At 43.4% G+C, this 288,358-nt stretch overlaps 3 protein-coding genes across 8 annotated transcripts; 1 reads left to right on the top strand and 2 right to left on the bottom strand.

Annotated features, from left to right (window-relative positions):
* Positions 1 to 86,878: 86,878 nt before the first annotated feature.
* On the bottom strand, positions 86,879 to 149,784 carry RALB (RAS like proto-oncogene B). Of its 4 annotated transcripts, none has more exons than XM_054970429.1 (7): positions 149,688 to 149,784; positions 146,328 to 146,452; positions 133,368 to 133,503; positions 102,303 to 102,459; positions 92,668 to 92,876; positions 90,285 to 90,462; positions 86,879 to 88,444 (listed from the first exon to the last, which is right to left on the bottom strand). In XM_054970429.1, exons 4-7 carry the CDS (start codon positions 102,414 to 102,416, stop codon positions 88,325 to 88,327), a joined length of 621 nt encoding a protein of 206 aa, XP_054826404.1. In that variant the 5' UTR covers positions 102,417 to 102,459; positions 133,368 to 133,503; positions 146,328 to 146,452; positions 149,688 to 149,784; the 3' UTR covers positions 86,879 to 88,324. The 4 variants fall into 4 exon arrangements, with proteins under 4 accessions (XP_054826404.1, XP_054826406.1, XP_054826403.1 ...); XM_054970431.1 differs by having other exon boundaries at positions 146,328 to 146,455; positions 149,688 to 149,770; XM_054970428.1 differs by lacking the exons at positions 133,368 to 133,503; positions 146,328 to 146,452; positions 149,688 to 149,784 and adding an exon at positions 122,612 to 122,786.
* Positions 149,339 to 178,645, top strand: LOC129323758 (ras guanine nucleotide exchange factor F-like). 3 transcript variants are annotated; one of them, XM_054970427.1, is made up of 8 exons: positions 149,339 to 149,443; positions 164,535 to 164,757; positions 168,548 to 168,623; positions 170,505 to 170,583; positions 174,224 to 174,270; positions 175,129 to 175,249; positions 175,414 to 175,600; positions 176,530 to 178,645. In XM_054970427.1, exons 3-8 carry the CDS (start codon positions 168,609 to 168,611, stop codon positions 177,224 to 177,226), a joined length of 1,146 nt encoding a protein of 381 aa, XP_054826402.1. In that variant the 5' UTR covers positions 149,339 to 149,443; positions 164,535 to 164,757; positions 168,548 to 168,608; the 3' UTR covers positions 177,227 to 178,645. The 3 variants fall into 3 exon arrangements, with proteins under 3 accessions (XP_054826402.1, XP_054826400.1, XP_054826401.1); XM_054970425.1 differs by having other exon boundaries at positions 168,544 to 168,623; XM_054970426.1 differs by lacking the exons at positions 149,339 to 149,443; positions 164,535 to 164,757; positions 168,548 to 168,623 and adding an exon at positions 170,350 to 170,408.
* A 717-nt stretch (positions 178,646 to 179,362) lies between these two features.
* On the bottom strand, positions 179,363 to 283,162 carry EPB41L5 (erythrocyte membrane protein band 4.1 like 5). The gene is made up of 26 exons (XM_054972993.1): positions 283,083 to 283,162; positions 277,205 to 277,389; positions 269,504 to 269,608; positions 253,539 to 253,581; positions 251,838 to 251,916; positions 250,642 to 250,686; positions 248,117 to 248,169; positions 240,519 to 240,639; positions 239,309 to 239,396; positions 237,608 to 237,696; positions 236,915 to 236,984; positions 234,784 to 234,953; positions 232,523 to 232,629; positions 231,976 to 232,000; positions 228,629 to 228,671; positions 227,142 to 227,257; positions 199,217 to 199,389; positions 197,843 to 197,937; positions 190,920 to 191,066; positions 189,693 to 189,754; positions 188,738 to 188,851; positions 187,037 to 187,130; positions 186,733 to 186,810; positions 184,643 to 184,684; positions 184,091 to 184,215; positions 179,363 to 183,448 (listed from the first exon to the last, which is right to left on the bottom strand). Exons 2-26 carry the CDS (start codon positions 277,385 to 277,387, stop codon positions 183,391 to 183,393), a joined length of 2,325 nt encoding a protein of 774 aa, XP_054828968.1. The 5' UTR covers positions 277,388 to 277,389; positions 283,083 to 283,162; the 3' UTR covers positions 179,363 to 183,390.
* Positions 283,163 to 288,358: the final 5,196 nt, after the last annotated feature.

The following is a 288,358-nucleotide window of genomic DNA, read 5'->3' as shown; positions in this document are numbered from 1 at the left end:
CTTTAATATCCACACACACTCACTCACTCACTCACTCACTCACTCACAGAGAAAGGCTGAGGGAACTAGAAAGAGACCTCAAAACAATGAACACGCTTTCTGTTGTGGGAGATGCGTGTGAGGGAAACACAAAACACAACACAGAGACAGCAAGTCACCCACACACCCCACCACACTAGCTTGGAGGGGGAAGTGGGAGGTTTACCACGTACCAGCCACTGCCCTTCAGAACAGCTGTTTGCTCACCTGCTGTGGGCAAGACAGGCGCCCTTTTCCCCCTCTGGGCTTAAGGCCGTGCCCAAATGGATGGCTGGTTTACGGAGCAGGTGGAATCGACGCTACCGGGCACAGCAACCGATCCCTGATACCGGCGTACCATGTAGGCGGCAGCCTCTGGCATGGAAACTTTGGGCAAAGGGCGCCGCCTGTCGCTTACTGCTGGAAATGGGCCAGCTGGCCGAGGGCACCTTTTCTTTCTTCTTTTTCTTCGCAGCGTTATGCCAGTATTAAGCTTGCACCAAGGGGTGGAGGCAGAGATCTGAGGGATAATGCACCCGCTCGCGCACGGCAGTGGGTCATTAAAATCCGGTAACTTTTTGAACTGTCAAGGATCATAGGAAGCTAAGGGCCCATTCTGGAGTCCTGTACAAAAGAAAACAGCCCGATTTCCACTCCCCACCTCTGTCCTACACACCCCGATCGAGTGACTGTGCAATTTCGTTTTCACACCTGGAGAGTCAGTTTGCTGTAATGGTTAAGAGCTAGGGTTCTCTCCCCTGGAGAACCGGGTTTGATTCCCCACTGGGTCCTGGTGGGTGACCTTAGGGCAGCTGGGTGACCTTAGGGCAGTCTCAGCTTTTCCAGAGGTCTCTCAGCCCCACCCACCTCACAGGGTGATTGTTGTGGAAGTAATAATGACATACTTTGTAAACCGCTCTGAGTGGGTGTTAAGTTGTCCTGAAGGGCGGTATATGTATCAAATGTTATTATTATTATCCTACATCTCTTTAGTCAGGGCTTATTTGTTGTTAAGTATGCTTTAGTATTGCATCCTAAATTAGGAGGCTCTTTTTTATGATCAACCTTCTATACAGAGATTTTCTTCATCACGACTCCCATATTTGACTGGAGTCATGCAGCACATGGCACCACAAGGTGACCGAAGAAACTGGGTCCTCTTCTCCTCCACCTCTGCTTTAAGGGCTTATGGACTGGATCAGAGGGGCCACCTGCGCCAGATAATTGGGTCAAGTGCTATGACCCTCCTATCTGAAATCTGGGTTAATCTCCCCTCTCCAGTTCAGATTTCTATTTGCTTGACAGAAACAGATTACATCACAGCTGATCACAAGCTGTTTAAGGCAAGCTTCCACCAACAGCCACATTTCCCTGTGCATCACCATTCCCCCTTGAAAAAGCAACACTGCTTACCCTCTGATGTATACTGAGGACAAGACCATCGAAAGGAGGACATATCTGTGTGGAGGGAGGTGTGACTGTAACACATAAGCTAGTCATCATAAGACTGTGAATACAGTCTGGGTCTTGGGCATTGCTGGTTTAATTTGTATCCACCTGCACTGTCTGTCTGTCTCTCATATTTTTACCCCACCTCCAAGGTGCTCCAAGGTGCTCAGAGTGGCATACAGGGGCTTCTGTTTTTCGTTTTACCTTCCCAAAACTCTGTGAAGTAGGCCAGGCTGAGAGTGGACCAAGGTCACCCAGAACACTTTGTGGCAGAGGGGGAATTTGGACCAACACTTGAACCATACTGGCTGTTTATAAACAGAAGAGACTGGCATGGGCTGATCTGAAAATTCAGTGTGGGGTTGTCTTGTGCCATATTGTATCTGTATCTGCTACATTAAAATAGTGTGCAACAGAGGACCAAAGCAGGAGGATACCCGTGGAGAGTCAACCTTAAGTGTCATGTAGCACTTCCATATTATATTCCACACCCATACTTGGATCCTGAAACAAAGAGTCTCCTTTAGTCTTTAGGGTGCTATAAGGCGAAAAATTTCCCTGTGGAATTAGGAGTCTGATTTATTTGGACCTGGGAAGCACACGTATGCACATGCCCCCATTCCCTGTGATTTATTCAATTCCTACACACATAAGGCATTATGCACACCCTACCACAATAGCCATCAGGAGACTTCTTTCCATTCACTCTGTCACTTATACTTGGTTCTCTCAGGAAGAATAAGGTGGTAGAATGCTGAGGTGGTAGAATGGACTTCACCACATTAGGCTCCTGTTGGGGGGTAATGGAGATTCATATTTTGAGCTTCCCACAAACAGAAAACCACCAAAGCAAAGAACGAGAGGAATGGAATCTTTCCTCCTGCTGTGCTAGTTTTCTACTTGTGTACAGTTTTTTATGTGAAGGAAAGTTCAGAGTTTGGTTCTGCTACCTGCAGTCAAAGGTGGTATATTCCATTTTACTACCTCATCATTCTACCGCCTTGTGCTGTGACATGCATAAACCATCCCTCGGTTAACTCCCCCCCTCCTTCAAATGCAGTGGTCCTCACTCAGACACTCAGGAGCCACATGTAACTTTTTCACATGCCACCTACAACTCTTCTTCTAATGCCAAACTCCAGGAGTTTGCTCCATGTCTCTGACAGCACATCCACAAGTAAACACAAATGTATCAGAAGTGGCAAGGACCAGTAAAGAGCTAGGGCTAAAACCATAGAGAAAACCCCTCAGAAGATCAAAAGATGGGTTAAAATGAGGATATCTGGAAGGAGATAGATATTAAATTGTAATAGTTATATATATTGTGTTTGGTGGAGTGGAGTATAAGGTGAATAGTAGTTGAGTTGCTCTTTTGGTTGATGTGGCTCTCTGCAAGCTGTGTAACGAGTAGAGATGAGCATGAACCAAAATATGAACCAAAATTCATGACGAACCAGGCTGGTTCGTGGTTCGCGAACCAGCAGTTCGTCAGATCCTATTTCTGGGCCGATTCCAGACGGCCCTGATGAACCACCACAAACTTTAGGCTGGTTCATTTGGTTCATTTTTTGGTTCGTCACTACAGACAGCCTGGTGCTGATCAATCAGTTTCCTAGGAAACAGGAGATGGACTTCCTGTAGACCTTCTGCTGACCTGGAAGTGACGATTTTCTTACCTGGATGTGACATTTTCACGAACTAAACAAACTGGTTCAGGAACTGGCGGAGGGGGGGGGGAGGTTCATGAAAGTTCGTGGTTTGTGGTTCGTGAAATTTGTTGAACCACGAACCACATGGTTCATTTTTTTCCCGGTTTGTCCCCTTCTCTAGTAATGAGTATTACTGTTATATGTTTTTGCAGCTTACTGTCCCATGAAACCTTAAAGGGGAAGGCTGTGTTCTTGAGTGTCTTTCATTCCTTACCATGGTGCATGCCCAACAAAACAGCAAGGGGAGACACGCCCGGATAGTAAGACCTCACAAGACCGAAGTCCGGGAATATACAATAAACACAATCAATCCAAAATTGTAAACACTGTTTATAGTGCGAAGTGCAAAGTGCGTGTGTAATAAATAGATATATAAATACAATGAATACAATATATACAAAATGCAATGAGGTGTTCCAGGTCTGTCAGTCCTTTTTAAGACAATTATTGCTCTACAATGAGAGTTCCAGTAGGAACTCCACTAGGAAACTTTTACAACTGGAAACTAAGTGGATTTTTGAACTTAAAAGTTTGGCACCGGAAGGTGCATGCCCAGGCAAAGTTCCAGCCTTGTGTCCCAAGTCACTTACTTTTGGTGACTGCTTTTTTTCTGCCTGATGTATGTAAGTTTCAGTGGTCATGGCACAAACAAGCCAAATGGTCCACTGACTGCAAGCTAGCATCCACCAGGAGCACAGCAAAGAAATCACATACTATAAGTAGGGTAATTTGGTGCACCTGGTCTAAGATTCAAATGATTATGATTTAGTCTGAGTAGGGGTACTCCTGTATAGGGCAACAGTAGTTAGACTTGCATGCTCCAAGAATGGGTGCAATAAATCCACCCAGTTTTTCTTATACCTACAATATCAATTACATTTCTTTCCATGCTTTTTGTCAGGAACAAATGAGAACAGCTATGCTTCTTGCAATGCTGTTACAGTTACATATTGATATACCTAAGAAATTAACACCTGTACTGCAGGTTCTAAAACCGTTCAATATGATTTAATTTTCTTGTCTACTTAAGCACCTGTGATTTTTTTCTTATTTTCTTCTTGACACCCCATTTGCAAGTATTAACAGCCAATGCAGCTCCACTTCTCTAATCTCATTTACAGCTCTTATAGCATAAACAAAAACTTGCAACTTAATTCTGACGTGAAATTCCAAATAAATCAATAAGTAGAGACATGTTACACATTGATAAAATGGATTTGTCTATGCACAGTCACTGTGATTTTAGGTTACCATATATTTCCCCCCAAAAGAGAAGACGGTCCCCTTTGTTAATATACTGTATTTTTTGAAACCTAACCAAAAGCATCATAAATGTGATTGCTGAAATCCCATATATGCTTCCCTGGAAATAATTCCATGGGAGTAAAACAGAAAGATCAGGCAATTTTTGTTTACATGGGGATTCAGAAGCCTAACACGTACAATTTCATCTAGACTCTCTGAAAACTTACCCATATAAGATGAATCTGTGAAAATATGTGTTGCTCTCCTATGCTTCTGAAATGCAAGTGACTACCTTACTTTGAGTTCACAGTACCTAGTTTGGTTTTTTTCTGAATCATTTGGGACTGATTCACACCATCATGTTTAACAAGTATCCTATCCAAAGATAACTGGGTTGAGTTACAATAGTAAGTTTATTATTTATCAAACTGATCATTTGTTAAGTACTAGTGCAAATGATTGTACCTATTGGCCGTATTTCATCATCTGGGTACACATTTGTAAAGGCACATTTCTATACCCTCACAAAGGTATAGTTCCCAGCATTCATTGAAAGAAAGCCAAGCTAACCATTTTCAAACATTTTTTAAAAAATAATGTTGATGTGCTAGGAATGGAGTAGTTCTCCAAGTACCACTATTTGAATTAGGGCAGTGCACTGGGGAAAAAAATCATTTTCAGTTTCAAATCCAGGGGTTCCGAACCATGTACTATAATTGTTTTTTTTCTGGCTAGGGCATTGCCAGATCAGATATGATGCATTTTTGTTGTTGTTGTTGTTGTTGTTGTTGTTGTTGTTGTAATGAGTTATAGCCCCATTCTTTGCAATGTGAGCTTCCAGACTCTTTGTGGCAGCTGTTTTTGCACTTAATGGCACCAAAATGCACAGAGCACATTCCTCCCTCTAGACGATCAATCCACTGAGTTTTTTCTCAGTTACACTACACACACACACTCACACACACCAATGGACCCTGAAGAAAGCAAGTGTCAGCGGGTATACACCATGGTGAAAAACTGGCTGGCAAAGTGGTAGTAGGACAGAGGCAGTAGCATTAAAAAACAATCCTGCTTTATGTTAACTTTTTTGTTTTTCTTTAGTGCCAATAAATTATTACCTTTGGGGCCATGTATCCTCATGCTTACTCCAGGGAAGTGTCTTTAGAACTGCATTCTATGATTGTACTATAGCTTTTATCAAGTTTGATTGATGGAACAGACCACTTGCACCATCACCACCACCACCACCACCTAGCAGCACTTTTCCTCACGGCAACCATCCAAGTGCCCTGCTAAGGGTGGGAAAGATAGACCAATGCCTGGATAGTGCCTCAAAACAAACGAAGATGCATGCCCCTGAAACAGGTTTAGTCAGATGTAAATCCCACATTATTTAACAGTGTTTACTCTCAGGGAAGTGTTTTTTGAATTGCAGCCTATGACTGGAGTCTGCACATTCCCCCTTCCAAACATTTCCATAGCTAATAGGCAGGGAGGAGTTTCCCCTTGAAAGGACGTGATTGGCAGGAGAAATGCCATTGCCTGGGTAGCAACAGGAGGAGAAAGATGTACTCATGTGCCCTGCATTCATTCCCCCTTCCTACCAATGGGTTAAATTAATAATGTAAGGTCTTTCTCCCCTTGGGATCCAATTGGTGAATGCTGTTAAGGAAAACAAGATGCTACTGCGCGATCCCAGTGACTGCTTGCTGCTGCTGCAAAGTGCAAACCAAAACAAAGCACAAACGTTTGGGTGGAAGTATGCTGTTATAAACTTGGTTTCCCGGGTTTGGTTCACCATTCCAGAAGCTGCTTTAACAAAATGAAACAGTGATTTCCGGATGTATTTCTGACTCATTTGTTTCATTTTGCACACCCCTAATTTGAATATAATCTTTATTGATAGATTCTAATCTATATATATAAAGACAAGTGTCCTGATTGACTAATCTTCGCCCAGCCCAACCCCTGGACCTAGAAACATGAAATTTGGGGAGAACATTCCTTTCATAATGTAAACAACAACTAAGAAGGGATTTTAAGAAATTTGCCCCCTAAGTGGGTAAAAAGGGGTAAAATGTGTTTTCCCATAGGGATACAGCTTCCCTGTGTGGCTGGCAGGCTACTGCCTGCTTGCCCCTCCCCCTCACCAACTGACAGCTTGGCCATTCTTCCCTGATTGGGCCAGCCTTTCAAGGTCATTTGCATATGCGGCCTGATTGTTCCTCAACCCAACATTCTAAACAGTATGCAGTTGCTATTGGAAGTCATTGCATGTGTCCTGAGGTAAAATGCACCTCTCAGTCTTTCCCTACTAGGGTTGCCAATCTCCCTGTGGGGCCTGGCTTTCCTGTATGGCTGGCAGGCTCCTGCCTGCTTGCACCACTGTCTCCCAGATTGGTCAGCTGTGGAACTCTGTGTTCTGACTGGTAAAAATCAGGTCAAGGAAACTGCAGACAGTTGAAGAAAGACAATACAAGACTCCTGAATAGGGATTTTATATAAAAGTCAGTATGGCAACTGGCAAATGTTCATGGGGAGATGGTATACAATCCTTCTAGGGGGCATTTCAGTGCAAACTTCTCACATGAACCTGCCGAAGTGCCCATCATACCACTCCTCCCTCAGTCCAACTCCACCTCACACCTCTCGCAGCCATCACCTCTTACTGCCCCCAAGAAGCCTCCTGGCAGATGTCATGCAAGGTACACTGACACTAAAAGGAGGAAGCAACTTAGAGATGTAGCAAAGAAATATGCATATCCTACTCCTGCGGTGCACCAAGCAGCAGTGGCCAAGTACCAGCAAGAGGTGCACAGAGTGGCAGAGTCTCTCTATGAGCAAAGCAATCCTGGAAGAGGAGTAGAGAGGCGCTCACTTCCATGGAAGGTCAAGGCTTACTTCGCTACCTTCAAGCTGCCTCTTAACCTCATCCATGCAGAAACACCCCTGTTCAGTATCTCAAAACAAAGCAACATGGCCCAAGTGCTGTGGAACTGTAAGCTCATTGTTCGGGATGAGAGCACCATGGCACTTAAGGGGTGTTTTGAGGTACTGAGCATAACCTTCAAAGATGTCAGGGGCAACGAGAGAGTGATGGGGGGAGTCACCGTGCTGCTGGCTGGAGACTTCCAGCATACTCTGCTAGTAGTCCCAAGGGGAACTCGAGCTGACGAGGTTACCGTGTGTGTCAAGGCGTCGTATTCGTGGCCTCTCATCAGGAAACTCTCACTAAGAAAGAACATGAGGATCCACTTGAGAGGCAAAGTGTCCAGTGGGGAATTAGCTGAACTCCTACTAAAAATAGGGGATGGAGAGTATCCCAAGGGAAAGGTGACCATCCCTGCAGGTTTGGGCACAGTAGTGACGACCCTAGCAGACCTAACAGCCACGATATACCCTGATATCACCACTATCACGGAGAAGTCCATGGACCGGCTGTGCAAGTGTGCCATTCTGACCCCCAAGAATGGCAAGGCTGCCATCATTAATGAAACATAACTTAACTCCCTCAAAGGGGCAGAAATGGAGTACAGATCTGTGGACTCAGTGGTGCAAATGGATGACATGGTCCACTACCTCGTGGAGTTCACGCTCAACCATCCTGGCTTCCCAGCCCACAAGCTTCTCCTCAAAGTGGGGATTCTAGTGATGCTGCTCTGGAACCTCAACCCACTCAAACTCTCAATGGCACCAGTGAAAGCCCTCCACAGGAACATCATCAAGGCCACATTGTTCATCAGCAGTGCTCGGGGGGGAGGGGGGGAGAGTCGGTGTTCATACCACGCATACCACTCATACCATCAGATAACCTCTTCAAGTTCAAGAGACTGCAGTTCCCCCCTCAAAGTCTGCTTTGATATGAAGATCAACAAGTTCCAGGGACAGATACTGAAGATGGCAGGAATTGACTTGAGGGAGGACTGCTTCTCACATGGGCAGTTCTACATGACCTGTTCCAGAGTCAGCTCACCCAGCAGCCTGGTGATCCCAGCACCTGATGGGAAAACCATCAATGTGGTCTACAAAGAGGTCCTTCAGTAGAAAAAAACTGGTTGTATTTATTTTTCACTTTATTTATTGCACTACAATCTTTTCCTTTTAAAATCTCTTCAATAAATGTTACATTTCAAAATCCACTTCATCAGTTTTCAGCATCAACACGCCTCGCTTTATTCAAAAAACTTTGTGGAGCTTGAGTACTGTGCTATTATACTACAAAACAATGCAACCCCGCCCCCCACCAAATCAAAATGTTTATATACCCATAAATATTATAACTGGATTTAAAGTAGTTAAGTACCATAGTGAAGTACAGGTATCAAGCTAGTAACCTATAAATTCTTTTAATCTTGTATTCATAAACTGCTTTACTAATTTCAAAAAAACCTTCAGCAAACCTTTGCAATGTAAAATACAGCATTTAAAAGTCTTCAATATATTTTAAACAAGTTAACTGAAAGAAAAATAAAAATTAGAAGATGAACAAATTATTAGATTGAAATGAAGGCCAGTGTCTTGCCATTTAGCTGAAGGCGAAGAAGTCTGTAATCATAAAATTGTAGCAAGAATGCAAAGCAAGCAATCAAATAAATTGGCCAGATTAAATGCACTTGTGTAGATATTTTCATATTATAACGTATCCTTTGTATATTAATCAAATTATACTGTCATACAGCCATGTGTCCGAAGATGATGGGCCTACATTTGGGAATACTTTTTCTCTCACGCAGTGGGAGATGATAAAAGCAGTGGGTTAGTATCAGAAGATCTGAGTTCCAGTCCCAAATTTGCTAAGGATTCTGGAGAAGGCTTTTATCAGGAATATTAAAGTTGTTGTATTCTTGCCCTTCCCTCCCCCCAAATATATGATGCTGCCACAATGATTCAGACCACTGAAACTTTGAGTTTACTGTAATCCACTGGGAGCAGTTTTCCAGCATCTCAGGCAGAAAAGATCTTCAATATCTTCTACCTCAAATGTTAGGAGTTGGACTTGGGACTTCCTGCATGGTAAAGCATTTGCATGTAAAAGCACATAGCACAACTCTTCAGGCCAACGTCTTAATAGCAAGACATGTTTTTCCTCACATTTTGTACAGAAATTGAACAAGATTTTGGATGTACATAGTTTCTACAGAAGAATATCTGCATGATATGGGGCTACATAGGGATGTGTGCCTAGAGGGGAAGGAAAAGGAGAAGCAAACTCATGCCATCAGCTCCTGAAGTGAAGGAACCATCGAGGCCCTGAGAGAAACCTGTTGACACAACTCCTCACTACCTTCCTTTGGGCAGCTGAGAGATCTTTAGGCCCTGAGGAGAAGGATATGAAAATATTTGGACCAAGTAGTTCACACTATCAATTCTTGAGAAGACAAGCGTGATGGACAGGACTGCTCCCAGTTCCGTTTCTCCTCAGAAACAGCCAATGAGAGCAGGCAGAAAGCTGGCCCAGTGACAGTTGGAGTCTAGTGGAGGGAGTTAGAGAGAAGACTTTTGGAGCTGCTTGGAGAAGGTGGCAGAGATACTGCTGGCTGTTACAAACCTGTTCTGATACATACAAACCTGTTCTGAAACATTCCCTGTTCAACCACAATATATTTATAGATTTTAAGATCATTGTTCTATTTTAAGATCTATGTTCTATTTTATAAAGAAAAGCTTTCTTTCTTTCTTTCTTTCTTTCTTTCTTTCTTTCTTTCTTTCTTTCTTTCTTTCTTTCTTTCTTTCTTTCTTTCTTTCTTTCTTTCTACTTACTTACTTACTTACTTACTTACTTACTTACTTACTTACTTACTTACTTACTTACTTACTTACATTCGATTTCTATTCTGCCCTCCCCAGCTAGCAGGCTAATCCGCCCTCCCTGGCTGAGGGAAATTAAAACACACACAAACCTCAAACATTCATGACCAATGGGCCAATATATCTAAAGTAAATGGTGGCAGCATATATAAGAGAAAGTTAACTCTAAGTTCCCCTTCCTCAATAGCTCTGGGCAGTAGCAGGGTGAGGGGAAGTAAATACAGGTAACAGCCTGCCTGTCTAATGGAGCCTCTGGAAGTGGAAAGAGGAGAGTCTGTGAGGATTTGGGCCATAGCTCTCTGCCTGATGATAGGGGTTAGAAAGGCAGCTGGTTGTGACTGCCCTTAACTGCCTGTGAAGTCCCTGACCTGTGAAGGGAGTTTTCTGGTTGGTGGCAGTGTGGAAGGGGGTCATAACAAGCAATTTCCCAAGACAATTTCTACTGTTTATTGTTTTGTCTTTTCAGAATTTAAAGTCGTAAACCACCTTGGATGTCTTAATACAAATACATTCCATAAATATATTGCATAGTTGAGCTTGACCATATACATGTGGCTGCTCACTGAAGAATTATTGGTTGAAGTAACAGAGTTTAAGATGCACAGATGTTATACAATGAAAAATGATGATTAACAAAAGAAGTTAGGACACACTAATATATTAATTAATCCCAGTCTTTGACATTATCACCCACATGAGGCTCAAAGCCCACTCTGTTTGGGCTGGGTGATCTTGGGCCTGTCAATCTCTCACAGACTAATCTACCTCACAAGGTTGTTGCTGTGAAGATAAAATTGAGGAAGGGAGAACAATGTTGTAAGCTACTTTGGGTCCCTACTGAAGAGAAAAGCTGGGTATAACATATCAGAAAGTTTAGACTTTTCTTTCCTGTGATTTAATTTGCACTGAGCCTTTACTGGTCATGCATATGGAAGGGGTTATTCTACCAAAGACAATTATCCTGTCACACAGAGAATGTTTCCTAAATCTAGAGTACAAATTCAGTGCTTCCCAACCCACCCCCAGCTAACATTCCAACTGGCCCTTTGCAATGTGAAAGTGCCCTTTTAGAGATAAATAATTTGAAAACTCCTCTCACTTTTCAACATTTTCCTCTGGGTACCAAGCTCTTGCATATGCACAGAAGCTGAACTATTAGCACAATGATTTCTTCACACTCTTGGTGTTTCCTCTCTGCTCGCTTCCTCCCCAACACCCTTTCACTTTCCTAGGTTGCTCATTGCGTTAAACTAATCCGAGAAAGGATGGATTTTTTTTCACACATACATTCTCAAGTCAGCTGGTGTTCAGTTTATTCAGGGTCACGCTTCCCTGATTCATTAAATGCAGCCTGAGATAGTATGAGACCTAAAAGAAAATTAAATGGGAAATGGGAAGGATCAGATTTATGCCTGGTGGCTAAATGTATTTATAGTTAATTAGGGGAAAGTGTCCAAAGAGGGGAGAGAATGCAGAGAATGATAAACTGAGAGATTCAATAGGGGGAGCATGATCAATACCTGGACCAACTTTTAGACCAGCCTGGACTCGCCAAGATATTTCAGGGTTCAATTTCAGGAGATTCTTACATTGTAATGCAGATGCTGGAAACAGAGGATAATGTGGTAGTGAAATGCATCCCATCCTGTCAACTTCAATCATCTGCAAAGGCTCTGTGCTCCTCCACTTTCTGAAGGGAGGGGGTAAAAACAAGCAGCACCTCAGCTATGGAATGTCATTTCCACTGTTGTGATTCATGTCATTGTAACCTTCATATGGGACTACTGTAATGCACTGTACACGGGGCTGCCTTTGAAATGTCAATTATTGGAAGTGTCAATTGATACAAAGTACAGGAGCAAAATTCCTGTCTGGGGTCAGCCACTCATGTGTATCAGTTACCTATTTGCTTCTAAGCCCAATTCAAAATGCTAGTTATCACCTTTATAGCCCTTCATTGCTGAGGGCCCTTAAATTTACTGAACCCAATCTTCCTGTATGCTCCCTTCCTAGTTGCATTTTTCAGACAGCATCCTACTTAAGGTGCCCTCCCTTAGAACTGTCAATACAGTTACTGCGAGTTCATAGGCAGTTTCCATGGTGAACCCAGTCCTTTGGAATGGCGTATTAGAAGGGGTGAGGAAGGGACCTTCACTGGCTGAATTCAGGAAGACACACAAGTCAGTCTTATTCCAGATACCCTTTGGTGGAAAGTAAATGGTTTCAACAGATTATTAATCTGCTCATTAATCCTGTGTGTTTTTAATTTGGACTGTTTTTAAATGTGTGTATTTTATTTTTATTTTTGTTAATTGGCTTATTATAATTGGTGTCCTCGTAGCTCAGTTACGGTTAGCTACCTTGAATTCAAGGAAATAAGGCAGGCTATAAATATTTTAAACACATAAATATATAATACGTTTGATCCTATGAACTGTAAAAGAAAGGGTTTAAAGAACAAATCTCTCCCTCATTGTTCCTTCTGCCTTCCATACCCATCAGAATCCTGTTCCAGTGTGTTGAAGACCCTTGGGAACAAACTTGCCTATAGTAGAAGGAACTGCATTTTTATGGGAAAGTTGCAAGAATTGTTGGTCTCCTTCTTATGCTGGTTCTTCCATGAATTGCACAAGAGCTCAGATGAGCACAGGCTTGTATGGGAGAGATTTCTGGTTTCTTGCTGCATCCTTCTCAGTACTTAAAAGGCTGCTGATCTTCAGGAGCAGCTTTTGGGAAGGGGCACAAGAGGCTGCAGTAGAAAGGAGCAGAGATCCTTTTTGTGTTTATGGTTCATAGGATCCAAATAGTTTGTATAATACCCATTTTCATCAGCCTTGCAGCATTGGTTGAATCAGAAAACTCTCATATAATGATCAAGTTCCAACTTTAGAAAGTAATAATAGGGTGCACATAAAAATATTTTTATAGTAGCATTTCCCCCATGCACCTTGATAAGCTATCAAATTATCCCAAAGTAGGGAAGGAGGGCACATGATCCAGTTGCCATGCTGAAGCTAAACAAAATTAAGCCTAATCATTATCTAGATGGGAGATCTCCTGGGAATCCCATGAAAGCTCCTTTGAATTCCATGAGGAAAAAAATCCTCCACTTCAGAGCCTAGTACTGGCAATATGTAAGCAATGGGAATAAAAGGAGGAATTTAGGGGCCGTTATTGCATACAAACTAGAGGGGTGGAATTGTGAGCGGTAATGTAATTGCTAGAGGAACTCAAACATGTATCTGTTTGGTTCAATGCATTTTGATAAAGCCTATAGATCTGTTTTGTTTTTTAACAAAGATTCCCCACCACCACCAATACTAAAAGTTAACTGAAGTTGATGGGAAGGTGCAGCATATGTGCAGTCTCATGAACTTCTTCTAGTACAGAAGTCAGAAATCTGATTCATTGTGACATTCTTCCCCAGTGGATACTGCAACTAAATGCAGGCCATCCATGGACCATGTTAGACAAAGCTCAGCTGCTGCTAAAAACTATTACAACTTTTTCCTTGTATGATGCATTATTCCATTCTGCTTCCTGTCCTGTTGTTCATCAGACCTGGCCCTGCTGTTCCCAGGTAGGAGCAGTCTTGTGCACCCTGGCTTGGGACTAGTAGAAGATTTCCACAAATAGAAGGGATTCCCATCAGCAGAGCATGCCTTCCTTGTCTCTCCCCTACAGCTGCAGCCCAAAATGCTGCTCCCGGAGGGAAAGGGACCACCAGAACACAGGGGTGTCAGAGTCTCTGCCATTAGGTGGAGGGAATTAACAGCTGTCCCCTAGTTGACCTAAGCCTCTGTGTGGTTCTGCTGCCCTTGGATTATAAGTAGACATGGGCACGAACGGGGGGGGGGGACACGAACATGTTGTTCGTTGTTTGTTACCGCCGACAACACGAACAGATGAACAGAAACGAACATGTCCCGTTAACAAATGTGTTCAGTGTTTGTTGTTTGTTGGCACCAGAGCGGCCCCCGTTAGACTTAGAGAGTCCATATTCACAGGGAGTGTTCAGCAGGCTCTCCTCCAACCATCACCCAAGTTTGGTCAAGATTGCAATGCGGATACATTCCCAAATCTGCCACCCCCAGGAAACTCCCATTTGACACAATGGGAGCCACCAATTGTCTTTTGCCCCGTGTATAAGTGGTGGACTCTAGGGGGTGGGGCTTTGGCTCCTCGCCAGCACCCCCATGTGCCCGCCCATCAGGCCTAACATTTTTTATTCCCAGTGGAGGCTGGAAGGTGGGTGATGAGTGTGGCAGTCGGGCCTGGTTGGCTAGGGGAGGCAGTGGGGGGTCACCTCCCCCAGAGGGGGCAGGGAGTATGGCTGCTTGCTGAAAGCACCCCCCATGTGCCTGCCCACCAGGCCTAACTTATTTATTCCCGGTGGAGGCCGGAAGGTGGATCATGTCGGTGGCCGCCGGGCCTGGCAGGCTAGGGGAGGTGGTGTGGGGCTGCATCCCCTGGAGGGGATGGGGGGTATGGCTGCTCACCAGCAGCACCCCCCATGTGCCTGCCCACCTGGCCTAATTTTTTGTTATTCCCGGTGGAGGCTGGAAGGTGGGTGATGAGTGCAGCCGCTGGACTTGGCGGGCTAGGGGAGGCGGTGGAGGGCCTGCCTCCCCCAGAGGAAGCGGGGTGTCTGGCCACTGGCCGGAAGAACCTCACATGTGCCCACCCACCAGGCCTCCTGGATGGTACCTTCCGGAAGGTATAAAAGGTGGGTGATGTCATTGGACACCACAGACCAAAATGACCCAGCCACAATCTGCTAAGAAATTCCTCCAGCAAGACAAGTTGGCTTATGTGGAGGCCTTCTAAACACAAATACACAACCTGGCAGGTCAGACACCAACCTATGTTCACCAGATGGGTTACTTCATGGCACCGGGTCTGATGGTGTTGTCCGCACCTCGCATGGTGTAGAGTCCGGAAAAAACACACTGGCTGGATATGCATGGAGCATTGGACACCCCTCCAGTGTCGAAGCAGAGGCTGCCTCCAAGATGACCCACCATCCTGCCTTTGCAGAAAGGATGGCATTGAGGGACCCATTCCCCCTTCCTCTGTGGGAACAGCAGGTGCCATTGATTGGGGCCACCGTGCAGGGCAACTGCATGTGCCACAGTTCCTGAGCTGCCCCTGGTGCCCAAACCCATCATCTGTGGACATAAACCACCTTCCTGCCCTCACAGAAAGGATGTGAGTCGTGGCGGGACCCATTCCCTCTGGTCAGAAGGGAGAGCCAGTGCCATGGACAGGGGGCACTGTGTTGTGCTACCATCTGCACAACAGCAGCTGAGCTGGGCCTGTTGCTGAGAAGTGGCAGTGGCAGACACCAACCACCTTCCTGCCTCTGCGAAAAGGAGGGGACAGGGTGGGACAAGTCGTTGGGAAGAGACGTGGCAGTTCCTGAGAGGGAGAGGAGGAAAGAGGGAAGATGAGGTGTTCAGGGAGAGGGGGACCAAGGGGTTCTGGCCACAGTAAGGAGCCAGACCCAGAAGACCCGTTGACAGGAATGGGTGGACCCATATCCAACAGCAGCTGCTGACATCAACCACCTTCCTGCCTTTGTGGAAAGGAGGGGACGGGGTGGGACAAGTCGTTGGGAAGGGTCGTGGCAGTACCTGAGAGGGAGAGGTATGGACTGGGAATTGGAAAGCTCCCAAGCATTGTGATTCCTCATCTGTGGAACCCACAGAGATACTCTGCGGCGTTAGCTAACATCACCCACCTTCCTGCGTGAGCAGAAAGGATGGGATGGACAGAACAGGAGAGGTAGTAGTGGTTCCAGAGAGAGAGAAGAAGAAACAGGGCAGCAGCAGCAGCTGCCATCGCCTACCTTCCTGCCTTTGCGGAAAGGACGGGAGTCTCAGGACACATTCCCTCCCAGCTCAAAGGGGTCAAGTCAGTCCCATTGACAGGGGAGCCACCATACTGTGCAACCGTGCTGTACCACTATGATATACAATTATATGTGCAATCTCAGCCAAGCTGTCCCTCGTGACCAAGGAGGCAGCAGAAACATGGTAGTCCCTCGTGAAGCGGTGGCTGACATGACCCACTGTCCAGCCTTCGCGGAAAGGAAGGGATGGGCAGGACCCCATTCCCCCCTGCTCAGAGGGCACAACAGTTGCAAAGGATAGGGGTACCGTGTGGCTCAACTACATGTGCACAAATGCCTAAAGGAGGCTGCCGCCAGCATCACCCACCTTCCTGCCTTCGCAGGAAGGAGGGGATAGGCGGGACAGGAGAGGTTGTTCAGAAGGGTCAGAGTGGTTCCATCCAGAGAGGGGGAGGTAGAAAGAGTGACATGGAACTTTTCAGGGAGAGGAGGACAAAGGGTTACCCAGTGGAACACAAAGGATCGAGAAGACCCAAACCTATGAAAGCCATCAGACAAGAAACCCACTGAGCTTGCCTCTGGACCTTTGCAACCCCAGGATCTGAGGGGGGCTAGAGTGCGACACCAACACTCCAAGAAACTTGACCAGCTCAGGCACTAATAATTATCTAGGTGAGCCCTCAGCAAAGGTGCTTCCCCCCAGCTTGGCAACTGGCCTAGGAAGCCATGGTGGTACAAATGCCCACATCTTGATGAGTCCTCCTGAGCCCTCAACTTCACTGTTCTAAATGGCACTGTCCCTGACCCCAAGGGAACAACCTCCACAGGGGTAGCTTGCCTGACTGTGCCGCTCCCACCTGACCCAAACGTGCGAGCCCTCAATCGAGATACCCACTGGACTCGACAGGCAAGCGGGGCGCGGCAACGGCATGGAGAACCAAGGGGCAAGTTGCTTTAGTAGTCTGCAGAAGTCCACGCCCTCCACAATGGATAGGGGCAAGCCATGTAGGGCAATCATCTCTGCCAAGACTCAAAGGCCCGCCTCCTGAGCTCTCAACCTCACCGTTCTAAGCAGCGCTGTCCCAGACCCCGAGGGAACAACCTCCGCAAGCATGGCCTGCCTGAGCACTCCGCTCCCACCAGCATCACCTTCAGGGCAAGAATTCTTGCTTGGGGTGGAATACGGTGACCCTCCCACTGATCCCCGCTCAGAAGAGCTGGTAGCCCTTTCTCCCCCCCAATGGATATTTCTTTGGGTGAGGACGGAGATCACAGGCTCAGGTGGTGCCTCTTCAGATGCCTAGTAAGGACCGTCGACAACAGGTGCTTCGGGTTATTGCCCCTATGCACCAGGACATCACAGGCATGGCACCGCACCACACGGGGGTCATTAGGAAAGGCCCGAAAGTGTCTCCTTATGGAGGTGTTGAAACGTGGACCACTAACTGTCCCAGAGGAAGGAGGACAAACAGTTACAGGCTGCACTGTGGAGCTGGCCACGGACAACGGAGTGAGGGGTGGACTGCAGGCAGGGACTCCACCGAGAGTTTGGGATGGGAATGGGAGGGATGTTTCATAAAACACAAACCATTCCTCCAGGGATCCCTCACCCACCTCCTCCTCAAATTGTTGAGAGAGATGCTCTCCCCCCAGTGGAAAGACCACTTTGGCCTCCTCCACAGCCCCCACAGGTACATCTGGGGGAGCGGGAGTTCTCTATGCTGCCCCTGAGCCGCACCTAGTACTGCTTGCCATGAGGAAACTTATGCACTTCACCACACAACCACCCGTGGCCACCACAACATGAAGGCTCATTGTGCCACCAAACTAGAATTAAGGAGGACAGAAAAGGAGAGAACACTGTGAGCCCTCAGCAGAGATGCCCACCACAGAGCTTGGCCCCAGGGCCAGGCAGCAGCCCTGGAACCAGAGACTGGGGCTAGAGCCCTAGCCCAGCACACCCAGAAGCCTGACCACCAGATCAGGCACTGTTACTAATAATAATAATAATAGTCAGGGTGAGCCCTCAGCCGAGGTGCCCACTGAGCTTGGCCCCAGAGCCTGGCAGCAGCCTTGGAATCAGAGGCTGGGGCTAGAGCCCTAGCCCAGCACACTCAGAAGCCTGACCAGATCAGGCATGGATACTAATACTAATACTAATACTAATACTAATACTAATACTAATACTAATACTAATACTAATACTAATACTAATACTAATACTAATACTAATACTAATACTAATCAATGTGAACCCCCAGCCGAGGTGCCCACTGAGCTTGGCCTCACTCAGGGCCTGGCAGCAGCCCTGGAACCAGAGGCTGGGTCTAGAGCCCTAGCCCAGTACACACAGAAGCCTGACCACCAGACCAGGCACTGATACTAATAATAATAATAGTCAGGGTGAGCCCTCAGCTGAGGTGCCCACTGAGCTTGGCCCCAGAGCCTACTGGTAACAACCAAAAAGGGAGGCAGAATAATGCAAAAGACTTACATTCAATGGTTGTTGTGGGTTTTCCGGGCTGTATTGCCGTGGTCTTGGCATTGTAGTTCCTGATGTTTCGCCAGCAGCTGTGGCTGGCATCTTCAGAGGTGTAGCACCAAAAGACAGAGATCTCTCAGTGTCACAGTGTCTCTGTCTTTTGGTGCTACGCCTCTGAAGATGCCAGCCACAGCTGCTGGCGAAACATCAGGAACTACAATGCCAAGACCACGGCAATACAGCCCGGAAAACCCACAACAACCATCGTTCTCCAGCCGTGAAAGCCTTCGACAATACATCGACTTATATTCAATTATTATCTCTCCTATATACATAAATCAATCATGAAGTACAAGTGTAAGTGCAAATAATGCAGTGGTTCAATGAACAAGACTCAATGAGTGTAACTATAATATCAGGATACAATCAATGTGCAATTAACAAACAACGCAATCCAATGGCAAAAGAGCAGCCAAACAGTCCAACTGCTGTAATTGGTGTATTGAAAAGCTATTTAAATGATGTGCAGACCATCTGTCGAGTTTGCAGAAATAAAGCTGTTCACTCCCACAGCCAACAGGTCTGCACCAGTCTCTTTTTCAATTCCCGTTTCACAAGTATCGCTTCCTCACGGGCACACATAAACGCTGTAATAAAATATGCACATTTACTAACTCATACAGCGATACATATCAAAACGTGATCATTTGCATCTTACTTACAGGTCGCACAAAGTATGTTAATTACAATGAATGTTTCATCCAGCCAGTTGTTGCGGTTGACGGAACAATGCCAAACCGCTCCTTTTCTAACAAGCCCCTTTATGTAGATCTCTTAAAGGAACACTACCCAGAAATTACTATAACACTCAGAGCACGTATGAGTCCTGTTCACAGAAAGCAAGATAAGTCTAGATCTTGATTTAAACCAAGAGGGGTAAGGCTCTTGAATTTGTGGATGCATGTCATTTCCAGCTGCAACAGTCTGCGTGCGTGGTCTAGATGCGATTTGGAATCCAGCACATGTAATACTGAAACTTTCAACTCCCTCACCCCATGTTGTTTTTCTACAAAATGACTAACCAAAGGGGACTCTAAAGACCTCGTCCTAATGCGGGATAGATGTTCCTGTATCCTCATCTTCAGAGGGCGGGTCGTGCTCCCTATATATAAGAGGGAGCATTCACACTGAATGATGTACACGACATTACTAGTCCTGTAGGTAGAGAAACTCAGCGTGCAATGCCGCGGTGCCATGTGAGGTTTCAATATATCCATAATATTCACCATTAGATCACACATATTGCAGTCCCCACATGGGAAATGGCCAGATGGCAATGTCCTCGGCGGGGCCAGTCTCTTGAATTCCGATCTTACCAACAGGTCTTTCAGGTTGCTAGAGCTACGGTATCCAATAGCTGGTGCCTCCTCGCATCCGGGTATTCCCTCCACAAGATGCCAGTTCTTCCTAACTGCTCCAACAATAGCCTGAGTCATGTTCGTGTAATCCAGTGCCCATTTGATCCTGTTGTCCGCTTGGCGCTGCCGTGGCAAGAGGAGGTCCCGACGGGCAGTATTACCCGCTCTTCTCCGCGCTGTCACAACTGTCTCCATGGTATATCCCCTGGATAGAAATGCCCGATCCAATAGTTTGCAATCCCGGTCAAAGTCCGCCATCATAGTTGAATTCCGCCGTATGCGCAGGTATTGGCCTGTTGGAATGTTCCGCTTTAGATGATTAGGGTGAAAGGAGTCAAAATGCAGGTAAGCGTTTCTATCGGTGGATTTCCTGTGCAGTTTCACACCTAGGGAATGTTGGTCATATCTGTATATCACCACATCAAGATAATTGACACATTGTGTACTGCCCTGCCAGGTGAACTTGATATTTGGATTGATGTGATTCATCCAATTGAGCAGAGCCTCTGCATGGACATCCGTATCCAGAATCATGATGATGTCATCAATGTACCTACGGTAAAGTACAATGTGCGCCCCCATGGATTGGAGTGGGGGTCCAATATATAGTCAGACTCCAGCGCTGCCATAAATAAATTGGCTATACTGGGAGCGGCGGGACACCCCATCGCCACTCCCTTCGTCTGGTAATAATACCAGTTGTCATGCCTGAAGTAATTTCTCTCTAGTATAATATCCAGGATATCCAGCAGAAAGTGAGTCGACGGTTGTTGTTTTTCCCTTGTATGTAGAGCTCTTTCCACTGTTTCCCTTGCTTCTTGATGTGGTATCGAGGTGCAGAGAGAGCACACGTCAGCTGTCATTAAGTATGCTGTTTCAGGGACCACTAATTCCTCCATTAAGTTAATCAAGGATGTGGTATCCTTGAGGTATGCCTTGGTGCACTGCACAAAGGGTTGTTAAGAAAAAATCAAGAAAGAAGGTGAGTGGTTCCAGGACCGAATTGGACCCTGAGACGATCGGCCTCCCTGGGGGTGGATTGCCAGGCTTATGTACCTTGGGTAACACATAGAATACAGGGGTACGTGGGTTACGATTTATAAGTGCATCATGTGTCTTTTGGTCTATCTCTTGGGACATAAGTGCTTCATCCAAGACTATTTTGATAACATTTTGAATTTGGGGAAGTGGATTATACGAAAGGCGCTGATAATCCGTTTCCACCTTCAATTGCCGTTCCACTTCCCATAAGTAATCAGCAGTATCTAGTAACACCACACCACTGCCCTCGTCCATGGGTTTAATAACAACACTCCCATCCTGTTGTAAGTCACACATTGCCTCCCACTCATTCTTAGTAAGGTTGTATTTTTTATAATGATGCTTGGCTTCTGCCCTCTCGATATCTCTAATGATCATTCTTTCGAAACTCTCAATCATCGGATCATGTACAGTGGGACAAAAGACAGATTTCTGTTTATAGCCCCTGAGTTCAGGAGTTTCCTTCACATCTCCAAATAGTTTACAAAGTTTGATCAGTCTGACCAGTTTAAATATGTCAACTCTGGTTTTAAATGAGTCATATTGTTATGCTGAATCACACACCCCAAAAGGGGAAAATACCAGCAGAAAACCCCGCCTCTTGCTTACAAAAGAAAGGCCCCCTTCTCCTAATTTAGGTTACTCAGAGTCAATTGAAAACCCCGCTTGTGCCTAAAAAATCTTTAAAAAGAACAAAAAATTCCAGGTGCCAAGCTCTGTTCCAACCCCCTACAAGATAAATGCTCCTGCCTAACAATGTTCCCAGATCTCAATGAGTTCTCTTTTATGTACCAAGCGTTACCCCCTCAGTCATAAAAATGCCAAATCATTTGTAGCGCCTGTCTATTTAGTAATTTGCACTTCACATACAGTTTGTCAAGACCCGGTTCTCCTGTTTCACCAAGGGGAGCCCTCAAGTGCACCGGGGGGGGGGGGTGTTAATTAAATGCCTCCTTCTTTCACATATATTTGTGGCCGTTTCCTTTAAATCAACCTTTTTACAGATTTCCAAACAGCAGAGAGCCTAAAAGGACGGATGCAAAGAATTTGTTTTGTTCTCTTTACGTCCCCCTTCCCTGCTCCCCCGCTGCCCGCAAAAATACTGTGACTACCAGTTTCCCAAGGGAGCCCCCTTTTTACTCACAACTGTTAGCTTTTCCTCCCTATTTGGGGGGAAATATTACCAAGTGTTTTTACCTTAAATTACTTTTACTAAAAAAAATTTAACTTCCAGTCACGGTTTGAAACCTCCGCACTTTCTCCAGACTGCACGGTGCCCTTCCTTTCGCTAGCTCCAAGGGAATAAGTATTGAGAGGGAGAGAAGGCGGTTTAACCCTTCATTTCCCTTATTCCAAGTCACAAAGCAAGTCTCTCTTCGCCTGAATCACAGAATCACTGAAACATCCCCTTTTACTCTTTAGATCCGGTCCTTCTCCAGACTGCCTCCCATTTTTACACATACATCAGTAGGAACAAAGCTCCGTGCCAAGGCACCGGGGAGAAATAGGGAAAAAGAGGGGTGGGTAAAACACAATCAAAAGAAAATCTCTTCACCAGGCGCACAGTCAGTGCAGGCTGGGGGAAAAGTGACTCATGTCTTATGTGCCACCTCCCCTTCTTCTTGTCAGCATACTCGCACAAACACAAATATCCTTATTTTGACAATCACACAAAACACATCAAAGGAAAAAAGGAAGTGAACCAAGGCACAACCAAGAGTCTAAATTCAAATATAATTGTGTATATCCACTGCAAAATAATCAAAAGTGAAACATTAGTGAAAATTCCACAATCAATGTAGTAGTAATTTTCAAAGTCCAGCCGTATTATAATAATTCTCCGGCGTTGTTAAGTAGTAGCAAGCTCCGCAGCTGTTGAGAATTAAGCCGTGAAGACATCCATTGCAAATTAGTAGCGTTGTCGAGGGAAGACAGCGCTGAAGAAGGTAAGTGGCAACGAGCATGAGCCGGCAAATTTCCTCTTCACTCGTTTCAGACCAATGCATCTTTCCTCAGGCCACAATATCTAAAATCAACAGTTCACAATGACAATGCCAACATCACGCCAAGAGTAAAAAAGCAAAATTACATGCCGTTCAGTTACTTACATATGAAGTCAAGCAATTCAATTCCTATCATACACCGAAGGTTCCATTAGTTTACAGGTAAAGTCCCGACCCCTCCCTAATCTCTTATGTATATTACCTAATTAATTAATTACAAGGCTAAGTGCAAAGGACCCAAAATATTAAAATTACAGGTCCAATTTAATTCTTATTGCACTTAACTTCGTCTAAAAAATTCTTACAATATAACTTATTATTCCATAAATAACGCCATAAATAATTGCATAAACATTAATATACATACAAATTTACAAATTTCAATAAATAGCTGGTAATAAATAGTCTTCCTAAAATTACTGTGTGTGATATTCGGGTCCTTGAATCCTATTCAATGAGGAAGGAGGGGGGAAAGGGGGGAATGGAAGGGGAGAAGGAAGAAAGGAAGGACGTTGGGGGAAAGCCCATTTAATTATCAAATTCATAAAAAGGACGAGAAGTCGATATCATGATTAAGACCATAGGGGATCATTGTATTTAATCTAAAGATCCACCTAATTTCAGCCTGTAGGAGAAAGTTATGATGGTAGCCAGGTTTCTGTATAGTCTCCAGAACTGAAAATTTAAAGGTTCTGTCTTTTAGATGTTGAGAATGAAAGTGTTGGTAAAGGGGTGTATCCAGGTTGTGAGTTTTAATTCTGGAACTGTGCTCCTGGATACGTTGGCGAACCGGACGAGTAGTGCAGCCTACATAAAGAAGTCCACAATTACATTTAAGGAGGTAAACAACATTGGGAGTGCTACAGGTAGAAAATGATCTTGAAAAAAGCGGTTTGCCGGTGGATGGATGGGGAATGTGTTTAAGGTCAATGCAGAAAGTGCAGACGCTGCAATGGCCGCAGGGGAAATGACCTTGTGGAAGATTAATTTCCCCAGTTGTACCCCTAATATCTGAGTGCACTAGCAGGTCCCTCAGACTCTTAGTTCTGCAATAGCCGATCTGCGGTAAGTTGTCACACCCCGGTAAATTCGCAAGTACATGCCAATTTCTCCTGATGACATTAGTTATAGCCCCCGATAGGGGTGAGAAATCAATAGCCCAGGTAATCCTGTTCCGAATACTGTCCCGGGTTCTATAAGTTAATAGACGGGACCAAGGAGTGAGTTCAGCCTTTCTAGTGGCACGATCAATTACCCAACTAGGGTAATTGCATGCCCTGAATGCTGCACCCATCCGTGCCGCTTCCTTTAGATAATCCTGTTGGGAAGTAGCGTTCCTTTTGATGCGTAAAAATTGTCCCACTGGTAGAAATTGTCCCACTGGAAGAAAAAAACCCAAGGGTGGATTTTCCCACCCTTGGCCACAATTTCTGCCCCCAAGTGGCTGGAGCTTCCAGCCTACCCAGCCTCACTTGGATATGCTTCCTTCCATACACAGGTGTGTTTTCTTATCATACATTCAAAATAGAATAGACTGACAAACATACAGCTTACAACAAAACACAAGCACCTTTTCCCATCCAAAAGAAAGAAAAAACGCGCGCGCACACGGAGCATCCCTCTCTCGCTCCTTCCAAAAACTCAGCTGCGTTTACGCAACACCACACATCACCACACTGCCGCGTCGCTCTTGTCCCTGCTAAACCCGCCTTGCCATGTCTGGCGCTCCCTCAGGCAGTTGGTGTGGGAAACCTCAATATCCTTTTACACCAGCGAGGCGCTCACTCTTCCTCGCTCCTGTAAAGTCAAGCCTAGGTTTCAGGCTCTTCCCCACACAGAAGCGGTGGCCCCTTCCCCGCGGTTTACACAAACATTTTCCTGGCTCACTTTCCCTCGCGAGCCTACTCGCTTCTGCCTCGTCGGAAGCGCACTTAAACTTTTCGACCCATTCCCGCAAGTCTCTCTCCCTTGCGGTCTCCACCGAGCCCCACATTCACTCTCTCATTTGCGCCAATTTTCCACACACACACCCCTAGGCTTTTACAGGATGCTTCCTTTACTCCTTTATGTGGGATCCCACCTACCCTCCTCGCGTCAAATAATGCCTCAGCTCACTTATTGGGACTTACCAAGGGCTTCCATATTGCTGCCTGAGGAGGGGGCCCTTTTTACCTTAGTTCTCATGCGCGCTCACACTTTCTCTTTTGCTTCCCTTCTTGAGGACCCCGGCAGGTTCTTGCTGTGGTTCTCCTCGTCTCCTCGAGTCGCCGCCCCTCTGCTAGGCACCAACTTCCACCCGTTTACCCAAAATCTGGACTGCCGTGCACAGTCTTGGGGTCCGTTGAAGTCCTTGCGAGAGATGGCTCCTCTGGAGTAGATGGCGCAGCCGAGGACGAGCCCCCAGCTGTTATGCGCAAAACTTTGTGCCTCTGTTGTTCGTTCTCCCTTTTCCGACCAACCACAATAAAAATTAAAATAAGATCCTGGAGTCCTTCTTGAATTGAAGCAAAACAGATGGTTTAATTAAACCGCTGGATGAGCCCTTCTTTTACACAGAAGTAGATGGTCTCCTCATGTGCAAGGCTCATCAGAATTACAATAAAAGCGCAAAGCAATTAATACTTTCAGATAATCATAACAATATTACAATATTCTAATATTTGTTATCTTATTGGCTCGTAAGGTATCTAGGGTCAGTTCTGATTTGAAGATGCAATTCTGGGTCGGCCCCTCTACTTGGGGGGGATTCCAATCTTGTATTTTGAAAGGACACCTTCCAACCTTTTACCTCCTTCTGGGCATAACACTTTCACCTTCAAGGGTGCCAGCAAGTCTCAATCTGGCAGCCTTGGTGCCTTCAGATAACAGAAGTCCATGAGCAGAAAGGGATGTTTCCCCCATTTCTGCCCTTTCCCCTAGTTTTTTTTCTTTCTGCAGCCTTAAGGGAGAAAATGCTACAGGCGGCCAAACCAGCTTGCTGCATCAAATCAGTTTTAATATAACGTATGTGTAATATTTCTATAATTGCATCTCCCACCCACCACACACAGAAAAAATCTCAGCTCCAGTGCACTCTCCCTGTCTCTCTCCCAAAAGGCTATCAACAGCTCTGTCCCAGTCCACTGCTTGCTGAAAATGAAAGCCAGAGCTGGGAGCGCAGTGCCCTTTTATAAGCTGAGGTCTCATTGAGAAAAGCAGGAGGTCTGTGGTTGGCAGTCAGAACTGTCTAACAGGGTTTGCAGGGATGAGATTGGCCACAAAACACCCCCCTCCTCCCTCCCTCCCCCCTGGTGTCTGCTCCCATGTTACCAATTGTAACCAATTTGCAGCTCCGCGCTTGGAAGGAAGACCTGCCCATCAAGCTACGTTGGGCTTTGATTGGGGTGACAGAGGGAGCGACAGAGGGAGTGCAGACAGAGTTCAGGCAGACGGAGTGCAGACAGAGTTTGGGAACAGACAAATGGGCTGTTCGTGGATTTTTTCCGTTCATAATGCTGTTCGTGCCCATTTCTAATTATGTCAGTTTTGTCTGCCTCTCCTCTGCTGTCCTTATTGCAATTTGAGGGTAATATATATGCCCTGACCCTGAAAGGATCATGGCTCAGACCTGTGTGAAAGTTGCATACCAGCTCTGTCAAGAATTAAACTTATCTTAATTACAGAATTTTAAAGATACAACTTGAGTCACTGTGTAATATTATAGAATGACAGCACTAGACTAGGTCATTACTTAGAATACTTGAGCAACTTTTAATAACCTGTCAGAATAATCCTTTTTCATGTTTTTTTTTAATTATAGAAACATTTCCAGTTATTCAAGATACAACCAATAATAATATATTATTGTATTGGAACAGAATAGAAACAAAAATCATAAGAAAAAAATTAAAAACTAAAAATGAATGAACAAATAAGGGCCAGATTTCAAAATGTACAGGGTTACAGAAGAAATTATATCAACCGACAGATCCTTTTTTTCTTTTTTTCACCTTCCCCTTCACTAGCTTTGGCTGGAAGCACACACATTGTAATGTCAATATGGAAGCTCTGAATGCATTATATGTAGTTCAGTTCTCTCTTCCTGTGATCTACCTGCATGCACATGCACACATATACTATTGAGCAGGAGTCATATGTGCATGTGTCCCTTGAAAGGGGCCGAGGCACTGCATCTATGCATAAGTGGTATGTATATGCTGCCACCTATGGGTAATGGCCATTTGCTGCATCACATGTGCACCTGGCTAAGAGCTGGTGAGAAAACGCTCCTTTAAACTTTATGTGTATCCACTCCAATGCACAGTTAGCTCTGGCCCCTGTTTTACATATGAGAATTCAACACATTTATTTTTACATCTCAGCATGACCCCGCCAATATTCAAGCACTATGAAATCCCACTGATGTCAATGGGGAAGATAAGAACATAGACTTCAGACTCAGCTATTGAGGCCCATAGGACTTCCAAATGCTTATTTTAAAGAGGATAATGCTCTATGTGCTGTGCAGCCATGGTATGCCATCTCCTCCCAGTCTGAAGGCTCCAGAATGCTAATTTGGGGGAAGAGTAGCAGGACTGTCTCTGGGAAGGAAAGCATGGAAGATGGGAGAAGGGAAGGGTTAATGAGACATTTTTGGCTTTCTCAATCACATTTCTGTGAAATTAAAATGCTGAAGGGCTCCAAAACTTTCAATTAAAATAAAAATAAATGCAGCCCTTAGGTTAGCAACATTATTACAACCAGCATTGATTAAAGTATCTATGATATGAGAAAATGAGTTATGCTTAAATATGAGAAGCCTCTCTTGTTTGGCTTGTAGAAGCCTGGGTGTGAAATGACTGCCAGGCAAGCCAAATTTAAATGCTCTATGATCAGTGTAAGTTAAATTGTTTGTCCAAAAGGCAAAGTATTACAGCACCTCATTTGTGGCATGTATTCTACAGAACAACAACATGGTGTCTCTTCAAGACTGATATGAAAAATGTTAAGTAGAAGCAACCTCAAGGGAGGGTACCAAAGGGATTTGTGCTGATTCCCCAGACCCTAGACATTTTCACCACCTCTTCTCACCCTACTCAAGACTGCAAACCAATAGCTGTTAAGGCTGGCTGTAACTCTGCAGAGTGCTATGGCAGCTTGGATTCAGTTACAACTCAGTTTCAATACAGAAAAATAGATTTTAAGAGGTTCTGTACCCTTATGAAAGGATTACAGTGCCAAGGTCTTTGTTGTATTCATACTCTAGTTCCTTATACTAGATGGAAACTGGTACTTGTTCAACTTAAAAATCATACTATTGAGAAGTCTCTGTATACTGCCAAACACTGACCAGAGAGGACATGTTATAAGAAGATTCTTTTCTGATATCATTGCCGCTTGTTTGCTTGGTATATCCATCCCATCCTATGCCTTTCCATTGCACCCTTCTTCCATTGTACCCTTTTTCAAAAGTGTTCCAGGTACATAGTGTAAGCTGACAAAATTGATATGAGGGCCATACAATAGTTGCCAAGGCCACTACTTTGACTTCAAGAACAATTGTATAATCTCTGAGCATCGAGATCACATTTTACTAATATGGCATATACCAATGACAGCTCTGTGGTGTTTCCCTAACCTTTAAAAGAAAGCCTTTAAGAACCAATTCAAGTATTATCTTTGCAATGCAGAAGCCATTATTGTGTGTTATAGTCCCTTACTACTCTGGTAATATTTGTTAACCATCACCACTGCTGCGTCACTTATACATTTTGCAATCCATGCATGGCAACAAGAAAACAATTCATTGAAGGAGCTGGAAGGCAAAAGGAAGGAGACAGAGAATGAGAGAGAGCAATCCCAAGGAGGGCAGGGCAGCAGATCCTAGTGATTTAAATACTGGTGTGGAGAAGCAAAGCGCAGGGAGGGCAAGAAGCTAATTGCAAAGACTACATCCTCACCATTGTTGGAGATGGCACTCTTGTAATCATTCATATGATTAACAGAGGGTAGCCATGTGAATCTGCTCACTACAAATAAACAAAGCAATTTATTTGGGCTTAAGCTTTCCTATGTCTGTGTCTGCTTCATCAGATCTATGAAGCATTATTTTAAGTTTCCAGGTAGAGAGGGAAACAGAGAAGACAAAAGGACAGGCACAAAGCTCTAGAAAATATGCTTTAATGAGATGTTAAGTCAAATATAGTGAAAGATGGACCCCTGAACTTGGAGTGCAGACTCAGAAAACCAGTCACATAAAGCCTGAGTAAATTCCACTTCAAATGAAGCATAAGAGCGCTCCTGACCGGGATAGCCCAGGCAAACCTGATCTCAACAGATCTCAGAAGCTAAGCAGGGTTGGTCTTGGTTAGTAATTGGATGGGAGACATCCAATAAAATCCAGGGTTTCTATGTAGGCAGGCAATGGCAAACCACCTCTGTTAGTTTCTTGCCTTGAAAACCCCAGCAGGGATTGCCATAAATCAATTATGACTTGATGGCACTTTCCACCACCGCCATAAGAAAGCTGCCTAAGAATCCAGGGTTGTATACTAATGCTGCTTTTAATTAACAATAAACCAGGACATATACTAACACTGTTTGGTGTTTGGCTTGTGAACACACACCAGAGTTATCTCCTTCATCCTCCAGGACTGGTAATCCTCTCTGGATTAGAATCCTGATGGGTGGGGGAGGAGTACTAATGCCAGAAATTGTTTCTAACTTGAATTCTGAGCACATTTCAGTTTGTTACTGGTTCCAAGTAACACCTGAACACAGCCCACAATGAATTGTAAATGGTGGTACCGTTTCCAATATAATATGTGCTCAACATTTCCTAAGCACATTCCTAGTGCCTATTTCTACCTTGCTTATGATTAAATCACAGGAGGTCACTAGAGGATGGTGAAATCTAGCACTCGCTTCGGCAGCACATATACTAAAATTGGAAAGAGGATGGTGAAATCTAGTGCTCGCTTTGGCAGCACATATACTAAAATTGGAACGAGGATGGTGAAACCTCTGCCAAGCTTGCCAAGTCTTGGCTGATGAGTGTTCACAAGTTATCTATAGCTGATTTTAATGCTGACTACGAACTGCCTGTGAACTGGCAAAGAGAACTTTTCAGCCTTGTGGTCAGGTCTACACTTGCATTCAAGGCATGTTCTGCCTTGTCATCTGAGAAAGTTAAAATTACCTTCTTGTTGGTTTGGTGTTTTTTTGCATAATCTTTCAAAGTGAGACTGATTGTGCCATTGTGGGTGGAGTGGAGTATTGCATCAATACTAAGCCTAAACATAACATTTGTCATGAGGTTTCCTGGAAGGGGGTGGAAAGACAACATATCTTAAGGGAAACAAATATATTAAAGCATGACTCTTAAGTAATTTGGAATACACAAGATGCAAAAAGAATGCTTAGTGGTGGACTACACAGGCACTGACACCAGCTTGTGCTCTTGCAAATACAAGTAGAGTCTTTCCCCCAAACTGAGGATTATTATAGTATATGATTAAGAATATCTTTCTGAATATTATTGGGGGTCTCAATCCTTTTTCAGATACATGTTCCTGGATTCCAGATGGGTTGCTGTGTTAGTCTGTAGTACCAAAATAAAACAGGGGTCCAGTGGTACCTTAAAAGGTAAAGGTAGTCCCCTGTGCAAACACCAAGTCATTACTGACCCATGGGGGGACATCGCATCATGATGTTTTCTTGGCAGACTTTGTTATGGGGTGGTTTGCCATTGCTTTCCCCAGTCATCTACACTTTACCCCCAGGAAATTGGATAGATGCTAGCAAAATTTATTCCGGCACTAGCACCAGCCCAGGACATCCTCATAGTTCATCACTGGGGAGGTTGCATGCTTTTTTAAAACCAGCAAGTTGTACCCACATATTTTTCCTCAAGCATCATTTTTGGACACTATTCCAAATGTATGACCATTTCATATAGGCCTGCAGGTCATCAGTTTTAATTCCTTATGGCATAACAGTGTTTGTCGAGAGACCTCATCTACTATAACAGTGACTTCTCTCATATTATTTCTTCACTGTTCCTTTACCAGTATTATGAATGGGTTGGCCAGCTGTTGACATATTCAATGATCGTTTGAATACTGAAGGAATAGTCTGCCATTTGCCAAAACAATTGCAGCTATACCTAATGAAGCTATTATCTTTTGGAGGGAGGGTGAAATGTATCAAAAATAGAGTTATAAGAGATGTCTTCCCCTCTTACTGAAAACAGCATCAGTAATTTATCTGAAAACGTTACTTTGGTCAAATATTAAGTTTGGTTCATTTTCCAATATGAATTCTTCAAGCTGTTTACGATCATAGGCAATCTCCTACATCTTTCTTTGCAAATGCAAAGCTATCCTTTTTTTGTGGTCCAAGACCACCAAATGTTTTTAAATGAGATCCACCCATGGTTAGAGCACAATCTCCAGTCAAGAAATGCTCCATTAAAAATTGCATCTTTATATATTTGTTTCTATATGGGGATTTTGTATTTTGACTTGATTGAAAATATCTTCTGAGAGATGTTCCTCATAGACATCCCATAGATGTTAAGGATTTGAAATGGCAGAAACTTGTAGCAAACAGCAAACAGATTTCATCCCATTTTAAGTAACTGAACAATTTCTGCTTCCTCTAGAGTATTATTGCAATGAGCATCATCCTGAAGAAGACCACTTAATTGACAAACTTGTCTGAAGGTTTGTTTTGTAAAGGAGGGAATGTACTCCACCCCTCTTGTCTCTGCTGCCTCCCCCTCCCCGCTTTCTAATGAGCAAACTGTCACTCCCATTGCAAATAGCACAGGGATGCTCTGGACCACAATGTTCCAATTCCCTTCATCTTTGGTACTGCAACTCCCACCATCACCCTGAAGCTTGTAGCCAGCTCCTTGCTTTATTTTCTGATGAATTATGCTTGCCACAGACAGACACACACACACCCTTTTATTATTATAGATAAGATTTTGTGAGTCAGAGCTCACTATAGCAGATGTGTGTGTTCTGACTCATGAACGGTTATGCTGGAAAAAATTGTGCCAGTCTTTAAAGTGCCACTGGGCTGCTGCTTTATTAGATTTGGGATGACACTGTACGTTGCCATCTTATTTCCAATCTGGGACTGACTAGGAGTTCTCACAACTAGGCACTGCGTTAGCTGCTCCTCGTCTTGTTATGTAGTAGCAGCTTTCATGAGTAAGAATTGATGCCCTGAGTTTATAAGAGAGAAAGAATCCCATATTGCTGGAGAGGGAGAGATTTGTACTATATGCTCCCCTTAGCTTTAGCTTTTTACCAGCTGAGGAAATCCCTTGACATTTTTTGTACTCCCATATATACACAACTTAAAGCCAAACTTTCTTCATGTGTACAGATACCACTCAACACTAATCAGTTATAGAACAAGTATCCATAGTCTGACTATGTGAGTGAAAAAAAATGAACATCCACTCTATATACAACAGTCCATTGCTAACATTTGGTTTTTTCCTAATGTTTAACTATGTCTTACTAGAGGGGACAGAGAAACAGAAGTCAGGGAATGGTCTTCAGGAAATGAAGCAGTGTATCATAGATGCATTACTCCAACACTTTCCAAAGCCAATTCTTGTGTTATTGGGTCAGCCAGAGCACTGCTACAGGCTGAGGATGGCGGGGATGGAAAAGAACCATGCCTCAATGTCTGGGTGGAGCACACATTCCCTGCTAACAGCATTTGGAGAAAGGCAGGGGGAAGAGACAACAATGTGGTCTATGAGGAAAGGAAAATGAAAAGAAGCAAAAGGAGTTCTCAGATGGAGAGGGGAGAAAGAAGAGGGTGGCAGGAGAAAAGGGAATGGAAACTGTAAAATGGCCAAACCTCACAAAATAGACACCAATTCCCAGCAGGTGGAACAATTCCCAGGACCAGCCTGATAATCACTGCCCACTCTGCTTATTTGCCACTGTTGCTATTGTCCAGCAGGCTCAGTCCAGCAGTGGTGAGAAGGCAGTCACATCAAGCAAGCAGCAGTCATGGCTCGGACCCAGCCAGGACCCACAACCCATTCCACTACTGCTTGCTCGGGGCAGCTACCTATTCTCTGCAACTGGAATGCATCCATAAGAGCAGCAATAGCACCAAGCAGGCAGTGGTGGGGCAGCTGTGAATGCAGGCTGGGTCCAAGGCATGACCACTACCTTCTTGGTGCTGTTGCCCAATCATCAATATCAACAAAAAACTTTGGTAACAAGATTATTAGGGCATCCCCCATTCCCCATGGATGCAGGCTAACAAAACTTCTTATCATATCATGTGGTTGTACTATCTCTAGTTAAGGCTATTTGACATTTTCCAACTTTTCCAGAAAGTTTTCAGATCAGAATTCTTTTAGTTGCCCATTTGGACTGTCAGGGTTGCTGCTAACACTGTGAGCTGCCAAGGAGGCCCCTTTGCATGTAGAACAACACCTACAAGATGTTTGATTAGCATATGTATATTGCTACTTTCCCCAGCATCTTCACTCATTCCCCAGAACCAGGGTGATCCAGCCCCCTTATATTTTATACTCCTAGTATAAAACCCCTTTGTGGTTCTGATTCCTGTCAACCATCACCTAACTATCAAACGTAACTACTTCTTCTCCAGCTAAACAGTGTATCCAAAAAGGATGCACAGACTGTCTTGATTACAACAGTCTCTCTGAGTGTAGTTCCTGTAAGGGGCCCTAGAGAACTCCTAGCACTTTAATTTAGATGTGGGTATTTTTTCAAGACCTGTTGTATCAGATCTTTCAGGGCAGTGGGGATATTCTCAGATATCTTTTGTTATCTGAAACTATACAGCCATTTCTAAAAGATATTTTAACTGTTCAGTGAAAATGTTTATGCGGTGAAGTATCCATGTGCCTATTCTGCCATCTAGCTTCCAAAGGCTGGAATGGAAAGCAGAGAAAGGAAATTGGACATACCATGAAGGTTCCTTCTACTCTGAGGAAGGGAGGGTGTCTTATCATGGGTGATTCCCATGAACCAGTCAAGAGGCAAGTCAACTGAAACTGCCTTCTCTGGCAGTGGGTTTGCCCAGATCCTTAGTTTGGGAACTCCCCAAGTCATAACTAAACACCCTTGAATAAATAATCCTAGTAATAGCCACAATAAGAAAAACAGTAAAGGTCAAACATGAGAAAAAAAAACTGCACAGACTGAATTAAACAAAAAGATGTATAGAACAAAAGGTAAAAGATCCAGCTGTACTGAAAAAATTTCTCTCCATAAATGGTGGGGTAAGAGGCCCTCCCTTCTTCAAAGCAGAAGGAAACTTCACTATAAGCCCCATGCTCCTTTCTCAGTCTGAGGGGAGGACATCTTACCAAGGAATTCACAAAAGCAGTTTCCACATAGGGTGGGTGTGGTTAGTTATCGTAATTGCACTGCTTGTTGCAGTACCCTACACCAAAAGATGTATCAGTTGAGCAAGGCAAGGGTGTCGATTTTAAAACACCCAGTGAATATGGAACTTGAAGCCCACGTAAACAGCTTGCCAAATTTCCTCCACCAAAGCATTAGCATCAAAGGCTGTGGTTGGTCACTGTGCTGAGAATGGAATGAGGTGGAATTCCTTAGAGAATCAGAAACTTCTTTGCCTGGTAGGCAAAGATAAGGCAGCCGTCTACTTAATGTCACATTGGACACATTCTTGCCTTTAGATGGAGGACTGTAAGAAACAAAGGAAGGCTGACAGGCAAAGGAGCTGTCCACCTGATGTAAATTCTCAGTGCCCTTCTCATGTCCATTGAATACCAATGCTTCTCTTCCCTTCTTATGACAAAAGGAAGGAAAAGGAATTTTCTGTGCCCTATAGAATGACAGATTAACCTTTGGTACAAATGTAGGGTCAGTCCAGAGGACCTTTTTGTCCTTGAAATACCTACGGAGTTTTTCTTGCAGAGAGCGATCCTAAGCCCAGTACCATATGAGTGGATGTAATGGTGGTCAGGAAGAGAACTGCATAGGCTCAAATAGAGACTCAGTCAGAGTTAATAAAATCCCATGGAGGCACCAGGAGGAAAAGTGATGAATTACAGCAGGGCCCAGCTTTTTAACCTCTTTTTGGGGGTGGTGGGTCTTATACTAGATTACAGCTGCCTAGGGCAGCATTCTGTTCCTAGGAGCCTTGTTTTAACTTATTTTATCTAGTCTTAGTTTATTTTATCTTTTAGGAAGCAAATTGTATGAGGATGCTGAGACAGAGGTATGTCATCGGTTAGTGGACAGGGTTGCCACTATGTAGCATGCTAGTTCCAAGATGTTGGTCAAAATAATAAGTTGAGCACCTGCAACAAAGACAAAGGAATGGGCTCAAGCAATTTTTCTCAGACACAAACATATTTGAGCCTTCCAGGTCATGTCATAAATTCTGGTAGTAGAGGTTTTCCTAGAAGCCAAGATGGTTTGAGCTATTGGTTCAAAGTAGCCTAGATCTAAGAAGGATTTCTGTTCAATTTCCAGGCAGCCAGACGTAGTCCACCAGGGTCCAGATATCAAGCAGGACCCTGACTCAGTGTGTTTGAAGACTCTGCTAACTTCCAGAGCTCTGCTATAGATAATGTCACCAGACTGGAGAACCATGTGTGGCATGGCCAGTGAGGTGCTACACAAATCAGAGTTGCTCTCTCTGTCCTGATCTTCCTGATCAGCTTGGGAAGAAAGGATAGTTGTAGAAAGGCATACTAGAGTCCCTTGAGCCAGGGAGCAGTGACAGTATCTATCTGCTCTGCCTTCTGGGTCTGATAACTAGAAAATAACCCATTTGTCTTTGATTTAGGCTAGAGACAAAGAGGCTGCCAAAACTTGAACATAATCTGATGGAGTGTTATTGGGTCAGGAGCCCAGTTATTGTAGTCTGTAAATTGCCTGCTCAACCAGTCTGCCTGTATGTTGAGAACCCCTTGAATGTTTTCTGCAGATTCATTTCCACCCACAATAGTATCAGGGCTGTTTCCTTTTGAAGAGATGAGGACCTATTTGGTAACGGGTGCTTCAGCTGAAATATTGTTCATCTTGATGAGGACATGGTGAGTCCTTAGAAGAGGATGAAAGTGCAGGAGAGCTAACCTAATCACCCGGATCTATAACAAGTTGATGCTCCTGAGATGGGTCTTGTTGTTCCAAGTTCCCAAGTCGTTGTGACCCAGATACATTGCCTTCCAACCAGGAAGAAAAGTGTAGGTGGTGACCTGTATTTGATTCTGCATCAGGTACTCTTTGCCCTTGAAAAAGGTTTAGGTTCTTTGTCTACCAGTGAATGCCAATCTTCAGGGATTCTGGAATGATAAGTCTGTGGCTGACCTTCCCAATGATCTCAAGCTGGAAAGGAAGACGTTCCATGAGAGAGTTCTTCAATGGTTTTCTTGCCCTCAAAACTAATTTGATATGCATGTGATGGCTATGGAGGTGGGAAGGGGGGAGTGAATGTAGATATGAGGCAAAAGCACACTGGGCTATTGTTTATTTTAATATTATACAACTATGCCTCAGGTGCATAGGCAAATACATAGGCCCTTTTCTCTGAAAAGTCCAGTTCTACACAGTAGCGTCTCATTTCTTTTACACCCCCAACTGCCCATGATTAGGTAAATGGATGATATGAGCTTTGAAGTTTTGGTAGTGTATAAGCGGCGTGCCCCTGCAGGTTTCTTACTTGGACCATACAAGAACGCTGCTGTGATTTTTTTAATGTGTATAGTACGGATCCCTTTTCTGTATGGATTTTGACTGGACACACTACACGGATAAAAATAAACAACATTTTTTTTTAGCAGAAAAGTATTTAACAGGGTAAATTTCTTGTGTGGAAGGCTTCAGCTTATAACATGAAACTGGCTGTCATCTTCCCTTCTCAGAGGTTTCCTAAAAACTTTCCTAATAAGAGTGAATATTTTGTAACTGAGCCATATATAACATAAACATACACTGAGGGAAGATTCGATTTCCTTTCCCCCCCAGCTTACCTCTTCTTATGAGATTTCACTGGGACCTGTTACCACAACCAACAGGATCCTTCCAAATGTTTAAGGTGGCTGTCTCAATACATAGTCTTCTGTCCCCAGAACCGGTCTCCATATGCTTGGTGTTTTGGGAAGGACACTCTTATTCAGAGCCCTGTCTGAGGAGAAAAGGTTTTTTTCTCCCTTTTTCAAAATGAGGCTTTCCCCCTCCCATCTAGTAGAGTTCCACAGGCTCTGATTTGTTTGTTTATTTAATTGATTTGTTTAAAACATATTTATGCAACCTTCCCACCCAAATAGGGTTCCCTGTGCAACAGTGGCAAACATGAAAATGTTAAAACATATGAATATTAAAACAGCATTAAAATAATATATAAAATAATTCAATAAACACATTTGAACACCTAACCACATAACATCAAGGAGGGCCAATAAAGGTTATGGACTGACAAAGGCTTGGATTTGCACGAGGCCAAAAATCAAAAGAATTGGTTCTGAACCCTGGAGGGGAGGCAGAACTTTCTGCAATGATTGCCACACATGCCACCATGAGGCCCTGGAGGTGAGCTAGAAAAGCCAGATCTACCAACTTTGCCGCCATAACCTGTTCATCTTCACAGGAGGTCTTTTGATCTTTCTGGAGGTAGTAAGAACTGTTCTTGGTGGAATCTATCAGAACCCCAAGATGCTGAGTCTTTGCTTATGATAAATCTATGACCCTTTAGAAGGGTCATTTTATAGAAAAAAAACTGCAGAAACTCATTAGCACAACTCATCAGCATATCTCATTAGCATACACCACACACCCTGCCATCACCGGAAGTGTGTCAGAAGGCAACACCCACCCCTCAGGCCCCTTTCCCCGGCTTGCACTCACTCACTCACTCATGAAAATAAAGCAGCAGAATGAATTTAAAGCAGCTTACCCACCTTTGGAGACCCAGCCCCAGTAGCCCAGCTCACACTCACTCACTCACTCACTCACTCACTCACTCACTCACTCACTCACTCACTCACTCACTCATTCTCTCTCACGAGTCATGAATGAAAATAAAGCAGCAGAATGAATTCAAAGCAGCTTACCCTCCTCTGCAGAGCCCCCACCATTTGCAGACCTGGAGGATGGGCCACGTGGCTGGGGACCCCACACACGGCCAGCCCCCCTGCCCCCCCCGGATTCCTACCAGGGAATCCAGGAGGTGGTGATGGGGTGGTGGTGGTGCTGCAGCTGCTGCTGCCTCCGTGCTGCCTGCTGCTAAAAACACAGGCAGCGGGGAGGCAACAGGGAGGAAAAGGAATCACGTGAGTGGGCCAAAACCCATGTGACCTCCTTTCAGAAGTTACAGAGCACTGTTCCGGCATGTTCCCCCTCCAAATGAGCCCTGCACTTTAGACACTTTAACGTGGCTACTGTATTTTGAAGGCTTGTGTTCTGGATAGAAACCAAATTTGCAAGTCATCCAGATATGGGTAAATATGCATGCTCTGCTGATACAGGAGAGACACCAATGCCACCATCATTTTGAAAAACAGCTTGAGGTCTGACATTAACCTGATAGGCCTTGAATGGCCTTGAACTGAAAATGTCCATATAGGCATACTTGGGTACTGCTAATGAGATGGTAAAATTGGAATGTGTAGGGTGTAGACATGGGCACAAACAGGAAAAAAATGAACATGGTGTTTGTTGTTCGTTGCCATCCACTAACAATGAACAACGAACATTGATAATCATGATCCTGTTCACAAACATGTTCGTTGTTCGTGGGGGCCAGCAGGCTCTCCTCCAGACATCAAGATCCCTACTGCACCACTCCCAGAAACCTGACCTGAGCAGGCACCAGGAAAGGTACCAATAATAAATAATAGCTTGGCCCCAGAGCCTGGCAGCAACCCTGGAACTTGAAGGGGTAGATCCCTACCGCACCTCTCCCAGAAACCCTACCTGAGCAGGCACCAGGAAAGGTACCAATAATAAATAATAGCTTGGCCCCAGAGCCTCGCAGCAGCCCTGGAACCTGAAGGGGTAGATCCCTATCCCACCACACACACAGAAAATTCAAGCTCCAATGCACTCACCCTGTCTCTCTAACAGCAGCTGTCTCTCCCTGAAAGCCAGAGCTGGGAGCCCCCTCCCCCCTGGTCTTTTCCTCCTGTAACAAATTTGGAGCTCCAGTCCACACTTGGAAGACCTGCCTATCAAGCTAAATTGGGCTTAGATTGGGGTTTCCAGGGCAACAGCAAGAGTTCAGACAGAGTTCAGACAATCCCTGCCTGAGTTGCCAAGGGAATTGATTGCAGGTGCCAGACTGTCTGGCTTGACGAACAGCAATGAACAGCAACGAATGAGGCTTGCAACGACCACCTGTTCATTTAGAATGGGGCCTCACGAACAGCTTGTTTGCGAACAGCAGATTGGGCTGTTCGTGGGGTTTTTTCGTTCGTATTGCTGTTCATGCCCATCTCTAGTAGGGAGGTCTGTTAAATCTATTGAGGATAGGAAATCTTTGTGCTGGGAGTGCTTATGCTATGGACTGTATAGTATCCATTCTGAAGTGCTTGTGGCAAAAAAATCAGTTCAGGAATTTTAAGTCCAATATTGCCTTACAGTCCCCACTCTTTTGGGGGACTGTAGAGAATATGGAGTAAACTCCTGAACATCTTTCTGAAGGGGGTACAGATTCTATCGTGAGACATCCTGGAGATGTTGAATGTCCCTTGTGGTGCACTGGTGTTTTGCTAGATGTCTGGATTTGGGAGAGACCCTGAACCTGTTTGGGGGTAGTGTGTTGAGTTCTATGCAGTAGCAAAATTGACGGTGCCCTTCACCCACCTGTCCAGGTTGGGGTTGTCCCAAACTTGGCGGAATGCCTGGAGAGTCCCTCCACAGATAAGGATCTGGCATCAGTTGTACCATTGTTGTAATCTGTTGGATCTATTGTTGGAACGGGAACCACCCCAGAAGAATCTTCTATTTTGGTTGGAGATGGGCTTGTTGTCTTGACTTGTCTTAGACCAGGTTGGTCTACATTTCTCAAACTTAAAACTGGCAATGGTATGTTGAGTATAAAAGCAGTGATAAAATTCAGGGCATTGGCATTAATCTTCCCTTCTGTTCTGCATGGCCTTTTTCTTCCCTTTGGTTTTGACAATGATGTTGTCCAAATGGTCCCCAAACAGCTTCTCCCTCAGGAAGGGAAAGGAAACTAAGGTCAGCTTGGAGCGGTAATCAGCATGCCAGCATTTTAACAAGAGAATGTACCTGGTCATCACTGCTGAGGACATGGCATGATTTGATTGATTGATTTGATTTATTCAACCTTTAGTACACTTTCCCCGCAAATGGGCTCAGAGCAGATAACAATATTAAAATTACATTAAAATTCATGTTAAAATCTTAAACAACATACAGTTCAATCTGAAGAGAAACCAGAGTATCATGCAGTTCAATCATGAGAAGAGAACTTTAAGGAATCAAGGCTAGACTCTGCCATTGTTTGTATATTGATTTTAGTTCTTGTTTTTATCGATTTTAACTGTTCACCGCCCAGAGCCCCTGGGGATGGGCGGTATATAAATTGAAATATAAATAAAATATAAATAAAATAAAAGTGAAAGCTTTTGAGAATTCTGGAGGCCCCTTCTCTGGCCTTCCTATTGTCCTCAGAAATCAACTGCAATAACTTACATAATCACACAATAGACGCTCTTGCAAAAAGTGAAGTGGTAGCAGATGCCCTTATGACTAAGATTGAAGATTCAAAGCACCTATGGAGGGTAGTTTCAGACTTGCAGATGGCTCGGTCCTTTAGGGAGACTTCTCTGTCCTTGGTCAAGAGGGCCCATGAGATGAGGGCTACCACTGGAGCATCCACAGGAGGAATCTGCAAAAGGCTCATGGCACATGGTGGGATGTTAAGATTCTTGGCCACAGGCAGGTTCCTAATGTTGGGCAGTGGGGAATACCATTCCTCTTTCATTTGATTTAAAAAAAAATCAGGGAATGGCATTACTCTTTCCCCCCTGGAATTCTGTTTCCCTTGGATTTTGGCCTCAGAATTCACTTCCTTAGCCTGAAAGGGAGATTCTGAGACCTCAAGGGCAACTATGGTCTTTGCGAGTAGCCTTTTCTAATCATCCATATTGAAATGACACTTAGGTTGTTTGAGGATGGTTACTTCTTCCTCAGAGAATTCTCCCTCCTCATCGGAATGCCCTTCTCCAGCCCTAGAATGAAGGGACTTAAATTTGCAGCCTAGGCTGAGGCCCGGTGGAAAGGGACGGTGCGTTGACAAACTCAGACCAACACAACAGCTGGAGAAAAATTGGCCACAACTTTATTGCAAACAAAACAAAGGAGCATTGGCAAGCATATGGATCGGATCCCAAGTATCGGCTGGCCCACCTGCCAGCCGCTGAGCCCTCCCCCTTCAGGACCCCCACTGAAGGGGGGAACCAAGGAGTGACATTAAGGGGGGATCATATGGGTGTATACCCCTGCATGATTCCCCTGCCACCTGGAAGTGATAGAATCCTGGCAGCCCCCGAGCTGGGCATGCCTCTCACCTCACTCCCAAGATTCCATATGGGAATCCCCTCAATGGGGTTCCAGGGCTGGGGCCCTAGATCCCTGAAAAGAGATCCGATCCAATGCTACCCACCACAAGAGCCATGAGTGGCTCCCGCCAAAGCTCCTAAAGACCCAACCAGTCCAGCAAAGCATCCCTCAGGTCCTGAAGCCAAATGTCCTGTCCCCAACTGGACAAGTGGACCCCGTCTGGGCAATACAGGGCCTCCAGACGGAAGGAAATGTCTGGGTGCATGATGAGGCAGCCTCCAGCAGCAGTAACGTGGTGCCCCGTGGCCCAGGCCAAACGCTGCCTGACCCCATCAATCTTCTCAGGGTCCTGTGCTCCCCGCCAGACACGCCTCTGGAGCAGATCAGACCAAAGAAAGGATGTACTCGGGAAACTGGCGAAGAGGTGGTCCAAATCCTTGTGCATGGCGTGCTTCGGGTCTGGACATCCACGCTGGACCAGGTCATTCTCGCCCAGCTGAATAATCAGCGCATCAGGTGGGCCGTGCCACTGGGCCTGGCGCTCGAGAGTTGGAACCAGGGCCTCCCACCGCATGCCACGAAAGCCGAACCACAAGATCTTGACATGCTTGTCCAGGCCGAGGTTGCTTCCCCATCCGGATCCAGCTACGTACCACCCAGCCCAATGCACGATGCTATGGCCACAATTCCAAACCGTCCTCCGTTTACATGAGGAAAGAAAAGAGGGGGGGCAAAGGCATTAGTGAAACAAGATTCGCGTCAGACAAATGAAAGAGCGGAAGGCCCTGGATCTCCACCGGCCAATGTTCTGGATGAAGGGGGTCGAGATGCCCAGCTCCACTGCCACCGTGGCTGCCCTGATGCGAAAGGAATGCATGGCAAATTCCAGGGTGGGGAGCCCGGCTGCCCGCAGGCCTGCCCTGAGCAAGGAAGCAAACTAGTATCGTGTGAGGGGGGGGCTGTTCATGTGCACCAAGAAGGGGCCTGACTGCTGAGGGTGAACCTCGAGGTAGTCCCGCACAATGGAGACTGGGCAGGTCGCCTGCTGTAGAGAAGCGTGTAGGGAGATGGATGTGCCATGCCCGTGCTGGTCAGTTTTCGACAGACGAATGGTGAGGGTGACCTTGCGACGGGAAAGGGCCGCATCGGCCAGTGCAAGAGCTCTGCCTGATGAATCCCAGCGGGAGCCCGCCACCAGCTCACTGACCCGGAGGGCCCCAAAGAATGCCAGCGCGAAGGCTTGAATGGGGACCAGCAAAGCTCAGACACTACCCGTAACAGTGCGCGCAGGATGGGTAGAGTGATGGGCCTCCACTGATCTAGAAGGGGAGGGATGACCCGCCCCCACCCTGCCACAGCCCTGCGCACAGCGAAGCTGTCACAAGGATCAGGGAACCCATGGGCCTTGCTGAAGAAGGAGATCGCAGCCAAGTCCCTCCGCATGGTCCTCGGCACTATCCCCTGGCCCCACAAATGGGCCAGATACTGCAAGACCAATTCCTGCAATGCTGGCCAAGGGGCCTGGCCCCCTGGCCCCACCGCAAAGGCAAGGAATCTTGACACCACAGCTGAGTACGCTCGCAGAGTAGATGGCGCTATGAAGCTGAAGATTCCATGGATGATGGTGTCCCACCAACCATCCACAGTTCCGCAGGGAATGGGTCGGGGGTCCGACAAGCCTCGGGAGCCAGTGCGAAGAACCTCTCCATCTGGAAGCAAGATAGCGCGTCTGCAATGCCGTTATTTACACCTGCCACATGCCAGGCTGAAAAGGAGATGCTAGAGGCGAGGCAAACCAGAACCAAATGGCGCACCAAACGCATGACCCGCTCAGAGCGAGAGGATTGCTTGTTGATGACCCTGACCGAGGCCTGATTGTCGCACCAAAACAGCACTTGCTTGTCCTGGAACTCCTCTCTCCATATTGTCACGGCCACCAGGAGGGGGAAGAGCTCCAGAAAGGTGAGGTCTTTGAGGATCCCCGCCCCGATCCATGAGGAGGGCCACCGCTGAGTGCACCACCTGCCCTTGAAGTACACCCCAAACCCGGGACTGCCCGCTGCATCCGACCGGACTTGTAAGTCAGAGCCTGGGACCAGAGCATCCTGCCATAAGGACACCCCGTTAAAATTGGACAGAAAGTCAAGCCACACCTGGAGGTCCTCCTTGATTCCCTGTGTCAGGCGGATGTGTGGTGAGAAGTTGCCCCCTGCAAGCCCAGGAAAGGCAGGCGCAGAAGGCCCGCCCAGGGGAAACCACCTTACAGGCAAAGTTAAGATGCCCGATGATGGACTGCAAGTCCCTTAATGTGCACTTCTGATGTGACAGGGTATGCTGTATAAGCTCTCTTAAACAGGTCAGTTTGTCGGGGGGGGGGAGGCGAGAGAGCCCGGCCACTGAATCCAGCTCAATTCCTAAGTAGGTTAGCCTCGAGGCTGGGCCCTCCGTTTTTTCTTGTGCCAGGGGGACGCCTAACTCATGGGCCAGGGATTGAAAAATGCTCAATCGATCCGCGTATGCATGGGACCCAGAAGGAGCCATTATCAAGAAATCATCTAAATAATGGGTAATATGGGGGGAACCCATGCGGTCCTTGGCCACCCACTCGATGAACGTGCTGAAGGATTCAAATGCAGCACAGGCCACCGAGCACCCCATGGGCATAGCCTTATCCACATACCATTCACCCTGGAACTTGAACCCTAGCAAGGAGAAATCAAGGGGATGGACAGGCAGCAACCTGAAAGCAGATTTGACATCGCATTTGGCCATGAGTGCCCCGGGCCCGCACAACCGGACCAGCCCTACGGCATGATCAAAGGAGGTATACTTTACTGAGCATAGCTCCTGGGGGATGGCGTCGTTAACCGACGAGCCCCGCGGGTAAGAGAGATGAAAGATCAGCCTGAATTCCCCCGGGGCCTTTTTTGGTACCACCCCGAGTGGAGAGACCCTCAAATTGGGCAGAGGTGGGGATGAGAAGGGTCCCACCACCTGGCCCGCCACCACTTCTTTAGTTATCTTGGCCGCCACCACCTCCGGCAACTCCCTGGTGGACTTAAGATTGCCGGAGGTGGTGGCTATTCGAGGCCCTGTGCATGGGATCCTAAAACTGGCTGTAAAACCTTCCAGTAAGAAGTCAGCGGCCTTCTTATTGGGGTAGCGTGCCAGGAGTGGGCAGAGAGCCTCGGTGTGTATGGGGGTGAACACCAGGCCCAAGTCCAGGCGACTGGAGCTACTTACTGCCATTGGTGGACGGGGCTGCATTGGCGCCGGGCCCCCCCATCCTTATGGGAACTGCCGTTGGAGGCCCGGCTACCCCGAAAGGACATTGAGGGGAGTGAACCCCGAGGGCATACTGAGCAGGAGGGGCCCCACATGATTCACAGATGTGTTCGTAGTGGCATTTTTTCCACTGACACCTGCCCTGATTGAATTCCCAACACAGCCAACATGACTTTTCCCAGTGCCCGAACCAGCGCCCCCCCCCCCCACGCCATGAGCCCTCACTTTTGCCACTCATGTATGGACCAACCAGCCACAGCCACAGCTTTTGGCTGATGAAGTCCCACATGGCTCTGGGGTTATGGGAGGCCCTCTTGCAGAAGGCTTCATCATAATCCAAGGCAGCCCCCTCTCCCACCAGTGCCCTAGCCCTGAGAACATTCCCCAGGTGGTTGGAGAGATGCCACCCCCTATCGGGGTAGGCTACCTGAACCACCCCCATATATACGGTGAACCCTTCCAGCCAATTATTAAACGTGCACTCGGCAGACTCTCTCTTAACCCCCTTCTTCTCCCTCCTGGAGGGAGGACCTCTCCTCCCGTCGTCGGCCTCACGCCTGAGGAGGGAGAAGACGTCCACATAATAACCATCTAGAATCCGCTCTCTGACCCTGTGGGCCAGGTGGATTCCAGGGGAGTCCTCATCATCAGTAAACAGCTTGGGGAGGGGAGGGGCCTGCTCCTGACCTGCATCCCAAACGGCACACGGGTCCCCCCTTTCTGCGGTCCCCCCCCTTCTGCGCTGAGCCCACCCTGGGAGGCCCGGGACGGAGGCAGCTGCCTCCCAATAATTCTCCCCAGGGGCCTCCTCTTCAGAAGAGGAGGGCTCACCTGAAGATCCCCCGCTGTCTGATTCCTCGTGATGTCTCCGCTTTTGAGTCTTCCTTTTGGAGGTCTTACTTCTCTTGGTGACTGGCTGTCATTCACTACTGGAAGTACTGGAGCTGGAGATTGGCAAACGAGTGACTCGGTGTCCCTTGCCAGCCTGGCTTCCTTCCCTCTGACCGCTAGGCCTCTTCTGGACCTCAACAGGCACCACAGAATGCGAAGCCCCCTCATGCCCGGAGTTCCCCAACTGCTCAACCCGAGCTGTGAGCAGCTCCAGAGCCCTGCTGATGTCCTGGAGCGAGCTGGGAGATGAATCAGGATTATTGCGTCCCATACCCTGCCTCCCTGCTCTGCTCTGGGCTGCAGGCTGGGGCCTGTTCTCTTCCCTCTGCCCCCTTTTGCCTCTTACAGGAGCTGTACTGGGGGAAGGAGAGCCCACCCCGCCCCTGGTCACCTGCCGCTGGCCCCCTCCGGCCTGCTTCCCCTTCCCTTTTGGCCCTTTGGGAGGCTTGCCATTAGTGGCCGTCCTAGCAGCAGCAGGTCTGCTGCGGCCTGCCTGCTTCTGCTGCAAGCACCGTGAAGCTCTGGCTCCACCTGAAGGAGCTGGCCTTGAGCTGCGTCCTCCAGCCCTGGACCTGGCTCCGGTGGTGCTCCTTGCTGGGGCCATTGGCTGCGCTGCCTAATGAGCCTGTAGCGTACCGAGCACAGTTGCCCTGCCAGCCACCAGCGCTGAGCTCCTCCTCGCTGGGGAGGGTAGCCTGTAGCACCATGAGCACGAGCAGCTCCTGCCCCGAAAACAGCTCTCTGGCCACGTGGCTGAGGAAGCTGCAGAAGTTCCCGTTGTTGACTGGCTCTCCTCTTCACCATGCCAAGGCCTGGGCTCAGCTACACCCCGGTCTGGCAACAGCACTCCCACCTGATACCAGCCTTGCCTGGATCAGGGAGCTGGTTGGCCGAGACCGGCGGGGAGGCTCAGCTCCGACCTCCCTGTCCCAGTCCCAGCCACGATTGCTCCGCTGCTCAGCTGCTCCACCGTTCCACTGCTGTTGCTCCTCGCTGCTCTGCTTCCTTCTGCTTCAATCGCGTCAGGAAGCAAAGTGCAGGGAAAGCGGGGCCGGCTCTGCTTAAATGCTGAGCCACCGGACCAGAGGGAAGACTTTGCCCCTCATGTCCGGCGGTTGGCCCCGCCCCCCATCAGCCCATCCCCGGCTGCCTGTGATTGGGCGGCCAAGTTTCAAACTGATTGGCCGCCCGAACCCCAGAGCACACCAGGGAGGAGAACGGCCAGGCAGCCGCAGCCGTCCCTGCCTCCGAGCCGACAGCTGCAAACTTTCTGCCCGGTAAGTTGGGCGTCTGTTGCTTCTCTCCCTTCAAGCATCTTTTGGGTTTTAAAAAATACTTTTACTTTTCTAATTGAGACATGGGGGACTGCTCCTGCAATGAGGGCAATGCCTGGACTCAGGATGTTACCTAGAATTCTATTGGCCTATTATGTGGATTATTAGTTTGAAGGAACCACATGGTAGGTTTGATGAAAACAACTAAGAACTAAGTTTATTTCAGTGGTATGCATGGCTTGGTTGTTTCTTTGTTTTCCTTTTCTCCAGGCTACTCAGTATTACAGCAACAAAATGAATGGAGAGCAGGGGCCTGAGAAAACATAAGAGTTACAAAGCACATTTCTTGTTTGACTGATTTAGACTCCTAATATGGAACATAAAGGCTTTTCACTGTTTTTGACAGGAACAGCGTCCCAACTTTACTTATCTTCAAAACACCTAAAGTCCCTAATAGATTTTCTGCCTAACCGGCAGATCTCTTCTTAACCCTTCTTCTTTGGTAGACCAGCACCCAATTTCAGAGTTAGAAGGCAGGCTGCGATCAGGAGAGGCTTGGGGTCTCTCTAGATGATCTGCTTCTGCATGGGCATGTACTAGTTTTAACGGGCTCCCTGCAGTCACACATCAGCGGAAGGGATATGCTTCATTAATGAGAGAGAGAGAGCTCAAACAAGTTCAGAACAGTACTCCAAGGAGAGAGGATGCTCCTGCTTCCCTCAAACTATTTTCCTGTTTGAAAACAGCATGTGGTGGAGAGGGGATTATTTTGCCGACTTTGCTGCTCCACAAGGAGAATCTGTGCGCAGATTTTCCACATACAGTTGCAAAATCAGTGAAATAACTCCCCTCACATGCAATTTTCATGTGAGAAAACGACATTAAGCAGGGCAGGAACCTTTCCTCCCCCTGCAGTGCTGAGCTCTCCTTTTTTAAAAAAGAAGCAGTTCCCTTCAGCTGACATGTGACTGCAGGGGTTATACTGGACCCAGTACAGCTGCTAGAGAAGCAACTAAATACAGCTGTGAAAAAGGCCTTCTCTCAGCTCAAACCAGCCTGGAAGATAGCCCCCTACACTGACACGGTTGATCTGGCCTCCTGGATTTTCGCTACAGTAACATTACTATTAGACAACTGTAATGCACCCTATGTGGATCTCCCCTCAAAGTCAACTCGGAGACTCCAGCTAGTACAGAATGCTGCAACTTGTTTACTTTCAGGTGCTAGATGGAGAATACATAACACGCCCCTTTCTGCAGTCACTCCATTGGCTGCCCATCAGTTACTGGGTTCAGTTCAAGGCCATGACTATCATGTTTAAAGCCCTTCATTGGCCCCTCATATCTATGCAACTGCCACTCTCCCTATGTTCCACCATGGTAGCTATGCTCATCTGAACAGGACCTTCTGTAGATATCGGCCTGTGGTTGTGCAACAGCTGCCCCATACACCCACTTTCTCTGTCATAGCCCTCACCTTATGGAACAGCCTGCCAGAGGAGGTCCATAAAGCTCCCACTCTCCTGGCTTCCACAGATTATGCAAAACTAAATTATTCAGGAAGGCTTTCTACTTAGATTACAGGGCTGTGGCATAAGAAATAACTCAAAGAGATACCTTGGTAAGGGACAGGAATTATAGGCTATGATGTAGATATGCTCCTACTGGAGAGTTTTCACGTTGCTAAACATGCCACGTTAATTAGTTACACTTTGTTTCAGAAAGATTTCATCTCTGGGCTCAGCTTTATCCTTGTTTTGAAATTTTCTGCTACCATACCCCATTGAATCTGCTCACTGAATGTCCTGTTGATCACTATTGTATTTTGCTCAGTGAATGTCCTAGCTGTTGAGTATATTGTATTTCACTTGCACTGTGTAATCTGCCTTGGGTCTCAGTGAGAAACATGGACTATAAACAAACAAACAGATTTACCAATATTCTGAAATAAGTTTAAAAAAATTGGGAAGAAAAAATGCTCTTAAATTCACACATTTTCAATTAGATAGAGCTGAAGGGTTTTTTTTAAATAACCTAATTCAAAACAATCATCCTTTTGATGGTGATGATTCACTTTATGACAACCCCGTGTTTTAATGTAACTGTTTTAAATTCTCCATTTCAGTGATGCCATTGTATATACAATGTTGGCTATGGATCAGTGAGGGGAAATGGTGGCTTTTAACAAAATTAATAAAAACAGTTCTGATCTTTAGAATGTCTGTCATGTAGTAGGTGACTGACAATTCCTAGTTATTATTATGCCATCCCTTTGCTGAGATTGCCTGAATGAATTCAGAATTTGCCATTTGAAGGGTTTATCCAAATGCCACAATTGTAGAGAAAGTATCAGAGATTAGAAAGAATAATGGAATTGTGTTATCTGTCAAATGGCCAGCTGTGCAAGACAAAAAATAAAACAAGATCAAAAGGTACAATGAACAGATTTGTTTAGTATTTGAATAGCACTTTCTGTAGAACAAATTGCTTTTCAATTCTTATCTCATTTGTCACAGAGTGCTAGATAATGTATGATATAATATCCCATGTACCTAAGTCAGTCCATTCATTTCTTTCTCCTAAAGGCCAAGGCAGGGAAGAATCCATCCCAAAGATGTAAAGAGAGAAGATTATTAACTAGGATCTTCCAGTTGTAAGGAATTCACTCCAAAATGCTTAATCCATATAGAAATGCAGACTTCTACAAGACTGCAGGCTTTAATGTCTAGCCCTAATAGCTGTTACACCAATCATCTCCTGTTTCTTATGCCTATTGGAATGATTACAAGCACAAACTGATGACCAACTCCTCCCTTAAAAGCTCCCATAGTAAAACAACTATACTCCATCTCAGAGGAACCTACTCACATGTACTGTGAATCTACATCACTAGGTTCAAAGAAAAGTAATGCATTAACATAAAACAACTGCAATAGTAAAAAAAGAAAAGGTTAATCAATATTCTGAGAGGTCAGTTTGATGACTGAGTCAGTTTGGTGTAGTGGTTAAGAGAGGCAGGACTCTAATCTGGAGAACCGGGTTTGATTCTGCACTCCTCTGCTTGAAGCCAGTTGGGTGACCTTGGGTTAGTCACAGCTTCTCAGAGCTCTCACAGCCCCATCCACCTCACAGGGTGATTGTTGTGAGTATAATAATAACACACTCTGTAAACCTCTCTCAGTGGGTATAAAGTTGTCCTAAAGGACAGTGCATAAATTGAATGTTGTTATTAATAATAACATTAAGAAAAGTCTGAAAGATAACACAATAGGGTAACAAATACTCATAAATGTTCCATTGCAATTAAAATGTGTAAGATGAATGGAGACACAAAAAGAAGCAAGTTAGCAAACTATTGCCTAGACACGAAAATGACTGACTGTGGGAGAAGCAGAGTGACATTTTGATGGTCTATAGCCAAACAACAGTGTAGTGGGACAGCTGCACTTTGCACATTATGTAATGTTTCATCAAGCATTAGATCCCTTTTCCTTGTATATTCCTTCCATTTCTTGATGGACATTTTGTGTACATTCCACATAAAATGGTCATAAAATCATCATTTTGGAAAAAATCAAAGATCTTCCAGAGCGGTATCTGTGTTAGACAAAGTGAAGAAGGATTTTGTGGCATCCTAACAAATTCATTGTGTCATAAACCCACTTTTCAGATGCAACAAAGATCTTGAGACCGAGCGTGACAATCACGTGCTGCAGCTCAACTTGTACATAATCACAAAAATGTTCAACAAAGATGACTTTATCTTGCTCCTCTAAAGGCGATTCTACACAGCTGTGATTGCATCAGCAACAGCAAGCAGTGTCAAGCACTGTGTAATGTCTTGGTTCCTTTTTTGGATTGCAGGGCTGAAACTTATTATTATTAACTGTACTTTGAAGATGAATGTTCTAACAACTTTCATAATGACACCTGCAAATATCTGAAAGACTTCCATGAAGCACAGTAGGCATTTTACACACAATGTGAGTAGGTCTTCTTTGCAAAGTTTCAAACTATTCACCACTAATTTTTAACAGGCTTTGCAATGTCCGTAATAGGCACAGATGGATCTGCTGAAAAATTCACCTACAAAACCATGCTCTGTAGCAGATCATTCCATGCGCTTCTCTACATTTTACCCCTCATTCTAAACTAAGTGCCAAAACTGGGATTAGTGCCACCCCACCCACCCCCTCCCCACAGGCTATTCAGTACAAAATACAAAAAACAGATTCTGACCTCAGAATAACTAATGTGAATTTTGCTGTCTTGAATTTGTTTAGAGTGTATCCAGTCAGTTTACCTTCTACTTTCAGCAAGCATTCAAGCTAATCTTTGTAACAAGAAGTCTAGAAAATGAAAAAAGATGGTAATACAAGCCTGGTCCAATGATCTACCAGCTCTGCATCCTTTATCAGGGAAGCAGCAGTAAGCTGTTAATGTTGTTGTACCAGCTCTGGGAAGAAATTTGTATGTGTCACAAAGAGCTATGGTGCCCCTAGGGCTGGACTTTGATTTGGAATGCTCACAGGCTTGGGGGGGTGGGGTGGGGAGTGTGTGTGTGCAGGAGGGCAAAAGCAGCCTGTACTTTCATCTGTGAAGTACACATTACCATCTAAAGACACCTTTCCCATAAGACTATTGAGTCAGGGAAGGGGCAGAAACAAGAGTAGGTTTAGCATCAAATTAGTTATTGTACAGGAGAAAAGTATGATAAGGCCTAAAGAGCCAAGCCGCATAAATTGTGCCTTATCTGAATGTTTGCTTTCCCCTAAACAACTAAAGCTATGAATGGGAACTGTCCCCAAGATTTTTTTTTTAAATAAACTTTTTATTAACTTTAAAAAACAACATACAATGCGTAAACAGGAAAACAAATTACACAATATTAAAGTCAACTATAATACAAGAAAAAACAGATAGCTTATAATATACTACCAGTTTTCAAATATAATATTAACAAAGGAAAAAGAAAATTTGTTTAGAGAATTGCAATATACCTAAGCAGAGAAGGAGGTTCTTTACAGTTTGTATGAAACCTAACATATTGCTCAGAAACACCCTGAGACAAACAATAAATGCTTTGGAGGGTGTATATCATTGGTTAATAAGTAGTCAAAGAAAGGGAGCCATTTTGTCATAAAATCAGTTTCTTTTGGAAAATGCTGAGATATATAAATAGAATCATAAACTTTCTCCTGGATATAATAATCCCAGACTCTGGAAAACCAACTGTCGATAGATGGGATCTTGGGGGACTTCCAGTTAGCTGCCAAAAGGGATTTTCCGGCCATTAGGAGGTCATTAATTAATTCTTTCCTAATGCTTGGGATATCCATGTTGTCCCATTGATTTAGAAAAATTAGCTTAATATCAAAGGGTATTTCATAACCTGTTATTTCTTTTATATTCTTTAAAATCTCTATCCAATAGTTTTTAACTAGGGGACAATTCCACCAGCAATGATCGAAAGAACCTATCAAATTACATCTTTTCCAACAATAAGGTGACTGAGTTTGTGAAAATAATGAGAGTCTCTTTGGTGTTAAATAACATCTGTGGATAATTTTATAAGCTTGAATTCTGTTGTTTATTATGCGAGAATCTCTTATATTAGAAGACCAAATTTTTTCCCATTGGTCTGGGGGAATTACAGATCCACAATCGGTTTGCCAGTCTAGCTGATATTTCTAAGGTTTTAATTCAAAGGTATTAAGAAGCGAATTATAAAGTTTGGATATCAAACCTTTTTGCGTCCAATCTGTTTGATTTAAGAGCTGTTCAAATTCTGTCATAGGGTTACTAAGGATTTGTTTAATTCCAATTTGATACATCATGTGAGAAAGTTGAAGATAAGTAAACCATTGCATTTTTTGTTGTAATTTATGTTCTAAGTCTTGTTTACTTAAAAAACCTGTACTTGTGGATATATCAATTAAACGAGTTAAATTCTGTTGTTGCCAGAAAGACATAAAAGAATTAGATTGGCCTGGGGGAAACCATGTTTGTCCTAAAAAGGATGAAAACCGGGATAATTTTGGCAAAATCTTTTTTTTGTATTGAGACCATATGCTCAGTATATCCACTAAAAAAGGATTATTTATCAATTTGCATAAATGATCATTTTTAACATTCCATATTAAATTCTGTATTACAAGAGGTGCATAATTAGGATGTATGTAACCCAATTCAAAGAAGTTGGGGTTCGTAAAATCTGGACTACATTCAATAACCTGGTAGCTACTTGGTATGTGTTAAGGTCTGGGTAATTAAAAACCCCTTTCCCATATTTCAGTCGGAGTGTGGTAAAAGCAATTCTCTGTTTTTTATAGTTCCATAAAAATTTATTTAACAAACTTTGCCAATTTTTTATCGTTTTCTGTGGGATCTTGAGTGGAATTGCTCTCATAAGAAATAAAAGTTTTGGCAGAATAAATGTTTTAATTATATGATACCTTTCAAACCAAGAGAGGTTTAATTTGTTCCATTTGCCTAAGTTCAATTTTATTTGTTCTATAACTGCATTATGATTTAGTTTAAACAGTTGCTTCAAATCTGTAGAGATATTAATACCCAAATATTTTATGTATTTAGAAACCCAGCGATAATTGCAGATTTTTTTTAGATGGGTAATTGAATCTTTTTGAATATAGACCGGGAGCAATTGAGATTTCATTTGGTTAATTGTTAACCCTGAAATATTACTGAATTTTGTTAGTGTCTCTTGTAGGGGAATAATCAATTTAATTGGATTTACCAAATAGAGCAATAGGTCATCAGCAAAAAGGCTTAATTTAAAGTTGTAAATTTTGGTGGTAATCCCTTGTATTTGGGTGTCATTCCTAACAGTCTCTGCTAAGGGTTCCATAGCCAAAATAAATAAAATGGGGGAAAGTGGGCAACCTTGTCTCGTACCTCTCTGAATGGCAATTTTATTTGAAAAGAAACCATTGATTTTAATTTGAGCTGTATTTTGTGAGTAAATCGTGTCTATCATTCTTAGAAATTTATCACCAAAACACGTTTTAACACTGATTTAAGATATTGGATCTCAATGGAATCGAAAGCTTTTTCAATGTCAAGAGAAATAAAAGCAGACTCTATATTGGTTGTTGGGGGTTTTCCGGGCTGTATTGCCGTGGTCTTGGCATTGTAGTTCCTGACGTTTCGCCAGCAGCTGTGGCTGGCATCTTCAGAGGTGTAGCACCAAAAGACAGAGATCTCTGTCTTTTGGTGCTACACCTCTGAAGATGCCAGCCACAGCTGCTGGCGAAACGTCAGGAACTACAATGCCAAGACCACGGCAATACAGCCCGGAAAACCCCCAACAACCATCGTTCTCCGGCCGTGAAAGCCTTCGACAAGACTCTATATTATTTGTTTGGCAGTATGAGATTAAGTTTAGAGTTTTGTAAGTCCCCAAGATTTGAAGGTAAAAAACAGTATGTAAAGAATATAAAGAATATAGAATGTTTACAGAAATTGGGGCATTACTGTGTAAAATGATAATTCAGAAAAAAAGTGTTAGCCCTACAATCTTTGGGGACAAGGGAAACTATAAATACGAGAGAGAGAGAGAGAGAGAGAGAGAGAGAGAGATATTTACAAAGGGCCACTAAGGCAGCCTTCTGTTGCTGCTGTCCTTTGCTTAGGTGCCATGGTGCCAGGGCCACCCCTGTGACTGAAGAAGTCTCCAAAGGTAGCAGATCAAGGAGAACCAGGAGGAATTTCATTTTTCCCAGAAAGCCCTCTGGCAGGCTTTTGGGGCTTCTCTGATTAAAACTATTAACCCAGCATTAAATGACGGAGAGGTGGTAGGCATGTAAATTGCACACTCGCCCATGCACTCATCCCCAAGTCTTTCCAGATCAGTATTCTATGTAGAAGGACCAATTCAGTCAGATTATTTATTTTTGGCACACCAACAGGCTCACTGATTCTGCCTGCCACTTTATCATCATCATTCAAATCTGGATTCATGGTTTTAGTTGGAAAGGGAGACAGGCAGCCAGCAACCTGCCCAGTCTCCCACTTTTACATGTAGTTGTCCCTTTCTGTGTGCTTTTTACACAAAGTGCAAGGACAGGCTGGCAACCAAGGGGTTTAAACTGGAAATCCTGGGCTGTTGCAAATCAGATAGGGGTGAGAAGGATTCACCTGCCCCTCATCATGGAAATGAAACCAGAAGGCTCAGGGAAACATGGCTAACAGCAGGACTCAAATGTAATAATTTATTGGGTTTGTCACTAAAGCAGGATTTTTAAAAAAAAAATTGCTGTGCTGTGCCGGTTGGCAATGGAGTGCTCTGCTGCTTCTGTTCTGTGCCAGCACATCATGCAGACACCACTTTGTCAGTAAATTTCCCACCACTGTGTGAATTTTCATGTGCTTGAGGAGAAATTCATTGGACAATGAAGTGTTTTGATTAAGCACAAATAGAGCCTCATTTCCCCAACTCACCTCCCCCTTGAAAATAAGTGTGCATGTGTATGCAGCAGCCCAACACTTGCCATGACACATGCCTTCCCCAGGCATTCCTCAGGGTTCATAAACCTGGAACCCCATTGTTGCATGCTCTCAAACTCAGTGGGTCGATGGTTTAGAGGGAGGACTGTGTTCTGTGTGATTTTGGTAATGTTACATGCAAAAACAGCTGCCCCAGAGCCTTCTCTCCTCATCCCCCCTTGAAAAGAACACTGTGTGTTTGCGAATGTGGGGCGAACATATATGCAACAGGCCAAAACTCAGGAAAACTTTTTTTAAAAAAAAGATCAAATCCAAGCTGACACTGCCCTAGCTGGAACAAACAGTAATGGAATGAAATTATTCCGGAACCCCTCAGAACCAAAACTGAAATGGAAATTTTCTTGATGCACAACCCGAATGCAAACCTTGTTGTTCAAGTTACTGGTACACACAGCTGGCAGACAGAGATAGTTTCTAAGTGTCCAAGTTTATCCAAATACAGTTCCCAGGTTCAGGCACGGGTTAGGCAACACTCACGGATTCGTGTCCAAAGGGGTATTCCAGAATCAGGTTTCTCAGTTACAGGTTGAAATCAGAGATGAGGAAATGAATTCCAAACACAAGCAGCAAGGTCAATAGTTAGCAGATGTGTTGCTTCCACATAGCTACTCCTTTCTCTGTTGCTTTTAAGCCTTATACTGTTTAACCAGCTGTGCTGCCTCTGTCCTGCTCCTACAAGCATTCATCATGGCTGTTGATGCTGGGCACTGTGCATTCTGACTTGAAGGTCTCTCCTTATCCTCCTCCAACAGTGTTCCTGAGGCTCCAGTGATGAGGGGCAAGAGCTGGCTGGTACCTAGCTCTCTATTGCCAGCCCAGGGATGGGGAGCTAGGGAGCCAATGTGCTGACTGTGGCCCTATATCTGACCTCTCAGAGACCACCTACTCCTGCAGTGCCTCTGCCACTGACTGTGGGTTTGGGTCAAGTTTGCTGGCTGCCTCTTCCTCAGAAGAGTCCTTTGTGCCTCTTTGCTTTGCTGGATTTGGCTGGTCCATGGCACTTTCATTGTTTGCTACTGAAGTAACAGCAGGTAATTTTGCTTACATAACATCTCTATGTATAACCTAGATGAACCACTTTAATTGACAGTGATGAAATACACAAGATGCTTTCCAAGCCATATTTCACACTAGACTTTAAGGGTGCACACAAAGAAAACACATGTTGTTCTTTATACCTGTTGCTTTGAAAGTATACTGCTTGTGCATTTTTTTAAAAAAATTCCAAGCAGTTATCGAAATGAGGCAATGGTTGAAGAGCCCCTGGTAAACTACAGACCACAATTTCTGATGGGTCACCTAGTACTTGTTGGTTCCTGGAACTGCTGCAAAGAACGCTGGACTAAATGGACCTTTAACTGATCCAACAAGGAATGTACCAATTTACAACAAGAAGGAATAAAATAGAGCATCTAAATCCACTGAAGTCAATCGGCTAAAAGTGTAACTTTGTTTAGGAGTGCACTAATAATATCTTAAATATTAACTCATATTTTATAAATGTAAAGGCACATTGTTGGACTCCGATTCTTGTAAAATTCAAGCATATCTGCACAATGCCTTCTACTGCAGCACCCACTGCCACCATTGTTTTATATTTATTGTAGTCATGTTGGAAATATACTTATTGTCTTAACATAATAAGAAAGTCAATGCCTCTTACAGAACAGAACTTAAGATGAAGAAAGAAATATATTTTGCAGCACTTTCAGAAGGAGCAGGTTTTCAAAATGAGATTTTTTAATTTAAGGTTTGCTGGGTTCCTATGTAAAATAGGAAGGGCATAAATAACTTGTACACTTCATACTTCTGAAATAGTCACTACATTTCATGACAGTTCCCCACCACCAAAATATGTGCTGTGTTGGATCAAAAGGGTTGTATCTGTTTTCCATTTGCTTTTAAGACTACTGTCAAATCCTACTTTTCACCTTAGTAGGTTAACCTGTATACCAAGATAGAAATTCCCAAGCTTTACCCTTCCTTCTACCATTTTATTGGCAGAAAATCCTACTAATCTTCTATGGTAAGATACATTTTTAAAGAGAGATTTCTGAGGTTACGAAATGGCACATTCTCATTGTGACAGAGTACAATTCTCCAGCATCCCAATGCAGGGTTTCAGACAGCGTACAATTTTCAGGATGTATGTCAGTTCTTTAGAAGTTAAACACTGACCATTTTGAATACCTAAGGCATGTTTTTTAATTTTAATTGCTACTCTGCCTTTCTCTATATGATACATCAAAATTCCATTGAAGATTACTATTAAAAAAACAGGAATAATGAGTACTCAGGGTACTTATACCCATTACAATGCATTATTTTAAACTAAGGAGCAGCTGAGGTAAGGCATGCATACAGATTTTTTTAAAAAAATATAATCACCAAAATATAACCAAGATAACCAAGAACTCTTTTGCAGCTGGGTAGGCATCTGGTAATTTTAATGTATCCATTACTGCTTGTTTACTACTTAAAAGGCCCCCCACCCCACCCCTGCCACTTTTGGCTATTTGTCAATCTCCTACAGCAGCATTTGGTGCTGGTTTTCCTCCTCTTAGAGATCCAGCACTTACACAACAGCCTCTTACAAAATGTCCTGAATACATCCCAGATGAATAACCAGTCCACTTCCGGAGTTACATTTTGGTAAAATGAAAAGAAATACTGGTTTCAGTTTCTCAGCTGCATTCTTCATATTCGATAGAAAATTGTTTTAACTTCCAACCACAATCCCAAGTTTTTATTTCATTGGATTGCATATACCTAAAATCTCACTTAGCCATATTTTACATTCTGCTATGTGTTTGGGGGGATCTGATTCTCTTGTTGAAAAATATCAGAAAACGCGTGAAAATGATGTCTGATACAGTCTAGGTATCCGAGCAATACTGGCTCTCATCCTTTCTTACATACCCAAACCCATCTTTAATCCTGTCTTTCTTCCTCTGCCATTACCCAGTGTACAAACAACCACGATCTAAACAAAACCAAGCAAAGCTATATTCATTTGCATAATATATGCAAACTGAAGAATAAGAGGGCATCTTCTCATGCTACATTTTGTATTCAGAGCGTGGAGCACAGAACTACTGGCAAATCTGGTCCACTGTGAAGGTCACAATTTGTATAACTTACCATTTTCTCTTTCAAAATAAACCAGGACCAATAGCTCCCTGGTAGCTGCTTTTGTGGGTTTTTAAAAGGAAAGCATCAGTTTACAGTGACTGGTTGTGAAGAGCCGAGGCTGTATACACGTATTTTACAGCCTGGAATATGACAAAAGTAAAAAACATTATGTGTTCTCTATTTTTCCAAACAGTGAGAAATTACACGGGCAGCATTTCCTGGGCTGGTTCTCTCTACCGGAGAGAGAGAGAATACTGGAGACTTATAGTATTTATATAATGTTTGTTTTATTTAGAAATGTATTTTTAAAAGCACAGGTAGATGCAAAAAAACACTTTTCCAGAATTCCAGATATGCTACCCCACCTCAGATTCAAAGATGGAGACTTTTATGGAGCTTCAGCAAACTCCCAGCAGTGTCTGCTTGTTTCTCTTTGTAGATCACACTTTACAGTTTTCTCTGGGTTGCGTCTGGGTTCTCTGACCAGACTTTGAATCAGTCATATGTCAGCTACAAGTTTCCTGCTAGGAACTCCATTCCCAAGTACACAAGATCTCAATTGGCATCAGGCAATGATGAGCAGGAAGAAAAGGCATCAGCCTTGACCCATGCTGTGTGCCCCACATATACTGACAGGCTACACAGGAAGCCCCCAATGGGTCAGGAAAATGGTGCAGGGTGGGAGGAAGGTTGAAGCCTTTCCTGTCTGCATGCTGCAGTTCTAATTCAAACCAGACCCCTACACCAGGGAACTCCCAGATAATGTGTGATTGATTGGAAGTCAGGTTGGGGTCCCCAGTCACAAACCATGGAAAACCACAATATGGAGTATAGCCCTCTAGAAGAATCATAACTTCAATTTCTTTATCCACAGACATGCATCTGCCCCCTCCTTTCAGCTGGAAGTCACTAGGCTCTAATGGCTACCTGGACAGATCAATTTTCTAACCTTCAGCTTAGATTGGCAGAAAATTTCAGCCATCTCGCCCCTCTTGCTGCAGCTCAAAATGCCCCTGAAATGCTTCTCCTGGGGAAAAGGAGACCCAACCAGGAACAACAGGGGTGGGAGTGGGAGGGTCAGATATCCTGCAGGAGAGGAGAATGAATGAAAATCCCATCTTCAATCTGCAGAAGCCTTGCGTGGTATCCAACACAAAAAAGGCCTGAAAACATCCATGGATACTAAGCAACATTGCCATTCTTTTGCCATAGGCTCTGGCTCCCTGATAGACATCATTTCAGGCCAAGCCCAGTAGCCAGATGTCAAACTAACAACTATATTATTCTACATCTCATTTTACATCTCATTCCTTCTGAAGCATAGGGTGATGGTTTACTTATCGTTAACCAAAAGTAATACAATACCTAAACACAATCTCTAGCATTTAATTCTCTAAACTAAAAAGAGCTTGTGGTATGTGTACATGATATCAATTATCCATAAAAGGGGGGGGGGGGTTGCCCCTTTTTCATGTAGTTTGATGTAAGTCAAGTTTTATTTTCCCCAGAACACCAACTCTCCAAGGGTCATCTCATGAAATTCTATCAATTCAAGAACTTAATCATACCCTTTGACTTAATAGCAATTTAGTGAAAAGACCACTATCAATTCAAAGTGCTACTCCACTAGTAGCTATCAAGAAGAAAATGGTTTCCCTTACGAAATTATATTCTCTAGAATTATAGTTTGTTCTTTTCATAAAGTGAAAAAAGATCTTATGCAATGGGGGGGGGGGCAAGGAATCAGTACTGGATTAAGTCTTCCCTGGGTCAAGGAAAACAAGACTGCTCCCCATCTCCAGTATTTAACAGCAAATTCTTGTTTCTTCTTTAACAAGAATTTGAGCCATTTAGCAAAAAGGCCAGAATATGATCCTGGCCCTTACTAGACCAAATGTTCACCAAGTAAGAATCTTCTTTTGTACCCTCATAGGCAGGAGGGCATCAAACACTGATAAATTCCAAATATCATGGCAATCACCTGGGATCTGAAGTTTCTCTGTAGGCCCCTTTGGCCAAAAGCTTGCCTTGGCCAGGTCATGCAAGTGCTGGTCATAAAAGGCCTTGCAAAAATATGAATGAAGGCTCAATTAGATGCCCTTCACATTTCTCCACTGCGGCCACTCTCCCAGGAAGCCACAATGTCCAAGTGAACTGAGGGCAAAACAATCTCAGTCAATGTGAAGAACAACTCCCCAGAAAGTAATGCCTTAGACTCCTAAGAAGGCCCAGGGGCTTAAAATGGCATATACTGGACAAAGATACAACACACAATGCCTCATTTACTCCTTAGGAGTAGTTAGGTATTTGCTACTGTGAATATTTGAATATTTGCTACTGTGGTTAAAAATGCAGGCCTCTGAAGTAAGGAGGAGGCTGGATGGGTGAGTGAAGTGTGCTATGATTGGATGGTAGCTGTACCCAAGGGAGTGGAGTGAACTGTAGTTTCAGAGTGCTGAGGGAAAGAGTTCAGTCAGTCATGTTCAACAAGTCAGTCTATTTCATTGATCAATATCCTGATCAAGCAAAATGCTAACATTGGAAATTAATCTGGGTTTTCCCAGCTGATTTCCCATAGTTAAATTCATATCACCTGATTTCTCAATACCAGTGCCATTATTTTCCTTGGATATAATTACTTGAGCTGTATGTGTAAACTGATTGGTGCTATTTTTAGATTCTCTATTAATATATTATTTTCACCTTGCCTAATTCATGTAAGGGTCTGTTGCAGCTTTCCTAATCTGTTCAATATGTAACTGTTCCTCCGCCAAAAGATGGCTAAAAATATTTAGGAGGCTTTCTTCATGAAGAGCTAGGTTTTATACATCTCTAGTTCATTTTCAGTGTCATTCTAAGAGGTTGTTTTATTCATCTGCTGCAGGATGGAGTAGTTAAATTATAATCTATTTTCTGGACTAAAGGAATTTCCAAATAAATTAATAAGGGCTCTACCATCTTTTCTGCCCTCTTCTGTAAACTTTGATTTAATCAGGGGCTTTCTTATTAAATTCTTAAAGGCTCTTATCAGATAGACTCCGACTTTTCTAAAACACTCTGTGTTAGAAAACATCATAAAAGGGATTTTAGGCCAAAAAAGAGTTCTCCATTAATACGACCCTGAATTCTTTCTATGTCTCTCAGATCTATGTAGGGGGCAGGCATACTCAATGAATAGGAGAGATGATGCAAGCTATTTCTCCCCCCCACACCACCACCAATTTATCCACCTGCCCTGATAGGGAAAGATCACAATAGGCACCTGGTATCTATTTAATTGTAACCTATCCTTTTCCTCAAGAGCAGACTTAGAGAAGATGTTACTAGGTGAGGGTCTACTCTTTACAAGATGTTTTCCTTTGACCACCTCAGAGTAGGGGCACTTCCCATCCTAACTCTTTCTGGAAGAGTTCAATAGCTAGTTACAAAATCCAATTTCCCATATATTAGTGTTAATTAGGGTTCCCATCCCCCTGCTCGAGGCAGGGGATCCCCCGATCCCCCCTGCACCCACTTACCTGGCCGGTGGGGGGTGCACTCCCCGGGGCACCCCCTCCCTGGGTGGTGCGGTGCACTCCTGGATGTGAGGCACGCTCCCACGCCACAAGAGCAGGCCACATGCCACTGGGTGTGGGGCATGCTCCCGTGCTGCGAGAGCGGGCAGTGGTGGCGGCAGAGAGAAAGCAGGCGGCAGTTGCAAGAGCATGCCACTCTCACCACCGCTGTGGCCGCCATGCTCTCTCTCTTTCACCGCCGCCGCCCCTGTGCAGCCGGTGCCAGCAGGGACAAGGGGCGCGGCGGTGGTGGCAACGAGAGAGCAAGCTGCGGTGGTCACGGCCTGCTCTCTTGCTGCCGCCACCGCTGCTGTGCCCCTTGTCCCTGCCGGTGCCAGCTGCACAGGGACGGCCACGGCCACGGCCAGAGAGAGAGAGAGCAGGCCGTGGCCACCACAGCTCGCTCACTCACCATGGTTGCCGCTGCCCCTGTGCTGCCTGCGCCGGCACGGACAAGGGGCGCCACGGCGGTGGCAACAAGAGCTGCCCGCTCTCTCCGCCCTCCCTGGCACGCATGACATCGTCATGCAGGCGCCTTTGACCCTGCGTGATGACGTCACCCCCAGAAGTGACATCATCACGCACACCGGAAGCATTCACAACAGCGAGAGGACCAAGGAGGTAGGAGCTGGCATCCCAGTCTCCCACTGGGAGATTTCAGGAACCTGGCAACCCTAGTGTTAATCAACAATCAGGATAGTTTGAGAGGCTAACAAATCAAGTTCATCTGTTTTCTTTTTGATTTGGGGTTCCACACTTACACATAATAATAGAGGTCCATGTTTAAGATACTGATTGATACTAAATCCCTCATTTGTATCTAAATAATTCTCTAAAACGTCAAACTGATTTTTTTAGCGGCACAAAGAGCATTTTTTTTATTAAAAGAAATTATCCAATCTACTTTGCTTAGCTTTTATAAAAGTTTCTTCTTCAGTCTGGCGTGCATGTTTTTTTCTGATTTTGGCAAACTAAATGACTAACCCAGATAATAATCCAGCAGAGCTCAGCATCTTCAAGGGGTGGGGGAGGGAGGAATAAAGAGTTACCCGAAAAAGCCAAGGTCAATCACCCTCCAGCTAGACAACACACTGAAAACAATCTTCAAGCTACTAGGATAATAAAATACAAAAAAAGACTAATAACAGTCTAATAAAATAAAAACGCAAACTAATAACTCACATTAACCTGAAATGAACTAGACTACAAATTAAAATCAAACCTACATGCAGCTGCAGTCTCACCCCGCCCAGCACTCCCATGACTAAGAATAACAAGAGAAAGAAAAGGTATCAAAGTTTAAACTAATGAATCCTCTAGGTCCTCTGAAAGATTAGAGATAGTCAGAAAACCAAAAGAAAGAAAAATAAACTACAGTATTGCTTAAAACATCCAACCACTCCCTACATTGGTAGGCCTAATAGAGGGTTAGGAAAGGGAACAGGCTATCTGCTGATAATATTTCCCACCCAGAAGCAGTCAAAATAAATAAAAAGACAAAATAAATGAAAAGGGAATCTAAATAAACTTATAAAGAACAGAAAAAAATAACAGAAACAAATAAAAATAAAAAATTAAACTCCTTAATGTAGAGCACAGCTTAAAAGAGTCAGCCATGCTAGCACTGGAAAGTGGAATCTTTATGAACCTATTCTGAAACCATACTCTGCAACCATGACTACTATGTATATATAAATTCTATTCCTGATTAAGCAAAATACATTTCATCTAGCATAAAGATTCCTTTTTTTTAACCTCACGGCTATCTCTATATGCTTCTTCAGTGGTTAGAACATCAAGAAAAATAAAAGATCCTGTGCCATCCAAATAATGAAACTAAAGGGAACATGGGAAAACAGTATTAGTAAACCCAGAGATCACATGTAGAATGCTACGACTACATCTCCCAGTAGCGTCTGACTCCATATCATGTCACCTGCTTGTGTTAACTGTGGATAGGTTGATCACGTAGACCCTGAATATGGCTGCTGAAAGATTCTGGTTATGTCACAGGGCAGTAATCAGATGTCATATGGCTCAACTGGCTCAAGCATTTAACTTCAGTTTTAAAGGCTTAGCTGCTATGGTGTCAGATGTTTGCAATCACAGATGACTGTCATCCTCCTCAAGAAGGTGTAGTGCAGAGTCATCGCTGATGGTTTAGATATGATTTTGCAGATATTGTCAGTGCAGCTCAACTTGTTACAACTGGCTAGCCTCCTGCTGATCCTGAAGGATATTTTACATGAGATTCTAGAAATAGGTCTTCGAGAAGTTTCCTATCAAGACCACATCATCCTGGTGGCAGCCTCCTCTCAACTGACTTTTCATCCATGTAGGGTGGTGGCTGTTACTGCTATTGTGACAACATAGTGTCCTTATTGATAAAATGCTATGGTATTGCATTATCACAACATGGAGTAAGCATTTTACCACAAGGGAACTGTTACTGCAAAGGCAATCCCATCTCTTACTAACATGGGTTTGGTGGTACTCAGTAGAAGGCACCACTTCCCTCAAGGGCTAAATGCAACTCAGGTCTGCAGACCAAAGCATCAGAACCACGGAGTCACAGAAGAATTCAGTGGTCTGGAAGCACAGCTTGGGTCCCCCTCCCTGATGCATGAGAAAAATGCTGAGGCTTGAGAACAAATGGACTCTGTTAGCCTCAATCTATGCCCCCCCACACACACCTTTATGAACATGGCAATAATACTTGCTGTTCTGAGTACTTACTCTAATCACTTTTAAGTCACACCAATACAATGGGCTCCCATACAAATCCTCAAGTAGATCAGTAGATTTCCAAGTTTGATAAGAAGCAGAGTTCCTTGCAACTTATACCAAAGGATACTGTGTTGCCCTGATCTTTCTGTAAATTAAAGCTACAAAGGAACAGTGAGATGCTATTAGCTCATTTACTTCCTTCCTTTAGACCCTGCTCAGGATACCATATCTAGCCATATATTTAACAGAGTCCTGTCACTAGCAATCAAGGGTCTACATTAAGAGAATCTGCCACCCTAACCACCAGTTGTCCAGACTTGTCTCCATTGCCTAAACAATCACCCATCCCTTGTTTTCTGCTGCATGCTCAAAGACCACAACTAGTTCAAGCCCAAATTAATCCCTACTGCCCAATCTGAATGAAGAAACATACCAAGTGTCCATATTTGCTAGCTTCATTTACATTTTGGATAGGTGCTTTATTGTATAAAGATAGCATCCCATCAGGTGCTTTTGGGCCTCCTTTTTTCTGCTGGCTTGTTCTACATGCCACTAATATCTTTTGTGCATGCTTTTTGTACTTTAACATGCTCTTATTGTGCCCTGTATACTTTGTGCACCCTGATATCAGACTCCTTTGTTGGCTTTAAATGCAACTAAATGTGATCCCTCACATGCATCTTTTTGGGATTCTTCCACCCATAGGGTCTTCCACCCATTGTTATTCAGGACAAGTAATATGCTTTATTAATGCTTTAACATATGCATTAGCATATTTAGGTGCATCCAAAAACATCAATCAAGAAATCTGCAGCATTCTTTTAGTAATGGCTGTGTATGAGTTGAAACTGTATATGGAGCGTGTACAACTGAATAGTCCTTTGTATTATGTTTTTTTGTTGTATTCTTCCTAGTTTTTACTTTCATTGTCTATCTAGTAGTAAAACCACATTATTGTACTTGTCGTGGATTTAATTCCCCACAATCATAACACAGAGGAAGCAGTCCACTCTGCCTGTCTTCCTCTCCATTCTCTCATTCTGCTCCCATTACTTCTGGGTTGCAGTATTAGCACAACTCACGGGACCCCAGTATATATAGGACTAGACTCTGGTTTACATGTTAACCTCTTTTGGTGCTGGTCTGAACTCTGGATATGCTCAGAGGGACCTCTCTTAGGGCTGAAAGACAGATATGTCCATTTAGATACTATTTTATCTGGATCTACCATGAGTGATCTCTGCAGTCTTCTTCAACTTGGCCCAGCATGACTGTCTTGTAGGCCTTCCAAGGAATCCAGATTTAAGACTTCTGCCTTAAATCTTGTAAGTGGAAAAGAAAACCTACAAAGAACAGGAAAAGAAACAAATGGAGGAACAAAATCATTCTTAGAAACTTGGCCAGGAATAAAAGATTGATCTGTCCCCACGTGATCTTCTTAGCTAAATCTATTAGGACAGAAATCCTTTTCTTAAAAAGCAATCACTTCAGGTGAACTGCATGCTAGAACTATCAAATGGTAGATTTTTCAAGATGACTTAAGGGAAATCTTTGCCCTGTTGTTCATGAAACTAGACCTCTGGGTTGGGTTATGGCTACCCGTTGTTTAAGTACCTGATTTAATGAAGATCTGATCAAACTACCATGCACTAGAGTCTGCAAGTAAGCTACTCAAACCTTCAGGATTTTTATGGTAACTGAGGTCAGATCAGGGGGAAATGACAAATTGTTCCTGGTGGTTCTCATAACTAACCTCCAGCAAGGACAAGGGTGAGCAAATTAGACTACTTAAAAGCCTAGCAACATTAGAAAGCCTCCCTAGTTCAGGTGTACTGGGATTGAACAAAGGATATCCTGCTTAAGGGTCACCTTTACTAAGTGTTTGTTCACCCAAACTCCCATGTTTCCCTGATAGCTAAGAATGATTCCCCTGCCTTTTATCTCCAAGAAAAGTTGGATGGCCTTGAATATTTTGTCTTTTTCCTTCTAGATTGCTTCAAGAAGCAAACAGAACAAGAGAATGAGGGGACAGTCTCCTTTCTCTGCTCACAGAATCCACTTGTCTGTCATTTCTTTTCAGATGCCTGTAAAGTTCAAAAATATTCCTATGAGGATCAAGAAGGTTAAAGGGAACATTCAGAGAGGAGCAGCTGAAAGTTCACGTGGCTCTGTAAACTTCTGGATTCCTTTGTTACTCTTTCTGCCATGGAATGTGCAATCAGATGAGAGAGACACAAGGGATGCCTTGAATGGTAAGGCTTTGGGGGGGGGGGGGTTGAGGGAGGTACCAGTATGCTTTCTTATCTTGGTCTTAACTGACATGGCTTAAAGAGGATCTCAAAATAACTTCTAACTGAGCTTAAGGGACATCCACACCACAGTAGCATAGTTACATGATGAACCTGGTAACCACATCCTCTATCTCATTGGTTCCCAACCTTTTTGGTATGGTGACCCACAATTTCAAATTCACTTGGTATGACAACCCATTGACTCATTGTTACAAGAATTTTGGACTGTAGGTTTTTAGCAGCCATAGTTTTCATACATTTTAACTACAAGTTTATAACTGCTACTTAAGGTACCCAAGCAACAATTTACTTAAGGCACCTATTAATGTGGAATTTGTTGAAATACTTATTGTACATACAAAGTTATCCAGGTATTTTTATGCAAATATGAAAATGCAACCATCTGATTGCAGGTTATAGCTTAATGAGCCATAAAAATTAATAAAAATATAGTCACACGAACAGTGTTAGATACAATGAATCAAGAAATTCTTAATAGCTTTATTCACCGTAAAGTCCATTTTGACTAGTATCAGTGGGTAAGCGGGCATAGGATTGCCTTGGAAGCAAGCCCCATTGAATAAAATAGGCTTAGTTCACAGGTGTGTTTGTGGGAGGGAGGGTTAGCTAGTTCCTCACCTGGGCATACAGAGCCAGGGCCCCAGCCCCTGACGCCTACCTTACTTCTTCTCTAGAGATTGAGAAAGCAAAGCATTTCAAAGAGATTGGTAGAAAACAGCAAGAGTCCAGTAGCACCTATAAGACTAACAAAATTTGTGGTAGGGTATGAGCTTCTATGAGTCACAGCTCACTTCTTCATATACCAAACTTGAAGCTCCTCTCTCATACAATATTGTTTTAGAATTGAAGGATTCCCCACCCCCCATAATCTATTTAACTTTAATAGTACTTTTTGTTTTGCTGCAGCAGAAATGGGATGTACTCAAATGACAAGAATGCTCATTGGGAACAATGGGAGATGCCTGAAGGTTCATTGGATATAATGGGAGCACACAGAAGTTGCAGAAATGAAGTATGGATTTTGAGAAACTTGCTATGGACCTGGAATGACAGCTTCCAGAGTGGAATTAGAGTCCCTGAGACCATATATTGTTGCCAAGTAGGCCCCCTCCCCTGCTTTAAAGCCTGCCATGAACTGTGCTAAAGTTTCCTGCATTGCTGTTTTATTGCTACACAAAGATTGCTTTGCACGTGTGTGTTCTGATACACGTGTCAGTTTCCTGCCTGCGTGTCAATCACCCTGCTGCTGTAATAGACTGTGTAGTTTACTGACTCCATGTTTGGATAACTGCACAAAGGACTCTCTTTCTGGGCAGCCCTGCCCTGACCTGTATCTGGATTTCCCAGTGTGTGTTTGGACTGTGTTACATGTGTGCCCCGTGCCTGCATTGCCATCTGCCACGGACCGTGCCTGTTCCCTGCTTTGGACTGTGTTTTAAAGTGTCGTTCCCCCTGCCTCCATGGAAGCCTGCCTCATATGGGCCCAAGCCGCTGCTAGCAGCCGGGCGCCTGCCGGGGAAACCTCCAGCGAGCCTGGCTAGGCGCTCCCTGGTCAGTTCCCGCCTGGAGCCTCCCGCGAGCCGGTCGCCGAGCTTGCCCTCGCTACCGGGCAGCCTGCTATCCAGCCCCAGCTATGCCCAGCTGGCATCCATGTTCTCAGGCAGCCAGAAGACCCTGAGAGGAAGACTGCTTTGAGAAGCCATTTCGGCGAAGCGGGCACACCACGTCCGCAGCGAGAGCACCTCGCCCCGCTCTGCATATCTTAGGAGCCGCCCCGGAGAAGGAACTAAGTGCCGACCATCCCAAGCACTTAGAGAATGCATCTCAAAGAAACCTCCGCATTCCAGAAGCTGATGACATCAGGACAAGCCCTGTCCGCTGGAACATCCTTTCAGCCCACTTGGATTTCCCCCTCCCTCTTTTGTCCCCTCTTCCTGAGGTGTCACTTATCACAATCTGATTACCCAAAGTGGCCCATCTAAGCCATTCAGTAGCCCATTAGAACCTTTGTTTTAATCTGTGAGAACCACCAAGTACAGCACCAGCCCCAGGGTACGTTTTGGGGTATTTAAGCTGGTCTCCCAGACCACTCGGGGCCTCGGCCATTCCCTATCCAGACCTCCTTGCTGTCCGTCTGTGGTTCCAGTGCTGGCATTGGGCCACCCTCGCTGCTGTGTCTCTGCTTCGCTCCAGGATAAGTGAGTATTCCCCCTATCATCGTTGGGAACCAGCTAATGCGAACGTCTCTGTATTTCATACTCTGTATTTTCTAGATCTTGTGTGTTCCTTGTATGATTGTGCAAGTTAGGCTTACGCCACACCAAATACACGTGTTTGGAACTTATTTGTTGTCTGCCTCTTTTTCACTAGAGTGTCTGGGATCGGGACCTCCGTAAACATAGGTTATGATCCGCGCTTAATATTTAGTTACAGACTGCTATAGCTAATTCCCCATTATAATAAAGAGCAGTTCTGGTAACAGTTTACTGGTGGAGAATGCGGGCATAACCCAGTTCGTGTGAATGCACGTGAGTCGACACGCGTGTCTTCAGCGAACTGACTTAGAGGAAAATTTTCCAGACCTCTGTGTAAAGAGCGCAATTTAGCTCAGGGAATTAAAAGTGTGAGTGTGTGTGGCTCTAGCGAGCATTTCTATCTTGTGGGTTGGCTTTTCCCCCATTTCCTCCTTCAGCCAGCTTTGGACTACTTGCCTTTTGTGGTGCACCGCGAGGCCCTCCAGCCGTTATAACCGGTGTACTGTGGGTGAGGACCTCTGAACTGGTGAAGTTCCTGGCCACCTTCCGGGCCGCCTAAACGCGTCTATGTGGGTGGGATCCCAGAAGTAGGCTCTATAGATATATATATATATCCTGAAGCAGCACATATAAAATTCTTTTCCGCCCTCCCCCGTCTCTCCTAAGTCCGTCCAAACCCCGTTCCTGCCAGCACTTAGGCTTCAATCCCCGCTCCGAAGGAAACGTGAAGGGATCGTTAGTCCGTTTGTTCAGTCAGTATAGCTTTGGGAATCTGAAGCCAGGTTCCTGAAGCCCCGCGGCAGCCGGCCGCACCGTGCTTAAGAGTTTTAAGTTAGACTCTTGGGCGCCTTTCCGCTTGCGAGTTTTAAGTCAGACTCGTGGGCGCTTTTCCGCTTGGGAGTCAGTGGGACTCTTGGGCACATTTTCGCTTGAGAGTTGGTAGAACTCTTGAGCGCTTTTTCCGCTTGGGAGTACCGTGGTTTTACTCCTGGGCACTTTTGCTTGGGGACTGGCAGAGGCAGTCCTTGAGCGCTTTTAGTCTTTTGGTCTTGGCTTGGAGACAGTTTAACCGTTTGTCTCTGAGCACGAGGCCTGGGGACACTTTTGAGTACAGTTCTTGGGCAGAGAGCTTGAGAGCATTTGCAGCTTCTGAGCAGAGGCTTGGAAGCATTTCTGGTTGCCTGAGCATAGGCTTGGGAGACCTCTTAATTGCAGTTTCTAAGCAGAGGCTTGGGGACACTTTTTGGTTTTCTGAGCGCATAGGCTTGGGAGACCCCTGAGCTGTGGTTTTCCGAGTATAGGCTTGGGAGACCCCTGAGCTTTGGCTTCTGAGCAGAGGCTTGGGAGCACTGAGCGTTTTTGGTTCTTGGGCTTAGAGAAGCTTGAGAGCACCGTCTGTGCCAGTAAACTTTTCCTGGTCCCGTGGCTTGTAGGCAAGCTTGAAACGGGAATAGGAATTTTCTCTTCTCCCCCGGTGGAGAAGAGCCGAGTGTAGGACCCTTAAAAATCCCCTTGTGAACCTAAAAGTAGAACCTTAAAACCCCCTGGTAAAAACCCTTGAGGACCTGAGGGAAGGATAAACCTCCCAAAAGGGACATAGAGAGGAAGAAGTTGTTAAAACCCTTGAGCAGCTTTAATTGCCCCACCCCTGGTGTCGCTGATCCACTCTTTAACCTCCCCCGAGATCAGCCGTAAACTAAAAAGAAAAATGTACCGGGCAGCCCCCACCGTGCCCCGCCTGGAGAAGTGGCTAGTGAAGAAGGGAGATTGCCCTTGGGAGGCCGGTTCCTTCAAGGGACCCGACCCGCCCCAGATAGTCAGAAGCGCCTTCCAAGATTTTTGTGAAAAGGAGAAACCTAGGTCAAGTAAGAAGGACCGATACGGGGCCTGGGCACTTTTCACCGCTTTGCAGGACAGCGTGTCCCTAATTAGTAAATTGCACTCAGCGCAGGAGGAGCTAGAGGAAAGGTCAGAACGAGAGCAGGACGCCTTGCGTCTAGAAATCCAGACCCTCAGGACTAAGCTAACCGAACAGGAGAAAGACCATGAGGAAAAGGCAGTTGAGTGGCGCGCTGAACGCGTCAATTTCATATTAGAAAAGCAAGGATTAACTACCGCCCTCCAGGACGCCCAGCACAAGGCTGAAGCGGCCACCGCTCGTGCCGACATGGCTGAGCACGCAGTAATCGAGGGACAGGAAAGAATCGCTAAGCTAACCCATGCCACCCAGTTCATGGCAGAGCAGAAAGTTGCAAAGATAGCCGCAGCAGACCACTCCGCTTGTAAGAGGGAGCTAGAGGCCCTAAAACAGCACCTGGGGATGCAGCAGGCCGTAATTTCCGCCGTGCATCCCGCAGCCCTCTTGGCCCTCCCCGAAGGTAGTACCGACAGTTGGTCACCTCCTTCGCCCCAGCCCGAGGAAGCTCCACAGCCCCTCCATCCGATAGCTACCAAAGAAATTGTCACCACAGACGATGATGGCAGGAAGACAGACCGAATAGTTAAAGAGACCCGCAATTGGAGGCCCGATGAGCTCCAAGCCATAGCGGACCGAATGGGACCCCTGAACCGAGACTCAGCTATACAATGGTTTGCACACGTGACCATGTCCCAGCCCTCCGCCAGTGGCTCCGATGTAGCCCAGCTGGCTCGCCATTGTGCCAGCCCTGAAATAGTCACCTCTCTCAACGCATATATTTCTAACCGGAGACTAGCCACTCTCAGTCAGTATGGTGCCATGAAGGAATTGTGCGCCTTCCTCTGGCCTACCAAGAGCTTGAAGGCCTTATACATTGCAGAGTCTCAAAAACCCGGAGAGGATCCAGAGGCATATTTAGCCAGAAAGCAGCTCCTAGCCGAACTAGCAGACGAGGTAGATTTAGACTTGAGCGACATGCCGGACTTCGACGACTTAGAATTTAGGAGGGCAGTCATAGATGGGCTCAACAGCACCACTCGCCTGGCCCTAGCAGGAGTCGAGCCCGGGAGCATTACATGGGGAGAGCTGGAATCCCGCATCAGGAGCATTGCTGGCCTGTTGCGAGAGACCGGCGCCATCCGCCATGTGAAGTCCCCGGCCTCTCGTAGAAAGGAGAGCGAGCCGATAAGTGCAGTCACCTATGCCAATCATGGCCCCCACTCTCAGTACCGACCGCAGGGACGCAGCCCGTACCCGGAGGCAAGGGGAGGGATCCTGAGGGGAAGGAGCAGTAGCTTTAACAGGGGAAGAGGACCAAGGGACTACCGCCCGGGAGTTTCCTTTGCGCCCACCCCGAGTTACAGTTCCTCCTCCCAGCAGGGACCCCACGAGCCCCGATCACAGGATGCGCCCCTAGCCCCTTCTCACTCTCGAGCATCGCACCCGTACAACCATCAGGTCTACCCGCCCCCAGATCAGTCTAACGCTTGGGGAGCATCGCAGGGCGACCACGAGGGCTACCGGGACCGCGGCAGCACGCCCCAGTCCAGGGACCCCCTCCGCTGGGAACTTTGGATGCGCCTCAAAAACATTGGAGCGAACATGGAGCTGTTCGATGGAAAGCCCACGTCCGTTCTAATGAAAGCAATCATGGAATGGGAAGACCAGCAGCAGCCCCCAGTACCCCCGTCGGCACCCCCTTTACCGCCAGACCCTCCCTTCTCGAGCCCCCCAATAGCTGCGGTCCGGGAACGCCCGAGCCCCAACAACCCCTTTAGAGGAAGCGCCGCTTCCACCGACCAGGGTGCAGGATCAGAATAGGGTTGCCCCGAGTCCCAGTCTCCCTCCGTGGGCATAGTTGCCAAACTAAAGCCGGACACATGGGGGAGACCGACAGTAAAGGCAGGGATCGGGACTCCCGGGGAAAAGAAGAAGCCTGCCACCCTCCTCATAGATACCGGAGCTTCACTTAATATACTCCGGCCCACCTTAGTCACAAAGGGAACTCAGACCCCCACCACCATGCAGCTCGCCGGTTTCGGAGGCGGCATGCAGGAATCCCCGGTCTGGCAGGATATCCCCCTCTCCGTTGGGAACCTGGCCACCCGGATTTTGGCATGCGCAAACCGGGGAGAGGATGATGGACTTTTGGGCATGCCATTTTTCCGTGCCGAGGGACTGACCATTGACTTAGCGAACGGGCTCCTGTGGCGCATCCCAGGAGGCCCAGACTTTGTCAATGCCATCCATCGGTGCGCAGCCCTCAAGGCCCCTCTTCCTCTCGCCCCCATTGCGGGAGACCCCTGGGTTCAGGACTTTCCCGAAGTGTGGGTGACAGACAAGGCCGAGTGTGGGATAGTGAAGGGCGCCTGCGTCCTGATTGAAGGAAAGGACCCCCCTCCCCAACGACAGTACAAGTACCCAGCGGAAGCTGAGGCAGGGATAGCCAAGACTATAGAAGGACTCCTTGAGTGGGACGTCATACTCCCGATGCAGTCCATCTGCAACGCCCCATTGTGGCCAGTTCTAAAGGCAGATGGAGTGACCTGGAGAATGACGGTCGACTTCCGTGCCCTGAATGCCACCACCCCTCCAGTTGCCCCGGTTGTGGCCAAGTACAACGAGATCCTGACGGCCATTGCCGCTGGGTCCCGGTTCTACTCTGTCATAGACCTGGCCAACGCTTTCCACTCCATCCGGTTGCATGAGTCTTGCTGGTACAAGTTCGCGTTCACTTTCCGCGGCCAGCAATACGCATTCAAGCGGACACCCCAGGGATTCCACTCCAGCCCCAGTATTTGTCATGCCCATGTGGTTCAGATGTGGGAACGCCTCCAACCCTCCTCGAGGCCCCACGTACTGAGCTACGTGGATGACATTTTAGTCCACGCCCCCACGGAAGAATTAGCCCGCCAAATCACCAGGGAAGTCCTGGAACTCCTCCGCGAGACTGGGTTCAAGGCTAGCAGGGAAAAGGCCCAATTGGTTCAGACCAGCGTCAAGTACCTGGGTCTGACCCTGGGACCCGAGGGTCGCACCCCGGACGCCCAGCGAATGGAGGTCATTTCCAAGCTGCCTGCACCCACCGATGTCCCCTCCCTCAGAGCCCTTCTAGGAACTTTTAACTTTTCCCGAGACTTCATCGAGTCCTTTGCAGACAAAGCTCGCCCCCTTTATGCCCTCCTCAAGAAGAACATTCCCTGGGAGTGGGGACCGGAGCAACAGACAGCCTTAGCCGAGCTGAAGCGCAGCCTGGCCGCAGCCCCGGCCCTAGCCCATCCGGATGTCACCCAGCCATTCTTTATTCAGTTAGCCGTGTCAGACAAGAGCATAGGAGCCACGCTCACCCAGCAGCAAGCGGGAACCGCTAGAGTAGTAGCCTATGCCTCTCGCAACCTAACCGCAGTAGAGACCAAGTTCAGCCCATGCGAAAAGACTTGCCTTGCTCTAGTTTGGAGTCTGACCCATTGGGAATTTATCATAGGAGGTTCACGTACAATAGTTCAGACGACTCACACGCCCCTCAAATATATTCTGTCTGGCAAAATACAAGATGGACAAGTCTCGAACGCCCGCATAGCACAGTGGACCCTGGCCCTGGTCAACCGCGGAGTAGAATTCAAAAAGGAAACCACTGAGCCACCAGCCCCCTATGGCCTGTTAGTAACCGGGACCGAGCACGAGTGCCCCCTGGACCCACCACCGCAGGTTGTTTGGCCAGTCACTTGGGGAGTCCCGCTAGAGGAAGCCCGACAGAACGGCTTCACATGCTGGTTCTGTGACGGCTCCTCCTTTCACGTTGGAGGCTCCCCTCGGACAGGCTACGGCGCCGTGCGAGTGAGCGACGCCCATACTCTCAAAGGTCCAGCCCGCCCCCATTCCAGCCAAGCGGCTGAGGTGCAAGCGCTTCTGGCAGTGCTTGAGTTTGAGCTCCCAGAAAGCCCACTTGCCATTTACACAGACTCGGATTGGACGGCCAAAGCCGCCACGGTCTGGCTCCCGGTGTGGCAGAACCAGGGGTGGAGAGCTAGTGATGGGAAACCCGTAGCCCACCTACAGCTATGGCAGCAAGTAGCCGCGCTCCTTCAGTCCCGCTCAGGCCCAACGCAGGTTACCCATGTCAAAGGACACCAAAAGACAAACTCAGAGACCGCTTATTGGAATGACCAGGCAGACCTCGCAGCCAAGGCAGCCGCCACAGAAAATGCTCCCTTACCGGAACCAGCCACCGATTGTCCTCTCCACCCTGTCACCACCCGAGCACAAGCCCGCAGCCAGGCTCAGGGAATCGCAGGAACACTAGACCTAGCACAACTGCAGCTATCTGACCCAGAAGTAGCTGACCTCCTAACCGCAGGAAGAGATCAGACAGGAAGCCTAATGATCCGAGAGGAGGAAGGCATAGTTTGGGCAGTAGATATAGCCGGTGAACGCCACTGGGTAGTGCCATTGGAAGTTAGGGCCGACTTAATTCAGTTTGTCCACGAGCAGGGACACTGAGGCAAGGACCTGACTCTGGAAAGGGTAAAAGAGGTTGGATGGTGGCCTGGCATGCGCACCGAAGTAGCGCAATGGGTAGACAACTGTCTGTCCTGCGCTATGGTCAATGCAGACCCCACCGGACCCAGAGCTCCCCTCCAGCATCAGAGAATTGACGGACCCTGGGCTCGCATACAAATTGACTTTATCGGCCCCCTTCCCCCCACTCCTCGCGGCAATCGCTACTGTCTCACTGTCATAGACCCCTTTAGCAAATGGGTCGAAGCGTTTCCTTGTAAGTGCAACAATGCAGCCACCACAGCCAAACTATTGTTCAACAATGTCTTTTCAAGATGGGGCATCGTGAGAGTCATGGACTCCGATTTAGGCTCACACTTCATCGGAGAAGTCACACAGGAGCTTTGCAAGGCGCTAGGCATCCAGCAACGCTTCCACATAGCCGGCCACCCTCAAGCTTCGGGTGCCATAGAAAGAACCAACCGGACCCTCAAGGAGGCTCTCCGCAAAATGGTTCGCTCCTCCGGGAGAGACTGGGATGAAAAACTCCCCATAATCCTAATGGCCATCAGAGGCACCACCGCAGTTCACGGGCTCACACCCCATATGGTAATGACAGGGCGAAGAATGCAGCTCCCGGAAGCCTTCTGGCTAGATACGCAGCTCCCTTTTGATATGCAGCCCGTAGTGATTAATGACGCTTGGGTCCAGGATCTGCTCTCATCCATACACGCCGTCCACATGCAAGTGGCCCAGAAGTTGGGCACCGCTCAGAAAGATATGGACCGCAAATTAGGATGGGTCAGGAACCCCAGGCAGTGGGAGGAAGGACAGCTCGTTCTGTACAGGAAGTTCTCGCAAAAGGCGCATTCACTAGCAGCCAAATGGCAAGGCCCAGTCCCCATCACGAAAAGAGTCTCCCCAGCCGTCTATCAGGTGGCTATCCAGAGAAAGACAGGAGGCACTTGGCTAAAATACTTTCACGCCTCCTAATTAAAAGAATGGAAAGGGAAGCCGCTGCAAACCGCCCCTCCTGTGTATGACCCTGGGGGAGCCGCCACCAGCCCAGCCCCCCTCTGCCCAGTGATTCGCCAGATATCCCTTCACCCTGGGCCAGAGATACCCTGTGTCCCCTTAGACCAGACCTTTGTAGCCTTAGTATAAAAGAAACAGTAGAATATGTAGATATAGGTGTGAATGTCAAGAGTTTTTTTCCAATTCTATTCTTTGACTTCATTAGGCGGGCCCCACAGTTGGGACCCTTGGGGGAAACACGGCAACCAAAGCCAAATAGGACCACCACCGAAAGTGATTCTTAATTGGAGTTTAAGCCGCATGTTCGGGAAAAAATTGCACAGGCAAAAGAGATTTGCTGTGTGTGAAAGTGTTTGGAGAGGCTTTAGCCCAAAAGTGAATGCAGTCTTCCAACGTTGAAACCACCAAAAAAGGTGATTTCTTTGTTTGAAAACATTTCACCCGCCGTGCTGGTGAAGATCCCGCATCTACGTAGATTCGGGGTCTCACCTGCCAGACCCACGCTTTCGCATGATGGTCGGCTTTGGCTTTGAGGGCCGTGCCTCCCCTGAAGGAAACCCCCGTCTAGCCCAACATCCCTCTTTTACTAATGTTCATATTCGTCATGGTGAGTTGCTATACGGCGCCACCATCTAGTACGCTTTAGTGCAAAGGTAAAAGACCCGCCAGTATTTTGTAAATATATGACCTCTGGAATATGTTATTGGGGTGCGTTCGCCACGCACAAGGGGCAGCGTGCCTCATTTGCATAGCCAGGATCCCCCGCGCCAAGATGACCCCCGAACAACCCAGACCCAGTGGCGCCGGCAGATCTCGGCCGCCTCCGCCGCTTTTCGATAAACGCCGCCGAGCACCTTCGGCTCCACTTCGGCCCTTTCCGCCAGCAACCGCCCGCCCCGTCCTATGTAATCTTTTCCCTTGCCCGTACCGTATAAGGGAAAAGAAGGGGGGGAGACATATTGAAGTTATAATGAAGCCATGCCAGGCACCCCAAGTAAGGGCAACCTAAAAGCATCCCACACCCGGGAGCTTCTGCTCTGTGTATTTTTCTTTTTGCTCAGTGCATTTTTCTTTTGCTCAGTGTATTTTTCTTTTTGCCCGGTGTACTTTTTTTAAACCAGAAAACGGGGCCTCCCGAGGGAGTCCCTCCAAAAATTGCTTGTCCTGCAAACATATGACGAAAGCCCATTTTTAGGAAGTTAAGCGAAGGTCTCCTTTAGCAGCAACCCTTATAGTTAATGGAAACCGCTCTCTAGTTTTTTTCCTTTTAAAACGGCAAGGCCAGGCCGAGCTGGACCGATAGCTCTCAGTCCGCAAAATAAAAGTAGCCCGCCGCCAAGCAAGGGGCACCTGAAGGCCACATAGCCTAGACACCCAGGGACCCCTGGGGCGAGTTTGCATAATCCCGCCTAACGCACAGCCGACCCTTGCTCGACGCAAAGACGTTCCCCCTTGAAATATACATGCTTTAGAAAGAAACCTCCGCACAGGAGTTCCCCAGAGCAACAAGCTGGAAGGCTCGCTTAGTGCCCCTGGGACTTCTCGTTCGAACCCCGCTTAATAGACAGTGCTGGCAGAAAAACACCCTCCTTTTTTTCCCCGCTTTACTTCATTTATTTTGCTGCAAGAAACTCAGGGAACCTGTACTTATATCCGCAGGTCTCCCCAGGATATTTTCACTACAGAAAGGAAAAGAAGGCCAGGAGATGAGGCACCTGGCTACTCTGTGTTTGCTCGTGCTGGCAGGCACCCTAATAGAGGGACGCCCGTCCAAATTAATGCCCTACCCCCACTGGAGATGTATTAATACATTGGCAGGAAATGAAATGATGGTCTGCAAAGTTGTACAGCAGAGCAATATGACCACCCCCACGGATAGCACTAACTTCCGCAGTTGCGAAGAGCAGTGGATCCGACCCCCAGAGCTTGTTATTTTATGTGTGGGAGTCAAAACCATGTCCCAAGAATTAGTGTGTTACTCACCCACCGATACGGTTTCACCTCTCGCTCCGATTCCATGTATGTTCCTTCCCCGTATCAGGCCAGCCCCCACCGCAGTCCCGGTGGTAGACAAATATACCACCCCTGCCAACTTCGAAACCTCGCCATTTGTCACTGAGGCTTTCGGACCATACTGTGAAGTTATTCTAGTGTCGGCCGCAGTATGGAAGGCAGGAGACCCCTTTAGAATGACCATCCTACTAGGCACTACTGCCACTGAATCTGCATCAGTCACTATCACGCCCCCTGCAGGTGCAGTTCTCTCCTTTACTATAGAACGCTGGGAGAACCTGACCTGGATTGTAAAGGAGGAAGACCTAGCCAGACACGGCCCACCCGATTGGATACTGGTTCAGCAGACGCCCGAATGCCAAACCAAGCCCCTAGTAGAGAAATTTCACCGGCTTGGGCTGCTCTTTGTAAATTTGACTCACGAACCAGGCAATTATTCCCTGCTGATCCGGACCCAGGAGACCCACACCATCCAAATTGACCCTTTGATTGCTAGCAATGAACAATTAAGCCAAGGCGGCACGCATATAGTGGGCTCCCATGTTTTGAAAACTGACATTCGAGAGAGAGTTCTAGTCCGCCCGCAAATGTCTTTAAAAGAGATCCGCATAGACTTAGCTGAGCTAAATATAACCCAGAGGCTGCCGCAGTGCGCTCCCTATCTGGAGGCCGGTAGCAAGGGTTGGAATGCATGGCTACAACTGTGGATCGATCCCTCTCCTTCTCTCTCGCGTGCCAGACGAAGCATTGCCGACTGGACTGCTCCTGCAGCCGGAGGCTTAGCAATCATGGATTCGGTCAATATTGAGACTCTCGCTAATAAGTTTGCCCATGTTACGACTAGCATCTCTGACTTAGGTAAACCGGTGGTGCAGTCCCTAAATTCCATTTCCAATGGGCAACACGAGATCAGCTCCATTTTAGTTAACTGGGAGAGTCAAATTGAAAGAGATTTTTCTCTGCTGCTCAAAGGAACACAGTCTTTGGAACGCAACATGTCAATAGCCATGGCATGTATGCAAGCCCAACAATTAAACCAGGCTGTGGCCATGGGGCTAATTCGGCAAGCCACGGATGGGCATCTGCCCCTGGAAATTAAAAGATTGATTATGCCCAAATTGTCACCCATAGAACTGGAGCTTGAATCCTGGTGGTCTCTCGTAAATTCCTCATTCTCACCGGCCACCCAGGAGCTTAAATTATTTTTATTAACGGCCAGTGCGCACGAGTCATTCCATGTGTATCCAGTCGTGCCTCTGGGACTCCAAGTCAGCGACACCGAAGTCCTCTACGCCAGACACCCCGACCATTGGGCCCGCTTCACCCCGACCAGATGGCAGCTCGTCAGCCTCCAAGGGTGCCAGCATCGAGACCAGACCGGCTTCATTTGCCAAGACCAAGCCTTTGCACCGCATCATCCCTGTGTAGCCCCGCAAGTCGACGCCCTCAACGAGTGCTCTTTTGAGGTCGTCCGGGAAAACAGCTCCGCTGTCGTCTACCTTGGGAAAGGATGTGCCTGCGTGCGAACGGCCTGCGACTTTGTGATCCTGAACTCGTTCCAGCTTAAGCCCGTGATCCCGGGAGTCAACCGCTGCTTCTGCAACCTGTCTTCGGTGGCAGCCTGCGACTTCACCTACACGGTACCGGTCTGGACCCAAGAAGAGATCCTGGTGGCACCCTCCATCTATCGATATGTGAAGCCAGTCCCCCTCGGCATCGGTCTGGAGCTAATCCACGAGCTCCTGACCCACCCGCAGCTCCACCGCACCCTCCAGAGCATCCAGAGGGACGGGGACACCACTGCTTTGGTTGTGTCCCACAACGGAAAGGAGATCTTGGATCTGGTCCAACGAATCAAGACCACCGGTGAGCATTCGTGGTGGGAGACCCTCTTTGGCTGGAGCCCCACTGCCACTGGAATTTACAATTTGGCCCTGCACCCGATCATTGTTATTTTGGCCTTTCAAGTTTTGTTATGTGCCTCACTACTTTATTTGGGCTGTTGGAGCCGCCGACAGCTCCAGCAACTCCAGCTGTCTTACCGTTTGGATCATTACAACCCCGACCTCCTCTTGCCCTAATGGTTGCTCTTGGCGCCCTCCTTTAACCCTTGTTTGTTTGCTTATGTTATTATGAACTATGCTTGGATTTTATTATGTGTACGGATCCTGGACCAGCCCCATGGACGCTTTGCTGCCGGACACCGCTCCGAGGCCCTCTTGTGGACTAGGGGGGGACATATTACTCTGCCCCCCAGCCCACGGCCCGCCTACGAACGACTGCTAGCGGCACTACCTCCATGAGGACTAGAACTGTGTGCCTGAAGCCCTTCTCGCCGTTCACCGACCCTGCTCTGCGGATTGACGCAGACAGCAAGGGGGGGGTGGAAGTGTGTTTTGGAGCACACGAACTAAGCTTGCGTGTTCTTGTAAATATGCAACCCAGTCTAGCAGCTGTACTGCGGACTGAGCCGTCTGTGATCTTTGTTGCTCTATTGTTTTATGAATTTCTTGCCATTGCTTCTTATGAATTTTACTCCCATGAATTTAGCCCCGAACTAGTCCCTCCCTCTATTTACTGCAAGTGCACCCATGATCTTCCCATGAACTGGGACCCTTTTATCACCCCCTATTAACTTTATCCCTATGAATTTGATTTTAACCTTAGGAATTGCCTTTTAACCTGACTCCCTCCGCCGAGGTAATTCTAGCCTATTTATCATTTTATGAATTGGGTTTTATCCGGGACTTCTCCTGAGCAGTCTCTTTTAAGGGTCATTTTATTCCTGATTTTAGACTCTATGAATTTGGTTTTAATCTGACTATATGAGTTAGTCTTTTAATTGCAGAGTTTATTTTTCTGTCCCCTACGAGCCCTTCCGCCGCTTACCCCTCATGAATTATTTCCTCGCACTTGCTTTTACTATTGCTGCTATCATCTATGAAATTGGTTTTAACTTCCTGAATTATTGTTTTAATCCTATATATGTATTTATGATTTTAACCATCTATGAATTGTTCCACCCTTGATGAATTGATCTATGCCTGACTTGCACTTTCCTATATGAATTATTCCCTCCCCTATGAGCTTTGTTTTAACTTCCTATGAAGTAGCCTGCTTTTATTCTTACATTCATGAATTGTATCCATGAATTGCCTTTGCTTTTGATCCTATGCTTATGAATTAATCCATGTATATGAATTGCTCCTGGTTTTTAATGCTTTTAACCCATCATGAATTCCGTATGAATTACCTTCATCCATGTATTGCTCAATGTACACAAATATGAATTATTGCTGTTTATATGCATGAATTGCTCATTGCTGCCTATATCACTATGAATTGCTATTACTTATGAATTATTGCTATTTATTCTGACGATTGCACTCAGCACACCCCCTGGTGTGAACCCAGAGACCTGCAGCCCATTGGCTGATCTAAATTGCACTTATTCGGCTAGGTGGTTCTCCAAACTAAATTTTTGAGTGACGCCTCCCCCTCCTTCCCTTCCCACTCCTTCTTCGCTCGAAGCTCGACCACCGGACATTGCCGACCACCTCGCCTTTGAAGTCAAGTTCGGAGACCCACGCGCCTGACGTCACGGGGTCTCCGAGGGGGGAATTGTTGCCAAGTAGGCCCCCTCCCCTGCTTTAAAGCCTGCCATGAACTGTGCTAAAGTTTCCTGCATTGCTGTTTTATTGCTACACAAAGATTGCTTTGCACGTGTGTGTTCTGATACACGTGTCAGTTTCCTGCCTGCGTGTCAATCACCCTGCTGCTGTAATAGACTGTGTAGTTTACTGACTCCATGTTTGGATAACTGCACAAAGGACTCTCTTTCTGGGCAGCCCTGCCCTGACCTGTATCTGGATTTCCCAGTGTGTGTTTGGACTGTGTTACATGTGTGCCCCATGCCTGCATTGCCATCTGCCACGGACCGTGCCTGTTCCCTGCTTTGGACTGTGTTTTAAAGTGTCGTTCCCCCTGCCTCCATGGAAGCCTGCCTCATATGGGCCCAAGCCGCTGCTAGCAGCCGGGCGCCTGCCGGGGAAACCTCCAGCGAGCCTGGCTAGGCGCTCCCTGGTCAGTTCCCGCCTGGAGCCTCCCGCGAGCTGGTCGCCGAGCTTGCCCTCGCTACCGGGCAGCCTGCTATCCAGCCCCAGCTATGCCCAGCTGGCATCCATGTTCTCAGGCAGCCAGAAGACCCTGAGAGGAAGACTGCTTTGAGAAGCCATTTCGGCGAAGCGGGCACACCACGTCCGCAGCGAGAGCACCTCGCCCCGCTCTGCATATCTTAGGAGCCGCCCCGGAGAAGGAACTAAGTGCCGACCATCCCAAGCACTTAGAGAATGCATCTCAAAGAAACCTCCGCATTCCAGAAGCTGATGACATCAGGACAAGCCCTGTCCGCTGGAACATCCTTTCAGCCCACTTGGATTTCCCCCTCCCTCTTTTGTCCCCTCTTCCTGAGGTGTCACTTATCACAATCTGATTACCCAAAGTGGCCCATCTAAGCCATTCAGTAGCCCATTAGAACCTTTGTTTTAATCTGTGAGAACCACCAAGTACAGCACCAGCCCCAGGGTACGTTTTGGGGTATTTAAGCTGGTCTCCCAGACCACTCGGGGCCTCGGCCATTCCCTATCCAGACCTCCTTGCTGTCCGTCTGTGGTTCCAGTGCTGGCATTGGGCCACCCTCGCTGCTGTGTCTCTGCTTCGCTCCAGGATAAGTGAGTATTCCCCCTATCATCGTTGGGAACCAGCTAATGCGAACGTCTCTGTATTTCATACTCTGTATTTCCTAGATCTTGTGTGTTCCTTGTATGATTGTGCAAGTTAGGCTTACGCCACACCAAATACACGTGTTTGGATCTTATTTGTTGTCTGCCTCTTTTTCACTAGAGTGTCTGGGATCGGGACCTCCGTAAACATAGGTTATGATCCGCGCTTAATATTTAGTTACAGACTGCTATAGCTAATTCCCCATTATAATAAAGAGCAGTTCTGGTAACAATATACTGCTCTATGACTGAAATGACAGCCTCCAGAGTGAAATGAGTGTCCTGAGGCTGGTATCAGTGCTCTGTGACTGGAATTTCAGCCTGCAAAGTGGGATTATACATTAATGGGGACATGGAGAATAATAGGAAGGAAGCAGACCTGGACACTGTGGGACTATAATGGAAAAAAGTGAGGGGGGAAAGGCCCAAGATTTACACTTGTCAACAGCGCAGAAAGAGGTGGCCAATACCAGCTTCATGATCCTAGATGAAAATTTAATTTATTACATTTATATTCCGCCCTCCCCGCTTCAGAACAGCTCACAAGCAGGATAACCAATGAGGCGAAGCTGATTCAGGGATCACTGCACAACCTCCAGAAACATTAATTAAAATGTGGGGTATTTAATTCAAGGTCCTGGTTTTAACTATAAAGCCCTCAACGGACTGGGACCAGCATATCTGCAGGACCACTTCTCCCCATATGCACCCCGGAAGATGCTCTGATCAGCTGATAAAAAACTGCTGGTAGTCCCTGGCCCCAGGAAGGCTCGTCTGGCCTCAACCAGAACCAAGGCCTTCTCAGTCCTGGCACCAGCCTGGTGGAACTCGTCTGCCAAAACCCAGGCCCAGCAAGATCTATTATCTTTTTGCCAGGCTTGTTCCGCCAGGCATATAGTTGAGGTTGGGCGTGAGCCTTTCAATCAGTCTCCTTTTGGGATGAGGGTTGTGTAATCCCCACTCTGACTTTTTCCATCAGTTGGACTATTGCCACTCCTCTATTACCTACCCCACAGAATGTCTGATTGGGGGTTGGGAATATGAGCCGCCATCTAGAGCTGTTTTAGAACTGTTATTATTGAATTGTCTAATTATAGTTTTAATATGAATTTTATTGTAAACTGACTGTTGATGTCATCCGCCCTGAGCCCATTTGCAGGGAGGACAGATTATAAATTTAATAAATCAAATCGAATTCCACTATAAAGCTTGTGAATTCAGTTGCAGAGAACCAAATCTAATCCCAGGGACCATCATTCCAACCCCAGAACACTGATTCTACTCCTAGGCACCACCATTCCACTCTGGAACCTGTAAATTCCATCCCAGAATACTTACGCTACTTCCGGGGACCATCTAGGGGTCATTCCATTCCAGGTCCAGAGCAGGTTTCTCAAAATCCATTCCACATTTTCTTCACAACTTGTGTGTGCTGCACTCATGTATTTCAATAGAGCTTATGCAAGTCAATTGGCATTCCTAGCTTCCATTATATCCAGTGGGGCTTCAGGCATCTCCCATTATTCCCAACTGGCATTTGTTTTAGTACATATCCCTGCAGAAACTGCTGCCCAAGAGAAGGAAAAGAGCAAGGATGGTGGAGACAGCTGCTGCTGTGCTCCACAGGAAGGGGATGCATGCTGCTCTCTCAAGCTGCAGCCTTGCTCCAATGGACTGTTTGTTGGCTGGCTGACTGGCAGCACCCCACCTCCAAGATTCAGCATGAGTTCAGCTGAGCACCAGGCAAAGGCAGCAGTGAACAGCCACTATTAGCCTTCGAGAGGCCACGGCCCACTTCCAAATTCTTAACAACCTACTTTTGGGTTGCAACCCACAGATTACGAAATGCAGCTCTATCTAGTGTCCACAGAACTATTTTCAAATGATAATCTTGAAGTGATTTGTTTGAACTAGTCATAGATCAGGAGGAACTACTTTGTTAAAAAGGAACCATTAAAAACAGAGAGGAACACAAAGCATTGCTACAGAAAACTCAAAATCCCCATTGATTTAGACCAAATCCCCATTTTGGTCTACTTCTTCCTAGTAAGAGTTGCCACTAGAGTATTTATCATGGACATCCAAAGACCCACATTTATTCCAGAAGTATGGAAAATGAGGACTCATCCCACTTCTCAGTGTTTTTAAAAGATGCCAAAAAGATATTTCCACAGTCCTGGAAACCCTAGTAACATAGATACTGAGGGGTTTCAACCTCCTTAGCAACATCATTAAAAAAAAATCTGTCTAGGGCTGCTTGTCCCTCTAATCATCCTTTAAGGATTCTCAACTTTTCTTCTTGAATCCTAGCAACTTATTGGAGAGGCAAATACAGGAGCACAACCTTTTACAGGGACTCCCTAGAGTTGGTTGGAGTTGCTTGAATCTCTCTCTTTTTTGGTATGTTTTCAACAAATAGGAAGGAGACAACCAGGAGCATGCAATCAATGCACCCTTGCAGCTTTTTACCCAGCTAGGATATTGATGGAGATCAACCAAGCTATGGAAGGTAGCTTGTTCCCACACAAGCAAATCCTTTGTTATTCTGACTCAACTGGCTAAAACACCTGAACATTGACAGGGCAGGAAGCAAAATCCAGTTATCCACGAGGGTCACTTAGTCAGTGGTCTCTTTGGCCCTTCTCAACCCACATAGAGTAAGTGAGATGCAGGAACAATCTGAAGTGAGCCAATTTCTGCTGCCTTAATAATCAAAGCCCCCTGTCCTTTTGTCCATTTTTTGGAAGGTCTTACAAGCTCCATACATTCCCTATCACAGGAAAGATTAAAACTGGACTTTGATGCTAGACTGCTCCTCTCCACCTGTAACAGCAGCTGGCTTCACTAAGATGTACTGTACTTCTACTCATGTATCTGGCCAGATAAATGGTACACAAGCTCAGTCCAATTTTGCGGGGGGGGGGGGATTTTGTATTTTCATCCCATGGGACAAATCACTATAAGTCAGCTAGTCAAATGGTCAACATGGACTTCCTCGGTTGGTTTAATATGTTAAAGACATGTCTTTTAAAAACATAATTGCACACCTTTATGCCTTTTTCCACCCACAACATTAACAATGCAATTAGTGAGAGAACCAGAAGAGGTTATTTTTTAGTGAATATATTTAGCTGCCTTTACAATCCAGACCTTTCATCATGATTCATTTAATAACTGTATAAAAGTGTTCTTCAGCAGCAGTACAACCACCTGTGCAACTTCAACAAGGGTCAGGCTTTTGGCAACTGCACATAATTAACTCAATTATCTTTTTGAACAATTCTATTATGAAGACATGAAAGAGCTTCCCACTTTGTTGCTTTAGTTCCTCCCCAACACCACAAATTCCATCAAAACACTAGTGGGTGTTCAGTAATTCAACTCCAAAACTTGGCATTAAAAGTAGGACAGCGAGATTTCATTAGAGAGGAAAGAGGAGCTAATCATATCTGAACAGCAAATACTTCTGTAGAGCATTCAGGAATGTTTCCTGCACAAACCCCTTCAATGTCTATAATCTCAATTCATTTTGATGAAGTCTGTGTGCAGAAGTTACAGGTGAACTGCCTTCTTAAAGACAAAGCCTTACTTCCATTTTAACCAGAAGACTAAATCAAAATCATTAGATTTCATAATGTGACCCATCATATTTCTTTAAAGGAGAATTGGTATGATTATTAAAATACTGTGATGCAACAAAGAACTAGCAACTTTGAAGAAGAGAAAAAAGTCTAGTATCTGACAGACGAAGAGGGAGCTGTTCAAGGGAGCAAACTAGGAGCTCCACAAAAAAAGGCCGTATCTTGTTAAGCTTCCATTTAACCCCAATAAAATATTAGAATTAAAAGAAGGAAACAAAACAATGAATATGAAACTTTCCAGATTATAACTATTAATGTTCTGAAAATAAAGGCTCAATTCAGGAATACTGTATCAATGACAGATACTCCGATTCGTTGCTGGACCTTTCCTTTTAAGGGATTAAGTCTTTAATGTCCATCCAATATGTTGGCAAAAGAGTAGATCTGAATGACTTATAGCATGCTTGATAAAAGTTGTGTGCAAATTTCAAAGACCAGGAAGAATTCAACTCTCCTTTTTAAAATAATGGCTAGATGTCTATGCCTTCATAGGAGCACCAAAACTGAAGCCAAGTAAGAATGCTGGAAAACTTTGGCTGAACTTGAATGAGAAGTAACCACTTTGAATATGCCTGACAGAAAAAGAGTCTGCTTGAGGGAACATCACTGGGAGCAATATGAAGAGACAACTTCAGAGCAATCGTACTGTTATCTGGCAGACCAAATAGCCAGAGAAATGTTTGCTGGCAACATTGATATATCAACAGTTGTTTTCATGAATCATCCATTTCAGTACATAGATTTGTTGACTTCCAAACAATTTTTAAACCAAGTTTTGCATTTTCAAAAAGTCTATTATGTGAGTGGGAACACCTATGGGCTCCAGATTTCCTTTCATAAATCCAGTCCTCTATACCCTTAATGGTAAAATGTCTTGTTAATTCCACAGCCTGTAAGTTTGGCTGATGGAGATCACAATAAGCAACATCTCTCTTTAAAACTCTTCTTGTTCTTGCTGCTTTTCTTGCCATTCTTGTCTTTGTTTTCTGACATCTTCTTGGCTCTAATCTCTCTCATTAGATCAAAGAACACCTGGAAAGGAAAGTCACACAAGATGTTTTTTTTTCAGGTGAATGGTCATGTAGGTCTGCAGTAGAAAAGCAAGATTTGAGCCCAGTGGCACTTTAACAGGCAACATGGTTTTCAGGGTATAAGCCTTTAAGAGTCAGCTCCCTTTGTCAGATATGAAGCGTATACCTTGGAAATCTTGTCAGTCTTTAAAGTGCTACTGGATTCAAAACTTGCATGTAAGACTTTGTAACCACATATAATTCAAAGTAGTAGGTTCTTTCACTGGTGCACTGTAATTATCACATGAATTTCCCCCCAATAGATTAAGTGAAATATGTTTGGGGTGCATCCAGCAGTGTGTAGATCTTCCCAGCATACTCTGAATTTTCTAACAGCCATTCCCAACTACTAATAAGTTTATTACCGAGTTTGCAGATCCATGTAAACGAATAGTCATACAAGTCAAGAGGTTGCAGAGGGGGAAGAGGATGAAACTGCCCTCTCCTCCTCCTTTCATCATTGCAACTTCACTGACTGCAGCCTCCCGACCCATCTGGCTTTTTGTCCATGCAAGTTCTGGGAGCCTGGGAATAAATTTTAGTGCAATGGTAAGGACTGCTGTGGGGTGGGGAATATGGGGAAGATCTGCAACTATCAGCACCTTCTATGGACCGATCAGTGAATCCAGCCCTTGGACTAGTAAAGCACATGTATCAAATTCAAAGTAACTATATAAGAAACCACAATTTAATGTAACATGCATTACTGGAATATTATGAGAATCCAACTGGTACGGGTATGGTAGTGCATGTGAAAAATTCATGTAAGACTAATCATATACATGCGACATTAAACTGTCGTGCTCAGATTTAAATTGGACTCTGATCTCTGCTGATGCAGTCCCACTGAGGTACAAGGGACTGGATCCAAACAAAGAAATCTATGCACGGGGAGCAACTCTCCCCTCCCATGGCAGCCTTCAAACTCCCCCCCCTCATGCTGCTCCTGGGGCCCCCAATATTCCAGGAGATGCATTTCTGGAGGCATTTTGGACTGCAGCAAGAGAACAGGCAGGGAAGTTGAGTTTCCATGTGAGATTGCATTTTCACTATGCAATCTTGTGCAGTTTTAAGCTGGTTGATTTCAGCGAGTGCAGACTAGAGTAGGTCTGCACAGTATTGCACTGTGTATCTTCTGAAGCATTTCACAAATGACAGAGTAAAGAAAACTCAAGTTACTGAAGAAGCCCACATTCAATCTGTCTGTTCTCTTTTCCAAGAGATATGGAAGGGGGGGGGGGAATCAGACATTAGATGGCACTTACACCCAACACAGTGTTGTAGAAGTATCAGCCGATGTAGTAGTATGGAACAGTTAAATTCATATTTCGAAGGTATTGAGCAACAAACCAAATATTTCACACAGGCTCATGAGAGGAGGATAATCTGCATTTATAGTTCACGGCAAGTCTTTATTTTCCTTTACTGATCGTAAGAGGTTTTCCAGTAAACTTAAACTAAACATGAGTGGATTTTTTCACACTGCACCGTTTATTGTTTAAGATAAAAACTGATTGCCAGAAATGAAGCCTATTTTTCTACCCCAAATAAGAGGAGTCTCCTGGAGTTCTACAAAAAACTGCTATAAAACTCAAGAACCATGGAATTAAGTTCTGGCTGCCAGCCTTTATTTGTGGTCATGCTCAGCTTCTCTCACGTGTCTTCTGCTACATTCTCTGCATACTGTAGAAACGTACCGGTTTCCTGCTACATCCACAAGTCTATTTGCCAGAAAGATTCTCAGTTACCAACCACAACCTGGTAAGCCATATTTGTGGAATCTGGCAGAGAAGATATCTTACCTTATCTACATTTGCTCTGGTTTTTGCAGATGTTTCTACATATTGCACACCCCACTCCTCTGCTTTACTTCTGGCTGCTTCTACAGGCACTTGTCGACGGTCCTCCAAATCAGATTTATTTCCCACCACAAGCAAAGGTATTTTGTCCTCTTCAGCTTTCACACGTAAGATCTGTTCCCTGAGTATACAAGTATACAACAATAGCAGTGTCCAAATGGCGACAATCAGATTCCGTGATGCCCCATGGAATTGTAATTCTGAAACAGGTTTGTTAAAATGGTAATTTTCAGGAAAGTACATATAGAACCTAAAACTATTGCCCAAACTCACAGGTTCACCAACATGAAATAGACATTTTTGCCTTCTGACTGCAACCCAAAAGGGAGCTTGAAAACTAATAGCACAAGAAGTAAAAAAAATATTTTGGTTTTTAATATAAGGATACCTCTTTAAGAACAGATTCCTACTTTTGTAAGAGTATGTGATGTCTCAAAGCTTGAAGATGCAAGATCAGGAAACTTCTGACCAATAACCATAAGTCTTCAGAAAGTTTAATGTATAGTATTAACTTCATGACTTTCTATCGTCCAAATTACTCACAACATAAAACTTTTTAAAGTAGGGGTGAAGACAGAGCTAAGTTTAAAAATGGAGAAAAAGAATAAATGTGATTGAGTCGTTCAGCTGGGGCAAGAGCCCAGATTCCCAAGTAAATGTCTGGCACACGTATCAGTGAACCACAATACTCTTCAGTCACTAGGCTTGTTCTTCATGCTTCAGACAAGTTACCAGCTTTTTGTTTTTAAAGTATATATATTTATTCCTTAATTTATCTATTAATAAAAAAAGAAATTTTTACAATATAAAACCCCCAGGGATCAGGGAAGTTCCTTGGGGACATCACAAGTATAAGTCAGGGTCACACACAGCCCGCTTCTGCTTCAAACTTCCCAAAACTCTTCAGAGCACAATCTGGTGAGGAAGGCCTTTTAGCCTTAAATCAGCAAGGGCATTTCCACAGAGACCTCAGAATTCTAAGAAATGATACTTCATTCCCCCTCACACCACCACCCTACATTTTACTAAGAATAAGTTTATTATGGTTATAATCTGCCCTCCCAATAAGCGGGCTCAGGGTGGGTCATAACAACCAATAGATAACAATAAATAGATAAAAGCTTAAAACATAATAAATATGAATAAAAATATAAATGACTACTATGAAACAGTTTAAAAACCAATTCAACCCAAGGAAGCAGCATTCATAATTCCCCAAACAGATTGCCAAGATCAACCAAAAAAGCAGGGTGGGCCAAAAGAGGCCACAGCAGGAAGGCTGGCTTGATAGTTCACCTACACCTCATAACCATAGGCTTAGTGGAACATCTCCATCTTACAGGCCCAGGGGAACTGTATCACATCCCACAGGGCCCTGAGTCTCAATGGAGAGAGATCCACAAGACTAGTGCCAGGGCTGAAAAGGTTCTGAGCCTGGTCGAGGCCAAGCAAACATCCTTGGGGCCAAGTATCACCAGTAGATGTTTATTGGCCGAACGGAGTGCCCTCTGGGAAACATACGGCAAGAAGCAGTCTCACAGGTATGTTGGTCTCAGTTCACTAAAGGCTTTAAATGTCAAAATCAGAACCTTGAACTTGACCTGGAATTCAACCGGGAGCCAGTACAGCTGGCACAGGACAGGCTGAATATGTGGCCTAACCAGAGTCCCCATAAAGACACCTGCCACTGAACTCTGGACCAGTTGTAGCTTCCAGATCAATCTCAAGGGCAGCCCTTCATAGAGTGACTTACAGTAATCTAGCCTGGAGGTGCCCATATTTTGGATCACTGTAGCTAAGTCATGGGTTGAGAAATAGGGAGCAAGCTGCCTGATCTGATGAAGACAGAAAAACGCAGATCTGGCAACCACTGTGACCTGGCCTCCTCTGACAGGAAGGCAACTAGAACCATGCCCAGACTCCTCACCACTGGCACAGGTGCCAGCAGTGCCCCATCAAGGGCTGGGAGCCGGATTCCCAAACTTGTTAACCCACACCCCAAGTGCAGGACCTCCATCTTCACAGGATTTAGCTTCAGTTGACTCGGCTTTAACCACCCAATCACAGCCTCCAAAGTCCTGGCCAAGATATCTGGGGCGGCCTAAGAAATAAACATGCATTTATCTTTATTTTTGTATCTACTTATAACATCTTTAATGTCAGCACTACATACTCTTAACATTTATCTACTTCTTTATTTGAACTTTCTGTATTATGTCCTGCTTTTCTTTCTTTATATTTTACACTGTGTGTGTGTGTGTGTGTGTTGCAGACTGAATCAAGGGCCAGGATCTAGGACAGTTTCTATGGAGAAACCATTACTTACCTAAATTCTGCTGTTGCTGTAAAGGATTCATGCTCAGTTATGGAAAAGACTAAAAGAAAACCTTCTCCACTACGAAAGTAGTTGTCTCGAATAGCTGCATAATCTTCTTGTCCTGCTGTATCCAAAATATCTATTTGGACTTCTTCACCATCCAGAACTACTTTCTTTCTGTAACTATCAGCCTTTGTAGGTTCATAGTCTTCAACAAACTAAGATGCGAAATAGAAGCAATTAGCTTGGGAGTATCAGTACTCAACTTCAAACTCTTAATTTTTGTCTATGTCATTCCATGTGATCAATCATTTATTACAGTCAAAAACCAGCAACATTAAGCGTATATTAACAGAGCACTTCAAGGAATACACACATACACAGTAAAAAGTACAATAAAATAGAAATATAATTCACTGAAAAAGCACTCAGTAGACTCCGGCAGCTGCACAAAATCTTGTGACTGTATCTGAGATTCCAGGTTCAAGGTCATCTAGAAGAAAGGAGGTGTACCATTCCCCCAATCTTCCTGGAATTTTTTGGAGGACAGGCCAGAAAAATAAGTGTCTATCATAATAAAAAGGGCAATGCAGCAATACATGCCCAACTGTTTTCCTCAAAATCATAAGGGTATAAATGCTCTTGAAATGGGACGCCACGACATTGCCCTTTTAGTAAAGTGGATGGAAGAATACTGAGATGGGCCAGAGTGAAAGCTATACTGTGCTTGGGAATCAGTAAATTAGCTAAATTACAACACCAATTTCTTATTCTCAAGGTGAGGGTATTTTATAGTAGAACCTAAATAGTGTTGAAATTCAATGTCCCAGATCTTTTGCTTAATTTCTGATTTGGCTTCTGAATAGCCCAAGGCTATTAAGCTGCGAGGAGAATATCCAATGGACTGGAATTTCTCTGAAATGTACCTTTTCCATTTTGACTGAAAGGTGTCTTTTAACATCAAAGGTAAAAGACCCACAGGAAAGAAAACAAACTTCAACCAGTAGTTAATCTTGTGTATCCATGCATGAGAGCTTCCAGAGAAATTAAGCCCGCTTCTAGGCAAAATACAGCATAAGAAATGCAGCAGGGGACTGCAAGTGTGGCTCTCAGAAATTTAGTCTGTCTGATTTCAAAAGATGTGTAATTCATTCCATGTGCGATAAGCATCAACAAATCCCAAATGTCCTCTTGCAAACCAAGAGCCACTATAGGTAACAAGAAAGTAATAGATGAGTTATAGTGCTTGATGGGAGCAATAAGACATTTATCTTTGGCAGGGCAAGGGGCTTAGAGAATTTACTTAAAATAACTCTAAGCTGGCTTTTCCCCAACACACTTGGGACCCAAAGCAGGTAACAAATCAAATCATTTAACCAGTATAACAAGTGTTCTTACATATAGCTCTAGCAACATCTATAACCTTCAAAAAGCATTAACACATTTTTACCAGGCATTTTGCCCCAAACCAGTACTCAGACGGTAAAACGCTGTCCTAAATAACTCAGTTTAATAGCCTCTCCAGTGTAAGGATGCCAGGCAATTCTCAAGAGACTTCTTCATGAGTAAAGGTTCTTTATTGATAAGATACCAGTATCATACACTTACACCATCCTTGCTAGGACTGGCAACTACAGACAAGTATAAAGCAGATATACGTTCCCCAAGGCTACTCCTATTTCCACCCACCCCTCCTTTCTCCTAACAGTCCTCTAACTCTGCAGACAGGAAAACAGGCTGCGTGATCCATGGACTGCTCAAGGTCAAGCAGGCTCCCAAACACCTCTCATTCTCAGTTTCCCATCCTGGGTTCAAGTAACAGAATTACCTCAACAGCATCAGCTTCAGCTGCGGGCGGGGAAGGGGAAGAGACTGAAGATGACAGGTGATCCTGAGCACCTGACATTATGTCCCCCCCAAAGAGCAATGTCCCCCCCTCATTTCCCCAGGTATTTATTATGGAAAGCCTGAATCAGTTTCTTGGCTCTCACATCAGTAGACTTAACCCATTCACTCTGGCTTTTTGGAAAATGTTCCCATTGAACTAGGTAGTACAGCACCCCCCAATTCCACTGGGAGTCCAAAATGAGCTCGACCTCCTGGTGAGGCTGTCTATAAAGATTGGAGGTGGGGCCACGGGGTCAGGATGCCACTTGTCAGGTCCAAGGTCCTTTTTGAGGAGGAACTTTGGCAGCATACACTCTGAACTCGGCTGCAAATTCACACACGGGGCGCTTTCCCTGCCACATGCACTTCAGTTTAGTTCTTGCTCGCTCCTCATCAAGGGGATCTTTGGACTGCACCCACATTGCGCGGATAAAGGCTCTCTCACTCTGCAGCTCCAGAGTTTGAACTGTGTAGAGAGTTACATACCATTTGGCAGCTTCTCCCCTCAATTGGGAGCCCAAGTAGCACACCTGGCTGGCTTCAACAGGCAAAGAGTAGCCCCATTCTCTCAAGAATTCTGCCGCTTGCACTAGGAAGTACCCCAACTCCTCTGGGTCACCCTCAAAGTGAACTTCTAGTTTCCATAGCTCCCACAGTGGCTGTGGCAGAGGTCCAGGGATTGGTCCAGCCGGGGACTCCCACTGGGTGTACGGGTTGAGCTGGTAGGCCAGCTGGCACTGGAGCTCCTTGCCCATCTGGGGGAAGGACGGGCACCTGGCCTTGTGGTGCTGATGTTCCTTGCCCATCTGGGGGAGGGACAGCAGCTGGCCTTGTGGCCCTTGGGTGGCTTGACCCGGCTGGCTACCTTGGCCTCCTGGAGGACCAGGTTGGAAGGCCGCCTGCATCATCTGTTGGCTATTCTCCATGAAAGCATACAATTCACAACTTATCTCCCCCATCTCAGCTTGGATCTCTTGCACTTCATCAGCAGAGGGCGCTTCCAGCGTTCCCTTCCTTCCTGATTCCTCATCACTTTCCTCTCCTCCTTCGGGGAAATCATCCCATTGGATTAGCGATGGTCTGTGCTGCTGAACCCTCCAATGATCTCTTGGGTCCAGCTCCCTCCTGGCCGATGCCACTTGCGGGGTCCACTCCACGGGGGTCCCCTCCATCCAACGTCTGTAGTCGATAAGACTGCCAGGAAACACCTGTGTGGAGTCTTGTGCCAGCTCCAGCCAATACTCCCACGTTGGGCCCACACTCTTTGGTGGGGTCTTTAAGGCTTCCCTTCGTCAGCTCTGCTGCACCAGTCCCCTTGCTTCTCTCAGCCACCACGGCTCATAGTTAGGAATCTACAGTGAGTTAGGTATGCAGATTAAGAAAAGCAGTCCTAGCAATCTGTAAGGATGCCAGGCAATTCTCAAGAGACTTCACTTCATGAATACAAGTTCTTTATTGATAAGATGCCAATATCATACACTTATGCCATCCTTGCTAGGACTGGTGGCTATAGACAAGTATCAAACAGATATAGGTTCCCCAAGGCTACTCCTAATTCCCTCCCCCTTTCTCCTAACAGTCCTCTAACTCGGCAGGCAGGAAAACAGGCTGTGTGATTCATGAACTGCTTAAGGTCAAGCAAGCTCCCAGACTCAGGAGAGATTACAACAGGAACAAACACCTCCCGTTCTCAGTTTACCACCCTGGGTTCAAATAACAATCACCCCAACAGCATCAGCTTCAGCTGCGGGGGGGGGGGGGTATTGAAGATGACAGGTGATCCTGAGCACCTGACATCCAGATCACAAGAGTGGGACTCATCCTCATATCCTCTCAGAGGCTATTCCAACACACATAGGTCACAACTGAAAGTTCTGCAAGAGCAAAAGCTGATCACAGTCTAATGAGGGAGGGCACACTAACAATGCCTTGCTGAGAAGTGCAGAGTTGCCACACAGGCATATGTAAAACCAGGGATAGGGTAGAATATGCAATTCTAAGTAACAGACATTTTTCCTTTAAAGAACATGGGCAACAAGCAAGAGTGGATACAAGACTGATGAGCCAGAGGAAATGTAATAAATCAGCTGTAATAAATTCCCATTTTTAAAAATAACATGTTTGAAAATAAAATCTGAACTTCAGGCAAATAATTTCTTAAAACTGAACTTGTGACCCTATCACAAGCTTGCAAAAAGCTGGTGTTCTCTGTAAAGAACAAGCTATGGAGAAAACTTTATACATTTATAAAAGGATTAGTAGTACAACAGAACAGCTCAGGAGTGTTCCAAGTAGGCCTGCTCTGGGCTTGTGTTAGATTTTCTGCCTGCTTGACCAGAGTTTGCAAAGCCTGCTGGGTTGAACTGTTGGTCTGTGCTTGTGAAAAGGAGGTGATGAAACTGCTAACAAAAAGGGAGTTAAGGTGCTGAGGTCATGAAAGGTTCACTTGAAATTGCTAAGGGAGGGAGCCTGTGCATTAAATTGGGGATGGGTATTCAGGCCCAAGGTCTCCTCGATCATGTCACATTCCATTCATTAAGCTTGTTTTGAACAACTCTGACTCCCATTGCAGAAATGGCACAGTGTGAGGACTTGGACCAGCTGTGGAGACTCAAGCCCTCACATCACTACCTCATATTCTGAGTTCTGGCCTATGTTACCTGAAGTGGTCTCCTTGCATAAATATGATTTATGGGGGGAATTAGCTCGCAAGGAAGACGGCTATACGAGAGGTGGTAACTGGGATCGAATCACCTGTGTCTACGGGATCCCAATTCCCCAACAAGCCAAGTGAGTCTGGTGTTCAAATCCAACAATAATTTTTATTAAAGAAACAGAACTTCATGCACATACACGTTAATTACTGGGGGAAATATTCAAACACACGCACACAGAGTCCTAAGAAATAAAGTCAGAGGTTTGGGAATAGAGCAAGAGGAAGTAATTATATCTACCTATCCTGGAGCAGGGGGTCCAGTCCAGCGAAAGGCTTAGAGCAAACCTCAAGGGAACAACGCTTGTGGATCCAGAAGCATGCTCAAACGAGTTCAGAGAGAGAGAGAGAGACTCAGGGAAGTGACCCTAAGGGAGAAGCCAGGAAGCTTGTATGATTTGAATGCGGTCAGGGCTCTACCTTTATAGGCGAAATGTGCCCCGAGATGGAGGAGAGTCCTTCTGGCAGTTAGGACAAAGACTCCAATGGCTAGTTCCTGGGTTGGACAAAAGGCCTGAGTACCTTGATTAATAGCTGCCGGGGTGTGTGAACGGGGAAGGCAAAATTGGCCGGTTAGCTGGAAGAATACACCAGAGCTAGGTTGATAGTTTTAGGTGGGGAGTACAATATCCCAGGAACAGCTGTACATGCTTATGGTTGCCATTTGATTAGTTCCTCAATCATGGATAGGAAATCTCATCACGGCGAGAGGGAAAGGAATGTGCTAAGTGGGTGACGCTACGAGTCCTTTATTGCTCTGGGCCTTCCGGAGCTTGGATGGATAGCGAGACCAGTCACATCACAAAACCTCTGCATTCCATTCATGCCATGTCTGCCCGTCGGGATTCAGCAACTGCTACAGGTCCTCTGCTGGCCAAACCGCAGCCATTTTATTCCAGAGGCCTGAACATTTCCAATATTACCAGCAGCCATAAATATGAGGCCACTGTAAAAATGGCGGAGGCCGGGCTGACTGCTTACAGCCTATGGGTATTGGATTTACAACCATGCTATGATGCTTGGAAACTTGGGATGCTGACCTTTGTATTGCTTAGCAACTACTTTCACAAATATTTAGCTTTCTTGTTTTGCCTTTCCACTTACGGGCACACTCTTACATCATAATCATTTCATTTATTTACTATTTTTTTTTGGAGCTGTCAGTCAATCTTTATTACGGTCATAGACCACACAATAATAGCATACAACCCAGTCATGGTAAGTCATATTATTTACAAATCTATTCACTAAAATTTCAGGGTACAGTCTTAAATATTTAAAACCTTAAAACCTGAGTGCCTAAGACCAAATTATTAAATATTAAAATCCTTAACATTATAAAATATTTAAATATTTCCCCCTGTAAAATACTTCCTAATCCGTATGGCTTGCACAGCAAAATTTGCCACCTTTAATGTAATTTCATGGTCCTTATCGGCTAAAAGCTTATCTAGATAGAATCTGTCATTTCTACCTGGGAACCGATTACAAATTGGAGTTATGAAGATTGCCCTAATATTTTGATAAAGCTCACACTCGAAGAGTACGTGTCCCCTAGTTTCTATCTTTCCAGCCCCACATATACATACTCTTTTCTCGAGTGGTTGTTTTGCATATCTGCCCTCCATGACCGCTGATGGTAACGTGTCCATTCTGAGGAGGGTAACTGCTCTTCTATAATCTGCTTTATCCAAGTTTTGTAAGTAAGGCATCATTATCACTTGGTTTAGGCTATCTATTCCCGGGAAATACCCTTTGACTTGACTCAAGTCGTTCTGCCTTTCAATATCCAGGATTCTTTGTTTCACAAAGGGTTTGACCATGTCATGTTCCATATTCATCAGAAACTGTTTGGAAAGACCATAATAACCCAATTTGCACTCTGTTTCTTTGATCCAAAGTGGTGCTTTAGAATCCCATGCTATTAAACCGGTTAAACTGGAGGGATTAGTTATTAGCTTAAACCAATAGACAATGGTAGCAATCCACAGGCGTGCTTTTACAGTGACCATATCTGATTCCAAACGAATATGTGCATTAGAGACACAAAAGGGAACCTGCAAAATGTGCCTTAAAAACTTGGATTGCACTTTTTCCAGTGACTGCCAATAAGACTGATGTGTTGTTATGCTCAAGGGCGCCGCATAAAGTAATTGGGCAAGAGAGCCTTGAAAATCTTGACTGCTGCTGCAACATTCCGGCCCCCAGAAGACCAATAAAATTTCTCAATCGCTCGCACACTTTTAGCTGCGCTTGTTGTAACATGGTCCACATGAGCTTTTCTAGAGCCTGAGGCCTGAAAGGCAGTTCCTAAATATTTAAAACAACGGACTTGCTCAATATCCACCGAGTCTATCTTCCACTGGTAAGTTCGCCACTTGCTTCCAAAAACTAGAGCCTTTGATTTTTGATAATTAATTTTGATGTAATTGGCCTGACAGTATTGAGCTAATATTTCCATAGCTCGTTTAAGGCCACTGGGGGGTTCTAGAGATTAATACTGCATCATCTGCATATAGCAGAAGGGGGACATGCCTGTCAGCAACCTTGGGGGCATGTACCTCCGGACAGTTTAAGTACTCCCCTAGGTCATTTATAAAGAGGTTGAACAGAGTTGGTGCTAAAATACAACCCTGTTTAACCCCCTTCTCTGCTTTTATGGCTTCTGTAAGGTGGCCTTGGGCATCTGTCCTTACCTGGATCTTAGTATTCCTGTATAGAGCCCTCATTAGGGTCAGCAATCTCTTTTCAATACCCATCCCTTTTAGCTTTTCCCATAGTAGGTTACGATGTATCATATCAAAAGCAGATTTAAAATCTATAAAGGCTGCATACAGGGAAACGATATTATTAGATGCGTATTTAGTGATCAAATGGTCTAAAATTACACAGTGATCCAAGGTTGAGCATCTTGGTCTAAATCCGGCCTGTTCTTCTCTCAGAATATTATTTTGCTCAATCCACTCCCAGAGTTTTCCTTTCAGGTGACTAGCATACAACTTACTTATTATACTAAATCAGTTATATTTTATACCTGTGTAGTGTCTTTTTGTTCCAACAGCTTCAATCTGAATTCAGTGTTTAGGTCTATTTGGCCTGTGCTACCTTTACTAACGTTTGGTTGGAATTCAGCTTGCTGTCTCCCAAGTACAGTCTGGTAAACCTGGGGTCTCGTTTCAGTCTCAGTGCTGAGACTTAGAAGGAAATCTGGTGGCAGGTTTCTGTTTGTTTGGGTAGGTGGACCCCTGAACAGGCTCCCCCTGAACCAGGTCCAGATCTAGGGTTGCCAGTGCCCAGGGCAACCCTTGTCCGTCTTTTCCCATGCGCACTCTCCCAGCGCTGCAGGATTGCGTCACTTTCATGACATCATCATGCAGAGGCAGGGCGTGCCACCCGTGCAGCAAGCCGGCCGCCCCAGCACACAGTGCGCTGCGGGGCTTGCGGCGGCAGTGCAGGTGTGCACTGGGGCGGCTGGCTTGCCACACGGGCAGCTGAGTGCAGGGCTGGGAGTCCCTCCGCGCAGTTTGCCTGCCCCGCTGATGGGGCAGCTGACTTGCCGCGTGCTCCCTGTCCTACGCACGCGGCAAGCCAGCTGCCCCATCGGCGGGGCAGGCGGAGGGTCTCCCAACCCTGCGCTCAGCCAACCACGCTGCCACTGCCAGCTCTGGTGCGCTCCTGGTGGTTGGCGGCTGCGCCCGACGCCCCCTCTTTGGTAGTGCCGGGGGAAGGCTACCCCCTGCCCCCCCTTGATCCAGCCCTGCCCTGAACTATGGACCCAGCTGGTTTCCAGTACAAGGAGGACATTTTTATAAAGGAACAGAACTGTAAGTCAGTTATAAAGTTTCCTGAAAGTATCACCTCCCTCTTACTGTATTGCCTTTCACATTTGCTTTATGTTTCTTAATTTTTGTAATCTTAGTCCTATAGTGTTGTTTGCTGTCCAACTGAATTGTTTGTGTTTTGTAATCCACCTTGAGTCTCCATGAGAAAGATGGCCTACAAAAGAAGTAAATATACCCAATATTTCACGTATTATGGCATGATGTTAGGCACCAGGGACCAGCAAGTTAACATGGATATCTTTCATAAATTCACTCCTATGACTTTTTATTCCTGAGCTTTTCAGTAAATAACAGCTTTTACTTGTGAATGAGATCATTTACTTTTGGTGGGCAGGGCAGATAGGACAAAGAAGAAGAGACAGACTAAAGTATAAGACTACACTGGAAAGAAGCAGCACCATCTGGCACTATTCTAAACAACAGCTCTGCAGAAGCCAGTTACAGGTGTAGGTTGTAAAACACAACCCATGTAAAAAATAAGCAGTATCATCATATCTAATAGTCAAGTGGCCTCCTATGAGGACCCTTAAACCCACAAACCACATGTTCCTGAAACCCTAAATAACCCCTCCAAGGTAGCAGAAAAATGTGAAAACCAGGGAAAAAATTAAGAGGGTTTAACACCCCCCTCTCCAACAAACCCCAAGACCGCACTGTTTGCATATGTACAGACAATTTCTTCCTCCAGGAGATGCTTCGGTCATGAAGGAAGCCACAGTGAGCCTGAAGGGAGGCTAGCTGGGAGGGAGAAGATGCTGCTGCTACAGTTGACACAGCCAACATGCAGTTTGCCAGGCAGCAGGCACCGGGTGGGAGGAGGGGGTACCACCACTACATATTCTACTCAGCAGCCATCCGATGTATTAACAATTTTGTATTACCTATAGCTGTTGGAATATCTGTTTCACGTATGATGAAATGACAATGGAAGATAACGAATGTAACACCTCACCAGTGCCATTATATTAACTGTGATTCTCAGTATAAACTGCTCTACTGGTTCCATTAAAAAAAGAACTTCAGTATGGAAGACAAAAGTAAGTTCTTTCTTGAAACAATCACATATAAGCTACATTTAATGGTTGCACACAAGGAAGTAAATACACAGTTAGAAAAATTACTATAGACTCATTCTTGAGCAATTCTACAATTGAGAAAGTCCACATATAAAGTTAGGTGAATTAGTATGGAATACCTCTTACCTCATCATACATAAATTGAAGTGTAAGGGCTGACTTGCCCACACCACCACTACCAACCATGATTACTTTGTGGAGGGCCAAAGAACTCTGATTTTTTGCCTTGCTAGCAGCCATCTTCCTGTACAGCTGTCAAGTTTCACCAGTGCAGACCAATGAGCTGCAAGCCAAGAAAGAGAAATTGCATTTCACTAAATAAAGTTATCTTCAGATAGGGTATAAAACTAGGCATCAAAGGTCATAGTGAGGAGCCTTAAAACAAAAGCATGAACACTTGAAGAAAAGGATCCAAGAAACACTTATACTGTAATCTAAGCTGCATTCTTTTCAGGGTGGATTAAAATCAACGGGGGTTTTTTAATTTTAAAATTGGATTTTTAAAAAAATTTAAATTGGATTTTTTAAATAAAATGTTTTTGAGGAAAAGTCTATCTAAAGATAGTTGTTGTGGATTTTCTGGGCTGGATAGCCGTGGTCTTGGCATTGTAGTTCATGATGTTTCACCAGCAGCTGTGACTGGCATCTTCAGAGGTGTAGCACCAAAAGACAGAGATCTCTCAGTGTCACAGTGACAATGAGAGATCTCTGTCTTTTGGTGCTACACCTCTGAAGATGCCAGTCACAGCTGCTGGTGAAACGTCAGGAACTACAATGCCAAGACCACGGCTATACAGCCCGGAAAATCCACAACCACCATCGTTCTCCGGCCGTGAAAGCCTTCGACAATATATCTAAAGATAGTTTTCTATTTAAGATACATTATAGTCCAAAGGTTATCATCATGAAATAAGAATTAATTTTTAATTACGTAGCTTGAGGCTGTATATTCATGCAATGTTTACATTTTTGGTAAATGAATTCCATTAATCCATTCATAATGTCATGCTCTTCCAGAGGTTTCTGTAAGATTACTGGGCATTTTTTCTATCTAGAAGATATTATCACAGATGCTTGGTTTTACAGTTCTCAAAACTGTGAATTTGTGTCTTCAAAGATCACGTCTCTTCTTCACAGCAAAAAGGTTATAAAATAAACATACACCGTTGAGATAAAGACCGTATCCCATTATTCCTTTGCAAATCTTTGTACACAGAACCAACCCTTTACCTCTTAAGTGCTAAGTTTCAAAAAAATTCAGTGAATAGAAGATTGTTGGGACTAGAATAGATCTGCACAAGAAGCTAAGTGTGAGGAGTCTTTATGTAGAAAACCATGATTTAAATCTAGTCTTACTGACTAGTGATTTAAATCATGATTTAAATCGAATCCACCCTGATTCTTTTACTCCTTCTTGGAATACTGTTGTTCAAGAAAGGAGGAACAAATAAGCCTTGAGAAGGCAGGAGATCTGGAGTTCAGAAGTCTGAATTCTAGAATGTCAAAATGAATCAACGTGCATATGCATACACAAATTTTAAGCACTAAAAGTTTAAACTTCTGCTCACCCAACTCACAAAAACAGGGCCAATGACTCACAGGAGATAGTGAAACAACTGAAAGGCTTGAAGCATCCTATTATAGTAACAGCTGGAACTATTCAAGAAGATGGGTAATTTAATTCTGCTATGCTACGTTAGTGGTATGAGTTCTGTACAGGCCAGATATTTCTAAAACAATTCTTAAATCTTTCCATGTTGTAGGATACCTGCTTGTCTCAATATACAGAACTGACTGTATTAGGATCAGGCTTCCTCTGCGCAACTTATACATGACTATGAGTCTCTAAATCCCCTTCAGCATGGGAACAGCAACATACTTTTTAGTCATATGATTTTCAACTACTGATTGAAGAGAATTCAGTGTGAACATAGTTTTGATTTCAGGTTTCACTTAATGAACAGGAGCTTCCTTGAGGCACATCTTTTTAAGAAGCTGCTTTACAGAGTACTACTATCTATGTGGGTAAACACAATCATGCAAATACTGCCAGAGGAATATTACAGTATTTCATCACAGCTTTAAATGTATTCTCATCATAGTTCCTGCGAAGCTGAGGAACAAATAGCTTATAATGTTAACCAACAGTGAACCAAACTGCAGAATAAAAACCAACCACTCAAATCCACCTTATTTTAATACAAAACAATTAAGATGCTGAGGTTGCCAGACTCAGTTAAATACTTATGACTTAAATTTCAAACACTGACCATATCAGCTTTTAAGAGCATGCTGGCCCTGCTTCGGAATACCGAAGCAAAGCTTTCTGAAGCATTCGGAAATGCTTCGGAAAGCTTCAGGGCTTGTTTAAAGGGCCCCGGTGCTGCTTGAAGCAGCGGCGGGGGGCTTTAAACATCAACCCCCCACCTCCCTTGCGGTGGCTCCAGGCCAGCTCCTCTGCTGAGGGGCTGGAAGAGGTGGAGAAAGCATGCCGCGGCCATTTGAGGGGCAGGAAGGGCCGGAGGAGACAGCTCCGGCCTTCCCCACCACCCCGCAGGCTCGGGCGGTGGCAGAGGAGCCGGCTGGCTCCAGGCTGCGCTGCCTTGTGCTGCTGCCCAGCTGATGACCCTCCCGCCACCAGGTAAGTGGGTGGGGGGTTGGAGGGGTCTCCCCAGGGTTGGGGGTAGAGGGGTTGCCCCAGGGAGGGTGGAGGGTGGTAGGGAGTTTCCCCCTTTGCTTCAGTATGCTCCGAATCTTCACAGAGCATATCAAAGCGATTCCCGAACCCCGAATCCGAAGCAGCTTGCCGCTTCAGATTTGGGGGTATTCCGAATCGGTTTCCTGCTTCGGGTAAACCCGAAGCGAGAATACCGAATCTCCCCACCCATGCACAGCCCTAGTAGCTACCCAATAGTTATTTCAAAAGCATAAGCAGATCGGACAAATTCTGCCAGTGGAAAGGAAGGGCGTTTTATGCAATTCTTGTCTCCTCTCCCCTTTAACTCCACACTATTCCCTGGGCATTTTCTAAGGTGCTCAGTGGCCTGCAGGAAGAATAGGTGAAAGAAGTTCCACTCTACTAGCAAAAGTGCCTTGTGACAACTGAAAATGACCTTTGGACTTTGCCCACAGCTACACCTGGATGACTGTGAACATAAAGGATCTGTGTGTTTAGTGATGGGTAATGAAGTACAGAAATGTTTTATAACAAGATAATGAACAGAAATTATGTCTACCATTTTAAGAAGAACACCCAAAATTGGGTTTCCTGACATCTAATAAAAGTCTGTCATAAATTTTGACAAAATACTTAGGCAGAGTGGTTCAAGCTCAAATGTAAGTTATTTAAACACAATGTGATTTTTTATTTACTAATGTAAGCCCAAGTGTGATTATCATAAGATACCAGAGGAAGGTCAGTAACTTCAAGCTGATTCAGATGTCTCCATTTGGTTTTACTGACTGTAATGTTTAAGGAAAGTGGGTCAAGTATTTTAAAATAAATAAATCCAAACAACATGGAGATAATAATCATAATAATAACAACATTAGATTTATATACCGCCCTTCAAGATGACTTAACACCCACTCAGAGCGGTTTACAAAGTATGTCATTATTACCCCCATAACAAAACACCCTGTGAGGTGGGTGGGGCTGAGAGAGAGCTCCAGAGAAAGCAGGGTTCAACCCATTCCAGATGGGATTATACCTAGGGTGGGCACAATGTAGGAAATGGGACTACACCCTCAGGAACCTGCCACATCTTACAGATCTCCTAGGTATCCCCATCATCCAAGGTTAGGAAGACAGTAAATACAGTGACGTTGTCTTTGATTTGGTACCATACTTAGGGAATTCCCTCCATGGAAACATTTGATCAGCATCGAGTTCATTATCTTTTAGGCTTCAAGGAGTATTCATCAGTATATTTAATGAGAGAATTGATATAGATAGCCACTTCTGCTTCCTAGTAATTTTGCTTTCTAGTTTTTATTGTAATGCGTTTTGCCTTGTGGTTTTAATTAATTGTAAGGCATCTTAAAAACTCTTAGTAGAAAGGTGGATACATTTTTCAAAACTAACTACATTTATTATAAGCAATGTTCATCTTCTTGTAGAAAAATTAGCAGTGTTCTAAATGATAAACACTACGAGTTACTATGAATATTGACTGCCTATTAAGAAATGAAATGTATACTACCAAGAGTTCATCTAGTACATAGCTCTAAACTTAGAAAGTGTATTGCTTTTATTGAAACTTGAAATAATGTACAGGCTAATCATTCAAAAGTACATTAATTCAAGCAATCATGTGAAAACAAGCCATAAAGCTTCAGTCAGGCAGTAAGCATTGAACTAGCAAGTTACAGAATTGCTATTTATCTTATGATTTGTTACCTAACTTTGAGTGAGCAGCACATCAGCTACTCAAGTGATTATCTTTTGCTGTTCGGTACACCAAGATAGATTAGGTAGCTATTTTTGCATCTCTCTTCAACGCTTGGCCTCAAATAGCAGGCCAGAACATTCAAAAAGTGTAGCACTAATGTCTTAGATTCTTATGCACCCTAAAGATATTGATGAACTATTTTCAGTAGAACCAAACTAGGTAATTCTATCTGTGCAAACGTCTCTTAACATTTAACAGATAGTAATCTCTCTTACATTTCACTATTGGGATGCAGATTGTAAGCCACTTGTGCTTTTAGATACCCAGAATCCAGCTGTAGCTTATATAAAAGAAACCTTTTGTTTTGAAGTTTACAAGTTAAGGGCATCAACAACTCTACCCCCCATCCCCAAGCTAACTTAGCTCGGGCATTTTGCATTCAAAGCAATTAGATGAAAATACTGAGCAATGGTGCAGGGATACCTACATCCTCCTACATTAAAAGGCCTATACACAAGATGTTGTTACCATGGTTACATGATATTCTGTCTTCTCTTGGGACTACAATATTATTCACTGTAACTAAAGAAACATCTAGCTTTTTTGTGGATATGAATAATCAAGCCTGCATAGTGACCAAACCTAGATTTGGGGAAATCAGAGTTAGCATCTTATTGAAGAGGAAGAACTGGTTTATATCAAGCCACCATCAACACTACAGAGCTCTAATCCTGAAGTATCACAAAACCATAAGAAATTGTAAAGTGCCAGTCCAGACTCATAAACATGCAAAGCTTTGATAGTCAATTGTTTTTCAATGTTCTTTTTCAACCTGCTTTGCACATACAACCCTGACTGGCCAACCTGATGGGATCACGACTATGCACCTCAAGTAATCTGGAAAGTCAAATAGTTTAAAAAGTAATGCAAATCCACAGAGCAAGTAAAAATGCATACTACAAGGAATATGTGAATGCCCAGCAATTTAAAAACATCACCATCAAATCCTTTTGGTCAGGCACATTTCTATTACATACCATTTTAATATCCTCTTATGGCAAGCTATTTCTGAACCAAAGTAGATTATTTAGACTAACAGATTTAACATTAGACTTGGCAAAAATCTGTATGAATGCCTCAGTCACCTTTATGGTTTCTGCAAAACATGATGCATAGACCCAGATTCACAATAATATTATCTTTAACCAAGATGAACATTTGCTCTTTCCTGGGAAAGCAACGAACAGGCACCTAGTTTTAATATCTTGGCCACTTGTCCAAAAAGGAAAGAGGCTTCAAGGATAGAAAGCTAGATTCCAAAATTTACTCAGTCAAGGAAAAAAATATTCTGGAAAAGTGAAAGGTTTGGTAAAAATGATGAAAAAAATAGTATTTGTTTTCTTTCCAAATTTATTTTACTACTATAAAGGACATTAAAAATATTATGCATAGCAGCTCATAAAGTTGTACTGTTTCAAAGTATAAAGATGTTCGCTTTATTTAGTCATTACAATTGCACTACAAATGCTGTGTTAAAAATGGAGCTCCAAGGGACTCATTTTCAGATTAGCTTCTATTCCATTTATAAATGATGGGGAAATAAAAGCCGAAATAAAAAGCTGAAATAAAAGCCACCACTCCAGACCTCAACATAATGAAAAAATGAAAGCAGCTAGTTTGTAGAGAAAAAAACACAACCTCTGTTATAACAATACTAACTCTTAAATGGTTTATCATCTCCACTACACAACGCAAAATTGCAGTTTGATGCACAAATAGTTGAACAAATCCTACTGAACTTCATAAAACTGATTTCTGAGCAAATATACATAGGAGGCTGCAAATATAGTAACTGTAGAGAAATTTGCCATCTCTGTATCTTACTCCAACTCACGGCTGATTTGGAGCAGTGCTTTCTCAGCTCTGAACTGCTAACACCCCTCCTATACTTGAGATTTACTGATGACATTTTTATAATCTGGACATATGGGTAAGAAACCCTGGAGAAATTTCACCAGGCCTTCAGCAACTTCCACCCCACCATCAGCCTGACAAGGAATCAATCCACACAGGAAGTACATTTTCTCAGAGCTTTTTTTCTGGGGAAAGAGGTGGTGGAACTCTCAAGAGGGAAATGAGGGGAACTGATCTCTGTCTGGAGAACAGGGGGAGGTGGGGGGGACACCAGACGTGAGTATTTTCAAGAGGCACCAGAGTTCCACTGAGTTCCCGCTGAAAAAAAGCCCTGCATTTTCTAGACATTACTGAATAATTATGTAACTGAAGCTTAGGAACCACCTTATACCAGAAACCCAGTGATCAGCAAACATATCTACACCTCCAGTCACCACCCTAAACACACCAAACAATCTATCATCTAAAGCCAAGCTCTGCGTTACAGCTACATCTGTTCCAATCCCTTTGGTAAATTTTCACCAGCAGGATCTACAACAGACATTTCTGGAATTACAATACCCACCTGTTGTAGTCAGGGAACAGATCAACAAAGCTAGAATGACACTAAGGGATAATCAGCTACAAAAACAGGCCCAAGCAAAAAAATAAAATGCCACTAGTGGTAACATATAGCTCTCAGATCCAACCAGTTTAACATATCATGAATGACTTGCAACCTATGCTGGACAATTACTCTCTTCTCTCACATGCATTGGGAAGCAAACCTTTTCTTGCTCTCAGACAGCCCTTTAACCTTAAACAATTTCTCACTCACAATAATGTAATTCTTAACACAAACTCTGGGTACAGGGCCCCCAATAAACCAAAATGCCAACTCAGTCCCCATATTCATTCCAACAACACAATCACTGGACCTAACAACAGCAGTTACACCATCTCAGGTTCATCTTCCAATGTTATAGATGCTATCAACTGTCAACAATGCACTTCCACTCTCTACATTGGACAAACAGGTGAGTCCCTATGCAAAAAAAATAAATAGACATATCTGACATTAAAAATCACAGCACCCAAAAACCAGTAGGAAAACATTTTAATCTTCTAGGACATTACATTGCTGACCTAAAAGTGCCTGCCCTCAAACAAAGAAGCTTCAAGGACAGATTATAATGTGAAACTGCTAAACTTGAGTTTATTCACGAGTTCAGAACAATCGGCTCCCTCGGGCTGAAGAAAGACATAAGATTCCTATCTCACTACAGATACTAATTTCTGCTCTAATCAAGCTGTATTGTACCCTTATATCCCGATTCCCTTCTTTCCCTCACCCCCCACCCCATCTTCTGACTGGGATATAAAGGCTCAGGGATCTCCAGTACTTATATCTGATGAAGGAAGCTTTGACTTTCAAAAGCTTTTACCCTGAGAATCTCGTTGGTCTCTAAGGCGCCACTGGACTCAAATTCTGTTAGTTTACTGCATCTCATTAAACAAATCCCAGAAAATATTAGCAAAAAAGAATTTACCTGTGCTACTTCATACAAGCTCGGACTCTCCTACGCCCCCTCCCCCTCAGCCAATAGGCAATGACTGTATACAAAAGATTTATTCCGGATAATTATTATGCTAGTATTTCAGCACTGTATTTTGGCCACTATGCGCATATAGCTGCCTATTAGGAGTGCAGGCATGCCACACTGCATAGGTAAGTTCTGTCAGCATCATCATATTTAAGTCAAGCCTAAATAAAGTTTATTCTAAATTCTGAGTCTGAAAGATCGGCCCCTTGGATACTCACTGTTAAGGGTCCTTCTCCTCTGAGGTAAGGAGGACATCCTGGGTGTTTCCCACCGTCCAATCAGGGAGGCAGGAAAGTTGATCTTTCTCCCTCTTCCTGTGGATGTATGTGGGAACACCCCCTTTCCTTCCAGTTCCGGAGGTCTCCCCACAGCAGTCCATATGTCAAACACTCTACTAAACTTTAATACTGAAACGAGAAGAACTTTTAAACAAAGAACTGTCAAACCGTGACTAACTATAAACCCTGTCATAACTAGAAAACTATTAGACAAGGCGAAAAACCTTAGAAGTAAGAATATTAGTGCAGCGGTAGAAGATAAAGTAGAAACATATTAGGAAACAGACAGAGGACGAAGAGCTCGGGAGGGCAGGATGTCCTCCTTACCTCAGAGGAGAAGGACCCTTCACGGTGAGTATCCAAGGGGCCGTTCTTCCTCTGAGTTGGAGGACATCCTGGGTGCTCCCAAAGCAGTCCCTTCATGATCCAGGTGGGAGACGATCTTCGTCCTCTACGACGTGTTGCAGAACTCTTCTACCAAACGCTGCATCCCCCGACGAGTACGTATGTAGCTGATAATGTCTGATAAACGTTGACACTGAGGACCAAGTAGCTGCCCTGCAGACCTCTTCTACAGAGGCATTCTTCCTAAAGGCCGCGTTCGTAGCCGCACACCTAGTAGAATGAGCTGTAATGCCGGTCGGAACTTCCATCTTGAGGGCCTTCCTTGTACGCCTCACTGATGCATGTCTTGATACCGTAGGCAACGGAAGACGAAGACATTCGCTGCCCTAACTTAAGAGTGGAAATATTGATGAATAAAGAATCTGTCTTGCGTAGTTCCTCCATTCTGATGATGTATGTCTTGAGTGTTCTGCGCACATCCAGAGTGTGCCACTCTTGTTCCCTTGGATGCTTAGGGTCCGGACAGAATTATGGAAGAATAATCTCCTGTGTTCGATGGAATCTTGAGTAAGCTTTGGGAAGGAAGGTAGGATCCATCCTGAGAACTACCTTCTCTTTGTGAAATATGCATAGATCTGACCTTATGGACAGCGCACTCAGTTCAGAGATCCGACGAGCTGATGTAAGAATACTGTCTTTAATTTTAGCCACCTGAGAGGAATGTCTCGTATGGGCTCGAAAGGAGACTTAGTGAGAGCCTTGAGCACGACATGTAAACGCCAGGTAGGGAAGCGATGCACTGTAGGGGGGTGTAGCAGAGTGGCTCCCCGAAGAAACCTCTTAATATGAGGGTGTGTGGATAACGAAGATGTCCCGATTCTAGGAATTACTGTGCTGATAGCCGCAATCTGCTTCTTCAAGGTAGGTGGTTTCAGGCCTCTGTCCAAACCTTCTTGTAGGAAACCCAAGACGTCACGTACCGATGGAGACATTGGATCTATTTTCTTACGTTTGCCCAGCAGACAAAGGCTTTCCACGTTGAATTGTAGATCCTATTCGTAGATCTCTTTCTTGAAGCGAGTATGGTGTCCACAATACGTGCTGGATATCCTATTCGAAGTAGCGACCTCCTCTCAATCTCCAGCCGGTCAAAGACCACCACTCTGGGTGAGGGTGCCAGAACGGTCCCTGTTGCAGTAGATCTGGACATACTGGCAAGCGGAGTGGCGCGTGAGTCAGTGAGAGCAGAGTCGAGAACCAAGGCCTCCTGGGCCAGTATGGGGCTAAAAGAAGCATAGTTGCTGCTTGATCTTGGATTCGTCTCAGTAGCCTTGGCAGTACTGGGAGAGGAGGGAACGCATATAGTAGGCCCCTGGGCCACTGAGATGTCATGGCATCCATGCCCTCTGCCGCTGGGTGGAAGTACCTGGTGAAGAATCTTGGTATTGGTGATTCTGTGGTGATGCAAATAGATCCGCCGTTGGAGTGCTGAAGTGCTCTGTGAGTAGATTGAACGTCTCCCTGTTGAGAGACCATTCCCCTGGATGAAGAGACTCTCGGCTCAGCCAATCCGCTTCTATATTGTGTACTCCCCTGATGTGTTCCGCTTGTAGCGATAGGAGGTTGTCCTCCGCCCAGCTGATGATCTTGTGTGCCTCCTTCTGTAGACGTGAGGACTTGGAACCTCCTTGCCTGTTGATGTAGGCTTTCGCCGCCACGTTGTCCATGCGGATGAGGACGTGTTGGGAAGCTAGCTGATCCTTGAACTGAATGAGAGCCAGATGGATTGCCCTCAATTCTAGCACATTGATGGGCAAATTCCGTTCGGCTGGAGACCATCGGCCCTGCCCGGGCAGGCCGTTCATTGATGCCCCCCAGCCCAAGAGGCTCGCGTCTGTAAACATCGCGTCTGGATGGGCTGAGGGGTCAGGAATCCCTTGCCTTGTCTGAGGTTGGAGTCGATGGTCCACCAATGAAGGCTGTTTTTGACTGACAGAGGTACTTGTATCTTGATGGTCCTCTTTTGAGCAATGTGGTGTTGGTAGGGCCGCAGAAGAGCTTGAAGGGACCTGGTGTGAAAGCGTCCACAAAAAATAGCTTCTGAGTTGGCCACGAGGAGACCCAACAATTCGGTCAGTTCCATGATGCAGGACTTCTGTTGTTTGATGACGGTCATCGTCCACTGTTTGGTCTTTTTGATCTTTTCCTCCGGAAGGAAGAAAGAACACTCTCGCGTGTTGATTATCAGTCCCAGATGTTCTAGATTTTGAGACGGTTGCAAAGAGCACTTGGCTCTGTTGATCAGAAAACCGTGCTGCTCCAGTACCTGGATTGCTAGGAGTGTGTCCTTGATTGAAGCTTCCTGAGAGCTCGACCGTATCAGGATGTCGTCGAGGTAGGGGTGCAGGTGCAGACCCATCTCTCGCAGCCTGACAATTGGGACAACCAGCAGCTTTGTGAAGACCCTTGGTGCTGTGGCAAGGCCGAAGGGCATGGCGCAAAACTGGAAGTGCATACCCTTGACACAGAATCTTAGAAACCGTCGATGAGGAGCAGCAACGGGCACGTGGAGGTAAGCCTCCATCAGGTCCACCGATGTCAGGTATTCTCCCTGACATAGAGCCTCCGCAATGGAGCGTAGGGTCTCCATCCTGAAATGTCGCAGCTTGATGAACTGGTTCACAAACTTCAAATCCAGGATGGACCTCCAGTCCCCGTTCCTTTTGGGCACGGTGAAGAAGATGGAATATACCCCTGTTCCTCTCTCGTGCTGAGGTACCGGTTCCATGGCTCTGATGTCTAGCAAGTGACGCACAGCCTTGATTGTGATCGCTCTTCTGCTCGGGTCTTTCTTGAGCGGAGATATTAGGAATCACTCCGGGGGGAGAGAGGTGAATTCTATTAAGTAGCCAAACGATACGACTTCCATGGCCCAGGCGTCCGCCTGGGAAACCGCCCAGTTCTGGTGAAACAGAAGTAGTCTCCCTCCCACCGGGGCCTCCTTTGAGTCAGGGCTTCTGACCCTTGTCCTCTGTGTCTGGCCTGAAGCCACAGGCTCCCATGGACCTGTGAGATCTGGACGAGAAGACACCTCTGCGGGACTGTGATCTCAGAAAGGACCAGCTCCTCTTGGTCTCGTGCCGCTGTCTGGGTAAAGTATGGTTTGTCCTGAAGGACTAGAAGCGAAATGTGTCTCTCTCATTCCCTCTGAGCGATCGAGGTAAAGCTTTCTTCTTGTCCTTTGTCTCTACTAGTATTCTGTCCAGTTGTTCTCCAAACAACTTTCTCCCCTGGAATGGGTAGGATGTCAGTATGACCTTAGATTGAATGTCGGCTTGCCAAGCTCTAAGCCACAACATGCGTCTAGTGACCGTAGCTGATGCCATGGCTCTGGCACAGAAGGACATTGCATCCAAGGTGGATTCAGCCGTAAACGTGCTTGCCTTCAGAATCCTACCTGCCCCCTCCAGGAGGCGCTTGTTGTTGTCGGGCAATAGTTGTATCAGACGTCTGGCCCAGACTACTGAAGCGCGCAAGACTGTAGATGCTATGGCCGAAGCTTTAATTGCCATGGCGAGGGCTTCATGAGTTCGCTTCAGAGCTATGTCACCCTTTTTGTCCAGACTGTCCTTTATAGCCCCTTGGCCATCTTCTGACAAAAGCCCATGGGATTGCAAAGCTGCCACTGGTGCGTCCACAGCAGGAACCTGCAAGAGCTCTGTGGCAAAAGTAGGAAGAAAATACTTCTTAACATTATTAGAGAAATGTTTGCAAGAAGCTGGAGTGGCCCACTCAGCCTTCAACTGTCTTTCATAGTATTCAGGAAAAGGAAAAACCTTGGACTTCTCCTCTGATCTAGGGAAAAATTCTTTATTCCCCTTAGGTCTGGATTTAGGTTCCCTAGGAGATGACTCTTCCTCCCCCTTCGATGGTTCTTGGAGCTCAAGGGCAGACAGGGTCTTTGCCAGGAGATATTGATAATCATCTGCCTGGAACAGTCTGTATGAATGTTCAGGGCTAGAAGACTCGTCCTCCTGTTCTTCCTCAGAGAGGAAGTCCCCCCCCCCATCTGAGTCCTCACTGGGGGAGGGAGCCTCCTCCGGCCAGCCCCTACCATCCCCAGTCGTGTTGGCATGGGTTTTTCTTGCTGCCTTGGTAGGCCAAGGTGAAGTATAGTTGGATCTCCCCTGGGCATCCAGACATCCCCTGGAGCAAGAAGGCTGAGAGGGCTGGGTTTGTTCAGACTTACGTAGGGCCAAGATCTCCTCCCTCATGGTCTGTCGTAGAAAACCCATCACTTCTGGGGGCATAGTAAGATAAGCGGCACTTACTTGGTTCTCCTGAACATTCAATTCATGATTGAGTCCCCATTTCTCCCGCCGGCTTTGGCGGGAAAACGCTAGCCGCGCCATTGTTTGCCGCCAAAACGAAGCTCCCTCCGTCGCTGCTGCTAAAGGCCTCCTGGTTCAGGCGTCTAGAGCTCTGAGGCTCCCTCTGCTGGAGACGGGGCCGTTTCTTTGAGGGCTGATCTTCTCCCGAAGGAATCTTCTCGCCGGGGAGCCGCTCAGCCTCGCAAGGCGAGCCGGCGCCGGCTGAGCACATCCCCGCCATCGGTAAGACAGCTCCTGGGGGATGGCTCGTCCTCTCTAAAAAGCTCTCTTCAGAATCCGATGAGGCCGCCAAGGCCATTCTCAGTCTTCAGTCTTCAATCTTCTCCTTGACTCGTTCCAAACAGGAGGGTATAGGAGAAGAGTGCAGTGGAAGATAGGGAATTAAAGGTGAAAGAAAGAGGAAGAAAGAGGATAAGAAGGTTATAGAATACAGATTGAATTAGGAAGGCAGTGAAGAGCTAGCCTAAGGCGAACTGCTCTCCCCTGAGGTAGGAAAGGAACTGGAAGGAAAGGGGGTGTTCACACATACATCCACAGGAAGAGGAAGAAAGATCAACTTTCCTGCCTCCCCGACTGGACGGTGGGAAACACCCAGGATGTCCTCCAACTCAGAGGGAGAACTACAGCCTCTCTTTCATTCTGAACTTTAGCTGTGAGCTTCATAAACTTCAGAATATGTAAGCCTCTCTCGACTAGAACTTGCTTTTCAATTCTTCTGCAAGCAAGTAAATTTCCAAACATTCATCAGCATTTTCCAGTTAATGTACAAGTTCAAAGAATCTAAGGCTAGCAAGAAGCTAGAGTAGTCAAGCTATGTTGTAAAATGCTCTTTCCATGCTGCAGAAGTGTACTTAGCAGACTTTCAGTTTTTAGAACAAGTATCTAAAAATATTCTGTATATTGCAACATTTTAAAACGCCTCTCCACCATCAAGACCTAAAAATATTGTTTATAATACAGTCAAATGTATTAGCAATGCTAACCATTAATTTTATTATCTTTGAACTCCAGGTTTATAGCAGCATAAATTGGCAGTATCAATACTTGAAACCCTTCTTTCGAAGTATTTTTCAACGTTTTCAATTTTCATAAACCGCCTTTAGTCTTAGTGAGAAAGGCAGACTATAAATAACATAAATAAGATCTTTTCTCCTGATTTTTTCACACCCGCATTTCAGCTTAATCATAGCTATTTTACCTGCTTTTTTATATAAAACTTTTAGCTGTAGGATCAAACACCTTTTTTCATATCAAGAGGTATTGCCTACTAAATATGGTGATGGTCTTTGGCTAGGATCCAGGATCAACTTTCTTAGCTGTAACTGCATCTCTTTGGCAGGAAAAAATGGCTAAGGCCAGCCTGTCAGTTCCTGTGCCTGCAGAAAGCTACTTGATAGATTATGGCCCAGCACAGTGCATGCTATGCCTTGGCTATTCTGGCTGTCAGGAGGCATTTCTTTGTGGATCGCTGCCAGCTGGCTTCAGTTACGGCTACATATCTGCTATAATAATCAGGAAGCTACTTCACTATTTTTAGTTCAGGTAACAGATAATGTATACTTCTATTGTTCCCTAAAACATTTGGAATTTTAGAAATTAATCAGTTATTTTATATTTTTAGCCTACCATATTTCTAAATTAAACGTATAACATAATTTCCTGAATTAGTTTGTCATTTTCCAAAGTATCCAATGCCATATCGCCCTCTTCTTTAACTTCTATTTTAAATTTGCACTACTATCTCTGTTGTTAGTATTTATTCCTGGATTGGCTTGAGTGGAAGCCTGTATACTTTCAGAAAATTATAAACTCACAAACTTGTGCTCAGTTCAACAATGTATTCTCATTTCTCTCAAACAGGATTTAAGGACCAAGAAGGCTCTGGGAGGGTACTCTAACCCCTTAGGGTTGGGAAGTCCTTTGTAAAGAAAGGGAGTGAGCTTTTCTTGTGCCCATTCAGCCAACATGAAAAAGAGCCACCTCAGTTTTCTAGGGATGGGAGCAAGATATGCCCCCTTTGGGGGGAAAGAGATAGAATCAGCTCATGGATTTGCTGTTATCTAGATTCCTGCTCATATCAGAGCACTAGCTGGACATGCACTGATTAGGAACCAATAGATAAGGCTCAAGAACTGTAATTGGCTGAGCTGCACCCAGAGGACACAGTACTAATGCAGTTGTCATAATTATTAGTGGTGTGCAATCTAGGTCCAGGATTCAGGAAAAAGCTAGATTTTTGCCAATCCAGCTAAATCCTGCTTTCCGGAATCAAATCAGAGAATCCTGGATAAATCTGGGTTTATCTGGGAAATGTGGCTCAGGCTGGCTCCTTCCTGGGCTTCACCCATGGTTTTTTTCCCAAGAGGGAGGGGCAGGAGGAAGGGAAGAGTGAGAAAGAAAGGAGGGGGGATGAGTGCTCAATCTGTGAAGAAGCTTTCCTTGTCTGCCTGGCTTCTGTGAGTGACACTGATTCAGTTGGGCTATGTTGCAACAGTGCCCCTTGCTTCAGTTTGGTTTGGGTGAAATTTGCTGCTTTGACATGATTCCCTGGTTTGATGCTGGTACCCTTGCTTCATTTTGGTTCTGGGGGGATTCCATCCATTCCCTTGGTTCAGTTTGGCTCTGTTGGGCTTCCTCTTGCATTTGGGAGTGTGCCTTTGGCCACCGGCAACCTTGCCCTTGTGTGTTTCTGCCTGACAGCCTACTTGGAAATGTTTCCCCCCATAAGAAACAATGGAGACCGGAAGGGAGCACCTTCATCAGGGGCCAACAGAATTAGACCCCGGGGTTCAATCTTCCTGAAACTTGTGGTGTCATTAGAGGACAGTCAGAAGTAGATTACCTGCAAATTTGGTGGAGTTTGCTTGAAAAATGCCCCCCAACCTCCTAGGATTTTCTAATCTTGCCAAGCCAGACCAGAGAAAGTTTCCCAGATTTTAGGGATGCTAGATTTTTTGGGGATCCTTGAAACCCAGATCCAGGTTTCCCTGATTTTTTTTTAATGCACACCCCTAATAATTATTTCTGGTATAGAACTGACCTAATTTTCACTCTTTTTCCAATGCAAGGGTTTTCAGCAAAGTAATAGCCAATGATGATTTTCAATACATTACCAAACTGTAACTGATAAGGATCTTGCAGTGCTGTTTTTATGATGACAGAGGACAGAAACCTACATGGGGCATATTTGGCTTGTCTCTCACACACTCACACTATGAAAAGGGAATCCCAATGTGTGCTGATAAGAGAGAAGAAGCCGTCTGTAAAAGCAAAGTTGGATGTTGGGTCATCATGTTTCTAAGGTTTGAGAAGAACAATGAGAGATTGGCATGTGGAAGAGACAGCAAAGATTTTTCTTAGGTTTGTCATTGCTAACCCAGAAATAATTATTTTGAAGCCTACCACAATGAGTTTAACCTCTAATCCAAGCCAGTAATAATTTATAATTAATTATTTCTTTCAGTAACCTACTAACCTGAATCTCAGTTTGTTGTAATGGATAATGTTAAGCTGATGGCACTCGTGTGCCTAACAACAGAACAACCTACCCTCAGATTAAAGATCTGTTGATCATTTTCACCTCTTGAATATTTGGTTAACATAATGATCAGTTTCTAGAACTCTTAACCAAAAAAATGGAAATGGTGAATGGAATTATAACAGCCAGGTAATTTTCAACCAAACTGTATCAGCCATGGTGTCATCTGTTCCAGCTAAATTAAAGAAGATACTTTTCCCTGTACTAAGCACCTGTAAAATGGACAATAAAATCTTACTTCCCCAGCACTCAGTATTTCTTCCAGGAGGCCTATTATGATAGCCTCAGACACTGGAGTGACACAGATGCCAAAAAGGGGATAAAAGTAGTTTTCTAAAGTTGTTTTATAACAACAACAACAACAACAACAACAACAACAACACTTGATTTATATACCACCCTTCAGGACAACTTAATGCCCACTCAGAGCAGTTTACATAGTATGTCATTATTATCCCCACAACAAAACACCCTGTGAGGTGGGTGGAGCTGAGAGAGCTCCAAAGAACTATGAGTTTTAAGTTTTAATTATAGCTAGAATCTTTGAAAATAATCAGGTTTAAAAGAAAATTTAATGTAATACAAACAAATGTTATAAAGGCTCTTAAAAATTCAGCCATGGTAATTTTTGACAGGTGGGTTGCATGATAAGAGGGTATACGTTAGTCTTCTAAACAGTACATAGATTCCTTAGTACCATTCTAATATATTTTGTCATAGCAGCTATTTAATATGCATGATTATATACAGAATTTCAAACTAGAAATCTTGATATAAAGTCAGTCTACTCCTCAGAGTCACACATTTCCCTGTTGCTATATTACACATCTGCCTTCACACAATACTGTGGGAAAGAGACATATCAGCCATAGTACCCAAAGGAGTATATGCGCCACACATACACTATTATAAAGCTCCCCTTGATCGACACAAGTATGGCGTTTGGAAGTCATTTCCAAAGAGTAATGTATAATTAAGAATCCCTCTACAAACTAGAGTGGCAAATAGCTAATCAACAGGTACAGAAAGGAGAAAAAATAGATCAAATCCACATATTTTACCAGCCCCTTTTCTACTGGTACAGCTCATGCACTGAATTAAATGTCAGTATAAACTAAGTGAAATACTAATCAGTGAATATCAAAAATAAACTCAACTAGAACCCCTTGTGCAGTTTTATAGTGATGTCAGAAATTTCTGAAGGAAGATGTTTTCAATAACAATATCAAGGACAAAAATCCTCTCAATTAAACCATAAGACTAAGTACTTGATAAATATTCAATGGTTTAGTAGTAAAAAACAATGTTCTTTGTACATATTCACAGAAAGCCTAAATGGTGTTAAATTAGTAAAGGCTTCATGTTCTAGATTACTCTGGCCAGACCTGATTCAGATATAGGTGTGCACTTAAGAAGCCCTAAGCATCTAGTTAGCTTTCCTAAATCAAATCATTTAACTCCTATCAACCACAAATAAGGTTTATGGTTGTTACTGGGTATAATACATAAGTAACACTATTATAGAATCTCTGCTTCCATTCTAAGCCTTTATTAATAAAACATGATTATTCAGCATTTTTAGTATCAGCTCAATCAACAGAAAATCATACCATCCTTTATAACTACATAGAACATTAAAGGAGAGCAATTACGTGAGTCCAAAAAGTATTTCATTCAAAGATAAATGGGTCACAGTCAAGCAGCTTCGGGTTCTCATATTTATAGGGTTTCAGAACCATCTAACAATAAACAACAGTCCCACTTTAAAGGGCGCACATTCTTAGTTAATTTATTATCCTATAACTTCAAACACCAGACAAGGTTATCTATATTTGAAACATATTCTTAAAGTATATAAACACTGGTAGTTCATTCTTGCAACATTTTATCATAATATGACTCTGCTTAAGTGTATATATGGAAACAGAACTAAAAAGAATCTGGAAGATTCCCCCTGACAAAGCTGCATGCAAAACGTGTAGGGGTTTTACAATTATTGAAGATTCTTTTCTTCTGCACCAATTGTCTTCTCATCAACATTTTACAATAACAAAGTCTTTGAAAAATTACCTTTCACAAGTTTCTCCAAGGGCTTTTGGCCCTCCATCAATATATCTATCCTTGAATCATATCTCCATCTTCTCTGAAGTTGTACATTCTTTTCATTCTCAGATGCTCTGTGTAACCGGACTTCAACACGCTGTATATACTAATATGGGTTAGATGGCTCTTCTCATCTACACAAAGCCATACAGCTATGTTACTTCTCTGTTTCATGCCCGTCTCCGAGGTTGTTCTATTCTAGGCCTTTTGGCATGTCTAGCTATGGGGCCAGGTAAGCCTTTTGTTTCTGTGTGCTAAGACATCTATGATTTTCTTGGTCAAATGTAGCAACTGTTCACCTGTAGTTCTAGCTATATCTGTCACATTTGGCTCCTAGTATATGTTCACTTCAGTCAACATACTTGCCTTTCCATATGCACAAAGCAGATCTGAAACCAGTATGGTAAGTCTCAGATGTGCGGGGGGTAGTTATCATTTCAGTTGTTACTCTAGTGAGAAATCTCATGCAATAGTTTTCACTGGAATGAGTAGGGCACTTCCTAATCTATCCCATCTCTCCCTCCTTCAACGGAGCTACCTCATCTCCTCACACATTAAGAATAAGTATCTACATACACTGGGTTGGACCCCAAGAAGAATTTCTGCCAATGAAGCTCAGAGGGGGGAAATCTTCACCAAATCCCTCCTTTTATAGCAGACTAACCCACCTACCCCCATGCTGTTCCCCAGGAACAGCAACAGGAGGGAGCAAAGAAATCCCAATTCACTGATAGAAATCTTTTGGTTGAAGTAAAGTTTCAGAAGATCCAAGCTATTAACAGCAATAAGCAACAATAAGCATAGCTACATTCATTTCATATTTCACACCTAGTTAGCCACACTAGCTCTCCAAGGACTGCTTCCACAGCTATACCACTCAATATAGCTGTGACACTGTCTGTCCACACAAGCATCTGTGGGCTGATACAAAAGATTCCCAAGAGGTCTCCCATACAGACACTGACCAGAGGGGGCCCACATGCTCTTCCAACCATGCCCTTCTGGCTTTGGGGGCCATAAAAATGCAACAGCCTTCCTTGTTTGTCTGTCCCGCAGAATATCATATAGATGCTCAACCAAATGGGCCTCCATGTTCAGAGGCAGTCATCCTCCTCCAAGTAGTTTCCTACTACAAGTCAAGAAACCACCCAAATCTTGCAGAGAAAGACCTCCCCAGACGCTCCACAGTGCCGCACAAAATCAAGGGAATCACTCCTAAACCTCCCACCTCATCAGAGAGCATGTAGTGGCAAGAAAAGGAAAAGGCAAACTTTTATCCTCCCCTTCGAAGCAAGGGACACATAAATGAAAAAATATTATCTACAACAAAACAGGAGTACCTGTGCACCCCGAAGACTAACCAAATTTATTCCAGCATAAATTAAGCGTCACTTGGACTCCTGTTTTATCCTACGACTACAGGCTAATAATAAGACAGAAGGGGCGGGGGGGGGGGGAGGCTCGCCTCTCCGCTGGCTCTCTATCGCGTCCCAAATCCTCACAAATACCGCGGTGGTCGTGGGGGGAGCAACGGCACCTCTTCTAATACCGCCATTACGGGACAGGAAAACCCATTTCTCCCTCCGCTACTTACTCACCACTCCACCAAGGCCGCCCCGATACTTAGAGGAGCTTTTTTCCTCCCCCTCCCAAAGCTTCCCACAGATCGACTGCCCTGTAGGACGCCCCTAAGAAATAAGAAGGGAAGATGAAGACAGAGCCAACCAACCCGCCCTGCCCACTCCTCCTCCTCCTCCCGCTCCCCTTAACTTCACAGCAGTGGCTTCTGGCCCCGCCGCGTTTCCCCTCCTGGGACCAGGGACCGCGGCTCTCCCTCTGATAAGAAAGCACCACACAAGGACAGGCGGCGCAGCCTTTCTCAACGGCTTTACCTGGCGGCGTGAGCCACAGACTCCCCTTCACCCGCCGACCGACGGCCGCCCAAAGAACCGCTGCATTCGCTTTCTTTGGGGCGGGGGCCGCCACCGCCGTACGCGTCCACGCTCGATACCGTTCCCGAGAGCCAGAGCCAGGAGAGCGCGGTCGCGAGCACGCTCGACTCTTAGCCGCCTAGCGGAGCTCATCAGGAGCCGCGCGAGCGCATACCACCTTTTTAAAAGTATATATATATATATATATATATATATATATATATATATATTGTCCAATCCGACGCTCTGAACGCGGCACGTGGCATGATGACAACCGCCGTTTTTTTTCTTTTAAACAATAAATAGACATCCTCTCCACCCCGTTCGCAAGAACGCGCACGCTCCAGAGCGCGCCCCACTCGCTATTAGAAAACGTCACGATCACATGCCAAATTTCTGGCCAATGGGAGGTAGGAAGAGATTCTTCACTCGCAATTGGCTGGGGAAAAAAGCATATGTTACGCTGGGCGGGCGTGGGCGAGGTTAATGCGCCCTCTGTCAGGGGAAGGCGGGGGCGGTATCCTGGGTTAACCCGGATAACCGTATATGAACGTTCCCAACAGCTCGCGACTGGCGGGTAATGATAAAGTAGCGAAAGGGGTATCTGGAAGTTAATCTAAAAACCCTGCTTCATTTGGCCAATTAAGAGGGGTTAAAGTGTGAAGTTAAAAAAAACTTGTCCGGCAGAGGTTGCAGAGACTGCGCGGGGCAGTCTCCACAAATCTGGCAGAGACGGTTGAGGTGCGGGGGCGAATCTGGAAGACGGAGTAGGGTGTGGATTCATCAGGATGTTTGGGATCATAAGAGGAACTTGGCAGAATCTAAAGTTTACTGGATCTTTTGCCTGCAGAACTTTACTGGCTGGTTGGCAGCTCTAGAAATGGAAGCTAAAACAACTTTTCACGTTTTCTTCCTCAGTGCAATAAAGATGTATATGTTGCTTGGTTGGTTGTGGGGAACCCAGGCTTCTTTCTGACAAGAACCAGTTTCGTACTTGTGATTTCCCATTCACCAAAGAGGGTGTTATCTGTTGCAAGGTCTCTACATACGTTACAAAACTCCACACTACAATTATTGGCTCATATGAACAGCAGTGTAAGCATTTAAACAGTGTTCAAACTGCTTATAAATGAAACTACTGGGACATGTAACAGCAAAAGAAAGACATTGAAAGTGATATCACGTAATCTGCTATGCAGCTTCAGTTTTCATTTGTATATTAAATTTGTATAATAAAACAATACAGCTATACTCTGCTTTAGGACTGAAAAACTGATTTAAAGCAAACACAATCCATATTACCCAAATATTGTATATTAGCTCTATCTTCTTAATCAGTAAGAGCTTGATAATTAAGAACTCGTCAGCAGGAGCTGAAATTTTCATTAGAAGCCTAACTGCTGGCAGCTAATCATGTCAGTGGTAAATCACTAGCGCACCACTGTGTATAATGGCCTCACTCAAGCATTCAATTAACTCCATTCATTCATGAGCCTCTTAAGTGCCCCTAGGCATACTACAGTTACCTTGCAAGTGGTCTTGTATTTCTGCTCTCCTCTGCCAGACACCACCATACCATGTTAACTAATGCTTTGTCCCATACTGGGGTCTCATTCAGGGTCAAGAAAGGTAGATCTTTCAGGCCACTGTTCTGCACTCACTAAGAACTCCACTGCATGCTTCTGAATGCATATGTGGCATCTGAAGCATCCTTGTCTTGGAAAAATCTTAACCCAACCAGGTTTTTTTTAACATTCTTGTGTGTTTATGCCTGGATCAAATGTAGAGATGGGCATGAACTGGAAAAAACAAACAAACCGTGCAGTTTGTGGTTCGTCACATTTCACAAACCACGAACTTTCACAAACCTGCCCTGGTTCGCAAACCAGTTTGGTGTGAAAACGTCACATCCAGGTCAGAAAATCGTCACTTCCGGGCCAGCAGAAGGCCACTTCTGGGTCAGCAGAAGGTCTGCAGGAAGTCCATCCCCTGTTGCCTAGGAAACTGATTGATCAGGGCTAGGCTGTCTGCAGTGATGAACCAAAAAATAAACCAAATGAACCAGTCTAAAGTTTGTGGTGGTTCGTCAGAAATGGGCTCTGATGAACCACTGGTTTGCGAACCACAAACCAGCCTGGTTTGTTACGACCTTTGGTTCATATTTCGGTCCGTGCCCATCTCTAATCAAATGTGCTAACAACTTCTGACAAGCAAACCAGCATTCGAGTTACGATTGTTTTAAAAATTTGAATGAAAAGGTCATCTATGCCCCAAAGTGAAATAACACACAATTGGCTGGCTAGCTCTGTAATCTAGGCTGATTTACTTAACAATTTGATACTGATTAAATTCAGCTGAGAATGTGGAGTTTGAAACCTTGAGGGGTATGGAATACTGAATGTTTTGTTCAGAATAAAGAGTGGGATGTATTATGGTGGAAGGAGAGAAAAGGAGATTAAAACTGTTCGGTCTGCCCATGCAGAAATCAAAAAGGTTAAACTTTACCTGCATGGTACAAAAGGAAAGGAAAGGCTTTGCTTACTACATTTGTGTCAGATCCCTCATGAAAAATACACACTTTCAATTTCCAGAATATTTCCAGAACATTAGGACATTCATGTCAAAGTGCTGAACTGAGCTATTAGAAAGGAAGCCACCATGTGGAAACGCCCTAAAGAGTTTGTGTAATCTGTGACTTGTTAAAATGGTGCTATCTGAATTTCTTGTAGATACAGAAAACTTTGTTGGTACTATTTAAAACCATTTCCCTGTTCAATTCTCCCTTTCTCTCCCTCCTCCCTCTTGCCCCTACTTTGGAGGCTGGAAAAGAGGGAGGGGGGAGAAAGAATATGTAGGGTGTGATAAAGGTATAAGAGAAAGGAAAGGAAGATGGGAGTGGTGTATGTGAGAGCACTGGAGGTTACCCCTACCCTCACCAGCATGTTGCAGATCTCCCATATAATTTCTTCTGATTTTTAGGCAGTATATTTTTAGTTCCTTTTCCATTTGAATTATTTCCTTATGTTAAAATAAAAGCCTACTGCTCAAGTGTAGGGGCTGTTGTGGCTCCTTCTCTCCCTCTTAATCTTTTATAACTGAATTGGTTCCTGGTTGTTTTTCATGGTGTGTGGCATGTAGACAGATGCTGATTGCTGTAATAGTATTTTCTGTGTGCTGGATTCTCCTTTATGTGCCTTACTTTTTCACAGCAGCTGTTGCATCTTTTGCCTTTTTTTAACAGTAGGAAGCAAAAGGATGCTTTGCTTGCATGAATTGTAATCTGCTGAGTCTTTCTCCGTAAGTTTATTGCTGCCACAGTTTCTCAAATTCCCCTGGAGATTTCCCATTCAGTACTGGATAGGCTTTCAGTTAGGAGAGAGTACAATTAAAAAACAAAGCTCTGTTGCTGCTGCTGTGATTCCGCTCTGTTTCAGTGGTGAAGTGTCCACCTCCCCCATGCCACCTCTGATCAGAACTGTATATGGCTGTTATTCGCCAGTAAAACTCGGTTGAGAGATCCATTTGCAGTGTTGACTTTGACTAATTTTCTGAGAGTAAGCAAAGCCATGTTCCTCACCCAGTCCTTAAATAGCAGAGACATGGCAGAACTCTCAAGCAGATCTGTGTCTTGTAGTCAGTGGTATGCACTACATATCCCTCCCCCCTCCCGTCTTTTAAAATATGCATTAATTTCCTAGCAGACATTGTTGGTATAGTCCTTATAACAACTTACCCTCCAACCAAAGCTCTGTATTTTAACAGATTCATGACAGCCAGAAATTCAGCTCTGCATTATAAGTATACCAGACAGAATGACTGCTTCCAAGCACAAGGGCTTCCTCACTTGATAAATTATCTTGAACTTTTACAACTCATTTTATCTTGGGATTTATATAAATAAGGGTTTGTCAGAAGTTAAAGCAACCAAAACCCAGAAGGTCCCCTAATTAAGCAAGGGCCTGTTTTATGTTTATTTATATTTTGAGGTATCTGACTATATACACAGCATTACAATAGAATAGCAGAGTGCTTGGGGTTAACAATTCATAGCAAATGCACAAATAAAAAAGCAAGTGCTTCTAGAGCATTATTGAGTCCCCACTTGTGTATGCAATAAAACAACTCTCAGGTAATCTCTGGTTACGTGTTCTTGAACTCATTTTAACCCAATTTGCTTACATGTTTAACACCGGAACCAGATGTTGTATTAGTTGAAAAAGAAAGTGCACTCAACCTCTTGCAAGATCATCTGGTTTCCAGTCACTTCTCTGTCATTGTAACATAAGTGGTCACTTAAACAAGATTTTTATTTTATTTATTTATATCATATTTGTATTCCGCCCTCCCCGTAAGTAGGCTCAGATCAAAACTATTAACTTTGCTAGGTGAAATGAAGCCAGCAGAACTTGCATATAAGATAATGGGCTATTACAGCATCCTTTTGACCACAACTTTTTTCACCTCTTAAAAAATTAAGCTACTGTACTGGATTTACCTCCCTAGTTCTTCACCATATATAGAACTGATTTCTGCACCCTCCCAGCTCCAATCCAAGTCAAGGCTCTACGTGGCTGTTACAGTCCTTCATAAAAACCAGATCTGGGCCGATTCCAGATGACTAACCTTAAGGCGTTTCATGCTGCCCTCTTCTGGATCGTGACGGGGAAAATGCAAAATATCGCATTTCCTTGCGTGAGTTTTGCGCGTCGTCGCATTTTCCCCGTCGCGATCCGGAAGAGGGCGGCATGAAACGCCTTAAGGTTAGTCATCTGGAATCGGCCAAAATTCAGTAATATATCTTCCAGAGTTTCATCTGTATTGGCCCTCCTGCAGTAGGGTTGCCATTGCCAACTCCAAGTTGAGAAATTTCTAAAGATTTGGAGTTGGAGCCTGGGAAGAGTATAACGCCATGGAATCCACTCCCCAAAACAGCTAGGAGAATGGTTCTCTGTAGTTTGGAGATCACTTGTCATTCTGGGAGATCTCCAGGTCCCATCGGAAGTTGGCAGCTCTACACATGAATTTCTCTATAGATGCCCCAAAATGATGCGAAGTGGAGATGGAAGAATATACAATACTGTGGGATCATAACATGGAATAAGTTTTACTACATTATAGGACAATCAAGTGAACTGATTTTAGCAGTGGGGCAATGGAGTGGGGTAACAGTTCTGCCCCAGCAGGCCAAATTTGGTCAGCAAGGCAGTGCTGTATTAACCCATGGCCAGGCCCCTAGGCTTTCAGGTATTTCGAGCCCCCTCTGGCACTTCAATCTTTCATCCCACTACAGCTGACAGCCTGACCCTGGTACAGTAGGTACTAGACCACAGTACATAGCCCTATATCTATTTTGAGAGTCTCCTGAAAAATCCTATTCACAATTTAAAAAATATTTTTATTGTGTAAGTAGAACTCTTCAGGAAAGCACATTTAGGGGGGTATAATTGTTCAATACTGTAATATTTTAAAGTGAATAACATTTTTATTATTTATTAAAATATATAATTTATGGATAATTGTTTTAATATAAGAGGCAATTTGTTTCACTTCAATAAGGAAGCAGTTAATTACTATATTAATAGAGGTTATATAAGAGAATCAATTAATTGTAATTTATATGGTGGTATGCCTCAGTAAAAAAAATTGATTGGCCCCTAGTCCCTGCAGAGCTCCTAGGCTTCAGCCTAGTCAGCCTTATGAATAATACGGCCCTGCAGCAAGGAGGTGTATTTGGAAATCATGGAATTCTTTGTTCAAGATTTATGTTATCCTGGGTAACCCTCTCTGAATCCTTGTGGTTACACAAGAAAAATGAATCATCAGTAGACTGCTTGTACTAAAAGATGCTGACACAGCTTTGGAATAACTTATTCCTGTTCCGTAGTTCTGCCTGAGAGGAAATTACAATCATTTCTTTTCTACCGAGTGTTAACTTTGCCCTGCTGATTGATAAGCAAGTGGCAATCCTTCCTCCAAAGCAGAAATTGACCTATAGGAAGTATGCTCATCCTGATTGTGTGGGTTAACCACACAATTTTTCTTCCCCTCTATGGAACAATCAGACAGAACAGTTTCCTGACCAAACTGCAGCATAAGTAATGTCATTGTCTGTCCAGTCCCCACCCAATTCTTGTTTGGGGATGTATGTATTTTTTCAATGCTCTTGCTTTTTGGAAGAATGCACAGTATATGTGCATTTTAAAAATTATTTACTGGATAAGCTAGAATTTCTCTTTAATACTAACAGATATATGTAGGTAGAATTCTGCTTGTAAAAAGAGAAAACTACTAATTTAAAATATTTATATACCTGCCTTTCTTCTGAGCATTTCAGACCTAAGGTGGATATCATTAAGCCACTTTTTTGCAGAAAAAAAATAATCACAAGAAAGGAAATAAATAAGCACAAGAATTTAAAACTACATGTCCCAAGAATGGCAGGCTTCCTTTGAGAGCCATTTTGCTTATACCCAGATGATTTTCTGTTGATCAAATATTATCCCAACTTGTACTATTTTATCCTACTTTTTCTTTACAGAGCTCAGAATAATGTACATGATTCTTCCTCATTTTATCCTAGCAACACCATCAGCATCTGAAGCAGATTAGGCTGAGAGAGTGACTGGCTGACGGTGAGCATCCATGGCAGAGCAGGGATCCCAGTCCAACACTACACGACACAGACATGAAGTGGCCTTGGCCCAATATTGTCTACTATGGGGTATCCAACTTCTCAGACAGATATGGTTGCCAGCTGCCTGGAGACAAAGTGTTACACTCCTTTAACAGAGGCTTAATGTGGTATTATTTACCAAGTGATGTTACTGGATCAAACCGGTGGTCCATCTAGTCCAGCAGGTTGTCTCTCACAGGCTCCCAGTTAGTTACTCTAGAGGGCCAACAATAGGACACAGAGGCTGAAGGCCTTACCCTGATGTTGACTATTGGCTCTGGTATTCAGAGGTTTGCTGCCTCTGAATGTGGAGGTTCCCTTTAGCTATTTACCTCAATGCCATAAAACTTTCAGCTTCCCATTTCCACACATTAAGCCTCTATTAAAGGGGCAGGCCATGTTTCCTCAGCAACCCTAGTTGTCTTTGCCATCTCAGAGTCTCTCTACACAAGACATCGGACATGTGAAGAACACGTGTTGGGAGAGGCAATGTTAGCTGGGAAAGGTAGTTTAAAAAAACAGAGCTGGCAGCTGGGCAAAGGCTTTTCTATACACTGGAGCTGTGGGAAGGGCCTGTGAAATGCCAGAAGGGAAGCTTCAGGCATTATAATCTCTCCAGGTCCAAGTTTGGCTCTGGAAGGCAGCCCATTTCCATTCCTTGCTGCCCTCTGGTTGCAATCCCACACAGTTTTAGACTGGAGAGCTTTTGGGGAGGCAAAGATGAAATTAACAAACTCTCTGAGGAATGATCTCTGTCTTTTAAAACTATGCTTCCCAGATAACGTTTTGTCTCCCTGCACTTGACAAACACGCACCAAGGTGTCTTGTGTAGAGAGACTCTCAGTATTAAACAAAAACTGGAGATCCCAGGAATTCAGGAGCAGATTGACTATTATATGTACCGGGAATCTTCTTGTGGGCCAATGGTAGGGTTGTCAGGTTCCGCTGAAACCAGCAGGAAGGGGGTTGGAGGTACCTACCCTTGTGTGCACATAAGCACACCCACTAGGGCTGCCAGACCCCCGGTGGGGGCGCGGCATCCCCCACCCCCGCCCCCACCCCCACTTACCTGGCCAGCGGGGGGGCGCGCACCTTCCATCCATGCCCCCTGTGGTACTGCGTGCCCCCGCGCACAGAAGCTCCAGGATCACGCCTGTTTGGGCCTGGATTGGGGCCCCTGTGGAGCACAGGAGTGTTCCTGCGCTCCGCAGGGGCCCACAATGGGCCCGACCCATGCCAAAACGGGCCTGATCCATGCCCGTTTTGGCATGGAGTGGGTCCATTTTGGTGCGGATTGGGCCTGTTGTGGGCCCCTGCGGAGCGCAGGAATGCTCCCACGCTCCACAGGGGTCCAAAATGGGCCAAATCCGCGTCAAAACGGACCCGATCCGTTCCAAAATGGGCGTGGATCGGGCCCATTTTGGCGCAGATTGGGCCCGTTGTGGGCCCCTGTGGGGCATGGGACCGTTCCTGTGCTCCGCAGGGGCCCACAATAGGCCCGATCCGTGCCCAAACGGGGGCTGAGTGATGACATCACTCCCTGAAGTGACGTCATCACGCTTGCAGGAGCGCGCGCACACCCGCTCCTCCAAGGTAAGAGCCAGGCCCCAATCTCCCGCTGGGAGATCGAGGGGGCCTGGCAACCCTAACACCCACCCACAATAACATCATTTCCAGCATGATTGCAGAAGCAATGGCACCATGCCAGGGCTGATTCTTTAAAAATCAGCCCCAAACATGTGCACACATTTCATTATCTGCCTCCTCTCATGGGGCACTTCTCCCAGGCCTGCCTCCTTCCACCGATCAGCTGGCAATCAGCAGGCAGAGGCAGGAATTACTGGGATGGTTGTTGCGGATTTTCTGGGCTTTATAGCCGTGGTCTTGGCATTGTAGTTCCTGATGTTTCGCCAGCAGCTGTGGCTGGCATCTTCAGAAGTGTAGCACCAAAAGACAGAGATCTCTCAGTGTCACAGATCTGTGACACTGAGAGATCTCTGTCTTTTGGTGCTACAAAAAACAGATCTGTGACACTGAGAGATCTCTGTCTTTTGGTGCTACAAAAAACAGATCTGTGACACTGAGAGATCTCTGTCTTTTGGTGCTACACCTCGGAAGATGCCAGCCACAGCTGCTGGCGAAACGTCAGGAACTACAATGCCAAAACCACGGCTATACAGCCCGGAAAATCCGCAACAACCGTCGTTCTCCGGCTGTGAAAGCCTTCAACAGGAATTACTGGGAGTTTCCCTGCCGCTGGTGGGCACCTGGTTAAGTCTAGCTGATGGCCTCCCCACCACCACTTCAGCTGAGTCAGCCCACTGGCAGAAGAGCTCCACCTGGCATGCATGAGCCCCTAACAGATGGGGGGAGGCAGCGCCCAGCCAATTGGGTAGGCTGCCTCTTCCTCCCTTCCTCGCTCCTTTCCCCTTTTGGGGGGGCAGGCTATTTCCCTGTAAAAATGGTTGGGTAGATCTGTTCGTGGATGACCCTGATACTGTGGTCAGAGATCGATTTGGAAGCATTTCCTCCTCACAAAGTTCATTTTAATCTCCCAAGCACAAGGCATGTCACCTATTTTATACCTCATAACTATAGCTGGGATATGTTAAAAAAAAAACATATGTTCAATATGATTTTTTTTCAAAGAAGAAAAAAATGTCAGTAACTTCTGGCAACAGACCATGATATATATGTATATTTTTAAGAACCATCATGTACTTTCTGAAAAATAGATAGGAAAAGTACAAGCCCTGTGCCTTGGTATTTACTTTACCAATAACATGGATGGTAGGGAGAAAGTAAATTTACTTATAGTTGTGCTATCAGAAAAGTGGCTCCATTCCACCCTTCCCTTCCCTTGTGGTTTTGGGCTTTCAGGTACAATCCCAAAGGTGCCTTTGGCTACAGTCTTCCTGTTGAAGTCCGACATTCTAGTCATTCCATCACCATCACCACATTTGATTTATATACCGCCCTTCAGGACAACCTAACACCTACTCAGAACAGTTTACAAAATATGTCATTATTATCCCCACAACAATCACCCTGTGAGGTGGGTGGGGCTGATGGACCATCAGTCCATCAAGGTCAGTCCTTATAACCCAGACTGGCAATATTCCTCCAGAGTCTCAGGTAGAAGTCTTCCACATCACGTACACCCTGATCCTTTGAACTGGAGATGGCAGGGATTGAATCTGAGACCTTCTGTATGCCAAGCAGATGCTCTACCACTGCACCACAACCCCTTCTCACAATTGGTGAAGGAGGAACTGGAAACTCACATATTTTTTTCAGCCTGTGTGGTTCAGAGATGAGCTGAAATAATTTTTTTTAAAAAAAATGCCTTTCACTCTAGTGTTTTTCTGATGCTTGGTCTTCTCATCACTTCCACAGAAGATGACAAGTGATGCCTTTCACAATTTAGTACAGTGTCAAGTTTTTACTGGAAACTTCCACTATCACAAAAGTAAACCACAAAACAGATTGTTTACTCTTGAATCAGCTGGAAAAGCGGAAGTAGCTTCAGACTATTTACATGCATTGTTTTCCTGTTGCTAAACCCCAGTATTGATTCCATTCACTTTCTGAAATCTAATCTGCTGCCTCTGTTTTGTTTTCTTGAGCAGTGTCATAAACTAGGAGATGTTCAGTCTGCTCATAAGCATTTTACATGAACTTAAATCTTACTTATTTCACTGAGACTGGGACTTACTTCCCCATTTCTTTTCTATGTTAACACAGAAAAGTATTAAGTATTTCCCGGACCCTGAAGGGATAAAAACATATTTGAGGTTTTTGTTATTTTTAAATGAAACCTGAAGCTTTTAGGAGGTAGAACTACAGTTCACATTAGCAGAAATATTCTGTGTTTGCAATGTAGTCATGGAAGTGCAGATTTTGAATAATGTAATCCTAAACAGAGTCACCCCAGTCTGAGCCCGTTGAAATCAATTGGTTTAGATGGAAGTAATTTTGTTTAGGATTGCACTGTATGACTCAGAGAGATCTTCTGTACTCACCAGGCTTGGGAATATTACTTACTTAGAATGTTCTTGAGTTTGTCTTCAGCGATGAATGAAACCAGCTGGTGTCACATTCAGTCAGCTGTGCAGTGTTCCAGGTTGAGACAGCTCACTTGCTGGCTTTGGTCAGAGTTCTTCTGTAGAAGTTTCAAAGGCTGAAGGGAAATAGGGAAGGGCTCAGGAGGATATGATATCATACACTTTTGTGTGCACATTTTTTAAAGGGAACTGGCAAAGATAAAATACATGTTTATGTTTGAGTATCAGGGAGTGGGTCATATCACCAACATTCAAACTGAAGCTCAATCCTTGTTCCTTCTTCACCAATCAGCTTGAACTAGGAACTCAAGTTTGTATACTACATCTCAAAATAATCTTTGAGCTGCCCTAAATTATACACCCCTTTAGTAGCTCCTTCAAGACACTCTAGCATTTTACCTATCCCTAAATTTTGTTTTTGCAAAAGTCATTCATATATGATATATCCAAGCCAACTATATTATTGATTTGCCATTAACCATGAACTAAGGATTTTGTACTCTCCCCAACCCCAAAGGGCTTAGGAACCAGCAGGAACTATCCTTTTAACGAACTGATACTTTGTGGTTTTCCCTTGGGACAGAAAAGTAAATTGGCATTAGTTTTAAGATGCTACTTGGTACTTATTTCAAATATTACTGGATCACAGGGTGCATATAATTGAACAGAAATTTCTTAGTATCACTGACTTCCTCTTTAGTCTCATGCTGACTTCCCCTTTCTTTGAAAGCCCATACTTAATTGTCATTTTAAAGGGTTTTTTCCCCTCTGATTAGTCAATCCTTTCAAAGCTACATAATTGTAACTATACAAATTAACACACATGATCTAGTTTCTTGCACAATTCCTAGTGGTATATGGAAATGCAACCCTTACTGTTGTTCAGTGTGATATCACCATGTCCCATCCAGTGAATCTTAGTGACTTGGACGGTAGGGACTCAGCATGCAACCAACATAAAGCCTGTTGTCACCCCACAAACAACTGAATGGGGCCTAGGCCTTGGAACCAGTGTTGAATAGGTCATATGTGGGCAGACTGGATGCTTACCATACAATCCTAAGAAGAGTAAATCCCTTCTAAATCTTTGGGGCTTAGGTTTGCACTATTTGTCAAGTTGGATATAGGGAAGAAAGTAGGGTTGTCAACCTGAGTTTCCCAACACAGAGGGACAGAAACAGCGGTATTCAAATATTTTGATTAAGACATCAAAATGACTTTCTTGTTGTGCCTGCATACTTAGCTACATAATTTATGTACATATAAAATCTGGGTTTATAGCACTAAAATATGATATATTGGGCTGAAAACTGAAAGTGAATCCCCAGCTAATTGTCAGTCTGTTCTATAACAATCCTTTCTTCTGATCCCCATCTCCTACATTAATTTTATGTTCCTTGGTAGACTGTTCCGACACCTGCCACACAGAATCGCCCTGCCCCAAAATCCCAGGCTATGTTTTCAGTCTACCACTTCGCATCAATAGACTCGAGCACTGAAAGCTATTTAAACACAATTGTTTCTAAGCTCAGGAGAATCTGATCCAATGAGACATGGGGGGGGGGGATAATTATTTTGCATTTTATATCCAAGTAGACTGGGAATGTATTGGGAAATTACTTATGCCTCCTACTGCACAATAATATCTATGATTTCCTACAACTCTTAAGATTTCCTGTTTCCAAGGAATACTGCCATTGAAATAACTCTTCTGATGATTTTAAGCCCCAAAAGAACTTGAATAGTTTTGTTGAACATACATCTATAGAAGAGCATATTCTGGGTACTGTTACCAACTCTTGCTGCTACCCAGAGTCCTTTCCTTTGACAGAATACAAGGCTCACTATAATTGTGCCCAGTGTCTTACCTATCTAGCTACTGTAGCATAGTGGTTAAGAACGCAGACTGTGAAAGTCCTCATGTCGTATTTCATATCATAAATGAACTCACTAGGCAGGCAAGCTACTGTCTCTTTGACTCCATACCACCACATCTGTTGCATGAGAAAGTGCCAATCATTAAAATAATGTAAAGGAAGTACAAATGGTAATCAGCACTATCACCATCACGACTATTTTATTAACTACTGAGATGTACAACTGACCCGAAACAACCAATCTAAGACAAGCACAGCCCAACTGATGTAACCTAACTCCAACCATCAGCATGTCCATGAGGCTATTGACACATATTGCTATTAGGTTACCAGCCTCGAGGTGAGGCCTCGCGTCTTCTCTGAATTACAAATGATCTCTAAACTACAGTGCCCCTAGAGGAAATGGCAGCTTTGTGGGCAGACTCTGTGGTATACCATATAATCTAGGAGAAAGAGAAGTCCTAGAGTGGCTACAAAAGGTTGATGCTCTAGGATTTTTGTTTCTTCTATGGTATACCATAAAAACTAAGAGAAACTAATTGTAAAGACACTAAAGGCCAGAGGCCAGACATCCTCATAAGGGCCTTAAGAGGAGGGATGACATCCTCATAAGGGCCTTCAGAGAAGATTCTTCTCCTTAATATTGAGAAAAACCTGTATAGGAGTTTGAAGGTTTTTTAGGTTGTGGAACATTTATTTATTTATTTATTTATTTATTTATTTATTTATTTAATTGTATTTATATTCCGCCCTCCCCGCAAGCAGGCTCAGGGCGGATAATATAATTGGATAACAGCCAGTTATAATAGCATAAGTATTTAGGATCAAAGAATTTGTATGACATACATAACACATGTGTACAGAAGCCTACAAAAGATGTAAAAAGGGAAGAAAAATGCTATAAAAAGGGAACAGGGAAGTGATACAAGATGGGAAATTTAAATTTCAAATTTGAATTTTGCTGGGAAGAAATTATTTCACAGAAGGAGAGGAGTTGGAGGAACTAAAATTTGACCCACTGGCTCTTTCCCTGAACACTGCTTTCTGAGCACCATCACCAAATCTCCAGGCATTGCCCAAGCTGGAGAAGGCAACACTAATCGACTACTGAGAATAAAATTTATGCTTTGAACACTTATGCTAGAAACACCTTTTTTATTTTACAATTTCTGGGTCCAATTAAGGTCAGTTGGAGTATCGTGACCCTGATTAGAGCCTTTTGGTCAGAACAAGACAAATATAGATATTCTATGTCCATTCCATGAGTCCGATGAAAAATCCAAAACCAAAATATATGTAATATACTTTACTAAGATCAGCCCGGATGATACAAAACAGTTGCAAATCATGGGGTTTTCTAGAACTTACTGGATACTTAGCATACTTAGCATACACAAAAAAGTAGGAAGTGAAAAAAAACGTTGTTTCAAGTCATGATCTTGTAGCCTGGTCCTGTTAGAGGACCTGTTAGATCTTGTAGACTGGTCCTGAAAATGTAAGAAGTACTAGGGCACAGGGCAGAGTTAGTTATCAGGCAGCCTCCATCTTATGAGAATCCTCCATCTTATGAGAAGAATGACAAAAGAACTACAACTGATCTCCAGGCCACAGAGAGAAAATGTCTGCTTTGGAGGGTGAACTCTATGGGATTACACCCTGATGAGATCACCCCTCCCCAAACCTCACCCTTTCCAGGCTCCACACCCAACATCTCCAGGAATTTTCCAACCTGGAGCTGGCAACCCTACAGGCTCTCCTGAGAATATAAAAGCAGTCGTTGTTCAAATGTTACCAAGGACCCTTAAATGGCTGAGAGTAGAGGGGAAGTGTGGTAATTCTTACATTAACAACATTGGAGATTACTTTGATGGACTAGGTAAACAGTCCCTGGGAATCAAATTGAGTAACATTACCTAGATGGCAGTCTTTTTCCAGATCTCTCACCGCCGCCACTGTGGCTGCTGCAACCCGCTCTCTCACCGCGCCCCCCCCCCCGCCACCACCACCCCTGTGCAGCCCACAGCGGCGAGAGAGTGAGCTGCCTGCTCTCTCTGCCCCTTCCTGGTGTGTGTGACATCGTCACGCAGGGCGCCCTTTGATCCTGTGTGATGATGTCACTCCCAGAAGTGACATTGTCACACACGCCAGGAGTGCATGTTGCTGTAGCTGCTGTTTTTAACACCCAGTTTTGAGAACAGGTTATGAATTCTGAAGAACATGCAAACTTGCATGCTGTTTTTGTGCCACTTTGGTTGGTCTTAATGAAGGATAATTACATAGGTTTTAGTTTTGTATTACTCTGTGCTAAGTTGATAAACATCATACATGAAGCGAGGAGGGGTGGAGAAGCTGCCAACTGTCTTCTTCCTAGTCCCATAGCCTCCTACATTTACCTAGGAAATTATCTCCTTCTCAGATTTGGTGTTGCTGTTTTCTTCTTTACTGGGCCTGGTCCTCAGTGAACTTTTTCCTAGCATGGAAATACACTTACAGGACTACAGTGAAAGGTGTGTGTGGTAGCAGCAGGGCCAGGTAAAAAAAAAAGTCATTAACTTGGGTTCCAATCAAGAGCTCCTTTGTTCCATTCTGAGACCATATTTTTTGCTATGTACTCTGATCTTGCAATATGTTCCCTGTTAAGGAGAATTGAGAAAAAGGGGGTTGTGATTTGGGAAAGAATTCTATAAGAATTCTACATGCTCCTATAAGAATTCTACAGTACACATCTTTTTACCCTCTGTATACAATCATTTTTCATTCTAAATGCGATCACTAGATCTCCTTCCATTGACTTTTGCTTGTTATAACAGGGTTACCATCCCCAAGGTAGGGTTCTCTCAGAATTACAGCATCTCCAGACTATCAATTCCCCCAGAGAAAATGACAGTTTAGGAGGACAGACCCTATGGTATCACTTCCTGTTGAACTCCCTTCCCTCCCCAAACTCTGGCCTCCCCAGACACTACTCCTGAATATCCAGGAATTTCCCAAGCCTGACCTAGCAACCCTACATGTTAAAAGACATATTGGCGTAGCTACAGATAGGTTTACTGTTGCATAACTATGCATAAGATCTGGCTGTAAATTTCATTTCATGGTTTTCAGTTGGAATTAGGACTTTTACTGGTAGTGTTAAATGGTAGAAGGTTTTGCCCTTTTTTCTTGATGGCAACTAGGGTTACCATCCCCCTGCCCGGGGCAGGGGATCCCCCGATCCCACCCTTTCCCCCCGCACCCACTCACCTGGGCAGCGGGCGGGGCATGCTCCCTGGGGCGGCCCCCCACGGGTGGCACAGCTCACCCCCAACTGGGGGGGGCGCGCTCCCGCGCCATGAGAGAGGGTGGCAGTGGCAGAGAGAGAGCAGGTGGCGGTGGCAAGAGCAAGCCACTCTCACTGCCGCGGTCACCATGGGCTACTCTCTTACCACCACTGCTGCAGCCGCCACAACCCACTCTCTTGCCACAACCCCGCCACTGCCCCTGTGCAGCCTGTGCCGGCAGGGACAAGGGGCACGATGACGGCAAGAGAGTGGACTGCGGCGTCCACGGCCCGCTCTCTTGCCGTGGCTGCCACTGCTCCTGTGCAGCCTGCGCCAGCAGGGACAAGTGGCACGACGGCGGCAAGAGAGCAAGCTGCCTGCTCTCTCTGCCCCTTCCTGGTGTGCATGACATCATCACGCAGGGCGCCCTTTGATCCTGTGTGATGACATCACTCCCAGAAGTGATGTCACCACGCATGCCAGGAGCATGCGCACGCACTTTGTGCACATGCAGCAGACCCTCACGGGCAGCCACAGAGTAAGAGCCGGCAGCCCAGCAGGGACCTGGCAACTCTAATGACAACTAACTTCTTGGGCATTAAAAGACCCATATTTTCTCCCTTAATCAAGGTCACAACTCTATTAAAGTCTCTTCCTGATAATAAAGTAGGGTTTCCAACTCCTTATTGGGAAATTTGTAGAGATTGAGGGGGCAGGGTAGAGCTTGGGGAGGGCAGGCTTTGGGAAGAGATTATCTTGACAGGGTATAATGCCAAAAAGTGTACCCTCTATAGCCACTATTTTCTCCAAGGGAACTGATGTCTGTGTTCTGGAGAGCAGTTGTAATTCTGGAGATCTCTAAGCCATACCTGGAGGTTGACAACGCTTCAACCAAGATCTCAGAACAAAATTGGCTACTAATATGCCTGTAATGCCATACAGGAAATACTATCTTCCCTAGTGTATTCAGTAAAGCCTCTGCTGTTAGTTTGTAGCGATATGTTATAATCTAATTCTAAAGTCATGTGTTCCGACTGAAACATAAATGGCCAAACTCCCCTGGGAAGGTGACATGGCTGTGTTTTGGAACAGCTGGGACAAAAATACTCTGTTGTGAAAAACAAGCAAAAATCAGGAAGTTCCCTTGCAGCTGACAACATTCAACCAGGCATCCTCTTTCCTTCCATCAGTCTATCTGCTTGTAGCAAACTTCCTCTCTGTGTTCAGATCTGACCTCTTTAGGACATTTATAGGCAGAAGAGTACAGGCTGCATTCAGATAAGCCTCCCTGGAACAATGTGGTGTGTGCTACTTTATCCAAAGCAGTTGTACAGATTATGGTCTCTTTCTTTTATGGCACATTGATATAAGATGGCAAAGATGGAAATAAGTTGGACAAAAGGTACTTCTCAGTTATATGATTCTTCAAGGCAAATCTAGTAAGAGACATGCACCTGAGAAAGGTGTGCATGTGTGTATTTTGTGCTTGGAAAAAGTCCAGCTTTTCTGCCTAGTGTTTGGAAATTGATGACTGGATTAGGCTGCTTCCTGTAATTGTTTTATTTCAGTTTTTTTATGCATTTGTTGCTATCTTTGTTGTTTTCTTGTTTTTAAACATTTCAGAGGCAAAGTGGGGAAGAACATTTTCCTGTACTTTATTTTTGGAGGAAAGGTTTCCATTTCTAAAGATCGTTCCATAAAACCAATAACAACAAATGCATGTTGTCCATTGACAGTCCCATTGACCTGCAGGCCTGACTCCAACTTGCCCTCCAAAGTGTCTGGGCATCAGTGGCCATCCAAGTGCCCAACAGGAAAATGCCAATCTCCCAGCTCTCCAGACCTTTGGAGTTTTTCACCTTCTTTTGGTACACCACTGCCACCACCTGGCCTTTGTAGGAATTTCCCACTGAGGGCTCCCAGCTCCCCTTCCCTGAGCTGCCGTTCTAAGGCTCAACTTTGTTCCTGCGTCACTTGCTATACACTTTTTAATTACCATGAGGACAGCTTATTGCACTTGTACACCACTGGGAGAGTAACAATTTGCCAACAGACCATCTCCTTTCTCCTGGCACCCATTTTAAGTAGCATGTTCAAACAGTGGAGGTCTAGGTGATACGGAGAACAATCTCCAGCATTAAAAATTATGAAGCATTTATTTGAAAAAGGAAACTTCCACGTGTATATTCTCAGCACACCAACAGATAGAGAAAGAGATCCAAAAGAAAGGATAAACACACAATTCCTCTGTCCCTCACTCTGTGCATGCTCTATCTGATCTTATTATTAAGGCAGGCTCTTTAACATAGAAGTTACAGTGTTTTAAAAACTTCCAGTTACATTGGAGGCTTTATTCAGGCCTGTAGCCCTTTGTCTCTTCCACATGGCAATGGCTGCCTTTAGCAGGAGCCCAGCTTCTGCCTAGATGGAATTAGCCAAACAGCTTCCTCTTTGCCCACCCCCCTGTGGGTCAAATAAGTCTTTTCTGAAATCTTCAGGAACAGACCTTCTAGCATCTTAAGTCTGTGAAATCTCTATTCCCTCCTAAGTATCACCTTTTAGCAGGAGGTGTGAGCTGACCACTTCATTGTCTCCAGGCCAGGCAGACCAGTAGCATTGTTGCCTGGTGCAGGTTGACTTCCTGCCTCCTGCCTGTTTTGTGCTAGGAGAGAAAATAACTTTTTAAAATTAAAGGTGAAGGTTTTGTATAGCCCAAGCTTCCAAAGTAAGGCTGTTTCCACATGTCCTTAAGGGGACAGCCCACTCACCAAACACTTGTGGCTTTTCCCCTTGACTCAAGATGTCTCTGTTTTCAAAATGGTTGCAGGCTGTTTGGCTTCTGTTTTTTCTTTTTTCCCTGATGCCTTTTCTGAGACTGCACTTTCCTTGGTCTTTTCTTTTTCCATGAGCTGATGGAGCGCATATTCTGCATTCTTGGGCATGTGAATGGTTAAAGCGCTCTGAGGAATTGTCCAACCCAGCTCCTCCCCTGAAGCTCTCAGCATGCAATCGTGCACGTGCAGAGCAAAAAAACATTTGAAAGGGAGGCAGGCGATAATAACGAAAGTGCCTGACCCCCACCCAACCCCCCCCCCCGACCTCAAGGTAAGTGCTTTGGGGGAGTTTGTGTAGAGACTGCATTTTTGGAGCAACTCAGCAAAACACACACAAAAAGCAGGCAAAGGGTAGGAACAACCAGCTGTGTGGAAACAGCCTAAAACACATTTATCCACATATGCCATTGCCAATACAATATTAGGCAAGCTAGGCATTTCAAAGTTATAATTAATGTTTTTTTCAGTTGATTATCCTTAGGAATTTTGTAAGAGAATACATGTACATTTTATTAGTAAAAAACATATGGATGTATGAATGGTGGGGTATAAACCACATACACACAAACACTCACACACTAATCCAAATTTAAAAAACACACACATTATACATTCACCTGTTCAGCTTTCATTTGACCAACACAGCCAAAGCTTGAATTCTTATTTATATGTCTCCTCTCTTGTGGAAGAGATATGACATAGCTGCCAGATGTACACAATCAAGGTTGAGCTTTGCTTTAATCCCATTCAGACATAGTGTTTTCTTGTTCCTCTTGTTGACTGCCAATCTCTTTGCTGATTATTTTTCTACCAAGCCTCATAACAATTCTGTTCTGCCCAACTGCGTAGCTTATCAAAACAGCAATAAATGGGAGTGGGGATCAAGAGGCTACTGAGCTATTTGAGCCTGCCCTTATCCTTGTCTTGTTTCTAGTGGCCACACTATGAACAAGATGCATATTCTCTGCCTTGCTTTGTGTGCTTTTGCCATAGCTCCTGCCATACTTGTGTGCTCCTAGTTCTCTATGCACTGGGACAGAGTGATGTAACCCTATGCTGTACTGCTTCATATATGCCAAAACAACATTATAGGATCTCCGTACTAATTTATGTGCATCAATATTAGCCATGTCAGCTCTTTACCAAAGGGGCTCAAAATGTCAAGAACGCTGAAACCATCAACAGTTATAAAGTAGTATTTCCTTCTCCCTCCCCCACAGCAGCATAGAAATTGCTGCCCTCTATTTATAATCCTGCATGAAATCTGATTCCCTAATTCCAAGGAGTCAGAATCAGATATCTGATAATTAGCACAGAGTCTCAGTGTGGGACACTTTTTCATCCCACCTAAGATTATTTTAAAATGAGATTCTAATTTGTGACCTAGCTGTTCATATTTAAAGAATAGGGGCTTGCTTTTAGACTATGTCTGGCTACTATTTTTGTGAGTGCAACAGGGTGCTTGAAGAAAGTATAGTGGTAACAAAGCAAGAAAGGTCAATGTTTACAGCCCGGGGGCTGAATTCTCAGTGCCCATGATACCACTGCTTCAATTTCCCCCCTTGCAAATTACTAGCGGAGCATCTGGACCCACTGTAAATGCCACATTCACATTTAGCAAGAAACAATAGCCCCAGATCTGCTGTGCTGTACTGATACATTGTGCATGATGAGATTAATTGAAAGGCTTGCAGGCCCTCTGCTGGAAATGGAGGACACAGATTTTAGCCACTTCCTAAATAAGGGTCAAACTAGACATTAACTCCCCATTCCCATTCTCCACATCTGTCCCCCTCATACCAAGTTATGATCTTTTAAGAGCTTTCAGTACACCGAAGCGAAGAGTCCAAGGTGAAAGCACCAATTAGGATCAGAGGATCTTCTACCAGCTCCAAACAGTTTAAAGAAATTTGGGTCAGTGTGCACGGCTATTCCTCTCAAACAGCATACAGATAGAAGACAAAACTACTTCCTCCTTGCTGCCACCACACCACTCAGATAAGCTGCTTCTTGCTCACATAAATTTAAGCAGTGTGTTTTCTAGTGCAATTGCTTTAGCTACCAAATAGTTGAGCCAGAAAGCAATTTTACAGTATTGCATGACTGGAGAGGAGATTTCCCCGTTGTTCCAAATACAAAGTTGTTATAGAAGTCATCCTTACAAAATTTATGAGCCTCTAGTATCAGTGCCTTTTAAATGTTCTCCCAGCCAACTAGCATTGCTTATTTATATGTAGATCCCACATGATTAGGAGCTGGATCTAAACAATCAAGCCAGGGGCATGCTGGCAATTATGGCCATCAGGACTTTTCTTGGTAGGCTAATGGCAAGCCCACTCCCAAACCACTGCATCAGGAAAATGGTGAGTAAGACAGGTTCAGCCTCTAATGTTTGTATTTAAAATATACGCAGGAGATCCTGATCTCAGGCATTGTGAGAGATTTGAAGACATTCCAGCATCCATGTGGGATCCATTCACAGATAAGCAACCCCTACATGGCAGAAGAACAATTAAAAGATACCTTAGCGATTCCCAAATGTTGGGTCAGGATTCCAAAGTGGATTACAAGATACTTGCTACTACCATTGCAGTGAACAAAATTGCATAGGGATGAGAAAACTAATATTTGAGGTCAGGGAGTATGTGGTAAGTTATATCCTTTCAGTAGACTTTTGTAAAGTGCTGGTGGTGCGCTGTCAACAGGAAGTCACTGTTTTAGTAGAGGAAATGGCAGGGAGCCTTTTGCACTTGGAGATTTTAAAAAAATGTCTGTGACATAGATCTATGCCATGATAAAATAAACTCGCAGTCTCACCACAGGCTTTGTTGCTTACAAGGACAGGATGGGGTGAGGCGAAGGATAACAGCTGTGGAAGAGAAGGGACCAAGAAAGGGATCACTCCTCCTTGTATCACCTCGTGGTCACTGCCATTCCAGGGCAACAGCGGCAGGAGCAGGATGTCAGGGGCACTGTGGGTCTAGTCACAACTTTAGGTGGTTTGGCAGTTTTTGAGGCACTGGGCTGGATCCACCACAGTGAGCAGTGCGGAAAGAGCGGCTCTTCTACCTGCCAAGGGGCTGGCAAGGGCCATCCAGCAGGTGTTGGCAGCAGAACATCACTTGCCATCCTGCGGTGGCCAGCAGGCTTGCTGGGGAACAATGCCTCGAACAGCACGGGGCCTTTCGATGCCATGGAACTGCTGCCCTATGCCTTGCCAATGCTCCAAGGGTTGTAATCAATAAAGTTGTGGCCATTTCTACCATGCTGTGTCTGTGTATCATTCAGTGGGGTCCCAGCCACACATTGCCCATAGGATGCAAAATCAACAAAGTTTAGGTGACTCAAGCTGCCATCTTAAGTAGAGTTTGCTGGGAGTAAGCCACAGTGAATAAAATGGGACTTACTTCTAAAGAAAACTTAAGTTTTGCTCCCAGGAATTTATTTTTCTCAAAATTTAAAAGTACATCCTTTTCTGTTACTGTAAACTGTAATGATCTGATTTAATTTCATCCCCTCCTAGCATCTCCAGTGCTGCTCTTTGTAGCTATCTGCAATTCCCATAAGTGTGTTGGCACCAGAGTGATTCATGGGTTAGTTTGGCTTGATTGCTCACAGATTAAATCATTTCATGTGGTTTTATTTTTTGTCTTCCACATTTATTTTACTTCAGAACTGAAATTCAATTACACAGGGCTCAGAGGTTATATTGTTAAAGGATAATCATTTGCAGGCTGAAAGATTCCGCTGAGAGCATTTCAGTAGCAAAACAACAACAAACCTTAAAAGGGGGGGGGGAGCTTTGAATCAAGGTAACACCAATTCTGATTAATTTTCTAGAAATCAATGCATTAAAATGCAGGGTGTAGGAGAGGTGGCGAGCAGGACCAAACCAAATAGAAGCAAAGCTTAAAACAGAAAAAGCCTCATTGTGATTTCCCTGGCTTTAGGGAAACTAGAAAAGAAATATGTTTAAAGTATGTGCCCTGTGCATGAAAAAACCTTTTTAACACATTGAAGTCTAGGATTAAGAATTTCCGAGCAGTGAAGCTCACTGGTGGTATGTTCTACAAGATCCAAAATCCTGATTAAAGGAGCATCTGCTTCTGTAAACAGGTAAGTCAAATGAATGAAGCCATTCAGTTTTGCTACATTTGAGAGAACCAGATTGCTAACATGAAACATTTGAAGCTTTCTAAGTCAGCCACTACTGAATCATCAGAATCAATAACAATATATGAATATAATCAAAATCAAACTTATTTCAAATTAAACAATAAGTACCTGTTATAAGCATGCCTTCTGTCATTGATCAACATGAAGAGAGTAAGAAGACTTCCAGCACTGAAATACTATCTCAGTTGGGATGTGAATCAGCACTCTGCTGGTTTGAATCCCACTACTGTCATGAGCTTAGTAGGTGGCCTTGAGTAAGCCACTTCTCTCAGCCCCAGCTCCACAGCTGTATTGTGGGGATAACAACATTGAATTTGTTCACCACTCTGAGTGGAGCACTAATCTGTCCAGAAGGGCAGTATATAACCACAATTATTATTATTAACCCCCTAAAGCACAGTAAGCAAGTGCTGAGTCCAGTAGCACCTTAAAGACCATCAAGAATTTCTACAATATAAGCTTTGAGAGTCAAGCTCCCTTTGGCAAATACTTCAGCAGATAAAGTACACTGAATCTACAAACAGACATAATTAGGATTACCAACTTTTAAAGAGATTCCTCTAGCTGTCCTTTTAATATCCATTAGGGCTGCAAGTAATTACTAGTTGATGCAATTTAACTTCAAGCCATGAAACACTTCAACTCTCCATTTCCACTAATTAAACCTCTTTTAAAGGGACATCCCTCCTGCCCGCTCCCCTGTCCACGGGGAGAGATTTCTGGGGAATCCCCCCCCCCAATAATAGAACAATATTTCATGATATTGATATGTGTGGGGCCATGGTTTACTTACTCTTAGGAGAAATAATGAAATGCTGATCACTTTATGATCCATCAATGGGAACAAATAACAGTAGATGTTCTCTTGACTTCTAGAAATCTCTCTTCAGCTTTTGGGGTGCAATATTGTTTGTAAAGCTGCTGGGTAGAAGCAGAGAAACAGTTTGGAGCCAGTTTTGAATTTTTAGAGCAATGAGTTTAGTTGAAGCTAAGTAAACTGTGGCACAGCTGGGCAGGGGGAGAGAATGGGCTGCTACTGGCTAGCTGCTATCTGGGAACCCAAGGCAGGATTCAGTGGATTTAATGTCTCTTTTCTCCAACTATGTTCTGTTTATGCATTTGTAGGTAGAACAAACCTTATTATTAGCCAATCAGTTGCAGCTTGTAGAATAAAACAGAAACTTTGTGGGGAAGGGAGAGAGAGAATTAATTTACCCTAACGTAAGTATTTCTATCCTTACATAACCACAGAGACATAAATCAATAAATAAAACCAAAAAAAAAATGTGAAGGAGAAAAGGAAGACTCCCCCGCCCCCACTCACAATCCTTTGCTTTATTTCATTGGGTTTGACATTAACATAACATTTATTCACACAGTCTAAGTCCAATACAAACACCAGACTGCAATATGCAATTCAAAAACTGTTAAATGAATAGCTGCATGTATGTAACCAGAGAATTTTCTCTATAGTAACTTCTTGTAGCTTGAAGGGAATAAACTATAAATATCTCTGTGGAGGGCAATATACAATAATCTTTTCCAGTAAAAAGTCAAATTTACTAGAAGTTATCTAAGCAATCAGTATAATGTAGGCCTAATTCTGAGTAATGTGATAAACTCATGACTGAACTTTATCACTTCAAACTACAAGTGAGGATATATGGGATGGAACATTTCGTCCTGAACAAAAAAGGAAGATTCCTACATGTATAGTGCAATTACAAGCAGAGATACACCCTTCTAAGTCCATGTATTTCTTGATTTAGAATGGTTAGGATCAGGGTAGCTAGGTTCTCTTTCCTTGGCATCTGACAAAAGGGAAGGTGTATATACTCGCCCCGAAGGTCATTGTCACCCATGCATCATCAATCCTAAACACACATTGTAGGAAGTAAGTCCCACTGAATTCAGTGGAATTTACTTTGGGGTATACATGATTAGGATTGCACTACAGTTCTTTTCTGAACTGGTAGTGTCCCAACCCCTGGGTCCTCAGGAATGGATTCTTCAAGAGCAAACATGTTTTGCAGGACAAGAGACCCTTGTGCCCCGGGGTAGATCACTGTCACCAATTTCCTCTGAGTAAGAGTCTCTCTACACATGACACCTGGGCACGTGTTCATCAAGTACCAGGAGATGAAATGTTAGCTGGGAAGGGTAGTTTTAAAAGACAGAGCCAGCGGAGATCAATCTGGCGGGGATGGATTCTCTCAAAGCCCTCCACCACCACCTCTGGGATGCTGGACTGTCTCCCCTTCCAGAGCTTTTACTCTGTTGCCCTCACTACTTAAAACTTTGAATTAACTGAGCCTCAGCAGTTAATTGTTATATAATTGTTAATATAATTGTTTAGACTGAGTTGTAGATCCAGAGTAGTTATACTGCACTTAGAGTGAACTTTCACATTATTCTCAAATGTGTATTTATATTTCTCTAATGCTGTACATGCAGTTAATGAAGAATGGAATGCAGAAAATAAACCTGATATAGTAACTCTTGCCAATGTATTACCATGGCAGACTGAATTAAGGATAAATCCATTTAAGCCTCATGTAAAAACGCCCTTAATACCTACTAAGCCATCAGTGTTCACTGTGGGCACACCCTCATCCTAACAGCCTGCTAGCTACTCTGTCTTTCATCATGCATTGTAAGATCTCCGGCTAATTCTGTCAGAGCCATGGGGAACCAACCTCCTCCTTGCATTGGCCCTTTAGACTAGAGACAAATACTAGGTTTGTTAGGAAGCTGAAGCACTGCTTATGGCGTACATACTGTCCACCTCTGGGAAACAGATTGTGCAGGATTATGTATTGTTTAAAAATTAAATATGCTTTTATGGGAAGCAAAACTCTTTCAAACCACACTCAGTTCTCACTTCTTGATTTGAAAGATATTTAGTTGAGTGAGGGTTTAGTACAATGGAATTTTAGGGTGCTATTTTTTTAGTTCCTGCTTTTATGCTGTTCGTTGAATTGTCATTTTAATTTGTATTTATATGTAAATGATTATATGTATTTTAATGTTAGCTTGGTAGCTTGTTTTTGTGGACAAAAGGCAGGAAAAAAATAAAAGAGTGCTGCGAAGGGATCTGGGGCACTCAGGTTCAAATTCCTCCTCTGTCATGGGTGGCTTTGGGACAGTCACTCTCGCAGCCTAATGAGTTATTGTTACAGGAAGAACAATGTTGTAAGATGCTTTGGATTTTCATTGGGGAGAAAAACAGTATAAATATCCAGGACTTTTTGGTGCTCTCTGGTACTAAATACTGGCACCTTTTGGGAGGGCTCTCCCAAGTCCTGAGGGGAGAATTGTAAACTGCTGCAAACTTATATACAAGTACCTGCACTTTTAAAACAAAAAGGTGCTGTAAATATCTGAATAAATTTAAGCCATTTTCATACAACAATCGCATGTCTTTCACCTTTCTTTCTCTTCAGAAAAGGAAGAGTTAATTCGTGGTAGTGGCGGCCGTGTTTCTTGGAGCAACATCAATTTCTTCAGCACCCTAATGAGGCAGGCCTGAGATTCAAAGAGCGCTTCTTAAGTTTACAATCATTATAATCACGCTGATACAAATGTCATTGAGCGCCACACTCCCTAGCACGAGTGTTTTCTTGCTTTTAGGCTAAGCTGAGGCAGCAATCTATATTAAGCAGCTAAATATCCTTTCCCGCCTGTGCACGTCTCCTTACAACTGGGCGCCCTCTCTGCCTCGCGCGGGTGGGAAGTTGGCGGCACGGTCAGGCATCTCTCCTCCGCCTCCTTTCTGACTTTTTTCTACTCGCGGTAACCCCGGCCAAAGAGCGCGCACTCCGCTGCGGGGGCGCGCTTTCCTAAGACGAGTTCTAACAAGCAGGCGGTAACGGGAAAGAACAGCTGGCAGGGGGCCCTACACGAGAGGAGGTAAAGGGTGGTCTGCGGCAGAGGGAGGAGGGCAAGAAGGCCGCGCGCCTCGTCAGCAAATGGAGTTGGTGGCGAGTGCGTTATTTGCGCTCTCGGGGGCAAAGTGGGGGAGAGGGCTTAACTTGCACGGGCGGGTGTAAAGTGGCGGGGTAACGCGCTCCAGCTTCTGTTAACGGTGTAATACGTTTTGAAGTTCCCTTTCTAAAACACTTGGGGGAGAAGTGTTTGCTCTTCCTTTCCTTACCTCCCTCTCCCTTCATGTATTTGTTTGTACGAGGGTCTTCTCCCCCTTCCTGCGATTCTCTTCCTTGTAGCGTAGAAGAATAGCGCGCTCAGCTCCTTCGACTCCTCTGTCAAGAAGCGGTTACAGACCCATCCCAACATTTATCTCGAAATCTTATACTCCTTTCCTCCAGAGAGCTCAGAGTCATGGATGGGTCTTCCGTTCCCCTATTATGTCATCACAACCACCATGTCTGTTAAATTAAGGAGGAAGAGTGAGCCCAGGTCTCCCCGGTTCCCACTCAGGCACTTTAAGCGCTACATCTCGCTGGCTGACAGGTGGAAGGGCTGTCTTTCAAAGAAAGTAATACGAACTGTCTAATGTTCTTGCATATTCTTCACAAGGGTTCTGTTGGAGTCTCTGCTGTGGGAGAAAGGGTGAAAGAATGCGCAGAGTCCTGACTCGGACTTCCTGCTCTCTCTGCTTCCACTATGGATGGGGGAGAAATAATGGAAACTATGGCTTCCACACTCTTCGCCCTTTACACTCTTCTCTGTGTATGACTTTGGAATCCCCAGAGAACTCTTTTCCAAGGCTGCAAAACAGTAAGCAGCAGTAATTAGCTTGCTAGATGAGTACTTGAATTTCAGCTTGCCTGAAGTCAAGCTTTTCACTAAGAATTACACACACACACACCCATTCGTGGATTATGTGGTGAGGAAATACGCTCTGTGTATGCTCGCAGACACATTTCTGTAGTATTTTCTTGTTCCAAAAGCAGAGCCTTCACTTTGAAAAGTCCCAGACTAAAGCTCTGGGGAGCTCTGGTTGCAGGGCTTTTATTGCATTCTAGTTAAGTTTCTAGAATGGGGGAGCACAGGAACCACACTTGTTTTGAAACACGTTCTTGTGTTAGCCTTGCTTTCTGTTGGGAAATGAACAGTGATATGATATCATATTAATCAGAAAAAGCAAAGAGGAAATCAAAGATACTTTGAAAGTTTAAGTGCAAAAATAAAAAGAGATTTGCATACTCCTTCACTTACGATTAACTATTGCCTAATCATATAGTTTCCTGTTTTTTCTTTTAAATATATTAGGCTAACATGCTATATAGTGATTTCCATAGACTTTTCAAATGTTCATAGTACACAACTCTAGACAACCCTATAAGGTGATTTTTCCTAATGGTCTTTCTGGCTAAGCAGGGAGTTAATTCTGGTTTTATACTGACTCATTGTCATTCACTTGTGTATACATTTGTGTTTCCTTGTAGTAACTAATTGTTCTATAACTTCCTGGAACTCTTGAACTTGACTAATTATTAGGGTTTTGGAAGAATTCTAATCAAATCAGGGTAACAGTGTGTTAGGCAGAGAATTGTTAAAGGATGTCTTCTAACATATAACATTGTATGCTTTTGCCATTTACGTTGACCAATCCATTGTGTCTATGCAAATACAACAACAGGTAATACAAACTGTACACAGTGGTATAGTTCACTTTCTTTTTCCATTTATAAGAGCACCTTTCTGAACCTTTTTGTTAAACATAGCCCTTTATAAAAATGCCCTCCTGGACAATTCTGCTTTACGTAAGCTTCAACTCCGTAATGGATGGAGCCTTCAACTGAGATGCATGTATAATAAGTGGACACAAATCAGACATTAAAAACACTCAGAAACAAGTGGCTAACCATTTCAACCTTCTTGGACATTGATTAATAGTCTTAAAAAGTTATACTTCATTTTTAAACATTTCAAAGGGAGGTTCCAGTAGGAAGCGACTGTATTAAAATGCATGAGTAGATCACATTTGGTCTTGATTCAACCAGGGCGTGGTTAGTTCACTGCAGAACATAATTGTCTTGTGTTAGAGCTTTATGCATATTGTTCATCTTTGCCAGTTCAAAAACAGTTGAGACTAGTCCACACCCACTCCAGTAGTACCATTTATTATTTTGAATTATTCTTATTTTTCTGTAGTTCTGTGCAGTGACATCACATAACTATTTTTTGATTACCTCCTGTAATAACTTATCTCCCATCCCCATTCCTCTTCTTGTACTTATATACACACACCTCTGCTAACCTGCACCTGACAAAGTAGGCTCTAACTCATGAAAGCTTATGCCACAATAAATGTGTTAATCTTTAAGCTGCCACAAGTCACTTTTGGATCAGTCCCATTTTTCCATTTTGCTAGCCATTCCTCTAAAGCAAGAAGATTTCTGCCAGTGAATGGAAACATTGGATTCATCCCTGTGGTTTTTTTTTTTTGCTAGGGACTAACATAGCCACCCCTCTAAAATTAAAGACCATAGACCCTCTATGGTGAGATAGGTTTATGAAATCCCATATATCAGTGACATGTAACATATGTGCAGTAAAGACACCTCTCATTTCTGGGCTATTCAGTGAGCTACCCATATGAAATATGAAATCCCTCCTGGCTTAAGATCACCTACAGTTTCCTGAAACCCCCGTTAAAAGTATATTGAAAACATTGAATAACACAACCCACAACTTTAAGTATCTTCTTGAAACTTCTTTTGTAAGTTTAGGGGATGCTCTGGTGGTCCCCACTTCATGGAACAGCCTGCCTGAAGATGTCAGGAAAGCTCCCACTTGCTTGACTTTCTGCAAACTATTATTCAGGAGGTGTTTTTACTCAGGCTATAGGCCTATGCTGTAAGAAATGGCTCAGAGAGATGTCTTGGCAAAGCGACAGGAGCTATAGACTATTTGTTGGTGGTAAGAATTAAAAAGGAAAGAAAGTAGCAGAGTTTGATAATTAGAGCATTGGAAATAAGTAGACAGACTTCTGTGGTTTTAGCTACATAATAGCAAAAAGGGTACATTTGGTAAGAAAATAAAGAATATCTAACTAACTAGCTACATCTTGACAGCTAGAGAGAAAGACTGACATTGAACTGAGAACTGAACAAAGATAAAACCTTAGTATGTGTTTCTAGTTAATTGCCCCCAATAAACTGGCTTATCCAATAGACAATCCCAGATTCCTTCATTAGGACTAAAAACTTCCTTTCTGTGGTGGGAAATTTTATTCGAGGCCTAAGTTGTCCTGTGCTAACTAGCTATTTGACTAAACAGAATAACGATTTAACTCTTTCATGACTGAATGTAGGACACTTGCAAAAATCCCAACACTATTCTACTGGGTACCATCTCTTAGTGTAGATATGCTTCTACTGGGAGTTTCCACGTCATTTAATATATCATATCAAATTACTTAAGGAGGAAATGTTACCCTAAGGGGGTCTCCGTGTGAGCTGGGGGAATTAGCATTCAAGGAGACACAGTGAGAGTAGGTAACTGGGATCTCCACCAATGTATACCAGGATATTCCCTTAGCGAACTCTCAACAGGCTAGTGTACAACAGGAAAGGTGTCTTTATTGGCAGCAAAATAAAAAGGCAAGCATGCAGAGAACACACACAGCATACACACAGAACTAACTAAGAAAGTAGGGAGGAAAATGGCAGAGATTAATTGGGATTGGGTGACATTTACCAGTCTTGGGGACAAGGAGGAGAGGATCCGCAGAAGAGGAGCATAGCAACCTGAGCTTCACGGTGAGAAAGAGGTTCAAGCAAACTTGAGGGTGCATGGACCAGTACCAAGATACACATACTCTAAGCAAATGGCTGGGCAGTCTAGTTATAGTCCAAAACATATCCTGGAGGAAGACTGGTGACTTGCTTCCAAAACAATGGCTTAATTGCTTGTCTGGAGGTGAGACAATAAGTTGGGAAAGTGTGATATGATTACCTTGGGCTGCACTATAGTTAAAATATTGCTTGATGACCCAGTAACTACCAGATAGGGAGGCTACGTAAGTGGAAGAGAAAAGGTGGAGGGAAGCGTTGATGGGATTAGGCAGGGAGGTGTCTCGGGAAGCCTTGTTATCTCTGCTGCTCTCTGGGGTGAGGAGGGCATTCAGTCTGCCCCTATGACTCATGTCTTGGTAACTTTTCAGTCTCCAGGTCACTTGGCATCCATGCTGTGTTGCTGGGCAGTGTCTGGAACTGCTAGCAAAGGAGTTTATGATATTCTTTAAACTGCTTTTCTAGTATGAGAGACAGTCTGACTGCTAACAGGTAGGCTGATGAGTCTAGGACTTTTCAGTTTAGGAAAGAGACAACTAAAGCGGTATAATAGAAGTGTCACGGGCTGGGCGAGCCCAATCAGGGTGGTTCAAGTCCAAACCTTAATGCCAGAGTCTGAGGGGAGTTCCAAGAGCAAAAGCCAGGTCAAACCGGTGGTCAGAGCACGAGATAACGCCAGGAGTGAGTCCAGAGTCCAAGAGCAAGGTCAGGTACAATCCAAGGTCATTTACCGGTAGTGTCAGGTCCAAAAGCGGGCACGGGCACGGGCACGGGCACGGGCACGGGCACGGGCACGGGCACGGACACGGACACGGACACGGACACGGACACGGACACGGACACGGACACGGACACGGACACGGACACGGACACGGACACGGACACGGACACGGACACGGACACGGACACGGACACGGACACGGACAAGGTTCACAGAACACGGAGTGGTTGCAGGCAATAGACACGTTGCTTCCATGCCCGGCAGTTCCTCCAGACTGGCTCTTATAGCCAGGCGTGGTTTTCAGCCAGCTGCTGGGGCTCCATCCTGACACTACTCATTGTCACTCTCCAGCAGCTGCCGTTGGCTCAAGAGGCGAGCACTGCACCGTCTCTCCTGCAGTTCCAGTCTCTGGCGCTGCCTGCAGCGTTCCTTGGGCGTGGGTGAACCTGGGGGGGTGGAGGCTCTTGGCTGCGCTGCACCTGTAGAAGTCCCTGGCTGAGCTTCCCCTGTGGTGTAGGAGCTAGAGGGTGCTGGTGTCTCAGCTGCTGGCTGCAAGCTCTGATCAGCCAGCAGCTGTTGCTCCTGATTGCTGGCTTCTGCTGAATCAGGGCTAGGGCTGGCTACACAGGGCTCCTCTTCTCCTGAGGAGTCCTGGCTGGCTACACGAGGCTCCTCTCCTCCAGAGGAGACCTCACTCTCAGACCGGGCCATGACACCAAGTTTATAAATTATGCATGGAGTAGAGACAGTAGACAGAGAGAACTTTTTCTCCATCTCCCAAAATACTAGAACTTGAGGGCATCTAATAAATCTGATGGGCAGTACATTCAGGACAGACAAAAGAAAATGCTTCTTTACATGATAACTGATTAAGATGTGGAATTCACTGTCAGAGGATATAGGGATGGCCACAGGCACAGAGAGCTTTAAAAGGGAATTAGACAGAGTCACAGAGGATAGGTTTATCAGTGGCTACTAGCTGTGGTGACTAAGGGGAACCTCCACATGCAGAATCAGTAAAACTCTGAATACCAGTGTCAGGAGGCAACTTCAGGGGAGGCCTCAGTCTCTATACCCTGTTGCTGGCCCTCCATAATAACTGGTTGGCCATTGTTTGACACACTATGCTGAGCTAGATGGACAACTGCACTGATCCAGCAGAGTTCTTCTTATGCTCTTATAAACTGTTTTCTCAGAAAACACAGCTCTGTTGGAGACTATGAATCTCCTCTGGTCCTGAAGCCTCTGTCTTCCTGTTGCTTACTCAAGCCTAGCTAGAAAGTTTCCTCACATAGGAACATTGTTCCCTAATCCTGTAACAGCATGAGCGGGAATGAGGGTTCAGTAGAGAAAGGGGGATAGACCACATATACTTTTGTTTGTATTGTTTGGGAAATGTAGCCTGGCTTGAAAGCAGGTTCTAGGCTTGATCCCCGGCACAAGATAAGTCTTGTGCCATTCTTAAGGCCAACTGTCATATTATGTTGAAATTCACATTACCTGAAAGATCATCCAGGCTTTTGGAATGAGGTGCCTGTGCCACCCATATGCAGATGACACCCAGCTATGTTTCTGTTTAACAGCTAAGCCAGGTGGGTCTGTGGAAGACCTGAAGAGGCATCTGGAGAAGGTAATGAGATGTATGAAGGCCAATACACTGAAATCAGTCCAGACAAGACTGAGGTGCTGTTGATTAAAGAAGATGCTTGGGGACTGCAGAGCCAGTCTGCTCTGGAGGGGGGCACATTTCCCTGAAAGGGCAGGCTCGTAATTTATGGGTGCTGCTAGATCCTGGACTATGGTTGGAGGCTCAGTTCTTTGTGGCACATAGCACCACTTTGCACCTCCAGCTGGTTTGCCAGCTATGGCTGTTCCTCAAAAAGTGTCACCTGGCCACAATGATATGTGCCCGGATCCCATTCAAAGTAGAGTACTGTAATGCATTCCATGTGGAGCTCCCTTTGAGAATGGTTTGGAAACTTCAGTAGGTCCAAAAAGCACTGGCTGGGCCACTATCACAGGTTGGTTACAAGAATTGTATCATCCCTGTGTCGAAAGATCTGTATTGGCTATCCATGTGTTTCCAGGCACAGTTCAAAGTGCTGGTTCTTACCTTTAAGGCCCTAAACATCTTGTGAGCAGGATACCTGAAGGACTATCTCCTCCCATACTATGCAATCCACCAGATAAGATCTGCCTCTCAAGCCCTGATCTCTGTGCCCTCATCTTCAGAGGTGAGGCAGCTGGCAACTAGAGACAGGGTCTTTTCTGTGATGGCACCTTGCCTTTGGAACATCATCTCCCATGAGGCTTGCCTTGCTCCTACTTTTCTTTCTTTTAGGCTGCCAGCTAAATACAGCTTTTATCTTACTAGCTTTTTAACAGTCTGTTCTGTTTTATGGATTATTTTTTTATGCTGCTTATGTCAAATGGCTTGTGTTTTAAATTGTAAGCTGCCTTGAGTAGGACTCTGAAGACTCTGGTAGAGAAATGTTCTAAATAAAATAGACAAAAAGAAATGTAATTTATCCATAAAAACTAGCCGGGGTAATTGGACGATGCCTGTAAGAGAGGAGGATTTAACTTTTTCCCCAGTAGAAACCTGATAATGGTTTTGATTGGAGAAAAAGTGTTTGTTGCAGAAACCTCTTTTTAAAAAATACATTTGAAAGCCTTAACTACACATTAGGGAATCTAAATGCGGATTAGCTCATCTCATATATGTTCTGTAGATTTCTTTGTTCATGTAGTGATTATAGAAACTTGTTTTTTGCTGAACTCTTCTGCTATTATATATACAAAATAAAACTAGGCATTAGTTCCCCTCATCTTATGTACTGTATTATTGACAATTACATGTTCCGAACTTAAAAGCAAACACAGAGAGAAAAAGAGAAACTTATATGCCTACGTAATTATTTTGGTAGCCTTGGGAAGTCTAATAATAAACCATGCGTCCCTTAGAATCAATAGCATTAGAACTTTTCTGTAGCATTGTTCCATCTATGTATGCTCAGTCACACCAAACATATGCTTGTCATTGAATTTGCTGGGCATGCATGTATGGCATTTCTAGAATTGAAATGACTTGCATACACCCTTAAAAGCCTTAAGCACATTTTTGAAAGAAATTATTTCTCTACAAGTGGGGGACCCACAAGGACTTGCGGGGAGTATCTCATTTTACACTCCCCACCATGTCCTCTTTGCCTGCCCTGCCCGCCCCCATAGCCTCTCTGCCTTTTCCTGCTTTATCATCTCCTTCCCACCCATCTTTGTCTGCCTCCATCTTCACCTTTATCCCTGCCATCCCAGGCAGTCTCTCCCCTATGGTCCAGTTGCAATGGTGCTGGCTGAGTCGGGCCCAGTTGCATGGTGGGGAACCTACAAGGACTTCTGTGAGATACTTCACTTTTATCTTCCCTTCCCCACACTATTTCCTCTTTCCCTCCTCCTGGCAGCCTCCATATATTCATCTTTCCCCATGGCCTTCTCTCCTTTAAACCCACTAAACAACTTATCTTTTACATGCCCCCATCTTCATCTGTATTTATTAATTTACTTGATTTATATACTGCCTTTTTCCACAACAGGGACCAAAAACAGCTTACATCATTCTCCTTACTTCCATATTATCTTCACAACAACTCTGAGAAGTAGTTTGGGTTGACTGGATCAAAGTCTCCTGGTGATCTTCCACAGCAAAGTGGTGATTTGAACCTAGGTCTCCCAGATCCTACTCACTTTAATCTCTTCACTACACTGGCTTTTGTTGTGGGGGGTGTTGAAAACAGTAGCAAGCAGCCAGGCCTGGGTGAGTCATGCATGTCATGTGATATCAGGCCTCCTGGTTGTTTATGGGGGACCTAGCCCCAATAAGTCCTCCCTCAAATGTCAAAACAGCCCTGGAAAGGGCTCTGCCCCCTCCCCCTGCCTTTTACTGACAGAAACCAATCCTGGAATACTTGCTGAGCTGTTATGGTTGCCTAGCAACAGGCATTGAGGGCATCTCCTTAAATATACAGGTGCTCCTTTGATCATTTTTTTTTAATTCAATTTTTTTTTTTAGATTTCAGATTTTTCTGGTGTGTAAGAAGATCTGTCTTGTATGTTTATGGCTCCATTCTCTAGATTTAAGTATATCTACAGATCAGGGTCTGTACTGTAACCACAGCTTAGAAAGCCTCGTATCTGTGTAGTCAGAACTATGTGCTGTCCCTTTAACGATTGGTACTCATGGGAATTGTAGTCCCCCCTCCAATATAGAAGTTTATTGTAGGCTTCCTGTGAAGGTGTTAAAGTTTTATGGTCCTCTTCCCCCCTTTGTTTCGGACCCTTTCCCTCAAGGATGCAACAGTCATAATGAATTTACCGCTTGTCTACAACAAATCTGGACCAGTAAAGATGTACCTTGCTTCTGAATGAACCATGTGTAGTTCACTGGCTCCAACTGTAAGTAAGGATTCCTTTATGATCTGGGTTGAGGAAGGCAGCGCGTTAAAGCTATCTGGAAGCCAGCATCTTTCCCAGCTGCTGCCAGAATAGTAAATTCATTAAAAGGCTCGTCTTGCTCCTTCACAAAGTAAATTCATTATGACTGTTGCATCCTTGAGGGCACGAGGAGGAACACTACGAGCTCCTAGACCCAGACCAGGACAACGAAGTTCGGCCTCAAGTCACCTGCATGAAAGTGGGAATCGAGCCCGACCGCCATCTAGAAGCAAAGAGATTCGAACGATACTCCAAATGGAAGCCACTTGTTCTAGGGATGGCACGCCTCATCCACTTTGCTCGCCACCGGAATACAGAGCCAACCTCGTCAGAAGTACGAGGCAGGGCAGAGCTCCTGATTTTCCAGAGAGTACAACACGAATTCTATGTAGAAGAACTCGAAAACACCAAGAAAGGGTTGCCTATACCCAAGAACAGTCTGCAACTTAAGCTGAACCCCTACCTCGATGATGATGGCTTACTTCGGGTAGGAGGGCGTCTCAAGGCAGCTGATGTAGGCTCAACAGTAGCGAACCCTATCATCCTTCCAGCTCGACATCATGTGACTGTCCTCTTGGTGCGCCACCACCACGAGCGGGTTCATCATCAAGGACGTCACTTCACAGAAGGAGCCATCAGAGCAGCGGGCCTATGGATTGTGGGAGTGAAAAGATGCATCGCTGCAGTCCTACAGACCTGCGTACAGTGCCGGAAGCTCAAAGGCCCTCATCAGCAGCAGAAGATGGTTGACCTGCCACCAGATCGACTCAGCACTGAGCCCCCTTTCACTAATGTTGGACTTGATGTATTTGGCCCCTGGAATGTAGTGACACACAAGACCAGGGGAGGACAAGCCAACAGCAAGAGATGGGCAGTGCTATTCACATGCCTCAGCATCCAAGCGGTACATATCGAAGTGATTGAGTCCATGGATGCTTCCAGCTTCATAAATGCCCTCAGAAGATTCCTTGCCATACGGGGACCTGTCAAGCTACTGAGATCTGACCGTGGCACAAACTTCGTTGGCGCCTGCAAGGAGCTGGGAATCAATGGAAGCACAGATCTTGATCCAACCCTCAGCAGCTACCTGAGCGCCCAGAATTGTAAATGGATCTTCAACCCTCCCCATGCCTCTCATATGAGAGGAGTGTGGGAACGCATGATTGGCATTGTGCGCAGAATATTGGACTCTATGCTAGCGGGAAAACCTTCTCTCACTCATGAGACCTTGGCTACCCTCCTGGCAGAGGTGTCTGCTATCATCAATGCCAGACCTTTAGTTCCAGTATCGTCTGATCCTGAGAACCCTGCCATCTTAACACCAGCCACCTTACTGACACAGAAGACAGGCGCCTGGCCTGCACCTCAGGGAGACTTCATCTCTAAGGATATGTTCAAGCAGCAATGGAGGCAAGTTCAACTCCTCGCTAACACCTTTTGGAAGCGATGGAAACAAGAGTACCTCCCAACTCTGCAATGCCGACGCAAGTGGGAGAAGTCTGAGCCCAACCTACGAGAAGGTGATGTCGTCCTCCTGAAAGACAAGGACACTCCTAGGAACTCGTGGCCCATGGGACTTATAGATCGAGTTCTACCCAGCTCGGACGGGTTGGTCCGCAAGATTGACGTTCGTGTAGCCAGACACGACGGCCCGAAGATTTTCACCAGACCAGTCACCGAAGTGATCCTGCTTGTTCGGAAGACTGATCTTGAAGACTGAAGCTCAAGCTTTGCATGCCATTTGTTGCTTATATGCTTTATTTAGCCTTTATTGCCTAGTTATGAGAATAGTGTAGCATGACATATATGCTTAGACTTGTTAGGATACTCCACTAGCTTGCATGTTGGGGTGGAATCCATAGGATCCCAGGCGGGGAGTGTGCTGTAACCACAGCTTAGAAAGCCTCTTATCTGTGTAGTCAGAACTATGTGCTGTCCCTTTAACGATTGGTACTCATGGGAATTGTAGTCCCCCCTCCAATATAGAAGTTTATTGTAGGCTTCCTGTGAAGGTGTTAAAGTTTTATGGTCCTCTTCCCCCCCTTTGTTTCGGACCCTTTCCCTCAAGGATGCAACAGTCATAATGAATTTACCGCTTGTCTACAACAAATCTGGACCAATAAAGATGTATCTTGCTTCTGAATGAACCATGTGTAGTTCACTGGCTCCAACTGTAAGTAAGGATTCCTTTATGATCTGGGTTGAGGAAGGCAGCGTGTTAAAGCTATCTGGAAGCCAGCATCTTTCCCAGCTGCTGCCAGAATAGGGTCACTTGGCAATTAGTACATAAGATAAAATTCCCTTCCCCTCCCCAGCAGTAGTAGTGTTTAACATGAAGTGAAAAAGTGATTCTTCATTCTAGTCATTATTCTCACAGTATTTGTATGAAAATATGGTTGAAGAAGTAGCTTTCTGAAGGAGTTTTCTAGTGATAGATCATGATATTGCTATAATAAAACACTACTGCTGTGGCACCTTCTTAAAGACTAATGTGTTTTAGTCGTGAAGGTGTGTAAAAATCATACTTTTTAAAATGCTGCTGTAAAAAAAATTGTTAGCCAAGGAAGCTAAAAATTGTTGATGTATTTATTTTACTGTATTTATTTATGTCATTTATAGTCCACCTTTCTCACTGAGACTCAAGGCAGATTACACAGTGAGATTAGTACAGTCAATATCAAGGACAGTTCCATAAACAATATCATAGGGTAAATAAATACAAGTTTACAAAGAATTCTAGCATTAGCAAGAATTCAATACAGAGTTGAAGAAATGCTGAAACAGAGCATAAGCAATTCTAGGACCGACTTTAGACAACATATAACTACCCAGTAGGATCATATGTAAAGCACAGGTAGCACATAGGAGCACATACTTAAGATAACAATGGCTAGCCATTTGAGAACCAGTGGTGTAAGCCAGGGATACCCAACTTTTTTGAGCCTGCCAGGCACCTTTGGAATTCTGACACGGTGTGAAGGATGTAACAACAAAATGGCTGCCTTCGGAGATGGAGCCAACAAAATGGCTACTGCAGGAGGAAAAGTCAACCACAAAATGTCAAGAAATGAAGTCATATGTAATTCTAATAATAACTATGATATTTCAAGCAGAAGCTCTGTTTAACAGGAAGCCTTTTATAATGAACATATTGTTTCAGTCATGCAGTGAAAATCTTTGTGCTGCAGTGGCAGCTGCTGTCTAAGGAACTTCTTAAAAATCTGCACAGCTCATCAGATCGCCAGTGGTTAATCAGAAGCCCTGCCAGGCAAAAGCCCCTTGTGCCCACGCATACGCCATGTTGGGGACTCCTGATGATATAAGCAAATATAAGGCTTCATTCTGGCATTTCCAAACCAGGCCAGGGTACCACAGTTGGAAGAGGTTTGCATTGCACTCTGTTGCTTTTATGAGAACACAGAGGAACTGCCATATTAGTTTGTTGCAATAACAAGAGGCCTGTGGCACCATAATGATTTGGCATAAGCTTTTTTGAAATGCAAACACTAGCTCACAAAAACCTTTTGCCTGCAGCAGGCGTGACGTCACTTCAGGAAGTGACATAATCGCACTGAGCTGGGAGCGAGCCCAGCGTGCGCTTCCTCGTGTTGCCTGATGGTGGTGGTGGCTAATCGCTAGGGGAGTTGCCACCTCCTGCTGATCGCCAGCAGTCGGTGGGCTACTCGGAAGCCTAAAAGCAATCAACTTTGAAGTGAGCTCTATCTCACTTTGGAATGATTTGGTTGTAAGTGCTATCTTTCCAAATAGCAAGGAAGATTTATCCACAACTCAGGTTAGGTCCAGCAGCCCGTTAATGGGAGGTGCTGACAGTCACAGATCTTCCTCACTTTCCTCTCCCCATAGCAGCCATTTCCAATCCCAGGAGTTGATTCCTGGGATTACAGGAGTAATTGCTATGTGGGTCACTGGGCTGCCATGGAGAGGGACAATATCCTTCTTCCTGCTTCTTTCGTCAGCACAGCTGTGCCAACAGAAGGGGAAGAAGAGAGTACTATTGCCTCCTTCCCTCTCCTCACTGCACCCCACCAACCTACATGGCTATGACTAATCCTGTGACCACAAGAATAAACTTTTCCAGGGTTGGAAATGGCTTTTGGATGGAAGGAAAGATGAGATCCTTGCAGGCAAGGATTGCTGGATCTAACCCATTTATTATAGACTGTAAAACATGTAGTAGAATATGTGATAAAATAGATATCTGTATGAGCGCCAATTTATTCCATGGCAGAAGTATCCACTAAACTGAAACGGAAATGTTTTCTTGCTAATCTCTTGTAGTTCTGTGGATCGCATGACCCTTACTCATCAGAGCAACACCTACTGTACATGAAAATATGTATTGTACTCTCCAAATGTATATATCATTAGGCTTCTTGGCAAGCCTGACTGCTAGTCAGAAGTTGGAATTCCAATATCGACTGTAGATTTAATCAGAGTTCATGCAACGATATAGCCAAGCCTAGTTGTGCAAAAGGATTATTAATAAGTTTTTATTAGTAGGATTTATTATATTATATACTGCTATGGATTTTATGAATTTAGAGTTTTAGATGGAGGTTTGTTAACTTTTGTTTAAATTCTATGATGTAGTAATTTAGTACTAATATTATTGTATTTTTCTTGTTATTTGCTATGGCTGTGCTGAAGCAATAAAGCATTCTGTCTGACTGTGCAAAAGGAACCCAGTGACTGTGATAGTCAGAAATTGTTAGAAATGAGCCAAATGTTTGTGTGATTAGAGCATTGTTGGTGACTGTTGCTTTGTCATTATAACCACAGATACCAAAAACTGGTTTTACAGGATGATTTGTGCATGTATTATTGTTAATTCTGATATGTCATAGTTCTGTTTTATATGAGAAGTAGGATCAGCCATTTTTGATGGCTCAGGCTACTTAGTTCTTGGATATAAATCTCCTCATATTCATTTACCCCATTGTCTGCTAAGCGATTTGCTTTGTTCTCTGTTATATAAATTAATCTTTTCTCCTCCATATTCAGTTGCTGTTCAGACTTTGTTGTCTGTTAATGTTCTTCCATTCTGTTTCCTCCTCCCTCACAAATTTGCTGTTTATTGTTCTGATAACTGCCATTTGCTGTTCTTTAGATACCTCCTCTTTGGGTTGTCAGCTCCAGCTTGGGAAATTCCTGGAGATTTGGGGGCAGATCCTGGGAAAGGTGGAATTGGTATATGACATCATAGAGTGTATCTACTAAAGCTGCCATTTTCTGCCGAGGAACTCAGCTCTATTGCATGGAAATCTGTTGTAATTCTGGGAAATCTCCAGTCACCACCTGGAGGCTGGCAACCCTGCTTTTCAACCATCTTTATTTCTCTTACCCATTTCCTGATCTTTTCCTGTTATGTTTAATCCTAGTATTCCCTTCATTGGTCATTTGTTGCTTTTCATCAGTAAAATAAGTCTTTCTTCTTGATCTAGTGGCTTTTAATTTTTTGTTCTCTATCAATTATTCCGTTTCTTCTTCTGACCTGTTGTGGAAAAAGAACACATTACAGTGCATTGTTATCTTAAAAAAATAAAAGCAATTACTCTCCAGAATGAATGAATAAATAAACAAAGAAGTAGAGAGGGGTTATTAGATAACAACCGGATTGTTAAAAACTATTATCAACCTAATAACATGTAATAAAGTAAGATACCATACTAATCTCCTAATAAGCAGTCTAGAAGCAGCAGAGATACAGTAAAATCAGCATGAAATACCATAAAACAATCCCAGCAGTAGCAGTACATATAATGAGCATAAGAACAAGGCCTCTTTATATTAAAATGCAAGTAAAACACCAGCAGCTTGAAACCAGCCTGAATAAAATTAATGAAAAGTCTTCTGAATGTTAAGAACAAAAGACTCTTTTCTAGCAAGAAAAATGATGGTTAACCAATTTGGACCTGTGAGGGTTTTGTCATTTGAGGGGGTGGGGAGAGGTTCTTAAATTGTAAAGGTGTTCCATCGGCTATCACTATTTTCTTGCTTTTTCCTGAAGATTGGTCTGTGATAGTGTGGAGAAATCTTGGCATGGCTACCATTTCCAGCTGACCCAGGGATGAAAAGAAAAACAGCAGAGTATTTGTGGAAGCCGGTACTACAGACCAAAGCTTCTCCATGTGATCGATTTAAACATGCCTGCTGCATCTGCAGGGGTTTCATTTATGTTTATGGTGGTCGGCACACCACCACCTTGAGTGACTTCTGGAGGTACAGGATAGGTAGGTCTGCCTGTTAATTTGTTTCACCATTCTACTACGCCAATTTTGCAGAAGCGTTCTTTTTCTGGTGATAGTTGCCATTACTCTGTAATACCCTAGTGACTTGCAATTTCTATCAGGCATTGGTTCCCTCTGTAAAAGCTTTTTCAGTTTAATCAAGTAATATCAATAAAATAGTGGGGAAAATCTTATGGAATAATCTTTTTATAATAAAATTTATCATATGGAGGCAAGAGGAATATAATCTAATCACTATTTTTTTCCAACTTCTATGATTTCATTGTCCATTTAACAAATTGATTCCAGACTTCTATAATGATTTCAGAATAATATGTTAGGATGACCTGTCTACTGTTGTTAAGTCTCTCTCTCTCTCTCTCTCTCTCTCTCTCTCTCTCACACACACACACACACACACACACACACACACACACACACACACACACACACACACACACTCTCTCTCTCTCTCTCTCTCTCTCTCTCTCTCACACACACACACACACACACACACACACACACACACACACACACACACACACTTACTCACTGGTTATGGTTATAAATTATGATTGAATTCAGACATCTTAAGCAAACTGCAGTGCGTATAGTGAACAAGCTGCAAATCATGACAGGCTTATGCAATGCCTTTCATCTCCCCTTGTGCGTATAGCTGCAATTGAAGACTTCTTTGTTTAAGGAATCTTTAATAGCGCTCCAGTTTGTTGTGACATCCACATTCAAACTCCTTAACAAAATGGGGTTTGTTTCTTTCCAAATGACTAGGATTCCAACCACAGTTTAATCTTGATCTAAAACCCCAGCTACTAGGAAAGAAACAGACCCCAATTTGTATTGTCGAAGGCTTTCACGGCCGGAGAACGATGGTTGTTGTGGGTTTTCTGGGCTATATTGCCATGGTCTTGGCATTGTAGTTCCTGACGTTTCGCCAGCAGCTGTGGCTGGCATCTTCAGAGGTGTAGCACCAAAAGCCAGAGATCTCCCAGTGTCACAGTGTGGAAAAGATGTTGGCAGGTCATTTGTATCTACTCAGGAGGGGGGGGGGGTTGAGCTGAGTCATCCTGTAAGAGTTTCCCAGGGTGTAGAATGCTAGTGGCGGGAGGCTTCACTGTATCCTGAGGAGGTTCTTTTTCATATGGGTTGGTGCTTGATGTGCTAATCTTCTCTGCAGGGCTATTGTCGAGTATAGAGTGTTTTGTTAGCCTGGTGTTTTTCAGAACTGGAAACCATGCTCTGTTCATTCTTAAGGTTTCTTCTTTCCTGTTTAAGTTTTGCTTATGCTTGTGAATTTCAATGGCTTCCCTGTGCAGTCTGACAAAGTAGTTGGAAGTGTTGTCCAGTATTTTGGTGTCCTGGAATAAGATACTGTGCCCTGTTTGCGTTAGGCTATGTTCAGCCACTGCTGATTTTTCAGGTTGTCCAAGTCTGCAGTGTCTTTCATGTTCTTTTATTCTTGTCTGGATGCTACGCTTTGTGGTCCCGATGTAAACTTGTCCGCAGCTGCAGGGTATACGGTATACTCCTGCAGAGGTGAGGGGGTCTCTACTGTCTTTTGCTGATCGTAGCATCTGTTGTATTTTTCGGGTGGGTCTGAATACTGCTTGAAGGTTATGCTTTTTCATACGGAGTATACCGTATACCCTGCAGCTGCGGACAAGTTTACATCGGGACCACAAAGCGTAGCATCCAGACAAGAATAAAAGAACATGAAAGACACTGCAGACTTGGACAACCTGAAAAATCAGCAGTGGCTGAACATAGCCTAACTCAAACAGGGCACAGTATCTTATTCCAGGACACCAAAATACTGGACAACACTTCCAACTACTTTGTCAGACTGCACAGGGAAGCCATTGAAATTCACAAGCATAAGCAAAACTTCAACAGGAAATAAGAAACCTTAAGAATGAACAGAGCATGGTTTCCAGTTCTGAAAAACACCAGGCTAACAAAACACTCTACACCCGACAATAGCCCTGCAGAGAAGATTAGCACATCAAGCCCCAATCCATATGCAAAAGAACCTCCTCAGGATACAGTGAAGCCTCCCGCCATTAGCATTCCACACCCTGGGAAACTCTTACAGGATGACTCAGCTCAACCCCACCCCTCCTGAGTAGATATAAATGACCTGCCAACATCTTTTCCACACTGTGACACTGAGAGGTCTCTGTCTTTTGGTGCTACACCTCTGAAGATGCCAGCCACAGCTGCTGGCGAAACGTCAGGAACTACAATGCCAAGACCACGGCAATACAGCCCGGAAAACCCACAACAACCATAGACCCCAGTTTGTTGAGGGGGGAGCAGAATACAGTTTTAAAATACGTTGGAGTTTCCTCAGCCTGGAAATCTTGAATTGTGGTTGTGCTTACAAGGAGGGAGCATGCAGACCTGACAATCTGAAGTGAATTAATTGCACAAACAAATTTAACAGAGCCTTTATGCCCAACTGGTCTTTGGAGCTATCATGGATAAAACTCAGAATGCTTCTCAGAGGACTACTCCCATATGAGCTTTCCCTTTAGCTGAGAATGTTATTGAAGGCCCTTCCACAGATACCCAATTAGGCAGATGTCCACTTGGCACCATCTTTCTCATCTTTAGGAGCCAGGTGAATTTTTTTTTTATCTTAGCTTTTGATTCTTATTTTGTGGGAGGGCTCTGTTTTTCCTAGTACTGTAGTCCTTATTAGCTTTGATTTTGATACTTTATATTGCTGCATATTTGATTTTAGAAAAATATTTAAAGCTGCCTTGAATGGTTCCTGTGTGGCACAAAGACATAATTTTTAAAAAAAATATTGACTAGTTGGTCACTAGAAAAGAATGCTGGACTAGAAGTATCCTTAGTAAGATCCAGCAAGACTCTTCTTGTTCTTTAAAGTTTCTGTCATTTCAGATACTGGCAGAATACTGGGATTATCTAAATGTGTTTGTGCCAATTTGGAAGTTTCAGTTGGCCATAACAGATATTAAAGAATACATGACTATACATGTAATATGTGTGTATTAATGCATGACTACATTAAGGCACTGTAGAGTATTTGTCTACAGAATAAAGATGCTCACTTCCACCAAAAATGGTAGTTTGATGTTGAGTTTGATTCAGTGTGTGTCTCTTCTGTGCATCGTTGGTCACCGCTGAAGAAGCAGAGAGACACTTAGTATTAAGCACATAAGGTAAGTTGAACTGTGTACTCTTGAGAGCTGGGTTGGAACTTGATGCAGAGCTATTGTTTTTGGTGGCTGCTCCATAGTTCCACTTATAATTTCTGGAGTGTTTTGTTTCATCCATGAGCAGAAACTGGAGAAAAGATTGAGAGGCTCTATTTGTCTCATAATAAACATTGTTCTTGGTTCCTTTGTAATGCAAGGCACCTAACAGTGTCTGCTTCAGAGAATTACAGTGGGTTGGATCCCACTGAAAATATCCACACACTCAACGTGGAAGGGGTTTTTTGCTGATTTCCCCTCTCCTGTGGCAGCTATCCAGTTCCCCCCTCATGCTGATGTTGAAGGATTCAAGAAGCAGAATTTGGGGGGCCTTTCAGGCTGTAGCAGGAATGGGGAGAGGGTGATTCATGCTTCCATGCACATAAATCTTAGATTGAATCCAATCCAATGTATCTAAACTTCTGTGCTTCATTTTTATAGGCTGCTCCTGGAAATTAGTATAGTAGAATTGTGTTGGTGTTATATGTTAGAAGGTAGGCAGAGGAGGCTCTATTTCTTATCCTAACCATTAATGAAAACATTTTTCTAGGCAGTGAGAAATGGGAAAGGCTGGACAGTTCTGAAGATGGCCCGGAAGAACTGGAAGAACATACAATGGTGGAGTATCAGGCAAGTTTGAATTAATGCAGCCCTGTAGTATAATGTGAGTTGTTTTTCTTTGTTATAGTGACCTTTCTCCGTATGGTCTGTGGCTTGCTGCAGCAAAAAGTTTACTGGCAATCTGTGGTAAAAAAGCCTTCTATTTAAGGATGGGAATCTTTATTCTCACTCTTTCCCAATAGCAAATGCAACAAACTGTTTACAAATACACTTATTTCAGAAGAACAATAGCATCCAGGCTTGGCTTCCCATCCAGGGTATGCTCTGCAGTAAACCCTGGCTTGTCCAGCATGCTCTGTGAACCTAGGTGTGATTTTTCTTCAGTGTGTTGCCTCATTCGGGGTGGGGGTCACCTGTGTTCTGAACAGGAAAGGGAGACTAGGACTGTTAAAAGAACTACTATGTGAAATTCCAAAAATGTACCTAGTACCTCAAGAGCTTTTTTGTATTAAAGGATAGCCAATAAGCACAAATGACTGCTATACTACAGACTACATCACTGCTTCACCCTGGAAACCTCTTCAAGACCTTCCAATAATGTAACATTTGGGTCTCTATATTCCAAAAACTGTAACTTTGTTAATTAGCACCTCTTTCTTTGAACAAGCTGCAATACAAGTGTAAGGCTGGGTTTAAATACAGGATTGCTCAGTAGGGCACAATATATTTACAGAGTCTGTATGGATTTTCCTAATTTGTGAGTGGATAACATGGTTAGTTTTAAACTCTTATCTGCTCCCCCCACCCCAGCCACATTCATTCCTGAGGAGTGACAAGCAAGATATCTGATGTTATTTGTTTGCATACTGCTCTGTCTCTTAGCCACAAGAGCTACCTACTTTTGTTGCAGGGGACTAGAAACAGCCCTTACCATTTTGAAGGCTGTTTTTTCTAGAAAGACTATTGCATCTTTGACTTCTCAGGGCTGATTTAAAACTGTAAGTCACGTAAGGAAGCTGCTGAAAGTGGTGGTGCACTACCTGACAGGCAAATACATTAGATCCTATGCCTCTTATCTCATGTTTCAGGTCTAGCATATGCAGTGACTTTCATGCTTGCACAATAAGATTTGTTGTGGCTTCTGCCCATTTTAGGCTTGTGTATGATAGTGTTACCTATGCTACATTCCATCAGCCTCTGTGTGGGGTTTACAACATTTAAATATGTTCCAACTACCTAATAAAGAACTTGCACAAATTTAAAAGATGCATCTTGAAACTTCTTGTGCAACTGTATGTGCAATAGTATGTTAAGTTGAAGACATGAGAGTTCCTTAACTCTTTGCTGCTAAATGTGTTGTTAACCAGCATTGTTCTATCTGAAAGGAATTTGTATTAGTAAATATATAGATTTGAATTAGCAACCTTTTCATTCTCTGTCACAAAAGCTGATCAAGATAGTTTCAGGTGGGTAGCAGTGTTAGTCAGTAATAGCAGAGCAAAATTCAAGTCCACTAGCATATATGCTGGAAAATTTTGTTGGTAGAGACCACCAAAAGGTGCTACTGGACTCTAAATTTTGAAAAGCTATTTAAGTGATGTTATCACATCCATTTTTTTGTCTCTTGCCCATACAAGATTTACGTTTGAGGGCTCATTGCAGGCCTGTATGGAGCCTTGTTTGGCTTGACTTTTGAGGTGGGGAGCATAGCCAGCTGTACTCTCATACTAAGCATAAGTGACTATTTCATGCAGCTCGTGAATTCTGATGCTGAGGTGGCTGAGCTTGACTGCCTTCTATGCATATAGGCTTATGGGTTTGAACACACTGTCTGTTGCTGTGCTGCAGCTCACGGTATGGGATTTTGTATGCAACTCAGATGTATTGTTTTGCATTATACTTTGGTAAATTTAAGTATGGTTGACAGGAAAATCATTGTTTTATTTACAGGGTATCCTCTACATATTTGGAGGCATGGTAGATTCTGCTTTCACTCAGAAGAAGAATCCTTTCTGGTTATATGACACTGGTATGGCTCAAGATAAGTAGCATCTCTAAGGGGCTATCATGATAAACAAATCAGCAGAGGCATATCTAAGGCCCAATATATGTTACATTTAACACATGACCCCAACAAGGACTGGAAGCAGGACTCCAGCTGAGTTACCCATGGGAACTCAATTCTGAAGTGCTGCAGGAGCCTGCTTCAGATGGGTGCCATGGTGTAGGGGGAGGAGGGGTTCCAACCTTCCTCCATGCTGTTGCTTCCAGTCTAAAATGGCTGGGAGGCAGGGTTGCACATACAAGCATTCATTATACATTCACCCCCAATCTGGCAAACAGTGCCCCCACAGGGCCCTTTGGGGATGGGAAAAGGTGCTAGAAGTAGCTGGAACTGTTTCTCCCCCTGCATCATGGTTCTGATCCAAATTGGGCCCCTGCAAAGCCTTAGAATTGAGTTCCCATGGGGAACGCATAGCTGGTGTATGGCTGTAAGTCCTTGTGTTGATCTTGTGTTAAATGTAACATGTAGTTCGGGCCTTAGTTACTGTGACCTGTATCATCCAACAGAAGAGCTGTTTAAATTGGAGAAAGGCTCCCTAGGGTGGATAAAGTTTCTCCAGCTTAAGGTAGGATACTACCCAATCTCCTAAGTTTGGAGGCTGTGAATGTTGACAAGCTCAGATGAATTTAATGAATGTCTGAAGATACATACTTTGTAGTTTTTGGATATATACTAAATATGACAATATCCAGGTGGCTTTCAATGTTGGTTGGTATATCTCTGAATTTTTGGATATTCACAAAATGTGTTTGGGATTAGAAACACTTGTATATGATCCAGAGGAGTTAGCCATGTTAGTCTGTAGTAGCAAAATCAAAAAGAGTCCAGTAGCACTTGTATATGAGTGTCTTGTATATGCTATATATATGTATATGCTACTTGTATATGAGTATCAGCAGCTTTTGGACATTCGTAATAATAAAATGATATGTAGTCAGTAGGAGTGGCTTACTTAGAGTTGCCTACAGGCCTGGTGAAAAATGGCCTGCCCCTTTAATAAGAGTCTTAATGCATAGAAATGGACAAGTGATGACATGGAGATAAATAAGATCACTTGGCAAATGACATCAAATAACATTAAGCCTCTATTAAAGGGGCAGAACATTTTTTCTCCATGAGTTGGAAACTTTAGGCCTAATCATATCTAACTTATACATGCATTTAAGTGCTGCCAAAACAGATAAAAGTATTGACAGTTTTAACATTAGATTGTCTATTTTCCTTTCCTGTTCATAGCAGCTTAAAGATGCTAGCATCTGTTATAAATGACTTTTTATCAGAAATATAGGCTGAATTAACAAATTTAATTGTTGGCAAGATACTGTCCTTCCTGTTTGTTTATATAGATATTTATCACACACACACACACACCCATGGGGAGCCAAAGCTGCTTGCATCATAATCCTCACAATGCTGCGAGGTAGATTAGGTTGAGTGGCTGGCTCAAGCTCACCCAGCAAGCTTCCAAGACAGAGTGAGGATTTGAACCTGTCTCCCCCAGAGCTAGTCGGACACTACTATGCTGTTTTTTCTTATATCTTATTTCTCTCATATAAAATTATTTTAAAAAATACCCCCCATTTCATCAGACCTAGTTTCTTTAGGTGTTATGGGAGAAAAAAACTGAAACAGATGAGGTTTACACATGGTATTTGCGTGAGAATGATTGTGTCTAAATATTTGGGAAGCGGAAATATCAGTGGTGAATATCATTCCTTACCTAACTTGTTTTGTTCTTGTAATTGTGTCATAAGGATTAATTTTGTCCCACAAACCTTGTACTTTAATTTCAGGACAGAATTTGGAATGCAACTTAAAACATCTAATAAAGGAGCACTGGAAAAAGTTTCTATCCTTGAGGAGGAAAGGCAGTGTTTGGGCTAAGCAGAGAGAGGAGATACTTCTCTTTTGTTATTATGGCATCACATTTCCAGTCTGGTGAACTCCAGCAAGTCAGCCTGCTTGAACTGCGATGTTTCAGCATTCTAGATCAACATACCTATAGAACAAAAAGCACCTTTGTATCTACTGATAAGTTTCCCAGAGTGGCACTAACTGTAGGGGTTATTTCCACTGACACTTGGTAGCTGGACTGTTCTTGAAGGATTTGAAAGTTGTGGCTCCTGATGGCTGCTGGAAAACACAGATTGTATAGTTTAGTGGAACATCCACTGTTTAATCTGAAAGCTCTTTAAGCATGAGAAATCAAGGCCCAAAAATAACCTAGAGAATATTCACAGGGGACACACAATTTCCATTCAGTTACCTTCCTACAATTCAGTCAACATCTCGTGTAGTTTCCCTGCTGTAGCTACTGATATACCATAGTGGCAGTGGAACTTCATTCATTCATTTCATTTATTTGATTTATAGACTGCCCTCCCCGCAAGCAGGCTCAGGGCAGGTTACAACAAACTACCAAGAACAAGAACAATCAAGGCAGTTAAGAAATATAAGCATAAACATCCTTCCCCATGGCAGGTTTCCCTATACTCCCCCTTCCCTGATAGCAGCCATCTACTTCCCCATGCCACCAGGGCTTTTTTTTTGTTTGTTTTTAATCAGCAATTGAATATTGTTATATGTTTATTGGGTGCTCTGAATTTCCAGCTTTAGTTTTTTTAAAAAGTAAGTAGCCTCTTTTTTGTGTAGATATGCCTTTCCACAATGAAAGGGATGAGAGTCTTGCTTTAAAAAAAAGTGTTATATGAAATTGATGATTTAAAAAAAAATCAAAAAAGTCCTCTGCTGGCAGGAAGAGGAAACGTCTGTCATGTTAGTAGGACTAAGAAAATCTGAACTTTCTCACCCACATGGCAGCTATCTAGGCCTTGCTGTGTGATCTTTCTAAAACTTCTCAGCAATGGTTTGGGGAAAGATCGGTGAAAATCTGGGGAAACCTTGGGAGGTGCATGGGCAAGCAGAGAAAAAGTCTGTCTCATCAGCATCGAACCTGGGGCAAATAGCCCACATAGAAATTGGGAGCGGGGGAGTCTATTGTATTTATTCACTGTATGAATCAGCTTTATATTTTCTACTCAGGCAGTTCCTCAGGCCTTTCCTAGCCTGTCTACCTGAGATCCTGTTAAGTATGAATGCTTAAAATGGAAGCTGAGCCTTTATTAGGGTTGCCAGCCTCCAGGTGGTGGCTGGAAATCTCCCAGAATTACAACTGATCTCCAAGTGACAGATATCAGTTCCACTGGATAAAATGTCTGCTTTGGAGGATGCACTCTATAGCATTATACCCCACTGAGGCCCCTCCCCAAACCCCACCCTCTCCAGGCTCCACCCCCCCTCCAAATCTCCAGGAATTTCTCTACCAAGACCTGGCAATCCTAGCCTTTATACATACAAAGCATATGCTGGGCTACTGAGCTTTGGGCCCTCATTTGGAAATGAATGGGTTGAGAAACGCTTCTGAGCTTCATTTATGGCACACAATTTTTCCTTAGTTGCTGCTGAATGGAAGAATTAAGCAATTCAAGCAATTTCCTTGTCCTTCAGGATGGCCAGGACCTTGCATTACATTGCAACTAGAGCAGCATCACCCCCTAGTGCTTGGTAGTGTAATAGACTCTTCATTAAAATTGTATTTCTGCAGATTCAGCCAAGTGGCTTCAGCGCCAGCTCTCAGCAGTAGAGGGTGAGGTAAGGTTTTGGAAAACAAATGTATGAATCATATATGAAACATGTTGCTTTGTTGATTAAACAGCTTGCTTTGGAATATGTTCTGAAAACAGTTCCAGTCTGGGCTTGGCTAGAGACAGGTGGCAGTGAAATAAATGGTATGATGCTGCATGGTGGCTCTATTGGAGAACCTTTCATTACTCACCCTTCAAATAAGAAAAGCTGGTGTACTATTCAAAGCACTCTATGGAGTCGGAAAAGCTGGTTCATAAGAGAAAGGCAAACTGGATTTCCAGTCACCTTCCCTCCTACTGGGCTGCACCAGAGATTCTGCTTCTACATTTCAACTTTTCAAACTGCTTTTAAATTATTTAAAAGACATAGCATTGTAAACATTGTGCAAGTTTGTACCACTTTTTGAAAGGGATAAGCAGTTTGATAATCCTGAAGCTATGCTGTTTGAAGAGTGTTGCTTCATACCAGTTATGTAAGAGCTTCCACCCATGTGGTAACTGTCATTTTGTTTTTTGTGCTAATTCATATTTTACTTAGTACTCCAGCGCTCTACTTAAAAAAGTAGTAGTAGTTTTGTAATAAATTTTTGTCTTCCTGGGCAGAAATGGTGAGATAGTATGTGGTTTCATATATACTATTCCACAATGCAGTGAAAGACAAGATAGCAGTGCTTTTGCTATCCAGCTGAAAAGTCACATTCTAAACTCCTATTCCTCACACCTTCAAGTGATATTACTGACAGAACTTCATTGATGATGTTAATGAAGGAATGCTGCTGTCTGATAAGACAAATGTGATTGCTTAATTTTTACATGTAAGGGAAACAACTGTTAAAAGGTTGTCACACTTTTATCATCTTTCCAGGGAACCACTCCTACTAACCGCAAGGGCCATAGTGCAGTTGTCTACAGGGGCAGCATGTACATGTATGGTGGATACATTGACATTAAAGGTGTTTCCCAAGAATTCTGGACTTTTTGTTTTGGTAAGTTAAAGTTTCTGTGTAGGCATGGGAGCAGAATGATTTGTGGCGACTGTATATGGAACTCTTGGAAAAACCTAGAATGAATGCAGTCTCACAGCTGTCCTCAGCTCCAAGATGGGTACTAAGTTAAACTGAAGCTAACAGCAGTAATCCTTTGCCTTCAGATACAGAACAATGGCTCCCTGTACCAGCTACTCTGGATGGTGGCAGTCCAGGCCCGCGGCATGGTCACGCAGCTGTGGTTTATGGCAATGGAATGTACATGTTTGGCGGGCTGATGGGACTTAGTGAGCAAAAAGACTTCTGGAAGTGGGATTTCATAACTACCGACTGGTCTAGCATCAGGAGGAGGTAAATATTTAAGTTGAGAAATTCACCTGCAGCCCTGGTTACTAGTGAGGTTTGAGAGAGGGGAATCTCTTTCCTGCCTGTTAAGAAAAATAGTAATACTCTTTACAGAAGAAAATAAGCAAGATGTTTACATCTGGTGTAGCTCGGTTCTGCTCTATTTGAAAGGCAGGTCAAGTTCCATTCTAATCTGTGACAGCTATACTACTAGTACACCATCACACCATTGTAGTTAAAATTAGCCAGGATCTAAAGAACCTTGCGCGTGAGTGTGCTGGGATGGGGGGGGCATTGGAGGAGAATGTGGGAGATTTTTTCCTAGTTACATCCTCCTGGACCAAGTTGAATCCCATCTCCAAAGGGATTCTTGAAGGTCCAGAGCAACTTCTCGAGGTATTGGAGTGGGCTAGAAAACAGGAGCCAGAAAAGTCCTGGAGAGCATATTGGTCTTTGGTCATAGGTCTTGTTTTTACTTGAAATTGATACAAGGTTGTCTTGAGTGGTGCAACCATACCTTTCAAATAGTACAAATTTCTCTTAGAAGAAGGTTGTTTCCACACACTGTTAAAGAGATGGCCCACTCACTGAATTCTGATTTTTTTTACCCTCCATACATCTCCGATTCTAAAGTGGAAGCAGGCAGTTTGGCTTCCGTTTCTTTGTCATCTTTTCTGAGAATGGAATCTCCCACACTTTCCTGTGCTGGCTAAATGATGCTGAAAAAATGAAAGCCAAACTGCCTGCTTCCACTTTGAAATCGGAGATGTATGGAGTGAAAAAAAAACGCCAGAGTTCAGCGAGTGGGCCGTCTTTTTAACAGCGCATGGGAACGGCTGAAGATTGAAACGTGCATTTAAAAATTCCTTTCCATTGTATCTACAGGAATATTATTGTCCTTGTGCTTATTACTGTGTATTGTCTTTGTGTTTTAGCCAGGGGCCTCCCAAAGTGGTGGGACACTCTGCTTTAATCTTTCAAGACTCCATGCTAGTCTTTGGAGGTGGAATTTCTAATACTAAACCAAATGGCACACTGTGGAAATATCACTTTCCGTCTGAGATGTGGAAAAAACTAGCTAGCCCAACAGATCCAAATCCTTCGTCCAAAGCTTATCATTGCCTCCTAGGACTTGGGTATGGTTTCCAGGAGAGGGCTGATTCTTCATGTATATCACTCAGCTATTGTTTGCATCAGAAGGAAAAACGTTGTTCAAAGATACTAGCCATCTCGAAGCAACACTCCTGTTTCTGTGAGTACTTTCAGACAGAGCCTACCTACCAGGCATTCAGCAACGATGATGGTAATGAAATAGAAATGAGAACGTTTCACCAACTTCCAACAAAGCCAGGACTCTGTTCATCCCAAACCACTTCCAATGCAGAACTGAGTTCAAACGAGCCAGCAGGCTTGTTATCCAAGAAAGAGCAAATCCCATACCTCAGTCTTTCCAGGGAACAACAGGATCTTGCCTCCCTTGACCTTGCAGAGAAAGAGACAGGCTTCAGCTGTCTGAACCCTGACTCTGTGGATATCGGTGGGCTCTCTGCTGTGCTGTTTGTCATTGGTGGCAAACCTTTTTCTAGTTCATCTGCAATCTCATTTTGGCAAATGGAGCTGGACAGAATTTAAATGGCGCAGACATCAAGGAGAGAACTGTGCCTAGACTTATTGAAAATTAAGTCCAGGAGACAATCATTCATACTGTTGAGTCACTTATTACAAGAGCAAAATGGCCATCTGAGAGAATGATCATCTTCACAAGCTGCCGAAGTGTTTCTCTCCATTTAAACAAAATACCTGGAAATGACTGCTTGAAGGTGCTTTCCTAGAGTCTTTGCATAAGCAGCATTGTTTGCACACACACACACACACACACACCCAACTGAACTATCTTGCGGACTGAACACATTTTTTTGTGTGCAGGTTGTTGATGCAGACCTAATTTCTATACTTAACATATATAGTGCTTCACAAATGTTATCTGAGAATCCTTACAACAACCCTGTAAGGAATGGCAATATTATTCCTATGTAGCAGCAGGTATGCCTGATTTTAAAAAAAAGACATAACTGTGCAATATACCCAGCCCTTGCCATTAATACAACCTATAATGCAAGCTTATACATTTTACCTTACAGCTGTAGGGACAGTTTGTGTGGTGGGGACTGCAGAAGGGCCTCACACTATGAACAGCAACCATTTGTGTCTGATGCTATACTGGCCTAGCCCATCAAGCTAAGAGTCAGGATTAGGAATAATAATAGTAACACCACTCAGAGTGGCTTACAAATTGTGTGGTTATTATTCTCATGACAATCACCCTGTGAGGTGGGTGGGGCTGAAAGAACTCCGAGAAGCTGTGACTGACCCAAGGTCACCCAGCCGATTCTCCAGATTAGAGTCCTGCCACTCTTAACCACTACACCAAACTGGCTTTCGGGGAAGCCAAAAGAGAGTCCCTGAGCAGAACCCATACTCCAAGTGAGAACTGTGGATGTGAAGCAGAAGAATGCCATTTTAAAATAAATTAAAATAATGACATTCAAATGTTCTGAAGGCATCATAATCTATGTTGAATACCAATTTCTAGGTTAATCCAATGTGAGCGCAGGACTCTGGTATTTGGATTCACAATTAGTCAAGTCACAAAATGGTAGGTCAGTGAGGACTGCCTTTGCTGATCTCATGGGTCTACAGTTAAATGAAGCCACAACCTCCACTGACTTTGTAGGGCTGTGAGTGAAATATTTTATTCTCCAGTCAGAGGTGGAATATAGTCCTTTGAAGTTACCTTTTCCTGATCAATGCCACTTAGCAAAGTAATGTGCCGAGGGATGAGAGAAGCCTGTCATGATGTTCTTCTCAATGTCCACTCTGGTTCACAAATAAAAACCTCATATGGGAATTATCAATATTTTGTGTAGCATTTATATTTTTGTAATTGGTTTTTATGTATTTAGACCTTACAGCCTTTAAAATGTTAATTCATTAAAGATGGTTAAAATGTGTTGTTTCTTTTCATAAAAAAATAAATGCTTGGTTTGATGATTTAAATCTAAACAAGTACAGCCTTTATTGGAGTAAGGAGAAAAATACATCTATTATTTGCCAGTTCAACTTTCCTATAGGGCATAAGTTGCCACATGAAATGGATTTTAAATGAACTGTGTAGAGCACTCCTGAGAATCTGTGCATCTCCTTTATTACTTGCGCAGCACCATCTCAGATTAACACAGGGTCAAACTTATTGAGATGGGAAAAAATTCTAAACAGCTGGGTTTTGGTAAAAAATTAAACCTTCATTCTAGTACTCTAACACTGCAATCCTAAGGAGAGTTACTCTAGTCTAAGCCCAATGGGCTTCTCAATGAGCTTAGATTGGAGTAACTCTCCTTAGGACTGTACTGTAAGTTGTCTTGTTCCACTTTAGACATAAACTATAAACAGAAGTGTTAAGGAGAGACTCTGTCATAAAAACTGTCATCTATTAACCTAGCCCACTGTTGTTGTGCCTCAATATAACTCATAAGCACCACAATTGCTACTTAAAAGCATTCACGCACCTTGTCAGCAGAAGATGATGAGAACACACCAACAGTTCTTCCAGCAGGAAAAAACGCTGAATCATATCAAAGATGAGGAGAAATACAGAAAGGCATTAGAGTTCTTCAGTGTGTTTGTAATTCGTAAACAAGCTTTCATTTGTGCACATTCACCGTTCTGTAGAAGTTATTACATGGCTGAAGGACGATACTGAGGCATCAATTTTTTCACAGTTGTATTATATTTAGAAATAGAATAGTCTACAGCATAAACAGGTTGTGACTTATTCGAAATGCACTACAAATCACAGTGCTTGTTCCCATATGTTCTCAGTGCAGTGAATCTAGCACAGTTTATACATCTTATCATGAAACACAGTGCACCTTCTACGCACATATATATATATAAAACAAATAAGTTATACTTAGAGCTACTGTAAAGCTCTACATCATTTAAAATGGATTACAGATATAGCTGAGTTAGTGTGTTTGGGCTTTAAAAAAATCAAAATATTCTAAAAATAATAATTCTTACATACTATAAAGTAAGTTCGTCCAGTTAAAAAAATGAGAATGGAACCAGTAACCAAAACAACTGGTCTGCTGCCAGTGCTATAATAGAATCCTCCCCACCTTTTCAGGCATGTGGAATATAATGCCTCACCAACTCCACTTTCACAGTTAGAGTACATATTAGGCTTCAAAGGGGATGAATGTTGATGCTCAGTGTTCACAAGAGACATCCTGTCTTTATAAGGCTATGGCTGTGATCTGCTTGACATGCTGCTTTCTTCCACTATGTATGCAACATAACATGGAGGCAGTGTTCCATATAGAGGATACACTCATAGAAGTCTAATTTGCACAATGTTATATGTAGATTCTTTCATGCAATATGGGAATAATCACCTCACATATCTGTGCTGGGGCAAGGGGGGGGGCAGAGTATCCGCTTTGCATACAGAAGGTCCCAGGATCAATCCCTGGCATTGCTAATTAAAAGGATTAGGTAGTAGGTGATGTGAAGGATCTCTGCCTGAGATCTTAGACAGCCAATGCCAGTCAGAGCAGACAATACTGACCCAGTATAAGGCAGTTTCATATGTTCATGTTACATTATGTACATGATGGAAGAGATAACGTGCCTGCTAAGTGTATGTATTGGACTTAAACACATTCAAGAAATATATCTAATTAAGGTAATTATTTTGCATGAATGAAACTGGTCAAAAGCTTCTTCCCAAATGCTTCTCAGACATTTGGATATGTTTTGTCTGCTTCAGTTACTGGTTCATGCATGCAAAAGAATGAGGTGGTTGAAGCACAGAATGGGCTGCACCACATGAGACTGCCAGTGGAATACTACATCTTGGAATGCTTTCCTAGGTTAAAAACTCCTTTCAAATAGAAAACCAGCACAGAAAGCAACAAACAGTAGAACCTTTTTTTTCTGTAGTAGGTTACTATTTGAATGGAGTCTTTTATACAAATGAGTATTTAAAATTGGAATACCCAGTTTGTGGTCTCAAGTGATGAAGTCCATTGTTCCGCCTTTTTCTCCTGCATGTGTGAACCAAGCCTATGTTCTGTGATAGTTATTTCACACTATCAAGTTTTTATATTAAAGCTTACAATCATCAAATGATTGTTTGAATCCAGTGGAGAGTTTCCACAGACAAAAAGCCTTTCCACCCACAGAGCACAACTTTCTTACCTCCCCACTTCTTCTGAAGCCTAAAATTTCTGCCAATGCAGTGAACAGGGAGGCAACAAAGATGGTATTCCATACCCTACTTCCCCTGTACAAAAAGAGAGATTTTCTTATTTCTGGATAACAGTTGCATATTTCTGGACGTTTTGTTTAAAGTCACATAGCTTAACGTTTAACATAACATGAATACAGGAAAGTGAGTCTGGTGTTTTGCACAAAGCTCTTCTGTCAGGCATTAAAATGGTAGACAAGCACAGCTGTTGGTTTCAATGCATTTGATCATTATCCTGGACAGTAACAGGGTTTATTGCAATCAGTAGTCATTCACAATTTCAAAATACCAAGAGTGGGACCACAAACTCCCTTCTCTTTTGGCAACTGGGGAGCCTTTTACCAGTCAGTAAAATGAGAACTGCCATATGACATATATAAAATCACTTAAAAGTCATCACATTACATTCTATAAACAAGCTGAAGTTGCAATGGTTTAAGTACCTCAAAGGAGTAAAGCTACATTCTTGAGAGCAGATAAATAAACAGCAGCCAGGCCTTTGCTTTTTAAAAAGGTTCTTAATGTATTGTGTAACCTGATGTTTGTTAACGTAAAAGTCACTTAATGAGACTAAAATGGGCTCGTGCCAGTACATCTAAAATGTAGTAGTTTCTTTAGAAAGTCAGTCAGGTTCATGAGGTAACTTCAGTTTTACAACCACAGTTCACTTTGGAAAACATACGACAAAAACTTTCTTACTAGTAAAGAGAAAGTGGTTAGCCACCCCCACCAATGCCCACTAAGCAACTTTTTTTAAAAAAACTTATTCTTACAGCTGCTTTCTTTTCAATACAACTGATAAAAAGCTCAGCAGCTATCCTTATCAGGAAAACAGTAACACCAGCAAAAGACAAGAGTGATCCAGCAGCTGGCACAGTGGTTTGGTCCAGTGGGGTAGTCCCCCCTCCTCTTTATAGAAGTGAAACTGGAAAACTAGGGATGGTTACTCTTACGATGCAATCTTATGGCAAGTTACTCCAGTCTAAGACCATTGAAGTCAATGAGCTTAAACTGGAGTAACCCTCCATAAAATTGCCCTGTTAATCTGAAACCACAAAGCACAGAGGCAGCTCCTACACATTACACTTATTTTCCCTTCCAGAGTTTCATCTTATCATTTTGTCATACTGGTTTCTCCTGAAAGAGTCTCTCTCTTGTTTAATACAGTCAGTTTTGCACAAAAATGGAGCTTCCTGCAACACAAATGATGTCTTGAAAACCAGCTTACTCCTAGAAATTCACGGTTCAAGAGGGCATACTCCAGAAAAACGATACCCTTTTCAATCTATCTTCACAGCTGGGCACCTCTATAAGCATTGCAATGAATGTGTCTGACATCTTGCCTTTCTATTTTGAAAATGAGCCAAAGCATTTGACTAGTTACTGAATGCAAAACATGGAAATTGTGTCCTCCTGACTGCGCATGCCAGGTTTTGCTGTTCTTATTCAATGGTCAAGGGTCTTGTCAGATTACAAACAAAAAATGCTAAAGACTAATTAACAAATAACATTCTTCCTGAGTTTGTGGCAGAAAAAAGTTTCATTATTGGTCCCAAACAAAGTCCAAAGCACTTTAATGTTCAGAAGGGCCCTTTCCCCAAATGCCCAATGATCACTCTGATTTGAAGTAGGTTGGTGAGGATGTCTGTATACTTAGCTGAAGAAAATCACACAGGAAAACAGTACAGTTCTAATGCATATCAGTCCATGACATTTCTATCATACTCCTCGCCCGACATGTCCTTCATTCTTAAATCCAGTAGACAACATATTCTAGCCTACCCTATAGTACTGCAGATAGATCTTTGTCAGAATGGTAAATGTGGGACTGCTCCACCTGCCTTCAGTAGTTTGGTAGATGAATTCTCCTCCTCCCTAGCTACTTAAGAGAACAGCCTGCTAGTGGGATAAACTGCTGTCAAGGTGCTGCATTTCAGTTCTTCCATACATTATAAAAAATGTGCAAAGTCTAGAAAGTGGATTAAGGCCATGAACATTTGTCCGATATTGGTACAAAAGCAGGAATCAGAGGAGATGATCAATCAGAAAAGGAGGGATGTGTGTGTTGCTCTCAAAATGCTACTGCTACTACTTGGCTTTTATACCAACAGCCAGCAGATGGCCCTAGAATTTCTAATCCTCCCCATTGTTGGGTTGCAATATTATGAACCAGATAAAAGTTAACTGTCTCACAGCAGTGACCACTTTCCATTTCTACTTATAAGGAAACAAGAGCATTTTACAGGAAACACTGTGATGAATGGAAACCTCATGGATTTCATTACATGTCAGAACTTATTCCAGTGTACTTGTGAGATGTGCTCAAGCTTCCCAGCAGCTCTTCGTCCAGTAGTAATATGCTTTATTCCAGTTGAAAGAATCTCAAGTAAAACAGTCAGGCATTTTTGTCTGAGCAGGGGGGTTAATTCCAGGTATATCCTTTCGAAAGGCTCACTGATGATGCTAGGAAGATGAAACTTGCCAAAACTCAGAGTTCAGTAGTGAGTAAACATTTTGGCCTTTTTGCAGCATCCTCAGTCACAGGACTGAAAAGAAAAAAATGATACATAGGAGATGAATCTAGGGGCAAGGGAGAAGGACAGGAGAAATTGCTGGAAAGAAGGTTCTTTCCTAGAGTCTGGATGGACCCATTTACTGAATCAACTCAACTCGCTCAAGTCATCCAATCAAGTAAACAACACAACAGACAGCTAACTAATTCCTTCTCTTGCATGGAATACAAGGAAAATTCAAGTTGATCAATTTAGGAGGAATCCAACACAAAAGGAGCATTTTTACTACATATGGTCAATAGTGAGCATACTGCAGTAAAGTATGTAACAGCAATGCACATCATCGCCCTCTTGTAATACCTTAGTCCATGTTTTCCTTTTCCCTCTGTGAAAGAGCAGTTAAGCACCGATAAAAGTTGGGTACCCAGGATGGACAGAGAATCAGTGGTGGAGACCGAGCCCCACTCTCCCTTATAAAAGATTTATGAATCACTGATGTAACAGTCTTTTCTCACAGTTTTCTTAAATATAATAGGGGGACTAATATAATAGGGGGACTAAAAGAGAACAATGCACTCAGAACCAAACAGGATTCAATTTAGAATTTCAGCAGCAGAATGAGATGCATTACAGCATCCTGAAAGAGATGCGTCACAGCAAGGAAGAAATCCTAACCTGGCCATCTTTTCAGGTGAATATAGTGAAGGTGAGGAGGCAGCCAACGTCCCTGTGCTGCCTTTCATTGTCTTGAGAGCTGAGGCCAAATCATTCCCCAAAGGTCCATTGGAAGTGAATCCAGTCTATATTATGAAAGAAAAATGAAAGAGGTCATTAAGACAATGCAAACCAACCATATCAGAGGAACGCAGTCTGCCTGATCTCTGCAAGTGGGTGCATGTGTGCATTTCCAAAACTGCATGTACAAGTGCAGGGAGGAGGTACTTGCGGGTGAAAGGTGGCCTTATTTGCTCCCCCTGCAAATACTAATTAGCATTTTATCTTCAGGATATAAACAAGAAATCTTCAAATTTTAGTGCTAAATTGCACAAAAGCAAAGTCATTTGCTTGATTTTTTAAAATATAAACAAGAAACTCAAAACAACATTACCCAGATTCCTAACCAGTTCCGCTGTCAACAGTTAATCAAATATGATTTAATTTCTAGATGGTATGGATTTTAACAAAGCAAATACACTCACTGTTATTAAATATTATTCAATAACTTACTGGCACTAACCACCTGGGCACAATTGTGGGTGGAGATGACACCTAAAAGACAAACGCAGATAAGGAACTCAGAAGATGGCATGCCTGGGATTCAGAAGCTGCTCACACTTATATACTTAGAAAGATATGATAAACTCCCAAGGAAAAATAAAGCATGGCAATCAATTAATGAAGAAAGTAAGAAGATACAATGGTTGGTATATCTTCAGGCAATTTCCAGATTGCTCTCAATATGACACAGAAACAGAACAATGTGTATGTCAAAATGGATTCAGAATTTTGGGGAAGTGATAACATTCCAAAAGTGGGAAAATTTATAGATGAAGGGTATAAAATTTACTGTAAACCAAACATTAAGAGAAAACTGGTACAAGATGTTTTATCAGTAGTATATAACTCCAAAAGATATAGCAAAAATGAATAAGAATTACAGTGGGTTATATTGGAAGTGTAAAGAAGTAGAAGGTACCTTTTATCACATGTGGTGGACATGCAACAAAGTTTTTAAAAAATGGAAAGAAATTCATGTGGAGATTCAAAAGATCTTAAAAACGGACTTTGCAATGAAACCAGAAACTATACTGTTGGGAATAATGCCAGATAATATTGAGAAAATATTATATGAATCTTTGAGCTATATGCTAACAGCAGCAAGGGTAGTAATGGCAAGTAAATGGAAAGATGAAGAATGCCCAACTAAAGAGAATTGGAAAGTTAAAATGACAGAATATGTGGCAATGGCAAAATTAACAAATTATACAAATAGAAGACCCATCAGAGAATTTGAAAAGAAATGGGAAAATTACTTTGCCTATTGTAGATAAAGATGAGAAATAAAAGACACAAATAAATAATGTAAATAAAGTACATTTGAATAGGAGCTCAGATTGACGGAGGTTATTGAAATATTGTTTATTATAAGCCAGTTAATATAGTATGGTGCATTGTAGTATAGTAATGAAATGTATAGATCATGGTGGGTTCTGAGTTGTTGATTGGAAGGGGTAAAGCGGTAAATATTGTTAGATACTTTATAATAATATTTTTGGTTTATTAGCAAGACACAGTAGAAGTGAGTGGAAATGTCTCTGAGAATGGTTGTTGTGGGTTTGAACATAATATCCAAATGACGTATAGTGATCGTGCTCTATCTAGATAATCTGTGTAAAGGGTATCTCAGTCTTCCCCAGTGCAATGGGTATTTTTGTTTTTCCCTTTTTTCTCTGTATCTCCTTTGTTGTTTAGAAAATAAATAAAAAAATAAAAAAGAAGAAGCTGCCTACTGTCTCTCCCCTCTCATCACTTTCTTTTAGACCTTACCAGGCATATAGCTGATCAGACATGCCCATGCTATGATTTCAGCTCCCTGAGATAAAGAAAGAGAGATTGACTCATGCTTTCTTTGTAATGTGATCCTGAGGCACATGATATAGCAACTTTTTTGAAGCTAAACATGGAGAAAGCTGGCCAAAGTCTGAACAGAAGGTGGATAAACAGGTTGTCCCTTCATATATTAAATAAGAATACAAATCTGAGTCACCTGAACTTGCTCTATTTTCACATAATGGTGACATCTAAAGCCACAGCACTGGTGCACAAATCGTATCTGTAGGCACATTCCATTCTTAAAAATGGTTTTTAATGATGCTAACCAGAGCTACAGGTAGTAGAAATAGGGTCTATCACTGGGTCTGTTCCATTTGTATGGATACAGAATCCAACTATGTACTCAGAGGGATTAAAGCAAGACTCTGAAAGCACTAATAAAAAAGGAAGTCACTTGGACTGAAGGGAAAAAAACACTGCAAGGATCAGAAGTAGGACTGCGGTCAGCTCTGCAGCCAGCTCTAAGAACCTGACTTCAGGAATGTACCTGCAACACAGAATTCTAATATAATCTTAGCCCAAGACTCACTTGCAGCAGAATTACTATGAGAGTAATCAGCGCAGACAAATATTTGGCTAAATGTAGAAGTGCCTGGTGTGCACATAACAGAGGCATGAATCAATTATGCTTTTCTTCTAAAATTATCAACAACACAATGAAAAGTGCCAAGCAAGGACAAGGTGCCATTCATTTTTACTCTTACCCGAGGCATGGCTTCTGTAAAATCAATGAGGTTTTCAGCCTGTGATGTCAACAAAATCTCCAAGTCCTCTGGGGAGTTCTACAAAACAAACAGATCTGCTGAGCATTTCAAAAGTTCAGAAGCCTTATCTCTGATGGTACATTTTACTTTGCTTTGCATCTGCTAGGAGAATGCTGTATATGTTTTGTCACACAGTACAAGTGTGTGGCACATAGGTTTTGTTCTTGCACTCTGTTGATATAGTCAATGGTATAGTAAGAGCAAAGAAAAATCACCTGTCCTCACAGACAAAGCAGTCACATACCATTAAAACATCAGCCTCCTCTGCAGGAACCAGGTTAGGAGGACTCAACAAATCTTCAGGGCTGGCAGTAGCATTATCCTCCTTTAATTCATTCCTGGAAAATAAAAAATATTCCCCCATGATGGGCAGGATACACAAAATAACCAACTCTATCTTCATGACTGCTTAGCTTGAAGATGTGACAATTGACCAGTAAGAAGCAAATGCAGCCTTTGAAGTCAATGTCCTGTTGCCTCAAGCAGCACCCACCCACCCACCCCACCATCTCAGGGTGCCGGAAAGGCCTTGTGCTGTAGGAAGAAGGCTCTTCCCAAGAGCTCTTGGCCCTTGTCTGCTAAGCAAAAATTTGACAACTGTCTCGGAAATGTTTATGGCCATAAACATTTTTCTTTTTCCACTTGAAGAACCATACCATCTCCTCCCAGATCCACTGCTCCTCTCCACCGTCTCCTGAGGGACTTTCCAACTGTTCCCGCCTTGCAGCGGGAGTCCTCATCATTGAAATTAAAAATATTTACAAGAGAACTCATATGATACAATTTTTCTATTTGAGAACATATGCGCTTTTCATTGTTGTTATACCTTGTTGTATTTTTGATACTGATTTTTGATACTGAGTGTTGTAATATTACAGTGATTAATTAGACTCTTGAATGAATTTATATTGAGTGCTTATAAAGCTTTTGGAGAAAATCCTTGGAGTATCTGGTATATTGTTGTATTGCTTACCTGTTTGTTTTGGCATTCTGAGAAAAGGGCAGAATGGATACAGATCCATTAAACATAGAGAAACCAGGAAATGATCAATCACCCTGGCTTCCTATTAATTTCTCAGCACTGCTGAAGTCTCAGCTGCCATTATTTCATTCTCTTTGATGAGCAGCTGATTCTTGATTCTGTCCCTGCCAACTGCAGAGCCACTTGCTGGAGTTATAGGCTGGAGAAATACTCTTTCAGTAAAAGGCTTTTTAAAAAAACTTTGTATTTAGCAAACTCAGCATGGATCAAATTATTAAATAAAAGGGTTTCCTGGTTTAGGCACAAGAAATTGAACAAAAGAGAGGGCCAAGCAGAGTTGGTTGCAATTCCCAACACAAAAATGCTGTTATGAGAGCATTCAGTGGATGTGTAAGGGGTCTCAATTAGTAAAGATAAAGAGAACCTTCATTAGCATATTGGTTTCCATGGAAGTTTGCAGCAATGAAACTAGAATGAAGCTTCTTTAAGGGATGCACTGTAGCATAGTATCTTTAGATCTTCCCCCTTCCACAGAAGCAGAGGTCTAAAGACAAAGCACTAGTAACGCTCTTCTAAGGGGTTAGATGCACAGCAATCCAGAAAGTATCTCAAAAGAAGGTAGCATTTTGAGGTCCACAATGAATTAAGCTGTAGGTTTTGCTTTTTCAGCCTTGCTTGTTTAGACTCTGCATCAGACATGTTAATTGCTCCTTAGCATCTGGCAGAAAAGCAGGAATGATTACATTGGTGGGAAATTGCAAGGATAAACTGAGTTAACAAATCAGGTGAGTTTTACCCTTTCCTGTGCTATTCTAAGCAGAGTCACACTTTTCTAACTTTGCTAAAGTCAACGGGCTTAGAAGGGTGTAACTCTGTTTCAGATGGCACAGCTAATGGCTACGCATCAGTGTAATGACCATGCTATTTCCTTGTTTTAGGAACATTCCCTCCCAGAGGACTTACAGAACAAAAGCATTCAAGACAGGGATTGCTGTCAGGCCTTCTCTTGCCTCCTGGAACACTGGGCTGTGGGCTCGTAGCGGGCTGTTCTGAATTTTTCCTGTCAGAAGAACGTTCCTGAACAAAAAAAGATCCAACGGCATGGGTCCCATTGTTTTCTCCAAGAACATTTCCCACATCACCATTAAAGGGTACAGCAGCCCTGCCCCCTAGCAGCATAAATAATGGCAATTTTCAGCCATTTGTCCAGTGCTTTGTTCACCAGTCACCACATAGCAAAGTTCTGGATCAAGACAACCTACACTCTGTGACAAGAAAAACTTATTTCTGCAAGTTGCGTTAAGTAAATATGCTGAGATTCTGTTCATTTTGAGAGCTGAATTCTCTGCTTAATGCCTATTTCTGCATTCAAGTGGTGCATCAACTGTGAAACACACCAAGCTGTATACTCTGCTCTGAATCTTATTGATTTAATCTGAATTTAGCAAACAAAAATAATGTCCTTGGCCAATCTTTCTGTGGCTTTTAACACCCCTCCCTCAGAGGGAGGGAGGGAGGGAGGGAGGGAGGGAGGGAGGGAGGGAGGGAGAGAGAGAGTCCTTTTCAGCCTCTCTCAGAATAGCGGCCAAGAACTGACACTAAGCCACTGGAATTACGCTACTGGTTTGTGTCTTAAACCAATATATTTGTTCTGTGAAATAGTAAGGTGATGCATGTCTCTCCCAACCCAGCAATTTTCAAAAGTAACCTTATTTTCAAAAAGGTTAGTTATGAGAGTAAGGATGTAAATTAAGTTTGAACCACAAAATGCAGAAGTCTTATCCTGTAGGTGTGTTTAAGCCACACCAGTCTTAAAGCATCGTTTAAATGGTGCTTTTTGCTTCACAAGGTCCTGCTTATACTACAGTGAATTAGCGTACAAGAACATCCACATGCTTCAAGCACCTGGAACCTGTACCTGGAAGCAGCATCTTGTACATTAGTGTTCTTGTTGCCAGACATGCTATCCTTCCTTGTGATCTACAAGAACATGACAAAAGAGAATGCTTTTAGACATTATCCAGAATTTCTAAGTTTATGGAAAAAATGTTTCTTCTTCACAGGGACAAGTCATGTCACATACTAGTGGTTCAAAGAAAGCAATACACACAGTTTTAAGTATAGAGTTCAGAGATCTGCAGTGTACAATGTTTACAAGGAATTAAGTGTCTCAGTATTTATGTTAATTTTTCAAATTTAAGCACCCGCTGTGATGTAAGAGACATCTAATACTGGATCTTTCCGTTCACTGTCACTGCTTGAGGTACTCATTGAACCTTGAAATATGCATGGATAAGTGGTTTAGTTAGGTACTTTAACAATATTTTAAATTCTCATATCTTCTCTTTGTAAAATACCTCTATCCTATTCAAATTCCATGGGAAACTTGCAGGTGTAGTGCTGGCGCAAAATGCAAAATTTTATTGCTGAAACCATCTTATAAGGATTTAAAGCAGTGGTCTTCAACCTTTTCAGATCTGGGACCCACTTTTAACTTCTGGTTATGGTATGAAAGCTACTAAGGTTTCCACATGTGACACCCAGTCATATGATAGGAAACAAGGGAATCATAGGTTTACAACCTCATCAATGTGACATCAGGCTAGTGTGCAGTCAGAAGTAGGGACAGGAAGTACAAGGCAAGCACACAAAGGTTTACTATATTAAGGAACAAGACAGCTGTTAGAGCCATGGAGGAAACCTCTCCATCACTGAATAATGTAGCTTCTTTGTCCTGCTCTTCCTTTCAGTTTGTATGCAAAGGGAGGCAGGAGACATTGCACTCTTGTTCTCTAGACATGCACACCAAAAGCAGCAAAAAAGGCACCTCTGTAGGGCTCACAATCCAGCAGGTGGGGCTCTGGAACCCATCTGATAGTCCAAGCAAACCAAATAAGGTAATACATTTAGTTAGAAAACTGGTCCCCTTATATTATCTGGGCTCTGATTCTTATAACTTTTGCTGATGAATAAAGTTTCCTGACTACAACTGAGAGGACAGTTTTGGCAATGAAGAGTATGGAATTCAGTGACCTTTTCCATCACTGTCACAGCACCAACAGCACAATATACACAGTTATGTCTAGAGCACCGATTAGTATAGAAAACCCACCTTTGATTGGGTATGGACCACATCAGCAAATACCTGAACTGCAGCTCTTTCTTTGTGTCCTGCCTCAGCTTGAGCCTTCAAGATATTGCTCTTGAGATCTAGAGGCAGCTGTCCAGAAGCACTCCCAGGGCTCTCAATTGCATTGTTCAAACATTTCTCTGTCAGTTTCACCACCTCCTCCTTGGAAAGAACACAGCCACATCTATTAGCAGTATCTCTTCTGGGAGAACCTGGTAGGTGAACAGCTGTGACAAAACAGCACAATGGCCCCACCAAAGGGTACTCCAACCAGAAAAGATATTCAGTGAAGCTTCAGATCAACATGGCAAGTGCTAGAGAAAAATGTGTGCTGTCTCAGTAGGACCCAATTACTATGCACGCATCTGGTTCCTTAGCAGGAACATTTGAAAAACTAGTTAGCAAAATGCTCAATTAGCATCTACATCTAAAATATCCCAACACTAATGTTTTAGAACACAAAGTATATTCAGATATTAGTGTGACTACCTCTCCATTTCCTCTGTAGCATTCTGTTCTGGTTTTTCGCCACCAGGACGGCAAGGCTTACCCAATATAAATACATAAGAAATAAATAAGGAAGTGGAGACAGCAGCAGAGGAAATAGTGGGATAGATCCAACCATCCTCCGAAGAGACTTCCTACAACTTAAGCCGCTGCCCCTCCAATGGAAAAGCCACCTAAAATGGAGAAAAGCTTCTTAAGCAGGACAAAAGCTTCATAACTTTCTTCAATGGAGTAGTAGGATAAGGGAGGATCCATTCCAGTAATTACAATGAACAACTGCTTGCTGCCAGGACAAAAGAAGCACTGTTACATCAGATCTGTTTTCCTGTAAATTTCCCTAGAAGAGGAGTGGCCACAGACATTTCGCTGCGCCAAGGAGCTGCAACATAAAGGCTGAAGTGCAGTCCAGCCCTATCCAGGAACAATCTCCAGCCACAATGACTGCTGCTTACAACTTAGCTGCTGAGATGAGCCTGCAGCCTGCCTCCTTCAAGCAGCAAAAGACAAGCAGCCACTGGAATCCACTCCCTGGAACACATTTGGGAGGAAAGGATGTCGACCACTGCCTGTTCTGCTTGCCAAGAAAATGTTCCCATAAACTTTGTAAATACTTTCAGCAAAAAGAAGCTTCTCAGTTTGCAACTCATTAAAATCTCCTTCTCATTAAGCTATTAGATTCTCCAAGTCTGCTTTCCTCTGCAAATCCTGTTTACTTTTCTTGTAACCCCTCTTTCTCCTCTGCTGAGGTCCACAGTGGGGAGGGGAAGAGAAGAGAGAAAAAGATAATACTCCTTTGCCTCTCTTCCTTCCACCATAATTATAGCGCTTTGAAAACACAACAGTTTTTGAAACCAGTCCAGATTAAATAGTCTGCTTGTTATTGTTTTTAATCATCCAGAAGTTCGATTTCAATAGAAAAAAATCTTTCCTGTGGAACACCCTAAACAAGTGAATTCAACTACAAACAACTGCAAAATGAGACGGTAACCTGGACCGAAAAGATTCTTTTTGATGTGCTTCTCCAACTATGTAATTGTCTACACCTAGTGACCACTCATATATATTTATTGGAAATAAAGAATATCTGACAATATACATTTTTAAAAGTCAGTAATGAGGTTTAGTTTTCACTGTTCCCTACATTCCAGAAACTCAAGACCCTAAAACGCTTGGGCATCTGAAAATTAATTGCTTCTTTCAGTGCCAGCATGCCTGTGAAAAACTTGGCAGTGGCAAGTTTACATGCTTCCAGCCCAGTAAGCCGCCCGAAATCTCAGCAACTCTCTTGTAAGAATAAGGCCATCACAATATATCTAATTCTCAATACGGTTGCATCTGTGGGTACTTAAATCTGGAAACTGGACCATGAATGGACAAGGTGTTGTTGTGAGGATAAAATGTAGGAGTAGAAAATGATGTTCCATTTGTCTCTATTGTAGAGAAAAGCAGGATATAAATGAAGTAAATAAATATATTTGAATGGGGGGGCAGTAAAAACTATGTTTGCTGGCTGGTGGGGAGGGGAAAATGAAGATATGGGGGCTGCCAGAAAGTGGGAAAGAGCGAGTGATTCTGCACATGTTGGATAATGCACTTCCAATCCTCTTTATAGGTCATTTGGAACGGATTTTTTTGTGTGCAGAACAAAAAATCCATCTCAAACAATTGATAAAATGCATTGAAAGTGCATTATCCAACGTATGTGGAATCAGCCAGCAAATGCTATGATGAGAGGATACAGGGGAAAGAAAAGTATTCCCAGAAGTCTTTGCAGGTTCCCGATGACACAACTGGGCCCAGCTGTGCAAGCACCACGTAACTTGGCCAGAAATTCCCTAGGGAGAGGCTGCCAGTGGAAGAGAAGGAGGGAAAGGTGGAACCAGGGTTGGGCAGTCAGACTGGGTAAGTTGGCTCGTGGGTGCAAAGGAGTGAAGGATGCAGGAAAAAACAAGAGGCTATGGGGCTTTCTGGGAAAAGAAACAGCAGGAAAAATGAGATGGTCCCACAAGACTTTGCGTGTCCCTCACTTGTTCATACTAAAGTTTAAAACAGACAGCTTATGGACACAGGTTGTATTTTACATTCAAATATTTCAATGCATCTCTAAAGCAAGGTAGAGGCTGGCAAATCAACCAGTTGTGAGGAGACCATTTCCACCATTTTAAAGAGAATGGTTTGATGAAAGCTATTCATAATGCCTTTTGGTGAAGTTATTTGACTTCCTGTCGTGGGAAACAACCTTCATAGCTGAAACAGAAAACTTATTTCTTGTTCTACTTTTGACATTGCCAAGGTTGTTACAAGTTGTCCCTTTTCAAGATTTTGACATTTGTACAACAATTTATCTACCAAGATACTGTGTGCTTTTAAATCACAAAGACTAAAAAAACTAGCAAGATCAACATGAGCAAAATGAATTAACCACCAATTCTGGCTTCAGTGCTTACAAGTTTTAAGATTTCTAACTACTCTTTCTGTTACCAGTTAAACTACCTAGGCCAATATTCATATTTATAAAGCCCTTTCTACATGAACAAGCCACTGAACAACCTTTCTTACATTTTGTACTACCCACTTTGCAAGCAATATGTGCAGAAACTTGCCTGCCATAAAGCTAGGGATCACTGAAATCGAAGAGGATCTAAAAAAAATCAAACAGGAACAAACTGTTCTAGAAAGATTTTTTTAAATTGGCAGGTAGGCTCCTGTGAATACAGCAAAAGGAAGATACAAAAAAGGGGCAAGAATTTCAGCCAGGGAACTTATATACAGAGTTAGACTAGCCTTTTGCCCTTTGCAGGTCATCTGCATAAATCACAGGATAAAGGATGACTGTTTGCTTTGTCAAGCCGGGAACAATTGTTTGCTTTGCAAAGTTCTGCAGGAACATAATTAGCTCTCTTTGCTAACAGCTCAGCAAATTATGGTTTCTAGCTATAAACAGGTGATGTGAGGTTTGGTCCCTAAAAACGGATTGTTTGCTTATTTTAAAAAATTATTTTAAAACATCTCTCTGTGCCAAGGAAGAAGATGTGCACAGCACCAATAGGTAGCCACTTCCAAAAGTTGTGAACCACTATGAAACTACTAGGAAAAGGCAGGGTGAACATTTAAATAAGACAACATTTCCCCCTGAAAAGACTGTTTAAAAGTACAGAATTAAAATAATGTGTGCTTGACTGCCACAGGTTTCCATGGAAGTCATCACTATTTTGGGTGCACTCTTTCAAAATGGTACATGAATGTTCTACCCGCAGTTTGCTTGACCAAGGTGTCTCAAACCTCTGTTGAAAAAAAACCCCTTCGTATAATTAATTTTGACTCTTAACAGCATGATTCATTTCACTGCTTCTTGGTTTGCAAGGCTAAATAGCCTTTCTGTAGAATAATACACTATTGAAAAATCCAAGTATCAGTTTGTTATGCTTCAGCAACCATGACCCTTAAGTCTTCTTAATTACAATGAAAGACTCCCTTCAATTCAGAACCTATAATTTGTGAAGGTAGCCACAAATTCACAGTAGATTCTCAATTAGTATCCAATTATTGCATATGAAGAAAATGGCTCTAGTCCATGAAATCTTATGCTAGAATAATTTGTTTTTGCCTTTAGGTGCCACCAGACTCCTGTTTAGTTTTTGGGGCAACAGACTAACACTCTGAAATCACACAAATTCAGCATAGTTAAATAAGCACTCGAGGCAAGTAATAATAACTGAGAGAGGTCTGTTACTGAGATTTTGTTTCCTTTGCCTCTTAAAGCTGAAGATGCAGCAGAACAGATAGAGACACAAGAACATGATTGTGTATGTGTTTGCTTCTGTTTACAATGAAGAAGAGCATTCAAAAGAACAGAACCCCAGGCTAATCTTCTTACAGACTGTGTAATCTTTATAATGCACTCACTAAGCAGAATTGTGCACAAGGCACAGATAAAAGAGGTTACAGAGGCTCCAAACACACATCCATATCTACCTTTTCCTCAGGAGGAGGGTGTGTTAATACAGCCTGGGAAACAAATACCAAACACAAAGAGCTGAATATTCCTTCACAGACTCTAAACTATTTGCCGCTCATGCCAGCTAGGGAGAGAGAGAATGTATTGCTCTATCAATTATAGTTTTATCCTGTTTTTCAGCCAAAAACTGCCACCCAAATTAGTTCATAGCAATCAAAATCCAATAACAATAGTTAAAAGGTAACACAAAATGCTGCTATGTGGTAGGTGTAATTCATGATGGAGTAGAGACGGACTGCAGCCTTCTCTCCCTGTCATGTCCTCAGAGATAGCAATTGCTAAACTGCAGGGGTCACCCCCTCCCCCTGGCAGGATTAGGATGAAAGCACAATGGAAGAGAGGGGAACTGGCTGCAGCAACTACTCATTCTCAGCAGTTATGAGTGTTCAATGAATGTGTGTTGGAGGTGGGTGAGAGATTTTCTCAGCAGGAACAAATTCCAGCTACAACAAAAAGGTATCTGGCATTAATGTCTCGCTAATGGCCTTGAGTGAACTAAGAATTTCAAGAGTGAGATACAACACGGCCATTGTCCTTATACTCTGGAAAGAGAGTGGGAATGCTACAGAATTTTCATCTTGTCTGTGTGAAACTTGTTTGGTGGTTGTAGATGGTATGCTATGCAGCCCCAGTTGTGGCCAGATGAAAAGGGTCACTCTGGCTTAAGACAGTTACAAGTACTGGACGTTTTTTGTCTAGATGTGACAACAGGAGATTTGTGACCTTTTAAAAAAGTATCAAGTAGCAGCTGCATTCCACTCCTGATTCAGTTCAGGACTCTGATACAGTGGAAGAAGGGATCATACTGTATCACTTCTGCAATCTTAGGTTCCTTGGTCGGGCTCCTGGGCTACTCTTTGCTAGGAAAACCAGAAACACTGTAAATATATATGCAAATCTGGTCCCTGTCTGCCAGGAGCAAATAAGATTAATTTAAAAGATTTATATTTTACACAGCCCAGAATCTTTCTGAGGCAAGATATAAAATGAGATTATTAACACAGCATAATGCAAAAGAGTTAAACCCCCTTCCCCATACCATGGCTCAAATCCAAGTTTGAGGCTGCCCCTGAAGTCACTGGCTGCAGTTTTAAGGGCAATGGGCAATCCATTCATGGGCTTCTGGCCACCTTACCTAGTTTGACTTTCATGTTCACTGTCTGAGTATTAAAATTCTGGTTTTGTCAGCTACTTTATACTTAGGGGAAGCAGCATCTAATTTTTCTATAAACAGAAAACAACTACAATTCTACCTAGGGGTAGAAGGGTCAGAATGAGAAATACCTACAGTCCTAATGAGGGATAGATTGCATGGTCTGGAAAAGAGGTACTTAAAAGAGAATCAGGAACGCAGCCAACACACTGTGGGAATCAAAAATAATATTAGGTTAACAAGCAAGACCTTGATCAGGGAGCTAGTAGGCAAGGCTGCGCACAGCTCTGGAGTCTACTGCAGTTTGGTCTACGCCTGCAGCAAAATGAGGGGGGAGAATTCTGAGGTGACAGAATGGGCAGTACCACTTCAGAATGCAAGGGGAAGAGGTGGCATTCCCCCATGTCAGTATGTCAGTATCTGAGGCCAAGCAAAACTCTGAGTACTGGTGTGAAGCATTATGGTCATTTAGGGTTCCTTTCTTCTCTTCAGCTGTAACAATCTTTGTCAAACTGTCTCAATACTATTCCTTTCTAGCATAGTATTGGGCCAAGGTTTATTCCATCATAAGGTCATAGGACCTCTATTTATGTAGAATGGTTTAGGTTTGGAACATGGGCCATGGTAGTGGAAGATCAGATCAGATACAGCTACACATTTTAAGATGTTATGGAGGACAGAGAAAAGCAATACCACTGATTACAGCAATAACCAGTTCCACCCACAGATATCAAGTAAAGGTGTACTGAATAACAGTTATAGGCTTGCCAGTAAAATAGAATTTGTCTCTTCCAAATAGCACATCATGGCAATGTCACTTCTAGGAGACCAGGGTGTGTGTATGTTTGTGGGTAAAGCAAATAAAACAAACTCCTTCAATTGGACATAATTTCTGAAACTAGCACTGCGAACCTGCATACATACAGGTAACTGAATCCAGTTGTCCATTTTTAAGCTTGCTGTGTCAATGGTGATTTTTCTGTACAACGGCCTGATTTCAAGGTTTTTTAAAAAATTATTATAAAACTTAGCCTTATTTTAAAGGCTAAATAAAATACTGATATTTCTGGATTCTGGAAAAGCCATCAGATTTTTGTGATAGAAATTAGGTTATGCAAAATATCCCAACCCATTTGTTTCAGCTGTTAAAGTTGTTTCCAAATATGGCTTACAGCCAGGACAGAAAGGTGGAGAGTAACTAATGCATTAGAAACCTAATCCCTATACTTCCTAAGTCTAGGAGCAATGAGTGTAAAATACCTGTTTGTTGACGTTGATGTTTATATTGGAGTGAGGAACTGGAACTGGGCTAATTTCTACTTCCAGCTGCTTCAGTTTCAGTGATGCATCCTCAGCTACCAAAATATAAAATAAAATTAAACAAATGAGATATGTGATTTAGAGTATAGTTCTGCAATTTTTTTTCATTTCACCTTTACCATTACAATCAATGTGTTACACAATTAAAGCTAGGGGAGGCCATAGTGATACAGCTGCGCTGGCTAAGCTCTGCATCTCTCTCTCTCTACAGATCTATGAACCACCACTAACATTTGTACAGGGAAATGCAGAATATTTAGAACAAACATAACTCCTACAAAAGTGCAGTATAGAGATTGGGGTCAGAATTAAAATAGTAACATGGTTTCAGCATTTTGGCTGTAGAAAAAAAATACACATCAGTGTGTTTACTGAAGCATAACACCACCAGGGTATAAAGAACAGAAAAAGGAGAGGCACAGTTTATTTATTTACTTGTTTCTTTGTTTGTTTGTTTTGATGTCTATTCTGCCCTCCCCACATTGGCAGGCTCAGGGCGGATATATAACTATTGTTTTGGACAGGCAAAAACATTAGGATGTTTGAGACACTGATGTTTACATACTGTTAATGGGACAAGATCACCCTCCTCTCCCAAAGAGTCAGTGGCATGTGTACATATCTGCATGAGGACTGGAATAGAGAACCTTCTTCAGCATCATGCACTGCACAGACATTTCATTTAGGCTGTAGGAGAAATCACATGTTCTACAAAACACAAACATGGCAGCTCTGTTTTAAGTAACAGGCACCACAACTCACCTTATATCCCAATATCACTACACTGAATAATTCCCCATTTGCTACTGCTGTGCAGCAAGAGCAGAGGAATGACAGCACGACACTTGGTATGTTGCACTACACATTCCAGAGCTGGAGAAAACATCTAATATAATTGCTTCTTTTAACATGCTTTGCACTAATTTTGTACAGGATCTATAACCCCTTCATGCTTGGTATCTTGCCTGCCATTTACTGTATTTATAACAAAACTATCTCCATTCTGTTCTGTGTTCCAGGACAGAATTTATGATGCTCTTTTAGCATAGCACAGAAGGGGAAGGGGAGGAGAGAAGCAAGCACAAAGTTGCTTCATATAAGTTCCCTTAAGTAACCTTTGGATCTAAAACCTCTGTTATGCAACACATGACTGGGTTTCAGGAATGAGAGCTTCCAATAAACTGATGGTCAGGTTAGGGAAGCTTATTCCACAAGGTAACATAGCCTCTACAATCAACTCAGATGCTTTGCAATGTAACTTACAAGTAACAGTTTTAAGTTTCCCAATAAAGACTGCTTCACAGAGCACCTTACCAATAGGATCCACCTTCTCCGAAGGGTGCTCTTTTGTGTCGTGGCCAAAGAAATTAAGGCCTGCCTCTTCCACAGTTCCAGCTGACTCTCCGGCTGAAGGCAAGCCAACAGCAGCGTCAATACATGTTTCCAACAAGTCCTTGTTATCCAATAAACCAATCACCAAAGGTATGCTATACAGGAAAAGAAAAGGAAAAAGATTTGAGATTGAACAAATCCAAAGCAAAGATGTCAACTATGCAAACACAGGTGTGGCATTACTCACACGCGAGCTCACTGCTGGTACCCCTATTTTTTGGAACTCTCCTCTAAAAGCTTAGAGCCTTATGATGCCAGAGGCTCAGAGGAACTCCACCCTTGATATCAAAGCAGAGAATCATGATTAGGCTGAGTACAGGAAAAGAGCAATTGGAAGAAGAGGACCCCCTTCTATAAAGACCCCTTTTTCTGTGATTCACCAAGGTGCTTCACATTTGGGATGATGTATGACCTAATGCTGGCTGGTTAATAACCTAATCTGACAAATGCACCTAACCCTATTTAAACCGTCAATCAACCATTTGGCCAGGCAGGAAGACTCATGTCCTAACATATTTACTCTTCCCAAAACTACAGATTACTTTCTACCTGACCTAGGAGGGGACACAGCTAATAGCATTTGTCCACAAGCACCCCACAAGGGATCCAAGACTTCCTTAATCCAACCACCTTCTAGAAGTAACGGGTGTAAGAGGGGCTTTCCCCAAGTCCCCCCATTTTCTAGTTGGTTCTGCTCTCAAACCTTCTCTCCAGTGCTGAAATGAAGCAAAAGGATCCTTTTTTCAAGGAAAAGACAGTACATTATTTTCATTATTCCCATTCTACCTTGCCTTTTCCCCACTAAATCTTTCCCTCCTCTTCGCTCATCCACTCCCTGATCCTTTCCTATGCAGCATTATAGTCCTCAGGCTTCCTATCCACCCCCACCCCCACCCCATGTTTCTCTCCTTGCCAGGGATTCTGTTTCCCCTTTTATTCAAATTCTCTCTCCCTCCTGCAATTTCTATTTTTTGCATCTCTTTCAGAGCAATCTCTATCTCTTTCTCTTCTGTTTGGAAGGGTGGTTTCTTTGGACTAGCCTGAGGAAGGATAAATCTAGCATAACTGGAATGGCTTCCACTGGGAACCATCTGGTTTACCTGCTGCCTATGCTCTAAATACTTGTGGGATTGTATAGGCCATCCAGTTATTCATAGCATACAAATTCCCCAGACATAGTATTTGCATTGATTTTTCATTCAGCTTGCTTTACCCTAGCTTTGTCAATTCTGAAAATGTTCAATAAAGACTGAAAATCTCTTCCTTCCTTCTCTCTTCTCTCTCCCAATTTCATCTATCCTGCTGAAATTGCTCTCATGTAGAACTACACTCAGAAAAGATCTCTCACCCAGGAACTTGGGGTGGAGGGACGTCTGAAGGTCTGAAGTGTACAACCTGCATGCTTACCAGAGTACAGCAGGCAAGCACTTTTCCTTATGCCCTTACGTGGCAATTTTTTTCTTTTTTTAAAGCAGGCATCTACAGATGACTTATAATCATCATCATCATCATCATCACCACCTTTTCAACAGGCAGCTATGCAACTGAAACTCTTTACTTACCTCTTACATGAAATTTTCTCACAGTTCCAAATTAGTCTGTGAATCCCATAAAAAGATCACCAAAAAGACATCATTGAACAAATCTCAAGCTAACTTGCTTCTATCATTCACCCATCACATTTTTTTGATGAAGGAAACATTGGTTTAGCCAGAGCAAAGAGAATTACAGTATCAAGCACAGAGCTGCTTTAAGACCACATCGTCAGTTGTTGTTTTTTTAAAAAAAAATTAAATAACTGACATTCCGTTGGACTCTGTCAGGCTTTAAAGAAAAACACTCTGATTGTTCCGGCATTCAGAAATGGGCAAGAAATGTCTTTAAGTGCTCACTTAAGTTTCTAACAAATCTATTAAAAACGTTAAACTACAGTTATTTAGGCATGTTATTTCTGCTTGTTCTGCGTCTCAACATGTAATTAACACGCACACACACGAAAAACTAGAGGATCATGTGGATGTACATACTTTCTCCCTAAATTCTCTGTAGTCAGCACATACTCACATACAATTTTATTTTTTGGGAGGGAGGTAAGAATCTGTATTTCTTGCTTGGTTCAAGAGCCTATAACTGGTAGCACATGCTTTGCATACCGGCTTCAGTCCCTGCCATCTCCATTTAGAAGATTTCCAATGGCAAGGCCGGGAAAGAGCTCTGTGTGAGACCTTGGAGTGCCACTGCCAGTTGGAGTAGATGGTACTGGATATGGTACTTTATACATTTATCACAATTCTGTTACCATTGGCTGCAGTGAACATAGCAGAAATATCTTTGGCTAAGAAGAGTTTAGAACTGCCAGGATATTTTACAAAAAACTCCACTGGTCGGTTTAATGAAGATTTATTATAAAAATCCAGTTCAAGGTAAGACTTTGTTAGGAATGACACATCATCAACAAACAGTAGTACATGTAGTTCAAAGTACTGACCCCCCCCCCTTTCTGGGGGTTGGACATTCAGTCTGTGAGAACCTAGGCACTCAAGGTTGTCTTGTAAGCACTCCCAGCACTCCTGGCTAAACATCCTCTGAAAGGGAAAAGAAACTTCAGCTGTCTCATCCCCCTAGAGGGAGGGAGGTAGATGCCAACCTCCTGACATTTTCTGCCACCTCTAAAATTAGCCTCCCTCCAGCTTTTGTGGGTATTTCTTGTGAAAATCTCTTAAGACCCTAGGGGCTCTAATGTCTATGGCTTTGACCCACTCAGCTCGACTCTTAGGAAAATGTTTCCATTGCATGAGGTAATAAGGTACTCCTCTTGTCAACTTGGAATCTAAGATTAAGTCAATTTCATAATGTGGTTGTCCATCCATCATTAGAGGAGGGGGCTAGGCTGGTTTAGGGTGCCACTTGTTTTCTCCAGGATCTTTCTTTAGCAGACTGGAATGAAATACTGGATGAATTTTTTTCAGACTCTTTGGGAGATCCAGTTCCACTGTTACTGCATTTATTACCTTCAGCACTTTAAAAGGGCCTATATATTTCCACCCAAGTTTTTTGCTTGACTGGGTGCCATTTAGATTCTTTGTAGACACATACACCTTGTCCCCTACTTTCAAATCCCATAGGAGTGGTCTGTGCTTATCTGCTTGTTCTTTATAATCCATTTTAGCTTGTTCCAAGGTTTGCTTTATGACTTTCCACTGACTGCTGATTTCAGACCACCATTGTTGCAAGTCCCCTCCTTGGTTAACTGTATCCTGCTCTAGTAAAGGTATGGGTTTTCATTCAAAACCATGAGTGACCTTGAAGGGGGTGGCTCCAACAGAACTGTGTATACTGTTATTGTAACAATACTCGGTGAAAGGAAGAATATCCACCCAGTTATCTTGTTGATAATTGATACAGCATCTTAGAAACTGTTCTAATATCTGATTTGATCGTCTTCGTCCTTCTGTGCAGCCCCACATTGGGACTGCGCAGGCGCAGGCCAGCCGCGGAAAAGATTTTTCTAGCTCTAAGAGATGTGAGGGGGACGTTCGGATCCACCGCGCATGCGCGCCGGTGTTCCCGCCAATTTTGAATGCATATATATCCGAACGTCCCCGGCATTCCCTCAGTTCCTTTTTCGCCGCCGTCGAAAAGGTTCTTATTGTCTAGCGTTCGTTTCAAGCGTCTCTTCGGAGTTTTGGATCGTTTCTTCTGCTGGTCGGTATTTTCCCCTTGTCATCTGTCGGGAGATACCGTTCATTATGTCGCAGACATCTTTGTTTAAAAAGTGTCATAAATGCGGCACTAAGATGACCCATTCGGACGGCCATGAGCTCTGCCTCATCTGCCTGGGCGAGGGGCATGTTGTCGAGCGCTGCTCCATTTGTATGTCCTTCACTCCGAAGGCAAGGAGTGATCGGAAGGCCAGGCTCCGTGCCTTCTTGTGGGATGCCAACCTTCTCCCCCCCAAGCCGTCAGGCTCTTCGGGAGATAGGCCGCGCTCCGCCGCTCCGTCACCGGCGCTGTCTCGTAAGTCGCCAGAGCCGCTCCCCTCGGAACCGACGGGGCAACCCGTTCCGGAGGCCCGTCCTGATTCCGGTTCCGGGGATCGTCCTTCGAGCCGGAAGGCCAAGAAGCGTTCCGCGCCCAAGCCGAAGTCCTCCTCCAAGCCTTCGGTTCCGGAGGCTGTTTCGGAGCCCCCGTCCAAGAAGGCCAAGGCGAAGTCGAGGGCCAAGGACCGTGCATTGTCCCCAGCTCCGACTGTGCTGCCTGGTTCTCCGGCCGAACCAGTCCTGATACCCGACGATGTGGTGAGTCTCCACACCCCGTCGCCTCCTTGCACGCCTCCTCCGTCGGTTCCCGAGGAGTTTATGCCGTTTCCGCCTTTCCCGGAACCGTTCCAATCTTTTGAGCGCTCCCTGCCGTCCGCCCCGGCGCCTTCAGAGGCCTCCGTTCCACTGCCGTCTACCTCGTCGGTTCCGATGCCTCTTCGCTGGCCTGCCCCGGTGCCTGCTCCTCTGCCCCCTTGCCAGCCGGTCGCGGGGGTTGGGAACATGACCTCCTGGCAGGATTTTGTGGCGTGGTTCCAGCAGTCGCTGCCCTTCCTGCAACATCCGTCGGTTCCTATGGTCTCCGTTCCGGCTCAGCCAGTCGGGCTCCCAGCACCCGCTCCTCCACCTCCGGGCTTACCTCTGCGACCGCCGGTTCCTGCAACTTATCCGTCGGCCCCGACCGCTCACCGGTCTTCGGTTCCGACGCAAACCTCGCCGGAGTTTTCGGATTCCGAGGATGATGAAGGTCTGGCGTCACCGTCGGAGTGCTCTTCAGACGCGGCCTCGGATCCTTCCCCGGATGACGCCGTGGGTGGGCCCCGCTCATCGTCCCCGAATGACGATTACAGGCTATTCTCCGAACAAATGGTGCGGATGGCCGCCGCGCTGGAGATAGACGTCTCCTCCACGACCTCCAAGCCCAAGAGTAAGCTGCTGGAGGCGCTGTATTCCGGGTCCCCCGCGTCGGTGGCGTTTCCCCCTGTGGAGGATTTTGTTGATAACGCTCTCGCGCTCTGGCAGGCGCCGGCGTCCCTGTCCGCGACGGCAAAGAAGGTGGAACGGTACTACCGTTTAAAGCAAGATGATTGCCCGTACCTCTTCAATCACCCGAAACCCTCGTCGATCGTGGCTGAGGAGGGTCAGGCTCGGTTCCGTTCCGGTTCCTCGTCGGCCCCGGCGGACCGAGAAGGCAGGAAGCTGGATGGCGTGGGCAGGAAACTCTACTCATCCGCGTCTCTGGGATTCCGTATTGCCAACTTCCAGGCCATAATGGGATCCTATAATCTCTTCCTGTGGAAGAGGCTGTCTTCTTACCTCTCCGACCTCCCGGAGGATCGCCGCCACCTGGTTAAGGCCCTCCAAGCCGAGGCCGTGAAGCTGTCAAAACAGCAAATGACAGCTGGCAAGGACGCCGCCGACTCTGCAGCGCGAGCGATGGCAACTTCGGTGGTCCTGCGTCGGCACGCCTGGCTCCGGTCCACGGCCCTGCCTCCAGAGAAGAAGGCGAAGGTGGAGGACTTCCCGTTCGAGGGGCCCCAGCTCTTCTCGGAGAAGACGGATGAGTCCCTCTCCCTGATGAAGAAGAATCAGCAGACGGCCAAGTCCCTCGGGGTCGCCCCCTCAGCCCAGTCGTCGGGTCCGAGGTATCGCTATGGTCGGTTCCGATCCTACCAGACCCCTTACCAGCCTTACCAGCAGCGTCAAGGGCGCTTCTTCTCGGGCCAGTCCTACGGTCACCGATCCTACTCTGCCCAGCAGCGTCACCCTTCCAGGCGCTCCGGCCGGTCCAAGGGCAGGCAACAGCCCTCTTCGCCCAAGCCTTCAACCTCGGCGCAGAAGCCCTCGGTCTTCTGACTGCGCCTGAACGCTCCCCCGTTGGCCTCCGAGGGTGCTTCCTCTGCTGCCCAGTTTCTGGACAGGCTTCGACCTTTTTTGCCCTGTTGGCAACGTGTTACTTCTGACACTTGGGTCCTGTCCATTGTGGCCCATGGTTACAAGTTAATGTTTACAGATGCACCTCCTCTCTCTCTCCCTCCCCGTTGTTCTACATGTTGTGATGTTGTGTTACACAATAATGTTATGGAGTTGGTTAACAAAGGTGCTGTCCGGGTGGTCAATGTCTCTACTTCCCCATGGGGCTTTTACTCCAGATACTTCCTTGTGGATAAAAAGGGTGGAGGTTCCCGGCCCATCTTAGACCTTCGAGGCCTCAATGGTTATTTGAAGGCTGAGAAGTTTCGCATGCTGACCCTGGCGCGAGTCATGGAACTCCTGGAAGTGGGCGTCTGGCTGGCCATTCTAGACCTGAAGGATGCCTACTTCCACATTTCTATATTTGAGGGCCACAGGAAATACCTGCGGTTTGTGTATGGGAATTCTGTGTATGAATATACAGTGTTGCCCTTCGGGCTAGCCTCTGCACCCAGAGTGTTCACAAAGTGCATGGCCACCGTAGTGGCATACCTGCGGTCCCAGGGTTGCTTTATCTACCCGTACCTGGATGACTGGCTCCTGGTGGGACCCTCGCCTGACTCTCTCCAGGCCCATATTGCCCTCACTTTGTCCGTGCTGGCTAGGCTGGGCTTGGTGGTTAATGGGGATAAGTCTATCCTGACCCCAGGCATGGCCATTAGGTTTATTGGGGTCCATTTCAATTCCCTGCTGGGTAGAGCCTACCTGCCCCCTGACCGGTTGGCCAGGCTTTCCGCTTTGGCCCGGCATTTTATGCATTGCCGGTATCAGACTGCCCTTTTGGTTCAGACTCTGTTGGGCCTTATGGCCTCCACCACAGGGGTGGTTTTCTTTGCGCGCCTGCGTATGAGGCCTCTGCAAAACTGGTTTGTCCGGAGGTACAACCCCCTCACCATGGGTCAGCACCAGAGGTTTTCCATCCCCAGGGTGGTGCTGCGCTCTCTGGCCTGGTGGACTGTCCCTGGGAACCTGTCTGAAGGTTGTCCTTTCGGCCCCTTCCTAGCCGAGGTCACGGTTTATACCGATGCCTCCAACTTGGGATGGGGGGGGGCGCTGTGGACAGCTTTCGGCTCAGGGCATCTGGTCCCCATCTGAGGCATCCATGCATATCAACCTTCTTGAGCTTAGGGCGATCCGTTACTCCCTCGCTTCTTTTGCAGATGCCATTCGGAACAGGAGAGTTCAGGTCCTGTCGGACAATACCACGGCCTGCTACTACCTCAACAAGCAGGGAGGGACGGTCTCGCTCAAGCTCTGCAAGGAGGCAACAACTCTATGGAATTGGGCCATGGTCAACAACGTCCTTCCCAGAGCCGTGCACATTGCCGGGGATCTCAACACCTCGGCGGATGCGCTGAGCAGGGTGTTTCTGCCTCAGCACGAGTGGTCCCTAAACAGGGTTTACCTCGACCAGGTTTTCCGCACATGGGGCACGCCGTTGGTCGACCTCTTCGCCACTGCCCGCAACAAACAGGCCCCGCTGTTCTGCTCCCGGGCCGGCATTGGCCGCCACTCCCTAGGGGATGCCTTCCAAATACCTTGGTCCCCAGGGCTCTTTTATGCCTTCCCGCCCTTTCCGCTCCTGTACAAGGTTCTTTCCAGGGTCAGGGCCTACCGAACCCGCTGTATCCTCGTTGCCCCTCGGTGGCCTCGCCAGGATTGGTTCCCCCTTTTGCTCTCCCTGTCCCAGGGGCGATGCCTCCCCCTGCCTCACGCCCCGGACCTCTTAACCAGGGACGGGGTGTGGCATCACGATGTGGCTGTACTGAATCTGGCTGCCTGGCTTCTGGGCAACCGGGAATGAACCTCTCTTCTGGGGTGCTTGGGGTGATCTTGAATGCCCGGAAACCGTCCACCAGGTTGTCCTACCAGAGGAAGTGGTCACGTTTTTCCCGGTGGTTGGCCCCAAAGGGGGTTTCTCCCTTTAGTTGCCCGCTCCCTGTCATCCTGGACTACCTCCTGGATCTCTGCTCCCAGGGCCTTGCGTTTTCCAGTATTAAGGTCCACATGGCTGCAATCTCTGCCTTCCATGAGCAGATTGATGGGAAGACAGTTTTTACTCACTGGCTTTCCAAGCAGTTCCTGAAGGGCCTGTTCAAGACCTTCCCTCCTAGGGCCCATCCCATTCCGCAATGGAGTCTCTCCCTGGTTCTCTCCCGGCTGATGCTCCAGCCCTTTGAGCCTCTATCTTCTTGTCCCCTACCTTTGCTCACTCAGAAGGTGGCTTTCCTGGTAGCGATCACGTCCTCCAGGCGTGTTGGGGAGCTGTCTGCCCTGCGGTGTGACCCTCCCTTCCTGCAGTTTTTCCCTGGTACTGTCATGCTCCACACTAGCATGGAGTTTCTGCCCAAGGTAGTCTCAAGGTTTCACCTACAGCAAAAGGTGTTCCTCCCTTCCTTTTTTCCAACACCTTCATCCCCAGGGGAACGAGCACTACACACATTGGATGTAAAGCGTGCTTTATTGTTTTATTTGCACCGCACCAAATGTTTCAGGAAGTCTCCTGCCCTGTTTGTGTGTTACTCTGGCCCTCGCAAGGGCTCACCTGCTTCTGCCCAGTCCATCTCTCGCTGGATTGTGTCTACGATTAAACTTTGCTATCAGCATGCTGGAGTCCAGTGTCCCTTGTTGGTTACCGCTCATTCCACTCGAGCGCAAGCTGCTTCTGCTGCCTTCCTACGAGGAGTGCCGCTCCGGGACGTCTGCCAAGCTGCGACATGGTCCACTGCAGACACTTTCATCAAGCACTATTCTGTAGATGTGCATGCACGACGTGACTCGGCTGTGGGCACAGCTGTCCTGCAGTCCTTGTTCAAGTAGACACTCACACCCGCCCCCATTGGTGAGATGCTAGTTACTCTCCCAATGTGGGGCTGCACAGAAGGACGAAGACGATAAACAGGGTTTCTCACCTGTAACTGTTGATCGTCGAGTCTCTTCTGTGCAGACACACATTCCCTCCCGCCTGCCCCGCTGTGAGTGCTTGGTTTCTTCCATTGTTTCTCCGGCGGCTCAGGTGAACTGAGGGAATGCCGGGGACGTTCGGATATATATGCATTCAAAATTGGCGGGAACACCGGCGCGCATGCGCGGTGGATCCGAACGTCCCCCTCACATCTCTTAGAGCTAGAAAAATCTTTTCCGCGGCTGGCCTGCGCCTGCGCAGTCCCAATGTGTGTCTGCACAGAAGAGACTCGACGATCAACAGTTACAGGTGAGAAACCCTGTTTTTCTTTCACTTTGGCCATCACTCTGTGGGTGATGACTTGAACTCAGACCCTGTTCAATTCCAGTGACCTTGAGCAACTCCCTCCAAAAGTTGGCAATGAACTGGGGGGCCCTGTCGGAGATGACTTTGATAAAGCATCAGCCAGGAAATTTGCCTTCCCAGGGAGATGTTTAAAGTGAACTGAATCTTAGAAAAGAATTCTGCCCACTGCAGATACTTGGCCCCTAGTTTTCTAGGCATCTTTAGATACTCTACATTTTTATTATCTGTCCTCACATCAAATGGAATTTTGGCCCCTTCCAATGAGCCAATGTCTCTATGTAGAAAGAGCCAGTTTTATTGCTGTGGTCTCTTTTCCCCAGACGGATCAGTGATTCTCGGCAGCTGAAAACTTTTTTGATACATAACCACATGGATGCAATTCTCCATCTGCCCCTTCTTGAAGAATTACCCCTGCCACGGCTTGGTCTGAGGCATCCACTTGTACAATAAATTTTTAATTCTCATCTAGGTGAGTGAGGATGGGTTCTGTGCTAAACATTTCCTTCAATTTGTCAAATGCTTGTTGGCACTACCCATTCCATGTCAGTTTTGCATTCGATTTAGCAGCTGCTGCCCCCCTGCCTTTGGTTTTTAACAGTTCAGTGAGAGGCAAAGTAATTGTAGCAAACTGCTTAATAAAAGGTCTATAAAAGTTGGCAAAGCCCAGGAACAATTGTAATTGCTTTCAGGTGTGGGGTACCTCCCATTCCTTTACACCTTGAACCTTGCCAGGGTCCATACTTATTCCTTTGTGGGATACCTGATATCCCAAATAATCCAGCTCTGTCTTGTGAAACTCACATTTGGAAAGCTTTACATAAAGTTTGTTTTGGTGCAGGGTGGCCAACACCTCTCTGACCAATCGTACATGTGGCTCCAGACTTTCACTATACAAAAGAATGTCATTTAAGTAAACAATAACCCCTTTATATAGGAACTTGTGTAACACTTTATCTATCAAATTCATGAAAACAGAAGGAGCCCCTTGCAAGCCAAAAGGCATCACCAAATATTCAAACTGACCCAGGGGAGTATTAAATGCAGTTTTCCATTCATCCCCTGCTTTAATTCTCACTCTGTAGTATGCCTCCCGCAGGTCTAATTTTGCGAAGATTTTGCCGTGAGCCACCACTCCCAGCAGATCTTTTATGATTCTCTTGCTCCACTGGGCTCATCACATATAACTTCCCTTTGAGGAGACTCTGCCCTGGGATCAATTCTATTGCACAGTCAGTAGGGCGGTGGGGAGGAAGTTCATCTGCCTCCTTCTCTTCAAAATCCTGCTTTAAATCATGATACTCCTGTGGTATGGTAGCCCTCTTGAGTTAAACATGCACTCTCCAGAATAGGGGGGAAGGCACCCCCCAGTTTGTATTCCACACATGCTTTTAGCATCCCTCGGCTGGGAAACATATACTTCCATCCTTCCACTGTATGTAGGGATCATGGTCAAAAAGCCATCTCACTCCTAGGACCACTGGGAATTTTGCTATGAGGCTTATAACAAAAACTCTCTCTTCCCAATGGTTACCCAGTCCCATAGGTGTTAGCTCAGTCTCATACATGCATTGGTCCCCTTTCATAGGTGATCCATCCACTTGCTCAAATTGGACTGTTTCAGTCAATTTCTTTAAGCTTAGCCCCAACCTGGTTGCTAAGGTGAGAGCAAGGAGATCTCTGCTGCATCCCGAATCAATAAGGGCTCTAACTCTTATGTGAGTTCCTCTCTGGGGGGATGCACCAAGGTGATGGGAATAAAAAAATAAGGCCCCTTTGAGTCTCACCAGGGAAGTTGGCACCCTGTCTTCTTGATCTGCTGGTGGTTGCCTTTACAGCAGGTCTTTATCGTTTCCCATCACCTTGTCCTCCTCCTCTGCTGCCTCCTCATTGCTTTCACTCCCTGAGGCTTGTAAATTTGTCCGCTCCCCACTCATTGCTGCTGCTGCATTCCTCTCAGGTGCTGCGGGCTCATCCCCTCTCCTGACAGGCCATCTCAAGCCGCTCTGACTCTGGCTCCAAGGTGCAGGATGTGCTGTCATTGATGTTCTTCCACTGGGACACTCAGCCACAAAATGACTACCCTCCCCGCACTTTAAACAGCGCCCTTGTTCCCATCACCTCTCCTTCTCAGTTAAGGAGAGATTCTCTCTCCTCCCCTGCTTGTAATCTTCTTCGCGCCATCCCAGCGTGGCTTCTCCCAGCTCTCCATGGCTGTCCTGCCTGGTGCTGAAGACGAAGCAGCTTGGCCACTTGCTCTCGGTTCTCAATTTCACAGGCCAATTGGATCCATCCCAGCAGAGTTCTTGGATCATCCTGGATCATTGCTTTGGCCATTAAATCTGGGTTTAGCCCAGCACGGAAAAAATTCCACTTTTACTGATTCCGCCCACTCAAGGACTGTAGCAGCTCAGGCTTTGAATTCAGCGGCATATTCTCTTACCGGTCTCTTGCCTTGCCGTAAGCATTTCATTTTAGTCCTTGCTCTCTCCCCTTCCAGGGGATCTTCATACTGCACACGTAAGGCACAAAGAAAATCCCTCACACTCCTTAGCTCTGAAGTTTGTTCCAAGTAGAGTGTTACATACCACTTTGCTACCTCTCCGCCCAGCCTGGAACCCAAGTAGCTCACCCGGCTTTTTTCGTCAGGGAAGGATGCACCCCACTCATGCAAAAACTCAGTTGTTTGCACCAGAAAGTACCCAAGGTCCTCAGGGTCTCCATAAAATGTGCTTCTAATTTTCTTCTTCCCCAAACTTGCTGGGGCGGCATTCCTGGTTGCCCTGGAGACTGCAAAGATCCAGGTATAACAGGCTGTCCCAACGGCACCTGTCCCCCTGGCTGAAATTGTCCATCAGGAGCTTGCCCGTTGGGGGGAGGAGGTGGCCACGGCTGATCTGCCGCAACCCCTGGCTGCTCTGGTTGGAGGAGTGCTTGCAACAACTCATGCACCTCATGCACGAAGGTATGCATGTTCCTTCTCAGCTCCCCCATCTCCACATGAGCCTTATCCCCCTCTCCTTCCTTTTCATCCAATTGAAGGTTCTCCATCTCTTCCATCAGATGACTTGGTCTAAGCAGCCGAGCACTCTGCCGATCTTTCCATTCCAGTCCATTTCCGACAGATGATGATCTGGGGGCCTATCGCACAGGAGTTCCTTCCATCAAAGTTTTATAGTCCAAAGGCTGCCAGACCGATCCTGGTCGTAGCCTCATTACCTTTGCCAATGCTTCAGCATTGGGCCCATGCTCTCTGGCGGGGTCTTTAAGTTCCAACTCACCCTCTGGCAGTTCCTCATTCCTGGCATCCGCTCCTATTCCAGCTATCGCTCAGGCAGCAGGATTCAACAGACTCTGAGGTTCATGTACGCAGAGTTGGAGAAGGAAAAGAGTGATTCCTAGCAAACTGTAAGGACCCTGCCAGGATATTTTACAAAAAACTCCACTGGTTGGTTTAATGAAGATTTATTATGAAAATCCAGTTCAAGGTATAACAAAGACTTTGTTAGGAATGACACTTCATCAACAAACAGTAGTACATGTAGTTCAAAGTACTGACCCCCCTTTCCGGGGGTTGGACATTCAGCCTGTGAGAACCTAGGCACTCAAGGTTGACTTGTCAGCACTCCCAGCTAAACATCCATCCTCTGAAAAGGAAAAGAAACTGCAGCTGTCTCATCCCCCTAGAGAGAAGGGTGGGGAGGAAGGTAGATGCTAACCTCCTCACAATTTAGAACTGTTAAGGGTTAATCCCTCACAGAATCAGAGAAAACAGAGTTGCTTACCTGTAACTGCTGTTCATCTAGGTCTTCGTGCAGGCACACATTGGGGACTGCGCTTGCACAGGCCAGCCACTCGGAACAGAATTTTTCTCGGCTTATAGGCTGTTCGGGGGGGGGCTCCCCCACAGACCGCTCTGAGCTGGTTTTTCCTGCCGAAACGGTCACGTGTTAGGAGAGGTCGCCCCCTCTTTCCTTCAGTTCTCCTGCACTGCCACAAACCCCAATATACAAAAAGAAACTAAAGAGCTCACAGTGCGGCAGGAGGGAGAGAATGTGTGCCTGCACGAAGACCTACATAGATGAACAGCAGTTACAGGTAAGCAACTCTGTTTTCATCTACGGTCTTCAGTGCAGTCTCACATTGGGAGATTCTCACCATTGTAAGCTACTCACAAAGGAGGTGGGGTGATGCTCTCAGGCAAACAGTGATTGTAGAACTGCCTGTCCAACTGCTGCGTCTCTGCGAGAATTCACATCAATCGCATAATGCTTCACAAACGTCTGACCAAGTCGCAGCTCTACAAATGTCAATCAGTGGGACTCCCTGGAGGAATGCTGCCAATGCTGACTGTCCTCTCGTCAAATGAGCTTGCAAAGGAAAAGGATAAGGGGTGCCTGAAACAGCATAAGCTAACCTAATCACTGTCACCACCCACCTGGAAATGGTCTGTGAGGATGCTGCGTTCCCCTTATTGGGACCAGCGTAACAGCAAAAAAGGCCTGGCTCCGCCTAAATGACTTTGTCCTGTCTAAATAAAACAATATTGCCCTCCTAACATCCAATGTGTGTAACGTTTGTTCTCTAGGGGACTCAGGGTTTGGAAAAAATGCTGGGAGAGTCACAGTCTGTGACACATGAAAACGAGAGACCAGCCTTAGCAAAAACTGCAGACTTGTACGCATAAGCACTCTGTCAGGGAAGAGTTGCAAAAAAGGTGGATCCACTCTCAAAGCTTGCAGCTCACTAACTCTGCGAGCTGAGGTTACTGCGATAAGGAAAGCCACTTTAAGTGACAACATCTTCAGACTACATACTGCCATAGATTCAAAAGGTTTAAGCATCAGGCTTGATAACGCCAGAGATAAAGACCATTGAGAAATTATTGGAGCTCCTGGTGGATACAAATTGTTTAATCCCTTCAAAAACAATTTAGAAAGAAAATGGGGAAAAAGCGTTTTACCATCCACAGTAACATGAAAAGCCGAGATGGCTGCCATGTGGACCTTAAAAGATGAGGATGCTAGTCCTGACCTCTGTAAACAAACCAGGTAGTCAAAAACATCAGATAAGGGACAGGAGTCCGATGAAATACCCTTACACTCTGCCCATAGCACAAACTTATTCCATTTCAGGGAATAAGATTTCATAGTTGTGGGCTTATGTGCATTTAGAATAACGTGTGCCACTGCATCAGCAAACTGCCCAGTCAGTGCTGCACCAACCATGCTGTCAAATGCAACCTCTGTAGGTTGTGGTGTAACATGGGGCCAAAGTGTATCAGGTCCGGTACTGCCGGAAGCCGAATAAGATTCCCGTTGGCCATATCTCTCAACATATGGAACCATGGCTGACGAGACCAAAAGGGGGCTATCACTATGCAATTGGAATGGTTGGTCTGAAGCTTGCATATTACTCTCTAGAGTAAGGGAATGGGAGGAAATGCATAAAACAGCCCTCCCTTCCAAATCAGTTGGAAAGCATCCCCTAGGGAGCCCTTCCCACTTCTGGCCCTGGAACAAAATTGGGGGGGGGGGCGCTTGGTATTCTCCAGCGTGGCAAATAGGTCCACATCCAGATAACCCCATGTCATAAAAATGTCTTGAGCATAAGTGCGCCCCAGGGACCATTCGTGATGTGAAGTGCCTAATCTGCTCAAGAAGCCTGCCCTTATGTTTTGCGACCCTGCAATATGCAGGGCAGAAAGGGAAATGTCTCGGGAAATGGCCCAATCCCACAAACAGATAGTCTCCAAGCAGAGCTTCTTCGATGCTGTACCACCTTGCTTGTTTATGTAATAAACTGTAGTCATGTTGTCTGAAAGAATTTGAACCCTTTCCCCAGACACTATATCTGCAAGTGTGTTAAGGACATAAAATACAGCTTTCAGTTCCAGGAAATTAATGTGACATTGCTTTTCAGCAGCTGTCCACAGGCCATTTACAGACACTTCCCCACAATGCCTCCCCACCCACCCACCCAGCCTTCCAAAGAAGCATCAGTAGTTAAGGTCATGTTATGTACAGGGGACCCATATGGAACCCCTTTATAAAGATTCATAAAGTCAGACCACAATTTTAATGACCGTAAAACCCTTCTGGGAACAGAAAATCATTTATGGGGGGAATGTATTTGAGGACAAAAGTTCTTAACGAACCATAACTGAAGAGGCCACATTCTCAAGCGTGCCCAGGGAACCACAGATGTCACGGATGCCGTAAGACCCAACAGAATCTGGATCGACTTAGCAGACTGAAAACGATTTGTCATAAATGGTTGTGTTAAACTTATCAGGTTATCACCTTGGTCTGTAGGTAAGAAAGCCATACCTTGTATAGAATCTAACCATGCTCCTATAAACCTTATCGTTCTACTAGGAGCCAAATTCGACTTCTTGTCATTAATAACCAGTCCTAGAGATCTGCATGTCGACAAAATCAGGGCAATTTGGGACTCTAAGTCTTCAGCTGAACATGCCGCAATCAACCAATTGTCCAAGTAGGGGTAAGTGGCACAACCTTTTTCCCTCAAGTGGGCAACAACCACTGCTACACACTTGGTAAAAACCCTAGGGGCCATAGCCAGACCAAAAGGGAGTGTAGTGTACTGAAAAACCTGGTCCTGAAAGATAAACCTCAGGTACCTTCTATGCTCCTGACATATAGAAATGTGGAAATAGGCATCTTGTAAATCAAGAACAGCAAACCACATCCCAGGGGACAGTATAGCAAGCACTGATCTCTGCGACCCTGGGAGACATCCCTCTGAGCCTGATTTGGCTGAACAGACTTCTGTCTCCCCGATGAATGGTGTCGAGCTTGGTTAAAGGCAGCATACTGAGGACGATAGGGATACTGAGCTCTATAAGGCTGGAACCGGTAGGAACGATAGTCCCTTCTTTGCTGGTATCCTCGCCTCCCATTTCCTCTACCCTGTATCGGGCCCACATACTGAGGCAGAACTCCATAAGATTTCGCTGCCTGGCGGTCTCTCTTTTTCTTTGCCAAATATTCATCAGTTGACTCTGAAAATAGGGTAGTACCCTCAAAGGGCATATCCTCAATCTTGTTTCGGGTTTCAACAGGCAGAGCGGTGGCCCGAAGCCATGTGTGTCTCCAAACGACGACTGCTGTGGCTAGACCCCTGGCTGACACATCCAGAATATGACGACATGTACTAATTTGCTGTTTAGACAGAATCATAGCCTCATCTTTAATCAGCTTGGCCAGGGTCTTCTTATCATCAGGTAATATGTTCACATATGAAGACATCTTATTCCACAAGAAAATCTGGTATCTGCTCATAATTGCCAAAAAATTGGCCATCTTAATAGTAAGGGATGACCCAGAATACAGCTCCCGTCCCACAGAGTCCAGTTTTCTGCCCTCCTTGTCTGCAGGAGCAGCCATACCACCCTGCCTCTGTTTAGCCTGGAACTCTTCTGCCACCATTGACGAAGCTGGTGGATGGCTGAATAGGTAAGGACAAGTATCTTTCTTCACCTTGTACAACGCTTCCACCTTCCTTAGTGGTCATGGGAATGGAAGCTGGTCTCTGCCTCACCTCATCCATGATCTCAACAAACCCTTCTATCATAGGAAATGCCACTACCTCTGGAATGTCATCAAAGATATACTTGAGGATCTTATCTGCTTTCTTAGGTTGAGGTGCAGACACATCAATCTCCAATGACTTAGCCATGCGTAACATCTGGTCTGCATAGAGCTTGTAGTCAAAGGTTGGAGATCTCTGATTCAACTCCCCTATGGTCTCTTCAGGCATTGGATCTGACAAAATACTGGGACTGCGCTCAGAACTGAGTGGTTCAACATCCGATCCCGAATTGGAACTGATTCTCGAAGTGGAAGGAACCGCTGATGGGTACCAAGTTGGATCCAAAGTATGGGAAACATCACGGCCCGAACACATTGATTCTGGTGCTGGAAAAGGGTAAGCAGAGTAACAGTCCCAGTCGGGCGGGTAACCAGGGGGGAAATACAGAGGGTACCAAGGAGGGCGAAAGTAATGCTGCCAACCCCTCTCATCGGAACTGGAACGCTGCCGACGCTCCTTCTCAACCCCACTGATACCATGGTCGGACTCAGACGAGAGGGATCTCGATTTCCCTTGACGTCTTGATACCAAGGATGCAACCTCCTTTGGAGCCGATTTCTCACTCGGTTACCTCGGGACACAGTTTCTTAGACTTGTCTTTAGATTTATCCTTATACTTGAGCTTATGTCTCTTTGAGGGAGTCGCATCAGCAGCGCTAGGAACCGGCAACTTTGAGCGTGCAGTGCAGGAGGCAAACAGATCACTACGTGCCAGAATCACACTCAGCATAGACTGCATAGACGCTGAAGTCTCTCAGGATCGAGAATGAGGTCGGTTCTGAGACCTCGGTACCAATGGTTCTGACACAGACTGCAAAGGCCCAGGAACCGAGGCTGCCATCAGATCTGATCCGGTCTCCCCTGCTGGGTGCGGCAAACACTCTGCTGGAGCCAACTTCCTTGCTGGACTGGCAGGATTAGACATTGCCTTATTCCAGAGCATTGCTTTAAGTCTAGCCACCTGATCAGCCCTCACTTTGGGGGTGAAACCTTGGCAAATCTTGCATCTTTCAACAATATGGCCCTCACCCAGGCAAGAAAGGCAACAATCATGACCATCCGATTTAGCCATCTTAGTTGTACACTCCTCACATTTTTTAAACAACGATTTATCTGCCATCGTGATGACAGAAAGAAGATGGAAAGAACTCACTGAGGGCCAATCTACACACTTGCGATGATCGGTTCCAACAGACGATTTTTCTGAAGAACACTATAACACAACTACTATAACTGCTAAAACTGTAAACTATTTAAACTGTAAACTCTATCAAAATGCTAACCAACACCAGCCTACACTAAGAACGTCCGTTCCTCGCGGCAGCAAAAAACAAACAGGAAAAGAGGGAGTGACCTCTCCTAACACGTGACCATTTCAGCGGGAAAAACCAGCTTGGAGCGGTCCGCTGGGGAGGTCCCCCCCCCCCCCCGAATAGCCTATAAGCTGAGATAAATCCTGTTCTGAGCGGCTGGCCTGTGCAAGCGCAGTCCCCAATGTAAGACTGCACTGAAGACTGTAGATGAACTTTGAGTGGCAGAATACTCCAAGGGATCTGACTGGGTAGCATGAGCTGGAAAGAGGAAGGTCTGCTTTCAGTCCTAGCAGAGAGAGAGATCTCGTGTGAAGAATTGGGAGAGGAAGTCCTAACAGAAAGCAGTTTTGACACTGGCAGGAGAACTGAGGAAAGTTGGCAAGGAGGTTTGGAAAGTAGGTGCAGACTCCCAAACAGGCCAAAGAAAGGGGTAATAGATCTTCTAAGAACAGGAGATTTTCCCTACCCAGTCAAACATGAAAGTAGCTCTAGAGAGTAAAGAGATCCCTGGTCAGGTGTGGTTGGAAACTGCCTGTGGAGACCTTCAGATTCAGTTAACAAGTCTGTGCATGTTCTGATTTTACTTCACACACATACATATACATGTGTGTGTGTTGAATTACCCAAGAAATTTACAACCTCTGATTTCATGTGACCTTTCCCCTCTAAAGTAAATAAACTAATTAGTTATTTTTGGAATTTTAAAAATGCCTCTGGTACCATTTATGTTGTTTAAGGATGAGGGACTGTCAAATTTGTCTTTTTCATCAGTTTTCCAAACAACTGAAATTTTCATTGAACAAGCGCCCCAAATCTCTTTCCTGGGTTCAACAGCACTTCAGGGGGAGGTGCACCCATCACACAGAGATACCCTATTTGCTCATCCTCATCATCAGCCATTGTGAGCACTTTATTCCCTTTCACACACAACTAAAGAGTGTTGTCCCTTTAATTACAGTACACAGTACCTTCCATAGGTTTGGAGCGAGTTCACTGGTCCCACCTTACCTAGGGAGCAGCTCTGCCTGACAGCAACAGCTGTCTGCCTCCAGTTCCAAAGCCTTTCTTTCCTTAAGAGTTGTCTTTGCTCCTCCCTTGAGCAAGCTGCCTACAATAAAGTCATGCCCTTGCCTTCTCTCTTTGCAGTTTGTCCTCCCTTTCTCCCAGATGGGACTGCCTTTTTATCAGTCTCCAGCCTGAGAAAGAGGAAGCTGACTCGCTTACTGCAGCCCTGCCTGTTTTTAAACTCAGCAGGGCTGGCAGTGCACGGCCTATGTGCCGCTCTTGTGGCCCTCCTCCCTCACATAGTAAAGTCCACATCAGTATATACATGAAGAATGGAGGTTTTTTTTTGGTCAGTCTGCATCACTTCATGCTGAACTTCATTTTCACACTGTCGCCTACTCACCCAGTTTGTAGTGATCCTCCTGGAGCTCTTCACAATCTACTTTGGTTTTCACCATCTGTCAGCTCGAGCAATTCATAGCTCACCCCCAATATCAGATAGTTTATGAATGCATTGGTTGAGGCACCAAATACAGAGGAACGATTTTCTAGAATGTTCATGTTTTGGTGCTCAACAAAACAGATTTAAGTGATTAGTTTTCCAATAATAAAAGAACACACATTTATTTCTCAAGCTGGGAAAAACGGGTTATTTTAATGCTGAGATTATGCTTTTTGAATATCCCGAGAATGACATCTTGTAACAATTTCTTTTAGGAAGTAAAACTAAACCTGCGATCTCATCCTGTACAAATAATCTTATCTAAAGATAGCTTAAACTTGCCTATTCACCTCTGCTAACCCTCCTCAGAACCTTTAGTACAGAGTGGCTCTTTTTAAAGGTCATGGCTGGTTTTCATGCATAACCAAATGTTCTATCTACCTTAACAAAACATAGACTGCACACATTACTGACAAATGGAACACACAAATCCATTTCTCATTTTCTATACAACTGATACACAGTGGAGGACAAGAAGGAGGTCATTCCCAGTTAAAAAGAGACTTTTGAACATTCACAAGTAAAGCTTGGTGACTGATTCTGAAAGCGATCCTCAGTAGACATACTCAGAATTAAGTCCCATCTTATTCAATGGGACTTACTCCCAGGAAATTGTTCTTAGGATTGCATCCTAAATCATGCAGCCTTATCAATCACCGGATATGGACAATCATATATGAAGAATTATTTAATTTGGTAGCATATACATAGTATTGGTATAAGCGGAGGCCACACTAATTTCACTGCTCTAATATGATCACCCAAGATCCAGGCTGGTATTATAGTTGTCTCCATATGAAACAGAAATTAAGAAAGCCCCACAGAATACTTCTGTGATGAACAAAAATATTCCACTGCAACCTAAAACTGTTCTTAAGGCTATGACATTCATAGTTGGTTTTATGAGTGAATCTGAGCACTTTTGCAAATATGGAGGTGGTCTCTCTTCCATGGGTTCTCTTTTCCAAATATTTCCAATTGTTTTAATGTATTAGTACTAAATGCAGTCCTTCAGGGTCAACGAAAGCATGTAACACAGTTATTTCCCTCTAAAGCCTCTGGATGATCATAGGGTGGGCTCACTAAAGAGTATATTCAATAAGATTATATTCAATTAAATGACCAAAGGAGCTGAATAGCTCCCCTTCAGGCACCTGCAGGATATTTGAATAGCTGTTTCTCCTTCAGAATTTGGGGTGTAGTGTCATTGATAACATAGGTAGCTATGCCTATTCACATACCCTGGAAAGGGCAGGGTAGGCATCTGAAAACTAAATAAGGGCCCAAGTAGCTTTTATTTCAAGATGCCATTAACTCTTCAGTGGACGCTCCCTCACAAGAGATTTATAGGAACACAAGTTTTACCCTTTAGAGGCCAAGCTTCCTAGCATTTGGATCCCTGCGAAGATCTAAGGGAGAAGATCAGGCTGCCAGACTTTCACAAAAGGATGCATCTTTTCTCTTCTCTTCAAATTTCTTGTGAACCCACTTTGAATAAGGAAGAAGTAACAACCATGCACACTTTTAGAGATTCCTTTCAACCACCAACTATAGCAGCAGTCTCAAGGACCTGCACCAAATGAACACAGTTGTTTAATTAAAAGGAGCCATCTCCAACCTTTTTGTTTTTAGCTCCAAGCTTCTCACCCACAACTATTTCCATGCAATCATCTGATCTTTCCATCATGACAGACTATGTGTCTTAACGTTTCATCTCTACTGGGGGAAGCAGATTCTTTACTATTAAATAAAAGAGAAACAACACAGGGCAATTGACTCTGATTACTGCAACAGATAAGATTTTTCTTTTATTTAAAAAAATAGAGCCATTTTCCTTCCATTAAAATAGAAAGGAAGGATAGAGACAAGGACTGCCTGACACTCTTAGCAATGCCAACAGTAAGTATTGTGAGATTCGGTTTGATATCACCACAGGCCTAATATCAGCATATTTGCAACAACAACAAAAATCACACAGTGATATATAATACAAACTGAAGTGGTTATACTAACACTAACTAATAAAAAGCACACACGCCTTTCTACTGAAAACTATTGAAAATGTTTTTGCATTTAAGCAAAACTTCTCTTAAAATGGCAGCTTTAGATATCCTCTATTTAGCATTCTTTCAAGTCTATTTGCAAGTATTTTGTTTTGTTTTAAAACGTAACTATTTCATTCCAATCAGGCATGTAATTAAAAGTGCAAAACTACTAAAAAGAAGGACAAATTCATATTCCAGTTGCCACTATCTGTTTTTAAAATATAAAACCATTACAAGATCAGGTTGAGTGTTATTCATCTATTGTTGGTACCCATGTTTACTTAACACTTGGATAACAAAATATTGTTTCCATGGGTTAAATATGCAGATTTAATTACAACCAAGGAAGTCATTTAAAATCAGTATTCAGTAACAAAAACTGTAAAGACAGCTCTTCAATATAAGAATACCAGCAGCAAGAGACCTACGTTTAAAGATTAATATCTGTAAGCAGTTACTTCATATTCAGACATTTCAGCATATGAGTTAATTTCTTAAAGGCCACATCCATTGTCATGTACTTCAGGTGTGATAATGTTCCAGTGTTACACAGAGTAACTGAGGCTTTCTAAAGAGAAAAGTCCTACAGGTCAGTCATGGTGATTTGGGCACCAGAACCCGCTGTGTACATTCCTGCATTCTTCACATTGTGTTCACGGACAAAGCCATTGTAGTATCTATCCAATGAGTGGGCCGAGGACGGGGACCACACGTTCCATGCATTTCCACCACGTTGACAGTCACCACCATCATAGGGCCTGGATTGTTGGGGAATGGGATGGGGGCACAGTTAGTACCTAGTTACAAATGAGGAAGAGGATGGAAGGAGGTAGATGAAACTTTATGAGTAGCAAGACTGTAGCAAGAATGAACCTGCAGAATATTAAGTACAGGACAAGGACTGTCAAGCTAAACCCTTCCTTGCTGTTGCCAGGTTGAGCTAGTTTCAATTTGTAATAGCTAATACTCAATTTGAATACTTTGCTTTTTCATATATATCCACTGCCCAAAAGATAAATCAGAAATTAATGAGAAAGCTAATTTCTCATGTCTTACCACTTTGCTGCTTTTAATGTGCCTTTAGAGCAAGCCTAGAAGCGCTCAGGGTGGATTGATTATATGATAAAAATGGCTCTCTCACACCTAAACACTGAGCAAGAGACACAGGTTTTAGCAAAGTATTCACTAGGTTCAACAGCATCAAAGGATTTAATTGACTTGGGTTAAAGGACAAACAGCACTACTTCAGACTAGCAGAAAATTCAGGTTTGAATCAAATTTCAAGACAGAATGTTTACCAGATCGGCTATACTAGCATTCAGTGAAGGATGCAGTTAAACTATTACATTCTCACTTTTTAATTCAAAACTCTGATAATCCTGCCTGTTTGATACTGCCCCAAATCCATTTTAGGAAACTGAGAATTTACTGATGTGTTTAGGCTTTGTTTACATAATGTCACCTGTTATACACACGGATCGCCTGTATATTTTGACTAGACTGCTTTTCCCTCCTCCCAATAAAGCCTTGTTGCATGGCAAAAGTGTAGCTATTTCTGAGGCATGATACTATCCAGTTCTCATTGGTCCAGAGATCTCAAGGTGTGGGTGTATGACTTATGAATGGTGCACTCTACAGTTAAATCCCCGTTCTGTCCCCTAAAACACTGAGCTTCCTGCTTCTCCTTCTTGCTGTCTGACACTTGAGCAGCTGCTCCAGGCTGGAACTGGTTTAAGAGCCACAACTTTCTTAGACAATTTGAACTGGCCTGAATGAAAACTTTTAGAAATAGGATAAAAACGTACTGAGCTTCTTATACTGTTCTAGGATAAACAAAATTTAAATCCAGATTTGGAATTATGTTACTTTTATGTTTTGAATTTCAGGTGATGATTTCCTAATAATACATATTTTTAATAGCTGTATTTAAATCTGTACATCTGTGTTGGTAATCACTTTTTGAAAAATATGTATGATTGATAATCAAATATTTCAATTTTATAAGGGGGACTGAGGCATAAACATATGCCTAGATACCTCAGAAGGAAGAAGGATGGTTAATTTAGGATACTGGAAACAGAGCAGGACTTTCCCCCCTATGGTTTGAATTTTAATCTGGAAATTGTCTGAAAGTGCAAGTTAATGAAAAAGCCATCATTTAGCTCCTGGACTTGCCAAACTCACTCAGCTTAGGACACAGCAACAAGTGAGGCAAATAGCTCACTCATCTGAACAGAATATCCCTCCTACTTTTTGTACAATTTAATTTTTCTACTCTTTTAATAAGAATCACTAACAAGAAAATAAAATAGTTCTTAAACCAGAACTATGATATTTCCTTAGCTTCATCTCAATTATTTTTTGATCATAACAGAAAGAAGGAGTACTACTTCTAATACTACTGCTGCACACACTTGAGGGGAAATCTGCAAAACAGTTTTTAAGCACCCCATCCTCATTCAGAAGCAGGGATACTGGATACTTGATTATGTCCAGACGGTTAGTCACAGCTTATCAACAGCTTACTGAGTACTGGGAAGGTGGGGGGAATCTTCCCAAATGAATAACCTCAGCATTATCAAAGGTGTAACTTTGCGTGAATGCTGCTGAACCAATTTTACATTTTTAAAATAAGGTACAGGATAGAAGATTTGTTTCTATTCTCATGTTCCAATAAAATTAAGTTCAACAGTTCTAATCATTACACAACATACAAACAGGCAGGATCTTATCTAAACTATGCATATTAAGAAAAAAAAATATTCAGCACACCAAGGCAAATGGGCCAGTACTTAAGAGAAGTCTTCTTTAGAAAAAATCTTCAAAAAGTTTGCCTGTAGGTACACCATTAAGGATTTGGCTCTTTGCAGTATAATTCAAATACCACATCAGGATGTTTCATTTATGAGGCGCTGCTACTTATACACCCATAATGCATTACAGCGAAAAATAGTTGCCTATGTGCCAATAAAACCTTCCCACATCACCAGCTTTAATGGAATGCAAACAAACTGGTTTTCCCAAGATCTGGAATTTCCTGTACATTAGAGGAACAGTTGTCTTGCATACAAGACAATCATGAGCCTTGTATGTTTACGATTCAGTATAGGAAATTGTAGCTAGTGCCAGGCCATTTTATACCAGGGTTCAGCAGACCTTCAGGAACAGCACAGAAGATGAAGTGGGAGTTCTGCAATGAAAGGGGGAAATCAGCAAAAACTGCCACCCCCCCTTTCACAAACAGAAATGCTGGCTCATCAAAGTGACTAAATGGGGGTGGGATACATGCCATTAAATGCAGAGTGAACTTTATACTGCATATTCTTTTCTTTTCTGTGAATTAATTAGGAATGGCCAAAAGTAGTTTGCTACTCTCTAGCTTGCATTGCACACCATTTTGAATGTCGCTGACTGTGCTGTAGCTCAACACCAACAAAACTATTTGAAGTCTAAAGTACCTTAAATTCTACCTCATGTTTCCATATAGGCAAAGAACCATTCCCCAGAAAATATACCTATCTTCAACCCAATTACAAATCTTAACCCACTATAGTTATCAGTTTTAGTTTCCTAAATAAAAGTTTTCTAAAGAAGGCTTATATAAACGAAAGGAATAATAAGGTCAAGAAAAGGCAGCAAAGTAATTAGAAGGGGTGACAAGTTGATGCAGGAAAGCCCCATAAGCAGTACCAAGTAGCTTTTCAAGCAGACACACACATTCCATCAGTGCATCCAGCTTAATCTCATTCCAGATTTCACACTCAACTGCAGCACACTTCATCGACTACAAGCTCCAAACAATTCTTTCTTGCTTTCTCTTTACTGCATATACACTATACAGAATGCTTTCTGAAGAACCATTAACTCTGTGACAGAGTAGAATACACTTTTCCCCACTATTATAAAGGGCAAGCTGGATCATTTCATATTCTCTCTCTCAATCACTCACACTCTCACACACAAACTTGCTTCAGATGCTGGTCTTCTACTACAGCTAAACTCATGTTTGTCTGCTAAAAGACCTTAAGTGTCCAATGTGCTAACGGGCATACCGGCATGAAAACTAAAACAGGGTGTAATATAGGGCAAAGCAGCTGAGGAAGTTCTATGTCTAGTTTTTATTTAACACACACAGAACTGTTATAGCTACAACTCTTCTTTTTTCCTTAAGTTCTGGAACAGAACATCACAGCTGAAAAAGCTGAGGGACAGACTTCAAGGAGGTTGGACAGGAGCCATAGGAGCAGAGAGTCATGTATTATCTGATGATAAGCTCTCAGTTTTCCAAGATCTGCTTCCAAAACAACATCATTCTAAGCAGATTTGAGAAAATGCTGTATCCTGTATTATATACATATAGTAAGAAGCCAGAATTGACTCCAGTTTAGCAACAGAAGTGCCAGATCATAAGTGACTATGAAATTTTTTTAAAAACTCTAAGAGCCAAGCTACAAGTGATGCCTGACACAGGCTGGACACTTGTCAGCTTCCCTCAAGTTTTGATGGGAAATGTAGGCATCCTGGTCTTGCAGCTGTAATGGAGAGCCAAGGTGTAAAACCAGGACGCCTACATTCCCCATCAAAACTTGAGGGAAGCTGACAAATGTCCAACCTGTGTCAGGTGTCACTTGTAGCTTGGCTCTCAGTTACACTCATGTAAGAAGCATTATATATGAAACAGCCCTAAACCTTCATAAGAAATTGTCACTACCTAAGGGGTCAATTTACACACTTCACAAGTAAAGGACCAGAACATAGTTCTTTATAAGGAAAGTGCAATAAGCTTAAGTTTTTTTCTGTAGTCAGTATGATTTTAATATTCACAGCGCAAGTACAACCACGCAGACCTAGATAACCTATCCACATCATTTATCCTCTTGGAAACTGCATCAGTTTGCAGCTACCCCTTGACAAAATTGTACAAGGCTATAAAAAGCACACAGTCAGAGCTGTTTGGAGCTCAAGTCGAACAAGTTCCACATGAAGATGTTACTGATAAGCATGCACTCTGCAATTACGCCAGCTTATAAAGGGTAAGCTATCATACCAATAAGACAGTAAAAATAAATACCACCACCTTATAACCACCACCAGGAGGGAAGGAAGAAACTGATTGATCAACCAAGACCTCAGAGAAAAATCTCCAATTTCAGACACTAATCATGACCAAAAAGAAAAGAGAAAGGACCCTTTGATTATGGTTTTTGATTGTAGCAAAGGAATAGTGCAAGCAAAAGTATATCCTTCAGTATAAGGCCCATACATTTTAAAAACAGACATATATAATTAATCCATATTAAACAACACTGGTCTGAAACAACAATTTGGGTCACAAACTATACTTATTTGCAATATCATTTTCTCTAAGATATATCAAAGGAGATTCAGATTCTGATCATATGTAGGAGGATTTTTAATTGTGAACACGCAATCAGCTTAAGATAAAAGCTTCCTCTTCAAGATGTAAGAGAACTAAAGGTCCTCTGCTTATACTGTCCCCTTTAAAGTAAAAAAGATCAGTGTTCTCAAGAAAGAGTACGACTGCAAATGAGGAACTATGCCCTTCCTTGATGGACAGCCAGAGCTTGGACCACCAAGAGAGGAGAAATTAAATTAAACTCCTATCTACAACTATTCCCATTTGCAAGAAAACACTTCCTGATCACTGTAGAAATTTAGGCAGTTCAAAAGTTGAACAGTTTTATAAATGTGTGTGTTTGTGACTGAAATACCTAAAAATATAACTATTTTCATGTGCCCTTTTGTGTTGAGCTCTATGCTGTGAGCACAATCATGGCTGAACAGGATGGATCTCATTAAACAGCAAAGACCACACAATGATACCCCAGTAAGAGGGTGCTACACATAGCAACAGGTTTGCCCCAATGAATCTAAATGAAGCACTTGGAGAGTACCCAGACTGGGCTCACAACAGATTTTGTATTCAAACTCCAAGCCCCCAGTTCCTTTTTAGATAATTTAAATATGATCAGTGTGTCTAAGATCATCACTTGTGGAAAAGGCAATTGAAGTGAACAGTAACATCACTCTTCCCAACAGAAGCACAAGCAGAGATCAGGGTCACGTACCATTTCTTGTCTTGCTGGCTGGTCCCAGGACTCGTTGGAAGATTTTCTATTTCAACTAAGGTTGGGCCAGGAGAAACTGCTGTTGCAGAGGGCAAGGCTGGCATAGCATTCCAGTTCTTGAAAGACAAAGCACAAAGGCTAAAACATTTTAGCTCAACACACATTATTGCAAAGACCAAAAATAAAACATTTCTTCGTCATGCTCAGAGAATCAAGATGGACAGTTTCCTTTCTCACGTGGCTGGATTCTAACAGAGAACATGCTACCTCACATTAAAAAGTACCCAAATACTCCCATTTTAACAATGATGGCCACAGACATAGATGGCTTTAAAGGGGATTAGACTGCCATATCCAGAGGCGGTAATCCTCTGAATATCAGTGCCAGGAGGCAACTTCAGAGGAAGGGTTTGGCCCTCTCTGTTGGCCCTTCAGGGCAACTGGTTGGCCACTGTGTGAGACAGGATGTCGGACTAGATGGACCACAGGTCTGATTCAACAGGACTCTTCTGAAGTAATGCTGTCTCTACTATACACATTTCTCCATTCAAGGAAACTGGGGAAGAATTATCTATTTGAGTATGCAATTCCATTAGCTTAGGAACTCATGGACTCAGCCACGATGTCTGAAAAGCAAGTTGGAGGAATGATCAAGAGTGTTTTCTATCAGCTGTATCTGGTTTGCTAGATTCCTCCTTTCTTGGACACAGCTGATCTCACCATATTAATCCATGTTTTTGTAACCTCCTGGTTGGATTATTACAATAATCATTGGGCTGCCCTTGAAGACAATGCAGAAACCGTAACTGGTCCAGAATAAAGCAGCCTGATTATTGTCAGACGCTAGCTGATGGGAACATAGGTTGCCCATTTTGAACTAGCTACATTGCCTGACAATTTCTTTCCAAGTTCAATTCAAGGTGCTGGTTCTGACCTTTAAAGCTCTTCACAGCCTGAGGCCAGCATATCTGAAAGACTGTCTCCTCCCATATGTTCCCCTGTGCCAACTACCATCTTCAGGCTGCTGTCTGCTGATTATTCCTCCACTTAAGGTGGCCTGTCTGGCATTAACCAGAGCTTGGTCCTTTCCCATCATGGCACCCACACTGTGCAAAGGGCTCCCTGAAGAGGTGAGGGGAGCACCCTCATTGGGGGATCTTCAGGAGTCTCTGCAAGTCTTGTTTGATTGTCAGGGCTTTTGATGTAATATGAACAGCAGATATCTGGGGGGGGGGGTTACATGTTTTTTGACATTTTATTTCGTTCTAATTTGTAATGTTTCACTTATTACTTGTAAAGCCACTCTGAGTCAAGAGGAAAAGTTGGGTATAAATATTTAAATAAATAAAACGTTTTTAAAAAATAAGCAAATTTCCCCTGACCTGGCAACCCCAATCTCATCAGAACCATTAGCTTCTGAGAAGAATTTCCTTGTAGCCCAAACACTTACTAGGAGAACTTTAGGTAAACAGAAGAGACAGACTTACTTGCTGTAATCCGTTACTTTGGCTTAAAGCATTATTTGGAAGGCTGAAAAGAAAAATCCAATAATTTCAAGTTAATTTCCCAAAGACCAAATTGCTAAATCATCACTCTACCCAGTCCCTTAATTTCAAATAGCAAATGAAAAGATTTATCTAAGCATTCTTTGCACTCTAGCTTTCAGACGAAAACATTATTTATTCTGAAACTTACACCCCACCATTTGACTCTAGAGCAGCTTTCACAATGGCTGTTTAAGAAATGAACAATTTAAACTCCACATAAAATAGGATTTTCCTTGATCCACCATCATAATCTATGTGAAGCTTAAAGTCAAAATATCATTAAAATTCTACAGCTTTTATACAACAAGTCTTACAAAGTAATGCAAATCAATATTGCAGAGGCAGTAGGGTAAAAGTCTTCCTGAAGTAAAGGCAAAATTGAAACCATGAGTGGATAAAAAATCCAACTGACTATTTAAAAGTTTCTCTTGTAAGCCTTGTATCCTGGGTCCTAAAACACACGAATATGCCTTAACCCTAAGCGCATCCAGTTTCACTGTATGTTCCTAGAAAAACTTGAAAACACAGCTTAAACCATGCTAGGTTGCTCTGTTCACTGACGAATTTTTCTGTACAGGAAGATCTGAACACTTCAGAATACTTCTTGAGCAGCAGCAGCACATTGCTTTCTGCTGAGCTAATATTTTTAAGTGAAACAGTATCCTTGGATCTTTAGGGCTCCTCCCCCGCAAGGCCAGCAAGGCTGGTGCTGTGGATAGGATGATAGCCCAGGAGCAGTTTCTCTGGTCCTGGAGGCCAATTCCACTCTGGGGGCCGTCATCCCAGCACCAGAGCATGGCTCTTGAGGTCCACCCGGCGGTCTCCTTGCATCTTTTCCAGGGCTCATTTGGAGCCGGAACGCACAGGAACGGCGTTCCGGTAGGTCTAAAAAGAGGTGGTGCTAAAAAGAGGTCACGTGGGTTTTGGCCCCGCCCGTGTGATTTCCTCCGAGTGCAGGCCGAGTGGCGCTGGGCTCCAAAGGAACAGTAAGCTGCTTGGATTCCTTCTGCTCTGCTATTTTACTTTCATTTGTGACGGGGGGGGGGGGAGAAAATGAGTGAATGCCGAGTGGTGCTGGGCTCCAAAGGAAGGCAAGCTGCTTGGATTCATTCTGCTCTGCTCTTTTACTTTCATTTGTGATTGTGTGTGGGGGGGGGGGGAGAGAGAGAGAATGCTGAGTGGTGCTGGGCTCCAAAGGAACGCAGGCTGCTTGGATTCCTTCTGCCCTGCTCTTTTACTTTCATTTGTGATGGGGGGGGGAGAGAGAGAGAGAAAATGACTGCAAGCCGAGTGGTGCTGGGCTCCAAAGGAACGTAAGCTGCTTGGATTCATTCTGCTCTGCTCTTTTACTTTCATTTGTGACTGGGGGTGGGGGAAGAGGGGGAGAGAGAGAGAGAGAGAGAGAGAGAGAGAATGCCGAGTGGTGCTGGGCTCCAAAGGAAGGCAAGCTGCTTGGATTCATTCTGCCCTGCTCTTTTACTTCCATTTTTGACTGGGGAGGGGGAGAGAAAATGAGTGAATGCCGAGTGGTGCTGGGCTCCAAAGGAAGCTGCTTGGATTCATTCTGCCCTGCTCTTTTACTTCCATTTTTGACTGGGGAGGGGGAGAGAAAATGAGTGAATGCTGAGTGGTGCTGGGCTCCAAAGGAACGCAAGCTGCTTGGATTCATTCTGCTCTGCTCTTTTACTTTCATTTGTGACTGGGGGGGGGAGAGAGAGAGAGAGAGAGAGAATGCCGAGTGGTGCTGGGCTCCAAATGAAGGCAAGCTGCTTGGATTCATTCTGCCCTGCTCTTTTACTTTAATTTGTGACTGGGGAGGGGGAGAGAAAATGAGTGAATGCTGAGTGGTGCTGGGCTCCAAAGAAACGCAAGCTGCTTGGATTCCTTCTGCTCTGCTCTTTTACTTTCATTTGTGACTGGGGGGCGGGGAGAGAAAATGAGTGAGTGCAAGCCAAGTGGTGCTGAGCTCCAAAGGAACACAAGCTGCTTGGAATTCATGCTGCTTTATTTTCATTTGTGATCTGAGAGAGTGAGTGGGTGCAAGCAGGGCTGGCTCTCCAGAGGAGGGTAAGCTGCTTTTGAGTTCATTCTGCTTTAAGGAAATATCTGGAGATTTTTGCAGAAAGGCGCCTGAGGGGTGGATATTGCCTTCTGACACACTTCCGGTGATGTCAGGGGGTGTGGCATATGCTAATGAGTTATGCTAATGAGTTCCTGTAGTTCTTTTTATAGGAAATGACCCCTGATTTTTTCTATGCAGTGATGTACTTCACTGGAGCTGCTGCAAGTCGATGGGCATTTGTGGCTCCCATCATATCCAATGGGCTTTCCAGTCTCTCCTGTTGTTTCCAACAGGCATTCTCATCATTTGTTTCAGAATCTGCTTACCTTTAAGAGCTGCCTCCAAGACTTGGGGGGCTGATCCTGAGTGCTGGGAGGTGTGGGTGTGCCCCTCGCCGAGCTCCACTGCCTTTTTGGTTTTACTTTTCAAGTAGGGGGTGCATGTTTCTCGGAGCGGCAGTGTGTGGGTGTGGGGGCGGGGAAGAGTTTGCAAGAGAGCATTGCTTCAGCTGTCAGCCTGGACCTTGTTAGAAATAGGGGTTGGGTGAGTGAGTGGACGAGAGCCCTGTCTACACTTTCAGGCTCCTCTTGAGGCAGGTGCCCCCGATCATGGGGGGGGGGTCTTTCTGCCCTGTGCACCCGTCCCCTGCAGGGCAGAGGAGTAGCACTGGCAGCTGGCGATGGCAAACGCAGCCTGGCCTGTGGACTAGCTACACCTTTCCCTGCCACTCATGGCACTGTCAACTGTAGGTACCCTGCAACTGGTGGATTTTGACAGTGTTGCCAGGACAACTAGGGAGCATTCTCTTCTGGCCATGCCTTGCCAGGCTTGTCCACTGGCATGGCTCTACCACGGAAGTCTTAGTAAGTGGGCAAGTGGCACTGAAGTTATGTGGGCACAAAGCCCACCAGCCTCAGGATTGCACTGAAAATCTCAAAGTTCCAAAAGACTCACCTAGCTGCTTAGCCTTCTTTTTTAACTTGAACTTTCTCATGCAGATTTCTAGTTTTCAAATAACTGAATGTCAAGTCAATTCATGAAAGCTTCATAAGCAATGGCAATTTGATATTGAATACACTCAACTCACAGAGTTTTCCTGACAATTCTATATGAATGACCAGATTAAGCAAATACATTCAGAAAGAAACGATTCTCGAGAAATACTCATGGAGGCAAACATTACTCTAGAAGACGCTTTATGTGTTAAGTAATAGCTCAGTCCTACCTGGCTTCTTCAGGCTTAAGATTTGCTGTAATAAATTTTAAAAAGAAATCAGTTACACAGTATCAAGAATTCTGCATTGTTTAGAGTGAACCACAGCCACAACACACTGTAAAACAGCTAGAGCTGAGAGAGACCATGTAACTTGTGGGATTCTATGCTGTGCAACTTTCCAGCTTTCACAGGAACTGCCACTAGAAGGGACAAGTTGATAAGGAAAGAAAAGAATGAATCTGCATAGTCTCCCTGTTAACACTATTGTTATTCTTTGCACCAGGATCTGTTATTCTTTGGCCAGGATCTGAACTATGAGTTCACAAGGGCTTCAGATCTGTTTTACCTTAACCATCGGCCCTGTATGCCATGCAGCACTCTGCTTTTGAAACTTCCTCCAGTTTTGAAGGCAGTTTGAGATATGACATGGGAGCTGGATGTTGAAAGAATAGAAATAAAACATTTCTACTGGGTTAGCATAAGCTCAAGAAACTCTATGGAACCTGGACATTGTCTACAAGCATAGCAACATTGTTAAATAGTGAAATGAAGTTACCTTTCATTTGTAGTGTCCTCCTTGAATATCGTTTGCTAGGCCTTCTTTCAAAAGATGCTGATCTTCTGGCTTTGTTGGTTTTTGTTGTTTGGTACTCTGTTTTCCCACTAGATTGAAGCAAAGAACACAGCAAAGGGATGAATAAATTCTTGATGATGGTCAAACTGGCAGCCCATCTGGAAACATACAATTCTGCCAATGCTTCTAAATCCTTGGTTCTTATCAGATCATTATTATTTTGTTAAAGCCAATCATTTACCTTCTAGAATTTATCAACAGACAATATTTACACATGCTTTGCCATCTATAACTTACTTCCAAGATCCATATTTTCAAATGATCACATGAATATTTGTTGAAGCACGAACTGAAAGAGCCAGCAGAGGGATATTCAAGGATGAGGGAGTATTTACAAGAGCTTTACAAGCTTTTCAGTAATTATAGCTACGCATCTGCTTTTCTTTTTAAAAAAATGTTAAGATAAATTTGCCATCATACAAAAAACGATACATGGGAAATGTACGGCTATGTCAGAGATAGCTCAGAGAGATGCCTTGGTAGGGACGCGGACTGAATGCTTAAGCTGTTGAGAACTACCTGCTGATGTAGGTATGTGCCTACTAGCAAGTTTCTACACTGGTAAACATACCAAGGAAATTAGTAATGCTTTGTTTCAGATAGATTTAATCTCTTTGCTCAGCTATGCTTGTTTAAAAATTCCTCTGCTACCGTTCCCTACTGTATCTATTTCTCTGAATACTTTCACTATTATACTTTGCTCAGTGAATGTCCAAGCTGTTGATAATATTATATTGTCACTTGCACTGTTGTAATCTGCCTCTGATTTGAGCAAGAAAGGCAGACTATAAATAAATAAATATAACTGCTGAATACATGCAGCTCCTGTTTTTATGACTAAGAAAGGGTATTCTAAATAATGAAAAGAAGCTGGACTATTTTTAAAGCACTAACTGCATTCTAAGAGCTAAATATTTCCCCCCAACTAATGAAGTGGATACAATTAAGTTCTAGGGAGCCTTCCTCCAACTTAAGTGGCTTTTCTGACAATGAAAGAGCCACTTAAGTTGGAAGAAGATTCCTTATGCTGGAAAAGTTTCAAACATTGTATTGTCGAAGGCTTTCACGGCCGGAGAACGATGGTTGTTGTGGGTTTTCCGGGCTGTATTGCCGTGGTCTTGGCATTGTTTCAAACATTGCTCAGTGGAGTGGTAGGACAGGGAAGGATCCACATCAGTGAATACTTTATCAATAACACATCTAACAGATACTTTCTGCACTTATTCAAGGCTGGTTCAGAGTTTTCATTGACCTATCATCATGATGGAAACATAACCTCCTAAAATAGTGCTTATTGTAGGTTTAATTGTATATGGCCAAAGGCCATCACAATACAAAGTTAAGAACAGTAAAAATAGAAATCTATCTTACAAGCATAAAATACCATTATTAAAATAATAAAAATAAAATACAATTAAAATGGGACCTTAATAAATACCAGATAGTTATGAAAAAGTTAGGTTTCTGAGGAAACAATCTTGGCCCTATCTTTTTTGCAGCTAAGGCAAACAGGGATACTCAGCTAGTGACAAATGAATCGCTATCAGATGATAAAAAAACTAATTTGTCAATATCAGAGGTAAAGTTACGCCCAACTAACAAGTTAGCAAGAAATTTAGCTCGAACCTCTGTATACATGGGACAAAATAAAGTATAATGTAGAAGATCCTCAGGAACTGAGGCACCGCATATGCAGAGATGGAGAGCCATTGGGGTTTGATGATATCTTCCTGTAAGTAAAGCTGTCGGCATTGTTTGAAAGCGCAGGGAGGTAAATGATTTTCTGAGATTTTGGGACCCTAAAATAGTGCATTAAAGGTACTTATGCACAAAAGGGGGAGGAGGAATGAAGCTGGAAAGACATGATCTTGTGGCATGCTGCCGCTTGCCATACATACAGATAAAACGGAAATTACTGATACATGGTTAAGTTTTTTCTCCATAATAATAAGATACAGAAACTTATTTTTGCAAGCCATGGGGTAGTCTACAAGGAGTTCAACAAGCCTGAACACAACAAGAACTAGGGAGCTATTGCCCATATTTACAGATTCTTATGACTAGCTTAACCACTACATTAAACGCCTTTCCGTGTGGCATAAGGGATCTGGAGTGACAGTCATGACTATACATTAAAAAACAGGTCAGACAAGGAGACCTTGAATAAGGGAGAGACTGCTTACCTGTATCTGAACCGTGACCCCAGCCGAATGAAGCTTGATCGACTAGAACCTTTTTGGACAGGTCCTCGGAGGCGGAAAAAGGCATGATGCTCAACTGCACACTTCCACAAGTGTTTGCAGGCTTTGGGGTGATCCAGCCTAAAGACAAAGGTATGTTCTTGCTCCTTACCCTTCAAAGACAGCACATATAGGAACATTATGGCATAAAAGGTATGCAAACACTAATTTCACAGATGCAGACAAAAACTACATTCATTTTTAGAGGAAAAATATTTTCTCTTTAATTTGTGCTAGCCGCAACCCAAGAGCTAAGATTTACCAAATGTTATAATGCTCAGTATCTACTATTTAAGAACTATGTTTCTTCCTGTCTCGTTGGTGTACAATAAACCAGAGATAAAATATAAACAGTAGATCACTGTTTGATTGCTGATTTGTGATGAGGATGAACAAATGGTACTTTTGATTATAATGCTTGCTGAACAACAGTAGTTACTATAAAGACAAAGATACCCAGGTTCAAAAACAAAAACAAAAAAGTCAAGGCACAGCTTCAATCATATGCACTACTCTGCTGGCCTGATAAAGATCTGCCTGTTTCTTCTATACACCAGATGGCCAATCTGTATTACTTAAATGTTCTCATATTAGTGATTAAGAGGCTTCTATTAGAGAAAAAGCAATCTTGGAGAATGTAGTTAAATGCTTTCTAGTACTCTGCCAGTACAACTATCACCACAATATTGGCCTACATCTTTATAATTGTAAACACAGTAATTAAATGTGGACAGAAGGCACACCTGAGTGTTCATGCATGTTAGAGACAAAGTATTAGTGTACTCTCCAAATAGCTTGGCATTACCAGGAGATTCTAGTTATATTCCAATGACTAGTGTTCATGAATGAAAAAGATACTTTGGATTTAAAAAAAAATATTAAGGATACTTGGAGCAGCAGTGTTTGAAGAACTGCCTCCTAGGCTGTTTTCCTGGTCTCCACCAAATCATGTCAAAAATTTGCCATGTTTACTTTTACAATTGGTTTAATTTTATTCAAGAAGCAAATGCAGCTTGTGGTGTGGAATGCATCTTCCACCACTAAGCAAGTCTGGAGGGTAAGAGAAAAGTGGTGCCCATATCAATGGGAGGCACTGACAGACCTGCCACAGCTACAGCTCCATGCAGGAACAGAGCTTCTGAGTGGCTAGTGGAAGTCAATACAAACACGGGGCAATGTCACTTGTCAGCACTGGGTTCGACTAGCCATTGAGATGCTAGGTATTTGCATAGTGCTGCAGCCATGGCCCAGGCAACCCTGTCGCCATCACCTCCCACTGCTTGCAAGTAAGGGGGCCACCCTCCTCCTCCCCCTTCAGTGCTGTATAGTGGTGGAGGCTGGGATATTTTCTGTACTTTGTATTTCTGGCATCTCTTTAATGAATGCAAATATTTTGCAACTGCTCTACTTGCCTGGATTTACTTATGGTAACTGTTCTTTGGCCTCCAATGCAACATAACGTAATTCACAAGAGAAAAATACAGAACAACTTGAACACAATCTCTGTGGCAGAGGTGTCCATTTTGGCCACCCAACTCTCCTCCTGTTACATTTCATTTTCATTCGTACAGCCTATCAATTAAGAAGCCTTTGCTGTAATCATCTTTCAAGTACCACAGAAGTTTAGGCTGCCATTCAAGCAGGACTGCGTGCACAACGCATCATCAATATATTCCATACACAAAACATTCATGCACAAAAAGTGTTCATATTTTAAAGATGTGTGCCTGAGATGGAACAGAACAAGAAAGCTACAGGCAGCAGAAATAGGGTCTAGTACTCTGTGGAATGACAAGGAGTTGTTTATATGAATGCTTCACTAAGAATAAAAATATTTAATCAATACCCTCCTCAAAATTTAATCAATAGCCTCCACCAAACTTGATTCAATTCTGTCCATAGATTTTTAAACAATTCCTTGGAAGAATGTAACATTAAATTTTACCCCCAAATGCCAAATATTGTGTGTATCTGATTCTAGATTCTGTACCTCTGTATAACACACACACGCATGCACAGACAGACCCAGTTACAAAATAGTTTACAGTCATTATAAAACATGGATTTTTTCTACCTGTTCATCATCTTCAACCACCACTAGAGTTAATTTGTTTTTTTTGAAGTCCAGCCTGGTTATCTTTGGCCTGTGGAGTGGGAAAGAAAAATCCAGAACCAATCATCTCTCTTAACCATAACATACCTTACCATAAATTGCACTTGCTATATTGTTCTAACAAACGAAGGTAGCACATGCTATTTTGAGGTGCAATTACAAGTTAGCTACAGTATATTGTAAAACACAGATGGATAAATCAATAGTCTCAACTTATGAAGGTAAGTATTTTAATTTTCTGTGTTTGCAAATGTTTACGTTTGATTGAACTATACCATTTTTTAGGTATTTCTAGATGTTTAAACTAGTCTGGCACTTTGAGGAAAAGCTCAAGGAAACGAATGCCCATACCATCCTGATCACTCTAGTACTTCATGTTAATCCCAATATAATACAAATGATGATATCCAACCAAATATACACTCTAACAATATAGTCACTAGTTATGTAAAAGACTTAAACCAAAGATATATGGTCGGTCACTTGTAAGAACTATGCCTCTTCCCACAAAGGACAGTGACGCTCTTGGTGGAAAAGGCATATATCAGAGACTACCAGTGTTGAGTAATCTTTGCTTGGATTTCACATGGTTTAGGTGTCCTTATTAAAAGCTAGACTGTAAACTCAAAAATAATTACGAAAAATCCATCTTACCAGAAGAACAAGCCAATCTTGGTTTCTCCTTCAAATACAAGAACTCCTGTGGGTGTTAGTCCAAGGCTATAATCATTACCATCTCTTGCCTAATTGACAGCAATTAACATATTAAGTTAGAATATCCCCATAGGTCTGAATTCATGCTGGTACATATTACTTTGGCTTAACTATATTGCCATTTATTGCCAAGACTTAGCACTTTAATCCTGCTATAGCATTAATATGCTAGTTAGCCAAGACCTGCTACTATGCATATACGTATCTCAAACAAACTCTGCTACTGTGCATATCCTCTGTTCTAGCGAACAGAGTAGACTGTTCTCCCTCTACTCTGTTCTCCCTCCTGCCTAAAAGTAAGAGTAATAGTAGTTTTTATGAAGTGTTTTTTTTATTTTGAATTTATACTGTTTATGATAGATTGAATCTAGCCCTTTCCGCCTATGCAAATGGAAAGCACTTTCACCTGGCCAAACAAACACATGAAAACATGAAGCTTTCCTCATACTGAATCAGATTACTGGTCTATCAAGATCAGTACTGTCTACAGAGACCAGCAGCAGCTTTCCATGATCCCATCATCCACTATTTGGTCCTTTTAAATGGAATGATGGGGATTGCATCTGGGGGACCTTCTGCATGCCAAACAGGTGTCATATAGCCTGGACTCCATGAGTTCTGTGAATTCCCTTCTACTTCTGCAGCCCTCTACATGCGCATACAACACCATTCCCAAGGATCACACAGCACTCAGGTATGATTTGGAATGGAACACAGGAACTGCAGCAGGCAAAGGGAAGTGGAAGAGTCTGTTCCACAAGCAGAATCTCTAGATCTCATATGATATACTATTGGTTGCTCTGTGGGCTCAGTTTTGAAAGAATAGTTTATAACAATGCACAATATAGCAACAAAACAAATTTTTCTTATAATTATTCTCAAAGGAAAGCTTCTAACTTTGACTTCTGTGCTTAACTGAGTTGTCACCCCAAGTCCTAGTCATATCTGTTGGAAGAAATTTTTTATTAATTTCACTGGAATTTGCCTTCAAGTAATGTAATGTGAAATTTCAGTTTATTTTCATCTTCAAACCTTTCAAATAGAGTCAGAAAATTCCTTTTGTACTGAACACACTGCTGTGAATTCCCTTTGTCTGATATAGCAGCCAAGCACAGAAGCAGTAGACTTCAGATGTAATCCTAAGCAGAGTTAGACTTTTCTAAGTCCGCTGAAGTCAGTGGGCTTAGAAAAATGCAACTCTGCTTAGGATTGTACTGCAAATCATGGAAGTTGCCCTTCCATGCCAGTTTGGGGTAGTGGCTAAGAGCACGGGACTCTAATCTGGAGAGCGGGGTTCGATTCCCCACTCCTCCACTTGAAGACAGCTGAGTGACCTTCGGCTAGTCACAGCTCTCTGGAGCTCTCTCAGCCCCACCCACCTCACAGGGTGTTTTGTTGTGGGGATAATAATGGCATACTTTGTAAACCACTCTAAGTGGGCATTAAGTTGTCCTGAAGGGCGGTATATAAATCAAATGTTGTTATTATTATTTGTAGGCTGTATAAGAAACCAATCCCACACATTCATGCATACAGCTTGCAGGCTTATTTTCTTTCCCTTTTGTTTTATGTAATTAGGATTATTGCTACACTAAAAATATAGTAATTCCCCCCAAATCTGGTCTTCAGATAGACACTTACCTTAACTATATGCATGTCTACACCATACATTTCCAGCCATTTCGCTTTGTTCAAATAATTTGTTTCTGCCTGAGCTGGTGATTGTCCCCTGAATTAAGTTACAAAACAAAAAAGTCACTAATGTTATGATGAAAAACTAACATGGAATGAGAGAAACCAAGAGAAAAATCTTTATGGGTCTGCAGAAGCAACAAACCAATGCTGTTTTCCCCACTCAGTTTTACTTGTGCCGCATGAATGAATGAAAAGGTTCAGACCCTTTCCCTTGAAATGCCAGGCTGAGAAAGCATTTCATTATGAAATTAATAAGCGGAAATAAGAGGTATGTGATCCGGGTTTGGGAACTGGGTAAAAAAGCCAGATTTTTGCCTATTTGGCTAAATCTGGCTTTTCCACATCAAACTAGAGAATCCCAGATTTGATTCGGGACACTGAAAAATCCAGGTTAACCCAGGAAATACAGCTTCAGCCTCTTGCCTTTCCCTAGCATGTTTCTGCCTGAGATCCAGCTTTAATTTTTTTTCCTGCCATAGGAAAAAATAATGGCCGAATAAGTCTGGTATTCACTAATCTTGCCAAATTGGATTAGAAAATCTTACCCAGATTTCAGGGAAGCCAGGTTTTTTTTGTTTCCCAGAAACCCAGATCACCCAGATTTTTTGGGTGCATATCCCTATGTGAAACCTTAAAGGGTTTGCCATTCACAGATGCCAGGACTGTAGGTGCCTAGATGGCACACGCTGCTGTCCAGACAACTTAACATCCGATCTTAGATATAGTGGAAGTTTCTGCAAGTTGACCAGGACTGGGAAAAGGCAGCCTACACATACTCAAGCTATTCTCCACTCAGTCTCAAAGCTTAGGAAGACGATCCAAGTTCTCTTGTATTTTGGATTCCTCAGGCCCACATTAGTTTCTGAAACCAAGACCAGTCAATGGTGAAAGCTTTGATAAAATTAAAGCAAATTAAAGCAAACCCAACTGCTACTATCAACTGCTACTACTTGCCAGAGAATATTTCCTCTGTGTTATTGCTGTTGTTTCAACTCATGGTTACACATTTTTACCACTGTGTTTCCTTGGACTAGGACAAACTGTAGAACACAGAGATCACTTTTTCCAAGAACAGCAATATCTATACTACCAAGTCAAAGGATAACTGGAAGCAATTCAGATTTTTTTTTCACATCATGATTTGGGTATTTGTTACCTGTATTCTTTCCACTTCTCAAAGATGGCTGCTTCCATCTCTTCAGTCTGGTTAGGCATAAATCTGAACTCTGACACTATGTCTGGGATGTGCTCAGCAGGGTCATAGTCACCAAGTTCAGCTGCAAGGAGAAATATTTCAAGCAGAATTCCAGAAAGGGAAGCATTTTCTAATTAGCTTGTCTGGAAAGGGCAGAACCCAAAGTGCCTACAATAATACAATATTTCATTTCAGATTTCTAGATACTGAATTTTTTCCAACAGTTATTTTATTACACTAAAGAACATCCACACACCTGATATCAAGTAACTTCAAAATTAAATCTTTATTAGATATGTAGCAAGATACTGAGCCCTACAAAATGGCCTGCACATTAGGAATTAAGCATCACATTAATGGTGGATTTGCATGCCAGAATGAGCCTTCACATATCCAGCATAAACTTCTTGCTATTGTCTATAAAAATGCTCCCTATTCATTGCTGTTTTCCAAATTTGCTTATTCTCTCCTACTTCATTTACCTCGCCCTCAGTGACATCATTATGTAGTAAAATCTGATTGCTTACATAATGTACTGACATCATCCTGTTCACTGATTAGCTGGGATCATCCATGTGATTAAGGTGGGAAGTGCTCTGCTTCCCCCACTCTGCTTTTGACCTCAGTGACACCATCATACATCAGAAGTAGGCATACCAGGCTATTGGGCTCAACAAGGCAGGTCTTCCAGCTGCACTAATGCAAAGGATTGGGTGTGTGGGGGAGCTTGAAAAATTGATGGCTCTGAGAAAATCAGTCAGAGCTCCTTTTTGCTCCACCGCCAGAAAGTACTAGCAGCTTTGTCTTTGTGGTGCGGTACTGTGCAGGTGTGGGAGATTGCTGTTTGTGAAGTGTTTGCTGCCTCTCTAAGAAGCAGAAGTCAATGCTGGCATTGACCCCTTTAGATGGAGTAAACTCTGTAGCCAGCACAACTCATATTGCCCCCCGCCCCACATCAAGATATTAACATCTTCACATGTATTATTTATTTACTTCATTTATATCTCACCTTACTCCCCAATGGGGACCCAAAGTGGCTTATATTGTTCTGCTTGCCTCAATTTTATCGTAAGAACAACCCTGTGAGATTAGATCGGGCTAAAAACGTGTCATTAGCCCAAGACATTGTGAAACACATTGTTTCATTCAGCAGTTTACTAGAAAAAAAGGTTGTCTACCCTCTTCACATAGCCAAATCTGAACAACAGCCTAGGCATGATTTATACCTATGCTCCTCCCCCTGCATGTATTTGGAATCTACAGTCTTCCATTACATCTGAAATATGACTGCACTCAGACATCAAAGAAAGATGTGCGTTTGTGACAGGCAGAAATCTGGCTTATTGCCATGTCATATATGTGCTTTCATTCTTCTCTTCTCCCCTTGTATGCAGGAAAGTGAAAGCTTCTACTTTCAGAAGACTTCAAGTTGCTCATAGTGAGCGGGGAAGAATTTAAAAAACCCTCCAATTTGCCTTGATATTTGTATCTGGATGTCAATACTTGGGGGTGAAGGCTTCAGAAATCAAGATGATTTCTATTGTTCTCCACATGCAAAAAAAGGAAGGAGGGAGTACATAAACTTTACAACAAATCAGTTTTGTAGAAAGATTTGGCTTCCACTTCAAAGTAGCAATGCAAACCAGGATCAAATGCTGCTTTCAAATCCAGTTTAGGAAGGGAATGAAAATCAGTTTTCACTTCAGAGGAAGCAGCAATAAGCAGAAGGGGCAGGGAAATCAATAGCAATCAGCATTTTAAAAAGCTGTTTTGGTGGACTTTTTAATAAAACCTTTTTAACTCCAATTCAGCTAAATTGTTATTTTCAGCCAGAAAATCACTAGAAGAATATTCAGGACAAGTTCCTTCACACAACAAGCAAAGAAAACATTTTGCAATTAAACTGGTTCACATATTCAGCAGCAAGCTATCAAATGTTGTTATATTTATTGTGGCCCATTTCTGAAAACACTTGCATACTGTTTTGAAGTCTTGCCAACTCTGTGAAAACCAATCATCTTGCAAGAGCTTGAAAGGAAGAATATGTACTGCTAACAGCATAAATGACACAATTTTTTTCTGAATAGTTATTTGGTCTCCTGTCACATTTTGCTAGATACCTTATACATACCTACACATCCACAAATGAAAGAACTTAGGAGGATTTCATACCATAAGAGGAGGATTTCTTGGGAAACGAAATGCCTTGCTGAATACAAAAATAATTCAACTTTGCATGTCTTGTGCCCTGAATATCAATTTGCTTATAATAAAAACTTCTAAGTAGGATTTTCATGAACTTTTCAATCTGACACAAAGGAAGTTTCTAATCTGTAACTTACTTCCACAATGCTGCCTGCCTAATTTAGATGATTGCTCTTGAAACGAGCTTATGTTCCAATTGGTTTAAACAACATCTACACAGCTAGATAGCAAGTCTGAAGCCTGGAGAAAAGCATTTGCTGTTGCCCATATTTGTATGAAGAATCTATGGCTGAATCAAATGTCTTGGTTAAATGTTATGGCAAGAGAATTATTAATACTTTTCTGAATCCCAGGTTTGAAGATTGGGATCTTTCCATCTCATCACTTCCCCAAAGATGGAAACCCCTATACAATTAGGATCCACTAATGGCTTGAATCTTATCTAGAATTTGTGCAGGTGTGTGTGTGGGGGGGGGGGGGGAATTCCCTCCTCTCATGGCAGCCCAAAATATTTCTTGAAACGCTGCTCCTGGGTGAAAGGGGATTCCTAGGAATAGTGGGGAGGGGGGAGAATCAGAGGTATCCCATGGGAGAAGGAAATCAGTGAAAATTGACCGCTTGCACCTTTGGAGATACTAGCCAGGATCAAAGCCAATGTCTATGCCGATGTTTTTCTTTACCATCTGCATTTTACATCCCATCTTACTTTTAACCTCCATTAGAGAGCCAGTTTCGTATAGTGGCTAAGAGTGCCGGGACTCTAATCTGGAGAACCGGGTTTGATACCCCACTCATCCATTTGAAGCCAGCTGAGTGACCTTGGGTCAGTCACAGCTCTTCCAGAGCTCTCTCAGCCCCACCCACCTCACAGGGTGTTTGTTGTGGGGATAATAATAACATACTTTGTAAACCGTTCTGAGTGGGTTTTAAGTTGTCCTGAAGGCGGTATATAAATCAAATGTTATTATTATTATTGTTATTAGTAGCCCTGCAGGAAAGCCAAACAAGGTTATTTCTCTCTCCCCATCTGTCTGCCTCCTAATGCGTGAGACTTCTTAATTTGCATCTGAATAAGTGAGCTCTAACACATGAAGACTTGTGCTGGAATACATTTTGTTACTTTTAAGTGCCACTCGACTCCACTTTTATTTTATTGCTACATATTAACATGGCTACCCATCTAGAATCACTTTCCCTAGAGGACAAGACATACCATTTGGAGAAACCCCGAGTGTCACATTGCCTCTCCCATCCTATCTAAAGCAGGGATTTGTTTCTTGTAACCTACTTCCCACTCTAAGCGTAATCTAATTTAAATTTACACATAACATTTTGAATCAGAAAATAATCTAAGCCCAGGATTGACTTGGTAATAGCAAATTAACTAAGAACATGGTGGTTAGAACCAGATATGGCCAAAGATCATTAGCATTTGGCTGGGGATGAACATGAAACAGATCTTTAGGGTGCAAAAGAAATAATAGTATGCAGAAGGAGCACAAGCACTGTAATTTACCAGAATCCCTGGTGATTATGCCCCAGAACTTACTGAATGAATCAGCTGTGTCTTACAGCTTTACTATAGATTGAGAAATGTGTATAGCCTGTGAATCTGCAACAGCAAAGTCCTTTCTTGATACATTTTGATACAACAGGGTTACCTATATCCACTCTCCATCCATCTTGCCATAAAAGCAAGGTGACAAATCATATCTCTGTTTTAGAAACATGCCCCAGACACTGACAATTTTAAGACATGTGGATTTCATGGAAAATGAATGACTCTTGTTGAAACAGTAACCTTTGCTTATTTTAACATCCATGAGATTTTTTGTATTCACTATTAACATACTAAGCGAAATGTAGCTCTAAAGGAAATAGTTACAGGCCACCTGATTGTGAGAGTCTTGATGACACTGGCTGATCCTTGCTTCCTCTGCCATTAACACTTTTACCTGTAAGGCTCCTTGAAAAACACTGATCATACTCACATAGTAGTGCCAGAGGAAGCAAGTGCTGTGGCAAAGAAAAACTGGAAGAGGAACTATGTCAAAGGATCCGAGCTGGAAAGCTAAAGACTTCTTCATCTAGCATCCCTTTGAAAAAAAAGGTGTTTAATGCCTAGGGAAAATATCAGGTTCCCTTCGTTCTTAAGGAAACTGTTGTCCATAAACGTGAGTTTTAGTTGTTTTCCACATGCACAGTTACACGGGGTTTTCTGGATAATCAATCCACAAAGATCAGGTCTGCTTTGGACCTATGTATTTGAGGGAGTTGAACCAAAGTGGTGTCTGTTTATTTTTCCTGCACAAAAAAAATGTCCTATTTCTGCTGTGGACTTTCTGGGGAACATGTCAGTTTCATCAGCTGATGGGCTGAGGAAACTTGTAAGGGTTTTTTGGGGGTTTTTTAAGGCATCAAGGTTGCAACTTGTTTGAATTTTTTTTTAAAGAATGGACTAAAAAGTACAGGAAGCAGAGAGGGAAACTATAAAACATCAAGTGGGATTCATAACTCAGTTACTGTGTTAGCCATATTGCAGCGCCCCACCCCCACCAGCTGCAAGGAAAAACCTGGACTGATTGCTGTTCAACCAATCAGAACACAGGGAGATAAAGGGGAGGGAGAAAGGCAGGGCCAAGGCTCACACTGAAGAAAGCATTCTGAATTTCAAAAAAGCTATGGTTTGACTTTATGGTTGAGGAAAAAAACTGGAGTATATGCATAGGAAGAAAAGCTGCAGAAAAGACAGGGAAAGAAATTCTGCAGCAAATGCAACCTTTCTCCATGCAGAATGCAAAGAAGTCTGAGAAGCAATTTGGAGAACGAATCAGGGTATTTTGACCATGTGTGCAGAACTCTTGAGAGAAACTGATGCAGTATGGGGCCAGAACCAATGAAAAAGTCCTGTGCAGAAAAGACTCCAGCCTAGCAACATTTAAGATTCAGATCAAACTCTACATAGCCCATCATCAGAGAACTAGAGAAAAGGTAGAAATACTTTTACTTTTTATTTTATTGTATTATATTTTATTGCATATTATATTTATATGTTTTCTTTACATTTTATTATATTTTATTGTCTTCAGCTACCTGTGTCCTCAGCTACCTGTGTTTTTGATGCTTCTCAGCTCTGTATATTTGTAATGCAATGTGGTTGTTTTAAATACTCCTGACTGGTACATAAGTAAGCTCAAAATCAACTTTCAAGTTTAAACATTTTGTAATGGCTAATCTAAAAAGACTATAGAGATTAATGGGAGCACCACAGATTGTCAGAGTGAAGTCAGAGATTTCTCCAATGACCTAAATATCACACAAACCCCTTCACAGGCAACCCCTACTTAGGAGAAGGGTAATAAAGAAAAAACAGGTGGCAGCTGATAACACTGAAATTTCAGTATACCAGAACATGCAAAACACTGAGTAAAAGATGCTGCTCCAGTCTTCTTACACAAGCAATTCTATGACACCTGCAAATTAGGACAACTTAATTAGATGGCTGCAATACATTGTATATGGGGCTGTGTTATGACCCCTTTCTTTCTCCTGGGTAGATTTGGTCTTTAAGCCTTTTATTCTTGCCCCCTCTTGGTAGATTGCTGCCACCAGGAATTAAATTCCAGAATAACTTAAATTTCTCCTTTTAGTAATGTGCCCGAGAGCCAAAACACACGTTAAGAAATACCTAGGTTCAGCACGTGTTCTCTTACCTCAAGGTTTGCCGGGATCTGTAGGCGTCCTGGAAGCTTAAAGTTTAGCATTTACAGAGCAGCAGGGAGGGAAATACAGGCGCCTGTATTTCCCTTCCCCTTCCTGCTGCTCTGTAAATGCTAAACTTTAAGCTTCCAGGACGCCTACAGATCCCGGCAAACCTTGAGGTAAGAGAACAAGTTTAGCATTTACAGAGCAGCAGAAAGGGGAAGGGAAATACAGGCATCTGTATTTCCCTCCCTGCTGCTCTGTAAATGCTAAACTTTAAGCTTCCAGGACGCCTACAGATCCCGGCAAACCTTGAGGTAAGAGAACACGTGCTGAACCTAGGTATTTCTTAACGTGTGTTTTGGCTCCAAGTGTCAGGCTCCTTCTTGGTACTATGTGGCCCTGAGGATAGGAATGGGATATAGTAGTGACAGATACTTGGGGATATTTAAAAAAAAAAAACTAAACTAAACTTTTATTTTTATAAGAAGCATATCAGTTTCATATTATTTCTAAAACCTGATGGTTTCAAGAGTAGTTCTCAATTCTTAAAGTTGCTTCACTTAAACCCAGTCACACAGGTCTCTCATGCTTAAGAACATAAGCAAAGCCATGTTGGATCAGGCCAGTGGCCCATCCAGTCCAACATTCTGTCACACACAGTGGCTAGAAATCCAGTGCCATCTAAAGGACTGTCAGTGAGGCCAGGACACCAGATGCCCTCCCACTGCCTTCCTTCCAGCACCAAGACAACAGAGCACCACCTCCCCACAAAGAGAATACCATCTATCTCCTGTGGCTAATAGCCACTGATGGACCTCTGCTCCATATATTTGTCCAGTCCCCTCTTGAAGCTGGCAATGCTTGTAGCTGCCACCACCTCCTGTGGCAACGAATTCTATGCTTCACACATAGTTTGTCTGCTTTTGACATTAATTTCTTTCTCAATTACAAGTAAGACCTTTTCTCAGGTGTACACACAGTTTGCCTGCTTTCTCCTGACTGCATGTTCTTTCACAAACACAGGCTACCACACAGGTTATATTTCTCTCAGACAACATAAACAAGCTCAGGCTGCACACCGCTTGCCTGCTTTCTCCTGACTGAATCTTTTTTCTCCACTCTCAGTCTAAAACTGCATTCATTCCGCCCACACTCTTAGTCATCAACCAATCATATCACTCACTCATCCCTCTCTTTCACCCCACTCTTCATCTACAGCACACTAAGCATTTAAAGACATGTACACACATTTACTTAAAATCATTACAGGCTGTTTTGGGACAGTGTTCAAAAACTTCCTGGGTTTTTAATAATATGTTAATGTTCATGATTTTATCATGTCTTACTCTGTGAGCTGCCTAAAGCAGTTTTTCTGGCAATGCGGCATATGCATTTTCTAAATAAATACATTCTGAATATAGCAATACAGTTGACTAGGACTTGCTGAAATTAACACTTCACTAACGGTAAAGATACTTTCACAGACTTCCCATAAGCTTCTGGGCATAATTCAAAGTGCTAGCTTCAACCAATAACACCCACAATGAATGGGAAACTCTTTTTTCCTTCTAAGTGAGAAAGCCAGTAGGATCTGAAATGATCCTGGGCCTCCAGGAGTACACTCACAAAATTCCCTTCAGCGCACTCACCCTGTAACATGTAAGCTGCCAACTGCACAGCTGTTTCAAATGGACATTCCAACCTGGAACAGGAGAAGAAAAAAACTCAGGGCATTTAGAAAATAAAAGTATGAACTACAGAAACAAGGTATTAATTTAGACTGGTGGTCAAGAGCACAGATTGAATCTAGATATAATAAAGATTTAAAAATGGGAGGTTTTCATTTAGAACAAAAAGACTTTGAAAAACTATTATGTGACTCAGATGAAAAATTGATTAAGAAAATGTACTTATTAATGCAAAGGAAGATGAATGAGGGGGTGGAAAAATGTAAAATTTTATGGGCTCAGAACTTAGGATATAATATTGACTTGGTACAGTGGAACAAGATATGGAAAGTGAATGTTAAAATAACTAAGTCTGTCACATTTAAAGAGAATTTATATAAGATGTTTTACAGATGGTATCTAACACCGGACAGACTGGCTAAAATGTATAAAAACACATCAGATAAGTGCTGGAAATGTGGGAAACATACAGGGACATTTTTGCATATGTGGTGGTCCTGTAAGGAGGTGCATAGATTTTGGATAATGGTGCACACATTATTGCAAACTATTTTACAGATTTCAATTCCCCTTAAACCAGAGATATGGAAGAAGACTTTTTTGTCCCATGGACTTCCTTCTACAAATTGATTTAAGATAAATATAGAGACTAAAATGTAGTAAGGCAACAGGGCCGGATCGACAGGGGGGTAGTCTGCCCCCATTGCCGCCAAAGAGGGGGCACCAAGCACAGTTGCCAGCCCCAGGAGCGTGCTGCCAGCCCCGGGAGCGCGCCTGGGGAAAGGCAAACTGCTCAGGCAGCCTCCCAGCCACCCGCACTGCCTTTTGCCTTTCCCGCAGGACAAGGGGCGGCTGGCTTGCGGGAAAGGCAAAAGACAGCGTGGGTGGCTGGGAGGCCGCCCGCGCTGTTCGCCTTTCCCCAGGACAAGGGGCGCGGCAAGCCGGCTGTCCCTTGTCCTGGGGAAAGGCAAAAGGCAGTGCGAGTGGCTCGGAGGCTGCCCACGCTGTTCACCTTTCCCCAGGACAAGGGGGCGCGCGGCAAGCCGGCTGCCCCTTGTCCTGCGGGGCAGGTGAACGGCGCGGGCAACCTCCGAGCCACTCGCGCTGCCATGAGCTCCGCGGCGCGCCGGGACAGCCGGCTTGCTGCAGGGGCGGGGGCACCCCAGCATGATGACGTCACGGGAGTGACGTCATCATGCAGCACCAGGAGAACCTAACTACGGTTGCCCTGGGCGCTGGCAACCATAGATCCGGCCCTGTAAGGCAATACTGCAAGAAATATCAGAAATCACAGTCAATTTTGTGTTAAGATAAAATGAAATCTGGAGAACTAGAACGTTGATATAAGCAAGCCTAATGAAATTTTTGTATTCTTTTTTCTTACTCTCTCTTTTTTCTTCTTTCTTACTTTCTATCTATATGGAAAACCAACAAAATATATTTTAAAAATAGAAAATAAAAGTATGTTAGGATTTGGAAGAGGTGGTGTGATACTGATACATTTTAGTGATATTGCCAAATGATTCTTAAGTTTGTTTAAAACCACCATTACATTTCATCTAGAGTGGCTGAATTTTCAAGACTCTATATACTGCCGTATACTTACTGAGTCAAGCAAAAACCTGACTGCAAAGACAGTTCTACAAGTATTTCACTCAGGCACATGATTAATAAGCACCAAATTTAAATGCAGTGTCTGTGCTAAAGAAACTAACACAGGTAACACAAAATAGGTATCACACAAAAAGATATATCCCAATCCCAACTGCTACCCTTCCCAAACATTTTATAGCCCTGTGGAAAGCTGAATATATTCTATAACTGGGCAGGAAAAATGCATTATGACAACATTAATGAAACAAAGAAGAAGAACTGCGGAACTTAAGAATACCACAGTTGGGGCACTTGTTGACATGGATATTTTCTACCTCTCTCTTCACCCAGAAACTGAGATCTCTGAAAAGCTGGCATCAAAGGTCACAGGACCTATACAAATACAAAGTCACATGGCCTGGGAGGAGAGAGGACCGCAGTGATGAAAAGGAGTTGGGCAAGATAGTCACCATCTTGCTCTTGCATCAAAGGAAGCACCTCCAAAGGAAAAGGAAACCTGAGATCTGAATTTCCCTCTTCACTTACATCCCCAGGATGTGTGGCTTTTTCTTGTTGAAGGTCCCACAACCTCCATCATCTGTTTTTGAGTAGTCTCTGGGGTTTCAAGGGAAACCCCAGAGACCCCAGGAAATACCTATGCCTGTGATTGTCCTTGTGTTTCACTGGATCCAACCCTAAGTCTGAGCAAACCACACACATAGTTATTCATATCTATCAGCAGCTATTAAATATGCTCACATCTTCAAAGTTGAGTAGGAATGAATAACTAGCATTTTGGAGATTGATATATGCCCTATTTATGTTATCGTGTTTACAGCACAGATATAATGGAAACAAGCCTTACACTTTGTAGCATTATCAGCAGTACTTACTTGCCATTCAGAATGTCTTGTCTTAACTGAAGGACAAATAAATACCTATTACCGGAAAGAAGAGCAAGAACATCAGTTCACATGACCAGCCTTAAAGCTAGGTGGTAGATATGAATACAAACTTTAAAATATTAACCTGATACTTGAACTATTTAGAATGATTAAGAGCTACACTTTGGTGCATGGAAACAAGGAGCAATGCATTTCATAGCAATTCTAGTTAAAATAATTTGATTTTGTAGCTTTTCTTGTCTCATTATAAAGTTTTTAAAAGAAGGATGGATTTCCAAGACAGTTTAAAAGCATTAACACCATATCTGCAACATTTCCTCAAAAAGGGTTTAATAAACTGACCTAGTTATGACTGCAGTCTGAAGCTGAGCATTACAGGTTCCAGTCAAGAACCCTAGTATTAAAGAACCAAAATGTCCTTGAAAACCCAGAAGACAATGTTCACTGTACTGCCATAATGGGACACTTGAAGGAAGTAACCATTTTCAGATCATCTTGCTCTCTTCCCTCCCTCGCCTTCTTTGTCCTTCAGGCACAGTACATGATGACTGGATGTTTTATGTATTTAGAGATGAAATACTGACACAGTAATGACTTACTGATTCAGAAGAGCCTACTAGATATGGTATTATAAACACAAGTTTTGCAAGCCCTTATTAATACAGAAAATGTGTATGTTGCCTCTCCAGATACCTGTTCAAGGCAGCTCACAAAGCAGAATAATACAAAGTAAACACAATTAATACAAGACACAAGCTTGGATCCTGTGCAGCATTTCCTTAGGTGGAAAGATGAAAATGTACTATGACACCATAATTCTGCCCATGAAGTGCAAATCCCCCCTTCTGCCACAGCAGCCCAAAACATCCTCCGAAATGCTTTTCTGAGTCTCCTGTCCCCTAGAAGTAGCATGGGGGGCATTTTGGACTGCAATGGAATGACAGAGGTAAGAAAGTCGAACTCTGAGGACAGAAATCCTTCCAACCATAGTGACGCTATGCTGGATCCGAGCTACGTAACACAATGCAACACAATATAATAAAAAACACAAGAGCAGCATACAATGAATAGTAATTATTTATTATTTTGCCAATTTATTATTCTGTTTTCTGCCACAAAGTTTATAGCAGATTTTTTGGTTTCCTTTCTGTGCCATTAAGTGGAAAGATATGCACTTTATGTACCTTGTGAGTTCTTCACGCAAGTTATTTGGCTCAGAGGAATAAAACTTTACACGAAGATGAAGACAGTATGGTGGACCAACTACAAAAGAGAATTCATTTGGGTTACTGACAGCAAGAACTTGTTCTGTAGCTATGCCTTCATTAGTAGTTGTACTCATAAAAATTAGCCTAAAAATAATGGTTTGGATCCTATGATCTTTCCCTTGTCTGCATCCACTGCAGAGGCTTTCCTCCACAGCAGCACTTGCTTCCTCTGCCGCTAGCACTTCCACATGCAAAAGGAGGCCTTGGAAAACACTAACTTTGCATACATGAAAGTGGTAGGAGCGGATGAACCGAGCGGCACAGAGGAGGAAAACCTCCACACCAGACAAAGAGATCAAAGGGAACAATGTCGTAGGATTCGAAACAATATACTTTTACACACATCTTCAAGAAAACCCCATTATGAGACATAATACACGAAAGAAGATACAAAATCTACTAGCAGAAACAATGAATGAGGAAGCAGACAAAAATACTTTTATATATTAAGAAGAAGCCAACACAAGTCACATCACGTTCAGTTGATTTGTCTTGGCACATCAGACAATTCTAGGTTAATCCCAATATTGCAAAACACTATCCATGAATGGAAAATGTTTTAATCTTGGCAGTGCACCCAAGACAAATCCTTGGAAATTCTTCCTAAACATTCAGAATAATCTTGGGAGTATCTGGTATGAACAGCTTATATCAGCATACAGTACAGAATTCAGAGTCAAATCCGGAGACAAAGTTTACTCGAGTCAAGATTTTTTTTTTTACCCGTCCCAGTTAATTCAACTAAGAGAAGATAAATGTTTCTTTAAAATTACACAAGTCCAGGTCAATTTGTATGGCCAAGTCTTTTCCTGAATGTATTATATGATAAGCATAACTCTCTGAGAGAGGGAGACTGCTCTTAACACAAGCTTTCTCCATCCACTGAAATCTTCTACATTCCCATTTGTAAGTCAGCTCTATGTTTCCTCAAACCCAATTTAACTTTCAGTTCATAAAGTGCCACCATTCTGGAAAGTGGAATACTCGTTCAAGCAAGACACACGTTTATTCACACTCATCACCGTCCTCCTCCTTCAGGAAAGTCAGGGCTCAGAGCAATAGCCTGTTTTGGTAGACCACACACCTCATTCCCCTCCAGTGACAGAAACTGTAGCTGGGAGATCAGCACGGCGCTTATACTCAAGTCTCAACTCCCAGGAATTTGACACATTTGTAATGCCAGCTCTTCAAAATTTTCACATCATTTTGCATTTGTTAGGTACATTTATCACAACAAAGAAAGCCACATGAATTCAATAAAAGGCCAGCACTGCAAAGGCTGTTAGAATATAATCTGCTCATTCTTCTCTTTAATCAAATTGCCACAGAGAAAATATATGGCAATTTGAAAAGTGCTTTAGATCCTTTTGTTGTTGCAGCTCAAACAACCTTTTTGCTCCAGAACAAATCAACCTTCAGTGCGTCATGCAGCAAGCAATTATGTAACGCAAGTCAAAGGGAATCATGTCACCACTAGTCAGCTGCCAAGTGTCTGGCATTACAACATTCTTCTTTGAATATTGCTGAAACAGATTCTGGAGATGAAATACTTTTCAAACAGGAGCACAACACCTAGCTGAGGAGTATATGCAAGAAAACAAAGGAGGGGGCACTTACTTTTAACTTGTTTTTTGATACTCTTTGTGTTGTCCAACCAATGCTGAAATTATAAAAATCCATAGTTTAAAAGCAATGTTTCAAAACAGACGAAGTGTTTTCTAAAAGAAAACATTAAATCTAAAGTTTGCCATTAAGAAAACAATTTCAAAAAAGGAATGAACAAAAATCTTTTCCACTTGAAGCTTCCAGGATATAATTTTATTTCAAATCAACATGTATATAAACTACACTTAAACTTTTCACAACATTACAGAACCACACTGTAATAATATATTTGGTTATTATAACTAGGATAAGCTTTTAAAAGCCAGGTTAACTTTCAGCTGTAAAATCAATAGCAGCAATCTTTTTGCCACAGAACACTATAATTTCCCCCTGCAGCCATGGGCCAGAACCCTGGGATGGATCCCACAATCCTCACTGACAGAAGGGGTAGAAGGACTAATTTTATCCCCTTCCCATTCCCCTATTCAGGGATGCATAGGCGGTTTCATGAGAATAAACTTTCCCAGGGATAGGACGTACTGCAAGTAGAAAAGGACCATGGGAAAGACCCATGACCACCAGTGCCTTCCACTTATATACTACAGGCTAGGTGCCTGTAGTATATGCCAGGTGCCAAGTCACCATGGCACTTAGAAATTTCAACATTTCAGCACTAGACAGCCAGTGAAGTTTGGTAAGTACAGGTAAATGTGTATTACTGTAATCAGCACCTGCTAGCAGTCTCACTGATGCATTCAGGCCCAGGTGAAGTTTCCAAGTCATCTTCAAAGGCAACTCTATATGTAGAATGCACTACAATAATCTAACCTGGAAACAACCACATGGATTGCATGGATAACTGTTGCCAGAGCTCAGTTTTTAAGAAAGTCAAGCTAATGAACTAGCCTAAGTTGGTTAAAAGCATTATGTTCTACAAATGAAACCTGGGCATCCAATTGAAGCAACAGATCTAATAGCACTACTAAAGTGTCAAAGTGCTTTTTAAGGGGCTGTATAAACCCATAAAGAATGAGATGAATCCCAATTACAGGACCAACGTTACCAATTGTTTCTACGGAGAAATGGGAGTTCTATTATTAAATGTCACCTCTATGAGGCAGGCAGATCACTCACATTTGCCAGTCCAATCTGTACAGATTCCAAATGTCAACCCAAAAGTCAGTCATAGTTTATAGCAGCCAACTGAAAAATGCACACATGAGCAGTTCTAAATGCATTAGAACTAAGCAGCACTTTAAAATATGTAAGCATAACAATGCACTTCAGTGGCCTGATCTCTCTTCGAAAGGAAATGGATATGATTCTCAGGACACACAAGACAATAAATCAACAACAGGAAATTATGCATAAACATATCTTCTTTGGACTATTATTTGTTATCACCCGGTCTCCATCTCACCCAAACGTCCTTCACTAAGAATGTTCCTTCAGGTAATGAAGGTGCTATGAAACTTTACACAAGCATAACAGAAAGAGGAGAGGAAGGATGTTCCCAGACTGCAAGGCATAGGGTATGTTTGGCAATGAAACAATCTGTTTTCCTTCACCTCCTCCACATTCCAGAGGAAGGCAGTTAACAGACCACAGACAGGCACGATCCCACTTAGTTTGACTCAGTTCCTAACACCACCACCACCTCAAAGAATTCATCTTGAAAGGCAAATTGGGGGGAGGGGACAGAGAAGTGAACAGTTTTGCAGACAGGGAGCTTGGGAAACACAATAGCTTAATCTCATAATTCTATTACATTTGATAGTCTTGGTTTGCTCAAATTAAACTGCCACATAATATAATACTTTTCTGATTGCTTTTCTTAGGATACTGTTATTTCACTTTACTAAATCAAGAGAATAAGGTAGAACTTAAAATGAGGGATATATTATGTAGCTTAAAGGACTGAAAGCAGAACTGAAAACTTTGAATTTCTAATGCACCATATAATCCTTCCATGGCCCCTACCAAACCAGCAGCCAGCTCTCCAAGTTTGCAAGAACTGCCATTTCTATGGCTCTTGCACTTGTATGAACATGAACAGTCAATCTCTCAATAACATTACAGATCGTGCACTTATAAAACACACTATTCAAAAAAAGGTGTGCAGAAGAGTACCAAACCACAAAAATAATGAAGATCCCAGTATGATTAAGATTATACAAATGCTCATTCAGGAAATATTACTTACCAAATTTAGCTACAAGATAAAGATTTACAACATGAGATTAAAAATTCTGAGGCAGTGAGAGAACAGGAAAGGAAGCCTAATTAATGGGATAGGAAAGAATGGGTACAGAATACTCCAAAGGACAATACAATCCATATATTAACCTAATTCTGAAATTCAAAGGACAAATAAGACTGTTAAGTGTTAAGAGAAGGCCAAAACTTAAAACGCTTGTCACACAGCACCAATTAAAGTTGGCCAATTAAGTGCAGGAATCCGCCAACTGTGCATTTCTTTCTATTTGATATTTACTTTGTTGAAGTCTTATGCATCAACTCTTCACATTTACCACAGAGGTTCTAAGCCACTGATTTAAAAACTCTACCACTCCACGATAGTGATACAGGATACATTTTCATTAAATGTCCTTCACGCTACCTCAATCAACTTGTAGAGACCCTTTGACTTTTCCCCTTCCCTTTTGAATTGTTCTCAGGAAGAAAGGAACAAGCTCTGCCAACCAAAATGTTTGCTATTTTGTGGGGAAGCCCATTGGTTTCTTGGCCTCTGTAAGTTTGGGAGGTACAGGGAAACAAAATTTGAGTCCTCTTACATTATATTTAATAAGTCTGAAAATGGAACAGCAAATGAAAAATTCCTGTAAAACACACACACACACTCAAATATTAACAAGCATTATCACTATTCTAATCATACATCTCTGGTACAGGAATGATTCTTGCCATAATGAGAGTATGGACCTAACTTCCTTTTAAAAGGCTGTATTTATTAGAGTAGGGGTGTGCGCCTCGGGAATCCAATTCGGGTTAAAAACTCAAATTGGGCCCGATGTGGAAAGATTTGGTATTTCCGATTCTTTCAGAAATACTGAAGCAAAGCTTTCCGAAGTGATTCGGATTGCTTCGGAAAGCTTCAGGGCAGCCAGGATCATTATTTTGCTGGCTGTTCGCATTTGCAAACAGCCAGCAAAGTTCTGTAGCGATTTCAAGCCTCCTGTGCTTTCTTAGGAGAGGAGAGGGGGGAGAAGGCGTGAGTGACTCACTCCAACCTCCTCCTAACCCCTCCCCGCTTGTAAAAAAAGACAGGAAGCTTGAATAAGCTTCAGAACTTTGCTGGCTGTTTGCAATGCAATGCAATGCAATGCAATGCAATGCAATGCAATGCAAGCAGCTAGCAAAGTCTGCTGAGATTCCCGCCTAATTTACAGGTTAGGAGGGGTGAGGATGGGTGAATGAGTGAAAGGGGGAGGAGGGAGGGGGATCAGGAAAGGGAGGGGGGTTAGGAGTGTCCAATCTCACTGCTGTATTCTCCTTCCAGCCAATGGATTCTCTGGAAGGAGATGCAGCAGGGGATTTAAATTAGAGGCTGGCCTTTGGGCCAGCTTCCATTAAGTTCCTGTGGTCTAGTGAGACTGGAGAGACTCCCATTGTTGCTGGTAGAGGCTCTCTGTCTCCATTTTGGATGCCCTGCTGGAGGACTTCACCTGGAGGATTCCTTCCTTCCTGCCTGCCTGACCATCACTGGACTGCAGGACTGGTGAGAGAGTCATTGACTCACAGGGTTTTCTTGGGGGGGGGATTTTTTTGGTTGTCTGGGTGGGGGGAAGGGGAGGGATTGTTTTTAAAAAGTTGATTTAAATTAATCTTTATTTTTGGGGGGAGGAGGTATTCTTGCATCTTTGTGTGTGTGTGTGTGTGTGTGTGTGTGTGTGTGTGTGTGTGTGTGTGTGTGTGTGTGTGTGTGAGGGCCTTTTGTTGGTGTGTATGCAGCTTCTGGCTGGGGCATTTGTTTTGGGGGGTGGAATCTGGTATTATGTTAAAGGTTTAAACTTTATAGTTTATAGTTTGGGTTTTTATTTTCCAGTTGTTGGTATAAAGGGTTAGGGGCTTGACTGGGGGAGGGATTTTCCTGTTGTTTCAGAAGTTTGCTATTGGGAGTTAGAAAGTTCACTGTTGGGAGTTTGAAGTTTCATTTCTGCTTTTGGTGAGGGTGGGGGGGGAATTGTTTCTTGTTTGAATTAGTTTTAAAGGTGGTCGTTGGTTGTTGTGGGTTTTCCGGGCTGTATTGCCGTGGTCTTGGCATTGTAGTTCCTGACGTTTCGCCAGCAGCTGTGGCTGGCATCTTCAGAGGTGTAGCACCAAAAGACAGAGATCTCTCAGTGTCACAGTGTGGAAAAGATGTAGGTTATTTGTATCTACTCAGGAGGGGTGGGGTTGAGCTGAGTCATCCTGTAAGAGTTTCCCAGGGTGTGGAATGCTAATGGCGGGAGGCTTCACTGTATCCAGAGGAGGTTCTTTTGCATATGGATTGGTACTTGATGTGCTAATCTTCTCTGCAGGACTATTGTCGGGTGTAGAGTGTTTTGTTAGCCTGGTGTTTTTCAGAACTGGCAATCATGCTCGGTTCATTCTTAAGGTTTCTTCTTTCCTGTTGAAGTTTTGCTTATGCTTGTGAATTTCAATGGCTTCCCTGTGCAGTCTGACAAAGTAGTTGGAAGTGTTGTCCAGTATTTTGGTGTCCTGGAATAAGATACTGTGCCCTGTTTGAGTTAGGCTATGTACAGCCACTGCTGATTTTTCAGGTTGTCCAAGTCTGCAGTGTCTTTCATGTTCTTTTATTCTTGTCTGGATGCTACGCTTTGTGGTCCCGATGTAAACTTGTCCACAGCTGCAGGGTATACGGTATACTCCTGCAGAGGTTAGGGGGTCTCTACTGTCTTTTGCTGATCGTAGCATCTGTTGTATTTTTCGGGTGGGTCTGAATACTGCTTGAAGGTTATGCTTTTTCATAAGCTTTCCCATCTGATCAGTAATTCCTTTGATATATGGCAAAAACACTTTTCCTGTGGGAGACTGTTTTTCTTTGGTTGTTTGATTCATCCTGGGTTTGATTGCTCTTCGGATTTCATTTCTGGAGTAGCCATTTGCCTGAAGTGCGTGGTTTAGATGATTAATTTCCTCATTGAGAAAGTGCGGCTCACATATCCGTCTTGCACGATCCACTAAGGTTTTCATTATGCCTCTTTTCTGTCGGGGATGGTGATTGGAGTTTTTGTGTAGGTACCGATCAGTGTGAGTTGGTTTAAAGGTGGTCCTTTTAAAAAATTTCAATTAAACTTGCTTATCGCTTCTTTGCTCTGTGCGTGTGTGTGTGTGTCTGTGTGTTTGTGAGTGAAAGGTTTAAAGGGTTAGGGGCTTGACTGGGGGGGAGAAGGTGCTGTTTTTAAGTGTGTGTGTGTGTGTGTGTGTGTGTGTGTGTGTGTGTGTGTGTGTGTGTGTGTGTGTGTGTGAGAGAGAGAGAGAGAGAGAGAGAGAGAGAGAGAGAGAGAGAGAGAGAGAGAGAGTTCTAGTTCAGGTTCAGGTAGGGGCTTGCTTGTGGGTTCTGATTTTATTTGCTGTGTGTTTGAGGGGTTGGGCCTAAGTTTTTAATTTCAATTAAACTTGCTTATTGCTTCTTTGCTCTGTGTGTGTATGTGGGGGGAAGGTGCTGATTTAAGTGTGTGTGTGGGGTTCAGAGGGGGCTGGCTTGGGGGTTTAGGTAGTTTTAACTGTTGTTAGTTCTTGTATTGAAAATTTTAAAGTTGTTGTATGAGTTGGTGTTCCTCATAGTTTGAGTTTTACATTTAAGGCTTGTTGTTTGCTAATTGCCACTGTTGTTCTTCTTGTTGGGTTATTGTTTGTGTTAGCAGTTATAGCAGTGTTTGTTAAGTTAACTTTGGTTTCCTCAGAATTACTTTAGATTTAAATAGTGTCGAGTAAGGTAGGCTAGTTGTAGTAGTCTACTGTCATTGACTTATATTGCCCTCTGAAATAAATTGTTAGGGAACGAAGATTAGTTTTCCACAATAAGTAGGCTTCAGTAGGAAAAGATCTAGGTAGACTTGGTTCTGTTCTCTCTCTCTCTCTCTCTCTCTCTCTCTCTCTCTCGATAGATAGATAGATAGATAGATACACACACACACACACACACACACACACACACAAATAGGCTGCCCATTAGTAGGGTTTCCCTGTCCATCTCTGGCACCCTTGGAGCCAGGCAGGTGATAGTAGTTGTGTGATAGGCCTTCCTTTATATTGGGGTTTAGGGCCAGCTTGATCCCTGAAGAGGAATTTAGCTGTTTGGTAGATTTAGGTTCCCAAAAATAAATAGGGTAGTTTAAAAAGACATTTAACAGTCCATCTCCAATAGTAATAGGGCCATAAGAAAAAAAGACTTAGAAATAGGTAGATAGGTTAGATATATGAAAAAACTTTGTAAATTTGGGATTTTTATTAATCAGGTAGTTAGCTTATGTTTAAGAAATGGTTGATAGGAAAGCTGAGAGAGGCCCTGGGGGAAAGGCAAGTGGTAAGTCTAGAGGGGTGGAGGGGAGGGGGAGGGAGAATGCTGCGGCTGTCCCCCCACCTGAGCGGAAGAGGCCCTCCCCTGTGCTGCTGCTGTTCACCAGCCTGGCTTCTGGTGACAGGAAGAGGGTTCGCAAGGCCCTCTTTCCTGAGGCAGCTGCGGAAGTGCCACTCCCAACCCAGGGGTCTGAGGCAGGTGTTGGCACTGGGCGGGAGCCTGATGCTGAGGCTCCCCCTCCTCCAGCAGTTGAGATCCAGCTGCTGGAGGAGGGGCAGCATGAGGTGTCTACTGGCATGGATGTGGGGCACGTGACTTTTCCGTCCCTCGCGCTCACCCCAGGGACCCGGCAGATGTTGGAGGAACTGCAGGAGGAACCCCTTGCTGGGCGGTCCTCCCCTGTTTTCTCTGAGGCCAGCAGCAGGCCGCTCATGGCTCTGAAGGAGGAGAGGATGCTGGAGGAAGAGGAAGAGACTGTGGTGGAAGTGCCCACATCTCAGCCCCTTCATCCTCAGCCATCTCCAACTGCCCAGCCGAGAGTGGGACACGGTGTGTCTGGCCTGAGCACCTCACAGGAGGTGTCTGCTGGGGTGCCCATAAGTGCCTCCCCTGTGAGATATGGGGCCCCCATTACCTCCAATATCTGGAATCATTTCCAGAGAATGGAGGACCCCCAGTTTGCCCAGTGCCAGCATTGTAGGCAGCGTATCAGTCGTGGCAGGGATGTGAACCATCTCTCTAAATTTGGAATGAGGAACTACCTGAAGAGGCAACACCAGGCGGTGCTTCTTTGGGGGGAGAGTTCAAGTGGCACCACACGGCTGCCAGCTAGCCAGAAGGAGGCAGGCTCCTCTGGTGCTCTCCCCCCACAGGTTCCTGTAGGGCAGAGATGCCAAGCCTCTCTGCCGCAGATGCTTGGTGCGCTGGGGCGTAGTGTGCCCAAAGAGGGGATCCAGAAGGCGACCGGGCGTGTGACACGGCACCTCGTCAATATGATTGCAGTTGATGGTCAGCCTTTCTCCGTAGTGGATGACTTTGGCTTCAGTGGGCTACTCCGTGATGCCTTTCCCTGGTACACTATCCCTGCTCGCACGACGTTGAGCAGGGCTGTGGTGCACTCGTTTTACAGGGTTGCCAGGGACCACGTGAAGGCACAGTTGTTCCACACTGCCGGGAGAACTGTTTACTTCATGTCCAACATCTTGACCTGCCCAAATGTGCAGGATGCAGGGAAGGATGAGAGTCTGCCAGGCCGGCTACCGCAAGGCCTTGCTCCATGCCGAGGTTATCGACATGTCGCACACAGTGTAGAACATTGCTGACACCTTGAGGAGGGAGCTGGATAGCTGGATAGGCGAGGGCCCCATCACCATGGGGTGCATGGTGATGGATGGTGGCAGCAACATGAGGACAGCGGCGTGTCAGGTGAGCCATGAGCGCATTTACTGTGTGGCTCACAAACTTCACCTAGTGGTGAAAGACACGCTTGGGGTGAGCTCCTCCCTGGAACCCCAGGAACCCACGGCTCATGACTTCCAGTATATCCTGCAGAAATGTCGGAGGCTCATGAGTCACTTCTCATGCAGCGTGATATCCACTCACGAACTGTGCCAGAAACAGGCCAGGACAGGCGTGCTGGAGCACGTCCTGATCTCTGACATAGTCACTCGCTGGAATTCCACCTGTGCAATGCTGAAGCACTTGATGGAGCAGCAGGCCACACTCCAGGTGTGGCTCTCAGAGAGCAATGCTGCAAGTCAGGTGGGTGAGTTCAGCCGGGAGGATTGGCTCACCATCACCCAGACAGTGGAGGTCCTGAAGCCCTTCAAGAACTTCACTGTAGTGGTCTCATCAGACACGGCGACCCTGGGTCTGGCCTTTCAACCCAGAACTTCAGTGGGCTTGATGTGGGGGTCCAGAAGTTTGCCTACCATAGTATAAAGACCTCAGAACTGACAGATTCTCTGGTTTGAAGTAAGCTGTGATACTATTGTGCAGGAGACTGCTGTGATGTGTCAGACTAGTGTGCCTTTAAAGCTGTAACTGAAAGTTAAAAAATATTTTTTTTTGAACTTGATTTAATGTGTGTTTGTGTTATTCTCTAGGTGTGAAGGTTAGTTCCCATCATAGGGAACAATGGGAAGTGGCTGGCCAGCCTGCTCTGGGGGTGGTGGGGGAGCGTGTCTTTCGGTCTGTGGGGCTGTTGGGGGGTAGATTTAAAGGGGGATTATGCCTGTGGCCATAGATGCCACATTCCATGTGTTCCTGCTGTGGAAGTCTGGATTTTCCCATAACAAGAACCAATGGAGAGTGGCTGGCCAGTTACCGCAGGGGTGGTTGGGGGGGGTATGGTTCTTCTGATAGGTTGCTTGGGGTGTGTGTGGTGTAGCTGGACTTTGGCTGTGGCCACTGGCAGCCCTAATCCATGTGTTTCTGCTGTGTAGATGGAAGTCTTCTCCCCAGTAGAAAGAAATTGAATGGTGTGGTGGTGGGAGAACCACGTTTGGGGGGCCATGACATGGCTCCCCAAACTACAATCTCCCTGAAACTTGGGGGCGGGCATGGTAGGAGAGGTAGGAAAGGGTCCCCTGAAAATTGGGTGCATTTTGCCTGCAAAATGCCACCCCAAGCCACCTTGAGAAAATGCCTTTGTTTTCCCCCATAGGGAATAGTGGAGAGTGGAGGAGGATAGGGGCACCTTCTTTGGGGGGGCCATAAAATGGCCCCCCAAAGAAGGTTCTCCCTGAAACTTGGGGGAGCGTGAGAGGAGAGGTAGAAGCAGGTCCCCTGAAAATTGGGTGCATTTTGCTTGCAAAATGCCACCTCAAGCCACCTAGAAAGATCACTTGTTTTTCCCCATAGGGAATAATGGAGAGTGGAGGAGGATGGGGGTACCTTCTTTGGGGGGCCATAACATGGCCCCCCGAAGTCCAAATTTTCTGAAACTTGGGGGGTCGTTAGAGGAGCGTTAGGAGAAGGTCCCCACCTAATTTGGTTTGCTTTGTAAAGAAAATGCCCCCTCCCAGGCTCCCGGGAACCCAGGAGCATGTTTCCCATAGAAAACAATGGCCGAATCTTTACGAAGCAAATCCGAATCTCTCCGAATCGGGTATTCCGAAGCTGCTTGCCGCTTCAGAATTCCCTTTATTCTGGATTTTTTTTCCAATTTGGGAATTCTGAATCGGGAAACCCGAATCACCCTGGCCCTGCACACCCCTTGTGGAAAGTAAACCTGATTTACCTTTGAAGTCTTCCATACCTTCCCTTACCCCAGATTTTGAACTTCCACAACCATCAGGCCATACAGATGCAGACAGGTGAGAAAGATAAACTTGGCACTTCATGAGACCAAAGAATTTTTTCAGTATATCTTTCTCATTAATATAACATAACACCTCAGAAGCTGAAAATTTAAACGTACCCTATATTCTCAACTGAACTTGTCCAAACTTCTGGGTCACAGCCAGGGACAATCACAAGCCATATAAATTCATTCCATGTTCTCCCCACTGAGTATTAAGAGCTCATTTATAAATAGACTGCAGTCTCTCTAACACAGAAAGACAGTAGTTAAATAGGTTTTCCTTAAATTTATATCTGGAAAATGTTATGAAGAGCTCCGACATTAGATGGCTGTACTTTTCCCAAAACAATTTAACCTAAGTTTTTTGTTTTAGGAGTCTCACATGTAATAAAGAAGACCTGTAGTGCTTCATTAGGCCTCCAAAATAATCAACAAAAGCTTTCACTTCTGTAAGTAAGTAAGCAAGTAATTTGCTGTCATAACTGTTTGAGAAAATCTCAAATTCTTAGATATTCAAACCAAATTTACTTAGTTTGTGGATTCTTTTGCTGTATCTGTGTTAGGGTTAAAAATGTGTTATACCGATCTAATCTGGAGAACTGGGTTTAATTCCCCATTCCTGTTTATTATTCATGCTGCAACAAAAAAAATGAATAATTCTAATTTAAGTGATAAGGAAAAGGAACACCATGATTATTCTTTTCTTGGTCCATATGATTTCAAGTAAAGGGATATTGCCTATTACAGAATGAACAATCTAAACCTACTGTGCTTAATTTTTTTCCTATAGCCCACTGAAAAGAGATTGAAGAATGTAAGGAGTAAGATACTGCTGATAGCTAAGTGCCATTGGATCAGAACCAACAAGTTGAAATTCAATCAAAAGAGTTTTCAGCTAAACATTAGGAAGAACTTCCTGACAGAGCAGTCCCTCAGTGGGACAGGATTCCTCAGGAGGTGGTAGGCTCTCCTTCTTTGAAAGTTTTTAAGCAGAAGCTAGATGGCCATCTGATAGCGATGCTGATTCTGTGAACCCAGGCAGATCATGAGAGGGAGGGCCATGCTTAGTTCTCATGGGCCCCTTCTTACATGCACAGGGTAATGCTGATTGCCACTTTGGGGTCAGGTAGCAATTTTCCCCGGGCCAGTTTGGCTGGGGATCCTGATGGTGTTTTGCCGTCTTCTGGTCATGGAACAGGGGTCAATGGGAGTCAAAGAGTTTATTTAAGAAGATCAAAGTGGTTTTTTGCCCAAAAGCCAGTTGAAAGACAATGTTAGAACTGTATTGGATATGGTGGAATACTTGGATAAACACAATGAAAATCAAGCAGTTCTAATTTTCTTGGATGCGGAGAAGACCTCTGACAATTTGATTTTCCTGTTTCAAATTTTGGAAAAGATGAATTTTGGGGAGAATTTTTCAATTGTTACTGCTTCTTTTTATTTTGGTGTTGGAGGTTTTGAATAGAGATATTAGACAGGAGGGAAGGATTAGAGGCGTAAAAACTAAAAAAACAGTTGTATAAACTAAGAGCCTTTGCAGATGACTTAGTTTTAATCTTGGAAGATCCTCCAGAGGGAATTGAAACATTGATGGAGAAGTTGACAGAATTTCATACTCTGGTAGGTTTCAAAATAAATGAACAGAGAACAAAAATGTTAATGAAAAATATGGTTACTAAAAACCAGGAAGAACTGATGAGAATAACAGGTTTCAAGGTTGGGGAAAAAAAGATAAAAATATTTAGGTATCACGCTGACAGGGATGAATTGTATGCTATTTCAAAATAACTATGTTAAGACGTGCGAAGAAATTAAAAAGGATATGTTAAGAAGGGATAAAGTACAGTTGTCATTGCTGGGGAGAATATCAGTTATTAAGATGAATGTTTTACTTTTATTCCTCTCCCAGACAATACCTGTGTTAACTTCAGAAGTACCATTTAAACAGTGGCAAAAGGATATATCAACATTTATATGGCAAGGGGGAAAAAAACCAGTATTAAATACAAAATTTTACAAGATACAAAGGAAAGAGGCGGTTTAGGTTTACTGGATTTGAAGTTGTATTTCGTTGTCTCGTGTCTAATGTGGATGAAGGAATGGATGCTTCTGAGAAATGATAGGCTCTTGACTTTGGAATGAGGAAATTAATCATCTAAACCACGCACATCAGGCAAATGGCTACTCCAGAAATGAAATCCGAAGAGCAATCAAACCCAGGATGAATCAAACAACCAAGGAAAAACAGTCTCCTACAGGAAAAGTGTTTTTGCCATATATCAAAGGAATTACTGATCAGATGGGAAAGCTTATGAAAAAGCATAACCTTCAAGCAGTGTTCAGACCCACCCGAAAAATGCAACAGATGCTACGATCAGCAAAAGACAGTAGAGACCCCCTCACCTCTGCAGGAGTATACCGTATACCCTGCAGCTGTGGACAAGTTTACATCGGGACCACAAAGCGTAGCATCCAGACAAGAATAAAAGAACATGAAAGACACTGCAGACTTGGACAACCTGAAAAATCAGCAGTGGCTGAACATAGCCTAACTCAAACAGGGCACGGTATCTTATTCCAGGACACCAAAATACTGGACAACACTTCCAACTACTTTGTCAGACTGCATAGGGAAGCCATTGAAATTCACAAGCATAAGCAAAACTTCAACAGGAAAGAAGAAACCTTAAGAATGAACAGAGCATGGTTTCCAGTTCTGAAAAACACCAGGCTAACAAAACACTCTACACCCGACAATAGCTCTGCAGAGAAGATTAGCACATCAAGCACCAATCCATATGCAAAAGAACCTCCTCAGGATACAGTGAAGCCTCCCACCATTAGCATTCCACACCCTGGGAAACTCTTACAGGATGACTCAGCTCAACCCCACCCCTCCTGAGTAGATATAAATGACCTGCCAACACCTTTTCCACACTGTGACACTGAGAGATCTCTGTCTTTTGGTGCTACACCTCTGAAGATGCCAGCCACAGCTGCTGGCGAAACGTCAGGAACTACAATGCCAAGACCACGGCAATACAGCCCGGAAAACCCACAACAACCATCGTTCTCCGGCCGTGAAAGCCTTCGACAATATAAATGCACTATTGGGAAAATATGTGGGTAAAGGGGCTCAAATCCACTTTGAGTTCCACACTTAAAGAAAATTTTTACAAAATGATTAGCAAAAATGAGTAAAGATATGTCAAACAAATGTTGGAAATGTGAGCAACATGAAGGAACATTTTATCATCTTTGGTGGACTTCTCTTAAAATAAAAAAAATTGGTCACAAATTCATATGATAATACAGAAAACAGTTAGAAAATAAACATGATATCCTATTTCTATATATGACAATGGCGGCTAGGCTTTTATATGCACAAAAATGGAAAAGTATAGTATTGCCTTCAATGGATGACTGAATTGTGAAAATGATGAAGTTAGCGGAGATGGCTAAACTTACAGATCTGATCAGAGATAAAACACTGTCTACCTTAATGGTTAATTGGAGACCCCTTATTGACTTTCTGCATGAGATGAGAAAAAATGAATTGATTTGTGGATTCAATTTCTAAGATAAAATTGGGGGGGGAAATAGAAGGGGGGGCAGTATTGAAAAGGTAAATTTTAGAGGTATTAAAACTACAACTATAATGTGTATAAAGATATTATAGCTGTTGTAGAGAAAATGGAAAATCTAATATGTATTATTTTTCTTTGTTTTTCCTTTCTTTAATTTATGTTCTTTTCTTTTTCTCCTTTTTTCTCTCCCTTTCTATTCTTTTTTCTGCCCTTTTATTAGGCTTTTAATCTTATTAATAAAATAAAAAGTATTGAGAAAACAATGGGGAAGAGGGGGGGAGGTAGTTGTGAATTTCCTGCATAGTGCAGGAGGTTGGACTAGATGACCCATAGCAACTCCCAGCCTATGGGGGGGGGATATGAAAATACTCAGCAGCATCAGTCAATGAGAGGCTGTAGAACCTATGAGAGAGAGTTAGAAGGAGGAAAAGTTGGTTTTTCATGGCAGACAGAGCTTGGGGAACCAACACAGAAACAGAGGAAACTGCCAGGAAATTAGCTAGATGATTTAGGTTTCACCTAGTGAAGAAAAAGCACTCAGATACGTATAGTATAAATATGTATTGCACAGAACTCAGTTACTGGATTTTTGATGGTGACATGTGGTGCTGACATGTGGTCAGCAAGCATGCTTGACTTATAGTTGTTGGATGCAATTGTTATTCCTTGTATCTGATTATTATCTCGGATTGCTTCTGCAAGAGGTTCTAAAGCAAATGCAAATAGCACTGGCAAGAGAGGACAGTCTTGTCTGGTCCCCCTTTCCAAGAATGGTATAAATCTTTTAAGCTCTGGTCTTTCTCCATTAATGATATTAGTTGATAAGCAATCACAAAAAATTCAGAATTTAGGTGAATTTGAATTCTGAAACAATGATATGGATGTCATGGAAAATGTGATAAAGTATTAACTTAGGAAGAAGTGGTTTTAAAATTAGGGGATATATCATTATTTCAGTTTTTGTCAGATCAGAATTCTGGAAAACCAGTTGTTAGGAATTACACTAATTTAAGAGCAAAAACTATATTTGATGTTATAATCATTGCTGATTAGCTACTTGGTGTTTTAATTATTAAAATACAGGGCTTTTTTGTGGTGGTACTCACCGTTACTGAGTAACAGGTACTTTTTCTGGGGCTCTCCCAAGTCTTTGGGGGTGGGGGATTGGTGGAAATTGGTGCAAACTTATGAGTACCAGCGGGGGTTTTTAACCTGAAAAAGCATTGCTAAAATATAGTCCTTGGTATTTAATCAAGTAAGTACTCATTTGTGTCACATTAGAAATAGAACAGAGCTTCCAGACCAATACTGATTTAGAGGAATGTTGGTGGATTTAGAATTATGTACTTATTTATATAGGTTTAAAAGAAAAATTATTTAAAAGTTTGTTTCAATGGTATCTCACTCTCCTCAGGCTTGCCACTATATACGTAAATATGTGGGATCAGTGTTGGTGATGTGGCTCATTTATGACAGATTTTTTACACTGCCTCATTTTTTACATAATGTGTTCAAATGTGTTCATTTTTTACATAATGTGTTCAAAAATTCAATCTTTGAGAAATTCAGTTTATTAATGAAATATTGGATTGTAATATTATATACCACCTAATCTAGAAGTTTGTTTTTATATAAAAGGACATGTCATCCTTTGGGATGTAAAATTGGTTTTTATCCTACTCACTGTTGCAAAATTGGCAATAGCAGCAAAATGAAAAAGTTAGAACCTCCTTCCAAGAAAGAAAGGTTCTATCGTATGTGGACTACTGTGTTATTAACTATACTAACATATTATCAAAGGGCCCTGAGGAATAACATTCGACTTTCTTTATATGTTTTATGACTTATTATAACACCACACATTACAGTTAAAAATGCCACAAGATAGAATGTCAGGTTTTGGTGACCGTAAGCCATGTAGGATAGGTTTCATGACCCCCTACTCCCCTATGCCCCGCTCCCATGTTCTTAACCTCTGAAACAGGACAATTCGTGGAGAGCTCATGAAAGAATGCAAGAAACTACAAAGGAGCATGCATGCTTATATGATAGAGAAAATGGAGAAACGGGTTTTAGTAACACTAGAATACGACCTCCAGTCTAACAAGCAGCAGCAATGCACTTTTCCTACGGGATACTCCCATGATGGTACACTGCCTCAGCTCAACAAGCAGCAGACAGCTGTGGAATCTAATTGGGATCTAATTAATCTAGTTCATATGTTTTATGAATGCTTCTTCACCACACAATGCCAAAAGCAACATGCAATTTCTAAAATCTTAGGCAATCCACTAATAAAACAAATTCTTGCACATATAGTCTAAGGGCAATAGGACTGAATAGGACTGGTTGCATTCAACCAGTTTAGTCTTCAACATAACATGAACATCTTTGCTACAAGGTTGTACGATCACAACACTAATACAGCACCAAGTACTGAAAGACTACTTTGATAGCATCTCCTGTCACTTTCAAAGCATTCACATGTTACTATGATTGTGTATTTGCTACTGAAAAAAAATCCTGCATCACTTACTGCCACTTGTGCAGAGTCCATGAACCGCAGTCCGAAGTAGTCATTTTCTATGAGGTCCAGATGGTACATGATCTGTTCGAACAGAAGCTGTCCTTTGGCTTTTTTCTGAAATTACAAGAATTTGTATTGGTAAGAGACAAATTAGATGCTGATTAAGTTTATTTTTGAAGCCAAATTTTGCAAGCACTCACTGGACAATTTATCAAAACATCTCACATTCTTCAGACATTAGTCTTATCTGCTGCTATAGAACTACCACTGCTCAGAAAAACTGTTTGGGGAAGCATACTAAAAAAAGGACACAAAGTTAGAAATAGCACATTTCACTGAAGAGATTTCAAGAACAGTAATGGCCAAGACCATTATGATTCTCTTTTATTTCATCTTATTTTTCTTATCTTTATTGCTGCTGTTTTAGTTGTTTTAACATTTTATTGGTTTTTAACAATTTTTTTTACTGTTTAGATTTTTAGCTACCTCAAACATAGAAAGGCAAAGTATTTCTAGTCATTCTAATCATATAGAAATTGGAATGTATGTAGGCAAAAAAAGTTTGCATGCTTTTTGGCGCCAACAAGTTGTCTTAAAACTCTCAAGACATGAACTGCGCAAAAGTCAAATCAAGGAGGAAATGAGAAAGTGCTTTTCAAACAGTATTCCAGTAAGTTTTTATGTTCACAGTTTGGACCAGAAATTTCCACTTATCAGAAGAATGCCATATTCATTTATATTCAGGAATAGCCAAAGGTTTCAAAGATTTTATTCAAATGGTTTTTATATTGATAAAGTGCACAGTGAGCATTTTCATTCCCTTTCTCTGATTTTTTTAAAGCTTCATGATAAAATTAAGGCAAAGACCAGGAACCCTCTGGGCTTTATTGCTTGGGAGCGTACAAGTGATTTTTGTGCTCACTGTCTGCTCTAAGAGAAAATTGTTTAAAACATAGCAAAAGATTCAGTCCACTGAGGTTAATTTTTTTTAAAAAAATCAATTTTAACACACTGGAAAGAGATGCAATGCATCTTCCACATCCTATGAGCCTTCTCCTTCCCCCAAATCTCTTCATACTAAGACAGAATTACATGTATGTATGTATGCATGTATGTATGCATGTATGTATGCATAGTCTGCCTTTTTAGCTGAGACTCAAGCCAGATTACACAGCGTAAGTCAACACGATCTATGGCTGGGACATTCAGTAAACAATACAATATGACACAGATAGCAGAGATTTGAAAAAGAAGCATAAATCCAGATACAGAGTTGAAAACAACGCTGAAACAAGACATATGCAATTTGAAATGACATATTAAACATTGTGGAAACTACTCAGTAGGAACATACTTACAGCAACAGAAAATATATAGGAGTCTTGCTGAACCATCTTTTTACAGCACTGCCCTATTACCTAACCCTAACACAGATACAGCAAAAATTCAGTTTTGCACCGTTTGTGGAAAGCCCAGAGAGTAGGAGCTTTCCTGATCCCTTCAGGAAGGGCATTCCATAAGGTAGAGGCTGCCAGAGAGAATGTACATGTATGTGCAGATGTAGATTTTTGCCCACTTGCAGGGTGGTACCTGCAGAAGGCCCTGCTCAGATGAGCACAGCTGTCATGGAGGAGCATGCTCAAAACTGCCTTCTTTCCAGCCATATCCTTGGCAGATTCCGAACAGGCATTAGTGTTCCATTATACATGTATATCCTGTTAGGTCTTAAAACTTTGACAACTTAGTGACAAAATAATCCTGAAACATCATTCACAATGCTATATTTAATAGTTGTTTGAACACAGAGATTTTTAATTACCTGAATTCACTTCATAACAATCAAGACAAGCTTGCCGAGTACTAGTACCTCAATTGCTTATGTATATGTAATTTATAATTTAAGAAAGTTTAGTCATTGATATTCTGAAATTATGGAGCTTTGTTATCAACAGTTGGAGAAATTCTAATCAGCCTTGAGCTGGCTCTGTACTGAGGCAGGAATAGCAGTAGCATCAGATGGCAAACTGGGGGAGGGACCTTCACTCTGTCATGCCCACCCACATCTCCTCAGAGCAGTTAATACTCTTTTCTGCCTTGTTCCCCATGTATCATGAAACACAGCATGACATGTCCAACAGGGCTTTCCCAACACTCAGGAGTTCAGAAAGTGCCATCAAGTGCATTGCTTGTAATGCTGCCTTTCAAGGCACCTGTGGAATGAAAAAGGAAGTCGTTGCTTTGAAAAGGGAAAGGTGGGCAGGATCTGTGCTCAGCAGCCACAGGTAGCACTTCTTGTTGAGTCACTACTCAGTCTTGGTCAAGAGTGTGACCTCTATGCTCTGCTTGTAGAGCCTCTGGTGACATCTGGTGGGCCAGTGGCACGTGGTTGTCAAAGAGGATGCTGGACCATTGCCCTGATCCACCACTGATGCTCTTATGTTCTTACTCTGTATTTTCATTCCTGTACAAGTACCCACAGGAGAATCTTAACCTACTAGTTACTAATGCTTCTTGAAACATGAACACTCCTCAACCAGTTTCTCTTCTAAACTCAAATAAACAAGCATGCTCATGAACTATTGAGAAATCACACCATAATTGGCAGCTCCTTCTGGGGGTTTACTGAGAAACCCTCTTTCATGACAACAAGCTCAGTTCCCAACACAGAACAGGCATTCATAGAAAACAGTAGCAACAACTATTTCATATTCAAATTTCCCAAATGCCTACCTAGAGTGGACAGAAATCTTGGGAAAATGCCTAGCTAGACACAGGAAAAATTGGACTTGTATTACTAAGTCCTGGGAAATCATGAATGCCCCAAAGCAATTATCCTCAATACAGTTTGGGTCACTACAACTTTGCTCCCACTTCTATTTTCCCCAAGCCTAACATTCCAAAGATGTTAAAGAAAAAGAACAAGAAACCACAAATCACATTGTAATGTGAAACAAAGATACTATAGTATCTACATCATGACACTGCACTGTTGGGATTTCATTAAATTAGTGACAGTTATGCAACCATTTTTTAAAATATCCTCAGTTGAGAGGTCTTACACATACAAGTATTTTAAACTAACTTGATCTGGTGCCTGAAGGCCATAAGACCAATAGCCTGTCTGAGTACTAACATAATGCTATTGATCTCTTGACCCTAATTATATATACATTCACTTCTCCAGTCCCTGCTCCCAAGTATATCAAATCCTCCCACCCTTGACCATACTTAAGTGGGAACATTCATTTGTTTCAACCTCAGTTAAAGTTGTTGCCTCTGTAACAGTTAAGGCTGATGGGGGCGATGCTATAGTTTGAAGGAGAGGAGGAAACATTTGGCTCAATGACCAATGTAGGTAAGAGACTGGGAGAACTATATGTGCACCAGCTCTCTGTAGTTTAGAAGACAAGTGCAAGGTGTTTTTTTTAAAAAATGGATTGGTTCTTTTATGCTTGGTTTAGAGAACTATACCATAGCTTCATGACTTACTCTGAATCCAGTTTTGGCAAGATGTGCACACACTCAAATTATTTATACATTTACAAATGTTTGAGGCAAATCTGTCTTAGACTGAAGTAATCTGAAGATGGAATTCAAGTTATTTTTATTCAGTGACATATACTAACACACTGAGAAACACCAGAAATCTGAAGAACATGATGTAAAAATACAATACATATCAATTTCCATGCAACAGATTTAGCTTTAGTGGAACCAAACTATAAAGATAACCTCATCCTGCCTGTTGGAACCAATATAAAGGAGAAGCAGTTAATACTTTATTGTAAATCATTATCTTTGGCACGTTTAACTACTTCACTCACAAAACAGACCAGAAGTTTATCCTTTAGAGAAACAGCAGGATCCCTTCTGATTCTTTTAAGATTTCAATGCTACTAACTGCTGCATCAGTCAAAAGGAAAGAAGGGACAAAACCACACAGACATTAACAGCAGGACCATCCCATACTGGGTTGCATACTAGAGGTACTTAATAGGGCAATCCTATGCAGAGTTACTGTAGTTTAATCCCATTAATTTCAGCAGGCATAGGATTGCACTATAAATCAACTGCCAGATCTCTATTAAAGGCCTGAGAGGCTTCTAGAAAAAAAATGGCAGTTAATTCAACCTAATGCTAGATAGCCTTCTTTGGTTGTACTCTAATCAAACTTTTAACATATCACGAAAAAACCCTGTTCTCGATACCTTGTCCAAATAGCAATGTACAAACATCATACTTTTTCTTCATAAAATAATTCTTTGTATAATTATAGTGGGATGCATAAATACCTATCTGACTTTTATACACTTCTCGATCAAATTTTTGCCTTCAAGATTCTTAATCCAAAAGCCTAAGAAGTTCAATCTTTGAACTTTAATTTCCCTCTTAACTGTACTACTCAGAAAAAATGGAATATTTAAGGGATCTGTTCACATCTTTGCTGTTTACCAATACAGATAGAACTCTAATATTATTTAGACAAACTTAAGAAATGAAAGTACAGACAATAAGGTTTTAAGTAATCGGCAGTAATTTTTATTGCTCTAATCTTAGAAGCTACAGGACAAAGATAACAGCTCACAGACTAACAGAAGTACCAACAATACCATGAGAACACAAGTGAACTGAACTAATGACTGGAAAAGCCAAGGCCTATAGGAACAGGAAAAAATTCTAAACTAGTATCTTCTGTATCAAATTACACAGATTCAAATGATGAAATGCCACTGATTCCCCTACACAAACGGACCCCCACTTTGCCCCTAATGAGGGCAAAGATCTGCTCACAAACAAAATTTTAGTGGGCTGAGTGGGCTACAGGAGGCAGAATTAGGAAAGTCTCACTTTGCAAAGCACAGAGATAGGTTGGAAGGGCTTGGAAGTAGTACCTCTAGCATCGGGCTCAGCTTATCGCACAGGGCCTTGCTCGACTAGGAAGGATGTTGCTGCGGCAAGAAATCTGTTATTTCACTTCTATAGCTAAATCCAGCAAAAAGATCAGGCTGCCCACTCATTAGAAGGGGTCTATTTAACAGAACCTTCATTGGTGTGTATTACTACTTGCTCTTATTTGCATAGGTATGGATCTCTATGCAGATTCCTTCACAATCTTCCACAGTACAGCAAAAAAAAGTGTTTTACTCTCATCTAACTTCGAAGGTTCTAATCTTACCATGCAATTCCTTTAGCATGACGGATTAACAATGCTAAAATAAGAATCAAGCGCTATTTTTACGTAAATGCAAGGAAGGTACATATAGATGTAAGATCATGTAGACAGCTTGTATATGAACGAGCACAACTCCTCATACTGCTTATAATATCCAGTTCTGAGGGTTTTTTGGCTGAAATGCCAAGTAGATTTGACCTGACATTTTTTTGCCATATTATCATTTGTGAATGCCTGCCAAGATAAGGGTTCTGTGAAATAAGAGACTCCAAAGAAATAGGTACTATGAGTTTTTAAAAAATAACACTCATCTTTCCATTACAGATTACCTTAAAGGGAACTTAAAATAAAAAACATGATAAAACTGCAACAACAATATATGGTTGGATCTAGAAAGTTTTGTTGGAGTTCATTTTTCCAAGGCTTGCTTCCATAAGCAGTCTGCCATTAACTCTAAAAATTCTCCCAGAAGGTCAGGAGAGCATCATAACAGTATCTGGCACTTTAGTGACAATAGGGAAATCGGACACAAATCCCTTCTTCAGTTAGTGGCTTCCATTAGCAGAGGAGGAAGACGGAAGTGATTTTATCCAATTTACCCTCATTGCTGAAGTAATGATTTTGTTTGCAAGGCCCTCCAAGTAGATTTTAAAAGCAAACAACAGGTTACTTGGAGTAGGCAGAGAAAGATCTGCCCTGCCATCTCACTGTTAATTTTTCCACTGGATCCAACCCAATCATTCTAGGAACAGACAAGCAGCATTTAGAAATCAAATGCAAAACTATCAATTCAAATGTCTGGCCAATAAAAATCAACTGTTATCAGGTGGTCATGCAAACAAGATAGCCATAGGTATATTCAGACATCATGAACAAATCAAAGGTTGTTTATGACAGAAGTCTTTAACCAACTTCAGTTAGTGGTGATGCTCAAAAACAAACTGAAGTTTATTTCTCAGTAACCAGTACACTAAACCACAATGGTTAAAAATCCTGGTTATTAGGAAAGAAGCAAATTCTGTATTTAGGCACAACAAATTCAAGTTAGTTTGAAAAAATGTCAAAAGCATGACATCTGATCATGATCTATAAGTGAAAGGAAGAAGGAAAGAGTACATGCACAACAACATAAGCCTGGTTTGTGCCCATCACAAGGAACTTCTGGCTTTTTGTGACATCTGGATATAGTCTTACCCTAGCTTCTAAAATGACATGTGGCAATTCTCCCTGCAGACAGAACTGTACTGCAGTGACACCACTACTGAATACGCCCTCTTCCTAATAATACTTGCATATCCTTTAGAGGAGGAACCACACTGCTCTAAAGCAATGGCATTAAATGAAATACACATTCATTTGAGATCAATGGTTCAGATAGCTTGTTCGACAACTACTCAGGACTGTATAAAACAAACCTATCACTTTAAATTGTGCCCATAATCAGATAATCAGTCTACGGTTAAGCATCAAAATGATAAATTCATCATAGTGAGCTCCAGCTAGAAACCTAGCCACTGTGCTGTCAACCAGGATAAATTTTGAATATTCTTCAAGGATAGTCCCTCATAACAAAGCATGTAATTTGTCCAACATCTCTCTTTCCACACTGAGCTGGTGCACCAATCAAAGTTGTTAAATAGTACATATGGACAGTACTTGTATGCCCATTAGTAAATCTGGATCTATCAGCAGGCTCAAGCTGCAAACCAGACACTAAGGAGGCAGGGAAACTTCATTAAGCTCTGGTTGAAACCCTCCATGGCATGATGAACAAGTCACCCAGAGCAACTGGGACTGAGATTCAGTTTTAATGGTCCAAATTAAGCCCATTCCAAGCACCTGTTACATTCATCTAGAGTTAAACCTGGATCCAATGAAAATGGAAAATAAGGTGACATCTGCATATTAATTATGACACCTGAAGTCCCTAGATAACTTCCCCCCAAAGGTCTCATGAAGATGGTAAATAGCAGAGAGACAGAATAGATCCCTGTGGAACCATCCCTTAGCATCATATTCTGGAATCTGTTCAGTGCACAAAAGAGGAATTGTCAGAGTACAGCGCTTTCGATTCCCATTAGAGACAGAGTATCTAGAAAGATAATACAGAGAATGGTTTCAAAAGTAGCTGAAAGGTTTAGGAGGATCAGCAAGGATGCATGCTCCTTTTTCTCCCAGTGGAGGTCATTCATTGTGGAAATTGGCTTGGGAACCAGATTGACAGATTCCAGAATGGCGGTCACCTTTGTTAATCTTTAAGGTACCACAGATGCAAGAAACAAAGGTGACCGCCATTCTGGAATCTGTCACCTAAACGAAAATAAGATTTATAAGTATCTGATTTCAGGGACAATCAACTGCTGTAAAATAATCTTTTCACCTTTCAGCACCAGTTGATAGTTTCTGCATGGTTGCCTATCTTTCACACATCAAAGTCTTATCCAGTCTAGAGGCTTCAAAAAGCCACATACCAATACCATCACTCTTTCAAACATGAGTAAGCAATGTTGAGAAAAGGAACTACAGTTCTCTCATACCGGTAAGTCCACACTGACATCAGTCCCATCCAGTAAAGAAACTCTGCATGTAATTATGGATTTTGCGTCTCCAGCAGCAGGAATATGAGTTGCAGCTCGCTGAGCCTCTCGTAGCCGCTCCTTCTCAGCATGTTTGCGCATAGACCGGCGCCCAAGTGTTCGTCGAAAGAAACTCAGCATCATTACTAAATAGGCCAAGAAAAGAAATTTTAAATTGAAGAAGAGAAAGAACAATGAAATGTTTCAAAATAGTCAAGGCCATTATACATTCACATTCCACTAAGTTTCTTGATGTTCTTGCATTTTAGGAAAAAAACTCTCACAAAGATGCATATTCATAATTTTCCTTAAGTTGTCACATCCTCTAAGCTAAGTAAACTTAGCTTAATGCTACCAGAAGCACTGGTTCCATAAACCATATGGAAGAAAGAACTTGTACCAAGAAGACTCAGGGAAGCCAGGTCTTCCTTGTAGATGCTATCATATTTATTTATTTAAGACATTTACATGCTGCCCTTCCCCCAAACAGGATCCCCAAGGTAGCGAACATCAAGGCATCAGACACATTAAAACAGCATTTATATGTATATATATTTAACAAAACAGTAAAGACATACAGGCGTACAAAACACAAACAGGTAGGAGGCCCTATAAGAGTCAAGTAGGGGATATACAAAAATAAACAGGAAAGTCTTCAAAGAAGACAATGACAGAGTAGACAGATGCATCTCCTTGCAGAGTGAGTCCCAAAGTTTCAGTGCCCCAGCCGTGAAAGCCCTTCCTCGGGTTGCCATCTATCTAGCCTCGGAAGCAGGAGGGCATGAAGCATGCAAAGATGACTGGAGTGGACTGTCAGGTTCATATGGGAGAAAGTTGTCACTTTCTCCTTCCAAAAGAAGTCACAATACCAGGCAGCTTTCTTTTTAAATTAAAGAATCTTTATCACATCTTTTGGTTTCACAATGATGGAAGTGCTTATACTGATGGCAGGATAAAAACACATTTTGAAAGGGAACATTTAGAACAATGCTCCTCTAAGAATGGTAAAAAATGGCAGGTAATTTAGTGCCAACCCTACTATTTAAGTTTTTTGTGGCATTAAACAGGATTAGTCACTCACAATAATGACAGATAGTTCAAGTGAACTCCAGTGTTCTTTAAACATTCTGCTTTAGGATGCAACAGTTGCTCTCCTGAAAGGAGGGAAAATGCAGGGAGTGTTGTATTCAACATAGAGCGAAGTCAAAAATATTTTCTGGCCTCTGGTTTTGCTGGTTCTGGCATACATTAATTTATGAATACTTGGGATTCACCTAGAACAGTGATGGCGAACCTTTTTGAGCCCGAGTGCCCAAACTGCAACACAAAATCAACTTATTTATTTCAAAGTGCCGGCACTGCAATTAAACCTGAATACTGAGGTTTTAGTTAAAAAAAAAAACAACTCATACAGTTGTCCCAACTAATTAACCTCTCTCTCTCTCTCTCTCTTTCTCTCTCTCTCTCTCTCTCACTCACTCACTCACTCACTCACTCACTCACTCACTCACTCACTCACTCACCCAGGAGCCACGACTGAAAGTAAAGCAAGTTAAATCAAAGCAGTTTGCCCTTCTTTAGACCAGCAGCCCTGCTTGCAGCACTCTCTCTCTCTCTCTCTCTCTCTCTCTCTCTCTCTCTCGCTCAAGAGCCACGACTGAAAGTAAAGCAAGTTAAATCAAAGCAGCTTACTCTTCTTTAGAAAGCCAGCCCCAGCAGCCTGGCTGCTGCCTCCGCTTCCTGCTGCTAAAGAGACGGGCAGCAGGGAGGCAGCCTTGAGGAAAAGGAATCACATGGGCAGGGCCAAAACCCATGTGATCTCTGCTCAGAACGCTGTTCCAGGCGTTCCCCCTCCAAATGAGCCCTGGAACTAGCGATCTGGCAACTTGGCTCGTGTGCCCACAGAGAGGGCTATGCATGCCATGGCACACGTGCCATAGGTTCGCCATCGCTGACCTAGAACCTGATCAGATGATCCAGTGACTTCAAGAATACCCCACTCATTCACATTGCTATTTTAGGAATCAAGAAATTGGACATACATCTTAAACTCTGTTTTTACTACGAAGCAAATCCAAGTCTGCAGGCAGATTCCATAAAGTTTTTGAGTCACTTAAAAGCTAACCCATCCACATATGTTACATTAAGAGTGCTGTAGAGTTTGCACCTTGCATGACTCATAGGTGAATCCAAACAATCTAGGTCTCTGACAGAGTTTCATCCTCAAGCATGAGCCAAAAAGGATAAACTATCCCATATGCCTTCCCACCTTGTGTCTGTCTGGACTTGCCTGACACATGCTATCGCTGTGAGTGGTTGGAATTCTTAAAAGGTCAAGTTAGCACAACTGGAAGATTTAAATTTTAAATCACTCCAGAGAGATTGCTTGTGGCATAAGCTGTAGTAATATTAATGGACACTTATTACACTATAATCCAGTAATATCTACTAACATTTTAAAATCCATTCTACTTAAACAGAAGAGACTTTTTTTTAACAGCACATTCTTCAGAACACCTGTTTAGTTCAAAATGACAGTCTGAAATCTCAACATAAACACCAGTTTTATATTGAGAAAAGTCTTTGCCTAGTGTTGTCTACTGCAATTAGGAATAGGTCTTCAAGGTTTTAACTAAGGTCTTTTCCTTCTCAATTGGAGGTACTATGGACTAAACGAGGAATTTTTGCATGCAATCTATTTGCTTTAACCACTGTACCCTTCCATACAAAATCGTTGGACAGCATGACTTTATTCAAACGAGATCCAAATAATGTCATTATTTAGAATCACAGGAAGAGTCCAAGCTCATTCCACCCAGGTAAACTTTCTACAACTATCAAACTAATATTCATAACCAGATATTATGAGACCGCACTGCATTGTAAGATCTCACCCACTTTCTTTACTGCATGTCTGTGTTGAGCCATGGCTTTCTCCCCAGCACAGAAAATCTGCAGACGTGTGTGCACATCTGAAAAGAGCTGGTCACCACCAGCTGCTGCTGCTTTAGCAAGAAAAATCCTTCAGCATTATCAGTCATGGCATGGGATTTGTCAAGAAGAGGAAAATGGCTAGGAAAGCAGGTTATATGGAAGGAATTCTGTGCATGAGTTCCCTCCATATAATCTACTTTCCCAGCCATTTTCCCCTTCTTGCCATTGACCTCTTCTTTAAATGGTATGGCTAACATGCATATTGAATGTGAATGACTGTGATGGAGTTGCAGAAAGACACTGAAGTGTCATTGTTGAACACTATTAGACCCAGCACTGGAGCCAGTGGGTTAATGCAACATCACAGACAAGAAGTCATCCTGCTAGCATAATGTAGTATCTCCAAAAGAACTTCAAGAACCAAGATCCTACAGGTACAGAAGAAACAGAAGACAAAAGAAAGATGAAAGAAGAAACTATAACAGCACCAATTAATCTCAAATTTAGTTCGGTTCAGGCATCTGATGAAGAGAACTTGATTCTCGAAAGCTTATGCTACAATAAAATAAAATTGGTTAGTCTTAAAGGTGCTACTGGACTCTTTTTGATTTTGCTACTACAGACTAACACGGCTAACTCCTCTGGATCTCAAATTTAGGCAATTAACAAATCTCAGTTTTCTTTTGATTCATGCAAATATCCAAGCTGGCAAACACACAGTATGTCATTGTTTCTTAATAAGTAACAGCCGTCCAAAACAACTAACTGCAGAACAGCTCTAGCTTCAATTTCCTTTCCTAACAAAATGTTTCATGCTCTCCAAGTAAAGAACAGACCCTTCAACAGCAATACTTTGGAACTTCTTTCTGTTCCCTGTTGTGCATTAAGTATGTCAAAGCATCAGTGGGGCACAAGAGGCTGAGATCAGAAAAATTTCCAGAAGGGACTAAATGTATTTAAGATAAGAATTCTCAAACCATGTCATGGTAAGTTAGCATTTAGAGACTAAAACCAACCAGAAAAGATTTGGAATGTAGTTTTGTTTTAGGAACACAAGTCAATTAAGTACCCAGAAAAATCAAGGAATCACTGTTACTATGTCCCAAAGTCAGCAAGCAGCTCTACTGGTCCCCAACATAGTCATAATGTTGTTCTCATATAAGCATTTTTCGGGTCAACCCAGCTACTGGGCTATCATCAGAACAGACCTGAAAAATACCATGTCTATGTAAGGAAGTGCATAAATCTCCCATGAACACAGGCAATTGCATACAGTTCCCATACGTGTGTTTATTTCCTACTCCATGCAGGAATTTTATCCTGTACAAAGTGATTAAGATGGAAGGTTAAATAGTTAAAATATATTAGATAAGGATACACATGTGGAATATAGCCACCCCAAACCAGGAAGAAATACATGCTCATCCTTATTCATTATATATATTAAAGAGCATGAACATGGTATAGTGGCTGGAGTGCTGGGCTAGGATCTACAAGACCCAGGTTCTAACCCCCACTCTGCCATGGAAGCTTATTGGATGATCTTGGCCAATAACACATTCTCAGACTAACCTACCTCAAAGGGTTGTTGTGAGGATAGTTTGAAGGAGAGGAGAATGATATAAGCTGTTTTGGGTCCTCACTGGAGAGAAAGGCAGGATATAAATAAATAAAATAAATTACACTGTTTAGCGTGTTGCTCTCTAATAACATAATCTAATTTTATTGTACTCTTTCCTGCTCTTATTGCACTTTTTAATTGTGTAATCCACTTAGAGATGGAGCAAGAAAGGCAGACTATAAATTAAGTGAATAGTGTCTGCACCAGTAAAAAGTGTCTTTCCCTCCCGAGGAATTACCACTTATGCACACATATCTGACAGCAAGAGGTACAGCTTCCAGGCATATTTGAGTTCAACACCTTTCTGTTTAAAAATTAACCAGCTAGAAGATGAAAAATGAGCCAATACTCAAAGCAGTTCGCCCATGGAGAATAAAGAGTACAGATACTAGCAGGTTCAGACTCAGAGGAGATAGCCTAGGAGCAGTAACTAAATCTTCTGAAGAAATGGGAAATGAACAGTGCCATCCTAAACTGAGTCACATCCTTCTAAACCTTCTGAAGTCAATGGGCTTAGAAGAGGGTAACTCTGCTTAGGATGGCACTGTACAGCTGCAGTCCTATGCACACTTACCTAGGTGTAAACCCCACTGAGATCAACAGGACTTCCAAATAAAAATGCACAGAATTAGGCTGTAAATACAGTTACCAACACATCCCACAAGGATAGGTATGAATCTAGAGAGCAAAAGTAAATGCAGGAGCGGGATTTAAACATGTACACAAGATGAGTACCGATGTATATTACTGAATGTCAAGGAAATGTGGTCATTTAAACGCAGAAACCTCCTCTCAAACAGGAGTTTTTAATCCCTTCGCTTCAAGATCGATCAGTCCCTCAATCCCATCTGGCCACCCCTTCTGAAACACGGCGCACTTTACAGGCGTCTCCCTGGAATCGACTTTAAACGGCAATAAACACAAAGATATGGGGGGGGGGGGCGGAGAGCGAAGGTTGTTCTCGAGCCTGATGTCCGTGGAAGGCGCCCACTCCAGACATAAAAAACTGAAGGGGCATGAGACCCTCTTCCACAGGCGGGTCTCAAAATATTGCGGCGCTGCTTAAAGACACAGCCTGTCTGAGGCAACCCGCGCTCTGAGGCGGCAGGGAGGGAGGGGAGGTGGTCGCCAAATAAGCCCTGGAGTCGAAGAAGCGCCAGGGGAACGGGAAAGGAACTGGAGAGCGGGGAACTGGTCGGGCTCAAAGAGAAAAGGCGCTTCTTCTTCACGCACAGGCCACGTCCCCTCCTGAAAAGCAGCCCTAAAGCGATCGCCCCCACTTACCTTCCTCCCGCCTCCCTCGCTCTCTCCCAGCTTCGCCTCTTTCCGACCCGACCGGCGGCGTCGAAGGGAGCGAAGCCTGGTTGGCGATGAGGGGCGGAGGCAAATGGCCGCTCAGCCAGGCCAAGGAGCCGCCTCCTCCTCCTCCTCCTCCTGTGTTTTCCCCACCTCCGGCTGGGCCTCCTCTTAAAGCACCCGCTGCGGCAGTGAGCTGCGAAAGGAAGGAGAATAAAGCCAAAAGGCAGCTTACTACAAACGGACGCCAGCTCCGAAGACACTTTCATGTAGTTCCCACAGCGAAAGTTACAACTGAGTCTTGCAGCGACTTCTTTTTTAGTCAAGGGCTGCTTTTTAAAAAATGCATCACAATTAGACCGAGTTGTTTATTCAACACTTTGTATACATATGAAGTCTTTTTATATTTATCTTGGACCTCATAATAAAAAATGCATCACAAGATTCATCTTTAAATATCTGTGTGTCGTAGGGTGCTAAGACAAGGGTGGGGGGGCGGTAGGAATTGAAACTGAAGTAACCTTACCTGGATGATGCATTTCTTTGCTAGTACTATGTCCCCAAGATCATATTCGCATTCTCTTAATACAACTAGAATAACCTGCATCCTCAGTATAATGCAGCCACCACGGTTTAGATTATTTCGAGAGCGTGTGGTACTTTAGCCTGTTGCAACAAAAACAAAAATTGGACTATGTAGAATCACTCACATCCACACCTAAAACAAACAGGAGCCAGGGAACCTTAAAGACTAACAAAATCTTGTTCCAATGTGAACTTCCGCAGACCACTGAGCACTGAGCACTTCTTCAGATGCTATGGAGTGCATCCTCACTTCCACACTGACCTGCAGCAAGTCAAAATGCTGCCTGCATCTGCAGCAATAGTAACAGTTATAGGAGGTAGTGCTTTGACCATCAAGGGGGGTGGGGACTTTTAATTGAACTAATTTTGATCTTTACTGGATCCAAGGATAGACAGAAATGCAAAAGGAAAAAATAGATCACAGAAATGCAATGTAGTGAATTTAGGGGATGCAAATGAAAAAGAAATCAGATACACAAATCAGAGAATCCAATGGAGAACAAGTAAAAATGTCTACTGGAACTAGTTCACCCACAGTGAGTCCAAGTAGAATTCATCCATGGGTATGTGTGTGGTGTCCCCCAAGAGAAAAGCTGAAGATAAGGAAGAAAGAGGTGTTGCAAGCAAGAGGGGGATTGTATGAAAAGAGAGGAAAAAGCATAGCAGAGGGGGGTGAGGCAGACTAACATTGCTAGAGACAGAAGGAAGGGGAGAGAAGAAGCAGGATGCTCAGGAGCAAAAGGAAAAAGGGAGGACAGGAAGGTAGCCAACAGAGAGGTTGGAACAAAGGAGCACACGAGATGGGAGGGTGGGAGATTGCAAGTCAGAAAGGTTCGTATGTTGCCTGATCTAAAGTGTGAATGTAGGCAAGAGTCATGGTGGAAGAACAGTTGTATCAAGTCATAGTGGAGGAGGAACATTCTCAAAGTGAAACTAAAATTAAACTGCCAACTAAAAGTGAGCCCTTGTAAAATTCACACCCTTTTCTGTTAGTCCTGGGAACTAGGCTTTCTGAGTATCTGAGTTTCTATAAGGGGAATACTAATGGCGAAGATGTAGTTATCCTGCTAATGAAAGATGATCAGGTTACCAGGCATGTCTGTATTGTAAGGTACACCCTTGAGAGGAAATAAATTAACATTATTGTTCTTCAAACAACGGTGGTTCATTTTGGCCTGAACATGGGGAGCTCATTAAAGACATGTCCTCGATTAAGGGGTGTGACACTTTCACATGGAGACTTAGCTGTCTCATAATGAAAACAGCATTTTGTTGCTTTTAATTCTTATCCACTTTTAATTCAAGATAGAGTCTACCAACACCTTTGGCTACATAGGCCCTAGGAATGACAGGTTAGAGGGTAATACAGCATTGATTGCAACAGGCTGGAATGCTAGCTGCTCAAGAAAACCAAGGCAGCCTGTTTCATTTGCACAGCACAGGAAACATGCTTCACTCCCTCATGGGTTCTAGCAATAAACACTAGCTAAGCATGCTACAAGTGTGTCAAAAGGCAGTCACTCCATTAATAGTATCAAGAGACAGGAAAGTCAAGAATGAATCGGGTTGATCCAAAACTTCAGGTTCAGACGTTGTCACAGATAGTTTCAGTCAAAAGGTGGAGACTGATCAAGCTACATTGTATTTTACATACATTTAAGTATATCATTTGAATAGAACAAGCCAGCTCACAATGTGTCATTTTGTAGGGAGTCACCTGTGAGTCAGAATTTCAAGAACAAAATTTGAGCCCAGTAGAATTTCGTTCTACCACTACAGCCTAATAAGGCTACTCAACTGAGAAATTCAAGATTTTTTTTTGTTCCTGAGTGATTTAGAACCTAAAGTTCAAGCAATTCCTTTAGATTCTTTAAGAAGATAAAGAAACGCAACCCTGTCAGCATCAGATAATTTCATTTCTGAAGGTTACATCTGCAGGGTTTTTTGGCTGACTGAGGCACAGTTAAATATTCCCTCCCCTTTCCATAGACATGAGTTTGTCTTGGATGGGCACCAAAAAGATCTTACTACAGCAGGACTGCAATGGGAAGAACTGTTCTTATGCATGTTCTAGAACTTTCTCTTTAGAACACAAGTATACAACATGCCACTTTCCCATGACTATCTGTGCTCTTGTATACATAAAGGATAGGAGTTATCACTAAAAAACCCTGTTTGCCACAGTTGTAACACAACGGCACTCTGAAGAAATGATTAGTTATTTACATACACTTTCTCAGGATCAAATGAATGCATGCCACCTACAGGTCCTTTTTTAACATTGTAAGAGTAAAAAAAAACCTTCTAAAGTTTGCTGCCCTGTGTATTAATTCCTATGCATCACCTGAGGTGGCAGCTTCATACCATGGTAGGTTTTGTCTTATATATGTTATGATGTACTTACAGCTTGTTTATGTCTTAGATTTAGGCTGAATCCAGACGGCTCAAGTTTGCCGCTATTTTCCCGCCATTTATTCTCAGAGGGCTGTTCACATACTCTCACCTCAATCCTGCCATTCTTTCGCATATGTTGCGCTGCGCCTCAGTCGAATTTGTCATGCTTTCCAATGCTTCTCTTGCACAGTTCTCACTGTGGATGTGAACAAATAGAAGCGGTTCACAAAGGGACCACCCCCTCTTAACCACGCCCACTTCCTTGTTTCTTACCTTTCCGGAATACTGTTCCTCTTTGCCAAGCAATTCTTATGGTCCCAACTCTGTCCGAGGCATGCCCGCACCCTCTTCCAGTTTATTATTTTGTTTAAAGGGTGCTTTCCTAGCGCTATTGCGCAATCCCCAAGCGGTTTGTAAAGCAGTGTTGTAAAAAGCCTGTGGAGGCATGGGGGGGGGGCACCATTTTTATTACAGCGAATAATGTTTTACTGCCGAAGGACAGCCTAGGTAATTTCCAATAAGTGGACTGTGGCTGCAAAGATTGACTCTTTCCAGGTTTTTTTTTAATTTTTTTTTTTAAAAAAATCATCAGGATAGCGAAAAATTGCTGTCCTATAAATATAGTTGTGCTCTCCTAGGGCTCCCTGACCAACAGAATATACTACTTCAGTCTCGCATGGCCTGAGCATGCAATGCAGTGTGGTGTTTTCTATGAATCAAACGTATTTGCAATACAGCGGAAAATCGATATAGTGGAAATCTCTCATTAAATTAAAAAAAGTCGTGTCGTCATTGGCGACAGCAGATCTAGATCCACTCCTTATCCCGCTATTCTCCCAGGGATGTGAACGAAGCATAGCGCGACGCTGACTCAGTAAGAAAGGGAATGTGTACACAGCCTGGGACATTGCGGGATAGAATCCAGCGCAATAAATATGCAGGAAAACCGGAAGGTAGGGAAGCGTGGATTCGGCCTTAGATTTCTATTTGAAAAGCGGTTATTTTAAAATGTGGTTTACTATGTGCATTTTCAACAGTTTTTCATATATCACACACACACACGCTTGATACGGATGATTTGCTACAGTGTTTTACTACTTTAAGTTGTTATAATATTTATGGGTATGTAACATTTTTTGGTTTATGGGGGGTTTTTTAGTTGGTTTTGTAGTAAATAGCATAGTACCCAGCTTCAAAAAGTTGTTTGAATAAAAGCAAAGCATGTTTGTAAAGATTTTAAGTGTGTGTGTGTCTTTAAATGCTTGGTGTGGTACAGATGAAGTGTGGGGGTGAGAGGGATGAGTGAGTGATATGACTGAGAGAGTGGGTGGAGTGAATGTAGTTTTTAGTTACTGAAGGAGAGAATAGTCAGAACAAGAGATGTGAGCTGTGTGCAGCCTGAGAGTGTCCATGTATTTTTGTGAGAAAGGCAACCTGTGTGAAAGTCTGAACTGTGTGCGTCTGTGAGACTATATATTCATTCTATTCGAAGCAGGCAAACTGTGTGTGCACCTGAGAAAGAAAGTCTATGTGTATTTGAGTGAGAGGTTGATATCTGAAGCAGGCAAACTGTGTGTGAAGCCTGAGAGAAGGTCTGTGTGACTGTGTCTATGAAACTTTATTCCTATCCTCAAGGCTGCATAGTACCATGAAGGGGCCTGACACTTGTGCATGTTACCAAAGGGGAAATTTAAGTAAAATATCTTGGAATATAATTTCCTGGTGGCAGCAATCTACCCAGAAAGTGTAAGAGAAAGATTAAAGGCAAAATCTACCCAAGAGAAAGAAAGGGTCATGCGTGTTGATGCCGAAAACTGATGAAGTGAATTTCGAAATGTAACATTTATTGAAGAGATTTTTAAAAGGTAAAGATTGTAGTGCAAGAAATAAAGTGAAAAATACATGCAACTGGTTTTTTTCTACTGAAGGACCTCTTGTGGACCACATTGGTGGTTTTCTCCTCAGGTGCTAGGATCATCTGATGGTATGAGTGGTATGCATGGTATGAACACTGACTCCCGCCCAACCCCGAGCACTGGTGGTGAACAATGTGGCCTCGACGTTCCTGTGGAGGGCTTTCACTCACAGCCTGGTGCCATTGCAGAGTTTGGATGGGTTGAGGTTCCGGAGCAGCATCACTGGAGCCCCCACTTTGAGAAGCTTGTGGGCTGGGAAGCCAGGAGGGTTGAGCGTGCTGAGGAACTCCATGGGGTAGCGGACCGCGTCATCCATTTGCACCACTGAGTCCACAGATCTGCACTCCATTTCTGCCCCTTCAAGGGAGG

Source organism: Eublepharis macularius, chromosome 2, assembly GCF_028583425.1.
Source record: "Eublepharis macularius isolate TG4126 chromosome 2, MPM_Emac_v1.0, whole genome shotgun sequence".
NCBI classification, from domain to species: Eukaryota; Metazoa; Chordata; class Lepidosauria; order Squamata; family Eublepharidae; genus Eublepharis; species Eublepharis macularius.
This window is presented reverse-complemented; position numbering and strand designations above follow the sequence as displayed.

Bases quoted from the DNA above. Each gene is read 5' to 3' on its own strand.
- RALB (XM_054970429.1), bottom strand. From the start codon at position 102,416: ATGGCTGCTAGCAAGGCAAAAAATCAGAGTTCTTTGGCCCTCCACAAA. The intron at 90,463-92,667 runs GTAAGTAATGGT...TTGTATACTCAG, and splicing joins ACAGCAACAGCAGAATTTAG to GGAACAGATCTTACGTGTGA. The intron at 88,445-90,284 runs GTAAGATATCTT...TTTCCTTTCCAG, and splicing joins CCAGAGCAAATGTAGATAAG to GTGTTCTTTGATCTAATGAG.
- LOC129323758 (XM_054970425.1), top strand. From the start codon at position 164,595: ATGAAAAGAAAAACAGCAGAGTATTTGTGGAAGCCGGTACTACAGACC. The intron at 164,758-168,543 runs GTAGGTCTGCCT...ACATTTTTCTAG, and splicing joins CTTCTGGAGGTACAGGATAG to GCAGTGAGAAATGGGAAAGG. The intron at 170,584-174,223 runs GTATGGCTCAAG...GTATTTCTGCAG, and splicing joins TTTCTGGTTATATGACACTG to ATTCAGCCAAGTGGCTTCAG.
- EPB41L5 (XM_054972993.1), bottom strand. From the start codon at position 277,387: ATGATGCTGAGTTTCTTTCGACGAACACTTGGGCGCCGGTCTATGCGC. The intron at 199,390-227,141 runs GTACGTGACCCT...TTTCCTGTATAG, and splicing joins AGCCAGCAAGACAAGAAATG to CATACCTTTGGTGATTGGTT. The intron at 184,685-186,732 runs GTAAGAGTAAAA...TTTGTCTTTTAG, and splicing joins TTACAGAAGCCATGCCTCGG to GTGTCATCTCCACCCACAAT.